The sequence below is a fragment of the Podarcis raffonei genome, chromosome 4 (genome assembly GCF_027172205.1).
Source record: "Podarcis raffonei isolate rPodRaf1 chromosome 4, rPodRaf1.pri, whole genome shotgun sequence".
NCBI classification, from domain to species: domain Eukaryota; kingdom Metazoa; phylum Chordata; class Lepidosauria; order Squamata; family Lacertidae; genus Podarcis; species Podarcis raffonei.
In genome coordinates this window covers 28,656,401-28,944,758 of record NC_070605.1, presented here as the reverse complement: position 1 = coordinate 28,944,758, position 288,358 = coordinate 28,656,401, and the positions used below count along the sequence as shown (strand labels likewise).

Below are 288,358 nucleotides of genomic sequence, written 5' to 3'. Positions count from 1 at the left end.
CTTAACCCAGGGTACCACTGTATGCACATTTCAAATTTTGAGAGAATGCTGGGTGTGCCAGTCACAAAATGGCTGCCATGGAGGGGGAGCATAGCATAACAGCAAATGACTCCAATGGGAAGCATAGTTTAACACAAAATTATATCCCCAACAACCTTATGTTTACCATGGGAGATGAGCTATGCCCTGCTGGTCTAGGCAATGGAAATCAAACACACACACACACACACACACACACACAATTGTCTAATAATAACAACAGAGAGTATTCTTCAGTACCAGAAAAAAAATAAACAAAAAGGTTTTGGAAAGCCTTGCTTAGCCATTAGTGTCTGGGCTTAAATTGCTAAGGGTTTATTGATTAAATTGGCTGAGGTATTAATAAAATCAGTGAAGCCTCAGGCTCCCACCCCACCCATTTTGGGCACTCTTCCCTGACTTCCAATTTAAGCCTATCCATAGTTTCTGTCAAATAAAAACCAGGAAGCTACACTTTATGATAGGGTTGCCGTATTTCCAAAAGTGAAAATCCAGACACAAAAGTTGTTGAGCTATGTCCGGGAAATTCCAGACATATGGCAGCCTTACTTTATGATTGTCCTCCAGAGGAAAATTGGAAACCAATTTCAAATTGCCCAGGTAGCTCAGTATTGATTACTGACTGGCAGCAGCAATTCTGCAGGGTTTCATGTAAGGAACTTTCCTAGACCAGCCTGAAGTTCCCAGGTTTGAATCTCGGGCCTTGTGCAAGCAAAGCTATGGCTGTTCCCCTGATATTAGAAATTAAGATAGGAGGCTAAAGTGCCGAGGAAAAACAAGAACACATTAATTCTTTGTGTTAAAGGTTTTCCTAGCTGGATAACTGGGTCTTTGCCATAAGTGTCTATTTAGTGTTTAGTTTTGTTTTAAATACATCAGCTTTTCTTTGGCTGTTTTTACTGTTAGCGCTGACGGGTGGGGGGAGCTGGTACAAATTCCCGAGGCCCAATGGTCTTGCCTATATTTTTGCCTTCCTCAGTAGTATTATTATTTGTCAATTGTTTTTGACACCTATTGTAAATTTGGTGGATTTCAAAGAAAATAATAATGATATATAGAATTCAGTCAGTTATCAGCCAGTATAGACTCTACCCAACCAAAAAACTACTAATTACACTTACACACACACACAATGAAATTCCACTTGTCTTTAGGACACAAAGGTATTCAAGACTTTGGGTTTGCTTTTAAATCTGGCATTTCTCATTTGGGCTTCATTGGAGCTGTTTGTAAGTGAAAACAGGTATTTCAACCTATGCTTTGAGATATGTTTCCACATCACTGCAGATTATTTTTTATCACAATCTTTGCCACAGTATTCCCATAGAACAGAAAGTAGATTTCCAAAATAATAATTGTTTTTAATTTATTTTATTTATTAAATTTATATCCCAGCCTTCCTCCCAAAGGAGCCCATAAAAATAACTGCACCATTCAACCTCTCTAGAAAATTTGTTCTCAAAATCAAAAACTACCACTAATATTGATAATTTACACTACATCCCTGTAGGGACCCCTGACCATTAGGTCCAGTCGTGACTGACTCTGGGGTTGTGCGCTCATCTCGCTCTATAGGCCGAGGGAGCCGGTGTTTGTCCGCAGACAGCTTCCGGGTCACGTGGCCAGCATGACTAAGCCACTTCTGATGAACTGAGGCTGGGGGCTTTTAGAACCCCTCTAGATATCCTTTATATGGTACATTAATGATGGCTGATGCTAAAGTGCTTTTGGGTCAATCTTACAATCCCGATGATTTATGCTAATGACATTTAATTTCACCCTGTATGTCTAAATTTCTGCCCAACACATACTTATAAATAATTCAGAATATCTTGAAGAGGGTCCTCTGGGATCTTATGCCCTATATACAATAGAAATACATAACAAGAGTGTGAATATGTGCAAGGACTGGTTTCTCTGTTATTATATAATTTATTTATTTATTTATTGCATTTATATCACAACCTTGCATGCCTCATATTGGAACTGTATCAAGCAAAATCCAAAACAAAACATTATTATAAGTATGAATGTTCTCTATACAGTACTCTGAGATCTAATATCACACAGCTTGTCTCTATCTTTTGTTTCTTTATTATTTTTCAAAAAATTAAATGAAGAGTGCAGCAGAATTTCCTGATTTTATCACATATGCAAATAGTCAACATGTAGTTTCCCATGATTCTAACAAATGTACTGTGCTAGATTATATAAATCTTATATTGTATGGCCTGAACTAACAATGATGAAGCATCTTTTTAAAAAATAAAATCATTTTGCTTCATCGCCATCAGTTTATTATCAACATTATTACTGATTCATTGCCATACTTCACTTAGCATTTCCATACTAGGGCCTCTTTCCTCATTTTTTTTCCTGTGAAGAGATTAGACCATCTGTCCTACTGCTACGAAAAAAAATACCAATTAATCATTTACAGGTTGGGAAATAGAAAATCCAGTTGTTTCAGTAATGGATTCTTAGATACTAATTAGTGTGCCAATAGAATACCTAATGCAATAATAATAATAATTACGGGGCATGTTGTCTCATCTTAGCAGTATCTGATCACAATATAATAAAGTATTACCCTCCATAAAATCTTTAATAACATTCAGACTTGGTTTTCATTCTATTACTTTGTTCATTATACCTGTAGGCAGTAAACAGATATAAGCTTGGATTTAGTTTTCACTTACACATTTGAACCACACATGATACTGACCGGCTAACATAATTCTACTGATGCTCTTACAACTCTGTCAAAATAAAAAGAAAAAAGAAGTAAACCAGCAGTTCACGTTTTGCAGATTTCCCCACCCCCACCTCCGCAATACTAACTCAAAAGTTTTACAGCAATCCTGATGAGCTGGATCCACACTCAGCGCATTGACTAGAGTAGATCCAGTAGCCGAAATCCAATGTCACAGCCATGGACACAACAGGACTTCCCCTTTCTCTCCTGTCCCCCACAGCCCACCTGGCTGTCTGCTCTTAAAGATCCTCCATCCCTACATAGCAGATTTTAGGATCTGTAGGATTTTGCAGGGGAAAGCAAAGTATGGTAACTTCTGTTTGTCTAAGCAGAAGTTCACTGTGTAGATAGGACACTGTAGCTGAATGGCGCCTATTGAAATCAATGACACTTAATTCAGTCATGATTAACTTAAGTTCCAATGACTCAAATAGGCCTGCTCTAAACACAATGAAGTCTTGACCTAATGCTACGTTTTTATTTCACTTTATCTTCACAATAGGTCTCTGAGTTTTGAGTTAATTATTTTCATCCAGTCTAGCATCCTGTTCTCACAGTCGCCAACTCAATGCTTGTGAGAATGTAGCTTCCCTCCTGCCCCTTCCAGCAACTGGTATTCAGAAGCATAGTGCTTCTGCCAGTGGAGGTTGAACATGGGCTTTAGGGTTAGTAGTCATGGACTGTCTTTTCCTTTATGAATTTTCCCTGTCATCCTTCAAAGCCATCCAAGTTGGTGGCCATCACTACTTCTTGTGGAAGTGAATTCCATGTGTGCTTTCTTTTGCCGGTCCTGAATCTTTCAACATTCAGTTTCATTGGATTCAAACAAGTTCCAGTATTATGAGACAGAGAAAAATCGTTTTCTCTCTTCCAGTCTCTCCAACACCATGCATGACACTTCTGTCATGCCACCTTTTACTTGCCCTTTCTTTAAGCTAAAAACCCTAAAGAGTGTAACCTTTCCTAATTAGGGGAGCATCTCCATCCCCTCAATCATTTTCGCTGCCCGTTCCTGAACCTTTCCCAACTCTACAATACAGTGGTGCCCCGCAAGATGAATGCCTCGCAAGACGGAAAACACGCTAGACGAAAGGGTTTTCCGTTTTGGAGGTGCTTCGCAAAACGAATTTCCTATGGGCTTGCTTCGCAAGACGAAAATGTCTTGCGAGTTCCTGCAGGGTTTTTTTCCTCCCCCCCCTTTTTCCCAAGCCGCTAAGCCGCTTATCAGCTGATCCGCTAAGCCGCTAAGCCGCTTAACAGCTGATCGCTAAGCCGCTTATCAGCTGATCCGCTAAGCCGCTTAACAGCTGATCCGCTAAGCCGCTTATCAGCTGATCCGCTAAGCCCGCTAAGCCGCTAATAGCGCTAATCTGCTAAGCCGCTAATGGGCTTGCTTCGCAAGATGAAAAAACCGCAAGACGAAGAGACTCGCGGAACGGATTCTTTTCGTCTTGTGAGGCACCACTGTATCTTTTTTGAGGCGAGGTGACTAAAACTGTACACAATATTCCAGATGTGGCCCCACCATACATTCTATAATGGTGGCTTTCTTTTCAATCCCTTTCTTAATGGTCCCCAAGACATAATAATAATAATAATAATAATAATAATAATAATAATAATAATAATAATTTTTTATTATTTATACCTCGCCCATCTGCCTGAGTTTCCCCAGCCACTCTGGGCAGCTCCCAATCAAGTGTTAAAAACAATACAGCATTAAATATTAAAAACTTCCCTAAACAGGGCTGCCTTTAATGCCTTCTAAAAGTCAGATAGTTGTTTATTTCCTTGACATCTGATGGGAGGGCATTCCACAGGGTGGGCACCACTACTGAGAAGGCCCTCTGCCTGGTTCCCTGTAACTTCACTTCCCGCAGATATGAAATAAAAAATTTTAAAAATATATTTCCCCCCAGCTTACATAACTTTACTGGCCACTCACTCAGTGTGAAAGGTCTTTTTGGAGCTCTTCACAGTCCCTTTTACTTTTAACCACCCTGAACAATTTAGCATCATCAATAAACTTGCCTACCTCCGTGCTCACCCCTCTTACTCTAGATCAGGATTTCCCAAACTTGGGTCTCTAGCTGTTTTTGGACTACAGTTCCCATCACTGGTCCTGCTAGCTAGGGATGATGGGAGTTGTAGACCAAAAACAGCTGGTGGTCCAAGTTTGGAGAAACCCTGCTCTAGATTGTTTATGAGAAAGTTTAAAAAAGCACAGCTCCCAATACTGATCATTGAAAGTCTCCACTTACTAAATCCCTTCATTGGAAGAACTGTCCAATGTATCATTGCATAATGTAGTACTGTACATATGTGCTGATCTGATCAGTTGGTTGTGACAGCAACAGAAACACAATGGAAACTCTGGAGTCAGGGGTTCTTGTATATACAACAGAATAAGCGTAAACAAATTAAACACTAAACTTGCTGGAACTGCTCCTTGCTTAGTTCCTTGAAGCTGTCAGCACATGTAGCGTCCTCATTTAGCAAGCGTTCCATGATTTGACAGGCAGTTTCCAAATAGGCTATGTTCCAACTGGCAGAGGAGTGCAGTTCACTTCCAGATCTACTCCCTCACTGAACAAAAGATATACCATTCTTTTTAAAGTTGTATTTTGCATTGTTTCACAAGCTGTTGTTAATAATCATATTCGTTTAGGGAAACCATGGATTTAAATAAGGGGAGGGGGAGACCTTTATAACTTGTTATGTTGTTTGTCAGGCTTCACTAGTTGCTGACAGGTCTACCCAGAAACATAGCATGCAACTGTAAAAGCTAATGTAGTGTGAAGCATTTAGTGAAATGCCATATTTTAAACAATACGAATGAATTATATATACTGTAATACAAGGTACAGATATTATCTATCATTGCAATGAGTAGTTTAGTCCTATATAAATCCCAGAATAGGCTTTATGTAGATTGCTCTACGGTAACTTCATAATCGAGTGACTGGCTACAGTTGCATGTAACGATAAACCATGGCTAGTTTAAACAAACCATGGTCTGACATTGTCTTGAGATCGCCCCACGGGAAGGGAGATTGTTACATGAGATTACAATTTTTGACTTCCTAATGAGTGTACCCCGTTCAAATAAAGTGAACTATGATGCTTCAAAACCCTCACAGCTGATAAAAACTTCACAAATGAAGAAGATCTAGAAATGAAACAAATGTTTATAAGTGCACTGATACCTGCCTTGAAAAACTCCTCAGTCATGAGTCACTTAAACATTGCAGTGTTGAGGTGCCAAAAGCATGACCATTAATACAAAGTTCCTAGTTAAAGTATGTCCAAAATGTCATTTAACTTACATGGTCTACACATTAAGGAATACTAAGTAACAAAGCATCACTTCATATTCATACAGCGTATTATACAGACCAAAGCAACAAGACGTGATCCACAATAATGAACATAGCAAGAAAGTCAAACCTAGCTCATTCACTCTAAATCTTGATGAACGTGTTTTTTCCCCTTCTCATCTTGAACAAATGAAGCTTGGTGTGACGTTACATGGTCTGACCAGGTTTATTTTCCTATTTTATTTACATTGCAGAGCCTTTTATTATGTCACCAATCCAGTTTGGAGAATTATACTACAGGCTTAGGAATTTATAACCCATTACTAATCAGTAAGAAATCTATTCCCATTTTTCACATTATCTTTCCATATCACAGGACCTTGCATCTAAATTACTCTGAAAATATAACGTAAAAGCAGTTAATATTTGCTTTAGAATATGTAGATATTCAGAGGCTCTGTGTGTGGCTTCCTGGAATCTGCCCCCTCCCCTGCATAATGTGTTTTAAGAACATGTTAGGCAAAGGAGTGAGAAATAGGAAATAGGCATCTCTGGCACAAAGCAAAACAGAAAGCTATAGAAAGGAACCATGAAACCCAATAATTTTGGAAGAGATCAAAATGAGCAAAAAGTAATGGAATTCATTTCTAGGGGGTTTGTTCAGTTCTGCTGGTACCATTCAAGAAACCTGTGGCACTACCCATTCACTTGTCAAATATTTTAAGCTCAGAAGCAGTAAATTGATTCCAGTGGAATGCTTGGTGAACAAAAAGTGACTTGTACTTATCTCAGTGCATTTACATACATACAGAGGGAATCAGCAGTGTCTGCAAAGCCTGGTGTTTCTGGAAGCACCATGCATCATGGCAGCTCTTGCAAAGCCTTTGCAAGCACAGCGATCAACTGGTTATCAGCATCTGCAAAGCCGTGTGGGCTTTGCAGCTTGATTTCAAACTGTGTAAGAAAGGGGAAATGTCACATGCGACATCAGGCGGTTGTTAAGTCTACAATCCTGCCTACCCATTCATGTTGTTCGGCCTACCTAAATAAATAAATGCCTACCTAAATAAATCAATCAATAAAATCTGTTCTGGATATTAGCTAGTTCAGCCTTCACCAACCTGATGCCCAGATGTGACTACAACTCCCATCAGCCCCAGTCAGGAAGGCCCAATGGTCAGGATTGATGTGAGTTGTGGTTCAAAACATCTGGAGGGCACCAGGCTAGTGAAAGCTGTCAAAGAACACATAATGGAAATCAGGGAGTACACCCCCAGCCCACAACAGACAAGATACCGGTAAATCCAAACATAATTTGCTTTAGAACAAATGTTTTTTCTATAGACTGTAGCACTAGAATGACAACTACTTAGGCGTAGTACCACACACACTCCTCTCTCCATAAACACCTGATGGTTATATCATGCTCTATAATGTCCTCTATAATGTTAGCATTTCAGGCTCCTGTGTAAATTTTCAGACCACAAAAAAATGCACTTGGATAGAAATCTTAGGAGAGTACCAAGTAAGAATGCATGTCTGTTTAAACCAGAAAGCTTATTATGCGTCAGATGTGAAAAATATGGCAATGCAAATTATACAATAAGCCAGTTGTATGTTTAAATTGCAAAAACAAACATCATAAATCCACAACAAGAAGTTTAAGTCTTACCTCGCCTTGATCAGCACATTCAGTGTCTCTTTAATCAGATTAATGGTGGGATATGCTTGTCATAAACACGGGTGAGATAGTTTTGTAGAAGAGGCAGAGCCAAGTTAATTGCCTGTGATATGGATGCTGCCTTGCTTGCTTCCTAGAGACGAAAGGTATTGTTTTGCATTTGTGAACCATCTGTATCACCTAGGGAAAATAACAGTATGCATGAACTTAGGTCATCCACACTACTGTATAATATATTACTGCCACCTCTCAAAGCTAGTCATCATTTAGCTTTAACCAACAGACACACGCTTTACCAATAAATCCCTATAATTGTCTGTGAGTATTCTAAACACAGATTATGGTTTACAACAAAAACACTGCATCCAAAGTAACCAATGTTATATTAAGTTGCTTAGTTCTATAGCACTTCATAGTTTGTAAACAATGGTTACCTTTTCTTGTGGAGCAAAAACATTGTCCATAAATTTCACCATCATCTTTCTAAATGGCACTGCAGCACTATTTTTTTATTAGACCGCACGGAGGCATTTCACAGGGTCCATTGCCATTAGCAATAGCAAACGTCACTCTCTTCCATTTGATGTAAATAATAGATAAGGTACTTGACTGCCTGTGTTCAGTTTGATCAGATATCAAAATTATATCCCAAGGGTCAAAAAGTATCCGTTCCTCCCAGAACACAAATAGATGGCATGAGAACGAGTAGCCAGCTGTCCAACAATTCCTTTTAGCTCCTTCCTTTCTACCTCCTTTCCCAGACCCCATCACACCTGAAGGGCGGGGAGAAAATTCTAACACCTAGTGCAAAGCCTACATGCCACAACTAGTGTAAGAATGCTAGAAAAAGAAAAGGGCATTGTGGCAACTCTTCCCCACTTGCACACATATAACACTTTATAAATATGGCTTCCCAGTTGTCTTTATAATGCTACAAGAAACTAGGGCTTCCCCCCCAGCTGAAGCACACAGGAGTCCAGCATTCCTCCACCCACTTCTTGACTTTACATACTTCCAAGAAACCCAAAACACACATTTTCAAGTCAATATGGAAGCTGGCCAGCATATGTGATTCTACACTTTTTTTCAGATCTATGACTCCTGGCTGCTCCTAGCTGCAATTGGTCAAGCTACAGGGCAGGAACAATTCGTATTTCCTCTTCTTCAATCCGCCTCCAATGTAGCAGCAGCGGAGGGCTTTAAGCTCTACCATTGCAAGCACATGAGTTTGCGCAAAGGCCCTTCCAAAATGCCCTAGCCATCCTCTTGAATCTAAGAGAATGAGGGCAGCAGGGGTGCATTTCTTTGACCTGCACTAGAACCAGGGGGAACCTCCAAACCAGCTAGGGAGACAGCTTGCCGCAGTTTTTAGCACCTCCATGGATGGTAAATGCGACTGTTGTCAAACTGGCATCTGTTCGTTCAGGGCTGTCCCAAGTCACCCAGCAACTTTCTGTAACAGCTTCATGTTGAGTTCCAGCACCTACTTTTCTTGGGGAAAAAGCACTGCAATAAACTAAGGGACAACAAAAGACAAGAGCCTGGGGAGGCCTCAGGGAGCCAAGTGGTACCAGCAGAGCCTTATAGTAGAGCATCTGCTTCACATGCAAAAGGTCTCAGATTCAATCCCCCACAGCTCCAGGTGGGACTAGGGAAAACTTCTGAAAACCTGGAGAGCCTCTGGCAGTGTCAACAACACTAAGCTAGATGGACCGAGGGTCTGACTTGGCATAAGGGAGTTTCCTGTGTTTCTGAGTGCTTAACTTACATGTTATCATTTTATACACCTATCTTAAAAACGTATTACCTGACCATTTTATTCAAAATGCTCATGGTGGCCTAGGAGAATTGATTAAAGATAAACCAAACAGGCTAAAACCAGCAGTACAAAAATTATGGATGATTTTGGAGAAACGAAAAGGAAAACAAAAAAGGCCCTAGCCAGGTCCTGGGGCTGAAGACTGCACAGAATTTGTATTTAATGCCCTTATTTATTTCCAACTAATCTCAATGTGTATGTCGATCATGCTGCTTATTCTCAGAGGCACCTCCTATAATGACATGTAAAGGTAAACGTAAAGGTACCCCTGCCCGTATGGGCCAGTCGTGTCCGACTCTAGGGTTGTGCGCCCATCTCACTTAAGAGGCCGGCTGTCCGGAGACACTTCCGGGTCACGTGGCCAGTGTGACGAAGCTGCTCTGGCGAGCCAGCATCAGCGCAGCACACGGAAACGCCGTTTACCTTCCCGCTATAAAGCAGTACCTATTTATCTACTTGCACTTAGGAGTGCTTTCGAACTGCTAGGTGGGCAGAAGCTGGGACCGAAGACAGGAGCTCACCCCGCGGCGGGGATTCGAACCGCCGACCATACAATCGGCAAGTCCTAGGCGCTGAGGTTTTACCCACAGCGCCACCCGCGTGTCAGCGGGTGTAAAGTGAATTTTTATTATAAGAGCGGCTGAGGAAACCCAGCCAGATGGGTGGGGTAGAAATAATAAAATTATTAATAATACTAGCACTTAAATTGATTCAGGACAGATAAAAGAAGCCTTCCTGCCACAATGCAAACTATGTATGGAATTTACTGCACGGAAAAGTGGTAACTAATGACCAGAAACTGCCCATTTACTCCATCACAAAGTAAAAGCTATGGTAGATATAAAAAAAATAAATTGATGTATCAGAAGGAAATGTGTTTGAGTTGAAGGTCAGGTTAAAAAGTATTATGGATACATTCTCTTTTGCATTTAATTTAATGCATCTGAGATTCTAATGTTGTAGTTATTCCCTTTATCTAGCAAGTCTCTGTCTGCCTGTCTCTCTCTCACACACCAAAAATTAACTTAAGTAAAACAAGTCCCTTCCCTTTAAAACATCTGTAAAGGAAAGGGTAGATTTTATCAAGAAAGAAAATGGCATGGGTGATCAGGGTTACTCCCAATGCAGTATTCACAATTAAAACATTTAAATAAAAATGTGATTTTCGATAGCTTGGCTATGTTAAGTTTGATAGCATTACTCTGGCACCATCTTCTGGCCCTTTGCAGTAGAGTTTTGACTGGTTTGCATAAAGCTAAAATTTTAGGCAGAGTTTAGTGCCTATTGAAATAAATGATCTTAGGAGGCTCTAATGCTGCTTGGTGCCAATGATGGCTGGTGCCACTAAAAGATCACAGGGGTGTGGCCAATGAGAGGTCACGGGGACGTGGCGATGTTCTGGTTTTCTCCATATTCTCCTCTCTTGGAAAGATACTGTGGGCACTCAAGCATTACTATTTTACAGATACTTAACTAAACTGCAAAGGTCTTACTGCCGTTCAGAAGAGGTTCCTGCTGCCACAACCGCTTCTCTGCTGGGACAAAAGTTTTCCACCTGTTCTGGCTCTCATCCTTATCCTCCTCCTTTGCAAAGAAACAGTGAATACCTAACCACAGTTTTAGTAATACTTAGCACCCAAGTGTCTATTTTGGTTCCGAAGGGATTCTTGCTGTCGCAACGTCTACTGTAGATTCATGCCACTATAACTATACATTACTCGTAGTTAAACCTCACTATTGCCAGTTGTCTAGTATTTTCTTTTAAACTTTCAGGAGATATGAATGTTGACCTTATAGCAGAGAGACAGTTCCACCATACACAATGATTGAATGTCTAAGAGTGAAAGACACCAGTGTATCCAGAACCTTGCCCTTCAGTGTCTTTCGTCTGTAATGAGATACTGTGCTCATAGTTTTATTTTTCACATTTATCAAGTGCTCTCGACATTAGCCTGGGCTCTTTTTGCAGCTTAATTCAGAAACGCAACAGAAACTGGTATGTGAATGGAACAATGGACTAGAAGCTACATGTTTGCCAAATAGCTCTTGACATGCAGTATCTAAAAGAAATATACAATCCAGTTTACAATGCCTATTCAGAATGAAGCCCCTGCAAGATCAATGGGGCCTACTCCCAGGTAAGTATGCACACTTAACATTGTATTTTGCCTCCTCTATCAGTTAGAACTCAGCATTTTCACTCACTTCCACTTCATTGTGTCCCTTTATTCTCTCTCAGCATCAAGACAATGCACCAGATGGCTGTTTTCACAAGACTCCTGCTACCTTCTCCCATTGCCCATTGCTAAATACAGCTCGTACCACCTTCCAAAAGCCAGACTACATTCATCAGATTCAGCCTCAAACTACCATCTGGCGCAATCACACAGAGACTGCTGGAGCCTATTCAGTTTTAATATGTCAGAACATTCTCTTGAAGAATGCGCAATAATAAATCATGAACCCCTCAGATCATCACCAGGGGCCTCCGATTTTTATCCATGTTAATCATTCCATGTTGAAGTAATTTCTGTTCCCAGAGGACATTGAGCAGCATTCACAAGCTAACACACAGCCCGCGATACCATCTCACCCTTCTTCCAGGGACCTCAGGATGGTGTACATGCTGCAGTACCATTTTATCCTAAAAATGAACTATCCTACACCTAGGATAGCTCAGTCGGTAAAGCGTGGGACTCTTAATCTCTGGGTCATGGGTGAAAGATTCCTGTACTGAGGGATTTGGACTAGATGACTCTTGTGGTCCCTTGTGGACCACTTTTCTGAATTTTCTCTTCATGACAACCCAACCGAGTTGAGAGCTAGTGACATGCCAAGGCCATTCAGTGAACTTCAATAGCTGAGTGGGAATTTGAACTTGGGTTTTCCTGGTTCAAGACCAGTGGAGGCAGGTCTGTTAGGGCAAATGAGGTACCACCCCACCAACATCAGTCTGCCTACAGTCAGCCCTCATCCGCTGACCTTCTTATAGGCAGTTCACTCCCCACCCTGACTTTAGTCTTAGTGCTGCCCTTGTAGTTTTCTGCAGGGAGGAGGATGGAGGCGGAACTGTCATTGGCTCGGGCTACACCTGCTGTTGGTCACCCTGTATTCAGCCCTACTGGTCCTAATAGGCACCAGCTTAAGGTTGCCATACGTGCAGAATTTCCTGGACATAGCTGGCAATCAGCCATCGGAAACAGTGACTGGGCGGAAATTGCTGAAACGTCCAGGAATTCTGGCAACACATGTCGTTGTGTCATTTTTGGTGATTTCCCTTAAAAATAGCTCAAAAAGTTCATTCCCCTCCCCCAAGATTTTGCCAAGAAAAAGCTCAAACAACTTTGCCCAAAAAAGCTAAACAATCTTTCTGTCTGGATTTTTGCTTTTTGAAATAGGGCAACCCTACACTATGATCCTTAGGGACATAGGTGGCACTGTGGTCTAAAACCACAGAGCCTAGGGCTTGCCGATCAGAAGATTGGCGGTTCAAATCCCCGCGACAGGGTGAACTCCCATTGTTCAGTTCCAGCTCCTGCCCACCTAGCAGTTCAAAAGCATGTCGAAGTGCAAGTAGATAAATAGGTACCGCTCCGGCGGGAAGGTAAACAGCGTTTCCGTGAGCTGCTTTGGTTTCACCACAAGCGGCTTAGTCATGGTGGCCACATGACCCGGAAAAACTGCCTGTGGACAAACGTCGGCTCCCTCAGCCAGTAAAATGAGATGAGAGCCACAACCCCAGAGTTGTCCATGACTGGACCTAAAGGTCAGAGGTACCTTTACCTTTACACTATAATCCAGTCAAGTTTTTTTAAAAAAATCCATAATATGTACAAGCAAATTTTTAAAACGCAGTGAATTAGCAGGACACATTCTCTTATGAGGAAAACACACACATCTAAACAGAAGAGTAAATGCATATTCTGCAATAGATACTTGGAAAGATCTACATACTAGACAGCAGCCTCAGGGACAAAACTAGACACGAAGTGTGGCCGAAGTTCCCGGCATTCTTTTTCTTTATTTACAACCGTCTGTGGGAGGTTGCTAACTTGATTAGGGAAGTGGCACTGGTGGGATGAGGTTAAACCTTTTCACCCTATGGCATTTTCCAACTGGCTCAATGGAGGCGGGGGAAGGGAAGGTCCTCCGTGGAGTGCAAAGCAGCTTCAGAGAGAGAGGTATTAACCTGGAAAATGGAATGGGGTGAAAACCTCATACACTTGCCTCTGTATCATTGCTTTTTCCAGTGACGTTAGAATCCCCACACAACTGCTTTGAAGTAAACAGCAAAGGAGATCCTGATCATGCATCTCCTGCATCCACATAAATACTCTCCTCATCAGTTGTGCTAGAAATAATTTCCTGCGCTGTTTAATGTATTGGTCGCAGCTGTGGCAGCCTGTGAACCTAACAACTCAAGCAGCACCACTCAACTGCTTAGTAACAGAAAGGATGGAGAATAAACCAGAGAAGCCGCAATGTTTTTCCACCACAAAATGAATATAAGAAGCAGAAGCTGAGGTGGGGGGGGGGGCATAGATAGTGTGTGTGTGTGTGTGTGTGTGTGTGTGTGTGTGTGTGTGTGTGTTTCTCACATTCTCCCAGCCAGATGGGTTGTTTTTAAAACACAAACGTTCATGCTTTATGTACATAAACTAGTGTATACATATTAATTCTAGAGCTCTGTTTAAGGGCTTGTCCACCCCAGAGAACTGTGTAAGTTGTTTGCATTCCCATTTAATTTGTATCATCCACATGACATTATGCTCAAACAGCACCAATATTGATGCTTTCCCCATGTAGATTCAGGTTTTCCTGACATGGTTAGAATCAAATTAATTGGAGAAATTTTTTGTTCCAAACTGCTTCACTCAGACTTGCAGGCAATTTGTTTCAGGGTTTTTTTGAGAGGGTGGATCAATAGTCACCTTTTTGCTATTCCCCTGTCCACTCCCACTCTTTCCTTAATGCTTTCATTTCTTTTCCGGCTGTGCTTGTAACTATTTCCAGCATACACACATTCTTTTGATCCCTCAGATTTGCACAAATCTAGAAAGCCACACAAGTAAAACATATTAGAAATTTCTACACCACATACTGCTCAGCAATCTGAAAAATGTGTGTGCTGAGAATTTACTATTGCTTTCCATTCTTTTCTGTCCATGCTCATAGCTATTTCTGATGAGCTCTTGAACAGAGGAACATGGCCTTATACATATACAGTGGTACCTTGGTTTTCAAACGTAGGTAATCCGTTCCGGAAGACCGTTCGATTTCCAAAGCGTTTGAAAACCAAGGTACCACTGTATTTGCTCTGCACATTTAGAGCAATATCATACCAGTTTAAACAGTCACAGCTTCCTCCAAAGAATCCTGGGAACTGTGGTTTGGTTAAGAGCACTGAGAGTTGTTAGGAGACCCTTATTTCCCATCAGAGAGCTACAATTCCAGAGTTCCCAGGAAGAGGGATGGAATTGTAGCTCTGTGAGGGGAATAGGGAGTCTACTAACATTTCTCAGCACCTTTCACATACTACAGTTCCCAGGATTCTTTGCAGGAAGCCATGTCTCTTTAAAATAGTACAATATGATTTAAATGTATAGTGCAGATGGGGCCTATATCGTTTGATCCCTCAGATTTGCACAAAACCAGATAATTGCAAATGTTTATGCTCAGAACTTGTTGCCTGGCTGTGTGCTCTTGCACACTTCTTGGGTGGTTAAAAAAACAAGGTATCTGTCCGCACACTCGGTTGGTATTTAATCGGCAGTGACAAACACAAATGGGAACATGTGCTGGTATGAACAGTAAAGACCAAAGTTGCTCCTCATATTCAGATTCAAATATGCACAGGTGTGAACTACTCTGGTCCAATGTGAATGGTGCGTAAAGTGGATTAACAGCTAATTAATGCTTGACTGTGGACAAGGCCTATGGAAATACAAACTAACATTAACCATAGTGAGATGTGGGCTGACTTGCTTCACATTGCAGTTCAGCCTGCAACGAATGGATTGCTTCACCATGTCCCTAGTTCCGAGTGAATGGCACTCGGCAGTCTCCAGGTTATGAAATCATTTGTGTATTTTCTATTGTTTATATCATTTCACTGGTGCCTTCTGAATATAGGAAACTTTTTTTAAAAAAAACCTGGAATACTAATTCACCAAAATATTATGCTTGGCATTCCCAGTAGCTTTACAGCACTTTCTTCCATAGATATCAAGGTGGTCCAAGCCTGGTAAATATCATCACACCCTTTTGCAGTTGCAGTGCCTACAAATGGCTTTTGTGTGAGCTTATAAAGTACATTATTTCTTTTGGGTACATTTTGTTTCAAGCCTTTTTTTAGCAAGGTATGTTCTAAAATAACAGAGAGCAACATAAAACAAGTCAGGCTTTCAAAAATAAAGATCATTATTTTTTCCACAGAAAATCTGCTAAAAATAGTGATCTCTTGAGAATATGAAAAGCAGAGAGAGTACTATATTGGTCCTGTGACATTATTCATATTCAAATACAAAACCCATTAGACAATCACCCCTGCCCACATTGTTTCAATAGTAGCTATTCAAGCTGAATGCGTGTTTAAACAGATTTTAATGAAACCTAACATGTCTTTTCAAAGAAATCTAGTTGTCACTTTTTCTTTCTTTTATTGTTGTTTTATTTTAAAAGACAATAAAATCATAGAATTCAGAAAGATGGCAAACATACATTCAAGAGAGTGACCAAAAACAACAACCTCGTAACAAATTCCTTCCAATACATCTAATAATACTGACAGAATCCACTGAACTAACAGACAAGGATCAAAGGGACAATGAGCAGACGGTTACAAATTCTACCAAATAAACTCATACTTAGATGGAATGAAAGTCCAAAACAGTCAGGGCCGGCCCATGAGATGTGGTCAGGCAGTTGTCTCAGGGCAGCAAGGCCACTTCACACCCCCTAAGCACCACCACTGAGCACCTCCTGGGTGCTCACCGGCCATTGAGTCCTCTGTCAGAGGGCTGTCAGTCAAAGACTGTCCAGAGTGAGGAATTAACTCTTTATTGTCAAAGGTACCCTTTGACAACAGGAAAAGGCACGTCTCTCTATGGGCATAGCCAGGGAGGGCAGCTGTTCCCTGCCCAGATCAAGTAAAACAATGGAAATACTTAACTAACCAATCACGTCGGTTCTGAGCCTCCCAACAAAAATCCTGCCCCCCCCCCAAAAAAAATTCTGGCTGTCCATCAGTCCTACACCTTTCAACTTCCCCTAGGCATGCACCCAATGAGGCAGTTGCAGCAACAGAGAGGCCTCGACCCCGACCTCAGCATATATATCTTCCCTACCCTGTTGCTGCAGCTTCTGCTCACCCCTTTTCATTCCTCTCCTGGTCCTGGGAGACAGTGGTGCAGGAGAGGGCAGGAAGAGGAGGTGTAGAAGCCCCTGACTCTACATCAGCCTGACGGATCTCTCTCTCCTCCTGCACCTGTTTCTTCACTCTCTGCAGCTTCTCTTGCCTCTGAGTCTCAACTCCTGGTTCTTACAGGTTGCCCTAGTTCACTGATCCCTTCTTCCAAGTCAGTCTCCAACCCACCTTATTCTGGTGCCTACTCATCAGTATCCAGCCACCCCTCTCCAGTGTTTAGCAATTCCCTGACACACTCGTTGCTGGGTGCTTGCCAGTGCCAGGTGCCTCTGCCTGCTCCTCTGCCACTGCAGTCATGCCCACCGTTGCGCCCAGTGTTCAAAACTCCCATTGTTCTAGGCGCGTTTTGCGACAAGGGATTTCATTAGCACAAGCCGTTTCTGAGCTCTGGGCACAGTACTGGGCCTACGATTTCAGATTAAAACTGCAGATTGGAAGGAAAGGAGGACCTTTTTCTGCCTCCCCACTTCCAGCATGGCTTTGTGGGTTTTTTTGCAGTCTTCAGATTAGGACTAGACCATGTGAAAAATGAATATAAGATTTCAGCTGAAGTTAATTCATTTTCAGCTTTGTATTCTTGTTATAAAAAAAGTGTGCCTAGGCATTCCATTGTTGTGCCCATAACCTAGGTTTAAGGTGCCATTTAGCTCCCAGCTTTCCTATCTCAGTTTCTAACAATGTTTGCTCCTCCTACTCCATCATCGCAAGAAGAAGCCCTGATACACTGGTGCCAGCAGGTGGGCAGTGGCACATCCACCGCAGTGGTGGAGCATAAGGAGACTGTAAGGACCTGGAAACACGTGGTGAGCTGCAGGCATTAGGTACTTGGTGACAGCAAGTGGCAAGCGCCTGGTGGTGAGGAGCAGGAGGTGGCAGTGGACGCAGCAAGGCTATGCTGGGGGTTTTGCCTCAAGCGGCAAAATGTCCTGAGCAGGCCCTAAAAACCGTCGTTTCTTCATGTGTGAAATAAACTTCCACCAAATTGCAGCAAAATCCTCTGGGTCTGCCTGGCCTCTGAAAGTCTTTAAATGATGGGTTAGCTTCTCCAAAATGGCAATAAGCAATGCCTTTGAATACTACCTATCCAAAGGAACACACAATAAATCTTTCCAGCCCTATGAAACAACCCATCAAGCTGCAACCGTTAAATAAATTACTAGCTCCAGGTCCTGAGTGACCCACCTGATACCAGACCAGTAAGGAAGCCATTTAGAAGGAAGACAATTTTGAACCCTTTTAGAAATACATTTACACCAGAAACAAGAAGTACAACTATATATTGCAGTGAAGTTACATATAAAATACGTATGTGCAAATCTGTGGCTTTTAACATGATCACTCTAATCGATGTAAGGGTAATGGGCAGCCATAGCTGCATGGGCAATAGAGCCCATAAACTGCTGCTATTTGTGCAAAATTACCTGATTCACCAAAAAAATGTGCATCCCCGCTTGATTAGACACTCCGATCAGCTGCTCAGGACATGGCAAGAACAGAAGGCTGCTGAGAAGATAGCGTAATGACGTAGTTCAGTCACTATGTAGTCCTGTACTTAGCTGTATCCGGGTGGAGTTTCTTGTTAAGAAAGATGAAAAAGTTCTTGCCTAGCTTCCTCCAAGCTTTCCATGGTAGAGGCATTTAGGCTGCCCCTTTCCTCGCTACCCATAAACTTAATCAGATCCCCTGGCTGCTACATACACAGAGTTGGGTTTGGGCAAGTGTGTTGCTTTGTAATCTATATCTACGTTTAAGAATGCAGTATACTGTACACTGATCAGCCATGGTAGCTTTGGTGAGCTAGTCGCAAGAATTGCTTGCTTGCTTGCTTGCTTACTTGCCTGATTATGTCTGAAGTATGCATGAACATCAAAAGAGAACAGCATGTAAATCATTCCTAATCTTACGAACCTATCAATTATTCAGAAGCTTAGTTCTTCTTGTGCTCCCTTATAGGCAGGTCACCATGACAACATCACATTTCACTTCCTTATCTTAAGTAAGTGAACTCTGAAAACTAACATTAGCTTCAACTGTTGCATTACTTGATGTGGCACCATATCACCACATAATCACTAGGCAAATGCCAGTATTTGAATGCAGCTTAATTTGGTTAGGTCCTCTCAAGAATACAGGCATACTGTTGTTTAAATGTGCATGGGGATAAGCCCTTTAACCAACTAGATTGCCAGTTAACTAGAGTGAGGTCTTTCTTTCTTCACACTTAGGCAAGCAGGAGTTGTTGGCAATACCAAAAAATGAGAGAAAGCAATATTTTGAAAAACAACTTCAGGCACATCAAAATAAACATACCTTGGCATGCTAGCAATATATTACTCCAATACCCAAGACAATAAACAAGAATTAAAGATTACAGAATCATAACTACCTAAATTATATTGGGCGGGGGGAGGGGATCAGAAACAGACTTGTCTTCCAGTACGACAGAAGCTGCCGCAAACATGGTGCATTTATCAGCAACTGACTCCCAAAACCTGAAAGACAGAGTAGGTTCTATTTTTAATAAATAAGAAAGATGAGAACATGTGGCAAAGCTATCTCCAGACCACAAAGCATCTACTGCAGATGTATTGTCCGGGATATTTTAAGGCGTTCAAATATTGGCTCAAACCATTTCTTTTATTATGATCAGTGCTCACAGGGCCTAATCTGAAACCAGTTCAGCTCTGAAATATTAAGTCTATTTTACTCGTTTTAACTATGCCTTGGTGTTATGTGCAAACACAGACACTTCCTTAACTATGTTTTAAGTGTGGTGGCCTGAAAAGGGCCATTTCCTCCAAAAAATTGTCCAGTCCTCTTCTACAACTACACAGGTTGGTGGCCAACACTGCCTACTGTGGAAGTGAGTTCCATAGTTTAACTATGTGCTGCGTGAAGAAGCACTTTACTTTATCTGTCCTGAATCTTCCAACACTCAGCTTCACTGGCTGTCCATGGATTCTGGTGTTATGTCATGCAGAATTTTATAAACTTCTATCATGTCACCACTTCTTCCTTGTCTTTTCCCTAAAGTCCTAAACTGCAACGTTTCTTCACAGGGGAGTCACTTCATCCCCTTGAACATTTTGGTTGCCATATTTTTGTTTTTAACCTTTCCAAACCCTACAATTAGGGCTGGGAGATATCTCAATATGGCGACATATCAACAGTTAAACATTGTGATATATCAGTCTATCACGATGTCTGAAATAAGAATGGAACTGTGTAGGGATAAACACTACAATGGCCGTTTTGAAGTGAGCTGTCCAGAACTGGATGCAGTATTCTGAATGCAGTCACATCATAGATTTGCATGAGGTAGCCCACCTACCATGACATAGGACACATCGGGAAGGAGAATGTGCATATGTGCAGTTCATGCTGAGATGAACTGCACACACCCCTTTATGGCGCCACCTACATGTTGCACAAAGTCATGGCTTTGCAGAAGCACGCAAGTGCACAAGTTCTAGGTAAAATTGCATGTCATCTGGACTTGTGCATATGGTTTAGCTCTCCCAAAGAAACCATGAGTCAGAAAAAGAAGAAGATGAAGAAGAAGCCGCCGTCACAGGACAAACCTAGGCTACAGATTGTATTTAGGAGACGGTGACTTGACATACCGATTTTCAAGCTGACAGAAATGCCAAAAATGATGTCATTCTAGTATAAGTTTTGTGTCATCTCGCTCAGTAACCATGCGCTAGTCCAGAGTTGTTGTTCATGTCTAACATAACTACAGTGGCAACAATCTAGAGAGGGGCAGCTAGATCGACACACACCCAGAATTGCTGCAAGATTATTTTATATGTGAAATGGAAACTGATCCCATGGATGCCAATCCTTGATGGGGTGGGGGAAGTAGCATGTCAAAATGCCCCAAAAATATACAGTGGTACCTCGGGTTAAGTACTTAATTCATTCCGGAGGTCTGTACTTAACCTGAAACTGTTCTTAACCTGAAGCACCACTTTAGCTAATGGGGCCTCCCGCTGCTGCTGCACCGCCGGAGGACGATTTCTGTTCTCATCCTGAAGCAAAGTTCTTAACCCGAGGTAATATTTATTGGTTAGCAGAGTGTGTAACCTGAAGCGTATGTAACCTGAAGCGTATGTAACCCAAGGTACCACTGTATATTTAAGAAGAGGAGTCTGAATGTCACCAGCTCTCAATATTTATTTTCTAATTTGTATTACTTTTTCTAAGGGATTTAGGACTATTATCAAGTTCTATTATTTATCTTTCCATGTATCAATTTCATTTCCTGTTTAATCTATATAAATATGAACCCTTCAACTGAGGAAAGATAGTCGCCTTATACGTGATTTGAAGATTAATCTGTAGGTGGCATTGGATAGCAAGTGAAAAAGATTGTGCGTCTGATATAATTTTTTTAATGTCCCTACTACTGTTCACTTTATCAGTTCATCACAATCCCAGTATGGATTGTTTATGAATTATTTCGTACAGAGACACCATCTGCGCGCAAAAGACTGCCTGGCCTGCAAGCCGTTAATATATTTTAAAGACACACAGTATATTTTCACAAAGCAGTACACCATGTGACTGAAAAGATGGTTTTGACTGACTCCAAGTCTACATATATTTTTCTTAATGCTGAATATTATCAACAACAACAGTATAGAGAAAGATGTGACCAATGGTCTGACTCAGTACATGGAATCACCCTATGTTCCAAACACTCTGTGAATTAGCTCATTTTCATTTATGAGTGGAAACAGTAGGTAAAAAAGAAGAAGTTTATCTTTGCCACTTGCACTTGCTCAGACTGTGTCTTACCTCTAAAAGATGTGACTCTCAGGAATATTGAAACCGGAGGATATACAGTGGATTTACATGTCACACGAAACCAAGCCAACTTCAAACCGTGTTGTTTGTGGGTGCTAGACACCTGTAATCCCTGGACCCAGCATGTATTTAAATATAAGTCAGACCAGCTTCCTGAACCCCTGGACCCAGCAAGTGTTAAAATGTAAGACAGACTAATTCCCTGTGTTGAGGTGATTGCCTGAGTCATTAAGAGAAGAAAGGGTCAAGGGCTTGGTGCAAGATGATAAATTGGTGGGGGGCACCTCCCTCAACAGGCAAAGCCAGAGTTTGAAGTAGAGTTTTGGAGCAGTAATACAACCTAGAAATAAAGCACCAAGGCTGTGACTACGGAAAAAACGAGACCCTTTTGTGCGGTTGACACTATGATTCCCTCCATCACAGACTTAGGTTGTAATACTGTATATGTGCAAATAAACCATATGTCCTAAAGACATCCCAGTCTCCACTGCGCCTCATTTCCAAAAGGAAGCACAAACCCTGAGTAAGCGCCTGGAACTCCTGGAAGCTGGCTTTTTAAAAATAACTGGAGTTTTTTTAATATAAAAAAAACCCCTGGTGATAAAAAAAGCACCATCCCTGGTAGAAACAGTGCAACAAACAGAGATGCAGTGAAAGCTGCCAAAATAAACCTCCAAGCTATGCAAGGTGTGTGTGTGTGTATGAGAATGCAGCCAGGGACCTTTCATGTAACTTCCACTTCATCCAACCACTTGCATGTGACTTCTACTTCACAGTATTGTCATATTTCATAATACAACACTAGTAAAGTTTAGCCAAATCAGCTGTGACTTTGTACATCGCATTGTTAGACGTAAGTGCCTTCTACCTATGATGATGGAGAAACACCATGCAAAGACTATTTGTGCAGTCTTGGCCATCATTGTAGGTAGAAGCTTGTACAGTGGTCAAAACATTGAGCTACAAAACAAGGAAGTCTTCAATTTGAACCTCACCTGTGCTCCGAATTTATATGGTCATCTTAGAAAAGCCACTTTTCTCCCTTGATCAGGTCATTCATCTCCATCAACTCTGTTCACAGTATGGACAAATCTGAAGTTGTTATGGTTGGGCCGAGCTGTTGTGGTGGGGATGAGGGTTGCTGTGTTGCCGGGGATGTTGCTTTTGTGTCAAACGGTGCAAGTTTTGGATGGGAGGGATTGTTTCAGGAGGTGGCAGAGGGATGTTCCTGGATTTGTTTGGCAGGGCAGGAAGCCTCGAGTAAAATTTAAGATATTGATGGATGCTAAAGAAGGAGGTGGACCTGCCCTGCCAGACACCTAAACTTTGTTGTGAATCATCTGCTTTTTGCTGGCTGAGAGAATGGCTGTCTCTTAAAAGCACTGAAGTGTTGGACAATGGCAGATGAAGTTGATGGACTAGACGGAATTGGCGGAAAAGACTGGCAAGATCCGAGACCAGGGAGAAGAGTCGGTGGAAGAAGACTGGGAAAAGTTTAAAGACTATTTATAGAAATACTGTAAAATCAATGAATGTTAGAAGAATGTTGGAATGAAGTTATATAGCTTCAGTAGAAATGTTATAAGGAATTAAGTATAAATAGATTAATAGAGTATTAAAGGAAATTAAGGTTAAAAGGTGTTAAGATAATTATAGGATAGAAAACAGGGGAAGATGGTAAGGAATTGCTGAAATAATTAATAGAAGTGGAATACAAAAAGGGAGGTGTGAGGAGGCTGTGGAAATATGTGAAAGAAAGATAAGATATTGGAAGTTTTTTCTTTTTTCCTTCTTTCTTTTGATGTGTTTTTTAAATTGTTTTTGTTTTGTTTTGTTAATTTTTATGTAGTGTTTTTGTATTATAATGTCCTTTTTTTTCTTTTGTAAGTGTTTAAATTGTTGTAAAAGCAATAAATATTATTATATAAAAAAAACTCTGTTCACAGTATGACCCACCTTACGAAGTTGCTATAAAGACACTAACCACATGCAGTGGGCTGACTGGGGAGGTAATGCCAAAACTATGCCGGGATGGGTACTCTTAATCTGCAAATGGAAGCTCCCACACATTGTGGCTCTCAAATCACATCCTGTTTCCTAAATAAATGTACTGTAGGTATACCCACAATGCAATGAAAATCCTTCTGTGCTAACAGTGTGGTTGGCATAAATAGCCAGAGAGATCCTTTCCCCCCTCCTTTTGAAATGTAATATTGCTAACTTCATAGATACCCATGTTATGTGTTAAAAAAAAATCTAAAGGCAAATGAAATACTGATTTGTGGCATGGGTATTGAAAGCCAGGTGTAATAACAAACATTGAAATTTAGCAAAACCAAAGAAGGCACTTGTTTTCATGATGCAAAATGTAATTTAATAGTATTGCTCTTTACACTTTTCAAAAATATTGCAATATACTGTTATACTGATAAAATCCCTCCAGCCCTAATTGCACTGGAACTGTAAATATATTTTAGCCTAGGAGTATGTATATTTGTATCCTGAATATACAATATTAAAATAGGTTGATCCTGTCATGCAAATGTTACATACTTCAGATGTCCTTCCTTTGTCTTCAAGAGGGCTTTCAGTGTACTTACTGATCCATAGATCAAGGTCTTAATTGGATCAAATATTCTGAAATGGTGACATCCATTGATGTTAAGTAGCATCCCCTTTTCCAAATTATTGGTTTTAATTAAGACCACTATCAGATCTTTAACTCCTTTAAAAACAACACATCTGATGTGCTACAAATATATTGCCAAAAACTCAAATAACATAATAATTTGGAAAAATTAGTACATGTCATAAAGGTACCACCCTGATCCAAAATATTCCAGTGTCAAAGTAATTGTCCCTGTGCAATTTTTTGTGCTATAAATACATTTCAAAACTTACAGTGACTTCAGTGTAACTTCCAAGCAAATATACTTTAGGACCACAGCCTACATCAGTCTAGACAGAAAGCATCAAAATGACCCTATTTAGTAATGGGCATTAAAATATCATTAGAAATAGCTGATGAAGTCACTTCCCTTTCTGTACTTAAATATGGATTAAACTATTTATAAAGGCACACAACTATAAAATGTGTCCAAAAATAAGTTATCTGGAACACAGAGCATATGGCAGGCAGGATATTTCTCAGGCCAGAGAGGGCAGCAACCCGCAAATCTATTACCATCCAAGTGGTCATCATTTAGATACTGAGACGGACAAATAAACGAATTCCTGAAGAGAGGAGCAGCTCTTAAAGCACCCCCAGTTTCCTTCAAAGGAGAGAAAAAAGGAAGAGGAAGGGGCATTACGCCTCCCACTGGATGCTGTTTTTATGGCAAGTCCTGCTGTCACAGAAGGATGGGTACAATCCAAGGGGCAGAGAAAGGAGAGAGGGGACAGTGAGGAGAGGACAAGAGGGAGGCAAGTCCTTCAGTCAGTGAAGAGGTCTTAGTGGAGTGGGAGATTTAGCGGCTTTCTAGGGCACTGGAGAGGGGAAGTCAGGAGTGCCAACTTGAATAAAATATTGAGGGGGGGGCAGGTAAGCCCCGCCCCGCATAATCGACCACATGACACGGTGCACACACACCATTTGAATGGCAGTGTCCATCAACTTGGGGGGGGGGCTCAAATATTTTACTGGGGGGGCGAAGACCCCCTCCGCCCCTAGGAGTTGGCTCCTATGGGGGAAGTCATCGTGGCGAAGCGGGAAGGGAGCAGAGAGTGGGTGATCCTTGGAAGGACCTCGAGGGGGGGATGCTGAGGGAAGAAGGGGATGTTAAAAGAACCCAAAAAAACTCCACACCTGGAAACCCCGCCTGAATTTAGAGGAGGGATGATGATGGGGTGCAATGAGGATAACTCCTAACTCTCTTCCCTACTCGGGAAACTTTCTCCAGGGCTCCAAATGCAAACGGAGACCAACCTCTGGGGAGGGGCTGGGGGACCCTCACCCCTTCCGAGGCGCGGCTCCCCATTAAAAAAAGAGAGAGGGAGGCAGTGGGCTCGAGCCTCCTCGTGTGGAGCCCATTCCTCCCCTGGACTCACCGTATTCTCGCCTCCGCCGGGGCTGCCGGAGGTGGCGGTGGAGGAGGAGGCGGCGGCGGCGGCAGCAGCCGGTGGCTCTTCTTTTTCTTCTTCTTCTTCTTCTTCTTCTTCTGCTTCCCTCCCTTCTGTCAAGAGGAGCCCGCCCCTCACTCTCCCGACGCTGCGCCGGCAGGGCCCGCCCCCCACACCGCCTGGCGCCGCCTCGCCTCTCACCTGCTGCCCTTTCATGAAGAGGGGCTCCGAGAGGCAGCGGCGGGGAAAAGGAGGGCAGGAGCCGCGCGGCGCGGCCTGCTGCTTTCGCTCGCTCTTTGCGCGCAGATTCGATGGGGAGCCTTGTGGGCCGCGCGCGCTCCGAAGTTGAAAGGGAAAGAACAAAGGAGGAGGCTGGCTCCACCATTCCCGGTCGTTACTCTTGCGTCATCAATTTTTATAAGGGTAATCAGAAGGCGCCTCCTGCCCCGAGCAGCTTACAATCGGCATTTGCATTGGGTGCGGGGGAGACTTCATTGCAATTTATTATTTGCAATCCCACCCTCCATCTCTTTATATCTCTCACACGTACTCACAAGCACACACCACAATCCCATTTTATATTTGCAACAACCCAGCGAGGTATCTGAAAATTAGTGACTGGCCTGAATCCGACAAAGAGGGCAGCTGCTGCGGATTCTACCTAGTGTCACACTGGCCACCTGTATTTCTAGGGTGAATTTTAGGGAAGTACGTCCCTGTTTTTGTGCTTGTTTAAGCCTCCTTTCAGAGCATTTTTGTTGTTGACCCCAGGACTGCAAACTTTAGCATGAGGCAAACAAGTATGTCCAAACTGTTCTGCAAGCCCCGCACTGAGGTAGTTCAGTTTTGCTGATTTTTATTGACAATTTTATTAGGCACACGGCTTACAGATTTATCTACAATCTTTTCTAAGAAAATAAAGAGTGTTTTCAGTTACTTGAAACATAACTTTAGAAACAGCCCCTTATAAACTATGTATATTCTAATAGAACTGCAAAGATTCCAAGTGCTTGTAGTCAAAAATGGTTCAAGAAATGTCAGAAAACCCACTTGGCTTTCATTGCCAGTAAAGTATAGTAAGGTAACTTATAATTACTGAGCCTCAAACTGGCTGCCTGAGGTGAGCTGCCTCACCCTTCCTAGCGGTACAACCAGACTTGTATGTACTCTCTCTATATATATATCCATATATGAGAGGAAAATATACAACACTATATGATACACACACACACACACACACACACACACACACTTAGGATCATTCCACCTTTTCATTCTGCCTTTCCACTGTGTTGTGTGAAACTACAAAATCTGTAGACCAACCTAGGATAGTCCAATAAGATGCTATTTTGCATACATTATAACCCTTCTGGTTCCTCCAAGTTTTAAATCTGTATTAATCTAACATATGAAGGATAAAAGATGAGAAACCAGAGGGAAACTAAAGTAAATGTATCTTTTGAACAAGTCACTGTTGGTCATGCCCCAGTGCTCAACATAATGAATGAATGCAGTTGTATGTATAGTGTCGATATTTTAGAGAAAGAGAAGAAGGTAAAAAGTTAAGAGAGGTTTTGTGCTTCAAAGACCAACACATTTCTAGGTAAGCACACAGTTTAATGAAGGCAGCTGCACACTCAAGATATGAGTCAAGGAAGAACAACAACAGGCTGTTCAGAAAACAGGACTGTATTTCCAGAACGTTATGAGATTTTGGAGAGTTTGCTACTGCAGGTCTTCAAAAACTGGTGTTCTGCTTGGCCCATATGTACAAGATTATCTCTGCTACTGAGTACAGATGGTTTTGTTTTCACACTCAAGTACATGTCACGAAGAACTAGCCTGCTACTCATTTACCAATCCAAACAAGAAAAAGAAACAGTCCTTTCCTTTATTGTGTAAATATAGACCTCACTGTACGCTGCATCCTCCCAACACAGAAAATGTTGTGCTGCAATTAGGCTTGAAAGTTCTATTTCAAGAGAAATAGTTTTTCTGTTGTTGTTGTTGTTTCTATTATTATTGCAGAGGGAGGGGCGATCTTCCTGGTGCATTTACCTGAGGAGGGGAAGGTTAAATCCCTCTGGAAACTTGGGTTGAAAAAAGCTAGCATTCCTTTTGGAAGTCTAATTGCTATGGGTAGAGGGAAAGTGAGTATGCATGTGTGTATACACATGCACACACACATATGAGCATGCATTGTGTGTTTGTAGTGTAGGCGTACATATTGTTCCATCCTCCCACTGTATCCACATCTGACCATAGCTGTCAACTTTTCCCTTTTCTTGCAAGGAATCCTATTCGGAATAAGGGAATTTCCCTTTAAAAAAGGGAAAAGTTGACAGCTATGCATCTGACCTGTGGCTCCCAGGGGGTTAGCTAAGGTTAATGCAGCGCTCAGACCCAAAAGTGGTTGCCTATTCCTGCTTTAATCTGTCATCCTAATATGCTCATATAAGCCTTATGGTAATATTCACTGTGCAAAAATGTGTGTCGTGAGTGCAGAACTGTTAATGTGTAGGTGCAGAACTGTTAACATGTTCTTAACAGCAGAAGATACATTCCCCCCCCCCACTTCCTATATCTATAACTTGAATGTGAAATTTCCGTTGGCTTCCATTGCATTTTCAGTTTAAAATTGGCCACTTTATACTTCCTATCTCAGGTAGACAATGATCTGAATTGAAATCTTCTATATTACAAGGGCATTTTAAAAGGTGGGTTGTGAAAACACCCCTGCCCCTCATGTCATCCAAGCCCATTAATTGGCTTCAGCACAAAGAGCAGCTCACATCGCAGCAGGTGTAGCAGAATCTGATGTCTGGCAAATGTCCTGTATTTCTGTTGCGCTCTTGTGAGTAATAAAATAACCATTGCCACTGAGAAATGCTCCTTCCTAAAGCACATTTCTTTACATTTTGTATCATTATGGAAGTAGCTTTTAGTAGTAGGGCCAGAAGCCCTGACATGAACCCACTTGTTAATTTCTCTGTGATCTATTGCTTAGTGAACCCGCACAAACGACATTTTTTATTCTCCAGTTCCTTCATTGTTTCCCCATCATTCCATTCTGCGTCTGTTATTAGTAGCACAATGGAAGCAGCTAATACATGGCTCAAGGATCAATGTTTCATTCAGTTCCACTGTGCCATGCTTAGCACATTCAAAGCAATGGTATAAAACATGGGAATTGAAGGAAAATGGACAGAAACAACAAGCATAAGGAAGAAAAGGGAAACAACTAACTTCAGTAGAAAGAATGGATTTGTTCCTTTGAATTCAGGCAGATTCCTTGCCATTCAGAACAACAAGAAAGAAATTCCAGTGATGCCCCTATAACAGGTGCAGGCATGAGTAAAAGTAAAAAGGGATATTGGACACACTAAGATGCTCTGCCTTGCTGTCATCCTTTACACTTTGTGTTCCAAAGCTTTGCCCCATATGTGGTTGTGCCAGGCAACAGCTTGGACCCACACAACAGAGGAAGCAAACCCTGGCATATTCCAGCTATCCAGCAGGACTTAGACCTGCCCTACTAAGTGGTATAGAAATTAAATTATCAATCAATAATCAAATGTGCATTGGTGTTTCACATGATACTCACTATTTTGAAAAACTCTTTCAGGCTGTGACCTTTAGCCTAAAGAAGACTAGATGACATGCCCCAATTGATAAAGTGCTTTTCCTCTGGTGTGTTTGTGTGTGTGTGTGTTTGTGCACTTGGAATGGTGCAGGAGTGTTTTTATTTCAGTGGTGAAGAGTGCCTGTTGAATGGTTGTTAATGGAATCGGAAACAGAATCCAAAGGATTTGTTTTTTAAAAAAGCCAATAATATTCTGTTCAGTGCAAAATCCATATGGGGGAAAGATTTAGGGAAGCAAATAGGCATGCAACAATGGAAAATTATATTAATTTCAAAATCATTATGCTATATATCAGCATATAGTAGGGAAACATATTAGAACTATGAGTCATTAATAATTTTATCCATGTGCTGCTTTTCCACAAAAAAGAATCAAGCTCAGAGCGGCTTACAACAAAGAAAACAGGAATGCCCCTCAAAATCAACCATTGCAAGAACCATTTCATAACATAACTGCAACTATGACATCATACCCCCCAAAAAACACATTTTGGTACTATAAATAGAACAAGATTACATTAGCATCACACCTCCTGGTAATAGCAAAAATAACAAGGGAGTTTGACAGTTTCACCTTGATCCTATAAACACCTCTCCAATGATGTTCACAGTCCCTCTCCTGCAGCAGCTTCTTATAAGGCTTCCAAAGGCAGAGAACAGGATTGCTGGAAACACCTTTCCCATCCAAGTTGGTTGCCATGATATAAGTGGTCCCATAAGGTAAAGGTAAAGGTACCCCTGACCATTAGGTCCAGTTGTGGCCGACTCTGGGGTTGCGGCGCTCATCTTGCTTTATTGGCCGAGGGAGCCAGCGTACAGCTTCCGGGTCATGTGGCCAGCATGACTAAGCTGCTTCTGGCGAACCAGAGCAGCGCACAGAAACGCCGTTTACCTTCCCGCAGGAGTGGTACCTATTTATCTACTTGCACTTTGACGTGCTTTTGTTTCATATGGTGATTGAGGCCTCTCCCAACTTCTGGAGAGGTTGCATCAATATGGGGTTGCATATACATCTTTGATGAGCATGCCGAATTCTTTCTCACTTCTGAAAATCAGTTACAATGATCATAACTAAAGGAAAAATGTAACCCCACATCACAGTTTCTGTTGTTGACTTTTAAAGGACTGAAAAATAGACATTTATCAGAGGTCCTATTATGCATCATAACAATGTCTGCATGGATAGTCACAGGCCAGCATTGGGAAACTCTAAGGGAATTTCATGTTGACCCATGCTGCTGAAAGGTTCACACATCAAATTAGACTTTTAAAGGGATTCGAGTTTCCAGATTGCTGTGGGGTGGGAGGAACAGTTTTATACATTTCACAAGCAGTTGAGGATGTGGGTGTCAGCCACTGGCTTTCTATTTGGAGATTGGATTAGGTGGTTTGTTTTTTAAAGGCCTCTTGTTAAATAAGTGGTAAATAGGTGTTCTACCCTTTCTCCCATCAAGCAACTTGTTTAAAGGATATTTTTTTAAAATGCCTGACATCTAAGGAGCAGGAAAGGAGGCCAAAGCCAAACAAATACCAACAAAAGGAGCTGTCCAGCACTACAGCAACAGTCTTAATCTAGTTTTGATCATAGCCTAGTGCATATATATGTTATTCTTCAAATGAGTAGTTACTTAAGGTTCTTCATTATCTGTAACAACAAATAATGATAAACATTAGAAAGGCCGGGGGGGTGGAATCCACCTAAAGTTAGAAGTACAGTGGTAAGATCTATCTGCCTCCCTTCATCAGAAGTAGGGAACCAGCTAGGAAAGTGTTTATACAGTTGGATGACAAGGGAGTAAAAGACTTGCTAAAGGAGGATAAGGAGGATGAATTAATTCTTCGCATCTGTCTTCACTGTGTTTGCAGAGCGGATAGCTAGATGACCTGAACTGAATTTTTCAGGAAGAACTGAGGCAAGAGGTGATATTCTAGATCTTACTGGCAAGTTTAAAATTAATAGCGGGCTCACCCAATAAATCCTAAATAATTCTAATGAAAAATTTCTAACACAAACTATGTTTCTTATCTCTGAGACTGGAATCTATATCAGGGGACTGGAAAAACAGTTTATGTAATACGAATTTTTAGAAGGGGGTCCAGGGAGATCAATGAAGTTCAGTCTAATGTCAATTTAGGGTGAATTGATAGAGAAAATCATCAAGCATAGAGAACTACAAGGCTTGCTGAAAAGAATCAACATAGATTCTGTAAATATACATCCTCTTTCAGTAAGCAGCTTCCCATGAAATATGAAAGACAGGACAATTTGGCATAACCAGTTATATGTCTTTCCTCTGTGAACCTCATGGTTATTCTGCTAAAACAGGATTGGGGAACCTTGTTTGTGGACTCAAACTCCAACATAGCCAGTGGTCAGGGATGATGGGAATTATAATCTATCAACACCCAGGAGGCCACAGGTTTCCTACCAATGCACTAAAATTTTAGCCACATGAGCAAGGACTGAAATATTTTCCAGTGTAAAAGTGTTGCCCTCCCCGTTTTCCAGCCCAGCCTGCTCTCTGAAGCACCTCCCACTTGAGACATTTAAAAGCAAAAGGCACTTGTAAGTCTCTTTGTTAGAACCTTTGAACTTTGGAGCAGTGGAATGAATAATGGAAACATTCCATTGTCTTCAGCATGAACATGGCATTGTAACTGTAACTTGAAACTGAAATGGTAATAGCAGCAGCTGTTGGCTTATCATTACAGGGAAAAGGAATAAGGATATGTCAATACTGATGACAATTTTAGATTAGTCACAATTTCAAAAGAGATTATCATAATCATATATGAGTTAGATCAAAATGAGTTAGATCAAATTCACAATCCACCCCCACCCCCAATATCACCATTAAAAACAAACAAACTGATTTAGCTCAGCGGATCCTAGTTAGCCGCTTTGAGACTCCTTAGGGTAGTGATAAAGTGGGATATCAAATCCAAACTCCTCTTCTTCTTCTAGTTGGTTTAGAACTCCGCATTTTAAAGCTTTTTCTGTCTTTTTAAAAACCAACCTCCAGCGATGTCTGTGTAGTAATCATTTTAGCTTTTTCTTTAAAAGATCAATTGTGAATGCCTGGAGATAGGATTCAAGGCGCTGTTGATTGGCAGTATAAATATCAGTACACAGAACACCTAGGGTGAAAAACTGAAAGAGCATTTGAAACATAACCCTGTGTTTTTCATTGCAAGATATACAAAGTGGCATAGATGTGTGTTATATTTTAAAAGCAGAGCCTCAAGGTAAACTGATTCCTCACTCCCAGATCTACAGAACTTTAATAAGAAAGCAGAAAATACAACAATGTTTTTCAAATAATGAAAGAAACAAAGACGTTTGCATCGAAGGGAGGGGGGGAGGATTCCAGTATATCCTATTGCTGAAACAATGAAGTTGGTTGTGAACATAAGAGTCCTTTCTGATCAGACTAAAGGAACATCTGGTTCAGCATTCTGTTCTCACAGTAGCCAATCAGATGCCTGTGGGAAGCCTGAAAGCAGGACACGCCCACAACTCTTCCCACCCAAGAAGAGTGGGATATTCAGAGGCATACTGCATTTAGTACTGGAGGCTGCTGACATCCATCTGTCTCAAAAGGCAATGGGGGCAAAGTCAAACTGCTGGAGAATCACAGCACCTGCTGTGGCTGCAGAGACCAGTAACTTGTAAGTGCTGCCTCCCAGGTTTCTTACTGCATTAGCAGCGCCTAAGTGACCTCTCTGAGATGCAAGCCTGGGCAGTGTGTATGGAGGTCCTGGGATGCCCAGATGACAACACACACACACACACACACACACACACACACACACACACACACACACACCTGGACTTGCTGATGTGGTCCAAAGGAAAGCAGAGCAAGACATTTGGTACCACCTTGGCTGCAGGAGATGCCAGAATTTGTGTAGGGTTTGTTGTTGTTGTTTAGTCATTTAGTCGTGTCCGACTCTTCGTGACCCCATGGACCAGAGCATGCCAGGCCCTCCTGTCTTCCACTGCCTCCCGCAGTTTGGTCAGACTCATGTTTGTAGCTTCGAGAACACTGTCCAACCATCTCGCCCTCTGTCGTCCCCTTCTCCTTGTGCCCTCAATCTTTCCCAACATCAGGATGTTTTCCAGGGAGTCTTCTCTTCTCATGAGGTAGCTAAAGTATTGGAGCCTCAGCTTCAGGATCTGTCCTTCCAGTGAGCACTCAGGGCTGATTTCCTTCAGAATGGAGAGGTTTGATCTTCTTGCAGTCGATGGGATTCTCAAGAGTCTCCTCCAGCACCATAATTCAAAAGCATCAATTCTTCGGCGCTCAGCCTTCTTTATGGTCCAGCTCTCACTTCCATACATCACTACGGGGAAAACCATGGCTTTAACTATACGGACCTTTGTTGGCAAGGTGATATCTCTTTTTTTTTTGCTTTTTTTTTTTTGCTTTTGTGTAGGGTTTACTCCTTAGCATTTACTTCTTCCAAAGATGTCGCTCGAGGCAAAGGCTACAGGGTTTTTTTGGGGGGGGGGCTACGCCCAAAGCCTTTGCACCCATTCTGTGATTCAGAACAGGCCCCTCCCCCCTTCCCACAGACTTTGATTTCCAATTCAGCTATTGGTAAGGTTGATTTGATTCCCCAATATAGCTCTTCATTCACGCCTTCTTCCTTGGCAGGGAGGACGCCATTTGTAGCTTGCCTCAGGTGCCAAAATGTCTTGGGCCAGCCCTGTCATCATGGCTAGTAGTCATTGGTAGCATTATGTTCCATTCATTTGGCTGTAAGATACAGAATTCTCTATGCTGCATTGCAGAAATATCCTAAGCAGATAGGTAGGGGTTGAATCACCTGGTTGTATGCAATGTAAAGATTCATGGTAATATGAGCTGCAGGCTCTTGTGTGGGCATAATGTTGGACTGCATTCTAGCATTTAACAACTTGGCAGGAGAAAACAGTTGTAAAAATCCCAACAACTAATAAAATTATATTACAGGAGAATAAACACTATCATTTCTTGGATAGGTATTCATATTTTAGTAATATCTTTATCTTCACCCCCCCCCACCATTATAATTTTTAAGAGTATTCTAGGTCCTAACCTGCCATGGGGAAAATATAAAATGGGAGCGTTCTGAATAATTTTTAGCTAACAGAGCCAGTGATTCATCCCCGTCCTTCTGAAGGAACGCTTGGTGCTAACTTTCCCAGTTCATACAGAATTTAGAAATCATTCTTACAGCTAAGTCCTACACTTGTTTACTTGGAAACAAGAGCCGCTATCCTGTATGTATTCCAATAAGCATGCAGAGGACTGTAGCCTCAGACACATTTATGAAAATACTTGTCATTCAGCGAAGCCCTTGAGACCCACGGATGAGCGAGGACTGTTAGACAAGACTGCTAGGGAGTAGTGAGACAGCTTAGCCACAGAGGCCAAGGTCAAACGGGCCCCAAGTGTACAGGAGCAACAGCATCTTAAATAGCAGGCAAAAGCTCACCCCATACAGAAAAGTAAAAAATTTATGGGAAAGATTCATCAAGAGTCAAGGTCTCCTTGAGATTGAAGTCCTCCTCATGAGGAAGCCTCTCTTTGACAAGAGCTGATGGAATTCTCCTGGACCCCTGGATGTGGTTTCCCTAACACCAACCCACTATGAACCACCATCGGCAAGCAACAGATATCTCCCATGTTTAAGAAAATATTTCATTTCTATGCTATTCATGCTGTTTTAAATGTGTATTCTATATTTGACCTTTAATAATGTCGTTTTGAAAGCTTTAAGGTACCGTATTTTTTGCTCTATAAGACTCACTTTTTCCCTCCTAAAAAGTAAGGGGAAATGTGTGTGCGTCTTATGGAGTGAATGCAGGCTGTGCAGCTATCCCAGAGGCCAGAACAGCAAGAGGGATTGCTGCTTTCGCTGTGCAGCAATCCCTCTTGCTGTTCTGGCTTCTGAGATTCAGAATATTTTTTTTCTTGTTTTCCTCCTTCAAAAACTAGTCTTGTGGTCTGGTGCATCTTATAGAGCGAAAAATACGGTAATTTCTTTTGTTCACTTTGCTGCGTTAAATGTGCATTCTCAATCTGTATTTGTAATGCATTGTTTTGACATCTTTAAGACAGTATTTTAGTTTGCTTTGAATGTATATGTTTTTTCTTGAAATGTTTCATTCAGTGTTTCGATGTAGGTTAACAGCTTTGAGATTTCTTTTCCTTAAAAAAAATAAAGTGGTATAGAAATGAAAATTAATAATAATAATAATAATAATAATAATAATAATAATAATACAGAAAACAGAGAGGGGGAAATTGGGCAGCAGTTTCATTTTACTTAGGTTTTCCTTTTGGAACAGATATAATCTTTTTTTTTACAACAAAGGCAGGAATCCAGCAGATGGCACCAGTGAATGCTATAAAGAGAAACTTATTTGGAAATGCAAAATCTTTGCAGATGTGGCTCCTTGCATTTTATGTCTGGAAGGTAGTCTTTTGACGCAAAATGTACACACGTTGGTTTCACTCCTGCTGACAAAGAGAGATCTGAGTCAGATTCTGTACCTCCCAAAAGGGTTGTTTGCCTTTTTCTTCACATACCCATTTTTAATATCACCTCATTGTTTCTAATATTATCCCTAGAAAGCACATTATCGGAAATAGCATGGAACAAATTCCCATAGGGACCGACTGGTAGGTCACATCCCTGATCTTTAACTCTATGAATGTCCACTCAGAAGTAAGGTTCGATGAAGCTTACACCTTGATAAGTGGAAATAGGGCAAGGCAAATAAAACCCCAAACACAACTTCCTCCTTCTTCCTCATATGTCTGATTGTAAGGTTGTGGGCTAAGTTTTGTATAGCGTTTTTGTGTTATTTTAGGTGCTTAAGAAATAACTATAGTTATAAATGGCTAGTTAAATAAAATAGGTGATGGTTCATCTATGTTGAGAGTATACCACTCTAGAGAGAAGATTCCCTGAATGTGCTTTGTATGTGGATAACTCTCTCTCTCTCTCTCTCTCTCTCTCTCAGAACAGTCTGCTTTCTGCTAGACCCCTCAGTTTGGTTATGACTTTGCAGTGAACTGTAAAATTTGACTTTGTATTGTAAGGAGTGCTTAAACCACTTTTCCAGTTCGAGCATAATCAGAAACTATGATTTAACTAAGCATGATAACTTTCTTGACAGTAAGGGAGGAGAGAGGGATAAGGAGGAAATGTTCAGGCACAAGACGTCTTCTCAGCCTGATAAGCCATGGTTTATTGGATCATGATTATTATAGCTGAACCTAAAGGCCTAAAAGCAAAGAAGATCTGGTATGAAAACCAAACACTGCTGCCATGGGCTTAGCCAGGATTTTGGTTGGGGGGTGGGGCAGGGCTTTGTTGGCTGGGCCGGACTTTTGTTAGGGGGGACAGAGCCAATGTGATTGGTCAATTAAGTACTTCTATTGTTTTACTTGATGGGGGGGGGGACTGCCTGCCCTGCCCCCCCCCCCCGGCTACACCCATGACTGCTGCATTCTATCTGTAATAGTACAGTGGTACCTCGGGCTACATACGCTTCAGGTTACATACTCTTCAGGTTACAGACTCCACTAACCCAGAAATAATACCTCGTGTTAAGAACTTTGCTTCAGGATGAGAACAGAAATCATGTGGCGGCGGCAGCAGGAGGCCCCATTAGCTAAAGTGTGCTTCAGGTTAAGAACAGTTTCAGGTTAAGAACGGACCTCTGGAATGAATTAAGTACGTAACCAGAGGTACCACTGTATTTTCTTTCTTAATGTTTTCTTCTTGTGATGTTGGCTAACCAAAGAAGAGGAATGAAACTGTCTGGCTGTCAACTGCAAATTTAAACGACTTTGAAGATTTGATGGATGCCAGGAGGATGAAAAGCGGAATGCGACGAAGACTGAAGAATCAAAACCGTTGTCAAAATCAAGAAGTTGAGGTGTCAAGAGACAAGGATGAGCTGGTCATGTGTTTTGCTTTTTTTTTAAGGACTTCTGAAGCGAGTATGATTAAATATGTAGGCTACAGAAGGAGAACATTTGGCCCTCTAGTTGTTGGACTCCAACCTGTAACAGCACAGTTAATAGTCAGGGATGAAGGGAGTCATATTAAGCACAACAACATTTGGAGGATCACAAGTTCTTCATTCTTGATATAGATCTTGAAGCTGTGATGACAAGACAGTGGTCACATTATGTGTTTAGGTTCTGCCATGCTGTTAAAGATGGCTGCCATACATCTGGACATTACTGGGATCCCAAAGTCAGAATTGATGCCCAGGGGAAATTTCTGGAATGTGGCACTTTGTCTCCTGGATCTCAGGCAAGTCAATTGAAAAATCAAACTTTTTCAGGTTTTATTGTAAAAAAAAAAAAAGTTCAACAACTTCCTTTTGGGTTTTCCTCAACAACTTTCAAGGTGTCCTAGTTTTTTACTTTAATCCTATGCTAAAACACAGCATCTGAAGAAAAGAAGTGCTTAGGAAACATTCTGGAAAGTGAAAGAGTTTTCATTAAGGTAATTGACCTGCTATTCACAGATGAAATGAATGTCACCGATAACATTAAGATGAAATGCTAGGTGCAGTACTCTGAGGTTGTGAGACCAGCATGAAGACATCATGGAAAATCAGCACTGTGGCCTTGGGGGGGAAATGGCTTCAAACCAGTTTTATCTGAGGAATAAAACAGAGAGCACTTTTCTCTGCCCATCATTATAGATTTATGGATTTTAAGGCCAGAGGGGATTACTATGATTGTCTAGTCTAACCTTCTACCCATAACACAAAGAGCTGAATGCATCTGCCCTGCCTTTATTTATAGCTCAAGCGAGTCTCACTGAAGATGGAAATGCAAATAGAATTATGTCGCGCGGGGAGGGGGGAGCCTCTAAAAGTATGATCGATCTCTGTGTTTTTCTACTTAAAATTTCTATATAGCTTCTGTTCCTTTTTAATCTTAATGTACTCTAATTCACTTTCGGTAGTTATCTTGTATGAATCTTTTTTAAAGAGTCCCCCCCCCCAATTGCATTTAACCTGACTGCTCTCTTATAATGGCTTTCTTCAGTGTGGGTTGTTAAGCAGTTCAAGCAGAACACTTTGACATCTATTAACACAGCATTAGTGCGTACCTTGAAGGGGCAAATACTTTCCTGCAGATGACCACACACAACACACTCCACTCCAGGAAAACCAACAGCAACACAGTCCTCATTGTCCTAGAGGAGACCAGCGGCTTAATGGAATGCTGGGGAATATAGTTCTCCAAAGATGCTTCGTTAGGTCAGTGGGCTATAAAATTTTAGATAATATGTAGTATTAGTTAAGCCTTGGAAAATATAAACACGTTTAGGGGAAAGTCACATACCAGGAGCCACAGCAATACAATATATTTTACAAAATTCTCATTGCTGTTATTAATTTATAAAGTGCGTAAAATTTTATGAACGCTGTACAGAGATTTAAAATAAAGACAATCCCTGCCTATAGGATTACAATCAAATATACATGATGCAAAAGGAACAGGAGGTGGGGAGGGAAGAGGGAAAACAAAAACATTAAAGTGCCTGTTCTTAAATTATATGCAATTACACACCTTAAAAAGAATTGATTCTACAAGAAACAAAAATACAGGTCTCATGTGTGTTAACTCACAAACAATGCAGAAACAGGTAGACCAAGGGTTGAGGAACTGGAGTCCAAGCAGTTACTGTTAAGTTCCTTTTAACAAAGAAAACCTCTCCAGAAATAGCCAGGGGTTTTTTGAACCCTCTATAGATTCATTTATATAGGTTGGAAAGGGAAATCCATCTCGCCCCCCCCCAACCTTTTTTTTAAAAAATACCTATAAAAGTAGGCCATTTTAAGCCAATCTCCATCTACTGTGGGAAAGGCGGCAGTCTGTCCAGGGTGAGAGACACATCCACTGCAAATAAATCTCCAAATTGCTTCCTACCCATTCCTTCCCATCCTTTATGTATACTATTCCATTCTAGTGAAATCAGAGGGGTCTGAGACCAGACTGATAGGGGAAAGAGGTGGTTATAATTAACATAATTGATCTTATAATGACCAACTGGAATGACCCCAGAGAAGACAGTTCTGGGAGAAGAGGAGCCAAAATTGTAGTTTTGTCCTAGCAAACCCTATGAAGTTTTTTTCCTGTGTGTTTTATGACATTTTTATTTTATATTGTTGCAAATCACTCCGAGTAGTGCTCATAGGTTCCAGAACAGGGGTCACCAATCTAAGGCCCAAGGGCCAGATGTAGCCCAATCGCCTTCTCAATCTGGCCTGCGGATGGTCCGGGAATCAGCATGTTTTTACATGAGTAGAATATGTCCTTTTATTTAAAATGCATCTCTGGGTTATTTGTGGGGCATAGGAATTTGTTCACCCCCCCCAAAAAAATAGTCCGGCCCACCACATGGTCTGAGGGACAGTGGACCAGCCTATGGCTGAAAAAGGTTGCTGACCCCTGCTCTAGAAGCATGAAAGGGACTTATGTGATTCAGATGTATATCTACCTTCTCTCTGAACAGGGTTCCTAATCAAGTGTGGAAATCCATGAATGGAAGCTGCTTCAATTCACAAATGTTTCCTGGTTGGTTTGTTCATTTAAACTTAGCTAAAATAACTCTTCATTTCCAGGCTGAAAACTTATACATGCTTAATTGGGACAGTCCCCTTGAACATAGTGGGATTAACTTCTGAGTAAATTTGCACAGGATTTGGCTGCAATATAATATTGATTATATACTTGGGTTCCCATCTTTGAATGAATATTTTTGTTCTCTATTCATGTATGTTACTCATTTGAATGCTAATCTAAAATGGCACATTGGTTAACAACATTAACAGTGAGCTGCTGAAATGCCATAGAAACCTTATTAACTGCAGTTAAGCATTCAGAATTGTTGTTGTTTTGGAGAAAAGGTGTATTTTTCTGCAATAATTGTAGCTGAGCTCCAAGTATTACACATAAAGATAGTGGAGAGATCTATTTAGAAAGTCTCATCATAACAGCCCGACACAGAACATTCATATAATAGTGAATGGATTTCATTACTCGAATAGTTGAACAACCTCTTTTAATTTCCCTTCTCTCCCCATGCCAAAGCATGTGATGTGACTAGTTTTTGTTCCTTTTCTGAAAATTTCAGTGCACTGTCAGTTGTGTGGATTTCAAGGATATTTTGGGTTATAGCCAACATGAGTCATAGAATAGATCCATTGAAATCAAGTTGACTATCTACCCTTTATCTTTAATAACTACATGTTCACCTTGTCGTAACTTTCTCTCCCCTTTCCTCAAATTCATCTTTTTGCTCATCTTCTCTGAGGGTAGGTCTGCCTTCCTAGACTGCTACTACATCCGTCTTTCTCCAGAACTATTTGTCAGGGACTTCAACAACTTTGCCTCTGTTTTGCTGAACCAGAGCAATGAGTTTACTGCCCAGAAACTCCATCACAAATATGTTTTCAAAGCTGTCACTAACACATTTGCCATAGCGGACCTAGTTGTTTGGAGTAAGTGGACCCATTTGCAAAAGCAATGTTGGGATTCTTCTCAGCCTCCAATCCCAAGCAAATTCCTCAGGAGGAGTAGGTCTTCTGAATAAGTCCTGTTCTAAGATTGGGACAGGAGAAAGTTGAAGAAACCAGGATTACTGCTAGAGAGTGCCTTCATAGTCTTAGCAAAGTTCCCATATACTTCTTTTGCTAGCGAAATTGCAGGTCAGTGGCTGAGAGTGACTAGGAAGTAAGTGTCCCTGGAAGACAGGACCAAAGAGCAGGCTCCAGTTTGAGAAAGACACAGAGAGCTGAGTTTAGTTTCTATAAGCAACTTAAAATGTAAAGGTACCCCTGACCGTTAGGTCCAGTCATGGACGACTCTGGGGTTGCGGTGCTTATCTTGGTCTATAGGCCGAGGGAGCCGGCGTTTGTCCGCTGACAGCTTCTGGGTCATGTGGCCAGCATGACTAAGCCGCTTCTGGTGAACCAGAGCAGCGCACTGAAACGGTGTTTACGTTCCCGCCAGAGCAGTACCTATTTATCTACTTGCACTTTGACATTCTTTCGAGCTGCTAGGTTGGCAGGAGCTGGGACCAAACAACGGGAGCTCACCCCGTCGCAGGGATTTGAACCGCTGACCTTCTGATCGGCAAGCCCTAGGCTCTGTGGTTTAATCCTATAAGCAACTTAGGATGCCGTCAATGTCCCTGAAGATCTGATGTGGGGAGCAGTGCACTTTGGCTGGCTGGTTCATTTATTTATCTTCCAGCTTTCCTCCAGGAAGCTCATGCATGGTTCTTCCCCTCCTCGTTTTATCCTCACACAACAACCCTGCAAGGTAGGTTAGGCTGAGAGACAGTACCTGGCCCGAGGTGACTCAGTGAGCTTGGCTCAGTGAGTGGAGATCTGAACCATGATCTCTAATTTAGCTGCCTCTCTGGCAATGATATATCCAGTTATCCAGGAGTAAGCCCCACCAAATTCTTTTGAGTTTTGTGCTGTTAAGCCTGGGTAGCAAAAAGGCAGCCTATAATTGACTGTGTTTTAACATATTGTTAGCCTATTAATACTTGAGGAAGGTGCAAACATCCTCCACAGGATGGCAGTGTTCCACATGGTTAAGGTACAACGTTTTCCCTGTGTAAATGTATTAATTCCTATTATTCTCTGTGTGTTTCATTCAAGAGATCCAGATAGAAAATAGAGGATTATATGTATCTTTTATCTACGCACACATATTTAACCAAGTGAGGATTTATTTGCAAATGACATGCTCCTGAAAGGGTAGCAACTATATCTGAAGAACATTTCCCCTTTTGTGCTTGAGAATAAAGTGTGTTTAGCAGGATCACTGTTTTTGCATGCAAACTGGTCAACAATTTGTTCTTAGATATACTGACTTCTCTACTAACACTGATGAATTCTTGCTTAAAGGATGCTGGATTCTCCTATGTTGTCCTCATTTATTTTTAAAGTGTGTTTTTCTATTGCCATTCCCTGCCATGTACTGTATTACTGTATAATAAAACACTAACTGTGATGAAATATGTGCCTTGGCAACCTTCCAAGCAATGAAATAACAAGTAAATTTCGGAAAAACAAGCTGATACCTGAAAATCCATATTGCTGTGTGAGTAGCGCCATCCTATTTATTGCACTTAAGCATTTCAAATACAAGAGACAACCTGTAGTCTATGGTGTCCAATCACACTACACTATGTGGCCACAATTCAGTACAGAGTTTTAGTTTCAATGTGTTTGTCCAATGATTTTAATAAGGAAGTGTGCCTATATGGTGGATTGAAATTTCCATGTACTTATTGTTGTTTAGTCGTGTCCGACTCTTCGTGACCCTATGGACCAGAGCATGCCAGGCACTCCTGTCTTCCACTGCCTCCCGCAGTTTGGTGAAACTCATGTTAGTAGCTTCTAGAACACTGTCCAACCATCTCATCCTCTGTCGTCCCCTTCTTGTGCCCGCCATCTTTCCCAACACCAGGGTCTTTTCCAGGGAGTCTTCTCTTCTCATGAGGTGGCCAAAGTATTGAAGCCTCAGCTTCACGATCTGTCCTTCCAGTGAGCACTCAGGGCTGATTTCCTTCAGAATGGATAGGTTTGATCTTCTTGCAGTCCATGGGACTCTCAAGAGTCTCCTCCAGCACCATAATTCAAAAGCATCAATCCTTCAGCCTTCTTTATGGTCCAGCTCTCACTTCCATACATCACTAGTAATGTACATATTACAGGGTGCAAATCACTTAGGCCCGATTACTGCAGTTCCTTCCTATGGTACTTCCCTGGGACTCTGCAACTTTAATAAACCTGAAAGGGAGCTGCGCATTTCCCTGATTGTGGCTATTCTCTCGGCATCTCTCAGTCTCTTTGTCCCATTTCCTACGTTTCAGAAGATCTGCACTCAAGGTCAGGTCACAGAATCTCAGTGGCTCAAATAGTAGAATTTCCAGGGATCAACATGGCTGGGCAAGTAAATAACACTTGAAATGATCCCTGGAGCGTGGCATATCTCCAGCAATGATCTGTGCTAGACAACATACACATGCTGAGCCTAAAATGAAGGTCTGTTTGTGAGTGTTCATAATATGAGCAGGAAAATTAAACAACCATAAATGCACCAGCTTGCATAATTCTTGTTCTGTCTCCCAACCCAAGTACTGTTACATTTTTGAACACATCACTGCTATAAAATGCTTATTTTACATGCTGTTTTTTCCCCAGTCTTTACTGTGTCACCATTAATCACATGCTTAAATTGCTCCCATTTATAGAAATGGGATGAAAAAGTGCTTAACCTTGGCTAGATTTTGTCCACAATATTCAGATAAAACTGTGTTTCAGAGCTTTTATACACTATTTTAAAAATAAGGTACTTACTGATTCTTTTAATGCTGCGTATCTGCTAAAAGCTCCATCTGTAATAAGGTAAATCTTGTTATATTAAGAGACCCAAACTAATTAGTTCATTACGAAGCTCTCCCCACAACCCCAATAAGGAACAAGAGCGGGGGGAGGGGAAAAAGAAAGCTATACATTGGGATCTGCTTCCCCTATGGATCCTGCTGCCTGAGGTGGTCACCTCATCTAGCCTCATGGGTGGGGCAGCCCTATGTGTCTATCACAGTTACACACCAAGAGGTCAATCATTTACAAGAGGAAGTGGTTGTGTTTTGTAGCTTCTGCCTGCCATTCCCTCCCCCCCACTTAAACATCTGCATTGTGATTAGAAAGAGATTCAGTTCCAAAGCCTGGTTTGCATCAACTCAGGAACCAGTGAAGAGAAAATTTTCTAGGTCTAAGCCCTTCTGGCTGGGACAAAGGTGAATTTCATGAAGCTCAAACAATAGGATGGTAATAGAGACATAGGAATGAAATGCTGGGGATCCAGAGAACTGCAGAGAAGTGGGAAGCCCTGGAAAACCAACAGGGTAAAGAACTTGAAAAAAGTCAACAGGGAAAGAACAAGAAGGATCCACAGTTGGAGGCATGCAAGATTGAGGGGTGAGAAGAAGAGGAGGAGGAGGAGGAGGAGGAGTTTGGATTTGATATCCCTCTTTATCACTACCTGAAGGAGTCTCAAAGCGGCTCACAATCTCCTTTCCCTTTCTCCCCCACAACAAACACCCTGTGGGGTGAGTGAGGCTGAGAGACTTCAGAGAAGTGTGACTAGCCCAAGGTCACCCAGCAGCTGCATGTGGAGGAGTGGGGAAGCGAACCCAGTTCACCAGATTACGAGTCTACAGCTCCTAACCACTACACCACACTTAGGAAGAATAACCATTCCTAAGAGGACTAAGCAGTGTGGTCATGTGAAAATGTAAAGGAAAGCCAAACAGGTGCCAGGTGCTGGGAAATGCCTTCTGAGCTTCACTAAAGAAAGAAACCATTTTTCTTGGATTATTCTGCTGCTCACAGCGAATTATTTCCCCCCCCCCCCAAGGAAAAGAAAATAAAGCAGCCTGTACAAACCCTTTTAGCCATGATTTTAGCCATGATTGCCCTTGCCAACTTTTTTTCTGCATGTGGTCATTCACAACTTTGCAAGAAGGGGAAGAGAGGGTGAGGGATAGGATTCAATCTGTTGCTGTGTTAAATGGTCCAGTCTCTCCCTCCCCCCCACCCCCCCATAGGACATATGCCTTGCTGATGATCTTTGTCATTCACGAACAGACAACGGTTTGAAATCTTTCATTTTGTTTCCCACCCCAATTAAAGAAGGCTCATAGTAAAAACTGCCTGAGGGCAATAGCTACCTCATGGTGGGGAATCGGTAACAAGAGCAAAGAATATAGGAATGCAATGATATCCGTTATGCAGGAGTTGATCCCGCCACCGTCAGGAGAATTGGAAAAGGCAACATTATTTTCACACATCGCCTTACAAACTTAACAAAATAGCAACTGCTTCAGATGGAGTATGGGTAATGCTAACAACAAAAGACTAACAGATACAGAACCACGAACCCCCATCCCAAGTCTAGAGGTCAAAGAACCTCAATTCAGTGTCTAGTCCAGAGGGGGAAAGCCAGCTCTGAGCTTGCATAGGTGATGAAGGAAAGCACTGTGAAAGTTTGCCTATTTATTACATCTATATCCCACCTTGGAAACCCCCAAGGAACTTGAGGTGGTGCACATGGTTCTTCTCATTTAATTTCCACAATAATCCTATGAGGCAGGTTAGGCTGAAAGGCAGTGACTGGTTCAAGGCAACCAGTGAGCTCCATGGCCAGTTAGGGATTTGAACCCTGATCTCCCACCACTCTGACACTACACCACTCTAGTGCTCAAGTTCAAAAGCTTATGAGCCTATCTCAGCAGTAGCGCCTGCTCAACTGTGCATGTCTAACTAAGTGCTAGGTTGCAGCCAAAAATGTTGTTTTCCTTCCCTTCCTGCTGCAGCAGCTGCAAGGCAGACTCAACTGAGCTGGGGTGAATCTGTAGGTTAGATTTAGGGTTCTAGCTACACGTACCAAGGCTGGCAATGACAACTCCTGATGGCTTCTGAAAAGTTTCCCAACACCAGTTGGACGCATAGAAATATCCCCATTAATGTGAATGGACAATTTGCTGAAAGGATTGCTGGGGACATAAAACACACATGGATGGATACGTTCTAACTGGAAGGAGAATACAGAGCAGAATTTCACAGATGGCTCACTTCTTTAACAAGCCATATCCAAGCCCCAGGCTCCAGAACATCTGACCTTTGAAAAGTCTGATTTAAATTTGTGTGTTTACATTCGAGTCAATCTCAAGCGAAAGCAATGAATTAGGCAGATACCAGATGACATCTGCCTGGGATTAACTCATGTTTTTTTCTACAGCTGTGAAACTCGGCGTTGGTTTGACAACATGTTGTATTGTATCTGCTGCTACTGTATATATTTTGCAAAGTGGATTGTCTGTCAGTCTATCTGTTCTCTCTGCATTTGGATACTTCTTGAGATGTTGCTGCCATATCTGGCATGGCAGCTCCCAAGATGGAGGAGCCATTTTTGGTCTACATAGGAAGAAAATAAAAACCTATTGGTGCCACAACTCCAGCCAGAATAGATCAGTAAGAACTAAGTGTTCTCAGTGACCAAAGAACGTTGAGTGTTTGTCAGGGTTAAAAACAAAAACAAATATTGGAGAGAGGAAAGAAATGGAGTATTCTGGAAGGATATATTACTGGCAGGCAGGCACATTGAAAAGGAGCTCTCTGCCGCTACCACTTGCCCTGTCATGTATAACAGTAAGAAAACTGATGCCTCAGTATGACTTTTGCTTAAGTTTGCATATTCCAGGAAGTATACTGAGATCGATTTGGTCAAATGGCTTTAGTAACATTAAACAATGTGAATTGTTTTTCAGAAGACCTAGCTAATGTCCAGAAATTAATGTGAATATTTAACATCAACTGTTCCTTTTAGGTCACAGTGACAATAACATCATTACACTTTGCACTTCAAGGATTTCTTATTCCATGCCAGCATCTCTGCAGGAAGTCTTGGTAGGTTGCCTTCTTACGGAACTTGTCGAAGATATTTGCATGTCTATTGTTATCACCCAGGAAAAACCATGTTTGACATTTCAGCTTTTAGAATAGCACGTCACATTATCTAAGAAAGTGAAAAAGCATAAGAAATTCATGTAAACATCTTGGTGTCTCTTACATTTTATATTACTTTGACATTATGTACAAGTAGCAAGCAATTAACTGTGAACTGGTAGCTTCGGTTGTTATATATATCAGTGCATATTCCTGCCAAATTATTCATAGTTAGAAGTCTCTAGGCTCTTTCATAGGAGATGCTTAGATCACAATTTAAATCTACAGCATCTGCAACAATCTCACATTATGCATGCTCAGACATTAACATTTTTTTCCACTTGCATTTTCTGTGTAGCTCCCGCAATTTTCTAGTGAGGGAAGTGATGCTTGCAGCATTTTTGATGAAGTTATGAAACTACCTTCTGCCAAGTCAGATCTTTGATCCATCTTGCCCAGCAATGTCTACTCGGACTAACAGCAGCTCCCCAGAGTCTCAGACAGAGAGCTTCATATCGTCTGCTACCCGGTGCAATTTACTGGAGGACCAAACCAGCGACCTTCTGCTTTCCAAGTATGCCTTCTGCTGCTGAGCTCTGCCCACCTAAGACCTGAAACAGAGAGATGCCAGCTCAAATTCATGCTTAGCCATGAAGCATCCAGCTGTCCTTGGGGCAGTCGCCGCTCTGTCTAACATATCTGACATGGTTGCTGTGAGCAGCGGTGGATGCTGGGACTGGTTCATAAGATGGCAGGGAGGCTGACAGCAGGTGAAGCCAGAGACAATGGCAGATGGAGCTGACTGAGTCTACTTTTGTCCCCATCCTCCTCCCTGCCAAGTTCTACAAGGGCAAAACTGAGACTCAGGAGGAAACAGGCAGCCAGGGGACCCTTTGGACTAGCTGTAAAGCAAGACGGTATGTGAACTTGGGAGGAATCAAGAAGAAGAAGAAGAGTTTGGATTTGATATCCCGCTTTATCACTACCCGAAGGAGTCTCAAAGCGGCTAACCTTCTCCTTTCCCTTCCTCCCCCACAACAAACGCTCTGTGAGGTGAGTGAGGCTGAGAGTCTTTAAAGACTAGCCCAAGGTCACCCAGCAGCTGCATGTGGAGGAGCGGAGACGCGAACCCGGTTCCCCAGATTATGATACTACCTCTCTTAACCACTACACCACACTGGCTCTCAAGATTGAGTTTGGTGGGGCAGTGACCCATTTACCTTAACGGACCAGTGCCCATTGGTTGTAAGGATGAAGTGTGTGAGTGTGTAATCATGTCTGTGATCTTAAGCTCTTGGAGGAAGGTGCTGTAGACATGTAATACATGACGGATTGCCATGCTCCTTCAGAACCTGCTCAGCCTTTGAAAGCTATTTTAGAGCCACTCCTTTGGGGGATCCGGTGTCACAGTTTAAGAAGCTGGTAATCAGGGAGCAGACCTTTTCAGTGGTGTTACCCTGATTGCAGAAAGGTCTTCCCAGACAGGCTTGTGAGGCATCACCCTTATGCACCTTCTAAATTCTCCAGATCCTTTAACAGAGTGCTGCATTTTTCTCCCTCTTTTATCTGCTGTTTTTATTTGACTTAACCTTTTCGGTTGATTGCTTCAGCTGGACTGTTGTACGGGAGCGTCTTCACCCCCATTATTCAGCCTGGACACTGAGGTCCAGTTCCGAGGGCCTTTTGGTGGTTCCCTTATTGCAAGAAGTGAGGTTAACAGAGAACTAGCCAGAGAGCCTTCTCGGTAGTGGCACCCGTCCTGTGGAACACGCTCCTGCCAGATGTCATAAAAAGTAAAGGTAAAGGTACCCCTGCCCATACGGGCCAGTCGTGTCCGACTCTAGGGTTGTGTGCCCATCTCACTTAAGAGGCCGGGGGCCAGCGCTGTCCGGAGACACTTCCGGGTCACATGGCCAGCGTGACGAAGCTGCTCTGGCAAGCCAGCACCAGCGCAGCACACGGAAACGCCGTTTACCTTCCCGCTATAAAGCGGTACCTATTTATCTACTTGCACTTAAGGGTGCTTTCGAACTGCTAGGTGGGCAGGAGCTGGGACCGAAAGACGGGAGCTCACCCCGCCGCAGGGATTCGAACTGCCGACCATGCGATCAGCAAGCCCTAGGCACTGAGGTTTTACCCACAGTGCCACCCGCGTCCCCTGCCAGATGTCAGAGATAAATAATTATATAACCTTCCATGGACATCTGAAGGCAGCCCTGTATCAAAACACTTTTAATGTGCAATGTTTTGTTGTGTTGTTGCTGTGTTTCTGTATATGTTGGAAGCTGTCCCGAGTTGCTGGGACAATCTAGTCAGATGGGCGGGGTCCATTATTATTATTATTAAATTATTATATAGTGTACTTTATGTATAAGACTAGGTGTTGTTGTTTTTACTAAAAATAATATTAAAAAGGGGGGGTTAGTTCTTATACACGGGGGCAATCTCCCCCCATTTTCTTAATTTTTAGTTCCCAAAAATAGGGGGCGTCTTATACATGGGGGGTGTTATACATGGAAAAAGACGGTAAATGTTTTAAATAAAATAAAATGAAATGGTTGCTTGCCATCTGATGATGTCTGTCATTTTAGGAATTTACAACAATCTAACACAGCAGAATTGCCCTTGTGGATTTATTTTTTACTCAGTACTGCTTTGAACACTTCCTTTCAGTTTCCCAGCATGCTCAGCTTCCTATATAATTACTTGTCACCATTTTCTGAATCCAGGGGCTAATTCCGTGAACATCTGTCTTTTTCCTTTGTGCCCTTGGTGCAATGACCATTTATAGACCTTTAAAGAAAAGACACTTAGAGCAATGGCCACTAGGGGGCAGTGACATCTCATATCTTTTGGTGCGGTCTCATCGCCACTCTAATATAATCTTCAGAAAGTTAACCAGTCATGCAGGTATCGACAGCTGTTTTATCCAAGTGCTATTAGTAACATTGTTCAGTACAGTTATTATTTGCCTAGTGCTTCCACGCCACATTAGCACAGCATGCTCACTGAAGGGGTGCTCATAAATTCCATAAATATTTTCTAACTGTGCCCTAACCTAATGACACCAAATGAGAGAAAAAAAGGAAAAAGGAAAAAAACACATAATGAGATCCTTACTAACGAGGTATTTCGGTGCGTGAAGAATGACAAGAAAAGCACATTCCAAAAAGAGTCCAGACATGCTCTCTATTAAGATTTGCCCATTTATCTTCATTAAGAGCTAGTGCAGCAGAGCAGCTAACAGTGTGAAACAGACAGGAAATCCTCAATTCAGATCTCACCTCAAACGCCACAAATTCGCCAGGCTGCCATGCACAAGTCACTATCCCCTTTGCCTCAGTCCCTCTGTGCAACATGAGGGCAACAACCCCAGCCTACCTCACAGGGTCTATTGTAAAGTTTAAAGGTAAAGGTAAAGGGATCCCTGACCATCAGGTCCAGTCGTGACCGACTCTGGGATCGCGGCTCTCATCTTGCTTTATTGGCAGAGGGAGCCAGCGTACAGCTTCCGGGTCATGTGGCCAGCATGACCAAACCGCTTCTGGCGAACCAGAGCAGCGCACGGAAATGCCGTTTACCTTCCCGCTGGAGTGGTACCTATTTATCTACTTGCACTTTGACGTGTTTTCGAACTGCTAGGTGGGCAGGAGCAGGGACCAAGCAACAGGAGCTCACCCCGTCACAGGGATTCGAACCGCCAACCTTCTGATCGGCAAGTCCTAGGCTCTGTGGTATAACCCACAGCGGCACCCGCGTCCCATTGTAAAGTTTACTCGGATAAAATACATGAAACACTTAGATCACTTGGAAATGCGCTGTATAAATAGTACGAATGAGAGCTCTGTGGATCACTTGAGCCATTGTTGCCTGCAATACCTGCATTATTTTTGTTCTCCTGTGATCTCTGGCCATCAAAGGGGTTTAAAGGTTTTTGAAGTGCATCAAAATCCTGCAAAACTTGTTTAATCATAGGAAATAAAGGAAGATGGGGGAATGAACATATGCGCTGCACAACAATGGCTCTTTCAGTAATTTGCCTAAAACCAAGCATCCTTGGGCAGGAAAACCTCTGGCTCAAAGGCCAGTCCTGGCCCCACAAGGGGATCCAGTTTGGCCCACAAAACCCATTTCATACAAACCATGCGCACCTCTCAATCACCCAGTGCCTTTGGGCAGGGGTCAATCCTGCTGGCTGCTGCATTGGCAGCGTAGTCTCCAAAGGGAACACATTGGCGAAGCAGACTCCTGATGTGTAAAATATAAAGTGGTAGAAGAATAAGAAGAGTTTGGATTTGATATCCCACTTTATTACTACCCTAAAGAGTCTCAAAGCACCTAACAATCTCCTTTCCCTTCTTGCCCAACAACAAACACTCTGAGGTGAGTGAGGTTGAGAGACTTCAAAGAAGTGTGTCTAGCCCAAGGTCACCCAGCAGCTGCATGTGGAGGAGCGGGGAAGCGAACCCGGTTCGCCAGATTACGAGTCCACCGCTCTTAACCACTACACCACACTGGCTCTCGGGTTAAGAACTTAATTCATTCCGGAGGTCCGTTCTTAACCTGAAACTGTTCTTAACCTGAGGTACCACTTTAGCTAATGGGGCCTCTTGCTGCTGCCGCGCTTCCGCCACCCGATTTCTATTCTCATCCTGAAGAAAAGTTCTTAACCTGAGGTACTATTTCTGGGTTAGCGGAGTCTGTAACCTGAAGCATCTGTAACCCGAGGTACCACTGTACTGTAAAGAAGTGGGGTTTCCCCCACCCCTACTCCCACCTCTGGTTGATGGGGCCCAGTCTATGATCCCACGTTGCCAAAGAATGCAAGGAAGCAGATGGTAGTATGATTTCCCTTAATTTAATTTCACCTCTGTACGCAAGGAGGTGCCCCCCCGCTCTGCCCAGGGCCATTTCCCCAATGCTGCATCCCTACCAAAAGGGAGGGGCACGAGGTTTGCCCTGCAGCCACATGATGCCCAAGGGAAACCATCCTGCCAGGGAGTTCTGCCACCACCCCTGGGAAAAGTCCCCCAAATCTGAGTCAGAGACACTCAGATTTGTTTCTGGACACCCTTGGGATTTGCCATGAGCCAAAGGCCTTACCCTACAAGTGTCCCATTTAAAGAGGGACGTCCTGGATCACAGAAGCCAATCCCAGCTTCTGTTTGGATCCCAGAATGTCCCGTTTTTTGGTCTGGCGCTCTGGCGTGAGTCCTTGCACCAGAGCACCGGACTCACTCTGGTGTGAGTCAGCAGGGTCACGCTCATGTTCTGCCACAACCCTGCTGACCAGCACCAGAAGGCATGTTGTTGTTGTTTAGTCGTTTAGTCGTGTCCGACTCTTCGTGACCCCATGAACCAGAGCACGCCAGGCACTCCTGTCTTCCACTGCTTCCCGCAGTTTGGTCAGGCTCATTTTCAAGAACACTGTCCAACCACCTCGCCCTCTGTCTTCCCCTTCTCCTTGTGCCCTCCATCTTTCCCAACATCAGGGTCTTTTCCAGGGAGTCTTCTCTTCTCATGAGGTGGCCAAAGTATTGGAGCCTCAACTTCACAATCTGTCCTTCCAGTGAGCACTCAGGGCTGATTTCCTTCAGAATGGATAGGTTTGATCTTCTTGCAGTCCATGGGACTCTCAAGAGTCTCCTCCAGCACCATAGTTCAAAAGCATCAATTCTTCGGCGATCAGCCTTCTTGATGGTCCAGCTCTCACTTCCATACATCACTACTGGGAAAACCATGGCTTTAACTATACGGACCTTTATTGGCAAGGTGATGTCTCTGCTTTTTAAGATGCTGTCTAGGTTTGCCATCGCCTTTCTCCGAAGGAGCAGGCGTCTTTTAATTTCGTGACTGCTGTCACCATCTGCAGTGATCATGGAGCCCAAGAAAGTAAAATCTCTCACTGCCTCCATTTCTTCCCCTTCTATTTGCCAGGAGGTGATGGGACCAGTGGCCATGATCTTCATTTTTTTGATGTTGAGCTTCAGACCATATTTTGCGCTCTCCTCTTTCACCCTCAATAAAAGGTTCTTTAATTCCTCCTCAACAGAAGGCATAGCCCTCCTGAAATCCCAATTTTGGGTACGAAAATGTTGGAAGTTATGAAAGGTTCAGTGCTTGACCTTTGAGTCCACAAGTTACTCAGTACCAATAACCAAGTGTCTGGTTACTAGATTCAGAGCCGGATTCAAGGAACAATTACAAATACTTTATTTAGAGCAAGGGTTGGCAATTTTTTTTAGCCACGGGCTGGTTCACTGTCCCTCAGACCTTGTGGCGGGCCGGAGAAGCGGCACTGGGGGGTGGGAGCTGGAAGAGGTGAGGGGGCAAGTAGTCCTCCTCCCCAGCCCCAGCCACTGTGCTTACCTTCTGTACTGCCAAATACAGCAGTTCTTTCCATGGATATCAGAACAAAAGGAAAGAGGAGGTGGAAGGGGAACCAAAAGAGTTTTATTAACAAATAAACAGCAGGCATACAAAGCATAACATAAAACATACCTGACAGGGGCTACCCAATCTCCCCTTCAGCTGCCCGGAGCCCCAGGTAGAGCAGCAGGTAAAAGACCCCGACCACCAGTCTCCCAGCATCAGGTCCTTTGAACTGGGCAAAAGCTCACTGGGCCCCTCCCACCTATGGCTTTTATAGCCTGCCTTGATGTAATCAAGTGCACCTGGCATTACTCACGATTAATGCAGAGCGGCTGAGAGTCTCCCACTACCTGCATCACTTGCAACACAGAAGAAGCCAATAAACTCCTGACAGGTGTGTGAAACACAAGAATCCAGCAGACCTCAAACTGGGGATGTTAAAGGGAAAGGGACATGCCACCTAACTCTTCAAAGTGCAATTGTCTTCCGCATTTCCACTACACCTTCCCAGGGGCTGCCGCCACCACCGCCGCTGCTGCTGCTGCTTCTCGTGGGCAGGCAGAGTCAGCTCGTCTGCTCCGCTCTCTGGCCCACAGGAGCACCAGGGTGGCGGTGGCAGGGGGAAGATGAGCGACGCGAAAGGGCTGGCTCCAGAGAGGGGCTGCTTAAAATGGTGCCCAGCCAGCTCAGCCCAGCCCTCTTCCTCCTCTAGGCAGGGCAGGGAGAAGCCAGGAGGAGGCACCACCGCAGTGTGTGTGGGGGGGGGATGGAATGGCGCCGGAAAAAAATGGCGCAGCCCGAATGAACAGAATCCCCACGCCAAACCACAGACAGTCTGCGGGCCGGATCCTGAAGGCAATTGGGCCTGATCCAGCCTGCAGACCTTAGTTTGCCAACCCCTGATTTAGAGATTACAAACCAAACAAAACCCTTTTCCTTGGAATTGCCATTTGGAATTCAGGTACAGACCAAAAATAACAAAGTCAACTTGCCTCACCTTCACATGAGCCATTGGATTCATGGACCTCACCACAAGGTGCATATAGGCACATGTGATTACAACACAATCCTTCATCCAAATGGGAGTCATTAGACCCAGGCCAAAGACCAGTTTTTCTACAGGAAGACCTGTATCCAGGAGGACAGATTTCTCCTTTAGCCAATCAAGGCCCAGCACCTATTTTCCCCAGCGCCAGAGGGTGTATGTGCTGGAAGACCTTGCAGCAGCTAAATGGATTTCTGCAGTGTCACTGTGGCCTCGATGCAATCTTGCATCAGATTCTCCATGCAGAGGGTACAATTGACAAATTAAATGGAACTATTTTGCTCAGGAAGCCTGCACGCACAACCCTACGCAAAAAACCAATTAAAACCAACCAAAGAAACTGGAATTACTTTAACTATTTGGGGTGGAGCAGAACTGTGATTTCCCTGAAATGGTCAAGCAGGGGTTGACAGAAGGCATGCACAAGAAACCAAAGGCACAAACTTCTGAACTGGGATACAAAGGAAACTGTATGAGGGCTGTGCTGATGATGCCCAAGCTGGTCTCTGCTGGTCTCTGGGAGACACAGGGCTTCTTGAGAATGAGAACAAGAGACACTCACTGCTCCCTTTGCAAACATTCCCATTTGCACTGAGTTAAATGTGTTGCCTAGTTTGCCATTCAGAATGTAATGGTAGTACCTTCTCAGTCTGTAATCCACTTTTCCAGAAATGGGGAACCTGTGGCCCTCCAATGTTGTGCTCCAGCTGACTACCATATGTCCCAGTGAGCACGGCCAATGGTCAGGGAAGATGGGAGTTGTAATCCAGCAACATCCATCGGAACGCAAGTTCCCACCCCTATATTACGGTGCGTGGCAGTCATTGTTCCCTGTGTCTGGACAGAATGTGTGTGTTTGTGTGTAGTTTTCATTGACTCCAATATTTGAATCCTTGGGGGAGTTTATTTTTAACCTAGTTGCCAGATGAAGATGAAGGATTTACAACATATTTTAGACAGCAGTTTGAAAACATCAGTGCTTACCAGAGAGAGAGAGAGAGAGAGAGAGAGAGAGAGAGAGAGAGAGAGGGAGGGAGGGAGAGAGAGAGAGAAAGAGTTATGTGAGCACTATTTTGCCAGATATATAGTAAATAAAATAATAGTGAAAACTCTTTCCAGGTCCTGGAAAGAGACACCATTGTCTGCTTCCTGTTTCATCAGGTACATCATCTTAGATTATTCTAAATGATGGGGTTTAGGATTTCATGGAATCCAGCCCAGAGCTTGAACCCCTCTGTCACTCCATCTAATAGCAAAATCAGCCAAGTGCTTCCCTGACATGATTCCAGCCACTGGAAATAGAGAGGGAGATATTAGCATTCCTTCCTTGCTTTTAAGTGCCCAAAGGCTTGCTCCACAGGTAGACTACTATACTCTACTATGATAACAGCTGAAATTCCTGTTGATGTTGAACCTTGGAGACTTGTAGAGAGCCATCAGTCAGGGTTGCATGGCAAATGCTTCATCTGTGAAGATAAGGGGACACATTGACTAGCACTGCCAGGCCAGAGAAGGAGAGCTTAAAGAAAAGATATCCAGAAGATGGCTGTGTCATGGTTTCTCCCAGAAATACCAGTGTCCACATATCTTCCTTTTTGATGTCCACCACTGACTGGTGGACCATGCTGTAGAAACACTTATAATTGTAGTATTCTGGCCTGTGCCCCTTGGGAACTAAAAAGCATCTATGGGATGGATTCACCAACCAAGACGACCTTCCTGCTGGAAGATGAGCTCTTGAAAGACTTGGGTGACTTTCCATCCATCTCTCACATTTATCACAACTGCAAGATACAGTTTGTTCAGTTCATGGACAGTTTCTCTGAAGACCTCACAAGTGATGGATTTACCTACCCTGAAGGTAAGGCTGAGATGCAAGGGCCCCTCATTGGAAGCCAGCTCACAGAAGGTCAGTGCCAGGATAGTGTCCTGCCTCTGTAAGACCAGAGTGATGTTCTTGGTAATTTGGCTGAAAGATGCCCTCAACATCTGGAAAGCAATCTGGAAAAGACCATTGTCTCAACCTTCCAGCTCCAACATGGATCGCTGGACTTCCACTGGTCTTGGGATGATTCATCTCCACACCACTTAGAAATGCTAATGATTAAGGGATATAAATTCCTTAATTAATAAAAAAAAAAACAAGTCTAAATCTGCATTGAAGTCTTTTTCAGGAAATACTCTCGCCACCTGAACTTCTCTCTGACCATTCCCTGATGCTTTGAAAAGCTTATATTTCAAGTATTTGTACCTACTTCTGTAAAGTAGCCATATTCCTGTCTACAATTCAAAGAAGTGATTTTTAAAAATAGCATCTCCTCCTCAAGAACTGTATAGTTTTGGAAGGGGAGAGGATGTCTTTTGAGTGGGAGACATGAGAAATCATAGAATAGATAATTAATTAATTAATGGAAAAGGAACTTTAAACCTCCTCCTTCCCTCTCCCAATCGCCCCCTCAAGAATTTTCATCAGCTACCAAGCCCTCAAATATTATTACCCCAAAGTTCAACCTCCAAAGTAGCAGAACCTTTTTATTTAAGAATGCTTCCAGGCTGTTGCTATTTTCTGATGGGGTTCACTCATCTATGGGCAAATTCGGGATACAGTTGATTGGAGGGTCTTGCATAACAAACCTGCTTCCTCAAAAGTTCAGATAGATTGTAGAAAGAAAAGTGATGGGAAATGCACTGGGAAGTGTGACATAACACTTGATTTGATGCAAACAAATCAGAATGACTGCTCTCTGTAAACAGGTAATCTGGAAATGCCTTTTGTATACTTCCCTTGAGGTTCATCCTCTCATTACTTTTTGTATTTGTATTTGCTGAACATTTTTAGGCTTAGCATCAACATTAAAGCACCCAGACCCCATGCTTGATCATAGCATCTGCTGTGCAATTTGAAAAGGAAATGGTTCTTTGGAATGTTTCCAAACATCCCACACAACACAAATACGATTTTGTTTACAGAAATATGCAACCTTGGCAGAGGCCGTTCTAGCATAGCACAACCGGTGCAGTCGCACTGGGCACCACACTGCAGGGGGCACCACAACAATGCTGTAGAACAGAGCATGAGAGGCAGACAGCACCAATTTCAGCATTGTACAGGGCGCCATTGGAATTTGAGAGCTCAAGGTCACTGAGTTACAAGTAAATGTCATCTGTTTTCAAAATGCAAAGCCAAGGAGAAACCAATCAGTTGAAGAATTTTTACTGTGTGTGGATGTGTTTGAATTAAGTGCAACACGTAACTAAGACCATTTATTAACTTTTGGCAATTTAGGCTTCTATATCCAGATTTTTTCCTGATACGAAGCCCAAGAAAATGACTCATTTCAAACCAGACAGGGACTTTCCCTCTCATGTTTGTACCTCCTCTTGGTTCCCAGGGAGATTCAAGTTCATGGGAGGATAATTGGGAAAAGGAAGGAAATGGAGACAGATGTAGGTGCTGAAATAGTCTTGCATGTGCTGCTGTGCTGTGTTGGTTGATAACACCTGCTGTGGGGCGATCTGAAACTAACCGAGCAATAGGGTTGCAAGAAGGCATTATTATCCATTTGAGCCTGTATTTGTTGCATGACGCATTGTTTCTCTTCAGCTGCAGTTCACCTTCTCTCCAAAACAAAGGTATTTGTCTTGCTGTCTGCTGTGGCAGAATTATGTCCCAAAACAACAAGTAACTTTTAAGGAAGTGGGGTGAGCCCTGTAGTTCTCAGTAACTAGGTCCATTTATCGCCATCCTCAATCTTATGGAAAAATTGGCCTGAAATATTTGATAGTAGATGACTCAACTGGCTGCTCAACACTCACAACTGCTGGAGCAGTTTGATAGGTCTTAATTTTAGCCACTCGTTTAAATCCAAACTGTTTTTACTGTCCACAAAAGGCTGCAATTCTTTACGCATGGTGCCTTGTGAAAGCAAGCCAAGCATGAGGTTCAGAAAACACACGTTAGGAATAGAACCCAGAGGCTCTTTGGAGCTTCGCCGATCAAATAGTTTATTGAGAAGTGAAATTAACAGCGGCTGAAATGAATTGGTTTGTGGTTTATATAGCAGAATCAAAAGTTTGGGAGTTGGATCGACCCAACCCCTCCAGCCACCTGTTCTGTCTCATTCACACAACACTAGTGTTGCTTAGAAAAAGTAAAGAAAACATGCAGATATCCCATGGATAAAGGTGCTTTACTTAGTTTCTTCATATTCACAGAGATGACTGGATACTAACCCTACATGGTGAGAACTAGTTTCTCATAGCCACTTCCTGCAGGAGAGAAGAAGAGAGAGAGCAAGGAAGAGTGGAGCTTGGCAGTTTGGCAGGAAACCAGAGAGTGTGTTTTGCCCTGCTGTTCGTCTCAGCACTGCCCTCTGCTGACTGGAGGTATGCAAAGTTTCTTATATGCAACACATTACTTGGTAATGTGAAACTGATGTTGCGCAGCTAACTGGTAAAAGGTGGAACAGTATTCTGTTGTTTACCTACAGAACACAGCAGCGTCTAAGTGGATGCAGAGAGAGGATGGACACACACACAAGCTAGACCCAGAAGCCAAAGAGTTATGCCATTCTCTGAGCCTCCTAAATCATTTTCTGTCTGTTTCAAGCAGTTTATCATTTCTGCCTGCGTAGATTCAGAGTTAACTTCACCTGAATGCAATTTAGGTAGTTACCTAGGTCAACTCTAGAGAGAATTTCATCTGCAGCTACACCTGGAAGGGACTTTTTCTTCCCAGCGCTGCCTTCTGTACAGGTGCTACCGGGAGCCAAACTAGATGTGATGCTAACGCATCACTTGGAATCATAACTGTGGTTTTTTAAAATAAATAAAATAAAATCGGGTTCACTTGGGGATGGGTGTCTGTGTAACTTTTATCAGGATCACTGCATGCAGGGAGAGGTGGTTGAAACTCTTTCCATCCTCACAATGGTTCCAACAAAACATTCTCCCCAAGCAGCTCCTAAGTCAGGAAGAAAAATTAGCATTAGCTTTTCTCCCTTGCTAAGAATTTAACATGCTGTGGGGCTAACAATGTGGGCTGATGGGTGGGTTTGGGGCAGGATTCATGCACTCCCTTCATGTGGTTTCCAGCAACTGGTATTCAGAAGCATAGGCTTCTGAATCATGGACAGTAGCCATTGATAGCTGTAAGCACTGCTAAGTTGAATAGAATGTTGGAGCGCTTCTTCTCTGCTTGAAGGAAAGAGAGAAAAGCTGCAGAAGGTAAAAGTGGAAATCTCTCATAGGAGCTGCAAGGCATGGCCCAGCTTTAGACACAGGAGGCTGAGTGCTTGAGCTCTGGAAAGACAGGAAAATACAGCTGTTTGGAAGCTGGAAGAAGAGACTGTGAGCCCATCCTTGGACTATAGCTATTATGGGACGCGGGTGGCGCTGTGGGTTAAACCACAGAGCCTAGGATTTGCCAATCAGAAGGTTGGCGGTTCGAATCCCCACGACGGGGTGAGCTCCCGTTGCTCGGTCCCTGCTCCTGCCAACCTAGCAGTTCGAAAGCACGTCAAAGTGCAAGTAGATAAATAGGTACCACTCCGGCGGGAAGGTAAACGGTGTTTCCGTGCGCTGCTCTGGTTCGCCAGAAGTGGCTTAGTCATGCTGGCCACATGACCCGGAAGCTGTACACTGGCTCCCTCGGCCAATAAAGCAAGATGAGCGCCACAACCCAGAGTCGGTCACGACTGGACCTAATGGTCAGGGGTCCCTTTACCTTTATAGATATTATGTTTTAACTCATCTATAGCTATAAGTTTCTGCAAGTAAAGTTTAAAGTCTAGACGTTGGTTTAATTTCCAAAGAAGGGTTTCAGTCACATATGTGATTTGTGCTTATTAGCTGTGATTGCGCTATCCTTATTTCAACAGTGTAGTGAAAAGGAAGACAGAATCATAACCTTCCCTCCTGCCAGCATCAGCCACCAGGAGATGGGACCAGGCCATGGATCTACCACTTGACTCCTCTCTAACCCCGCTCTAGGATTGCTCTGCCTGCTTACATGGTTTTTCTTTTCTTTTCCTTTTTTTGTAATCTGTCAAGCCTGGGACTTTCAAAACCCCTCTAGTTGCAGAGGATGAAATGTCTCAAGAACAAGCTGATCTCCTGAGGACAAGCTCTGACTAAGAAGCCCCAGATGGGAACAGCCTCACTCGTCTCTCTTAGGACTGACCATTAAACAAAACATCTCACAGTACTTTCCTGCTGCAAAAAAAGCAGTTAACTTAAAATTCATTCATCATATCAGTGTTTGCTTTGTAATGAACAGAGCACTAGTCCCGAGACTAAGCAGGAATATATCTGCTCCTTGTAATTTGATGGGCAATTGTGCGGAAATTATGAGCCTGCGCAACAGACCATGAAGTGTTACAGGGACACAAACATACTTCTTTCTCTCTCTTTTAAAAAATGTGTTTCTAGCGACACATTTCATAACAACTCCTTCTACAGCATAATTGGTTCTGGGTTTCTGAATGCCGTTTTGTTTTTCACACTAGTCCTTTAGGTTTTAATGACATCAACGCATTGACACTTCAGTCAAGCAGTTGTATGCAAAAGACAGAAATATTAATCTATGAAATATTCTAGAAGGCATAAATATCAGGTCCGTCAATCCTGTTTTCTCAGGCACAATGTGGAAGGGCAGTAGCTCATGCTTTGCCTGCAAAAGGTGCTGGGTTCGATTTATGGCATTTTTCCAGGTGGGACTGAAAAAAGACTTTCCTGACTCAAACTCTTGAGAGCAGCTGCCAGTCAGTGTCGACAGCACTAAGTGAGATGAACCAATGGTCCGACTTGATAAATAAATGGCATTTTCCTGTGTTCCTCATCTATATAAGCAAATGCAGAGAAAGCTAGTTTCACATAAGGCATTTATTCAAGGATATAAACAAATACTCCATGCAGCATACGGATATCTCTGGCCACAAGTCCATAACAGGAGGACAAATTGGAAGGCAAGCGAGAGAACCTTAGATAGGCTCTCTGTTAAATATGCACGGCAGGCAGATGTATGCAAAAGATTAAGCAAACCAAGCGACTTGTTTATTAGAGAGCTGGCACAATGTCTTTGTTAATAAAATAAGCTATTAGTCTGAAGTCCTCTCTTCAAAATTAATTTCAGCCATCAGTTCGCTCGATGGCCTTTGGCGAGCCTGCCAATATTGGAGCTCCAAATCTTAAATATCTTCAGGACAATAATACTAGGGACAGATGTGTCTGTCTCATTCGGGTTCATATCACTTTTGCCATTTTCGGTTTTGAAGCCCATTCTGCTACATTTCAAAAATTTGAAAAAGTCAGATTTGAAGGATAGCTGTATTTCAGCTTGCATATTGTTTTGGGGTGTGTTAATTATGTAGGTTTACATTAAATCACGAGCCGAGTCCCGTTTCTCCCCCATCCTTCCCCTCAGTGCACCTTGTGCAAGTTGTTGTAATGCAAAATCCTCAGGAGAACCAAGTTCCAATCCGTACATCAGTCCAGGAGATGCAGACCTAGCAAGTTTATTTATGTGGGAATTCTGGCCCAACTAATTCCTTGAGGTTGAATGTGTCAAAGGTTAAGTGTCTAAACCAAATTGCATTTCTGATTGCTGTCCACTTCCATTGCATCACATGGATCTTTTCATCTTCAGAGGTGTTGTGGGGGGCACATGAAAGGCTGTGGAGGAAAGGAGTCCCCAAAAATTGCAAATGGGAATGCAGATACACATGTGCAGCCATTTGGTTGCAGACATTCCTCCAGACAAGAAAGATTTGCTTTGCATTCCTAAGGGGTGGGGGGTATCTGAAGTCCCATCCAAAGCCCAGAAGAGTGCGGAGCGAAAGCACAGGAGAGAACAGAGAAGCTTTTCCATTTCTTACCAGCCCTTAACCCCGCCCCACTAGAGAACAATAAAAGGGAGTGATTAATTTACATCTGAGATGGCATAAACATCTCCCCAAGGTTTGGTGGCATTGTCTAGGGGGCTGGGAGGGCATTGGATTGAGGAAGGGCCATAACTCAGTGGTAAGCAATCTGCTTTGCATGCAGAAGGTTCCAGGCTCAATTCCATTCATCTGCAGATAGGGCTGGGAATGCCCCCTGCGGAGCTGTACGCAGGCATGTTGTCCATACTAAACTAGATGGACCAGTGACTCAATAAAATCCAGATGCCCATGTTCCAATGACCTATTGAATCTAGTGCCTTCCCCTGATATTGTCACAACACACTCTTGAACTGTCTTTGAGGCGCAACCCCTTTTGGCCCTACCAGCACTGGAGCTCCAACATCAGTAAAGGTAAAGGGACCCCTGACCATTAGGTCCATTCGCAAACAACTCTGGGGTTGCGGTGCTCATCTCACTTTACTGGCCGAGGGAGCCGGCATACAGCTTCCACAGGTCATGTGGCCAGCATGACTAAGCCGCTTCTGGTGAAACCAGAGCAGCGCACGGAAACTCTGTTTACCTTCCCGCTGGAGTGGTACCTATTTATCTTCTTGCACTTTGACATGCTTTTGAACTGCTAGGTGGGCAGGAGCAGGGACCAAACAACAGGAGCTCACCCCGTCACAGGGATTCAAACTGCCGACCTTCTGATCGGCAAGCCCTAGGCTCTGTGATTTAGACCACAGTGCCACCCGCATCCAACATCAGTAGGCAAGAGCATTCTTACAGCATGTCTGACATCAGAACTACCTTTTCTGGGTTGCTGCTCCCTCTCCAGCCTCAGAGATGAAGTCCTGTGCCCCCTGCAACCTCCTCTGTAGGATTGCAGCCTTACAGTATTTTGTAGCGGGTGGGAAACATCTCCAGTGTTCAGATTTCTTTGTCTAGCTTTCCATTGTTGCACTTGGCAAAAAAACCCCCAACAACCAGGATTCAGACAAGACCTATTTATCCTCTCTAGTATAATGCTCCTGAGAGATGGAAAATGCAAGCAGGCTTTATGGAGCTATAACTTTTGTCTGATTTGTTTTTAAAAAAGAGGTTTTTGTCGCATTTATAGCAGAAACAAAATAATTCATGTTCTCTGTGACTTTGAGTTATGCCATTGGGCATTTTGCTCTTGCATCGCTTCCATACTAAACAGGTATTATGTTGCTCCATAATCTACATGAGCAGTAGTTAGACTGTGGCTGTTCATTTGTAAAAACAAATTTAAGCATGCTTAAGTGCGGGGCATTTTTTCCAGCTGGAACTTGCCGGAACTCAGTTCAGGCACTTTTGGGATGGGTGCCATTGCCATTCTAAGAGAACGAGGGAGGTGTTAATGGTGAGTTCCAATACCTCTTTTTCTAGAAAAATAGCACTGCTTACTTTTGTTGACTTCAAAGGCCGTAAGCATGCTTAAACATGCTGAAAGTGTTTTGTTAAGATGGCACAGTAGAACTAGTATGGCATAGAGGCTATGAATGAATTCCATAGAGCTATGGTGGTGTCATGGCCAGACTGTGGGACCAGGACTGAGCAGATCAGGGTTTAGGTCCTCATTCAGCCACAAAGCTCACGGCCAGTTAACCATCTCTCAGCCTAACCTACTTCACAGGGTTGTCCACATAAAATGGTGGTGTCCACATAAAATGAAGGAAGGGAGAACTATGTACACTTATCTTGAGTTCTTTGGAGAATACATGGGATATAAATGTCACAAATGAGCTAGGCTCATCTTTGCTCCAAACTCACTAGGCAGGACCGTCTTAAGCATAGCCAGCGCCGTGGTGCAAAGATCCCTCCAGCGCCCCCCCCCTTTCCCAGAGTTGACCTTTTTTTTGGGCTGGAGGAGGCGGGCAGCGGCTGGAGGGCAGCTCCTCCGGCGGAGAAGAGGCAGAGGCTGGACGCAGCACCTCGTGGCTCATCTGGCTGCTTCGTGCCGCGGTGGCCACAACAGGCAACACACCGAGTGAGCCACTCCTGCCAAGCGTCGGCTCGTTTCCCCCCCCTTTTAGCCTTCTGGCACCCCGTAGGATTTGGCAGCTGTGGGCTAAAAGGAAAAAACCGAGCTGGCGCTCAGCAAGAGTGGCACATGCACCCTCGCTCACTCAGCATGCGTGTACGGTGTTCCCTGGACTCTCGCATGGCACCCTCCAGAACTTGGTGCCCCATGCCACTAGCCTCAATGGGTAAGTCTAGGTCTAATGATGGGCCCCTGTGGTCCTTCATATGTTGTTGGACTCCAACTGCCACCATCCCTGGCAACTGGCTGTGCTGGCTGGGGCTGATGGGAGTTGGAGTCCAACAATATCTGGAGGCCACAGGTTCTTTATCTCTGCCCTAGGTGGTTTTGAGCAAACCACTGCCACTTTGCCCCTTCCCACCCACAATATCAGGATAATCTGATGCTGATCTAACACAGCAATGTGCCTTAAACTGCTTTATATTTCAGCAAGTATTTTGAAACAATAAAACCCTGTTATTTTTAGGGTTAAAATTTGCCAGAGGATGCCTAGTGAATGAGAACTGCATTCACTAATGTTGCTATTATTACAAAGAATCATTTATATGAACTTCCAACAGCTGTGTTAGATATGGGGTTAATATTTGCTCCAGTTTTTATGTTTAGATGAAGCAATCTTAGCCATTTCCCTGAATGTCAAATAACTGTTATGTGTGTGCAATATTGCTTGAGATAATGCGAATGAAACCATAATGCTTGTGGTCAATTAACATGTAACATTCTGCTGTTCTCATAGTTATTTTAATTGGGTCAGGGCCTCTGTAGCTCTAGAAATCAGGGTCTTGCTCCTACTGGAGCTGTTTGGTGGGAGAAGATTTCTTGTGGATATTTTAATTAATTTTGTCAAGACAGTTAACAAAAAGTATATGCATATGCCTTTCTGAACTAAAAAAACTCAAACCTCAGTAATAATTTAATGTCTGCACGGCCCTACCATTAGACGGAGTGAGGCAGCTGTTCAGGTAGCAGATGCTGGGGGTCCGGAAGTGATGGCACTCTGGTCCAGTGGAGGAAGCTGTCCAGTCCTCTGTATTGAAGTAATATGCAAGTGTCATCCTGGATAGCAAAATGTGTTTGGCTGGTTCTAATACAATCTTTATGGTCAAACCTTGGCCATCAGATTGGGAGTGAGATGGGAGGCAGCTCTGTTTTCAAGAATTCTCTCAATGAAAACTGCTGCCCCTCTTCCACAGCATAATAATTTTAGCTCAGCTAGTGTGAAGGACCAGTGTGATACAACGCTTAGGGTGCCGGACTTAGGCTGGACAGAGAGGAACATAGTGGAGGTTGGTCCACGAGGGCAGTGGCGTAGCGTGGGTTGTCAGCACCCGGGGCAAGGCAAGTAATTTGCACCCCCTAACCCGTGGATTTGCACCCCCTAACCCATGGATTTGCGCCCCCTAACCCTAACCCCCAGATGTTGCGGCCGGTGCGGCCGGCCCCCCCTGCACCCCCACGCTACGCCACTGCACTAGGGAGCACTGCCCAAGCAAATTCAGTCTGCCCTCAGTCAGCCCCTACCTTTCGGCCTTCCTTTTTACAACCAGTCTAGTTAGAAGCAGCACTACCTGTCAGACCTCATTTTCAGTGTTGCCCTTGCAAAACTCAGCAGGGAAGAGGATAGGGATAAAACTAGAATTAGTTAAGAACCTAGAGAGAGCCTGCCAATGGCCCATCAAGTCCAGCATCCTGTTCCCACTGTGGCCAGCTGGATGCCTGTGGGAAACTCGCAAGCAGGACTTGAATGCAACAGCACTCTAGCGGGCTCTGCCTGTCACTGGCTCTGGCTCCAATTACAGTGTGGCTCCCCTGTCTTCCTCTCATTCAGCCACAGTGGGCACCATACGCAACAAGTTCTCCCCAACACTGGGGGGACTTGTCCTGTGCAACACACACGCGTGACATCATGGGAGGAAGCCGCAAGTTCTGGCAGGGCCCTCCGCCGCTGCCACGGCCGGGCCCCTCAAGATTGAAGAGGGCTCAGCCACATCCCCACATACTTCCTAGAGGGCTCAGCCACATAGAGTTGGTGCCCATGGTGGGCCACCTGCCACCGCTGAACCAATAAATACATCAAGAGATTCTGTGGCAGGAATTCAACATCATACCCATGTGATGGTTCCATCAGTGCAAGCACTTCTGCTTGCCAGAGAGAATGAGTCACCCTCCCCACCACCCCCAGGCTGTACTGGGGGGTTCTCCCGACCCCCCCCCCCCAACTGATTTCGGAGAGGGGCAAGGGGAAGAGAGGAGGGAAGCCCTCTTGCTCTAGAGAAAGTGTTTATGCATCGCATGGTCTGTGTTGTATTCCCTAAGCTGGTTGTTTCATCAATGCCAAACCAATAAGCAGCGCAGAAGTATGATTTAACTGTATGTCGTCAGGGGGACGTGGGTGGCACTGTGGGTTAAACCACAGAGCCTAGAACTTGCTGATCAGAAGGTCGGCGGTTCAAATCCCCGCGACGGGGTGAGCTCCCATTGCTCGGTCCCAGCTCCTGCCAACCTAGCAGTTTGAAAGCACGTCAAAGTGCAAGTAGATAACTAGGTACCGCTCTGGCGGGAAGGTAAACAGCGTTTCCGTGCACTGCTCTGGTTCGCCATAAGCAGCTTAGTTATGCTGGCCACATGACCCGGAAGCTGTACACCGGCTCCCTCGGCCAATAAAGCAAGATGAGTGCCGCAACCCAGAGTCGGTCACGACTGGACCTAATGGTCAGGGGTCCCTTTACCTTTACCTTTACCTCATGGGGAAGAGCCATAGCTCACTAGTAGAGTGTTAGCCTTGCAAGCAGAAGGTCCCAGGTTCAGTCTCCAGGTACACTTCGAATCCTCAAATCCTGGCAAGCTGCTGCCAGTCAGGGTAGGCAGTACTGAGCTAAATAGACCAATGGTCTAACTTGGCAGCTTTCTGTTTTCCTATCTTGTCCTTCTCCTCAGGCAGGGAAAACATCCTTGTTGTTGCTGCAACAGATCAGCTTGTCTACCCCTCTGGAATTTGTACCTGATTAGTTCGTGCTGATGTTGCAAACAACTGCTTTCCATTATTCTTTATCTGAAATTAACTGTCACATGAAAGCAAGCTGTTCCTTTTATTCCCTTTTAGGAAGCTACCTAAACATCACTTTGTTCTTCTTGATTATAACTGGGACAGCTGCTTTGCCAACAACAAACAAAGTATTTTAACAAAAGAAGCAGCTGCTGCTACAACTTCTCTCAGCTCCTAGAACTCAGCACCAATTCTGCGATGTCAAAGCTTCCAGAACTTTAGCTCATTTATTTAAAGACCAGATTTGGGGGGATTTTTATTTTTTTTTTAAAGGAAATGTGCAGGGTTTTTCAAATGTCAGATTAAAGTAGCACCATTGGTGGAAGCAGTCAAAACACCCTCAAAAGCACAGGCAAGATAACAGCTACTGGCAGAGAGCTACTGTGAAACAGATGTTGGGGATACTGCAAAGTTGAAGACAGACTGAGTGGCAGGTTTTCCAATGATGTCAAAACTGTCAGATTGTTCCTTCAACCCTATTAAGAAAAATGGTAGCTGGTAAGCCATATTGTGGGGCTGAAATAAAGGCTACAAATGCTTGCCTTAAACCTGAGCAATACACACACAAGCTCCAATATACTGTTATTAGAAATCAAACTGGGGTAGCTATAACCATTATTCTCATAATATTCACATATGTAAATGGTCCTAATGTTTCCTTTCAGAAGTATTAAGATGCCCAGTTGCAAATCACTTATTTGCATTAATAGATTTAATGCTATATGTAGCTTTATTTGGCCGCACCAACTTCTTTTTTTTACGGAAGGCAGTACTTTCCATAAAATGAAGAGGGTGATGTTGTTCCTCAGTTAATGAATTAATGGAATGACACTGTACTCTTTGAATCTGAACAAGGGTGTGGAAAGGTCGCACAATGCTTATGTCTTGCCACTGCTGCATGAGCATCGCAGTATCCTACAGACTCAAACATCATTCAGAGTAAATCACTTTCCTCCTAGCTTCAGAGGACACATCTGTGGTTTCCAAGGTGATCTGACCTCACAGAAGATCAATCAGCTTTGCAGGCATAAATAGCTTTTATACACATTGCCCTGATCCTGATTTATTCCCTCAGTTGTGTCTTACGCGGTGAGCGCCCAGATCAATGATTCACTAATGCTGCAATCTTATGTATTCTTATCTGGGAGTAAGAAACAGTGAGGCATGCTTGAGTCAAAAGTACATTGGGTCGGATGTTAGGCTACTATCCCCAGGGAGAGCTGCCCTTCGCGGAGCAAAGCCAGATGATACAACAAATGTGTGAAATGTGGATGAAAAACATACTTCAACACTTATGCCAACCAGTGTGGAAACCCCGACCCATTCCCAGAACAAAAAGTCCTGTTTTTAGTTTAGCTTAGTTTAGGTTTAGCTTAGTTTAATGGGACTTACTCTCAGTAAGTGGGCATAGGATTACAGCCATGTTTGCCATCTTTAGCTCCTTGTAGGAAGGACAATATAAATGCGGGTTTAAGGGGAGGGGAACTTGTGGTCGACAAGAAGGTGAAAAGTGAGGCGGAATGGCTGGCGCAGCGGTACCTTAAACCGCAAACCACGCCCCTCCAAGCCGCCCGGTTGGAAGCTTACCTATGTGGGCGTGGTGCGCCAGCCAGGAGAGTGGGGCAGGGGGCATAGCGCCCCCTGCATGATGCAGAAATTGCGTCCCGCCCACAACACCTCCCCTCTTGGAGGAGGAGAGGCTTTGTGGCCCACCAGATGTGTTGGACTCTCGATTCTCCTCTGCCTCCACCAGCATGGCTAATGGTCAAGACTGATGGGATATGTAGTCCAGCAACATCTGGAGAGCCAAAGTTCCCCATCCCTGATGTAATTAATTATGATGATCCTAAAGCCAACATACCCTGACTGTGATGAATGGTAGATGTTCTCGGCTACTTTCTTAGGAACATAGGACGCTGCCTTATACTGAGTCAGCTTTCTGATCTACCCAGCTCAGCATTGCCTGCATTAATTGACAGCAGCTCTCTGGGAATTTCAGACAGGGGAGATTCCCGGTCCTACCTGGAGTTGCCAGGGATTGAACCTGACACCTTCTGCATGCAAACAAATGCTCTACAGGCAAACCTTGGTTGTCAAACGTAATCTGTTCCGGAAGTGCGTTCGGCTTTCAAACTGTTTGACAACCGAGGCGCGGCTTCCTATTGGTTGCAGGAGCTTCCTGCACTCAAGCAGAAGCCGCGTCAGAAGTTTGGGTTCTGAAAAGTGTTTGGAAATCAGAACATTTACTTCCGGGTTTTCAACATTTGGGAGCCGAAACGTTCCCAAATGGAGGTGTTTGGGAGCTGAGGTTTGACTCTACCACTGAGCTACAGTCCTAGACCGCCCAGAGTGGCTGGGGCAGCCTGGCTAAATGGGTGGGGTATAAATGACAAAATTATTATTAGACAGTTTCTTAAATGGCTGAGTATTCTCTTGTTCTCTCTCTCGCTTTAAAAAAAGGCTGATTAAATTAATGGGTCTACTTTGAGTGTGACGAATTCTGGATATCATCCAGCATAGTGATTGTCCTTCAGACTTTCTGTTGTCTTCATTTTAATGGGAAAGGGGGAAAGATGGCTTTGCACCATTGCCATTATCATAGGTGTACTGCTGTTGCTGGGTTGTTTGGTTTCTCCATGACTCAATTTGCAAAATTTTGTATTGCAGAGAAAATGCTGTTTTCTGCTCTGCTACCCACTTAGCTTAAATGGATGGAAATCCACTTATTTGTCTTCTGCTTACCAGCTGGTTTTATTTTATTTTATTTTTAAAAAGCAGCAACAAGATAAAAAAATGTTCTGAAGTGATGGCCACCACCTGTTTTTCCTTAACAAAGTCTGTGCCACTGCCTTAGGGTGGCTCAGATCTCTTCTCATTAGATAATGCTTCTGGGCCAAGAAAGGGTTGCTATGACGATTGCAAGTAGACCTTTACACAGGAGAAGTGCAGAGGTGAACATGAAGAGTGTAATCAGGATGAGAAGTTGTAACAAATGAGAGACCAAGTTGTGTCCAAATGACAGAAGAGAGAGAAATGTACCAGATGTAACCGCTCTGTGAACAGATGGTACAGAAACAGCAAAGACCGGATTCAAGAGGTAAGCAAACTTGGGGAAATTATTTGACAATGACCTGAGACTAGCCATGGGCAAATCTGTCAGTATTAATTTCTTTTAGCTTCTCGTTTTTCCATTCTTAAGTTCAGTTCTTCACACACATTTCCACATCAGTTTGCAATTTCTTTTCAATCCTCATGAAAATTCATAGGCATTTTGGTTCAATTTTCACCTCATATATGCATTTTTAAGTGCAATTTGTCTAATTACATTCCCCCCCCCTGAAGTGGCATTCCCTATTATAGTGCATTTGTATGTTATGTTATTAACACACAAAGAAAATATTCTTTCCACAGAGAACTGGTTGGGGTTTGCTGAGGTTGGAAGGCACGACCCTATTTGCTCGAATGCACCAGCAGCCACTGGGTGTTGGGCACACATGCCGTCAACTGGTGGAAAGCCTTGTATGTGCCCCCACTCCCCTCCCTCTTCTGATTTTCATGGTGCATTTGTGCACACCTCAAAGGGACCAGTCTTTCCCCCACAATGACCCAAATTTTCCCACTCCCTAAATACTTCCCACCACCTGCTGGAATAATTTCTGGCCCATGTGTCCATTTCAAATCTAGATCTGGAACTTGGTGGTGGGAGGGAAAAGCTTTTAGGTGGGGCTACCTTTGAAGGTGACCCAGAAACTACAACCAATCCAGAATGCGGCAGCTAGACTGGTGACTGGGAGTGGCCACTGAGACCATATAACACCGGTCCTGAAAGACCTACATCGGTGCCCAGTACGTTTCCGAGCACAATTCAGTGTTGGTGCTGACCTTTAAAGCCCTCAACAGCCTCGGCCCAGTATACCTGAAGGAGCATCTCCACCCCCATCATTCAGCCCAGACACTGAGATCCAGCACCGAGGGCCTTCTGGTGGTTCCTTCACTGTGAGAAGCAACATTACAGGGAACCAGGCAGAGGGCCTTCTTGGTAGTGGTGTCCGCCCTGTGGAACGCCCTCCCATCAGGTCAACGAAATAAGCAACTATCTGACTTTTATAAGACATCTGAAGGTGGCTCTGTTTAGGGAAGTTTTTAATGTTTGATGTTTTAGCGTGTTTTTAATATTCTGTTGGGAATCACCCAGAATGGCTGGGGGAACCCAGTCAGATGGGCGGAGTTATTATTATTAGAAGAGAAGTGTTTGGATTTGATATCCCGCTTTATCATTCCCCTTCAGGAGTCTCAAAGCGGCTAGCATTCTCCTTTCCCTTCCTCCCCCACAACAAACACTCTGTGAGGTGAGTGCGGCTGAGAGACTTCAAAGAAGTGTGACTAGCCCAAGGTCACCCAGCAGCTGCACGTGGAGGAGCGGAGATGCGAACCCAGTTCACCAGATTACGAGTCCACCACTCTTAACCACTACACCACACTGGCACACATTATTATTATTATTATTATTATTATTATTATTATTATTATTATGTGTTTGTGTGTGCCGCTAGCAAGCAAATGATGGTCTAAGTTCCCTCCCCACCACCACCTCCCCACTGAAGTCACATTCTTCTGGCCGCACTCTGCACTAAAGCAAAATTTCTCTGAGCCCAGCACAAATCTGCAACGTGGGCTGGCTTCATTCTTCCGATCCCAGCCCATGAGGCAGCCTTCCCTGTTTTGAAAAAGAAAAGTGAAAATCCTGAGGGATTCATGTCCTTAGTGTTTCTTGATGCCTCATCTGTGTTTATCATCAGATACATGAGTGCACTGACACATGCCCTTTAAATACTGTTCTCTCCATGTCTCTGGGTCTCGTGTCAGTATTTCTCTGCACAGCAGGGTGATCAGAGGCTTAACTCACTCCAGGGTGCACTGAGTTTTGGGAATCCTGTGCCTGGGATCTCAATGATTGCCATGGCATCTGTCTTTCCTTTTGTCCAGCATGGAGGGGCTACCATACCCTGTTGGCTTCTCTTGCCTGTGCATCAGTAAATTCGGGCAGAAACTCTTGTGGCTTTTGAGATAGAGAGCTTGTAACAGGGTGCTGTCTTTCAAACAGTGTCCAAGAGTGTCATTTTTCAGGATGTTCCTTGTTCTTTTCCAACACTGCTTCTACTTGGCACTGGCAAATGACACAAGATCTTCCAAGCTCCGGACAGACTTCGCATAAATACAAGCAAATAAAGTTTGTATAAACATATTCATCATCTCCGATCACATTGCTCATGATTTTGTTTCAGTATTTTGAGCCTGGATTTTTATTGTGACATTTTTATATATTGTTTTATTTGTGTTTTAGCTTTGTGATTTTATGGTTTTTATTTTGCAAATTGCTCAGAGACATTATTATTATTATTATTCAGACGTTTATACATTTATTAAATAAACAAAACAGGCAAATTGTGGCAATTGAGCCTCCCCTTTGATCCAGCATACCAAGAAGCAGCAACCAGTCATTGAAGACACAAGGTTGTGTCAGAAATGTACATTTCTGCCCTCCCGATTGCCACAGAAATGCCTCATGCCCTCTGAATTTGATTCATGTCCTCACCCAGCGCAGACAAGTCCTCATTTTGAGTAGCTGCTAATAAGACCTGATCCAAAAACCCAATTAAAAACAGCACTGTTTTGATCCATTTCATTTCCAATGGCACATTTTCTTTGCTTATTTTCGTGAAATTGCAAGACCCCAGAAGTGTTCTGGAAGCCCATCAAATGCCCACGCAGCAAATCAACAACAGGATAATAATTACAGAGACAATTGTCCTGTTGCATGTGTTAGCAGGAGTTTGACTTTCACACTTGATATTAGAATTACCTGAATATTCATCTGTTTATATTGCAACATGAATGTCATCGTTGGCTTTGCTTAGAGAATGTATGTGGGCAGAACCCAGCGTAAGAATGAAAACCTCTCTTGTACACACGTGAAATAAGCTAGACCAGATATTTAGTAATTTAAAGTAGTTTGAGCTTTACATGCAGGATGCTACTGGGGGTGGGGATGTTCAACTAAATCTAAGGGAGTTGCAGTTGGTTTGTAAATATGTCAAATTATACAGCCAGGTCAACCTAATTCTGTGAAGGGAAAAATTAGGCCAAATTGTGTATCTTTTACTTAATGAAGTCACTTCACTTTGTTGATTACAGTTTTGTGTTGCATTCCAGTATGCTCTTAGGGAAGCTTGTGTTCCATTGTAATCAAGTGGAATTAGATATGGCTAATTCTGCCTAAGAACCTCAAGTGGGACCATTCATAAAATGGCATCTCCTCGACTTCCTTCTTCACCTCCCCCCCCCGTTTCTCTGCAGTGTTGTTCCAGAGGGTTGGAGGAGCTGCTGCTGTGTGGGTGGCAAACGGGCAGAAATCCAAGGCTGCCTCCTTGCACGAGTTGCCTTTGGATGTTTCCAAGCCTCTGTACTCGGTTGCATTTTATATTCTGGTGCTGTAGTTTTTCTTCTCTCATTTTCACTTGAGCTTTATCCAGATTCTTCTGTTTCTGTTGCTGATGCTGATACGCTCCAGTTTTCAGGGAAGTTGTTTTGGTGTGTTTTCAAGCTACTATATGGCTGGTGTTTTTTTACGCTGCCTTGCAGATGGCCAGAACGGAATCCACAATTTCAATTTTAAAAAAGTATGTGTTGACAGCCATTAAGGGATACATGTTGATCTCTCTCTGCTATCCCCACATCCCCATGTGCTTCTGAACAGCTCCCAGGCCTAATGAAATTGTCAAATAGTTTGGATGAATTGGGAAAATAAAGATATAATACCCTCCAATTAATGGACTGACAATATGACATGACTGGCAATTTATGAACGGGCTGCTTTCAGGTGCCAACTTTGTATGCATAAATATGATAACATTTGGAATGAGTTTATACAAAATGAAGTAGGCTATTAGCATTTACATAAGCACTAGTACAATAACTCTATACCAATTTAAACAGGAATGTAAGGGACAAAAAAAATAGTTTGGATGAATTGCTGAATAAATTGTACAAATTATTACTCTGTTCTATGGACCTCTTGTGGCCTGCGGTCCTTTACGGTTGTACCTTGGAAGTCAAACGGAATCCGTTTCGGAAGTCCGTTTGACTTCCAATACGTTTGAAAACCAAATCGTGGCTTCTGATTGGCTGCAGGAAGCTCCTGCAGCCAATCAGAAGTCCCAGAAGCCCTGTCGGATGTTCAGGTTCCAAAAGAACATTCACAAACAGGAACAATTATTTCTGGGTTTGCGGTGTTCAGGAGCCAAAACGTCCAAGTTCCAGGGCATTTGACAACCAAAGTACAACTGTATTTATATTTGCACTCTATGGCAGGTCACCACACTTAAGGTAGCTGAACTGTAACTTCCATCAGTCCCAACCATGGCCAGTGGTCCTTGGGGACCTAGTAACTGTAGTGGTTGCATATTCCTTCTTCTTTGTCATACTCCAAAATGTTAAACCAGGCCCATCTTGAGTATCAACATTTCAAAATCAGATTACCAAATAGCATACTTTTAGATGCTTTGCTATGTTGGGATACTGCCAGGGAGATAAAGTCCATCTGAGCCCCCAAGCTCGGTGCCGGACGATCCATCGACCTCCTGTAGTCAGGCAATATCAGCAATTTAGCGACACTAAGCCTCAAGCTTAGTGCACACTCTGACAGCAGAATTCACACAGCAAAAAGTTGCACAAGCATGAGAGCAGAACATGCATATTTACAGTTTTATTCAGCGTTGGTCAGAACAAAGAAAACATGACCGTCTGCTCCGACTGCTCAGGCAAAACAGCAGAAAACGAAAGGAACATACAACATAAACATCCTGTGAGACAGGAAATTACGCAGGCTGTTATACAAACATCCTGCTCCCTTTTAAGGTGGAACGGAAATATCCTAACATGCTATTCATGCTTTTGATATACAGTGCTAATTATTTTTTAATGGAGCTGCACTAACACAAATGGTGAAAGGGACTCTAATCCGGAAGAGGTTCCCAATAGTGGAAGTGGCGGCTCCCCTCTAGAACCCCCTAATATAACCATCCACACTGTTCTCCAAGTCCGCAGAGCAGGTTTTCTAAGGGGGAGAAGTAGGAAGTGGCAAAAACAACCCCCCCCCCAATGTCTCAAGTGAGTTTCCCGTGTGAAGCTCAACTCATGGGAACATTAGATCCAATGTCCTGATGTCACTTTGATGGCGTTTGATTGTAATGTCCAAAACATTGGACTGGATCCAATTGACTAGATCCACTAGCGCAAGAACTTTTAGCTGCTCAAAGAAACTTCCCCTCCCTCTCCTCTCTCCCCATAAATCTTTTCTGGGCTTTCCTGCCCAACCCTCTGGAGCAGATTTGGGGAGGGTGTGGGGAGAGGGAGGGGAAGTTGTATTGCAGAAGCAGAAATCCCTGTACTAGCTGTTCTCTTTAGTTGGATACTGCCCATTGTCCAGAGAAAACAAGAGATTTGGCTACCGATGGAAACCAATAATATATCACTGAAATAAACACCACTGAAGTTGTGAGGATTGCTGCCCACAAGACGAGCACATTGAAAGAAAGTTCGTGCACTATTGGAATTACGGTGGGCATAATTAAACTGTCCAAGCTGAATACAGTGTCTTAAAAGCAGCAGTTTAATTACTGGAGGTTGTTTTCATACAGCTGTTCGCATAATCACAATATTATGCCCTACAGGAATCTTCTAAGGGAGGCATTTCTCAAACTGCAATAAGCCGGAAGATGTAAATGTCATTTTCTGAAATACGGTAATACTCTCTGATCGCAGGTATGGAGAAAATATTCTGCTCTTCATTAAACTGCCGTGTCACATTTAAGTTTTGTTTTTTAATTTCCAGCTCTCAGGTAAGCACAGGTTTGCTCTGCTTCGTGGTGACAGCAAAAGGTCTTGGCTTGGCAATATTCGCTATGTAAATTAGCACCTAAGGGGGTTATGCATCAAATTAATCTTCTCTGTACTGTAGCAGCATCTTATCTGCTTATATTGTGCTTAAAACGGGTCCTTTGCCCACACAGTTTAATTTTTAAACACAAATGTGGTAGATCTAATAGTAGTTTAAAATTACATTTTGCACCTAGTCTGAGATGCTAACCACTACACTACACTGCCTATGTTTAATGATTTCCTATCCTACTCTTGAAGCAGCCAATAATTAAAATCATATAACCGAAAAACAGAACAGTCAAAAGGTACTAATACAATCTGAAAAGCTAAAACACTTGAGAAAATAAAAAGGCTTCACCCAGCACTGAAGAAAAGAGAGGTGGGACTCAGAGCCAGGTGAGCGTCCCTCGGGATGTGGGGAGCATCCCAGAGCTGAGGATTATTTTTATACAGGGGTTGCTATCTGTCGCTATTCAGATGTTGTTGAAATACAGCTTCCATCATCTCTCATCATTGGCCATCCTGGCTTGGGCTGGTGGGAGTTGGCGTTCAGCAATATCAGAGGACCATAGATTAGCTCTCCCCCTGCTAATATCTGGACAGGTTCACGTGGGAGAAGGTTGTCCTAAAATGACTAAAAAAAAGTAATCGGCAAACATTATGTAGGTAATCTGTATGCCTCCATTTTAATCCATGAATCTAGCTGTATTAACAACATATTAACTTGTAGCAATATTTGGACAGAGCTCTGGTAAAACTGCATGACATCCAGAATAATATTTTAAGACAGCACATAGCAAGCTAAGGAAAGAGCTCACATTATAATCACAAATGTATAATCTCAGGTGCTTCATCTAATATCTCATTAAATGTTTGCTCCCGATTACATTTTCCGGTTGCCATTTCCATACAGCAGAGCAAGCACACACCAGTCTAACTTCTAACTAAGTCAACTCAGGGTCATTTGAATGTGAAGGGAAGCGGAATAATAATCTGTCTCCCATTTTCACAGGAAGTAGAATTAATTATTAAATGCAATATACCGTATTGGCCCAAATATAAGCCGCACCTTTAAAATTCAAGGGGGGGAAAGAAGAAAAGACAATACCCGGATATAAGCCGCTCCCTTAAAATTCCGCAGGCACTCACACCTGTTCTGTTTTACTGTATGTCTGTTTCAGCAGCGATAGCATAAAAGCCAATTTTTGTAAGGTCGCGAATTTAATCCACACTTCAACTTTTCACTGTCAGAATTGGGGGGGGGGGACAGTGAGGCTTATATTCAGGCCAATACGGTATGTTACAGTGAAGGTCTGAAGCTGTCCCTCTTGACAATTGCTGGTGATGAGGGTTGACACTTTTCTGACCCTTCCCACATTTTCTGAAGTACCTGCTTTGAATGCAGAAGGTCCCAGGTTCACTCCCTGACATCTCTGGGTAGGGCTGGGAGACAGTCGTGCCTGAAACCCTGAAGAGTTGCTGCCTGTCTGTGTATACAACACTGAGTTAAATGGACCTGTGGTCTAGCTTGGCATAAGGTATGCCAAGTTGGGGGGGGTTGGGAGCCACACCCCAAAAATTTTGATGGAGGTGCCAGGCCCCCTCAATGTTCTGCAGTAGCTGTGCACACATGCTATAGGGTGTCCATACAACATGGCCCCTCGCTCCACTGTGTGCACGAGTGATGTCAGAACGCCTTTGCTGCTCACCAATTCTTCTCTGTAAATCCTACTCTGCTTCCCCACAATCACAGGCAATGTACCTCCAAGACTTTGGCTTGAAAAAATATGTGATTCATAGTACAGGCAATGAAAATGCAGCATCAAAAGACACTCCTAATAAACAAGTGACTTCTGCTTTGTAATGAAAAATGTTTTTTTTTAACCTTTCAACCACAGAACGCTTCCCCCAAACTTAAGAAGTGTCATCACTTGCCTTGTGAATCTTTGTCACTATGAATGGTACAACAAATTCTTTGCATGCAGAAGGTCCCAAGTTCTATTCCTGATATCTCAATTTAAAACACTGAATGTAGCAGAGCTGGCAAAGACCTCTGTCTGATACCATGGAGACCCTGCCAGCTGGAGTAGCCAGTTCAAGGCTACTTGAACTGCTCTGACAGACATATGCCAAAAATGCAACAAGATGGTTGAAGTTTTGAATCTTCACTGGGAAGTGGTTTTTATGGATACATGACAGTTTTCATTCTTGCAATCACCTATCTTTTCCTTTCCTTTATGACTTAGGAGGCAAAGGTGTTCCACTTCACTGCAAAGGCTTTCAATCCAAATTGTTCAGGGACACCAACCTTCCAGACCCTATTAGGTCTGCAATCATAAGCGCACATAACTGGAACTGAGTCTCTTCAGATCCAGTAGCATTCACATTGAGTAAACAAGCAAAGGATCAGGCCACACAAATTCATCATGCATCATTTTCTCATATGATACCCCTACTTATTTAAACATAAAAACTGCTAGGGGTTATTGGTTCATGACTCTGTTGCCAAGAAAAAGTCCTAGTATAATACATTCCAGGTTTTTAAACAGTTGTGTTTTATTCCATTTTAGATTTACACAGTTTGAAACAACATAAATAACAATATACCCCATACAGTTCAAAAACATAGAAGATCTGATTATCAGTAGAAATATCTATAGTTTAAGGCACTGAGAGAGGGAAGAAAGAGAAAGCATTTAAGATGCTGGTTCCTCCAATTCAAGCACTTGTCCATCTCGAATGTGCTCACCGTTCGCAAGCTTAAAAATACCCAAGCTACATTCATGGGCGTGCGCATACTGCTTCAATAATTCCTGACAGAAAAAAATCCTGTCCCATTTTTGCCAATGGTAAGAAACTGCTTTGCTTTGGAACATAATGAAGTGCTGTGCTAACCATGTTTAAACATATATTAAAACAATTATACAATATGGCTTTAAGACCCTGTATTTGGTTAAAATACAGCAACCAACATTAGGTTAGGCAACCTCAATTGGCCTTCAACAAAACGAGTTTTGTTATAAATGTTAGGACTATTATGATAGATACTATACAAATCTTTTCTAGGAGGACTGCAATTAATTTTCAACCACAAAATTTTGGTGAGTGAAGGTATGGAAGATTCACAAAGGGAGTCCTTGTTTGTCTTTTTAATACTCCTTATTTAGCCCATACTCACAACTGCTTCTTTCCATGATCTGTAACTTCAGGGTCTTGAAGAACAAACAAACAAAATCAGTGGTTTCTTATCATGAGGCAATCCCAGCCATTCAGAGATCTTGTAGTTGATCGTATTAGGGCACGTTATGGTATTATGAAGCAAAACCAGAGTGAGTGCAATGTTTCTTGTTACCAATCTGAATTAGCCAGCATTTTTGTCCCATTTATAATTCTTACAATAGGTAATTGCTGAAAACATTTATGTGTGTTTCATGGATGGCGGTGAAGTTTTTCACAATTACTCATCCCACCCGCCTTGCTTTTGGCTTGGCCTTACTCTACGCAAAACTGAATTAAAAAAGCTGCTTTCAGCATGTCACAATTACATGTATAGTATCCCTTCAATAAAAGGAAGTGGTAGATGACATTCAGTTATGGATGTAAACTAGAGTTCAGTCTTGTGCGTACAAACTACATAATGCCATGTAAGGAAGGTAAGGATCACAGGGGTAAGTTTCCAAGATTCATTGAGATACATTTGTTAACGGAAGTGTAACCAGGTTTTTGGAGTCTAAGTAGTGACACCTTGTGGCCGGTTTAGTAACACCAAGCCTTTGCATTTTAAATGATCTATAAATTGTGTGTGTGTTTTGAACAGTGCATGTTCATACAGACAGAGAGGGTTATGACAATACAGAAAATCTCTAGTCTGATAGTCAGACTAATTCCAACCTCCCTTCTGTTTACATACCAACAGATAAAAGATCCACAAAATCCTTTGCAACTCAGGACTCCTCTGCACTTCCCAGGCATGGCCAGCACTTTAAAGCTCCATGTCCAGAGCAAATGGTAATCCATGGAAACTCCAAGTTGCAGTTTGTTACACTTCAGCTTTAAAGAGCGGGTTTTTGCGGAGAAAGTTCTGAGGCAGAGAGAGAGAGAGCTGTAAAGCCCGGACCTATGCCTGGAGAGAATAGGGGGAAAGGTTAAGTGTGGATAAGCCCTCAAAGGAGTTCAACATGCTTTATCATGAGGCCCCTAATATGCTACTAACGACCAGGGTGGGGAGACAGAACCAAGGAGGACAGGGGGCTGATCATTGAAATTTTTAAAAAATATTTTTTAAAAAACTTAGTATTTGACATATTATGGATGTTTACAAAATTCGAAAAGTAAATGTTATTTAACAGTAAAAGACCTGTAGCCCAACAAACATATATGTGTGTGTAGATTTACTGAGTTTATGTATGAATATGTGAGTGTGTGATATGTATTTTAATTCATTCTGGAGGGGGATATTTAAGGAAGGACGCAGTATTAGTGTGTGCCTGTGTGTGGAGGAGTCCCATAGGGCTCAATATATATCTGTTTTCCCTCTCTCACCATTGGTACATACACAAAGGAATGCTGAAGCACTGCAAGGGAAGAGGGGTCTGTGCGCCCTCCCCACGCTCATGCCCAGCCTTCCCTAGTTATGTGATGCATGTCACTAGTACACCAGAGGGAGAAAACAGGAGGGTGTGCCAAAAGCAGGACCGGATCATGCCCTAAGTGTTCAGAACAATGTGGGCAACAAATCATTATAAATACAACAACAAAATTCAGGCGGTGCTCTAATATTAAACCTACAGCAATATTTATATATTATATAATATATATATATTAAAGATTATAAGTCCTCCCTGACGTGTTTACGTCCATCTTGAAAGTCTTTCTGTTCTGGTGCCAACCATGTGAAGTACACTTTCACCGGATCGACGTTCCAGTGTTTGTGAAATGATATTGGAACTTGATGGGAAAGATAGTCCTTTGGGTAATCCATTGGGCGAGCCTAAAAAAGGTGGAAAGAGAGTCAATGAGTTTCATGTGGCGTGAAAGCTTTTACTAGAATCACACATAAAGATGCCTTTATGCAGTAAGGTCAAGCCCAGTGAAGACAATTGGACCATATGCATGGTAGGGGTTGCAGCTACAGAGTATGTGTGAACATTGGGCTTTATGCATGTAAGACTGGGTGCCAATGTGGATCCAAGACACCAAGTGGAATTGGTCTGGCATGTTTCCAACAGACAGGATCTGAATGTCCACATACAGCTAATAAAACCGCCACACTGTTTCTTCCTGTATGTATGTTAAACAACTCTGCATATACCTAGCTTAATACATACAGAGATTTTCAGAACCATAACCACTTCATTCACATATAATCCACTAACTATAAAACCATTTTGTTGATAGGTTATGATCTGAAGGAAAGAGAAACAGATGCAAGTTGTTTTATTGTTACATATTGCATATTTTGCACTGAGAGAGAGATCTGGTTTAGAGTTGAGAGTATAGCATAATGAAAATGAAGGGTGCAATTAAGATAAATGCCTACTCTAGTCAAGATAAACAAGGGAAGATGTCAACTAGATAAATGAAACACATCAAACCCAAGCAAAAACTGATGAAGTGATGATCCAAAAATATTCCTCTGGAAAATAGATATCCACACTTCTCTTATTTTGTGTAGGGGGAGATTAGACACATTTTTAGTAGACTCCTCCATAGATTTTTGGGTTGAATCATGTGACCATAACGTTAGCTACAGAAAAACCTGTGGAGCAGTTCTTAACTACATAAAAACCTAATGCGGCAAGAATCATTGTTATTAAACGTCACAGTTCCCAAGATTTCTAAGCAACACAGGGTTGGAGTTCCCATGCAATATATTTATTAAATGCCACTGTGTAATTAGCCAGGCTTTTCACTGGAGTCAGTTGGTGGGAGCATATTTTGGAAGTACTCAAAGAACTTCACAAGCTTCCAGTTTAAAAATTCCTTCCAGTAGCACCTTAGAGACCAACAAAGTTTGTTATTGGTATGAGAGTTTGTGCATGCACCCTTCAGCTCATACCAATAACAAACTTAGTTGGTCTCTAAGGTGCTACTGGAAGGATTTTTTTTAATTTTGTTTTGACTACGGCATACCAACACGGCTACCTACCTGTAACTAAAGCTTCCAGTTTGTGAGCGCAAGTCTTCACCTTTAAAGCCCTATATGGTTCAGGACTCAGTAAGGAGCCCCTACTCCTTTACTAAACTACCCAAGTACCAAGGTCACCACTGGGGGTCCTCCTGCCAGGACTTCCACCATCCAAGGTAAGACTAAGAGCCTTTGCAGTGAGTTCTACCCTGTTTGTGGAATTCCCTCTCGGGGGAAGTTTGCATGATACCACCATTGTAATCACTTCAGTGCTAGGCAAGTTTTTAAAAAATTCTCCCAGGGTTTATATTATATAACATTTTATTTTAACCAGTTGTTATTTATGCATTTTATCTTGTTTCTGTAAGCCACCCTGAAAGCTCTGCTGAAGGATGGTATATACTTTTTTTGGATGTAATTAATTAATTAGCATTTATTGTATTCCACATTATTCAAGTTTGCATTGAAATCACTGAAGCCTTCCATCCTCGCTTGAACTTCCTGAAATGAAATCAAATCCCACTTTTGTTCCAGTACCAGAATCTGATTGCCAACACAATCATGGTGCTGAATGATCAATAGGTGACATTATTACCATAATACAAATCAAGCATCTGGGGCTCTTGCTAATCTGCAAAGTCTATTGAGGATCAGGCCAACAGAATGAGACAATTAAAAGCAATTTGTTCATGAAAGCCTTTTCAGCATCCCAACAGGATCTACTTTTCACTGTCTCATAATGCAACAGTGCACATTAGTGAAGTATTCATGCCAAAGCAAACAAATTTACACACACTGGTTGCCATTAAATATTTAAATTTGCCTCTGTAAATCTAGTGAAGGAAATAAAACGGATTTTAGATGACAAAATAATTAATTATACCTCAGTAACACTTCAGCATTGTAATCAGGCAGTTATTTTAAAAGGGCAGCTTATTCTAAAGAGATGTCTCCCCTTCAACTCTTGTTTTCATGTTCTTATGGAATTGAAATTTAAATATGTAATTGAACCCCAGGAAAGAAAAGCAACCCGGATTGCATAAAAATGAACGGGCTATTATTGCACAAGGCCCTGACATGGATTGCTGTTGTTGTTGCAATAGAGAAGATACCTAGAGAAAGTCTGTTTTCTGCTTCATTGCTTCTGCTATGTTGTTGAGATTGAAATCAGAATATAACTAGATTCCTGGACAAAATCTTATCGTAAGTATTAGCATCAATGGCAAATACAAACTTTAACTAATTTGGTTTTATGCTTAATTCCATGCTGTTTGTTTAACTCTCTAAAGTTTATGGTTTGGACAGGGGACTATGAGGGGACAGACCATAGTCCAGGGGTTAGATGCCTATTTTACACGCAAAAGGTCTTAGCCTCAATCTGTGACCCATCTCTCTCTCTCTCTTTATGAACCAGGTAAGAGGAAGTGATGTGAAAGATCTCTGCTTGGAGCCCTAGAAATCTGTTGCCTGTCAGAGTAGATAACACTGCACTGGGTGAAACATGTGGCCTTGTTTGTTTTAAAGTTGATGCCATAATAAATACGTTAGTCTTTAAGGTATCACAATGCTAGCGGAAATTTAAAAAAGATTAGTTGTGGACAGTCCCTCACATAGTTAATATCACTAGTGAGAGAGCTGGTTCGCACAAAATGCTAAACCAAAGTATAATTTAGAGTGAACAGACAAGTATGCAAGGTCCCAGAGAGGAGATCACAACTGCTTTGTTTCTCTGCTGGTCTGGCTGCTGCTGCTGCTGCACTGCTGAAAACAAAGTCATGAGCTGTAAAAATTGCCTGGAGCAAGACAAACCACTCGGATGACATGCTAAGCCAATTCCGTGTTTTTAAGATGTCACAATACATGTTGTTGTTTTGCTGCAAGAGATACCTATTTCAGCTCCCCCTCTGGAAACAAAGGCTAAACTTAGTTGAGAAAAACTGGGTGACTTCTGGGCTCAAGGGAGACAGAATTCCTCTGGCTGGAATAAATCACCTAGTATGTCAGGTTCTGCCTACCTCATTACTGTATTAACCAGTCAGTGGGGATAATGGCGACAAATGCCCCAAAACAAAGGACCAATCACGACTTGAGTTTCCTATCTCAAACTGTTGATTCCATGTTCAAAGAGAAAATTTCATTAGATAAACTATATGCTGACTTCATCTGAGATCTGAGGATGTATCTTAATTCCCTGTAATCCACATCTTCCAGAAGGACATACAAATCTCAAATGAAATTGTCCTTGGTCCTTCTAACAGAGTCTGTTAAATAGAGGCTAAAGCCATCCTTCAGAAGGAGGATGGTTGTTTAATGTGAACAAGGAAGTAGAAGGCTTATGCACATGCTCTATTGGAAGCTAGAAAGTCTGCATCAGCCTATGAAATTAATCCAACAACACTGAAACATACTTTGTTATTTAAATCTCATTTCAGCTTTACCTGGTCACAGTTGTTACTGTTTTCATATTACATTTACAATCAGGTTCTAGATAAAGGTACTCAAAACAAGTATTTACATATTGTATTAAAATACAGATAGAAGCATGCATTGCCTTTTGGGAAATGAATAGGTTTGACAAACCCATAAAGCATGTTTTGTGTGAGAAAACTAAATACGTAGCTATACGTAGCAGAAACTAAGCAAAACAAACCTTGCCTAAAAAGCTAAACCGTAGTACAAATTCATCGTTAATAAATTCATTCTCATTAACCATGAGCTAAATATAAAAGCTGTGGAGTGTTATGATAGTAGCATTCTATGAAACAAGAGAATAGCTGTGAGAGAACCCTATGGTATAAGAGCTGTTGACAGTGGAACAGACTCCTTCGCAAGTTGGCAGACTCTCCTTCCTTTGCAGGGGGTTGGACTAGACGACCCTCCGGATCCCTTCCAACTCTACAATTCTTTGATAGCTTTTTAATTATAGGTTATAAAGTGACTAAGGCAAGACACTATTTTTTATATATATTCTGCCAGAACAAAGTAAGAACCAAGTAAGATGTGGTGAAATACCTATTTTTAGAAATGTGGTACACTTTTAAGCACTGCAATATTAATGGCCTGTTCAGCTAACATTTCCTTCCTCCCCTGTTATTCTGAAAGGTTTTACATCTGTTCTCTAGCAAAAAATTTTTTAAAAAAAAAATCAAGCAGGTTTTGTTTGTTCGTTTTTGAGTTTCTACTCCTTATAGCACAATACTCAAAAGTTCCATTTTTTCAGTGGGTATGTGTGCGTAAGACTGAAGCCTTTATCATTTATTTATACCACTTTCAGAGGGTCAGCACACCCTTTCCAGTTTGCAATTGTCCGTGTATCCCAGGTTCACTGACAAGAGGAGACACTATGTAGGCGCAGTAAGATTTTCCTAATATTATTTCCCATTTCAGAGTCTAATAAATATTCCCCCCCCCCCGAATTTGTGTTTCTGTTACAGAAGCAGCTTAAGGGTGAAATCTAATAGTGTCAGCTGGCTTGCACAACAAACGTCTGCTTATGGGAATGGGGCTTTCCCTTCGACCCTCCATCGGCTCCCAAGGAGATGGGCAGGGGGTGGGTGGGTTGCAGGAGTCCAGAGAGCAAGGGGAAGTTCTGCCACATCAACTGGTGTGATGTTGGATCTTGCCCCAAAATTACAAACTTCTCTTTACCCTGGCTTGCAGAACTTGAGGTTTAGGTTTTTAGAACCCATCTTATTTTTATTACCATAAACCATTTTTAATATTATGCTTTAATGCTGCTATCTGCCCTGGGACCTATGAGTAATAAAAAATTAATAAATTAGACTCACCTGATGGAAGAGAGGGCTGTGTGTTATTGGAATTCCTAAGCCACTGAAACACATTCCAATCACCATATCATCAGGGGCATCATTGCTGTAACACCGGCATTTACTAGCAAATAATCTTTGGATTGCTGCTCTACTGAAAACCATCCTTAAATGACAAAGTTAACAAGAAAAGTTTTAACTGTTATATCACTGCAAAAAGGTGCAAATGATTACGGGAATTACAAAATGACAGCACCAAATACAAATAGTCTACTAGCACAAAAGGTGTTTGGTAAAATTAACACTTGGGTCATGATACTCATAGGAATGAATGAAGATTGGTTGTGGACACTCCTTTATATGGTGAATATCACTAGTGATCTAGAGCTAGTTCACATGAAATGGTAAGTTAAACCATGGTTTTTAGTTAACAGGTGAGTGTGTGTGATCCCATAGAGATCTCACCTGCTTTGTTCCTCCTCTGGTCATGTTGCTGCTACGAGCAAAGCAATGGTTTGGCTTAGGACATCATCCAAACCTGGGCTAATGGTTTGTCTTTCTCCAGACAACTTGAGTTTACAGTTCATGGTTTAGTATACAGCAGTGCAGCAGCAGGAGAAGCAGGGGAGGATAGCAACCACTGCAATCTGCTCTTTGCGAAACCTCACATTAACCCTAAACTATGGTTTGGCTTAGCATTATATTTGAACCAGCTCATGGTATCAGTTGTAACTATACATTTCAGTCAGTGGCACATTTGATATTAGAAACATATTTCTATCTCATCTCTGTGCTTAAAAGTAACGTCAATACCAAACAGAATGCTTAGTCGTATGCCTATTTCAGTTCTGAAAAGCTAGGCTAATCACAACCTGAGAAAGTTAAGAAGGGTACCCAGTTGCTTGTGAAAATATTTACCCAAGCCACTAACCGTGTGCTTTAAGATTATTGGAGTCTTATAGTCACTCCTTTTGACACTGTAAGTTATTTCATAAGATGATAAGAACAGCATTTCTCCCTCAACTGATTTTTCTTGGCAGGGTGACAGCCAAGACAACTGTGCATCAAAAAGAGGCTCAACACACTGTGAATGTGTGGAAAGGTGTTAATGTACATGCCTCCTGAGCATAGCAGAGATTCTAATGCTGCTATGCTGCAGTCATTTGGCTGGGTATTCCACTGCGGATGCCTCTTCTTGTTGGAAACAAAGCACCCTGAAACACCTTGCCTGAGATGAGAGAGGGCTGCACATGCAAAGAACTTTCTTTCCCAGCAGAAGAATGCAGCAATGCATCAGCAGTCTTGAGTGAAAAGGTGCGGCAGCCACCTCAATACATGATTTTACCTGCCTCTCCTGTGCATGGAACTTATTCACTGCTCCCATGTGAAATGATCATTTTATTTTGCCCTAATGCGCATCACTTTACATTTGCACCCACTGAATTGTATTTACCATTTTACTACCCATTCGTTCAGTTGCAAGGAATCCTTTGGGAGCTCATCACAACTCCTTTTTTCTTTTAATCACCTTGAACAATGTGGCCTCATCAACAAGCCTGGCTACCTCATGGCTCACCCTTAATCATTTATAAAACATTAAAATGCAAAGGTAGTGAAATGCCTGCCAAAAACTTTTCTCTTCTGCCAGGCCCACGCAGGCAATTAAGTACATCACCCACAGTGGTCTATCAGTGTTTGTTTTTCATTTCTTTTTGCTTCTAACTTGCTTTAACTTTCTATGATTTTATAGCTTGGCTTTATGTTTTTATATTGTTGTAAGTGACTGTGATATATTTTTTATGATATAGTGGTACAGAAATGTTTTTGTAAAATAAATAAATAAGTCCCATTTCTGATTAAATTAAACAACTTACCCTCCTCCACCAGTGATATAACTATAGCCTCCTGACCCCAATCCATAGCCATAGCGTTCTCCAATAATCACTGGCTCAGTTGGGTTGTAGCAGCTGAGAAATTTCTGGAGCCTAGAAATGCTAAAAGATGAAGCAGCATATTCAAATACACTTAATTCCTTTAAGCAGTTCCAAAGCTCTTAATCTGTCAGCCTAAACAAAATGTGCAGATTAATTGTTGACATTGAAGACTAAAACAAATGTCTTCTGATTATTTTAAGAAGTTGTTTCTCCGCCCCGCCCCCCAATAATAATATAAAAAATCTTCTTGGCTTTGCTTCAAAGTCAGATCTATATATTTAATGAAATATTACTTTAAAAGGAATATTTAAGTTTGTCTGACACACAGTGTCTTTACTTCATAATAAATAGCCATAGTTTTCCCCACACTATTCCCTAAGGATGGCAAGCAGGAATGATTTCGGAGTTCAAAAGACAAATAGATCTTCATAAAAAATCTTTCACGTCAGTGTATATCATTTTAATGCATTTATATTTCAGAGCAACCTCAAACAAAATTAAGCAGGTTCAGAGAAGAGGTATGAAAGAGGTATTTCTTGTCTCAAAATGTATAACTAGATCTCACCATCCAAATCCCATGAGCTGTTGTGCTGGAAAATTAGGGAGCTTCCAGATGGTGCTTCCACAGCAACTGGAATGCTAGTGCCAGACTCAGCTAACACTCCCCCATAGAGCTGTTGAACCAGCTCTGAGACCTTCCTAAATATACTGCGTTAGTGAAAGGTACATTGTACCAGAACATCATCAAAGCTTGTATCATGTTGGGGCCCCAAGCTAGGCTGAGAAATAGTCCATCATCTTGAAATCTACTGTCTATGAACATGTGTTTTAAGGTAAATTATTCAAACATGCAAATTACTTTGGTATCACTAAAGGCACTGGGAACGTGTGCTACAGTATAAGCTCTTTTATCCAACTGAATGGGGGAACATAAAAATGTTACAAGGAAAACGAATTTCAGAAAAGGTGGGGTGCTGCAGGGTTCTGTCCTGGACCAGTTGTTCTTCCCATGTCTTTACAAATGACTTGGATGAAGGAATTGAGGGGATGTTCATCAACTTTGCAGATGATGCCAAACTGAGAAGAAGAAGAAGAGTTTGGATTTGATATCCCGCTTTATCACTACCCTAAGGAGTCTCAAAGCGGCTAACATTCTCCTTTCCCTTCCTCCCCCACAACAAACACTCTGTGAGGTGAGTGGGGCTGAGATACTGCAAAGAAGTGTGACTGGCCCAAGGTCACCCAGCAGCTGCATGTGGAGGAGCGGAGACGCGAACCCAGTTCCCCAGATTACGAGACTACCGCTCTTAACCACTACACCACACTGGCTCAGAAGGGTAACTAATGTCGCAGAAGACAGGCTTGGGATTCAACATGACCTTAGCAGATTGGAGAACTGGGTCCAAACTAACAAAATGAACTTGAATAGGGAGAAATGTAAGGCAGGAACAGCCAGCTGTACAAATATAAGATGGGGGAGAGAGACACCTGGTTTGCCAGTAGTCCATGTGAAAAGGATCCAGGGGTCTTATAGTAGACCACAAGCGTAACAGTAACAGCAACAGAAAAAGCTAATGGCATTCTAGATTGTATCAACATAAGTATAGTGCCCAGACCAAGAGAAGTAATAGTACTGCTCTTTTCTGCCTTGGTCAGACTACACCTGGAGTATTGTGTCCAGTTCTGGACTCCACAATTTAATAAGGATATTGACAATCAGGAATGTGTGTAGAGGAGGGTCACTGAGATAACAAAAGTCTGAAAACCAAGCACAACAGTTGAGGGAGTTGGCTATGTACACCCTGGAAAAGAGGAGACTAAGAGGGGATACAATAGCCACCTTCAAATATTTAAAAGGTTGCCACAGGGCAGATGGAGCAAGCTTTTCTCTAGCTCTGAAGGGTAGGACCTGAACCAATGGATTCAAGCTACAAGAAAGGAGATTCAGACTTAATACCACAAGAACTTTCTGATAATAATAGCTGTTGAACAGTGGGAAAGGCTCCTTCGGAAGGTGGTGGGGTCTTCTTCATTTGAGGTTTTTAAGCAGAGGTTGAATGGTCATCTGTCATAGATGCTTTATATGAGACTCCTGCCATGCAAGGGGTTGGACTAGATGACCCTCAGGGTCCCTTCCAACTCTAGAGTTGGAATTCTCTGACTCTATGATGTCTTTCTTTTAAGCTAGTTTCCCCCTCAAGAAATGGTTTATGAATGGCTTAGATTTTGCTCCACAGGTAGCCTCATTACATGCTGTAAGAATTCCCATGACTGTAATATATGATTAAATACAAATTAAAAATAGTTATGCTTCCACTTACAGAGGACCTCTTCTTATTTGATATATTTTATAGCTTTTGCTATTTCCATGCTTTATCAAACAGGCATCAGTAGGATATTTTCCATACAGTACTTGTATTTTCCATACAGTACTTATGCAAATGATTCATAGTGAAACAATATTTCCCCCTCAAAACCACAGTACTTTTCTCTTTTACAAGAGATGTGTATGCATGTGCCAAAATAAATATCAAGACTTTTGAGTTACACAGAACAGTTTTCTGGGAGAATACAGTGGAAGGATAGCTGGTTTCAAGGATATTTAGAGGACAGCTAGTTACATTTTATTACATTTGCATTCAAGGGTGGTCTATAAAAGTATTTAGCATTCAAACAGCAAATATTAATCAACAGGGTATATTTATTTGGAACCAATTTGTCAACCACTGTCTAGCATAGATACATAAAAGGAAAAAGAAAAGTTGAGGAAAAGCTACAGCATGCCATTAGGAGGATCAACAGGGAGCCTGGAGATTACTTAAAAGTAACTGGAACAGAGGCTCAAATTAGATGTACGACACAGACTGAAAAATTGCAAAAAAAGGAGAGGCCAAAAGCATCTACTCATGATTTTTTTTAAAAAAAAAGATGTTTATTGACAGTTTTTAAAGTATAACAAAACATGAAAAATAAACATAAACATACAAAAAAAAGTTTAAAACATCCATTAATTTTCGATAACATAACTTTCTTACACTTATTTCCCCGGACCTCCTCGTACCTCCCTTCTTTGTATTCCAGTTCAATTTGTTAGTTCAGCAAATCCTTACCATTAAACTTTTACCCATTTGTAAAACCTCTTTTTTTTTCATATCTCTTGAAACATTACAGCTGGAAACCACTTAGTTTCTATCCAACATCCTTCTAACATTCATTAATTTTACAATATTTCTGTAAATAGTCTTTTAAGTTTCTTCCAGTCTTCTTTCACCGAATCTTCTCCCTGGTCTCGGATTCTGCCAGTCATTTCTGCCAGTTCCATGTAGTCAATCGCCTTCATCTGCCATTCTTCCAGAGTGGGTAGATCTTGTGTCTTCCAATACTTTGCAATGAGTATTCTTGCTGCTGTTGTAGCATACATAAAAAAAGTTCTGTCCTCCTTTGGCACCAATTGGCCGACAATGCCCAGGAGAAAGGCCTCTGGTTTCTTCAAGAAGGTATATTTAAATACCTTTTTCAGTTCATTATATATCATTTCCCAGAAAGCCTTAATCTTTGGGCACATCCACCAAAGGTGAAAGAATGTACCTTCAGTTTCTTTACATTTCCAGCATTTATTATTGGGCAAATGATAGATTTTTGCAAGCTTGACTGGGGTCATGTACCACCTGTATATCATTTTCATAATATTCTCTCTTAAGGCATTGCATGCCGTAAACTTCATACCTGTGGTCCATAACTGTTCCCAGTCAGCAAACATAATATTATGTCCAACATCTTGTGCCCATTTAATCATAACAGATTTCACCGTTTCATCCTGAGTATTCCATTTCAACAGCAAGTTATACATTCTTGACAAATTTTTAGTTTTGGATTCTAACAATTCTGTTTCTAATTTTGACTTTTCCACCTGGAAGCCAATTTTCTTATCCAAATTGTATACCTCCATTATCTGATAATAATGAAGCCAGTCTCTCACTTTGTTTTTTAATTTTTCAAAACTCTGCAATTTCGGTTTTTCTCCTTCTTGCTCCAAAATTACACAATATGTCGGCCATTTGGCCTCCATATTTAGCTTTTTCTGAGCTTTTGCCTCCATTGGTGATAGCCACCTTGGGGTTTTATATTCCAACAAGTCTTTATATCTTATCCAAACATTAAACAAAGCCTTCCTGACAATATGATTTTTAAATGCTTTATGAGCTTTGACCTTATCATACCATAAATATGCATGCCATCCAAATACATTGTTAAAACCTTCTAAATCCAAAATGTCTGTGTTTTCAAGAAGTAGCCATTCTTTCAGCCAGCAAAAGGCTGCTGATTCATAGTAAAGTTTAAGGTCTGGCAGGGCAAATCCACCCCTTTCCTTTGCATCTGTCAGTATCTTAAATTTTATTCTGGGCTTCTTGCCCTGCCAGACAAATCTAGAAATATCTCTCTGCCACTTCTTATGATTTATTTGAGTTGGGGTGCTTCCCAATCCAGATTTAAATCATTTAAATTGGAACCAGTGAGGGTGGTGAATGCCCTGTGTGAGTGTCTGGAGGCAGTTGGAGGATAGATGGCAGCTAACAGATATATATTGAATCCTGACAAGACAGAAGTATTGTTTCTGGGGAACATGGGGTGGGCAGGTGTGGAGGATTCCCTAGTCCTGAATGGGGTAACTGTGCCCCTAAAGGACCAGGTATGCAGGCTGGGGGTCATTTTGGACTCACAGCTGTCCATGGAGGCACAGGTTAATTCTGTGTCTAGGAGTGCTGGCTACCAATTCCATCTAGTATGCAGGCTGAACTCCTACCTGCCTGTGCACTGTCTCACCAAAGTCATGCACACTTTGGTTATCTCCTGCTTGGATTAATGCAATGCACTCTACAAGGGGCTACCTTTGAAGGTGACTTGGAAACTACAACCAATCCACAATGTAGCAGCTAGACTGGTGACTGGGAGGAGCCGCCAGGACCACATAATGCCAGTCCTAAAGGATCTATATTGGCTCCCAGTATGTTTCTGAGCACAATTCAAAGTGTTGGTGCTCACATTTAAAGCCCTAAACAGCCTCTGCCCCATATACCTGAAGGAGCATCTCCACCCCCCCCCATCGTTCAGCCCGGAAACTGAGGCCCAGCTCAGGGCCTTCTGGCGGTTCCTTCACTGTGGAACCGCAGTGAAGTTACAGGGAACCAGGCAGAGGGCCTTCTTGGTGAAGTTACAGGGAACCAGGCAGAGGGCCTTCTTGGTAGTGGCACCTACCCTGTGGAAAGCCATCCCATCTGATGTCAAAGTGATAAATAACTATACAACTTTTAGAAGACATCTGAAGGCAGCCCTGTATAGGGAAGTTTTTAATGTTTGATGTTTTATTATGCTATTTGTTGGATTTATTATGATTGATATATTTGTAACAACAACAACAAAATATCCGTTCTGGGGGGATAGAAGGGCCAAGACTGAATGAAAAGTCCAACATTTCAGCCAGCATGGGCTTGACCCCTTTTTTCTTCAACTGCCATTTATTTATATGTAAGTATCTGTTGTGTGACTGATTTCCTACTGACTTTGCTGTCACAGTGGGTAGAAAACTATGCATCTCAAGAATTTACGGAATTATGCTTTAAAGTGATGCTTCTGATAGTTCATCTGACTTTGTCATCAACTAATCCATCAATGAATTGTTGTTTTCTGAGACCCACACTAGACTAATGCTAGAAAAGAATTCCAAGAAGCTCAACACTCCTACTGCTAGCCCTCCAAATTCAGAACCTGACAGTGACAACTTCCCCGATTGCGGCTGTTGCCGGCTAAAGTGTAGCACATGCTCTACTTACTATGCCATTTCCAAGGATAAGAAAGAAGTACTCTTTTGTAATAGCCTCTAAGTGCAAAGAGATAGAGCTATTCAAAGAAAATAAAACAAATCAAAGAGGCAAGATGATGTGATCTTTTCTCAGTAAGAATGAGCATGAATTTTTAGAGGTTTTACAGAGAATACATAGGATAATGTTGACATTTCTATAACACATTGTGGTAGATTATATAAAAATAGCTTGTATTGGAAGTGGATTAAATTAGCAGGCATCGGAGAGTCTTACAGAAACCAGCCTATTAGGCATACCTTTTCGTGCTACAATTTGTCATTTCTAGGCCAGTGCTTCCTTTGCAAAAGATAAAATTATTGCTTGCAACACTGAATCTTCAGTTCAGCAAATATGAAAAAAAAATTGTTCAGTTTTAAACATATGTCAGAGTTTCTATTTCTCACTATTGGTTATTTCTGTATACCCATTTGTGTGTTTTTTGCTCTCATGCAATCAGTAAATGGTATACTTTCCCTTAAATTAACGAGAAAATTCAACTGTCAGTCGTACATTGTTAGCTTTAAGTTTCTCATCTTTTAACTTGGACTCAATTTTTGGGGGGAGGGGCCAAGATGGCGACGAAGTAAGATGCACTTGCCGGAGCTCCCCTTTCCAGTTCATGCTGTAAGTTACTCCGCTCCTATTTTTCTCTGGAAGTTGGCACGATAATGTTTTGATGATAACGCCAGGAACTCACCCTGTGGAAGCTTGCAAAGTCAGCGCCATAAATCTCCCTAATGAGCTTCACTAACAACCTGATTAGCTGTAACTTGGGCAGCCACCGGCCGCGCTTCCCTGGCCTTCCACCAGCTCTTGCTTGGGCTTTGAAGGACTCTTAGATAACCGAGCTGCTCAAGGGGTTTAGCATGACGAACCTAAAACGTGGTTGTACCTCTTCTGTGGAAGACCTTTCCTTTAATGCCTCAGAACCTATGTCTAAGGTTTCGAAGCCCACTGGGCTGGATTCACCACCTAAGGCCTTAGAGCCTTCTATCTCATCATTGGAGGAGTTTTTCTGCAATCTTGTGCTTCCTTCGCCTGTTACCTCCAAGCAGTTAGATTGCCTACATGATCCTGCAATGACTCCAAACAACCTTTTAAACACCTCCAAGCAGGTAGACTGTCCATATGACCCCGCAACGACTTCAAATACTCCCTTGCCAGGAGACAAATCGCTGTTGGATATAACCTCCAGCCCAGATGGCCTCTCTCCCCACTCCGACCCTCATCGTAAATCTTTATGTGATATAGTACAATCAGTGGAGCTGAGGACTTTGCAGAAATATTGCCTGCACTTGGCTGACGAAATAAAGGTGCTATCAGCTTCCATCAATATGTTAGAGGGAAAACTAAATGCCTTCACCAAAACCCCTGCCTCAATTTTGAATCCGCCATTAAATCATCAGGGACCTGATAATCATGAGGCACAGAGCCTAAGTAGGGGGCAGCAGCTAGTAAACCTCCAACTCACCCCTAACAATATATGCTTCAACATCGCTCACTCCTGCTTCCCCTACTATGCCTGGAGAAATTGTAAAGCTGCTGTGATCTCATTGCGAATGTTGACCAGGTCCTACTTGGCCCAGGGTGATCTCCTATCATTAGAATGGCTGCCAGAGACTCCAAAATTTAAGCGCTTGTTGCTCAAGTTCGACTCTCCCAGGCTTCCTGCACTTTTGAGCAAACTTCAAAATCGCCTCAACTGGTATGGAATCTTCCCACAAAGATGCTTCTTTAACAATTGTAGGGGCATTATTGGGAAAATCCCAAACTCAGCAAATTTGGTTAGCCGGCCTACAAGGAGGATTGAGGATTATGACCGGAATTCGCAGCAACGGACCCTTCCTATGAACCCCTCCCTACGATTTACTAGCCGACCATCCCACCGGCAAGAAGGGACTGCCTTAAGGGGTAGAGCATTGACGGGTCCAGCCTTGGCCATTATAGATGCTCCTAAAGATTGGCAGACACAAGCCCATGTGGACCCCCCTGCAGCGATAACAATCTCCAATCCTCAAAATGGCTGCATTCCTTGTGCTGATACCATGACGATGCAAGAGACACTGGGAGATCCAGTAGCCCTTTGGACAAACACTGAGGCAGTGGCAAGGCTAAACAAGCTATTGGAAGCTAACCGAAAAGGATGTCTTTCTTCTATCTTACATAGTGCTTTCCCATCAACAAGCCTTGATCCTCAAGGCACGACTCCTGCAACTACAGAGCATATGGCAAATGACGAGTCTATGGACTTGTTGTCTAGTAACACCCCCTCGTATCAAGATTCTCTCTTACAGCGATCTATAAATTCGTCCCAGCCACTGGCTGCTCCTGTGACATGTGACAACTTGAACCTGAAATGCAAACAATCAAAAATCACTGCCTTTTTTCATCCTACTGCCCCTTCACGCAGCGTGCACCCCCACTTGGATTCTCCAGGATTAACCACGCAAGAGAAATCATGACTTGAAGGAAACACAAAGCAGCCTCTTACACTACTATCATGGAATGTGGCTGGTATTAAATCCAAACTGACAGATCCATCATTTGTTGCCTATATAAATGGCAGCCACATCCTTCTATTCCAAGAGTCATGGGCCTGTGAGGACTTCTATCTAACAGGATACAAGGGCTTCTACCTGAATGCCACGCAGAACTCGTTATCACATGGTAGACCGCAAGGAGGCTTGGCTACTTTTGTTTCCTTAGCCATAAATCTTCAGGCCGAAAAAATCGACATCCAGTCGTCACTCATGCTGATTATAAAGTTGCAAACAGCAGAGGAAACGATAGTAGTGATCAATATCTACTTATGTCCAATTTATAAGAGAAATTTGGTTGATCTGAGATGGCAGGAAATCCAAGTGACATTGGAAACGCTTTTTGATAAATACCCCGAAGCCACTTTTCTGTTGGTGGGAGATTTTAATGGATGCCTGTCACATACTGACCAAATCTTATTCTCTAAATTTAACAAGTACCCTTCTTCACCTCTTATGACTACAGATCTTTTACCAAGGAAATTCAAAGATAACATAGCCACTTACGCAGGTTTCAAATGCAGGCAAACCTTGCTGGCCCTCAATTTCCTTCTGCTAAATGGGGCAGTCAGCTCGGACTACCCTGCCGAATTCACCTATTGGTCAGGCTCATGTGCATCCACTATTGATTTTGTATGGATATCTCCCGACTTTACCCCAAAAATATCCAGCTTTAAGGTGGCTACAAGATTGGAGAGTGATCACTTCCCTCTAGAAATTTCCTTGACTCTGGCTGACAAACTTGATAGGCACTCCTTTGTGCACCTATCAAATGATCATCTGGAGATAAGACCTACAGCCCTTAAATGGACCTCCAACTCGGCCCAGCAGTTGAACGAACTTCTTTGGTCTGATCAGCTCCAAATAAAAAGGGCTTCCCTTATGCAGGCGGATGAGCCTCTACCAATATATGACGATTTAGTAGAACTTCTAAAACCAACACTAGCTCGGTCCCCCACAAAGCATGGTAAACAGTTTTTCCACAAAAAATGGTTCGATGAGGAATGCAAAAACTTCAAGAATCATCTGTATAATGAATGGTTGGCATACAGAGCATCAAATGACCCCATGCCAAATAACCGCCTTATCACCCTCAGGAGAAGTTACAAAGCCCTACTAAAGGAAAAGAAGCTCGAGGCAGAAAGAAACAATTGGAACAACCTTTTGATAGCTGCAGAGAATAGAAATCCAGCCTCTTTTTGGCAGTTAATTTCCAGATACTTGGGTAGGCCGCTTGCAAGAATAGAACCCCACATCTCAGCGGACACTTGGGAAAGATACTTCGCCGATCTGTATGCGGCCCATGATGCCTGCGGAGATATGGTGGAGCCGGAAGCACTGCCCGATTGGGACCCAGTTACATGCCCTGAAGTTGAAACTCTCATAGATCGATTTAAAGCAGGCAAGGCCCCCGGTGATGACCTTATATCCATTGATGCCATCAAAGCAAATAAAGATTGGTGGATCCCACTTTTAGCAGCACTTTACACGCATATAAACAAAACAGCAAAATTTCCCTCAAGCTGGAGCTCTGCGTTGATTGTATTAATACATAAGAAAGGCCCACGTACAGAGCCGAGCAACTTTAGGCCAATCAGCTTGCTAAATGTCATTGGGAAGATTTACTCGGGGTACCTGCTAAACAAACTATCGAAATGGATGGAGGACGACAATATCATTGCCGATGAACAGGCGGGTTTTCGCCCTGGAAGATCTACCACAGACCAAATATTAACCTTGAATCACCTGGCGGAAAAGTATGCCGGCAAAGCCCCAAAGGTTCTTCATGTGGCTTTTATTGACCTTAAGCAGGCATTTGATCGAATCTCTAGAAAGCAGCTATGGACAAAACTGGCTGCTACAAAGATCGATCGTCGTCTCCTTCATCTGATTGTCAGCCTACATACAAACACCTTTCTGAGAATCAGGCTAGACAATAAAGGCCTAGTCTCCAACCCTGTTACCACCACTAGAGGGGTAAGACAGGGTTGTCTATTGGCCCCAGCATTGTTTAGCTTTTACATTAACTCACTGGTGACTCACATGGCCAATGATGCTTTCCACTCCCCCAAATTAGCAGGCCGATCTCTGAATGTTCTTCTGTATGCGGATGACGCCGCACTTCTTGCCAGATCCCCTATTGGACTGCGGAGAATGTTGCAAGCTCCACATGAATACTGTGATCAGCATGAGCTCCAACCCAACTATGCTAAGACCAAGATCATGGTCTTCTCTGCCCGACCGAGACTCCATCGATGGTCGATGAACGGGATCCCCCTAGAGCAGGTTAACTGCTTTAAATATCTGGGACAAGTAATACGGTCAAATAGGTCTTTTCTGGCCCATAGAGACTATATAACAACTAATGCATCTAAAGCAGCCACCCAGATTAGATCTCTATATGCTAAGAATCAGGCTCAATCAGTGAAGATAGCTTTGAGACTCTTTCAAATGAAAGTCCTCCCCCTTCTTTTGGTGGGCATCTCTTTAGGCTCCCGTAGGGATTTTTTGAAACTGGATTCTATCCAAACGCGATTCCTTAGAGCCATCCTTAGGATTCCCCCCTCAGTAGCGGGTGCGGTTATGAGATTAGAGGTCGGCTGGCAAGCTCTACGGTATGTGGCCTTGAAGACGAAGCTCTGGCTATGGCTCAAGCTTTGTTTTAAACCAGTGGGTATTGCCCCCTTGATATTGAGGGACGATTTCCAATCATCGTGGGAAAGGGAGGTCATTAACGAGGTTCAATCCTGCGGACTGTCTCACCTTTACTTTGAGTCTATGACGTACAATCAAGCTAGAGCTGTGATCTCCCGGAGACTGAGTGACGTTGCCAGACAAGAGGACATAGCCCAGGTAAAACCAGGGATGTTCCTAGGGGACCAGATTTATCGGATCATACCAGCCCCCTACCTTGCAGAAATCCACTATGTGGAATACCGCATACTTCTTACAGCGGCTAGATTAAATGTCCTTGACTCTGCGATATTGTGGGGAAGGTACAGGGGAGTACCATACGCCCAGAGAACCTGTCATTGTGCCATGGGTGTGGTTGAGTCCACTGAACACATTCTCTTGACTTGTCCTTCTTATGCAGAGCTTAGACAAAATTTTATAGACCCACTCCTATGTCAATTTAGCTTCCTACCCGGAGAAAACCAGGTTTTACACTTGCTGAATAATGTCACTAGAGCTATACCTTCCTTGGTGGCCAAATTTCTTTTTTTAGCTTTTAAGCGTCGCAAGACTATAATTGACTGTATTGATATGGGGCTATCTGTTTAGCCCATTTTAGTGTTGGCTAAGTTCTAAAATCTTCTTGGATGTTTTAACTGTGTATTGACAAATGTACTTTTTTCTGACTGACGGTCGAATAAAAGGTTGATGATGATGACTCAGTTTTTAATATTATAATCCTGACCTTTGAGGATAGTACTATTTTATTTATTTCAATATTTCAGTGTAACAGAATCTGATCACCCAGGATAAAAAAAGCTTCAAAAATATGTAAGGAGAAAAAACAGCAACTATGTGGGGAAAAGACAGTTTCAAGTTGGATCCAAAGTTGCAAGAGTGGAAAAGGTCCTCCCCAACCTGTTCTGGAACATCCCCATATCTTCCAGAAAGGCCTGGGAGGCAGAGCAGAGGGAGCAGAAGATGGAGGCTTCTCCTTGTACAACTTGCCATTCACTATGTTATGCAAAAGTTACCCTTTTGCAAAGTAGTTTTGAACAGTTCAGCTGTCTTATCTTCAGAGACACAAAGATGTTTTTTGGCTGTGGACACCAAAAGAATTCGGAAAACTGTTCAACTTGAACAAGAGTTTTACTCAAAATACACCAGGAATTAAAACATATGGTATTTTCCTGTACTGCTGCTGTTGTCTCCCAGTCATAACTTCTAGTTCATTTGGAGTAACAAATCCCAGCAATGGAAAATGTTGCCAATTTACCATCCTGCAAGACACGAATCCAATTTTCTGCCACAATGAGCATTTCATGTATCCAATTGTATTTTTAATCTACCATTTGAGAGATGTTTTTAATTTACTGTTACGTTGCTTGGATTTCCTTTACGACAGGAAAATATTGCATTGACTTATAAATGTTCATGCTTTTTGTTTCACTTGGAAACTGCACACTGCCTGTTAGCTCTGCAATAGTGACTTTTGAACAAGTTGACTTGTAAAGCAACGTACGGTTTAGCTTCATCTAATTCCAAAATACATACCTTATTAAAGTGTCATCATCCACAATGACTAACCAAGGTGTTGCAGCAGTGCTGTGCTTTAGAAACCTTTCCAAAATGGCAAAGGTCTTCCCACAATGACCTAGACACGAAACACAAAAAAGTAAAGGAATTCAATAATTAGACATATAGTGTGATGATTATAAAAATCATTCTCAACACTCTTCAAAATAATCTTTGTCATGTGTTTAGATTAGGGCTGGGTTGCACCTTTATCCCCATCATTCAGATATATAAATATATGGATTTCCTGCAATAAAGAGTATGACATAATTTGGAGGCATCCCAGCCTGTCAAACTCTTGCCTGCTGCACCTTACTATGCCCCTTCAGCAGTGGGCATGGAGGGCTTGAGGCATACAGGGAGTGGGCACAGGAGGACTCTATGCCATGGAGTAGGTGTGTATGCAAAGCTGACCATTCTTGCTCACTTTTGATATCCAGCAATTTCAAACGGGCATCTAAAACTAGGCTCAAATCACGGTGGTTCTTAGGTCTCCCTTTCTTTCCTCAATCCTTTCCAAATTTGTTTTTTCCTTGGTCCTTGGCTTCTTCCTCCCTCAGCCTCTTTATACCTATCAGCTGATTTCTCTCCTACTTTCTTCCAAGCACCTGCCTCCTTCCACCTTTTTTCTAAGTCTTGTTCAGTCAGAAGGCAGAATTTGCAATCATGCAAACAGGTATGGGAAGAAGGAGGAAACTGGTGTCCTGAATGCTGATTTCACAAAGGCAGGCAGATGAGCAGAATGGAGGGCTATTATTTTCACACTGCACTGATTCATGATGAATGTATGCAGCAGCAGCAGCAGCAAAAGTAGGAGGAATTTCCCCCTCTGCACTCCCAAACTGGTAGAGCACTTGCTGGTGCTGCCTCCAACTGAATCGCACTGTAATCAGTGCCCCACGAAAAGAGTCTTGTCTTTGTGCCTCCTTATCTCACTGGCAGACTCACAGGCCACCTCATGGGAAATAAATTAGGCAGCTCATCATCTTGTGCAAATTCTGTTATGAAAACACTGTATAACTCATGCAAAATAATATCACATCGTGTTAAGACTTACCTCTATCAGTATTTGGCACTCCTAAATCAACAGTGGGTATTGAACTTTCTGCATAATCACTGTAGTATTCAATAAGAACAGCCTCTTTTTCCCAGGTCTGCTTTACAATAGGTACTGGGGAAAAAACAAGCATACTGACACGCTGGCAAAACAGTGCTTACAGATTTGCATTTATGGCAAACTGAAATTGGACGTTAGGGTGTTTCTCAGCTTACCAACAACTGATATTTACCCATCTTCTCTCCTCCCTTCTCAGTGCACTATGGTTACTAGTTTTTTTGGGGGTGGGGGGAAGGACCTGAAGCTAACTAAACTGTTCAGATGTGGTGAGACAGACATAACAGGAAATTATGGTTAAGTAATCCAAAAAGCCTTCAATCTCAGAAGAAAGGAGGAAAAGGATGGCACAATGGTGGCTCATGCAGGCACAGGATTCATATCTGGGCTTAATATGCTGAGACGTGTATATCTGAACCCTGTTAGGCCAAAATTAGATGTTACGGCACATGTGGCTGCTACTGAAAGCAGCACCCCCATTTCTGTTACCCCAAACACCTAGGAATACCAAATGCATCTCATGATGTGATGGTGTCACAAGGTCCCCTTTCATTGGTTGACACCTGTGGGCAAAGAAATCTGTAATGCACTTGTACTGTCATTTTGCATTAATAGTGACCATCAGAGGATAAGTGGGGAGAGAGATGGGCTGCTTTGTCAGCAGCCAGCCAGCCATTTTAAGCTTAGATGATGGGAATGACCCTACCCTCCTCCCTGCCAACATACTGGAGACAGATTTGTTACCAAACAGGGCTGAGCTTTTTATTTGCTCTGCCCCCTTGTCCTAGGAACCACTGTGTCTGTGTAGCACCTTCTGTTGGATAAGTATGTCTCACAGTCTCCCGCCCACTCACCTAGGCTTTTCTTGGAGGTGAGGAGAGATTCTGTTTTTCCTTGAGCAATGAAATACACTGTATGTACCATGTAAAATCCTAAGCAGGCACAAACGATTTCTCCCTCACAAAAAAGGAAGGAGACTCCTGGCACATTCAGTCCTGATCATTCAATACATCTACCAAAATTCAAGGGAGTGTCAAAACATACAGCAGAAAAACCCCAAAACCCTGTATTTTCATAGAAATAAATGCCCAATCCGCATGTTGAATGGATATAGTTTTGAGCAGCTAAAAAAAGAAAAATGGCTTACCAGAAGAGCTCCTTTTTCAAAAGGAGCTCTTGAAAGCTAGCATCCATTAATTTTTCACTTTCCTGAGAAAGATTACCCTCCACTGGGTAACACTGGAAACTATGAGGAAAGTTCAAGTATTTTCCTCAGTCTTCAAGGTGTTACATGATAGTGAAAGACTGTGAATCTATAGCTTCGTTTTCAACTTGCCTTTATCATTTCGGATAGCTGTAACATAGCAGTTTATTTTTTGTCTTGTTTTAATCAACACCATTAAAAAAATAAAATCACAAGAACATGAACACATTTTTCTACAAACTCCAGTTGTAGGATGCTCATTTTCTTGCATCAAAAAGACAAATTGTATGCAAAAGTTAAACCCATGCAACTTTAAAGTTTGATTATTGGTAAGCATTTAGAAAGGTTATTAAACAATGCTTCATTAAAATAAGCCACAAAATTAGTTGAACACTTAACCTTCTTAAGTTATGTTCTTATATTGCTGCACCGCATAAGAGGGCAGTATATAAACTGGTATAAATAAAATAAAATTCTGAAAATATTACAAAACCTTCCACTTTCCCCAATCACATTGCTTAGGATTGTCTGAATTAATATGGGCAATGATTAAAGAAACTGAGCTATGGTTTAGAATGATGTCTGAATTGACTACAGATGGTTTGCAATTAGCCAGAAAAGTAAACTCTGGCCAGAAAGGCAAACTCAAAAAGTAATTCTGAAAACCCTGGTTTGTGCTACAATTTTTTTGTATTAATAGGCAAACCACGGTTGCAGCTGTTGCCTTCTCTCAGCAAACTTGGAGCTACTACACTCCAAGATTTGAGTTTTAACCCCCCCCCCAGAAAACAGAAGCAAACAAGCACCTTTAAATTTACCTGTATACTTGGAAGCTCAAACTTTGCTCGAGTTCTAAATACATTGGTTAGTGGAAACCACTGTTTGATGCAGTGCCTCAAATGAGCCAAAGACTAGGTACCAAAGCATAATGGTGGTTTTTCTACAGCAGATTCAGTATTACTCATGAGCATGAAGCAGAACCTTAAGTAAACAGATTTGTTGATGTCTCTTATTTTGTTTAAATAATAACCACTAATATGTTTAACCAACCAGGCGTTATAAATGTATAAAGTTTAGGGATGTTTTAAGATTGCAATGGTATTTTAATGAAGCAGTAGTACTGCAATTTTTTAAAAGTTGTTTCGGTAATTTATTACAGCTAGATTACACTGCACTATTAGTTTTAATTATATTTACAGATTTTGGCTAGATTTTATGCTTTTGTTGACTATGTATTTTGCATACCACTTGGTAACATAGCAAATTTGATAGCAGGAAATTTGCTTGCATGCAGACCAGGCAATACAAGCTATTTAGCAAGGACAATTTTTAGACTTTTCTTCTAGAAGATCATCCATCTTGAGTACACATTTTATACAAGTACTTTCAGGACTGCTGTTCATTTATTTCTGCTTTCGTATAATTTCATCTAGGAATGGCTCTTTACATTCAAACTAGAATGCAGTGTGGATGTTGTAAAATTTAATTCACCACTGCAAGGTTCTGGAACCTGCAACTTGGGAATCTTTGTTCATTTATTTATATTTATATCCCACTCTTTCCTCCCAAGAGAATACATGGTTTTAACCTACCCCAAAATTTATCTTCACATTTGCTCTCTGAGATAGGCTGAGAAATAGTTTGCCCAAAGTCACTCTGTGACCTTTATGACTGGATGACCACTTGAAATTGGGCCTTCCCAGTCCTACTCCAGTGATTGTAACCACGCTGGTTCTGCTTGCCTTGTACACACATTATAATTTATCATTATGCACTATTATCATATTATCATTTAGCTGCCAGGTTATCAGTCTTTAAAAAACACACACCAAAAAAGCAAACAAACCCCAGGTTCTATGACCTTTTATGGCTTACTTTTATTATCCTGGACTGCTGTTTTATTCTAGGTTTAGTGGCCTTGTTTGCATGCCATGGTAAAATATAAAGCATGGCTTGCTGTGCATGAGTTAATTGCTCCAGTTTTGCTCTGCCCCATGTCTTTTGGCTTGTGCTGGGAGGAAGCAAATTATCCCTGGCAACATCAAACAAGGGATTACTATTTGTTTCACTTCTAACAAACTACCATAGGCGCCAGCTCCTAGGGAATGAAGCCCTTTGAGGGGGCCATACCCCTTCAATGTTCAGAAGGCATTTGGCTTCGCTCCATGGCTTCTTAGGATGTCACATGACATCAGGTTGTCGCATTGGGCCCCCTCAGTCAAGCTGATAAGCTGGAACCTCTGTAAACTACGATCTGTAAGTCAAGAACAACCCTTGGCTATAGATTGTGATTTGTTAGGAGTGAAGTAAATCACAGTTCCTGGTTTGGACAAAACAGAGTAAGTTACGGATTGTGGTTGGTTTCTCCCCAGCACAAACAGGGAGGAGCAGAACCTCCTAGCTTGGCACATTTACAGCAACTCATTCACTATTGTTCACTTTGATGTGTGAACTAGGCCATTGTGGCATTCTTTATCTTTATGGTTTGGGGCACCATGTTCTAAGCACGGCTCCCAAAAATGCATGATCACAGAGCCCCAAAACACAAAGGGCTGTGATATTGCATGAGGTTGTGACCCTATATGTCTTGCCCAAAACACACATTTTGAGGCCCCTTCATCTCACATGGGTCATGTGACTCATCCAGAAGCAGGGCCATGTCCCAGATTCTAAGGGAAACATGTTGGAATGCATGCAATTCATTGCTCAGGAAAGTGTACCAGCTACCACAGTGAAAAACATTCAGGCTACGGATTCATGGCCAAACTACCAAGGGCTGCATTGAGCTAAATCAGTGAGTGCACAGAACAACTTCTGTGAGCCAACAGAACTTCAAAATTTGATTTCTGAAGATCTATCGTCATCTCTATCACCCCGTTTTTGGTTTTGAATATTCGTTTGTTGAAATGCTAATGTTGGAAATAACTTGTGGTGAGATTATATGAAGAAGAGGGACGTAAGTAAGAATATCACTGAAGGCAGGAAAAAACACCGAAGGCTGATTTCCCTTAAAATGGGACACAGCTGGATTAGTTTGCCTTACACCCTACCAAACTAGTCACTGTTTGACATCCAAAGGATGCATGAAATACATGACAAATGTGATGAAGGAAAAATTTATGCAGCTGACATCAATAAGAAATGCCATCTGGTTCAAAGCTGTTCTTCAATCCCAACACTTGCTAAAGTGAAATCTTTAATGTTTATACAGCTTGGTTCTATAACACACTTCTGTATATGAATACTGTTAGGATCGTCCTACTCTTGTGCAGGACCCTAGTAGAGACACATGCCCGACTGGCATGTTCTCTCCCTCCTGGTCGATCGTTCGGGAGCTTCTAAAGCTTTCTTCAGCCCGAACATCACAGCGACTGATACCAAGAAGCATCAGCAGACTTAGGGATCAGAAGAGTATTCGCAGTTTGTGTAACAGAACTCACTAGCACAGCATTTTGGCTAATCTATGTTTATTTACATAAAATACACTCGGAGAATTCTGACTTAGCTCCTTCCTCTTTCTCATCAGACACCAAAGAGAGAAAGAACAAAGGACAATAGTCCCACTTCACGGAACACAGTAACACAAACATCCTGTCTCCGTCACTTCCCACTATGTAGAATGAAAACATACACCATCATGTGATAGACAACAATCCCACGACTGCAAACATGGAGCAAGAACCCTAACATATAGAAGAAAAGGCCTAGGAATACACCCTACACAAATCTGGACTTTCTAAGATAGTTGGATGGAGACTTTACACCTCCTTCCGAAAACTCCTGCGGCCAAGCTGGTACCAAATGTTTTCCTTTGGATTACATCGGCAAGACTGGGGACGGGGGGGGGGGGGATTGGTTGTCTGGCCAGCTCAGGACCTCCATATGCACTTCAGTGCAGCTAACACAGCAACAATACAGGAGGCAGCAGTTATGAGTTACCAGTCTCTGCAGCCACAGAAAGGTCTGTGATCCTCCAGCAGTTTGACTTCAACCCCACAGGCGCAGTGCATTGCCTCTCGAGGCAGACAGAGGCCAACAACATTAACTTACGTACATCAGTAATTGTGAAAGAACAAATCATTCATCTAGCAATACAATGTCACTAGTAGATATTTTCCCCTGAAATTGTTAGGGAAATCCTGTTATTACCTTTTTGTTTGAAGGATGGCAATAAAGTATAAATGTATATTAGAAAAAAAATATACGGTGAATTTACCAAGGTTTGTTTTTTAGGTATGCTGGTCCCCTATGGTTTTCTTTCAGTGTCACATGTTCAATGCATTTCAAAAATGAAACATCTCTATTTTGTAGATGTAAACTATCATCACATTCATATACAGATTGTTGCAGAATGTGTGAAATGTACTTCCCCCCTGCTTTTCAGGCAACTCTATCCCCTACAGGTGGCTAAGAAGATATAAAAATAGCTAATGGATGAAAAGATAATGCCTTCCCACCATCTTATTGAATGTTGAATAGCTGAAGGTTGTGGCTCTCTATATTCACAAATAAAGAATATTGAATTTCAAAGAAACACCAAGACCATCCACCAGACAACACATATAAAGGCTTTTTAGTCCATGCATTCACTCCATGTCACGCTTCGCCCAGTTTTAACCAATATATCTTCCAGTTTTTGTCACAAATTCTCTACTCCCCACTGCAATAAAATATACTTTATGGAATATCCCACTGACTAATGGGTAAAGGGAAAAAGAATATTCTGACAACTAGAGTATATATTTATCAAGGTTCTCATTTTCTGACTAGGAGAGACCAGGGCAGGTGGCCTGGCTTTATGACATTCAATATCTTTCAATATCTATGTGACCAATTATCACATTCAAGATCATTTAATTGAATTGAATACAATGTTTAGAACCAAGCCCTAAACACTAACCCAAATATGAATCCCCCCTTTCAGTTTGGAAGGCAATGAATAAATATAGCAAGACAAATTTTATCCCAGGATTTACTGTCGAATCATACTCAAGAGGCACAGAGTACTTTTTGTGGGCCAGGGAAAAAGAAACCGACTTCTTAGGAAAGGCTGCAGCTTAGAATAAGCTTCCCTGGTGTGTATTCAGATACATATATATGCCTTTGAAATACTCTGGGGATATAGTCACCAACTTGGTTTTGCTCTGTCTCACATTTACAAGGAACCTGAATGGAACCACAGATGTAAACGTTCTTTGTTTTTTTATGGAAGACATAAAATGTAAAACTTCTGTCCAGTCTCAGTAGCTGCTTTTAAAATTACCATACATTTAGTATTTTTAAGTTTGAAGAAGGCATTGCAACTTTCATACCAATAGCCTCAAAATAATCCTAGGAAATAAAAAGGCTTTCCCCATTATATTCAGTTAGTTCCTGGTAGCAATCTGAAGGTAGATTCAAAGACCAAATGTCTTCAGAAACATGCTAAATTTTTAAAAAGTGAACATTTCCTTATTGTTGCTCAGATAAAACATTCTAAATAGGTCATGAAAAGCAATGGGAACACATTTTAGAAGCCAGCTAGCAGGTGTGATTTATAACACAGTTTTGAAAACTTCACTGACTAATTACTTTCAGTGGAAATGATATTCTTACTTACTTCCCTCTACTTCACATAATCACTCCACAAGTTATTTCCAACATTAAAATTTCAACAAATGAATATTCAAAACCAAAAAGGGGCCATACTGCATTCAAAATTTTATTTAGCTTAAATTAGTTGCAGAACTTATATAAAGATATCCTTAAATATGGAACTTACTTCTGTCTCCATGGAATTTCCTGCATGTTTTTACAGCAACAAAGATATCTGTTTTCTTCACAGGATCTCCCTAAAAATAAAATGTCAACTACATTTTTCAACATTCAGGTTTATATTGAATGAACAAGCTGTTGTAAAGAGACCCTCAAGATATAGCTCTAAAATCTACATTAAAAAGCAGTTTAAGGCAACATAAAAAGATATACTTTCAAAATTCAAAATTATCAATGTTGCCTAGCAGCATTATCCACTAAAATTCTAATTGAAATTCTGACTGAAGTCGGTTGCAACATGTAAGGAAAGCAAATGAACAAAAGGAAATATTTAACTGTAGGGGTGCGAAGGTTGAAGGCATAATACAGCCCAAAGGTATGCATGGTGGTATTGAAAAGTCCCACTATCTCAATAGGAGGGATATAAGCATGTGATTAACTTTCCCATGGAAATCGGTGTGATTTTGACGTACTTTTCTTTGGCTGGATCATCCCATCATTCATATGACTGGTGGAGTCAAAACAGCTACTTTAAGACAAGCCCAAGAGATTTCAAGAAACCCAGTGGGGGCTTAGCCCTTTTCCTTTGACCAGCCAACATCCGTACTAACTGGATGTCCCCAGTTCCAGCAGATGTTTGGCACATGGCAAGAGGGCTTTTTAATGGTCATGGGAAACTAGCAGCACAATTCTAGCGGCACTCCTATAGGTCCACAGCAGCAATTGATAGAAGCTGGTTGTCAGGTTCTTACTAAGGATGTGGCCTAACATCACTTTGACCTCAGCGACACACACACACACACACACACACACACACACACACACTATTAATCCCAAAACAAGGAGTTTGTGTGGCACCTAACAGACAGAAAGTGCCAGAAGACACTTCGTTGATTTTGCTGTGACAGACTAAGATGGCTACCGCTCTGGAAATTGTCATAATCATTTCCTCTATTTCTTATCTTGAGAGGTGAGTGCTGGGGCTTACATGGCCAATGGCACTATGCATGCACAAGGGGACAGTATCGGTAAGCCCAGGGAAACCCTATGGTTTGCAGAAGTTCAAAAATATTTGGAAGCAAGGAAGCTAAATGAGGGGGGGGCACTTCCAAAGCAGCTCATTGAGGACAGTGCGTTCAGTGGCTAGAGAATGCTGGGGGGAAATAAAAAAATAATACAAGGGGGGAGGAATGGAAAATGCAGCATTGTGGAGGAACGCATAGCTGACTGACAAATGCTGCAGAATCCCATTCTGCAAAATTTTTGCTAATGGTTCACTTGTTAGCTCAGTTTCACACAGTCCTATGAACATAGGACATCACACATTTACAGTCTTTAATAAAACAGCTTCACAGTAGGTAAAGAATGAACAGGAAATAATAATTGGCATTTGCTTTCCTTAAATTAAGACAATAAAAAAAAATGTAACTGGTCTTCATTTTCTCTTTAGAGCTTAATAAAATGGATGGACTTTCATTATGAGTTAATAACACACACATACCAAACTATTTTCCAAAGGACTATAGACTTGCTTAGAGAACAATGAAATTGAGGGCACAGAGGTTGAAAGGCTTGTGGGAAATAAATCAATAAATAGTGAAGGGGAAAGAAATTTAAGCCAGCCAGTGAATAAATAATAAATACTTAGCCCTTTCCACTGTTCAAAGAGTTTCTCATACACTGCATTCCTGCAATCCTTACAACAAACAGTGAACAGTTTATTAAATAACAGCAAAACAACAGAAAATCATGGGCCAAAATAGTTAATCCTTTACAGAAGCCAGCTTTCTTTCCCTTTCCCTTTCTCCTTCTATTTGCTGCTTCCAGCCATCTTCTCCAGCTCTTCTCAACAGTCCAAAGTACCCACCCTTTTAGCTTCTTATGTCTTCTGAGCTAAGATGTTTCCCCTGTTCTGAAAAATCTCACTCTGCCTGTGACTCCACGTACAGTATGCAGACACATTTTCATTTCCCCTCTCCACTCACACTAGATGTACCAGGGCAGCCACCCACATTTGCTGTTCATGTACCCGTATGTGCCCCACTCAATATAAAATTATACGGTTTTTAATATTTTTCTCTCCGCCATGAAGAAATAAGGAGCAGAGTAGACATATAGTGCTAGTGTAGTTTTTTAGAAAGATGCTTCATGAATTCTGGAGTTTGTATATGGAATTCTTACCCCATCCCCATCCAAGCAACTAATATTGTAATAAACTATTTTATAAAATATGTGATTTTTACTGTTTTGTTGTTATATTAAAATTCATCTAACTCTCTGCCCCTCTCACCACCACCCCCCACTTTCTTTGGGCTTCTTCTTTCAAAAACATATAGATTCATAGACTCAGAAGGGATTCAAAGGGCCATCTAGGCCAACCCTCTGCTATGGAGGGATTTCATCTAAAGCATCCATGACAGATGGCCACCCAACCTCATTACCATATTATATTGTTGGGGCAGCTTCTTCCCTACCTTCCCTAGCGGTGCTTAAGAGAGATCTGTGTGCTCTCGGGAAAGGCAGAAGTGTGGGAGCCGAGGGAAGCAAACTCCCAGTTGCACCAACAGCTCCCAGTTGGCCTGAGAGGACTTTGTTACTCTTCGTTTATATAATGCATTTGTTTTAGTATTTTAAAATTGTAGCTGCTTTGGATGCTTTGGCAGAAAGGTAGGATAGGACTCAAAATAAAAGAATTAATTAAAATGCCTAGACAGGCAAATTACAATACCCATAGGGGTATGCAAATAGATCAATAACAGTAGCTGGGCTGTAAATAGCAATGTTCGTTACATAAACAAGATTACAACACTGCCAGGGATGGAAAAAGAAAATAGAGTTATTTTTGCAAACTTCCAGCCCAAGCCAAGATCATACCAATTTAACAAAATGTGAACCACAACAGGCCAAGTCTGAGTAATGGTAACATAACCAGAAAGACAAAGAGGAATAGAAGAACAAACTTCTGTTTCTACTACTTGCATCTAAAGTATCTTGCAAAGTCCTCAACCTTGAGAAATTCTAAAGAATTAATTAGAACAGTTGAAGGTGGATTAGAATAGGCTCTCTTTACATATTTTTACAGGAAAAAGACGGTCTGAAAATACTTACACAAAGTGGGAGGAAATTAGCAAATGTAGTGGCACAGTGAGCAGCATTCGGAGAGTCAAAGTCTTCTGTACAAAACTCAGGCACTGGGGTGAGATGTGGTCCACTGCCTTTCTCCCAGATATAAAGCGCAATCTTTCAAAATACACAAAAAAGTATAATTAATGCTGAAATATATTCATTCTATTAAAATTCAATGCAAATGGCTTTCAGTATAATAAGTCAGAAAAAAGATGGGAGAACTACACTAAGATATATTATCTTGTGGTGTAAAAGAGTTTTGAAGTTTTAAACCAGAGCTTATGTGTGCAGGTGTACAGTAGTATACTACTGATAAACTACTAGCTCTCCTCCCAATAAAACCACAGATATATCATGTCAAGTGCCAGGAACCTCTCCTTTCAATCACCCTAGATTTATTCATCGTGCCTCCATTCCTATCCCAAGCAAAAAAAGGTCTCTTTAAGAAGAATAAGGGCTATAGCTCAGTGTTAGAGCACATGCTTTGCATGCAGATGGCCTCAGGTTTAATACCTGACATCTCCAGGAAGAACTAGGAAAAATTTCCAGCATCTACTGATGTTTTTAATTATGTTTTATAGATATCTATAGGCTGATTTTATTGCATTTTATATGTTGTAAGCTGCCTTGTTATATTTTATGAGATATATTTATTTATTTTCAAATAAATTGTGATAAATAACACTGGAGAGGTGCTGCTATTCAGTGCAGACTGTACTGTGCTAGGAGCCTTCCTATGCATCTAATAAGGGCTACAGGCACTTGGAGAGGGCTTGCTAGAGACAGAGTACTGTATCCAACACTCTATTAGTAAAGTTCTATTTGTGCAATGAGGCTTTGCCTGTCTCCATTCTCCCCTGACAACTCTCAAACTCTGCTCCAGAGACGACCCTAACAGTTCTCTTCTCAGAGAAGAGTACAAATTTTGGTTAGAGATGGAGGGATGGTTAGTAGGGATGGGCAATATCTTGCTTCATGGCTTTTCCCACATTGTGATTTTTGCATAACACGTACACAATGATTCATGATATATTGCCAGGTCAAAAAATTATGAAACCAGTTATCACAATATGGACTTCAAACCCGTTTTGGACGATATAGCACCCAACCCTAATGGCTAGTGCTGGGGCAGGAGCAAATTCAATTTTGAACTGGACCCTCATTTACAGGTGACAAGCTCAGCTCAAAGCAGAGCGATGCTTTTCAATTTGGGGGAGTTTCTAAACTCCACCAACTGCAAATTCACCTGCATCACTAATCTTTTCACAGATCCCTACATCTAACCAATGTATCTGCCATCTCATGAGACATCACATATGTTCAGTGACTATTGTTTATTCCCAGCTTGAGAAGAGGAAAACAAACTGAAAATAAGTTTAGTTAAGACTGACAAGAACAGATGTCTGGGAAGGTTGGCAAATGTTCACAGCTGTGCAGACACGCATTCTTCCCTGCAGCTACTTCTAACATTTGAACAATAATAAGTCCGTGAATTTGTGGGAAATCAATCAAATAGAAAAAGACATTTGTAAGAGACACATTTTAAAACTATGTGTATTTTGACTACTGCATTAGTGTGCTTTCGTGATACTACTTCACAATGTGGCAATGTAACACAGAGAGAACGTCATAAGATAAATAGGTGTGCAATCTTCTTTTGCACCTGTGGAAAATTTTAAGGACTGAGCTGACTGCTTTGTAATTTTTATATCAAGTGCTTTTGTCCCACAGACGTCCTAAGACCTAGATAATATCCAGTCTTTAACAGTAACGAGCAAAGAACTCATGACGCTCATGGCTTGTTAAAAGTTAGAAAGCAATGGGAATAGGACATCTTATGATTCATACTGGGTAGGGGGGGAAGGAACCCTGGAAAGATTAATTGTAAAAAAAATCCACAATAGGCTCAGCATGTATCCTTAAAAGGAAGAATTAATACACCCAAAAGAAGGGCTGTAAAAGAATATAGTAAAAATGAATTATATTCCATCTGGAAAGGCACAGCAGCATACTGAATGTGGTTGAAAGGAACAGGAATGAAATAATGACCCAAGGCATCAGATGCTTTTGAGTGCACAGGAGCATATCACAACTCCCTTCACTTTCAATAATGCCTCGTGTTACTATAAATTGTCACAGGAAAAGGAAAAAGAATGCTAACCTTTAAATATATATCACATTACTATTAAATGTAGCTTTGCAATTCTACAAGCGTAGATTCCCAGCTGCCACTAGAAGTGCCCTTGTCCCCAATCTGAACATTATTAAATCAAGTGAAGAAGGAAGACCTACACATATATGTGTTACTCCATTTTCAGACATATATTCCTGGCTAATAGGACAGATAAGCCCCTCCTGCAATCTGAGGCTACTAGAGATGAAATTTTCACTTCTTAACATCCAGCACATCTGTGCTAACTGTGGTTAGGCAGAATTCATGTCCTGTGTTTTGAGGGAGAGAGATATAAAAATGTCCCATATTTCTTTTCTTTCTTTTTAATCAGGACATCTTGCAGTGAACAGCTATCAAATAAGAACTTCTGCTTTAACAACTGTGATACCCATGTTATTGAACGAGTCTTTCCTGTCCTTTCTGTTTTGGTGCACGACTGGATTTGAATCAGCGTAGTGAAGGCAAGTCCTGGATGGGTTAAAAATAAAACCTGAAGAATTGAAACAATTTCCCAGGTGCATCCCTAGCACTCAGGTGAATGTAGAAGTCTTTTTGTCATGTCCATGCATGCACCAGAGCTCCTGAAAAGGTCTGAATTAGTTTGCCAGCCTACGAAGAGTGCTTTTGCAACTCATTATACCTTTTGCTAATAAATGAAAGATGTAATGTGTTATTTTTAAAAGGGTTGTACTGTATGATACCACACTGTATTGTTGATATGATAATATGGGGTCACCTTTGAAAAGCTCATGAATAAGGCATTGCACCAAAATGGGCTACTGACTGGCATCTTGCAGAGGAGAGAACATGTGGAATATACAGTATTTATGAACCTTTCCCCTGCTACCAGCAATTATTTTTCAGACAACTGTGGAAGACGGTTTCTGCAATATTGCATGAGTTAGTGGGAAAGTTTGGCATACATGACATTAGATTCTCTTCTGGACATTAGCAAAATGGATTTCGGCTGGAATACATATTGCAGACTGCATCAGCTTTGTTGGATGACAACTAACACAGCTGGATTCATGTTAAGTAGTATTCTACTTTTGCTGTGGACTGGGATATGCCCAAGGTTTATAATGCTTCTGTACATGTTTGTAAACATGTATCTTACCATGTATTTCACACAGATTTCAAGGAGAGCAGAATACAAACTAGGATACAAAGAACCATACAACTAGTCTAGTTCCATGCGTTCATGGTTGCTTTGGAGTTGTTTTTGCCAGCCAGGCATAAGCAGCATGGTAAACTGCCTTGGAAACTGAATGGAGTTTCAAAAATGGTGTGTGATATGGAGGAACCAGCTGTTCAGAAACGAAGAAGTAAAAAGTCACTGTGTTTGCACAAGCTCCTTGCATGAGTAGCTTTTTGAATCCTGTTCCCTATTATCTGCATAGGCTAAAATAATACTATGTGGAGCCTGAAAGAAAATGTTGCAACATGGAGTGCTCATATTCAGAGTTCCAGCTAGGCAAACATGCCCATTTTCAGTATACTCCATTCCATCAATTACCACCCCATTTTCTTCTCCCAACAGTCAATATGCATTCTGTGGGTGCTAAAACATGCTCAGTTGTCGGTGAGCTGTTCTGGGGATGTTGCTATTTTTCACCTCTTTAAATCCCCGTGACCCCAAAATATTTTGGATTCTCCCTGAGCCTATGGTGTTTTGGATACATAAGGATTGGCACTCAGAGAATAAGTTCACTACTAGTGTATTATATTGGTCTTCACTATTCCATATAATGAACAAAGGAAGGAAATAAACACTTGTATCATTTCCCTCCTCCTATCATATGGACCTAAGATAGGTAACAGCAAAAGCAAAATTTTCAGAGTAACAGAATGGTCTTACCTCGTATTTTAAATCTATTGTAAAATCTGACTTCAAAGGTTCATTCTTCAGCCTCTTTGCAAGCCTGTTCAGTAAAATAAATAATAAAAAATAAAATGAGTTGTTTTTATACATCACACACACACACACACACACACACAATCATATACAAATCGGATACATACAAACTAGAGGCTTTCAGCGATCATGCCATTACCTAGAAGCATGAATACATAATATCCTCAAAGACAATGCACAATGTACATGTACTGTACACTTCAATTCCAATCCACTCTTCTCCACTTTTCACTTTCCTTGCTTCATCTATTTCCTTCCTCTTTTTACTGCCTGTATACGTACCACCCTATCACAGCTCCCAGATATAGAGAGCTAGCAGAGGCAGCTGCAGTGCTCTTTCAAGAATATTTCTGCACTGGGAAGAGGTTTTGTCACATGCTTACATGTCTAGAGGCAATTGCCACGTGAACAGAAAAAAAGAAATGCTGAATACCTAAGACAGAGGTGGCTTTAAATTTTCACCTAGACCTGTGGACTTTGTTGGCACAACCAAGAATGATGGTCAGTAGAAGGAATAAAGAAATAGTAAGTTTTTAAAAATATTAAAAATTGGCAGAAGAAGAAGAAGAGGAGTTTGGATTTGATATCCCGCCTTTCACTCCCCTTCAGGAGTCTCAAAGTGGCTAACAATCTCCTTTCCCTTCCTCCCCCACAACAAACACTCTGTGAGGTAAGTGGGGCTGAGAGACTTCAGAGAAGTGTGACTGGCCCAAGGTCACCCAGCAGCTGCATGTGGAGGAGCGGAGACGCGAACCCGGTTCCCCAGATTATGTGACTACTGCTCTTAACCACTACACCACACTGGCTCTCGCAGGTGTCGGGGGGGGGCATAAAAAACTGCTGGGGGTTGGATATGGCCTGTGGATCAGCCACTCCAGCCAAGGACATACTCATATGTTCTATTTTTTAAATGGAAGCATATGCTTAGGTAATAGAAAGGCTCATTATTCAGTATTTTCACACTGTCAATTTCTCCACAACTAAACATGAAGATTAGTCTTTGAGATTTTAAAAATAGTTCCATAAGAAATATTTTTGCTTCTAGTTTCAACTTTTTAGTCTGTTGCAGCAAAAAGAGCGGAAGTCTTGTGGCAACTTGTTTCCAGACGTATAAAGAAGATCCACAGTTCAGCAGCCAATTATTTCTTGCTTTCTTATGTTCCCCATCTGTAGCATTTAAATATTCTCAACTTTTGCCCAGGTATTTTACTAAGAAACCCTAAAAGATACTTGGCTAGCATTTAATTTTGCCCATATGCTAATAAAACAAAGTTAAATGCAAATACCTATTTCCCAACATGTACATTTATGAAGACATAATTGCTTATTAATGTGCTTTATAATACCCTTGTGAGATAGTGCATGCAGTAAAAGGGAACAGAGTGTTTACAGTTACTTAACATTGGATAAAAGCTCATTTGTGATCAAAGAGTCTAATCTCAGTTTATATACATGTAAACACAGCGACATTTAATGTTTAACATAAATATTTTACTTCTCCAGAGCATTTTACAAACACCAACCATTTAGTAAACAAATTTAGAAAGATCACAAAACTGAATTCTTACTTCTTGACAAGTGGAATACTAAGTGCCCAGCCAGCAGCAAAATCTGGAAATTTAAAAATTGTAGGGTTTTCTGCAAATGCATAATGGTGAATAATTGTAGATTCATCGTCATGTAAAGCTTTTCCTAAAAAATATTCCTGTGGGAGAAAATAATAGAATCATAGAACTGTAGAGTTGGAAGGGACCCCAAGGATCTAGTCCAAACACCTGCAATGCAGAAATCTCAATAAAAGTATCCATGACAGATGGTCATCCAACCTCTGCTTAAAAACTTCAAACAAAGGAAAGCCCACCACCTTCTGAGAGAGTCTGTTCCACTGTGGAACAGCTCTTGCCGTCAGAAAGTTCTTCCTGATGTTTAGTTGGAATCTCCTTTCTTGTAGCTAATATCTGTTGGTTCAGGTCAGGAAAAAACAAGCTTGTTCCATCTTCCATGTGACAGACTTTTAGATATTTGAAGATAGATATCATACCTCCTCTTTGGTCTCCTCTTTTCCAGGCTGTACATACCCTCAACCATTCCTCATAAGCCTTGGTTTCCAGACCCTTGTTCACCCTGATTGCCCTCCTCTGAACGCGTTCCAATTTAAGCCTTCTTAAATTGTGGTGCCCAGAACTGGACACAGTACTCCAGGTATGGTCTGACCAAGGTAGAATAGAGCGGTAGTATTACTTCCCTTGACCTGGACACTACTGTAGATGCAGCCTACAATAGTAATAACTTTTTTTACTGCTTCATCACACTGTTGACTCATGTTAAGTTTGTGGTCTACCAAGACCCCCTAAATCATTTTCGCAAGCCTGCTGTCCCCTATCTTATATTTGTGCAGCTGATTATTCCTGCCTCAATGTAGAACCTTACATTTGTCCCTAATGATATTCATTTTTTAGAGACACTGTTGAGTATCTGGTACATACTTTTTACAAAGCTGTGTGGTCTAATGTAAGGCCAGATAAACTTTTCATTTCCTTCAAAAATCCCCAATATGCAATGCTGCATGCCCTTTTTGATGATACATCACTGACACTTTTGTCTATCAGTGTTATGCAGCTTCCACGTGAATTGATAAATATATACCAGCAGACAATACTTTGATAGGCAAACTACTCCTCATATAACTAGAGGTCTTTCACTCATTGTTGAAATATGTCATTTACTGTTTTATATTTGTAGGTGCAACAGATTCAGGTAGGTAGCCGTGTTGGTCTGACACAGTTGGTATATATATAAAAAATGTCCAGTAGCACCTTAGAGACCAACTAAGTTTGTTCTTGGTATAAGCTTTCGTGTGCATGCACACTTCTTCAGATACACAGTGGAACAGTTAGTGACAATAGTTTGACAGCACTATTTACCTTAATGAATCAAGAAAAGGTTAGTCTATATGCAAACTTTCCTCCCCATACCACTCAAGCAGTGGTAAAACGTTTTATTCATTGGCCCAGGAAGTGATAGGTCAGTAGCCAATAAATCACAAGTCTTCATCTATGCATGGCATTAGAACAAATATTGAATCTTAATCGTACACTAAAATTTCTATTCACCAACTTGTCAACTAAGCAACATGAGTAAGTGTACACTAATCTGCTGCTTGTTCATATAATTAACAGTTATTAGCTGCAATTAATAGAAGAACCTTTCCATGACCAAATGTGGTAATTAAGACTCTCCTCCCTGAAAGAGAGGGGAGTGGTTGTGAGCAGGAGCCCGAGCCCCGCCCCTAGCAGGGGGTGTTTGCCCCCTGCCTCCTCCTCTCTCCCGGCTGGCGCCCCCACCCCTCGGCAGGCACCCAACCAGGTGCCTCCGAGGGGGCGTGCACAGCAGCCTTTTGCTGCAGCGCCAGCCTCCCCTCGGCCTCATTCTTCGCCGTCGTCGCATCGCAAGTCACCCACCCTCCACTCCCTTTGAGCTTAGGGTCTTAGTTTTCCTTGGCCTTGCTATGGACCTTAGGTTCATCGCCCTGGTTGTCCAGGGGGCCTGGTAGGAATTTTTCCATTTGGCATTAGGCTTTTTGTTTTTTTCGCCTACCTCGTAGCAATCGTCACAACTTTTGTGGTATTGGTGGGTAGGTTAGGCATTGGAATAATGTGCTGTGGTGTGTCGAAGGGCTAGGTGTGGCCATCGCCTATGCCTTCAATTTTTGGGTATTCCGTTAAAGGAATCTGGCGGTCGTGTATTCTGTCCGATGCCTGCTTGGCGGGAGGCCATGGCACGACCCTCGGTGACATCAGGGGAGAGCCTATAGTTGGATTAGCATCAACAGGCTCCACCTACTGGTGAATAAACCCACCTTGTTTTAGACATCCAATGCCTAAGCCAATACCTTTTTCACTGCTGTAATCAATAAAGTTGTGGCCTATTCTTGCCCATTAACCTTATATCACGTGTCCTTGCGTATTCATTTCACTTGGCGGGGGTCGGGTCCTTGAACCACAACTTTATCTTAGCCACACACTGGAAACCATTTAGAAACAATACCACAATATTTTGTGAATGCAAGAAGAGTGGTGAAGTGTAGTAGAGGGAGCAATTTTTTTGCCACAGTTTTCAAGCTTCATTCATGTCTAGAGGCTTGATGATGTATTTAAATCATTCTATACATTTAGATTGGGACGCAGGTGGTGCTGTGGGTTAAACGACAGAGCCTAGGACTTGCCAATCAGAAGGTCGGCGGTTCGAATCCTCATGACGGGGTGAGCTCCCGTTGCTCGGTCCTTGCTCCTGCCAACCTAGCAGTTCGAAAGCACATCAAAGTGCAAGTAGATAAATAGGTACCGCTCCAGCGGGAAGGTAAACGGTGTTTCCATGTGCTGCTCCGGTTCGCCAGAAGTGGCTTAGTCATGCTGGCCACATGACCCGGAAGCTGTACGCCGGCTCCCTCAGCCAATAAAGCGAGATGAGCGTCGCAACCCCAGAGTCGGCCACGACTGGACCTAATGGTCAGGGGTCCCTTTACCTTTTTATACATTTAGATTAGGCAACCTTACCTTTGTAGAAGCTGGACTGATTCTTCAGCAAAGCTTGTTCAATACTGCTTAAAAGTTTTGGTCTTTATAATGCTTTCTACCAATTTTCCCCAAATTGATTTAGGCTACTAGTATGTAATTTTCTAGATGGCCACTTACTATGAATACCTCTATTTTAAAAAACTGGTTGCTAATACCACTGCTATTCAAACACAGTACATGGGTAGTTTTGTTCTTAGACATCTCCAGGGTTTGATCTTGAGCACAGTCGTAAGTAGAGGAATAAGATTCTTAGGATGTCAGTACCAAAATGCATAATGCAATGTAGTGTCTTTGACCTACGTTCATCAATTACCTTCAGCTCCCACTGCAGTATAACTTTTAGTCATTAAGTGCTCCTATCAGGAGTGGGAATTTCTTTATTCATTAAAGCTTTCTTTATTCTTAGAGCATTATATAAAAGCAAATTAACCAACATCTCTATTTCTAAGCTAATAATCTAAATTTCCCATTTTTACCTCAAAATGCAAGTAGTCAATGAATTTAACTTCACCTTAGACTTGTCATATCCTTCAAGTATTTTCAGTAGCTTTACAAGATGTATTCTTGTATCTTCTTCACAGAAGAAAAACCACGAAGAATTTCTGCTGTATGTAACAGAAAAACTGACAAAAGAAGATTAGATTATTGAGATTATTGAGATGAGATTATTGAGAAGTCTGGGAAAGACTTAATAGTGTGACCCTAGACACATCTACTCCAAAGTAGTTCAATGAGACTTACTCCCAGGTAAGTATGCTAATAATATATGCCTTGTATCTTAAATGCAAAAATAAAGAACATTTAAAGAGTCATGTGAATTGATTTTCATCAGCAATATAGTGATGGCTACCTCAGGCAACAAAAAGCAGTGTTACTGCCCTGCTCAGACATAACAGGAAACCGGACAGGTGTGCAACCTCCCTTACCTGTCAAAACTCACCGTAACCAGCAATCATCTGATCAGTTGTTACAGCAAAGGCCTTTGAAGTCTTTTACAGGTGTAGCTGTGCCTTCAAATGGACAAGGCTACGCTTGCCGTCAGCACCAATCACCTGACTGGCCCTGACAGTGAGCCCCTGTGACTACACTGCAGAGATCCTGGGGATGAACAACTTACTGCAACCAATCCCACTGGGGTTCGCTGTCAGGCAGCCTATCATGCAAAGAAACAACTGTGAGCTCACTCAATTCTTCCTTTGTAACCACATCCTTATTTGGGAGGGGGAGAATGGTTTTGCAGGTCAAATTGGGACCTGTGCTGGGCCAAGTTAGGCCCATGAGCTAGAGATTCCTCACTACTGCATTACATGAACAGCAAACCTCAAGCTTGTACACTTGCCCCTTTCACACACCATAGGAAAGGAATGTTGGTTTGTTGTTTTTAAATCACTCGTCAAATCTGTCTTTTGCTCCTTGGCTTCTTCCTTCAATTTTTGGATTGTTTCATATGATGCCCTCCCAATTATTGTTCTGATTATTTTTAATGTGCAATTGTAAAGAGCTTTGGGTAGCTGATGTGAACTGGAAAAAACATTATAAATAAAGGGGAAAGGCATATCCTAGGTGCCCCACAGATGACCTCTAACCTCTTTATACTGGCTCCAAGAGCCCTACGTTTTCCCACATCCACTCACAGTAAATATCTGCAAAACACCACACACTTCCAATACCCACTTCTTCCATCAAGCTTCTTAAACCTTTATGGCCTTGCCTTTATCTCACTATTGGTTATAAATCAAAGTCCTCTTCCAAAGAAAAGGCCTTCAGTTGAGTATTGCAGATATGATGCGCACAGTAAGATGGACATGTGGGGAGAGCAATCCCAAAGGGAAGGAGCAGTAGAAGGAATGTGTGCAGACAGGAGAGAACAAAAAAATGGAAATCTTTAGCTCAAAACAAATATTGGTGGTGGGTGAGCTACTCCTTTCTGCCACATTTTCGCTGCAAATGGTTTTGGTTCTAACAGACAAAAACCATATGAACTGGCCTGAACTGCTGCCTCACAAATTATACCCCAGTATCACACTTACTCGTGCATTAAGGGTAGAATGGTCCATGCACCTTCATGCTTGTCCATCTGATGAATAAGCAGAACTGTGGGCATCTCCTTTAAGAAAAGGGTAAACATTTTTATAACTTTCATGTTAATAAAACATTAGTACTGTACATTGTTTTAAACATTTTGGTTTCAGCTTTTCCTGCAAAAAATGTTCACTATAATTTCCCATTTCCACTGTACTCTTTTTAACAAAACAATTTTCTACTGCTCTGTGTTTTAATATTTATTTTTACTTTAATTATGTTTACAACCGGCTTAATTTTATTTTATCTGCATTATCTGATTTTTATAGGGTTTAATTGTGATATTCTAATATTGCTTGCTATAAATATTTGTTAAATGGGAGAAAACACTGACCAGTTTAGAAGTGACAAACTCAGCTTAATCTACCATTCTTTATTAAACAGAAAACAAGGTTGGGCCATGCACTCCCCTCACATTTCCCCATGCAGTCCCTTGGATACTGGTTAATTTGAATCAGTGCTTCCCATTATACCCAAACTGGCATATTTTAGCATAAATCAAGGTTTAGTAACCAGGACACCTTGAGCTTAAGCACAGTTCAGATGTAATAGGAACTATGGTAAGCTAAGAAGTATACAAGTGCTGAAGCTGGCATGCAAGGGGCGAGACAAATGTGGTTCCAATGGTCTTTCCTGGTGCAATAAACTATGGTTCCTTGACCTGAACTTGCTACTTCTGAATTAGCCTGCCATAGAATGCTAAGGAACAAACACGGGGCAAATTTATGTCAGCTCCTTGCACTTTTATAATAAATCTCGGGATATCTGAATTTAATATATTCAACTGTGAAGAAGAAGAAATAAGTATCAGATACCTTGTGAAGTTTTGGTTGTTTTTTTGACTACTCTGGGATTCTATTTGAATGACAATAAATCAAGTATGCATAATTCTTTCGACAACTGGGCATTTATTGCAATTATTTTACTTCCTTGGCAGTCCTACCATAAACACTTTTGTCTCTCTCTACTAAAATGCCAGCTATTTCTATCACCAAATGCAAGCTTTCTACTAGGATGAATGAAGGGGGTAAATCTATTTATAGCTGAGGAAGCTTGCAAGTTAGGTTCCATGTCAAACATTTCCCTTCAAGTAGAAGAAGATGGGCTTCTTATCTCAGCAGCCTTTTAAGAAAGGAAAAATGGAGAGCTGCCTGAGCAACCTTCAACAAATGCTTTGATTTTCTTTGAGAATAGCTGGCTGGATTTTGGTCTTTAAAAAAACAATTTCAAGTATACTTGCAAGCTTCATTTACACACTCGGGCCTCAGAATGTTGTCTTTCAATTTTGCCATTATAACTGCTAAGAATATATATTCTGCAACTTTATCTGTTGTTTTAGCACATCAAAGATTACCCCTCTTCTCCATACTTTGTTATTCTGTAATAAACCCAATAATTTTACCTATACTTCTTCCTAAAAATTACATACGGTTCCCCAATACTCACTGGATTAAACAAGCATCAAACTTGCATAGCTTCAGTTAGAAGAACTGCTTCATGTGCCTTTAGATAACAGCCCTTTTGAAAATTTTATTCCTACCCATGGACTGCACTCTGCTAGGCAGCAATCAAGTAGACCAGGCAGCAATCAAGCAGTTAGCTTTCTTGCCCATCTGATTCTATAACAGGGCCAGGATTAAAAAGGCTATACAAGTTATCCCCTGAGAATAAGACTTTTTTGAAGGGCTTCTCAAAGTGCCGACCCTCATGCTGCAAGGCAAGCACCACTCTGAAGAATTGGGGTGGGGAAAACAATTCTCATCTATTTTAGGCTACAATGGCAATGGCAATAATCAATATGAAAGCTCAGTGAGTATCTTTTGATAATTGTGGATTCTTAAGAGTGCATAGTCTCATATTTATTGTGGGACTAGATCCAAACTTAAGTCATGCTTGGAGAAGAGCCATTAAAATCTATACAATTTGCAGTGGGTCTCTTTTAAACATGGCCAAGTTTGGATCCAACCCAAAATAAATAAGGTAACACAAACAATGATGATCTGAATCAAGCCCATGTATCTGGGATAATTTTACAATTATCACTCTAGTAGTTTTACTTTAAAATTATTTATAGGTAACCCTTTAATTGGCAATGAACATTATAACTTGCACAGTACTCTTATTTTCTGATATTATCATTTAATATCACAAGTTTATTTTTTAAAATTTTGCATGCTTTTATCACCATTTAAAGACCACAATTATACTAATGTTGCATTATTTATTCATGACCAGCACTAAGCAAGATAATAGCACCCTTGCAATTTTCACATGAATGGAACAATCTGTTCTCATAATTTAAAATTCTGAAGTTTATTAGATATTTCATATCAGGTTTTACAAGTGAAGTGCAGCTTTATAATATGAAAATCTTCCATGTGTTCAAAATACAAGGTTGTCAACTGCATGCTATTTTTGTAGAGACAGAATTCCATTAGAACATAATTCTAGTAATGGACTTTATATTCAAAACAGCATAAATAGAAACACATTTAGTCCTACCGCTATACTCAAAATTTAAATGAACAGCATAATTGCAGGCATGCTGCCAAATTGTCTGTACAGCCTGCAGCAAACAGCAAGTAATAAGTGGAATTTATAGCAACCTAATCATTTTATACTCTCGGTCACTGGCTTTAATCCAATGATAGTCTTAGCATCCCAAAGGAGCCCAAGAGAATTAGCCCAAGCTCCAAAAAGCAAAATGAGTTTCATAAGCCTTAAGCAACTAATTCACATGGATCTCTTAGGTAATTTAACAATTTTATTATCTTGATGACTTAGATGTTTTCCACACAGAAAAATCAAAAAGCAAAAGCTTTGAAGTCACAAATATTAAGGAAATTAAAGTCCATTTACAAATTTCACATAAATGCCTATTTCCTTCCCATTTCCATTTATCCCTAAATAAAAAAGTCTCCTATGTATTTTGTTATCTGAAAGCATATTCAACCAATTTTTTGAAATACCAAGTAGAACAACTTTCTAAGCCACAGTATTTGGATATGCATGATAAACGGCCATTTTGAAAGAGTAGTAAGCTAGAGTTACGACAGTCCTAAAGCTATGAGTAGCTTCCATAGCACACCAAATATTGAATGTCACTATAACTACAATGGTCCCACTGAAAGGGCAGTGGGGCAAATCCATCCTGATACATTATTATATTCTAATATAATACACCATACTTAGCATTTAGGATTGTGTTGTGTCAATGTAGAGGCTCCATTATGGCCATTATACCTTTGAGGTACTACAAAGATGGAACATCTTACATTCCAGAACTCCTCCTATACTCATCAATCGGTAATTCTGAACCATATGGCAGGCGTTTGTTTTTTTGAAAAAACTATTCCACTACACAGCTTCTGACAATGGTTGCTATGATTTGCAATTCAGCAGCAAGCCCCATCCTATATGAAAATGCATTATCATGATGCCACAGATCATGACACTGCAGACAATGGCCATGTTTGAATGATTTTTCATAACTTCATAAACCATGCTTTATGAAGCTGTTGATGAGTGCTGTGGCCGTAGGCTCTTTCTTCTCTTCCGTCCATCCCTTGTTTCTTGCCAGCATGCAGATCTTGGTTACCATTAAACAATTGTTTATTAATCTCTTTCCATAAGGCACCCCAAAGTCATTTACAATATATATAAAAGTTACATATATAAAAAGTTAAAATGCAATAATCACTATAAAACATTTTAAAACAGCAGAACATACATAACATCCATTCAAATCCAAGCCCAATACAAACTGGGATAAAGATTTTAAAAGGATTGTTGATAGGGGGACACCTTTAGCAGATGCTGAAAAGACAATAGAGAAGGCCCCAGTCTGATTTGTAATGGGAGGGAGTTCCAAAAGGGAAGTGCTGCCACACAAAAAGCCCAATTCTGAAATCATGAAGAATGGACCTCCTGATAGGATGGTTCCATCACCGAGTCCAAGCACTGGTCCTAGGCTTGCATGGTCTCTCCCGATTCAGACGTTACAGAGAACTAGAGCTACTGGTGACACCTTGGCCCAAATTGCCTAATAACCGCTCCCATGTAGATGTTACGTTGCATCAGGGAGAGGATGGTGCTCTGGAGCACCACACAGCACAACTGTCAGGGATGCAAGATATAATCACCCCATTCTATTCTCTGCAACTGATGCTGAAGACAGGACCAAAAATACTGGAAAACAGTGCCTCCAATACCAACAGGGTGACCAAAAGCAATTCAGCCCCATAACCAGGCCAGAACCGCAACTGCAGTGGGTGAAGAGAACTGGTTTCGTCCAAGATTATTTGCAACTGTTACACCACAATCATCTTAATCACCCAGAAGGGGGGATTTATGACAGGTGGTAGTTGTCACAAAACAATGGTTCCATGGTGGATGTTTTCAGGAGTGGTTGATTCACCTCCTCTTTCTAAGTGGCCAGAACCAGGATGCATATTGATTACATCCTGGACCCATTCAGTTATACTCACTCAGCAAGCTTTAATTAGCCAAGAGGAACAGGTGTTGACGGAACACATGGTTGGCTGCATGATTTATTTATAAAAGTATATGTATATTGCAGTTTCATGAACTATATCAAAGAGTCTACAACAATTAGGGTTGCCATATTTCAAGAAGTAAAAATCCAGGCACAAAAGGAACCCTAACAATAATCAAAGTATAATAAGAACAGCACAAAAATTAATTTGTTGCTAGCACTTTGTCCACTGCATAAACAGTTTGTGGAGGTGAAGGTTGCTGTAAATGGGGCCCTGGAAGGCACAATCCTTTGGAATCTTGTGCAAGCGATTTATTTAAGTGTGCCTTTTTCATTTCATGTGAATAAAAGATGTTTTCTTTTATTAAAGTGGTTCGTTTCAGAATAATGCGTCACATTTTTCTTCTCCACTAAACTATACTGTGTATGCCAATTAACATCTCCAAATGCTAGTAGGAAGCAGAATGTCTTATTAACACTACTTCACATCAAAATAAATGCGTACATTGCAGCAGTAAAAAATGAATGTAGAAAAATTAACAATCCACTAGCAAGACAGATGGAAACTACATATCCTGTAATTATGTTTTGGCAAGCATAACAAACCAGCATTGGAAAGCTCATTAGGACAGGTAATAAAATCTAATTCAAACAGAACATTCACCTATAACACCAGTTACAGTATGACTCTGTAATTTGACTGCCCTCTGAACAATTTTTAATGGTTGCTATCAGTTATTTCCTTTTTCTTTGCTTGCTTCATTTATATCCTGCCCTTCCTCTAAGGGAGGGATGAGGAAACTTTTGGACTGCCTGCACTGGATCTTTACAAGGATCAGTCTCATGGGCCAAATCTGACAGAAAGGTGGGGTAACTCACCTGTCAATCAAATGTTATTATGACATCACATTTATCAAAGTCCTCTATGCAGGGCTTCCAACGTGACTGCCAGATGCTTGGCTTTGAGATTGCGCATGTCATTATTATTTTGGCACTGTATATATTATTTAAATTTTCATGTAATAGGTGTTGAAATGCTGTCCATTTTTGTTAATTAGTTTTTGTAAACCACATACAGAGTTGTTTAGTTTGAGGTTTATCTCACTGCATTCCTTGGGCATGGTACTGAACTTAGCAGCCTGCAATGGCTTCAAAGCCCCTTTGCTGTTTGCAAAGGGCTTTAAGCAAGCCCCCACACTCCTGTATGAACCTCCAGAGTCTCACATGACAGCAGTGGGGTTATGGAAATGTCCTTTGCAAAAGTACTTTTAAAGTATGAAATCTGCTGTTTTATTGCTGTCCTTTTGGTGTCTGTTGATGTGTGATTTTATATTGATTTAAACCCAACCTGGGACCTGATTGGTTGAATGGAGTTATATAAAGGCAATATATAAACTATTTAAATGTTTTCATTAAAAGAAACACAATGTCAAATTTATGTTGAGCATCTCGAGTGAATGTCATTCAGCCCTAGTGAATGTTAGCCAACCAATGCCAGAAACTCTATATCCCTGCATAGCTGCAATGATGCTACAATACGAGGAACACAGAGTTTGTGCTGAATCCTGAGGAGGAAAAAAATTAAGAAATAAAGGTCTCTTATACAGTTAACTGGGCTGAGCCCACATAGAACTAGATGCACGTTTTTAGCAGCTGAAAGGATTAAAAGATCATACAACCCAAGTTTTCCCAAGTATGGCTAGGGAAAAAATGGATACTGCATGGAATAGTGTCAGGTTGCCAGGCAAGGCTTATCGTCCCCCTCTCTGTAGATAACAGCATGAAGCAAAAGTAGTCATTTGCAGCAACAGAGAGGTTTACTGAACACATCACAAACATTCAGCATCCATTCTCACCGTGTAGGTGCTCCCAACTGAGTTCCTCCCACTTCCCTCTAGTTACTTCCATCTCCTCACCACATGATCCCTCCACCACTGAGCCTTCTGAGAGGCTACCATATCCAGACATCTGGCTCTAGGGCTCATGGGCTGCACACTTTCTAGTGAGGGAGATTCAAGCAGCTCTCTCTCTTCCCATTCCTCTCCCCTTGGTTGCTCTTCTCCCAGATCACCCCAACTGTCAGTTTCCGAACTGTGTCCTTCCACGAACCATTGCTCTAGGTCGATACTATCCTCCTGCTCCAGAGGAGCTTCAGGATCAGGCCCTTGCGCAGAGGGAGAGCGGGGCTCCCACCATTCTTCCTCAGAGCAATACCCTTCAGTCTGGTTCCTGACAAATATGCAATGTAATGTCGAATTGCCATATTTATCCAGTTAAGGTTTTGTTCCAGTAGCCCCTGCAGTCTTAACCAACTGCCCTGAGACCTCTGGGTATGGGGATATATATAAATTCAAATAATAATAATAATAATAATAATAATAATAATAATGCAGTCTAATCCTGCCATATGGCTAGGTTCGTACAACAGTGAGTATATCAGATTAGGACCAGGAAGACCCAGGATGAAAGCCACAGTCAGCTACACGGTTCACTGGATGACCTTGGATCAGTTAATATCTTCTGGCCCAAACTAGCTTAGTGTTTTTGCTAAAATAAATTTGGGGTGAAGTGGAGGAGAACTGTTTATGTATACCACTCTGAGCTCCATCAAAGAAAAAGGGGCGAGTGTAATAAATAATAAATATTTAATTAGCCCTAGAATACAAGAGAAACAAAACAGTTCAGGGTTAAAAGTTGCAGGATCAGGTTCTATTGTCATAACCATCACTTGAGGTGGTGGTGGTGAGAATAATTTGCATGAAAAGTTGTGTAGCAAAAAAATACACATACGTTTAAAACTGTGCATAGTACTGACCTCTAGCGGTACCCTACTTGTCTAAGTAAAGTTTTAATTAATTTAGGAGAATGGTGAACCTGACGTTATAGCTATCACCCTTTCTTTAGACTAATTGGTGGGCAATCTGTTAAATTCTGACTCCAAAAGGAACATTCTCTTCCATGCCGAGCACGCCCAAACTTGTTTTCCAAAGAGTCATAATGCAAAACTTGGGCATGAACAGCACCACCTCAGATGAGTTAGTAGTATCAGTAGCCACCATCAGGCAAGCCAGAAATGTTTCAGTCCCATAATGTCTGCTTACCACAGCCTTCTGCAACCTGACCAAAAATGTATATTTTAGGAGCTTGTAGCTAGTAAATCTTGTGTGTAATTTTAATGATGATTAATTTGGACACAGAAAAGCAACAGATTAAAGTGTGTCAGAAATCCAATTCTTCAGCCTGGAAGCATGTCCCCAGGTATTTCATATGAGACTTTTTTAAGTGTTCTACATCATTTTACATTAAAACTCTGATCAAAAATAAACTTCATTCAGTGTTTTTTTAAAAGTTTCTTTAAAAATCTCTACTACAATAACCTTTACCCTAAGATAGTCTTTATCCGCCTGGAATTATAATTTTTAAAACATTCTGCAATGTAAACTGATGACAGAACATTCACTGAAGCAAAAAAAAATTACTTCAAACAGAAGCAAAGCATTTTGCATTAAAAAGGCTTTTCAAAGAATACAAAATGGGCATCTTCCCATTGCTTTTAGGCAGTATTTCTCAAATAAACCCACAATTCAGGAACAGCTAACTTTTCTGTAGGTGAGTAATGTCATCCCAATCTCCCAAATCAGGTTGGGACGGTGAAGCAAATGGCAGGGAGATTCCCACCACAAGCATTAAGTGGATTAATAAAGGTATTTTACTAGGGGTCATTCAACCCAACTGTGTTTTGGTTACTGGTGGAAGACCTCACTTGCCTCCTGAAACTTTGTACTGCTCTCACAGGTGTTCCATACACCTCCCACAAAGCAGCCTGCCCCACACTTTGAGAATTACTGGCGTACTGGGAAATAATGTAGGAGTTCAATATGTTACACAGTAGTATTTATGAAGTCTGTGTAACAATGAATTTAACAGATGGATGCAATAAATTACTTGTTCAATACTATTTTATTGTTTTAAAATAGGTTTCCACCCACATAAAAAGCTTTTTGTTTCAATTATGTTATACTGCAATCAAGATTAAAATCTCACAGCGCTATCAGACAGTCGAACAATTTTTTCTAACTACTCAAGGAGCATGACTGTATTACTCTCAGAACATTTCACATAGCTTGGGATGCTTTGTAGCTTCCCTCCCTCCCTCCAACTCCCACCCCACCCCCCACTTACAGATTTAGCATTTCCCATTTATTTTGCCCTGGTATCAAAACTCCAACGTATTTGCTTTAAGCTTCTGGCTTAAAGTGCCAGAATTTGTCAGGGGCCCTGAATACATGCAGTATGCTATCGCCGCAGCTTTCTGTTTCTTTCCCTCATCTGATGAATTGAAACAAGAGAATTTCATTTGTTTGTTTTAGCAAATGCTGTATACAACCACATCAATCCAAAAGAAACATCTGGACTTTTAGCGTCTATGTTAATGCATATCCCACAGAAAATAATTCCCCGTTAATTTTAAAACCAGCTGCATGCTTTTTACAGTGACAATAGAGTTGGATCGCATTCACATATGGCCTGCCTTGTGTTATACAACCCTTGATGCTCTGCCCACCCAGTGTCTTCTGTCCCTTCCTGCCTCTTCAGTAATCCAGTTCCTTCCCAATGATCCAGCCTCTCCAAAAGAATTTTTGCTTCACCCCTGCCCTCCAGTGGTCTCCTAAAGATGCTCCTGTCCCAGTAGAATAACAATGGAGTAGATACAAACTGGGAGGTGCAAGCGCAAAGTGTTTGGGCTAGAGTGGTATAGCATCCACTGGAAAGTGTTACGATATGGATGCAATGCTGCTGCAAACTGCTAGCTTGAAGACAAAACATGATGGGAATGTTGGGACTGTCCGTGGGAAACAGAGGGACAGTCATTTCACAGTGCGAAGCACCGGAATTAGCTCAGAGTGTAATATGAGCTCTTCCGTTTGTTCCTGTCCAGGAAGTGCAGGAAGTGTTTGCTACTACACTGCTGGAGTTTGAAGAGAGCAGTCATGTTTTTTTGTAACGCTGCAAAGACAGAAATAAAGGCACGTAAATACGTTTCTGTCTATCTCTTTCCCCTGCCAGGGGGGGCAGGAAAGAGGAGGGGTGTTCTCACGTTTGAGAAGAATCGCCTATCGAGACCTTGCCTGCGCTTGCTGGGGAATGCAGCCAGGGAGGTCAACAGGGAATCAAGCCGGGTGCCTGGGATTGTTGCCAGTTTCTCCTGATATGGGCTTGATTTCCGACAGAAAGATGCTCTAGCCACTACACTTGTGGCTACACCTCTGAGCCTGCTTCTCTGTCTGTCTCCTGACAGCTGGATCACCGGGAAGGAATAGCGGGAAACAACAGGATCATTGAGCAGAAACACTGTGGCAAAAATGTGCTGCTCTTTTCTTTACTGCAACCATGGTATCATAGGAAGTGGGGTGGCAGAAAGAGACATGCAGATGGTTATGGCAAATGAATGAGTGTGTGAATTAATAGAGGGGTATGTGAAAAGAGAGGTGAAGAATTTGGGTGGCAGTGATGTTAACTTGGGAACATCACAACTCCCTACCTCCCTACACAGACTCTCAAGATCATCACCACTCCACAGTGTTTCCTTTTTCTCTCTTGAGATTCTTACGAGAGAAAAACAAAGAGAGAAACAATGTGGAGTAGCTATAGCCCACCTACCAGCAGCACATGGCTCCCAAGAAATTACCTCTGAGGAAATGCAACTCTTGACAGGAAAAAAGTTGCTGACTCCTGGCCTACAACAAAAAAAGTATAATTCAGCAGAATGAAGCAAGCAAGTATGCAACTTTTGGTTGAAGGCAGAGCTGCTGGAGCAACTAAAATAACATGCGCTCACTTGCCCACCTGCCTGCCCAGGTGATCTTTCTCCTGCTGTTGTGCAGTGCACTGGAAACATTTTATTGTTTGGTGTGGAGAGGGGCAAAATTCTACTCTATTTGTCCGTAGCCGGGGGGCGGGAAGAATGAACGTGCCAGAATGCCCAGTGCAACTCAGTGCTAAACGTGGGTTTTAAATTTTCTTTGACTAAGATGATTTTGATTAAGCAGCTTTATTTCCAGGGCAGAACATTGGAAAGTGGAAGCATGTTTTATTTTTTTAATGGAATGTAGGGACCTAACATACACAATAATCATGCCAGATTAAGGCAATCCAACCCAGATTATGGTTAGTTGAAGCCTTGGAGCTGTATTAATTTGAGCGGCGGTGCAGCAGAACATGACCCTCTAAACAGACTGATGCATCTATGTTCTGTAAAGGAATCGAAATCTCATGTCTATAACACAAGCAGAAAGTTCCCATTTGCAGACTTTTGTTACCTCCTTCCATATCTTCACAACAGCCATGTAAAATAGGTTAGGCCGGACATTGGTGACTGGACTAAAGCAGGAAGTGAGCCAAAGCAATGATGAGATAAGTGCACATATTCTGAGTAATTTATGTTTTTTCAAGGTTTGGGGAGTGGTAATGTTTGTTGTTTGCTGACTGCTGTGAAATGGCATATGCTCAGGGTTTTGCTTTCTAACAAGACTTCTTTTACAGTACTTCATTCCATGCATTCCTTTTTTGGGGGGGGAAGGAGGCCTCCAACCATCTTAATCAACCCTTAGAAGCTTTATGAAATGGAATTCTGTGCCTACTTAAATAAAAAGTGTGTAACATATTCCAGAACTATAACTTGATGGTTTTTTAGTCAGAGGCTATCTATTCATACCTTTCCAAGAACTGCAGCTTGTTTGAAAATACTTTGTTTTAGGTCATCTGCTTTCTTCAAATGAAAAGAATTCCTTTGACTCTGGATGACAAATACTATTTCTTTTAGTTCTGTGAATCAAAAATAAGTAATAATCATTAAAGGAGGGGGGGGAGACAGTGAGTTTCAAGGTTATTGCAGATAATACTTTTTAAAATTTATTCAAATAATTAACTTGCCGAAATAAGGATCTACTGACCTTAATAAAACTTGTGGAGACAACATGAAATAAAAGCTTTCAATTTAAGGATAGTATTGTCTCATTTGTTTCTGAACCAGGCTGAAAATGTTCATTAGCTTGCCACAGAGATTTCAATTCACAAACAGTGTGGTGTGAAAAATAAGACTCGCTGTAAGTGTAAGCTGGTCACACAAATTCAATCCAATTCAAAAATTGTTTCTATATTGAGACTAAAAGCAATTACACTTTAACCTAAAGCAAACAGTTTCCATCAGTCAGTCATTTCTGCCGAAGATGCATCAAGCCCCACTGAAAACAAATCTAAATTTGTCTCATAAATGCAAAAAGAGTTCACATAACATTCTCAAAATATCTGATGCTCTACTAAGCATACATAACAGAATCTATTGCAATTTCTTACAATGACCCATCTCCTCCCTGGTTCACAGCTGCCTGGTAATCATTGGTTGTTCATATAGTTTACAAGTATGTTGAATAAAATACCTTCTAATTGAAAAGTTGTCTAGTGATATATGGTTAGCTACTCTAGCTGGTTGTTTGCTCGTACTTAGTAGCAGAGATCTTAAAGTCAATGTAACTACATATGCTATTACATACAAGTTTGTATAGCTACTTATGGTATCATAAACCAGCAGGCATACGTATTGGGGTGTGTATAAGAAGAAGAAGAAGAAGAAGAAGAAGAAGAAGAAGAAGAAGAAGAAGAAGAAGAAGAGTTTGGATTTGATATCCCGCCTTTCACTCCCTTTAAGGAGTCTCAAAGCGGCTAACATTCTCCTTTCCCTTCCTCCCCCACAACAAACACTCTGTGAGGTGAGTGGGGCTGAGAGACTTCAAAGAAGTATGACTGGCCCAAGGTCACCCAGCAGCTGCATGTGGAAGAGTGGAGACGCGAACCCGGTTACCCAGATTACGTGACTACCGCTCTTAACCACTACACCACACTGGCTCTATTTAGGTAATAGAGTATAAAACTCTATTACCTAAATATAGGATTTTCTTTGCTTAGGTGTTAGGTGTGAAACCTTTTTCTCAATAAAAAATCTATTTGTTCCTTTTCTGAAACTTGAGTGTAAAGTACAACTCCACTTTAGTTAACCCACTCCTTTCCATAATTCCTGTAGTATTGTAATACATTGAATTACAGGTGTTCTGTAGATCTTTCCTCATTATGCTCACCACCTCATTGTAATCTTTGAAAATTTCCTAAGAACCAATGGACAAAAATGCTAAAGTTTGCAATACAGAAATTATAGTATTATATACTGCTTTTCAGGCTAACTCACAAAGAAGTTTACAAAATAAAGCATAATAATACAAAAATTAAAACTAGCAAACAACAAAAAATAGCACTTTACTAAAGAGTGGCATCTGTGACTATGATGTGTTGGTCCTACAATGGAAAGAAAAACACTTTCACAGCTGTAAATGCAACCTTTTTTAAAAACTGTTAACATACATTTGTAAAATCACAAATATGAATAAAAGAGTAAGATTACTATATACTATAGGAAATTTACTTCAAATAATTTTATATATGTTAAAGAAACAGCGTATGAGCAAACATGAATCTCAACATTTATAATTCTCACACTAGAAACAGGCTTTAGGAGGCTTTCTAGGTTTCTGAATTTGGTTTTAATAAAAGCTTAAACTGCCCTCAAACTGATCTTCTAATATAATATTATATTTGAAATATCTAACATAATGTTAAATTTTAAGTATCTGTGTGCCTCTTATAGAAATCAAAGGCAATCTAGTTGATGACTTAGCAATAGTCTTTTTGAAAGCTAAGGCTCTCAGCATCCCTGCCAATTACCGTATTTTTCGCTCGATAACACGCACCTGACCATAACACGCACATAGTTTTTAGAGGAGGAAAACAAGAAAAAAAAATTCTGAATGAAACAGTGGATGTATCATTTTTGTGCTTCATGCTGCGGCCACAGACATGTGATTTGACGGTGAGTTTGGGGTAGCCCAATGCAAAGATCCTGAGGATCCATGTGGATCCATGCTTTGTAACCACGTTTTTGTACCATTGCAGCCCCAGGCAACAGTGGGTGCGTGATTTTTTTGGTGCAGGCTGTAGCCATGGACATGCTATGTGATCTGATGGTGAATTTGGGGTGACCCAATGCAAAGATCCTGAGGATCCATGTGGATCCATGCTTTGTAACCACGTTTTTGTACCATTGCAGCCCCAGGCAACAGTGGGTGCGTGATTTTTTTGGTGCAGGCTGTAGCCATGGACATGCTATGTGATCTGATGGTGAATTTGGGGTGACCCAATGCAAAGATCCTGAGGATCCATGTGGATCCGTGCTTTGTAACCATGTTTTTGCACCATTGCAGCCCTGTTTTTGCATCAGATCATTGCTATGTGATCTGATGGTGAATTTGGGGTGACTCAATGCAAAGATCCTGAGGATCCATGTGGATCCGTGATTGGAACCACGTTTTAAGTAGGGAGGGAAGGAAAAACATAGAAAGGATAAGGAGCGCCGAAAGGGGTGTGCAGAGAGGCAGCTGGCTAAGAATGCAGGAGAGGGGTTTTACCGGAGGGAGGAAAGGAAGGCAAAAGTCCCCCCCACACACACACAAGCCAGCCAGCTCTCTCTCTCCCCCCCCCCAACCTGCATGTTGCCTGCGAGTCCCAGACGCACGGAGAGGAATTAGGACGCTCTGCTTTCCACTCTGCTTGCCTGGAGGGGAGGGGTTTTCTCTGCTCTTTGTTCCGTTTGAGCAAACACAGTAAGGAAACAGAAGCAGGTGGGCAGTAAGACCCTGAGGCAGAGCTTCCTCCTTTCAAGGCTTCCCTTCTCCGGACGATTTGATATTTGCCTGATTTTTGCCTTCACTCGCGCTTGTCAGCTCCAGGGACCACACATTCGCTCAATAACACGCACAGACATTTCCCCTTCCTTTTTAGGAGAAAAAATCTGCGTGTAATAGAGGGAAAAATACGGTAGCCATGGTGGCTGGTGCTAATGAGAGTTGCAGTCCACAACTTCTGGAGGGGACCGCGTTGGTTATTCTTGGTTATCCTATATTTGCCAAATACCACACCTGCAATGTTTGCTGCATTTCTTAGTCATGATAGTGCTCATGCTTATGAACAAACCAGCCAGTGCCAAAATCCACTAAAAATAATCTTGAGATTAAAGGATGTTCCAAAAAGACTGATTAACTGGCAACTCTGTACAAATCATTTTGAGGGGCTGAAGAACTAAATGGATTAATTCTAGCTTATTATCATCTTCATCATGTTTAATCAGTAATCAGGTGGCAACACTATCAGCAATGCTATAATTTTTACATGATCACATTTGTAAGAGTGGCAAATAACAGTGTAGACTGGAGGTGAAGTTGTGAACATTCCCCCCACCCAAAAAAATTAATAAAGCTTTAACTGCTGCTAGAAGAAATAGAGGAAAGAAACATGGAGGGGCTATAGTTCAGTGCTAGAGAACATGCTATGCCAAAGCCCAGATTCAGTCCCTGCTATCAGGTAGCAGGTTATGGGAAATATTGCTGTTTGAGACCATGGACAGCTGCCTGCAGTTGGAGTAGTAGACAATACTTAGTTGGATGGGTGGGTGAGTCTGTCCTTGTATAAGACAGCTAACTTCTTATATAAAAACCCACAGCTTTAGACGACTTTCAAAGGGAAATAGAATATATATATATTCTAACTAGTCACAATGGCTATATCACCATCTGAGGCACTACACCACCAGCAGCAGGACTGTATATGCCCCCACAGATATGAGGCACCCAATACATTGCTGAACTGTGGCTCTCCACAGACCTTCATTCAGCATTGAGAACCCAGGACAAGAGGCAATTCAAGCAAACACTGGACAAAAAAGTCTGAGAAGATCTGGAAACCGCTTTAATCTTCTTAGGCTGTAATCTTGTAATTTACCTAAGAGTAAGCCCCCTTGAACTCAATGCAACTTATTCCTGAGTAAACATGCATGCACTGTTAATGAGTGACAGTGGTGGGCTTTTGATTAAAATAAATAAAAAGTTAAAACTAATTTTCTATTTCCCCCCACTGTTTTCCCTTAACCCAACACAAGTGAAACGTTAAATGCTGAGACCTCGATATAATAACAACCAAGTATGTTGGGACCACCTTTTAGAATACCGTAACTAGGCAGGAAGGACACCCCACCCCCAATGCCACTGAGAATCAACTACTGGGGAGCAGCAACTGGAGAGAGGCTCTTGCCTTTGTGTCCTGCTTGTGGGCTGCCCAAAGCCATGTGGTTGGAAAACATGATAAAGGACTAGGTCAGGCATCCCCAACCTTCGGCCCTCCAGATGTTTTGGACTACAATTCCCATCATTCCTGACCACTGGTCCTGTTAGCTAGGGATCATGGGAGTTGTAGGCCAAAACATCTGGAGGGCCGCAAGTTGGGGATGCCTGGACTAGGTGAACCAGTTGATCTGATCCAGGAGGGCTCAGGAGTGACAATAGTAATGTCTCCAATGGCCCAAGAACATGCGGTACAGAATAACCTGACAATGTATGAGATATACATGATTCAGTCTAACAGACAGACTGCAGATTGAAATACTGAAAAGACTTACTTACCCTTGCTTATTTTAGTCGAGTTTCCACTTCTTTCTGTTGTCTGTATTAAGATAATACAAACAATATAACCATACATTAAAATAAAATGCAATGGTTTGCTTAAAACTTGCTAACTAGCTTGTCACAACCCCACTCAAATAGCTGTGCAATCTCAATAAGCCATACTAAATCCCTAAGGGAAGTATTATTATCCCTATGTTGTATGAAAAGAGCTAAACCATAAGACATATAATGGTAAGCCAGGGTAAAACAAACTATGGTTTACAGGGAATGCGCAGTTGTGCTGGTCCATGCTCTTCAAATCACACCAGCCCCCTCCTTCCCTTGCTGTACCAGAAGGAAAGAGACCAGAGCACTGGTTTACTGTCATGTGCAAACCAGCTAACTGTTTCTCTGCAACCATGAATGCTGGTTCGCACATAATACTAAGACAGCATTCTGGTTTGTTTTCTCCTGGTGTGGCAAAGTGAGGAGGGGGCATGATTTGAGTGGCATGCACCAGCATACTTCCCTGTTACCGGTAAGCCGCAGTTAGTTTAACTCTGGTTTACCATTACATGTCAACTAGGCCAGAGACCAGAATCTTGCATAAGACCATCTGATGAGTTTCCAGCTCAGGTTAACATTAAAATTCTATACTCACATTTTTAGCTGCTACGTTATACCTCCTCCAAGTAACTAAGCTTATGTAATGTAGAAATGAGTTTATATGACTTAATTTTTATTAGAAATTTAATTGCATAAACATATTATCAGTGCTACCATTCTAAAATGTTGTTTTATAACAATTAATTTGGACTAAATACCTAATAAAAAGCCATGATAACAATTAATTTGAACTAAGCACCAAATAAAAAGCCATGAAATAAAGATGACTAAAATGCACACACTTAGAAGCGTCACACTCTTATGTGATATACAAGTAATCTCATCATTTAATGAGAATATTAATCTATGGGAAAACCCTCTATCCAAATTATATTGCAACCTAAAGAAATATGAAGAAAGGTTCCGGCAGAGCCCAAAATAAAACCCAGTAAATCTAAGATATGTACATTTGTGTCAGAATTTAAGCTTTGCACTTAAAAGCAAAGGGTTCACAGTCCCATCACCCAGGAAACCACGTTCTAAAAATATCTCAGCTGCTATTCAGCAGCTACCAAACAAACTGAAATGGAGTGTGTTTCTCAGGATTGTCTGTGAATTGTGTTGACAAACTAGCCGCATAGTAAAAGTAAAGAGGAAGCATTTTTCTGAATTCCACCTACAAAATCATAGCATTTGAAGAAACCCAATGGAACAACTAGTCCATGTTTCTGCCCTAAAGAAGTTACCATATTTTTCCATGTATAAGACACCCCCATGTATAAGACAACCCCTATTTTTTTAACCTAAAATTAAGAAAATGAAACCCTAAAATAGAAGTGAAAATCTGGATGATTGGCGATGGCAAGTTGTTGATCTTTTGGGGGGCAATCACCCTCAAAGTTTCCAGCAGAAGCAGTTTCCAGCAGAAGAAGTTTGCAGAAGCAAAGGCAGCGACTGGGGCACCACATGCTCCCCCTCAGTGGCGGCTGCTGCTGCTGCAGGGAAGCAGGCTCCCAAGCAGGATGCCATGGAAGAGCCAGGGGAAGGCAGTGGCTGCTCTGTGTCAGGCCATGCCGTTGAGCAAACTGAGCTGAGGAAGGTGGTGAGCGGGCTGGCGGCAGGGTGGCAGTTTGAGAGGGGAAGAGGGGGAAAAGGAAAGAATGGCAAGGAGAGGTAGCTGAGGCAGCTCTCAGCGGCGGCGGTGGCAGCTGCTCTCGATCTGGTGGTCAAACCAGCCTGGGCTTCAGGAGGCAAACCAGTCATCAGCATGCAGCCTGAAGCGGGGGGCAGAAAGGGGGGACAGCAGCAGGAGGGACCGCCTCAGCCTGCCCAAGCCAAAATCCCAGGCATATGCTTAAATATTTTAAAAATTCCCCCAGGTGCCCATGTTCGGTGCACAAGACGACCCCCAATTTTTTAAAGCAAAAAACCTTCATCTTATACATGGAAAAATACGGTACATGTATACCCCAATACTCAGAGCATGATGTACGAGCCAAATCCAGTTAGCGGAGTCTCTTCTGCTGACATATTATCACCCTGCTTTCTTCTTTCACTCTGCCCCATACCCTTTCCTTTCCCTTCCCTACACTAAATCGGAAGGTCCCAACTCTGTAGGTGTATGAATAACCTCCCATGCAAACCAACACAGCAGCACTTCAGGCAAAGACTGAAGCCTCTTCTGAGACTGCAAACGCTGAAACTTTCAGTAGAAGGTGGTGCTTGCAATCCCCAATATGCAACCTATATAGTTGTTATAACTGGAAACAAGATGTTATCAAGAAAAATGAATGGGTTATTGCACAGAGGGCGGGTGGATCTTGAAGTAAATAGACTTAATTGAATATCTGAGCGGAAATGAGAATGAGGCACCATAGGCTTCTTCTTTTTTTGCCTTTCAATCTGAGTGGGATCAGAAACTAACATGAATTTACACTATACAGATGTGTCTGAAAAATGCTGCCCATTCAACTGACCCTGCAATACCTGTACACAAGATGTGACACAGTAACATCACAGTACAATATAGCTGAGGCTATAGCTTGGCAAACTTCTCTTTAAAAACGCTGATCCTTTGCTACCTCTAAATTAGAAAGGTCACCTGTCCCGCAATTGAAGCATATAAAATGAGGGTATACATAGCAGTTCACAAAACAACACACAGGACACAATCCTCCAAGCAGAGCTCTTCAAGGAGACATATCAATATGGCATGGACAACATCTCCTCCAAAAATGCTAGCTTCCTAGAGCTGGAACACAAAATGTAGTACCTGTGACAGCTGCTCAGTCCTGTCCTTTACATCTTCTGCAGCAACGTTTAGAGCTAAAGCTGGAACATGGGAGGGGAAATGTTATCTACCTTTTTTCTCAAAGTGGTATCTCATTTTCAAATTTGACAAATTATGTCTAAACAGGATTTTTAAAAAGCAATTTAGATAATAGTATCTCTTAAATGCATAGAATGCCTGTAATAATCTTATTCAACCACGAGACAATTCTGTTTTCAAAAGTAGTATCATTTGCTGTAGCCTGACAATTTTACTCTCATGCATCTCTGGACAGAAAATCGTTCTTTGATGTGGAGCCAATTTATTTTGGCTTCAAGTCAAAACAAATCCTACACAGAAATAACATCTGGGCACTCCAGCACTTCAGAATAATAATAACAATAAATAACAACATGGTAGCACATGGGGGATCTGAATTCCTCTTTACCCTTAGGATAAAGTCTGCCATTATCAGACAAAACCTCCTTTGAATACAGGGTGAGTTCATGCTCCAGTTTTCCAGAAACAATACTAGCAGTGAGGCGCTGTTAAACTTTGAAAGAGCTGCTATTATTCCTGGGTGCCAACTGAACAGCAGCACAAGTGCCACTAATTCATCAAGGTAACGTAAAATGAATTGTCACAGTTAAAAGTAGACAGCAACAGCTCAGAAACTAGAGAGTAAGTTTACACTATCTCACATGCTGAAAACAGGTTTGTAATCTCGTCACAATTAAAATAGATTGGGGGTGGTTGACAGGTGGCACAAATTTCAGTTCTAGAAAAATTACAATATTAAACAAGGCAAATATGAAAGGCAGAAAGTGGCTTGCCTATATGTATGGAGAGAAACTCCATCAACAAAGATAGGAGCCCAAACTGACTCCCATCTTAGGGAGCAACAAATAGGCACCAAGGGAAAACGTTCTTCAACCAGGCCTTTGGCTGATTAGTATTCTACAGCCTTTTAAATGTATTTGTGAGAGTGGGGGTTATTGATTTGTTGTTTCTGTTTTAATCATTTATTTGTGCTTTTATCTTGCATTTTTATCTTATGAACTGCCCTGAGATCTTTTGATTAAGGGTGATATATAAATCAAATAAATAATAAATGTTGGCTCGTTGAAAGATCAAAGTAGATGTAGTCTTCCCTTCACCTGCCAGATCACAAGTCAAGATCACATGCCTGGGCTACAAGTGAAGTGTGCTTGTCTTGGCTGTTTATGAGGAGTGAGTAGGTAGCCTGCCCTACTGCTCAGTCTGCTTCAGCGCAAGCCCATCCCCCCTACTTATCCTGAAGGGGGTTGTAGTTGAGGGCTCCACAGAGATGTTTGCCCCAGGGTATAGCAACTGTGAAAAGGGTGAATTTCATATTGGGGATCATTAGAAAAAGAAATGAAAATTAAAAATGTCAGTATCATAACCCATGGGGCAACCATGCTTAGAATACTGCATACCGTTCTAATCATTAATTTCAAAAATGATACTGCAGAGTTGGAAAAGGTTCAGAAAAGGGCAACAAAAATGATTAAGGTGCTGGAGCAATTCATCTAGGAGGATAGGTTACAACATCTGGGGATTTTTTGTTTACAGCAAAGCCAAGAGGAGATACAGTAAGCCTGCAACTTGTGTTCACTTTACTTGTGTGATTGCAACCTTAGGTGTTTGGGGATTAGGAATTATTGGAGAGCCAGGGAAACTTATCGCTCTCCTCTCTCCATTTATTCTCCCTTCCCACTCACACACCCAGTGGGTTTTCCTGACTTACTGGGCTTTGGGAAGGGAGCAGGAGGGCTCTGGCAGTGTCCCAGAGGCCTGTGACATCTTCCCAAAGCCCAGTAATCATGATAGTGCCTTCCTGAATAGCCTCTGGGAAGGAGATGTAAGGGGTCTAGGAGAGTCCCAGAAGCCAGTGGGGAAGGGGCTTCCTTCTCGCTTCTCCTCTGGGAAGGTCATGGGAGGGCCCTGGGACCACACCCCAGTAAGCAGCCCTAACAGAGAGATGTTTTTGCTGATTCCTGACTTTGCCCCATTTTGCCTTTGAACACAGAACCCCTGAACAAAACCCTCTAGCAGGCCCACTGCATGCTAGAGTTATATATGATAATGCATAGGGTGAAGAAAGCAAAAAGTGGAATATTTTTCTCCTCTCATAATGCTAGAGCTCGGGGGTCATGAAGCTGAACGTTGGAAGATTCAGGACAGACAAAGAAAAGTACTTTTTCCTCACAGCACAAACTATAGAATTCACTCCCACAAGGGACAGGCCACCAACCTGAATGACTTTAAGAGGATTAGACAAATTCATGGAAGATAAGGCTACTAGCCAACTGGTTGATTCTGCCCCCATCCCCATAATTGTTTACCTGCTATGTTTCTTTCTTTCCCACCCTACTTTTAAACTACTGAATGCAATCTTCAGCCTGTATCCATGAGGAGAGAATGGCCAACAACATAATATTAACATGCACGAGGAAAGGAGCCATCTGCTCTGAGAAGCGCTTGATTCTCCACTATATTCATCCTCAGTGTTTGGAAAGGGATTTGCATGCATACTGCAACTCACTGACTAAGTAACAGTCTGAGAATTAACAGTGGTGATAGGTTGATTTTAGTGAGAACCAAGTCCATGAAAGGGATGAGCTGTGTTATGCAGAAAAGCTCTTTGGGGAATTAACCATTTCAAGTTTGGCATCCTTTAAATTTATTAACATGCTAAATAAGTAGGGACCATTTTTTAACTTCAGAAAGATCTCCACTAGGGTAAAAAGCAACTTCAGAAATGTTCTGCGTAAATTCCTGCTGTTGTGTATCAAACAATTTCAGCACTACAGGAGATTGATCAAGAGAGCAGAACAGAAATATTCAATAAGTGTCTGGTCTTATATCCCCCCTTACCATATTTGGCTGGTCTGGGTCCTCTTTCCATGGTAATTACAGCTGTTCCCAATATTGCTCTCCAAATGATGGATAAAGAGGCAGGAGTCAAAAGTATAATGAAGAGGGTTGGCAATTCATTAAAAAAAAGGTGTTTAGACTAGAGCCTGGGGATAACTGCTAACACTTTCCCAGCTGACTGAAAGCAAGAGAGATTAGATTGTTGGATGGAAGTTGCTAGACACAGAAAGGAGCCCACACTTGCTCTCCCTCTGCACCATAACTTATTAGGTAAAGGTAAAGGGACCCCTGACCATTAGGTCCAGTTGTGACCGACTCTGGGGTTGTGGCGCTCATCTCGCTTTATTGGCCAAGGGAGCCGTAATGTGGCCAGCATGACTAAGCCACTTCTGGCAAACCAGAGCAACACACAGAAACGCCGTTTACCTTCCTGCTGGAGCGGTACCTATTTATCTACTTGCACTTTGATGTGCTTTTGAACTGCTAGGTTGGCAGGAGCACGGACCGAGCAACAGGAGCTCACCCCGTCACGGGGATTCAAACTGCCAAACTTCTGATCAGCAAGCCCTAGGCTCTGTGGTTTAACCCACAGCGTCACCCACGTCCCACCATAACTTACTAGTTCCATGCTATAGCTTTTTGTAGCCATGAAGACAGGCCAAATATAAGCTTTCATACTTTATTATTCATATTTAAGATACATACTGTGGATAAAAATATAACTTGTGTCTCAATACAGTATGTCAATTTATCAGAAATTATCAGCATATGGTTGCTGTGCCTTTAAGCATTCTGGGAGGAAATCTATAACAGATCTGTCACAGTTTATATTATGCCTGACAAATAAGTAATTCCATATAAAAGATTCACAATGCTGACATCCCACATAAATCTGTCCTTTAAAATGAAGTAAAAAGCTACCTAACAGTCACTACACGCTAAAGCCACCATCACTACTGAAAACAAATGTCAATATTCATGCCTCTGAATGTCTTTGTAAATAGCTTGGGGTCACTTTTGTGAGGAAATATAATAATAACAACATCATCACCATCATCAAATGAAATAAAGATATTAGCAATTAAACAGTCTAAGAGAAATCAAGGCTCTACACTTACAATAAGTAGATACCTAGCCCCAGTACACATCTCTAAAGTCAAACTTGGAAATACATAGTTTCAAAGACCTCCTAGATGTCTCTCAACAACGTTATGGTATAACTCAGTAGGTTGCTCATTTTGGTTTTAACAAATTATACCTAAATAGAGTAAGAAAGCAGTTTAGAATAGAAATGAAACTCAGGAGATCATGTGGAAAGCCTCCATATCCTGTCCAAGCACATTCGTTACACCTTAATTCTATCTACCATGAAATAATTTGAAATGCTATTTTAGAATTTAGGGGTGCAATCCTAAATACACTTACTGTTCAGTCATACTAAAAATAAATGGGACTTACTTCAGAGTTAACAAGCTTTGAATAAGGTTAAAAGAGTCTTAATTGTGTTTTGAACTTAACAAATTAAACACTTTGCACATGTAAACTGCAAGGCACCTCTATGGCCTCTATTTTCAAGGTCAACACACAAATGCTGTTTTGTACAAACCTTGTATTACTTAGAAAATAATATATTACATTGCAAAATGTATTTCAGTGCAAAGCCTCTACATAAACATGGTATTCACAGTTCCTCGCCTTTTGAACGCAGGTGAGAGGCCACATAGGGAGATGTGAATTAAAATATGCAGCAGAAATGCTGCCTGGCTCATCATAACGTTTAAATATCTCATGCAAGCACAGAGTCTATAATTTATAAAATATTAATACACATGAACCCTGAAACAAATCAAGGATCACATACTAGTCTGCATAGGAGGACAACTTTTTTCCACTCCACAATACAGAAAAATCCTGTAAGGAATTATTTATAACTTCTCCCTCTGAAAGCACAATCTTATTTACATATAGAAAGCAGTGCGTATCACTTGAGTTCAGTGGGGCTTGTTCCCTGCCAGGTTTGAATCATAGAATTTTAAAGTTGGAAGGGACTCAGAGTCCCTTGTCCAGGGGTCGGCAAAGTTTTTGTGGCTTGGGCCAGTTCACGGTCCTGCAGACGCCTCGGTGGGCCGGAGTGTGTGTGCGCGCGCACACGCGCAAATTCTATTTTCACGCACCTTCCGGCACAGAGGAGGCGTGTGCAGATTCCCATTGGCTGCAGGAGCTTCCTGCAGCCAATGGGAAGCCAGCCAGTGTTGCGGACGGCGGTCCCCGGTCTGCTCTGCGCTAGTTTAGCGTGGCGCACAGGAGCTGGCTGAGAGGGCAGCGGAGGTCCCCAAGCAGGCAGCGGGGGTCCATGGGCCGGTTAAACGACCCCCATGGGCCGCTTGTGGCCCACGGACCTTAGGTTGCCGACCCCTGATCTAGTGCAACAGGAATGTCAACTAAAGCATCCATGACAGCCATCCAACCTTTCCTTTAAAACCTCCAAGTAAAAAGAGTCTGCCACCTTCTGATGAAGTCCATTCCACTGTTGAACAGCTCCTACTGTCAGAAAATTTTTCCTGGTGTTTAGTCAGAATCTTGTTTCTTATATGTTGAAACTATTGGTACAGGTCCTACCCACTAGAGCAGGAGAAAACAAGCTTGCTCCATCTTGCATGTGACAACCTTTTCAATAAGAACATGTGGGCCTTTTCCTCCTTGTTTCAGATAGTACTTATCTGTCATTCCTTTAACTATAAACCCAGAGCAATTCTCATACTTGCTGCTCCAATGTTTGGATTCAAAAGTTGACCCATTTGATGATCGAAAACAATATTGGTTTATAGAAAGTAGATTTGTTGGGTGTTATCTTGGAGTGGATGTGTTGAATAATTTTCTACATACGGCTGATAAATGAATGAAGTTCTCTTTTTCTCTTCTTTTTCCTTTCTTTCTTTTTCCCCCTTTCTTCTTTTCTCGTCATCTTGTTTTTCCCTTTTTCTTTCTGATCTGATCTGGTATTAATCTTTGTATTCTCTTCCAAATTTCAGTAAGATATATTCAAAGCAAAAAAACCAAAATATTGACCCCAAATAGTTATTACTACTTCCTAAAATAGGCACCTGTTTTCAGCCTTTCAAACTGGGAGCCTTTTCAGCCTTTCAAACCTAATTAACAATAAAAATATTTGAAGATTGATGAGGTGGAAGCTTCAGTCCACTTGGCAAATGAGCACAGTTTTAGAGCTGAAATAGTCTGAGATGTTTCAAATATTTTACTAAATCATCAGCAGTTCAGGGATTAAATTCACAAATATTACACACCAGTGTAACAAAAAAAATCCAATACAGAGTGCTCCTGTTAAGTGTTCCAGATAGTTAGCCATGTCATCTTTTAGGGCACTCCATTCATTTCCCCTCCTATTCAATTTTCCACCACCACCCAACAGGCCACAAAACACATACAGTTCTTATTAGGTCATTTCCAGTGGCTTTTCCCGAAGATTTTAATAGTCCAGCTGTTTTAATAGTCCTGTTGATACTGCCCTCTTGTGCATGAGTGGTGCCATAATGGCTAAATACATAAATGCACTCAAGCTTGAACACTGGAAATAGAGGGAATTGTATTTATTTATTTTGTATATTTGAAATTACCAGTGCCATTTAAGCAAATGACTTACCAGTGAAGCACTTGCCCCTGATTTTGTCAGGAATGAGGGGGGAAACCTACAGGTTGACTCAAAATAGACCTACTTCATGAATATGACTAACCTGAATCCATTAATTTCAGTGGGTCTACACTTAAAAATATGTGATTGAATACCACCCATTGTTTCCAGTTGCGCCTTTTTGCAAATGGAAGGAGTCTCTCTGATCTAGCAGAGCCCTCTAGTAGTGGAAGAGATGCAAACAGCAAATTTTGTCACATTCCCCTTCCCCTTGCCTGCACAACCTTCTGCAATAGTCTAGAGCTAGTCCCCTAATCCTCCAGAGCAGTGATTCCCAATTAGCTAAGTACTACAGATCCCCTGTTTTTCAAAAGTCAAGCCACGGACCCCCTACTTTTGAAAATGTTGATATTCCAGTGGTAATTGCTGTTATGTGTATGGTCCCAACACACCTTCCAACACACCCCAGTGCGGAACCAGGCCATGTGTCTTCTGGGTCACACTCCTGTATAAGTCACGTGACCTACACAAGAACACAGTGACCAAAAACATGCCTTTTGGGCATCACAATTTTGTGCAAGGCACGCATTCAGCCACAGTCTTACACATTTGGCAGGGCCATTCTCCCATGCAACAGCACAGCAAAAAAACAACAAAAAACGGGATGTCCTGGACTGGTATGTGCCACGGACCCCCTGGGTGGGTTACGCAGACCCCCTGGGATCCACAGACCACAAATTGGGAACCACTGCTCTAGAGCAAAGGTCTGTAGTGCAAATTGGTGGAAGACAGCTTCCCTCTCCTTCCATTAGCAGATGCCTCTGCTGGATCGAAAATCCTTTGACAATTGTAGTGCAGCACTTCATTCAACACTAGGGGTGTCTAAAAGCTGAAGAAGATACTCCACCCACATATATTTTTTCAACCACTCTGGGGGCTTTATTTTTTTTTTTAACAATCAAGCAGTATATAAATTTTATCAAATATATTTAAAATTTGAGGTTCACAGACATGTCAGTTGATTGCATATTGTAAACAGAGGTTGTAATCTGCTGCAAGAATACTCTAAACTAATACCCACAGTGACTGTACATCAACCTTCCTTTCGATGAATGTCTTCCATAAGATATTAATAACATAAGACCAGCCCTGATGGATCAGACAAGGCCTATCTGTTCCAACAATGGAGACCCAGATGCCTACAGGAACCCTCCTGCTTGTGTTCCTCAACAACTGGCATTCAGTCCGAGCAGTGGGTCTTAGAACCCAAAGGAAAGTTCATGGAAGGGAGCATGCAGAACCTGGCATTCCTGCCTTCTCCTTCCCCCATCATCCCCCACAAAAAAGCCTCTCCCAGAGGTTAGGATTCCTGGTGAATCGGCTGACGTGGTACAAGGGCTGAGCGGAAATGGGTGGTTCCCAAAATTCAGGCAAAAGCATCTTCCATGGGCAGGAGCCCTTGAATCTTAATATATGCTTGGGGACCAGCCTTGTAAAACAACAAATTTGAGTTTTTCTTACTTATCCCTGTTTTTGAGATGTATATGGAAGCTGTAATTTGGATTTTATCAGCTGACAACACTAGCTGCTTAATGTAGCACAACACAGAATAGCTAAATACATGCTCTTAGGGAGAAATTCTTACCTTAACTAACAAAGTATCAGCAACCATTCTGATACCCGCAGATAACATGCAGCTAAAAGTAAAGGAAAACATTCCTTACAGATGTGCTGCATTTAAACCTCTCTCCACTTTTACTCATATGCTGTCTGTTTCATCAGATAGCAGAAATAGAAATAAGAATCAAAAGTAGAGATCAGCCTTGCCAATTTTCACCCACCGACGGATAATGCTTTATGCTCAGCCATTTCCAGTAAGGTTTTTTCCTTTTTTATGCTTAAGCTATTTTCAGTGCAGGAACTGGGGTGGGAAATGCCACTAGGAGATGGAAAGGGAAATGAAAACTACTTTTCAATGTTCATTAAGTAAAAAATCATTTTCGAAGTGCCATCTTGTAAGTACCAGAAGAAGACTATAATACAGTCTCATTCTGCAATGACAGAGAAAAGCTGTTTTAAACATTCTGCTTTGAAACGAAAAGGCTGCTAGCATACCACTCAAACATTCAAAAACATTTCTATTAAATTCTTGTTTTAAGACAATGTACAGGTGGTATTTCTTAATAAATAGAACCTTTCTTACTTGAGCGTCCAGTTCACACACAATACAGCTCTAACAAATACTAATGCCAAACCAACTAAGGTGACTGAGGTGACCAGTTCGTCTTCCTGTATCTCACTGAAGTGTTTTGCACTACCTTTTTAGTGTTCACCTTTATCAACTACAGGTTGGATTGCAGTGCTCTCTGCTAAAAAGTAATGTAATGTCACAATACACCAGAAGAGTTAGTCTGTTAGAACGAGGAAAGGCATGTCTCAGCAATGTCACGATGATGCATGCAAAGAAAGAAAATTACAAGCAGAAAAACCACATATCAGTAAGTCACTTGTGTTATATTGGAAGGGCGGCTGCTCTGAAGATGTCATGGATGAGTATGCACCATCCTTACTATCTGCCTACCATTCCTCTGAGAGGCTCTGCTCAAAAACTTTGGCTATAGGGCAGTGGGCCTCTTCAGAACGGACAGGTGCAGAGGTACTAACCCCTGCTCAAAAGGATGCATTCTGAAACAGAACTGTTCAAGTATCAGACATATTAATTCAATGCAACCAACAAGCACAAGCTACATGAAGACTGCCACAATTCCCATGCTTATCAAAATTACTCCCAAAAGGATCAGAATAGTTGACCCAGTGCAAAGTTCTAGAAAGAACTCCGCCTTCTGCTGCAGGGATGAAATCTTATGCAAGAGGTTCATGATTGTATAATTTTTACTGTTTAAAATGTATTAGTTGCCTTTAGTCAAAAGTTTTTAGAAATATTAATACTGTTTTAGAAAGCATCTACCTACAACACCTGCTGCTGACAAATTTGAACCCATTTGCAACTGAGGTGCTGGATAGTCTAGTCTTCAGCTGGTGGGTCAGGACCCACCACTGGGTTTGCAACAGGAGAACTGCCACCGTGCAACTATATAGTAAAAGATTAAGAAATGGGTCTCTAAATGCATGTTTCAGTTAAAAATGGGTCCTGGGTCTGAAAAGCTTGAAGATACCAAGCCTAGTGTATCTCTCTGGGAAAGGTGTTTCATGTGTGAAAAACTGCATTACCTGGTATTTCTTGCTTTAAGAATGCAGACACCCTGGGAAAAATCTTTTTGAAGGGCAGGATATAAATGTTATAAATAGACTGAGATACCACTAATGAAAAGACCTTTGCATCAGCACTTCCATTCCTTGGTGCTGCAGACCTAATAATGGCAATATTTTTAAAGAAAGAAAGAGAGAGAGAAAGAAAAAGCTCTTAACTTAAGAAAGCATACCCTGCTCCTTTTCTTTCTTATTGTCTACCAGAACATGGGGTTATGCAGCCAGATAGATATCCAAATATAGAGAGGAGCTTCTTAATTTACAGCTTAATCCTATACACTCAAAGTCTCCCTGAGTTCAATGGGGCTTAGTCCCAAGTAAGCTGGTATAGGACTGAACCCTTAAGACAACAAAATATTACAAAATTTGAGAATGCCCATAACACAGAATCTGTTCATCTGCAGACACTTTTCTTTCCTATAATGAGTCAGGCAAACTGGGACTGCAAAGTATTTGCTCCAAAATTTTAATTTATTTTTATTCCCTATAGCTGGAATTCTGATTTTTACAAATGCAATCTTGGGAGATTCTATGGTATTTATCATTTAATGAAAGCCCACCTGCCTGTCCAGTAGTACATTTTTTAATCTACTTTCACAACACCCAAAACCTATTACTGATATATTTTCACAATTTACTTCTTCCCTGCTGTTATTACTCAGAAAGTTCAAGATCTTTGATACAGAGGCAGCCAGGAGCAGTAAAACAGCAAAATAAATCATTCTTTTACTGTGAAGTTTTAATATCAATTCTCCTGACTGCTGCTGCACAAAACTGCAACAGCCTGTAACCTAGCCAAAAAAGATCTGCTAGCAGTATAACTGAGTTGAAAGAACTAAGCTCAGAAATCTAAATATTATATCATATTCATACTACACATATGAATGCTATGGATTAATGCCACATGCAATCTCTGTGTGTAACATATGCTAGGGGAGAATTAATCAGTTGATGCCACATGTAATACTATGGTTTTCACTTCAGCATGTAGGAAAAGAGCAATGTGTGATTTGATCCACACTGAAAAGGGCACAAGAACCCTTTATGCTCAAACACTTGTCAGTAATTTGTGTCCAATGATTCTAAGTAGCCAAGGGTGTTAGTAACATAAGAAAAGACCTGTGGAGCCAGGTGAAAGGCCTGTCATGTTCAGCATCCTGTTCTCACAATGATCAGCCAGATGTCTAGGGAAGGCCACAAGCAGTACTTGAGCTCAATCACACACTCCCTATTTGTGAGTCCCAGAAACTGGTATACAGAGGCATACTGACTCCAACAATGGAGGTAGAACATAGTAATAATGACTAGCAGCCACTGATAGCTTTATCCACCATGAATTTATCCGATTCCCTTTTAAAGCCATCCCAAGCTAGCAGACATCACTACATCATGTGGCAGGAATTCCATAGTTTTTACCATGTACTATGTAAATAAGTACTTTCTTTGGTCTGTCCTGAATCTTCCATCAATCAGCTTCATTGGATGGTCCCGAGTTCTAGCAATATAAGAGAAAGAGTTCTCCTTATCTACTTCCTGTGCATCATGTATACTGTATGCTTATTCCTGCTAACATGCCCTCCCCCTTACTGGACTTTTTTCTAAACTAAAAAGAACCAAACATTGTAACCTTTCCTCATATGGGAGTGACTCTTGATAATTTAGGTGGCCCTTTTACAAACCTTTTCCAGCTCTATGGTATCTCATGAGATGGCCAGAAGTGCACACAGTATTCCAAGTGTGGTCTTACCATAGGTTTGTATAATGGCATTAAGATATTGACAGTTTTATTTTCAGCCCTTTCCCTAGCCAGAAAGTTGACTTTTTTTACAGCTGCCACACACTAGGTCAACACCTTAATTGAGCTCTCCACCACTAAGATTTCATTCCTGGGCAATCACAACTGGTTCACACTTTATACTTGTATTCACTGAAACACATTTGCTATATTACACCCAGTTTGGAGAGATCCTTTGGGATTTCCTATAAATCCCTTTTTTTGCTTTAACCACCATAAACAATTTGGTATCATTAGCAAGCTTGACTACCTAACTGCTCACCCCTAACTCTAAATCACTTAGAATAGCAAATTAAAAAGCACAGGTCTCAATCTCTACATCCCTCCATTGGTAGAACTGGCCATTTATTCCTACTCTCTGCTTCCTGTTCTTTAAGCAGTTACTGATCCATAACCGGTGATTTCCTCATATTCAATGACAGCTAAGCTTAGTCAAGTGTCTTTCGTGCGGAACTATCAAAAGCTTTTTGAAAGTCAAAATACACACTGTTGACTGAATCATTTCCATGTATATGCTTTCTGAGACTCTCAAAGAACTCTAAAAGGTTAGTGAGAGAAGACATCCTTGCAGATGCCCTACCAGTTCTGCTTCAGCAAGACCTGTTATACTACATGGTTGGTAATTCTATCTTTAATAACACTTTCTGCCAGTTTTCCCACAACAGACTTGCCCAGATCTTCTTTGGATGCCTTTTTAAAAATTGATGCCACTTCCAGTCCTCTGGCACAAAGGCTAATCCTAGAGACTAATTGCATATTCCACTGTGAATATGGATGCAAAGACTGCTGTGAAGACCTTTTTGCCTTCAACAGCTTCCTTTACTTCGCCTGTCCCTGGTGATAACTTTCTTGACCTGCAGTCAAGAAAGATGCAATCAGACTGAACTTCTGTTATGGTGGTTTTGAACAACCCTCAAGCATTCTAGAGACATCTGACTATCTTCCCTTTCCCTTTCCTTTTTACCAATCTCCTCATTTTAGGGAAGTTTATCTTTTTAAGTAAAATGTGATTGTGTTCCAATTTTCTTGGCGATTGCCCACTTACATACATGTTGAATTTGATAGCACTGTGGTTACTGTTCCTAATCAGTTCAACAACACATCTTGCCCCAGGTCCTGGGTGACATCCCCTCTGGTCAGTTACAGGACCAACTGCTGTAGGGCATGATCATTAACAGTACTTAGAAAATTTAGCTCTTTGTCATCACTGGAAAACATATGAACCCAGTCTATGTGAAAATAACTGAAGTGACCCATTACTAAAACACATCCTCATTTGGTTGCCTCATTGATTTCATTCTGCATCACCCTGGACCATTTGGTCAGGTAGTAAATTACTCTTAGGGCCTAGTATCATCACCCATAGCAATTCTGAGGAAGAGTCTGCTCCTTTTAGTCAGGCAAGTTGACATGTAGTTAGCATGCCCATCACAAGGCCAACTATCTGCACCCCTAATGAGTTAATCAGGCACTACCAGGATCACCCAACCTCCTACTTGGAGGACCATCCTTGACACAAGAGGAAAACTGCTCATCTCCCAAAATGAGATCCATTCTAAATTACTGTTCCCTCTTCCTCAGAGAGATGATCTCCTTCCCCAAGACTCTCATTCTCCATGGCAGCAAAGGGGTTGCTACCCTGGGAATAGGATGCAGCTATGGCATCTACAAGAGTTTCATCCACCAACCTGTCTCTCTCAACTTCTCCAGTTCTGCCACCTTAGCCTGAAGGGAATGAACTTGTTCCCTAGGGGGTCAGGAGCTCATTGCACTGAGTACACAATCATGACTTCTATCCAACAGGCACATAATTGTGCATGAGACATTCTGTAAAATATACTGGATAGCTCCCACACTGCTCCTAGCTTTCTAACTGCATGCTTAACTCACTTGTTATCTTGGCTTGACATTTTGTCACTGAGGAAGATGCTGCATCAGCTGGGACTTCCCTCTTGCTCATGAAGCAGGCTCCTTCGCTAGGCTGTTGTATATGTATAGCCCCAACTAGCTTCCACAGCTGAAAATGAAGCATAACTCCCCTTGCTTTAACAGCTCCACTGGCTCCCAATCTATTTCTGGGCACAATTCAAAGTGCTAGTTATGACCTATAAAGCCCTATAAGGGTTTCTGCTATACAAACCTGTCCAGGCTCTGAGAACTTCTGAGGAAGCCCTTCTCTCAGTCCCACCATCCTCACAGCACATTCTGTGGGTGTGCAGCCTTCTCATGGGCTGCTCCCAGGCTTTAGCCTCTCCGTCTAGGGAGTTCTAAACTGGCTCTCTCCTTGTTGATCTTCCACTGGTAGGTGAAGACTGTTTTATTCCAACATGCTTTGGAAACTGACTGCTTTTAAGGAAAGGGCTCTCAATAGTGCTGGGCTGTTTTAAATATTTATATTTTAATAGATTTTTTTTTACACTGTTTTAATTCCATCACAGTTTAGTTATTTTTTAACTATTATCTTCATATATGTTTTTAGCTAACTATGTTTTATCCATGTTGTTTTAATTTTTGTGAGCCACCTTAAGTTCTGGTTCTGGGGAAAAGGCAGGATATTAAACAAATAAATGGAAGGTGCAGCCGATTCAATCAGAAGGTCCTCCTTTGAAAAACCGGTTCCAGTGAGGAGGAATTAGAAAGGGGAATTGATGTAGCTCACTGGGGAGCAGTAATTTTTGTCAGCGGATCAGTATAATGGTTAAAGGTCCTTCTTTGTGAACACCATCGTCAGCACACACTCCCCATCACTTAACACATATTAATCAGCCACCCTTTTAAAAACAAGCAAACTACTCAGTGCACATTTCCTCAGGGGGAATAAAAACAGCCCAGCTGTGTTCTAGCGGACCTTAGACCTTTTAAGTGTTTTAAGGAGTGTAGCCTTCATGCACCCTGTCATGCTCAGAAACACAGCTAAAAGGGTGGATTTTTCCCTAGCCCACTGATCTAGGCTAGTGGGTTGAGGTGGGTGGCAACAGGAGCACTACCACTCCCATGCCAATATATGGTAAAAGGGTGAAGAAATGGGTCCCCAAACGCACGCTCGGGTTAAAAGTGGGTCCGAACAGGTTGAAAATACCTGCCCTATAATAGCCCACTACTGCTGGCTTTACAGGTGGAATCGGGAACGGCTTGGCTGTTTGCCTTGGACTAAATCTCCCTGACGCAGAAGGTGGCGATCTTATTATGCTCTCTGCCGTCTTATGGCATGAGCTTTCTCGGCAGCGCCCCACACAACCCCCCCAAAAAATAAAAATAAGGTCCCTGACCTATGGGTAGGAGCTTTTGTGGATTTAAAACGCCGCTTCCTCCGAGGCAACGGCGGGTTATCCTAGCCCACGAAAGCCGTTTCTGCCACACCAAGCCGTGCCGTCGGTGCCACAAGGCTCTCCCACCCGCCACCCCGGGGTTTGCGGCTGCCCTTCAGGAGATGAGCTGCTCGGGCTCTTTCGCCTGGGGCTCAGCGCCCACCCACCGCCAGCGCCACCTCAGGAAAACAAGCGCTTCCTCAGGGCTGTCTCTGTGCGGCGACGGCAGCGGTTTAAACCCTGAAGGGAGAAGGAAACGGACGGGCGGAGCGGCTGCCGCTCGACTACACGCGAAGGGGACGCCCGCCCATCCCACGAACAAACTTCAAGGAAGCGGGGCAGAGAGGCTCCCTCGCGTATCCGGTTCCCCTCACGACGCGGCGGCGGGCAGCCACAGGGCGGCTCGGCGGCTTCTCGACCTCTCTTTCCTCCGCCTGCCCGAGGGGGGAAGCGGCGCCGCGGCGTCTCCTCCCAACCGCCGTCCGCGCGCCACAAAATGTCCCCTCTCCGTCCGCCCCACTCACCCCGGGCGCAGAGCGGGAGCAGGAAAAGGCAGGCGGCTAAAGCGCGGGGCATGGCGAGGAGGAGCAGGAGGCGGCAGCAGCAGCTTCGGCTCCACTCCTGTTCCTCGCGGCGGGGAGCCCGTCCTCTCTTCCCGGGACTTCGCCACTGGCCGGTGTTCCGCCTCTGCTGGCAGGAGCGGAGCCGACTCCGAGCGGCCTCAGAGGAGGTATCGCCGCCCAGCAGAACCGGGCGCCGGGAAGCCTGTGAGGGGAGAGAGAGAGAGGGAGAGAGAGAGGGAAAGAGTTGGAGGCTCAGCGGCGCCATCTCGCGGGCCGAAACGGCCGCCGCTCGCTTCTCCTCCTCGAGATAACCGACGCGAACCGTCTGGAGCGGCGCCTCGGCTCTTCCTCGACGGCTGCTCAAGGGCTTCTTCTTCCTTCACCGGGGCAGCTTGGGCTGTGTGTGTGTGGAGACCCGCAGCCCCCACCCCAGGGCGCCCGCTGACCCGCCTCACGACTCGCCTGCTTGGGTGCTCTCAAAACAGGCGCCGGGAAGAGTCACCTCCCTCGTCTCCCGGGCACAAGACATGCCCGTTAATGTTCAATGAAGTGAGGCCGAACAGAACATGACAGGAGAAGGGAATTCAGGGGAAGCTAATTCAGGTGTGGGCTGACTTCTGTCTTGTGCAGTCTTAAGGCAGGAGAAAAAAACAGTCAGCGTCCTCAAGGCCTCCCATTGATTTTTAATGAACATAAACAAAGACTGCATACTCGGGTCTCTGAAAAATATCAAGGCGTAACTCACCTGTGTTAAATGGCGCCTGGACATAATTAAGAGCCTAAGAAGGGCCTTGCTGGCTCAGTTTTGGCATTCATTGCGCCCCAAGAATCCAAGCAAGCACCAAGCCGTATTTGATCCACTTAAAAATTGGCATCGCCTCTGGGTATCTCTGCTTAGGATCAAATCCATCATAGACAACCTGGAGCATGAACTCTACGCTGTTCTGTTCCAGCTGTTTTTGTTTGTTTAGATCTGGCAACAAAGACTAGCACAAATCTTGTGAAATGCAGTGGGGCTTATGACATTTTACCACTTCCTAAGTTAGACTTTCATGCTGAGGGCTTACTAAATCAACAATAAACTAATTACAGCTAGCTGTGCTTAGGTTAGAAGGCACAACCTCTACAAAACTCCATTAAATATTTAGCTACAACCCTTTTAACAAGATAACCTTCACATTATTCATGTCCACACAAATTTTCAACATGCAGCAACTTTCACCAGTTCATGTTTTTCACTTTCCTTGAGACATATACCCAACCACTTTTCTTATGTATTAGTTACCTGTCAAACTTCTAGTCAGGGTGCTAAGGTTCCATTCCACATTAATGGTGCAGCATGGATAGGAATTACCAAAAATCATGGTTACGTGGTTCATTTAGGAATGGTTTCCAGAGCAGTATTCCTAGAAGAAAAACATAAAAAATGTGTGTTTATTTTTTTGTAAGCATTGACTAAGAAGTCTTTAGGGATGAATTTCTTTTTAATGCATACAGACATGTGAAATGGTAATCAAAATGCCATTTTAAACTATTGCATACAGACCCAGAAGCTGTGGTTAATCAACATTAATTCATTTAGAAAATAACTTGTTCTGCACACACTTAAAAACTTAAGATATTCTGCTACAAACACTATACATACTTTCCAAACACACCATCCCATCTAGGAAGCACGATAAATATAGCAAACATCTTCAGGCTATTCGATTCTCTAAGGAGAACTATAGAATACATTTTTAAACTTATCACTTAAGGGAAAATAATTCATGGATTTTAAATAGTATTATAGTCTCAGCAAAAGCTCAGAAAATTAAACAGCAAGGATAATAATAAAAAACCCCAGCTAAAAACGGATACTTTAATAACATTTCAGGAAGGTTAAAACTACAACAGACAGATAATGTTGCCCCTTGAAAGCAGCAGCCATAACAATTAGTTGTGGTGGTGGTGATTTAACCTTGTACTTTTTTATGCTGTTAGAACTGCAATCCTATGCACATTTACTTTGAAGTAACTCCCATTGAACTCAGTAGGATGGACTTGTGAGTGTACATTCATAGGACTTCGTTTTTTAAAGCCAACTTTCTTTAACACACACTGTCTTTTAACATTTGGTAACAGAAAAAACATTTATTATGATATAACTGAGGCATCTGATCAAGGCCTGTATTTTAAAAATGAGCTTAAAGATGTGAACCCAAGATCTCTGATCTCTGTTTAAGATAAAAATTTAAAACCATTAACCATCTGTTTTGGAGGGCAATAGGGCAAGAGGTGATCTGGTAATTAAGGTGCCTTGTTGAGGCAAATGTAAGATATATGGCTACTTGTTTGCCATTTATAGGTAGAAGGAAATATAGCTCTTTGTCTCCCATAAAAGGTAATAGGAAATGGGTGTATCTTTTATGATTGGTTCTAGCAAACAGCCAATAGGAATTTCAACCAGGCTGATTGGACAGAGGCAGCCAAAGGAGGAGCAAGGGGGCTGGGCTGAGGAAATATAAGTGCTGGCCATCAGGGCTGGAGTGGGCAGAGCTTTGGTAACCATATACCACTGTGTCTCTCATTTATTTGTCTGACAAATAAATTATTATTTTAATTTCTCTATTGCTGCGTTGAATATTTCATTCCAGCTAAGCGTTAACCACAAGCAGGGTGCTACATAACAACAACAACTTTTATTTATACCCCGCCCTCCCCAGCCAAGACCGGGCTCAGGGCAGCTAACATCAGGTAAAAACAATTGATTAAAATGCAACTCAAAAACAAGATTAAGCACAAAATTAAAATGCAACCTCATTTCAGTAGAAACTCAAAAACTTTTTGAGGATGAAGACGTCAAATCTTCATCAAGGCCAACTATCCAGACTGGTCCTACGTGGGCCAGAAAAAAGCCAGGGAAGTCCCCAAATAGGAGTTCCATCACAGAAGGAAAAAGGAAAGAGGGGGAGGGGATCAAGTTGATTCCAAGCCAAAGGCCAGGCAAAACAACTCTGTCTTACAGGCCCTGCCGAAAGAAATCAGACCCTGCAGGGCCCTGGTCTCATGAGATAGAGCGTTCCACTGGGCCGGAGCCAGTGTTGAAAAGGCCCTGGCTCTGGTTGAGGCTAATCTGACTTCCTTAGGACCCAGGACCTCTGGGGTGTTGCTATTTATGGACCTTGAGGCTCTCCACGGGGCATACCGTGGTATGATGATGTGCCAGCAATCACAACAATCCTGCATGAGTGAGATTTGCCATTTGCTTCATGTGGTTTTTTTAATGGATCAGGGTCAGCATGCATTCCTCACTTTTTTACGTTTCAAGCACTTTTCCTCTTCACAGAAAACAGAATGCCATTAACTGTCAAGCAACAGCTTGTAAACAGAGCAAGTAGGTGTTAAAATATTAATGAAAACCCTATATTAGCAATGCAATAAAATGGTTAAACAGATTTTATATTGGTAAATACTGTATTAGTGCCTTTTAAGACACATTCTAATGATACACCAGTTTTTACCTTTCAACTGGAAACAATAATGCAAACCATTAGAAAACAAGCACCATTACAAAGTTACGTATGCATTTCAAGGCTGCAGTCCTCAAACAGACTTATACAGAAAATATCCTCCTCACCTGATGTATGCTGCACAAAATCCATCTTCTAATTAAAACTATATATAGCTGAAGGACATCTGCACTGATTCATTCTGTAATTCAATGTCTTAGAAGTGAAATGAACCAAGGGTTTCCATCAAGAAATTTAACTGTAGTTCAAATGACAAGTTCAATGTACCTAGAGATACCTGTGTAGTCAACAGAAATGAAATATTACCGCCACATAACATGGAAACATTTTATATAGAGGAATATAATCTGTTGACTTTACTCTTCAATAATTTTCAAAACAACACATACAGCTACAACAGATTGTGCTGTTTTAATTTTAGCAACCTCAAGACGCCCTGAATGCCAAATCCGTTCCCCAGACTGTCTTCATGTCATGCCAGTCCATTTAACTATAGCAATTTACCATACTTTCCCCTGTAAGACAGCGTTCTGATTGGAGTCCAAAGACCTACGTTTGGACATGCCCAGTGAGATTGTTTGTTTGTTTATCACTCTTTGAAGGAACTCATGTGTTGCTTGAGAAGTTGGATCTAGGTCTCAATTACTTGGGCCTAAATCTCATTGAGGAATGGATGTAATGCACAGTTTCTTAGTCCCATGTCCCGTTGAGACAGATAAAATTTGCTTCTGAGTAAACATATATAGACTCACAGGGCATGTCTGTTAAATATCCTTTTGTAGCACTCATTATAATTTTGAAATCAAGCACATCCCAAAAAATGAATTTATTAGCCCTGAAAGAATAATTCTCACATGATAATTTTCTATGGTCGAGATTCTATATCTTACTTGCTGCACACAGCATTTCTTATGGCAGAGTTGTTTTACGGAGTCATTATTTTTAAAAATGTAGGAATCACAATATTATTTCTAGCCTTGCTCTGAATTCTGGGAGCATTACCTATGTGAAGGATAATAATAACAAACATTTATCTCTCAGCAATAAATGCCTGTCTGACATTGTATAGCTTTATATTATATTGCTGAGATTTCCATTTGTAAATTATTCATGTGTCCTATTTGTAATACAGGTTGCCAGGACAAAGAAAACAAGATATAATTTAAATCCTTCGAGGCTACATGGCTACAGGCAAGTATCGTTTTTAAAAAGTTGAAGGTTTTCTTTAAAAAAAAGACCAGTTGTTGTTGTTGCTGCTGCTGTTATTAACCATCACATCTGGGAATGAAGAAGTTGGGGTATAGTTTGTGGATATTTTGATATTTCCCAGTTGAAAAATAATGCCAAGGACAATTTTTTTATTTAAATAAAACACCTGGAAAAGGTGTTCTGTGTCAACAAAAAGCATTTGCTGGTTTTTTGCTCTTTCTCCAATTATCCGAAGATGGCAAAGCAGAAGTTCCCACCATTAGTAACAGACACTGCCAATCTCAGAGCAGAGCAGAGCCAGAAAACACTGGAGCTGGTGTTGATCACAGTAGACCAAGGGTGGGGAACCTTAGGCCCAAGGGCCAAACGTGGCCCTTCCAGGCCTCTCTATCTGGCCCCAGGGCCACACACCCCACCAGCCTTCCTTTGTGCCATTCTTTTGTGTTTTCCCCTGGCTGCAGTGTGCCCTTAAAGTCTGAAAATGTGTCTTCCTTGCCTGGATGGAAGATAGAGAGAGCCTTGTGTGCGAGTGTAAAAACGAGCCCCCGTAGAAAGGTAAAATGAGCTCTGCCTACTTTTGCGTCTGCCCTCACCTGCCAGTGGCATGTGGCCCCTGGAAGGCTATGCTGAAGGAATTTGGCTCTTGAGCTGGAAAGCCCCCCCCCCACACACACACTGCAGTAGAGAATGCTGAGATAGATGAATATGTAGGCAGGTTTTTATGTTTTCTATTTGTCCGCTGCTGATTCCAGTTTACATGGGACTTCATGCCTATACAGTGGTACCTCGGGTTACATACGCTTCAGGTTACAGACTCCGCTAACCCAGAAATAGTACCTCGGGTTAAGAACTTTGCTTCAGGATGAGAACAGAAATCCTGCTCCGGCGGTGCAGCAGCAGCAGGAGGCCCCATTAGCTAAAGTGGTGCTTCAGGTTAAGAACAGTTTCAGGTTAAGAACGGACCTCCGGAACGAATTAAGTTCTTAACCCGAGGTACCACTGTACTGGATTGTCAATTTTTACCAATAAGGTGCAACAACAGATTTCTAAGCAGCTCACGTTTTAATCCTAAAAACTTCGATAACGTGCTTGTATCAGCGATAATGCTCAATACAAATTCAAAATCATTTAAGAGTACATTAAGAAGAAACATGATGTAAGATAAGAATGGATTATCTGAACTCTTTCAAAGGATTCAGCACAGGAATTTTTTTCCACTTTCTTTTGACTCTTCTCCCTGCGCACACACATCAGGCAGAAATCAATTAGAAGTATGCCTAATTAGCTGGATTTACAACTGAGCAGTAAAACACAATGATACCGAAAGCAGAGCAGGCCAATTTACTTAATCGAATTTCTTTTGTCTATCCTGAATCAAAAAGGCAATAGTTTTCTTTTTTCTTCTAGATTCCACAAACTTTCCTCTGCTATACTTTTAAGGATGCAGTCCTACGATGCCAAAGATACAACCAGCACAGGGTTGCCTAGTAAGTTCAGCAGCCCCTTAGACTTATACTTGGGGACCCTTGGTATTCACTACCACTCTAGAGCCAAACTTGACATAATGTATCACTAAGGCTATCAGTTTATTTGTTTTTTTAATTAATAGTAGTTGTGGGGTCTGCAACATACAGGGCAAAGTATTCACTGGAAGTGCAGCACATAAGAGTGAAGGTTTTGACCCTTTCTGCCCTGCTATGATTCCATTTACAACTGCCACCTGCTACTATTAGCCCAAGGAAAAAAGATCTAATTGGTACCAAAAAAAGAGACAACATTTTCAGTTTTTAAAAATCCTTTTAATGTATTGCCTGTGGCTGCCAGGTCAGAATGAGTGGGACTCAGTATTCAGCTGTTTGTATACTCTAAGGTTGCTTCCAGCCTAACATGAACTATTTATTGTTCTGTTGTAAGTTACAATGAATTTTCCACACTAGCAGGACTCCACACTACTCCACACTAACTTTCCCTATGTTAACATCCTGCTACATTCCATCCACACCAGTCAGCAGTGACATACCTGCCATGGGTGACATCATTTGAATCTCAGCACACACTCACGCTTACCTTTGTTCCATTTTTTTAAATCAATCTTTTCATTATCATTAAAGTGATTACTGTCCTAAATCCTGCAGCAATAACAACACAAAGGTGGAGGCTGCAAAGCCTCCAGCTAAGGAGCCAGATCAAGTTCAGAGCTTGTTGCAGTAGGTCAGGAGACCAGTGCGCCTGAGGCTGTTAGAAGGACCTTGCATACCACCAGGGCTTGAGAAACCAAATGTCCCCCATACTACTCACTGGCGCAGAAAGCACACCAGACAGGTGGCTACAGAACATAGGGGGGAACACCTGTCTTCAGGCCAGAAGCACTGGGCTTTTAAGATCTCTACAAGGGACAAAGGTTTAAAAAGGCTGGGTGAACTTCTGATCTTCAAGGAAGCAAGCTGCTCACTTGGAGCAATCTGTGGTTCTGCACCTTCAGACCTGCCTTCCCCTGTGTGCATTAGCACCAGACCGGGATCATTGTTTTCTCTCTTTCTCTCTCTCTCTCTCTCTCTCTCTCTCTCTCTCTCTCTCACACACACACACACACACACACACACACACATATATATATATATTAAAAGAGAAGTATAGCAATATAACATAATGTTATTTTTGTATTATAATGTGATACTACAACACTAGTTACCGGTATTTAAAAAATGTTATTGGGCTTCCAAGTACACTGTGAAGTCTTGTGCAGAGGGCTTTTCAAAACTTACAATGAACATATGGATGTCAGATGTGCACAGTCCCGCCCCACCCCCATCCCCAAAGCCATATAACACTCAAAAGGGGCTTTGGGGGATGAATTTGATGGCCCCATTTTCATATTTTTTCCAAAATGGAAGAGTCCTGTATTACACATGGATCACATTTCAGAGCTTTAGCCCATCAGAAAATTTCAAAATAATTTTGGTAGAGAAAGGGATTCATAAGACCCAAGCACCTTTAACTATAGCACTAACCAAAGTTATCTCATGATACATTAGACCTGACTAATGCATTAAGGACATACAATGTACAGCCCATCTCTGCCACTTAGCCTCTGGCCTGGATGGACTTCATGATCCTAGGTCCCACCTCCAGGTGCTAGGGTACCTATGTCTTCCACTTTACAGGGGAATGTCTAGTCCAAGTCTGGTTCAAAGATAAAGACCTATATGAAAGGAGAGCAGTAGGGGCCTTGAAGCTGCCAACCAGCAGTTAGCACCTTGACAGCAGACTAGCACATACATTACCAGATCACATTCCCCCCTCCCCCCCCACTATGGTGAGATGTATTTCTATTTAAACTATACTAATTTCTAAATTTACACCTGGGTACATTTTATGGAACTCTGTGTCCTCTTCAGTTGGGGAAGTGAATAAGTGGCAACCCTACAAGTCACTTTCCCCCCGTTTTAGCTTTCTGCAGAGGCAATCTATTCATGTCCCATCTTTCTAATGCCAAACTCTTAGAGGCAAGATGCATCAGAATTTTGCAGCGCTTGTGCATGATTGGACTCCATTTATCCCTCTGTTATATGCAGGATGGTTGCAATCCTGCTCTGGCAGCCTGCCCTGGACTTTCTGAGCAGCCATTTGCTACCTTGTGCAAGCATGCATTCATATCATTATGAGACAAACAGCTGAAAATAGATGGCCAGTAGCCAATGCCCTTCCTCCTAAAACAACAACTACATTAAGCACTTTCAGATTAGAAACAATAAATATTGATTTGATAGTCATATGCCCCCCTGGGAAATGGATACAGCAAAAGTCTACATTCCCTTCTCCCCCACACCAACATACACTCTGGACATGAAATACCACTATGTTGCTTGCTGCAGCAATCAAGCTCTCATGCTTCAAACACCTTCCATACTCAGCTCTGCCTACAAGAGATAAAGGTAAAATATTACCTTTTGAATAGGAAGGTCCTTCTGCAAGCACGGCAGTCTGTGATTGATCCTACAGGCAAGGACAAGAGCATATATTATGGGTACTGAAAATGCAGTGGTGTTTAAATTGTTTAAGCATTGCATACAGCAATTGTAATAAAAAGGCAACGCAGGTGTGGGGCACATTGTTTTCAGTGATTTAAAATGTATTCAATTGGAAATGTATGCTATAATCATGGTTATGGTCTGGAAAACTTCAGCACAGCTGCTATTCGGAAGAAATACACTAAAGAGCAAACTAAACTAAATACACTAAAAAATAGTTCTCATGTTTGCCACAGGGCACTGATAATATTTTCTAGCAATGTCACAGAAACGCATATTGCCAGGCATGGAAATATGAATCTTGGTGGCTCATAATGCTGGCCATGGTCGGGGCAGTAATGCTTCTGAATACCAGTTGCTGGAAACCAGGGTTTCCCACAAACATCTATGTGACCAATGTGAGAACAAGGTGCTGGACTAGATGGTCCACTGGCCTGATCCAGCAGGCTCTTTGTATGATCTTCTGAAGTGTCCAGAAAATTCTTCTCCAGCTGAGATTTAAAACTGAGCTGGAGAAATCAAGTCTTTCATCCCACCCACTTTCCTTCTGCATTCATTGCCACTCCAGCAGTGTGGTGGGATGGAGATCCTTTCCTCACCCACAGCCTGCAAGGTGTATGGCACACTGCTGCAGTTGAAAGCCAGATAGCAGAAGCCCTGAACAATCTAGTTTCCCAGCACTGCTGCGCAACTTCTCCACCCTGCCATGGCTGACATTAAAGCAGCAAAGCAAATAAGGAGGTGGATGGGAGTGAGAGTTTGGAGGAAGGGGAGAGGGCAGGCAGATAGGTGGGTGAGGGGCAGGAGGTTACTGAAGGATCAGACCCTATTGTACTCCTAGGGACCTTTGGGGTGGAACAGGACATAGAATTGGCATAAACCAAGCTATTTTCAGTGTTTTGGTTTTAGAACACACCAAGCTGTTTTCTGAGTTTGTGGGGAAATAGTTTTCAGAGCTTGACCAGAGCAGTTCACTGCTTCACTAATATTTTTGAAGAGTTCCAAACATGCAGGAATTACTTGACAAGTTAATGACTCTTCCAGATATTAATTTTCTGCATATCTGTAGATGTATATATCACCTTCAGATGTTACAGATTTATTTATATAATTCCAGGAAACCATAGACTTACATACAAACACTGCCTTATAAATGTAGCTGTGCAGTTTAGTTGGCATGCTTTGTGATTATGGCTGTCTATACATAATATCTAGGTAGTTTCGTGAAAAAGCTTGAGCCATGTTGAGGAGATACATGCTTTTGTGTTACCGCCTTGGCAGAAGTCTCACACTGTTCCATTGTTTTTGTTTACCCCAACAAACTTTATCAAGTTATCTGTTTGTGAATGAGTGCGTGGATACAAGATTTGCTCCCTCCACCCCTGATTGCACTGCATTCAACTTAAGAAAATAGAATAGTGAGTGAATGCAGATACTATTTCCAGGACCACAAAAGGACAAAAGTTGAATGAAAGATTACCAAGGATATTTGTGTGAACCTAGGATGGATCTAGACACGAAGAAGCGTTTCAGTTAAATGCGTTGCAAACTTTGTATGAGAAATTAGGTTTGCAAAAACAGAACTCCACAGCACAATCTGGTGTCACAGTGTTAGAATGCAAAAACAACACACATAAAGTGCATTTTCTTTGCCAATGTAGCTGAGTCTATAGCAATTCCAAAAGCAGGAAACACATGCATATGAGAAAAGTAAAAAGAGTAGCGTACCAAGACTGAGGACAAGAGTGAAGTGCAATGCTATAAGAATTATGGCATGGATGTGACCTAAAAACTTTCCAAAGAAAGCATGTGTGTGTGTGATCATCATCATCATCATGATCATAATCATCATATAGCAGTGGAATATCCTCACTAAAGAGGGCACTTACTTTGTAGTTTATTTATTGCTCTGTGAATGTCATTTTATTTCCCCAGGATTTTCAGTTTTAAAAATACATATTAGTGCTGTTTAGACATTTATCGGTACTGTCTGTTTTATTCTCGTGTTTTAACTACTTCAATATGGTGTATTTGTATATTTCATGGGTTTTGTTTTCATTTTTTTAATTTTACACAGTCCAGAGTGTATTGTTAATGAGTGAAATAAAAAATGTAGTGAATAAATAGAAGAATGTGATCTTAAAAGAACAAAAAAAATGGATACTACTGTATGTCAACATTTCTGTCTCTCTGCCATTGGATAAACTGCTTAGCGGGGTCAAAAATAAAAGGGTGCATTACTCATGTTTCCTTATAGCCATATCCAGTCTTTCTATCCCAGATGTTGGTGTGCTTGATATGGCTAGCAACAAAACAAAGGCACTCTGCACATGCTCAAAGTCATTATCATTCCTTTCTCCAGGACTGCAAACAAATTCTACAGCTGAGCTCTAAAGAAGGATTACTGCCCATCCAAGCAACGGAATATGATTTCCTAAAAATCATAATAGGGAGAAGCTTGTTCTGCCTATAAAAGTGAAGAACACCAGTGTTTTCCATGTGGTTAGAGCTCCCCCTAGTATTCTGTTTAAAAGAGTTTTTCCCTGATTTGATGCTGTTATTAGACACCAACAACCTTTGTTTTTCCCCCAAACAAAAATAATGAAATAGTAACATAGTAAAATAAATATCAAAATAGAGCCCTTCTAAACATCCATTAAGGTTTTTTTTTCAGATAGTCACCAACACTCAGTCATTACAACTTTCAATCACTAATGTTTGCATTTTGCAAAGAAATTTTTCTGAAATAATGTTCTGTTGTTTTTATCTAGTATTTTTCAGAAAAAGCACATTTGAAATTGTAACACATACTACGTGTGCCCTACTAATTGAAGTGGTCTAAAAATGTTCTCTTCCATGTAAAAAAAGAAGCGAACAAGTTTACAAAATGTCAACCTAATTAAGAAACCACTTAAGTAAGAGACTCCAGTTGGACTGGAGTCAAAACATATTTTGTGAAAGTATATTACTGAAATCAATAAGCTGAGTGTGAAATAGCATAATAGTTTTATAGTCAAATAAGTTATGTTTTGTAAAGTCTCCTTACACACAGTCAGATACACTCGCATCCCATTTATAATTTGGATGAGGATATGTGGTTTCAATGTATAAATAAGCAGTGTGGTGCAGCAGATAAAGTGATGGATTTGGTACCAGGGAGACTTGGGTTCAAAGACTCTAGCAATTGAGTGGCTTGGGGCTAATTTTCAGCCAAATCTACCTGACAAGGTTGTTGGGATGAGCTTCATGAGCTGCTGTGAAGGCCAGAATCATTTTGGCAAGCTGCCTGAAGGAACCTGGGAGAGAGGCACAGAGTTGTATGGGAATCCTGTGTTGGCCTGCTCTGAAAGACTGGCTCCTCCTGAGATGCAAATGCTGTGAAGTGTCTCCCCATTGAAATCTTCTAGTGTAAATATGTGTAGATAAATCTCATTTCAAAGACACTGCTGCACCTAATTTTTCCCAAAGGAACACAGACTCTGGTTGAGTGCCAAGACTCCTTGGACTCACTTGGCAGAGATTAGGGTAGCCAGTAAGAATACTATGTTTGTAAAGTTTCAAGAAAGTCTAACTCCTGTGCTCCTATGACTCGTCAGTATTATCAGTAGGGATAATGTGTCTGGAGGAATCAGTGGATTACCAAATAGGCAGAGTAGGCCGGGGCCCACATATTTTAGGGGGCCCGCAGGGCAAGACAGCCAGATTTGTCACCAACATTGGTAAGGAGCTGCTGCTCTTCTACACACCATAACTTGAATAGACTGAACAAAATAAAATAAAAAAATCCTTCCAGTAGCACCTTAGAGACCAACTAAGTTTGTTATTGGTATGAGCTTTCATGTGCATGCACACTTATTCGGATAAGTGTGTATCTGAAGAAGTGTGCATGCACACCAAAGCTCATACCAATAACAAACTTAGTTGATCTCTAAGGTGCTACTGGAAGGATTTTTTTTTTTGTTTCGACTACAGCAGACCAACACGGCTACCTACCTGTAACTTGAATAGACTGAGCTTTGTAACCATGTTATAAGACGTGTAACATTAAGAACCTGAGCTTGCTTTTTCCTCTTCCCTCCCATTCCTTTTCTTGTGCCGTATCTTTTTTTGACTGCGAGCATCTTACACTGATTTTTGTAAGCCACTCTGATGTTAAATACACATAAAATGTAATACTTCTATGCATCGAGGTTAAAACTTATGTAAAGCTTTGCATTTGCAAAGCAGAGAGGTTTACATTAAGCCAGAGGTTTTACTCTGGGTGAAAGTAGAAAGCTGGTGTTTTTCCATTTCAGAGGGTTAAGCTACCTGATGATGACTCATTGGTGGAAACTGCAGATCTCTCACAGGAGAGAAACTTAAGAAGTCAGTGACAGCTACCAGTAGCAGCACAGTCAAAGCTAATCTCCATAATGAACAAGCTTAGGATCTCTGTGACCAGAAAGGAAAATTTACTGAACTGCATAAAGGACCAAATGGCATTGCCTGCTACTTGAAAGCAATGTTACTTTGTTTCTGTATAATGTTTATGTTCTGTATTATGTTTAATTTTTTTATAACTAGTATTTAAGACTGTATTGTTGTAAAGCTTTGAAATTTACTATTAGGGTGGAAAGCTCATTTATTTCTACACAAGGTCCAGATACCTCAAGGCCTGCCTCTCCACATATGAACAGACCCAGACCTTGCTGTCATCAAATGAGGCCCTTCTTCAAGTGCCTCCTGCAGGAGAGGTCTGGCAGGTGGCAACACAAGAACAAGCCTTTTCTGCAGTGGCTCCCCATTTCTGGAATGCTCTTCCCAGGAAAGGTTCACCTGGCGCCTTCACTATACATCTTTAAGCTGACTAACATCCAATATACTTTAAATGCGTTTGTGGGAGGGCAAGAGGATACAGGGATACCTTCCAACTCTAAAATCCCATGAATCTAGGAAGTAATTGCCATTTAATTCAGCGGGCCGTACCTCGAGGGCAAATATTATAGCACTGCTCTGCATAGTGACAATTTTATAGTACTTCGGGAGTGGCGATAGCGGAGTTTCAGAGGGTGAAAAAACAGTCATCATGACAACCCGATGAATTAAACAAGCCCGTAGGTTACAAACAACGGAGAACTAGAGCTGTCACTCTTTTAGCAAACACGCATCACTTTCCCGCTTAAAGAGCCCAATCTATACAGAACACCCGCCAAGAAAAGCCGAGAGCGCCTTTTAATAACAACTCCGGATAATTCCATTTCCAGTCCCATTTCACGGTGCAAGGAAAGCGCCACCCACGGCCCGGCTGCGCATGCCTTCATGCGAACTTCCCGGTCCACGCCTCTTACCTGCGTCAGTCTGGAACGTTCGCAAGCAAGCCGGGCGGAGGAAGGCTGCGCGGCGTCTGCCGTCGCCCGGGCAACGACGGACGTCACCGGGTTCCCGGCCTCTGCATTGGCTGGGAGGGTTCGAGCTCGCCGGAGAAAGGCGGAAGCGGAAGCCGCACGTGGAGCCGGCGAGGGAGCTTGTCGCAGTTTCTGGAAACTTCTGCCCATTGTCACATTTCAGCCTCCTCGCCGGAGGCAGAGATTTTCGCGCGCAGGCAGGAAGGCAGGCAGGGCGCGGCTTTGGCTGCGGCTGGGCGAGGGTTGCACCTGCAGCGGGACAGAGCCGAGCGGCGAGCGGATCCACACCTTCCCCAGCAGCGTCCGGCGCAGGGAGCCCCGCCATGGCCGTGGTGGGCTTTGACTTGGGCTCGCAGAGCTGCTACGTGGCGGTGGCCAGAGCCGGGGGTATAGAGACCGTGGCCAACGAGTTCAGTGACCGGTGCACCCCGTGAGTAACAGATCCGGAGGGTGGGGTGTGGGGGGTGTCGCAGGCAGGCAGGCAGGCAGGCGAGATCTCCCTGTCAAAGGGCCCGGGGCAGAAAGAGGGTCGCCCTCCCTGCCATGAAGGGAGAGAAGATTGCGGGCTTTGCAAATGCAGGCGTGCGATGCACCTGTGTCAAACTGAAGGCGACAATGCCGGCATCTGATGGAAGTGATCCTCTGCATCTTTGCTCTCACGCAAACCCCCGTTGAGTGTATATAGGGCTTACTCGGTAGTAAGTAGCGATCAAGTAACAGCCTTTAATAATAATAATAATAATATAATAATAATAATAATAATAATATAATAGGCTTGGTGGTTACCCACGCACGATGAAGGCAGACATCCGCTGGCCGCCTTTTTTTTTTTTACATCCCCAATTCCAACCACGGAGACATCAGTGGCATTTACTTGCAAGTAAGCACGTTTCCTTGTAAATGAGACCCGTTGAGTTTAGCGGTGGTTGCTCTCAAGTAACTGTGCCCAGGGCTGCAGCTCTTTCTTAGAAGCGGATCCAGCTGTGTTGAATTAAATGGGGGGGGGAGGGCTAGGAGTGATATTTAATTCTTTCCAAGATATGTGAGCTGCCCAGAACGTGACAAACGGTTCTTATTTCACACGTGTTTGTATATATCCCACTCGGAAAGCTCAGTTTTGTTGCATTCCTCTCACACTTGCCGCTTCCGACATCTCATGCATGGAAATTTAAGAGTGCGTTATAGAAGCAAATGAACTCTCACGCTTCCCTTAGCCTGTGGTGGGCGTGTATATAGGGAGAAGATGTTGAGTATTGCCTTTTTCTTAGATTCTTGATTGAAGAGGGAGGGGCAGAGATGATGCTGCAGTGCCTCTTCACAATCTGTGTCCCCTTCACTCCCTATCCCCAAGCAGTTTCCACCTACTTAGTGCTTAGGCGCTAAGGAAGTGGGAGAGGGAGAGTGACGATGCAGTGGAAAGAAGAGCTTGCTGGATCCTGTGCAGCTATGGGGAGATGGACTAATACTCAGGAAGCTTAGACCAGGATCTAGAAGCTTCTGGAGTTTTCTCTCCTCCAGATAGAGACAGAGGATGCAAGCAAGTGAATAAACTGTATTTTCTGCCTATCTCAGTAGGGTGGAGCACCAACCCAGAGTGGGGCTTTGAGATAAAGGTTAGACTGGTAAACTCTAGAAAGTTGAGATGCCATAGGGATGGGAGACCATGGACAAGCGCCCATTTCCACACCCAAAGCTGCCTAAGTGAAAGCTTATGCATTGTTAATCTTTTAATGCCATAAAAACACTGTTGTCTTGCATTCATCAAAATGATTTCATTTAACCTCCCGTTTGCTAGTAAAATGGAATTATTGTGTTGCGAAATGATGCATATCTAAAAAGTGTGTCACCAACATGAAAAGTTTGGAAAGTTCTGCTTTAAAGCCATTTTTGTACCACACCTTTCCCCAGAAGTTCAGGATTCCATTATAGGGGGTATACAATTGTTCATAAAAGCTATTTGTAAATAAACAACATTTTTATTTAAATTGCAATCCCTAGAATGTATTGCATCTGAGTGGAATATGTCCTGCCTTCTCTGTTGGAAGCAATATGTCTCTGAATGTCAGGTGGTGAGAGCACTGTTGCACTCAGATCTTGCATGTGGACTTCATAACAAGCATTTAGCTGATCACTGTGAAACAGAGAACAAAAAAGTGATCAAGATTGAACTTTGGTCTGATCCAGCAGAGTGTATTCCACAATTTGTGTAGAACTTGGCATATTCCCCAACTTCTCTTCTTCCCCTCCCTGTTTGCTTCTGAGAGCAAATTCCCTAGTTTAGCCATACATCATGTGAAGAAGTACTTTCTTTTGTCTGCCCTGAATCATCCGACATCCATCTTCATTGGATGTGCACAAGTTCTAATGCTCAGGACCACAATACCTCAAGGACCGCCTCTTCCCATATGAACCAACCTGGACCCTGCATTCATCGTTTGAGGCTCTTCTTTGTGTGCCTCTTGTGGAGGTCCAGAGGGTGGCAACACAAGAACTGCCTTTTCTTCAGTGGCTTGTGTTTTTATATTGTAAATCACCTTGTAATCCTTGAATGGAGCATGGTGTAGAATTTTAATAAATAATAATTATAATAAGTTATCAGACAGCGAGAAAAACTTTTCTCTATCCACTTTCTCAATGCAATCCTATCATTTGGTCTTTTGTTTGCCTGTTATCTAAAGGCCCAAATGCTGCAATCTTTCCGCATAGATAAGTTGCTTCATCCCTTTGATTATTGTGGTTGCCCTTTTCAGAAACCTTTCCACCTCTACAATAACCTTTTTGCAGCGAGGCTAGCAGAAATGTACACAGTTTTCACAGATGCCACACACTGGGTCAACATCTGCGTTGAGCTATGTGGTATGATCCAAAGGTCTCATTCCTGGTCATTCACTGTCCGTTCACACCACACAAGCATACTGTATGTAAAAAAAATTTAAAATTGGCCCCAACATGCATCACTTTGCACTTGTTTATACAAGCTATACAGCAGGCATAGGCAAACTCCGGCCCTCCAGATGTTTGGGACTACAATTCCCATCATCCCTGACCCCTGGTCCTGTTAGCTAGGGATCATGGGATTTGTAGTCCCAAACTTCTGGAGGGCCGGAGTTTGCCTGTGCCTGCTATACAGCATCATATCTTTGAGACAGAGGCTCAGTTCCAATGCCTTTGTTGACTTGGCACAAGCCCCAGACCCCCTGTCTTGTGTTTATCAGAGCAGTGGAGTATCTGATGTATTGTGCTGTATTTTTAATACCTTGCCTCAAAAAGGTATTTCCCTGTTATTTATTTTCATAGAAAATCACTCAGTTGCCCAGTTCAAGCATAGCGATCCTAATCTCTAAAACTATCATTTATTGGACTGATCAGAAGTGATGTAGGAAGTGTTCTTTCCTTGTCAGTATCCCAGTTTAGAGGGAGCTCTTGATGCACAATTCCCTCAATTTGGGTGATGTGGAAAGCAGTCATGTAAGAAACCTTCATTTAAGTCAGGTGCTCAAGGGAAGAAGGGGTGAGGATGGAAAGGTCATTCCCAATCCGATAGATCTTGGTTTATCAGACTAGGATCACTTGTGTATGAATTGTACAACTATGTTTGACAAGGGTAATTTTTTAAGACGTTGCAAGTGTAATTACTTCCTTTAGACCAGACCCCCTCAAAGGGTCAACTACAACCCCCAGATTCCCAACTTTCATTTTAAAAAAGCAGTAGCAAGTTTTCAGCACTTTTAGAACCCAAGGTGTGAGGCAAAAATGTACAGACACCATTCTTCTCAGTTTTGTGCAAAAGTAGCCTGCTTTCAGAATGTGCTTGTTGGTTTAAAAAGGATGGTGAACCCTGCTTTGTAGTTTTACAAAAATAACTTTACAATGTATCTTTTTTTTTTAAAAAAATTATTTTTTAAAAAAACAATCCTGATATCATCACATGGTTTCTTTCCCCAACCTTGTTTTGCTGCTTAGCTCAGTTGGTTAGAGCAGGGGTTGGCAACCTAAGGCCTATGGGCCAAAAGCGGCCCATGGGGGTTGTTTAACTGGCCCATGGACCCCTGCTGCCCGATCAGTCAGCTGCTGTGTCCTAAACTGGCGCAGAGCAGAGTCCATATTCCGCGATGCTGGCTGGCTTCCCATTGGCTGCAGGAAGCTCCTGCAGTCAATGGGAAGCTGTGCATGCCTCTTCCACGCCGGAAATAGCGCTTGCGCGCGCACACACACACTGGCCCACCATGGCGTCTGCAAGACCATGAACTGGCCCAAACCACAAAAACTTTGCCAACCCCTGGGTTAGAGCATGATGTTGATAATGCCAAGGCCATGGGTTTGAAACCTGTATGGGTGCATATTCCTGCATTTCAGGCGGTTCAAGTAGATGACCCGTGGGCATGGAAGCTCAGAGCGCAATGGCATCAGGACAGAATAAAGTTTCACTGCCCATTATGGAGGGAATGAATTGCTGTTTTCATAATACCTGTTACCGTCCTTTGCCTTGCAGAGAGCTCCACTGTCCTGAGTTTTGTTTCCACTCTGACTAAATTACCAGTTTTGTACAGCTCTTCCTTTCATAACAAGCTGAGGGGGTGGCTCAGGGATTTCCTTCAAGCAGTCTTGACCCCCTGACCAATTGACCTGTGATTCAAGATCAAATGTGGAAAATTCCAGCCCTTGCATATTTTAAATTATCAGCACTGTCAGCTCTTAAATGTGCCATATGGTGCAGTTCTATTGGGACTTAGGTCATTTTGACACATTTACCTGCAGCAGCAAATATGCAAATCTTTGTAGAAATGAAGTATTTCTATAGTTTTGGGCAGAAATTACTTTTTTAGTATCTTCACTGTGCTGACACAGGCAGTCATGAACTGATGCTGTTGTAATGCACTGCTTTAAAAATGCTGTTTCCTGGCCACATCCACACCACCCATTTAAAGCACTGCTATACCACTTTAACAGTTATAATAATAATTTATTATTTGTACCCCATCCATCTGGCTGGGTTTCCCCAGCCACTCTGGCCGGCTCCCAACAGAGTCCCTGGGAGATGCCTCACAGAGCTACAATTCCCAGCACCCTCCACAAACTACGGTACCCATGGTTCTTTGGGGGAAGCCGTGACTGCCAGAGAGCACTTTAAATGTAAGGTGCAGAAGGAAACGTTTGCAAGTGCACGTTTTTAGATTCATCGAAGGATATCAGAGAAGCCCACCAGCCTCTCAACCAATGGCAATTTACTGTGTATATTATAATCACTGGTGGATTACTTTCTTTTCAGATCGGTGGTGTCGTTTGGGTCCAAGAACAGGGCAATTGGAGTGTCTGCTAAGAACCAAGTGAGTCATTTTCTGAATAACAGCAAGGGAAATTACACTGGGAAATTAGTAAAGTGGCTGTTTTGAAAATAAGACACTGGGAATAGGAAAAAAAAAAATTACCCATGCTGCTTCTCAGAATGTAGGTTGCTGAAATTATACTAATAACTGCTGCTAGACCTGTCAGATGGGGAGAGGACTATTACACTCATGCTCTGCTTAGAGATTTCCAAAGGCATCGGGTTGGCCACTGTGAAAACAGGATGCTAGGCTAGATGCTGGACTTTTTCCTAATCCAGTAGATCTTTTCTCATGTTCCTATACTGGGCAGAGAAGCAAATGCTGAATGTAGCCCTTCAAGCAGCTGTTTTCTATACTGCTTGGGCTTTGCAATGACCCAGAAACTCATCAGATGGCGCAATGGCCTGTCCCCCTTTGGCTGCTGCTTTCTAAAGTACCAGGTAAACAGATGGTGCTACATATATTATTCATCTGCCCATCAAAGCGAAATCTGAATTGTAGATGGAGGCCACTCACCTATCAAACATCATGACCTGCAGGGATTGGGGTCGGGGGCAGTGGCAGTGGAAGGGGTGTGTGGTCCGCCCCAGGCGTCAACGTGGTATAGTGGTTAAGAGCGGTGGACTCGTAATCTGGTGAACTTGGTTCGCTTCCCCACTCCTCCACATGCAGCTGCTGAGTGATCTTGGGCTAGTCACACTTCTCTGAAGTCTCTCAGCCTCCCTCACCTCACAGAGTGTTTGTTGTGGGGGAGGAAGGGGAAGGAGAATGTTAGCCGCTTTGAGACTCCTTAAGGGGGGTGAAAGGCAGGATATCAAGTCAAAACTCTTCTTCTTCATCATCTTCATCACTGAGGGGGTTTGTGAAAAAATGACAAAAATGAGATTTTAAAAATAATAATTAAAAAATGGGCTCATGAAACTTTTTAGTTCAGTCACCAAACGTAATGAAATGCGGCTGGCACTGGGTGCCACACCGCAGGGGCCGGCACTTACCTGGGAGTGACGTGGTGGCTTGGGCACTTGCAGGCTCCGCGCTGTCTGAAACAGCAGCGTGGGGCTTGCATCTGCCCACTGCTTCTCACTTGGCCGCCCTACAGCTGAGGGGGAGGCGGCAGAGAGGCACCATGCAGCATGCCTTGCCCCCATGGGTGGCTCGCCCCACCCCTGGCTGCAGGACGCGTGCGCTGCACTGGTAACCTGAGCGGCTAGCTACGCTGCTGCTTAGGGGTCTGCTTCACCAGAATGTTCCTCACAAGGAAGCACATTGGTGGATCAAAACCCAGCAAGGCTGAGCCCCACTGCCAGGATCAAACATGATGTTGGGTCAATTGATTGACAGGTGGGGTTGGTTGGGGGAAATATCCCCTCAGGTCAAATTGGACCCTCTGGCAAGCCAAGATGAGCCCACTGCTGGACATTCCCTATCCCTCTTCTAGCATGACCTCATTCTCTTCAACATGAAACTGCTGAGGGAGCTCATCCAGAGTTTTGGAGTGCATTGTCCAAGTGTGGCAGTGGATATGTTTTTCCTTGGGTTGCGTACCAGATGGGATCCAATAAACCGAAGCTCAATCCTGACAAGACTGAGGCACTGTTAGTGTGTGATCCCCTGTTCTTGATGGGGCTACATTCCCTCCAAAGTAGCAGGCGCATAGCTGGACTGTTGCTTGAGGCTGCACCCCTCTCTGAACAGAAACAGCCTCATTTCAGTTATCCTTTCTCTGGTAGCCTCTAGGTTAGATTATTTTAATGCCATATACACGGGGCTTCCTTTGAAGTTGATTCAGAAACTGCAACTGGTGCAGAATTCGAGAGCCAGATGACTGACGTTAAGATGGTCTGAGCATATAAAATCAATTCTGTCACCAATTTTGTTTCTGTGCTCAGTTCAAAGTGCTGGTTTTGACCCATAGACCCTTATGTGGCTTAACCCCCAATACCTCAAGGACAGTCTCTCCCCACATGGACCAACCTGGATCCTGTGCTCACCATCCATGTGCCCCCTCCAAGGGAGGAGCAGACAGTGTTGACACAAGAACAGACCCTCTTCAGGGAGGCCTACCTTGCGCTTTCATAACTTACCTTTAGGCACCAGGAAAAAGTGTTTCTACCAGGCTATTGATTTTTCATTATCTCTGGCTTCTTCCTTCAGTGGGTGGTATGTTTTAGTCCTCCCTTTAAAAATATGAATGAATTACAGATTTTACTCTGCTTTAGTTTTATGCTAGTTTTAATGCTATATTTTTAATGTTGCAAGATGCTTTGAGTTACTTTAAAAAATAATACTAATGAGTTAAATAAATTATTGTGTCCCTCCCACCTGTAAAAGTTGGCCCGCAAGAAGGAGCCAGTTAGAAAAGGTTGCCCACCCCAGCTTTAACTAGTAATGATAAATGAAACTTGAAGCAATAAACAGAACTTGAAACATGCCTATACTTGAAATATGCCTTTGCTGACAATAGATCTCAGTTTGCTTCTGGCATCTTCTTTGACAAGATGGCCAGTCATCAGGGTTTTCTCTCTCCACCCCCTCCATTTGCAGTTAATTACCCATGCAAAGAACACGGTGTTTAACTTCAAGAGATTCCACGGCCGTACATGTAACGATCCTTTTATCCAGAAGGAGAAAGAGCACTTGAGCTACTCTGTTGTTCCAATGAAAAATGGAAATGTTGGAATAAAGGTAAGACGAATTCATCGCTTCTATGGTTTTACTTTTTTTTTTTTTTTGTCAATCTCCTTTCATAAGATAAATGGGAGTACATCACACTATGCTAACCTTGACAAGGCAAGACAAACCATGACCTTTGGTTTGATGGTAATGTCAAGTCAGGGGTAGAGAATCTCTGGCCTGCTCACCTCATTAGGTCTTCTAGGCGTCTCCATTTGGCCCAGCCATGTCTGCCCATCTTATACTTGATGTCACGAAGGAGGTAAAGGGGTTTGTAGGCACCACCAGTCAGCTGTAATGTGTTATCTGAATTGGATAAACTGTGGTTAAGCTTTAATGTGTGTTTTGTTTGGAACAAACCAACCTCACATCATAATTATGAAGCTGGCTTATTTCAGCAAAACATTGTTAAGGTTTACCACTGTTAGGGTTTGGATGAAATACCAAGCTATGGACCCCTGACCATTAGGTCCAGTCGTGGCCGACTCTGGGGTTGTGGCACTCATTTCGCTTTATTGGCTGAGGGAGCCAGTGTACAGCTTCCGGGTCATGTGGCCAGCATGACTAAGCCGCTTCTGGTGAACCAGAGCAGCGCACGGAAACGCCGTTTACCTTCCCGCCGGAGCAGTACCTATTTATCTACTTGCACTTTGATGTGCTTTCGAACTGCTAGGTTGGCAGGAGCAGGGACCAAGCAACGGGAGCTCACCCCATTGCGGGGATTCGAACCACCGACCTTCTGATCGGCAAGTCCTAGGCTCTGTGGTTTAACCCACAGTGCCACCCGCGTCCCTTAAGCTGTGCTTAATTGAAAGCAAAAGCTTCTCATGGCCGCACTGGAGGGGAGCAAGGCTCCCTGCTACTCATGTCCTGATTAACCACAGTTTATCTTTACACCTGAATGTGGTTGTTGTGGCTTTCCCCCCGCCCCTCATACTTCAGCCTTTTCCTCAGATCTTGGCTTCCTGTCAGTTTTCTCACATTCTTGGGGCATGTGTGTGGCTCATTTACACAGACTGGCTGATGCTCATCCACAGCTAGCTGTGACTTTCAGATATGCAATGGGAAATGTTTTTGGAAATCATTGTTTTGTAGAACGAATGTTTGGTGATTAGAATCTAATAATAATAGTGGACTGACCTGGTTGGAATTGCTGCAATAGTTGCTTTACTCTTTTTTCGTTTCTTCAGGTTATGTACATGTACGAGGAGCATTTATTTAGTGTGGAGCAGATAACAGCTATGCTGCTGACGAAACTGAAGGAGACGGCAGAGAATAACCTCAAAAAGCCCGTCTCAGATTGCGTTATTTCAGTAAGTAGCTCCATTTAACCTTGGGTTTGTATTTGTCTCCTCTTGTGCTGACCCTGTAGAAGCTTTTCAATATTTTGTTGTGCAGGCATCTAAGCAACTTCGAATATTGAATATAACTGGACCCAGTGGATGGTGTGGGGGTATCTGATGCTGCAGCATCGGTGAAGCTAAGCAGGTGGAGAACAAAACAGAAACCTCGATGGGAATCCTCTGGGACACCCACGTAAATGTGGAGATATTGTTAAGATGTGAAAAGAAAACATTGTATTCGGTTACTTATAAATCTATAAGAGTAATACAGTGGTACCTCTGGATGCGAATGGGATGCGTTCCGGAACCCCGTTCGCATCCTGAGCAGAACACAGTCTGCATCTGCGTGGGTTGCGATTCGTCGCTTCTGCGCTTACGTGTGACGTCATTTTGAGCGTCTGCGCGTGCGCGAGCGACAAAACCCGGAAATAACCTGTTCCGTTACTTCTGGGTCGCTGCAGAACGCAACCAGAAAACGCTCAACCTGAAGCGTATTTAACCCGAGGTATGACTGTATATGAGTGTAATTGAAATAGGCAACAGATAATGACAAATACTAATAGCACATATAACATGTATTAGTGCAAAGTGGTGTGAAATACTGTGGGCAGTATCCAACGTTCCTTTTCTGCCAATGCAAGGGACTTCCACTTGTGGAATTAAACATCCCCTCCTCTCCTCTTCCCTGCACCCCCCCTTGCACCCTCAAAATCAGCTATATTGGAGTAGGAGGTACTTCTGAAGCAGTTTGGGGACAGGCCTGGAGGAGAAGAGGAGGGGAGAATTCCGTTGTACAAGGTGAGTTCTGCTTGTGGAGCATTGGATACAACCAAGACATAAGGAAATCATACAGTAATCATATACACAATGATTATGAATTCCTAAGTTAATATAAGGCTTTTAATTAATTATACATTCACATGGATAGATGGCAAAAAATGGAATTAATTCTACAGCATAAACCACCAACGTGTGTTTTAAAATTGGGTGGCTTATGTTGCAGACTTAAAGGGAACTGATTTTTGCCAGCTTTCCATGAATTTGTAATTATGCAAACGTATTATGTAAATGTATTATATTGCATGTTGCTACAGTGTGCCATTCCTTTTAAAATAACTGCAGAAGTGTGAGAATATGCATTTTAAAACATTTATATCCCGTCCTATTGTGTGCTAACTTTTATTTGCTTGGTATTTATGTACTTAAGCATAGGTTGGGGTGAAGTGTTTTTTGTTTTTGTTTGGTAATACTGTATTTATTCTGTGTTTGCTAAATTGTTGGCTTTCATTATTTTGAATTTACTGACGTGTTTTGTATCTTGTATATTTGTGTTTCCAATGTTCTCTATTTTGATGTTTTGAATGTGTGCTGTAATACACTATGGGCACAGCTAGTTGAGGAAAAGTCACATCTTAGTAAAATCAATCAGTCTTCTCAACATGTTACTCAATGCAATGTCCTTGCTGAAATCTGAGTCAGGGTTGCACTGGGGCGGCGAATGAGAGGCCAACTTAGTAGCCAGGGCTGAAACAATGTGCCTTTAAATTACTGCAAAAGAAGCCCAGAGAGATTGTATTTCAAAAACAAATTAGCAGGACTTTTGGTAACCCTCCATACCTCTATGTGATCGCTTCCCTTAGGTTCCGTCTTTCTTCACTGATCCTGAAAGGAGGTCTCTGCTAGATGCTGCGCAGGTTGTGGGCTTGAATTGTATCAGGCTCATGAATGATATGACAGCAGGTGGGCCAATGAAGTTTACTTCCTGTTTGCGTAGAACAAAGTGTCTCTTCTCACGATTATAGCCACGCCTACCGTCGATGCGAAAGCATATTGTGAAAATGTGCTGTCCGGGCATGTAAATTTTCCCAGCAGATGTGTAAGCTCAGAAAACTGCTTCTGGAGTTCATAAGGGCATTAGGTGTCAGCTTGTTAACCAATTTATCAAGGCCGCATGGTTGGGGATGGTGAAGGGAAAAGGCAGACTGCAACTATTCTCCATCTTTTCTGCTACATTTCTGAGTAAGCGAACTTTGCTGTCTCAAGTGTATGCCAGGGTTGAATGCAGCGTCACCTCCCCAGCTGGAAGTGCCATTGACTTTCTAGCTATTGTAAGCGGCTTTGACTTTACATCAACGGTTTGTCTTTTCCCAGTGGCCCTGAACTACGGGATTTACAAGCAGGACCTTCCAGCTCCAGAAGAGAAACCACGATTGGTGGTGTTCATAGATATGGGCTACTCGGCATTTCAAGTCTCCGCCTGCGCTTTTAACAAGGGTAAAGTGAAGGTAGGCAGAGCCCGAGGGGCTGATAGGAGCAGACCTGTTGGCAAACTCATTTCTGGGAATGTGGATGCACAACAGCAAAAACTGGAAAGGCGAGGAGAAAAGCTCTGTGCAGAGTGTTGCAAACAGGACAGAAAGCAAGCAGCGTGTGGTCAACTGGGGCCAGAGGTCTGAGTGGTTCAGCTAGGAGTGGTGCATCAGGCAGGGCTAAGCTGCAGCAGGAGCTTCCTGGCTGCAGTGCTGCTGCTACTTCCCACAAAGAGGAGAGGGAGGTGACAAGTGAGGTCAGGGCTGCATCTGTATCCATGTAATGTGAACAATGGGATAAATAACACAATGCTTAGTCTCATGTCTTGAGGAGCACACCGCCCATATCTGGATGTTCTGAGATAAGAGACCAGGTGCACTGGGTTACCATAGCAACAGAGGTCGGGTGTGTGACTGCTGAGTCATTCACCCTCCCATTGGCTCAGGGATGTAGAGATATAGGTATAGTAGTCTCTGGGTCATTGCCTTCATTGGGTCCAATTAAATCGGGTGCTGTCCTGGTCTGACTCTGAATCTGTGTGTCAGGAAAAGGCTATGGGTTTTACACAGCAGCATTGGCTAGCAGGAAAACCCTGAAGATGCTACTGAGGCTCTGCATACTCGGACGATACATCACACGGGTTGCGGTGTGGTGAACTACCAATTGGCTTGCACAAGTCGCTAACAGTGGGCGTGTTGACGGGAGTGCCAGATGGGCTCTGTTGGTGTACCTGCACAACTCCAACCTCCCTCTCTCCCAGGGAATGGCAGTGGCATCACTGATGGGCTATTTATTGCTACAGTTCCACCCCATCTGGTGATCCACTCCTGTCCTTTCCATTCATCCTTCCGCCAAGTTACCTGTCCCCAGTGTTCAGCATGATGTGGCCAATGAGCACACTCCACTCCCATTGGACAGTCCTGGGGTTCCCTCCGCCTCTTTGCTTTAGTTGTGCTTCTGTAAATTTTGTGGGTCTTTTGTGTATCTGTATTGTGGTATCGTTTCGGCCACATGAGCAACTGCACTCACACCGGAACTTCGGAAATAGACAGAATGACGGAATCTTACCCATGAATTATGCCTGCTTGATTTGAGTATGTTCTGCCAAGCTGGCCCTAAACTGGTACTGCCTGTGTTGATTTAGCATGCACTGGGAGCTCTGTGTATGTTTGTACATGGATGTCAATGTTATGATTAAACAATGCTGGTTGGTAGCGCCGTTTGCTTAGCCTTCGTATCAATAGTCATTTCATTCCAGGTTTGAATGACGGTGCTATGTAGGGCAGCTAACATTGCCTTCTTTTCTTCCAACCAGGTGCTTGGCACAGCTTTTGATCCTTTTCTGGGCGGAAAAAGCTTTGATGAAAAACTAGTGGATCACTTCTGTGCTGAAATAAAAGCCAAGTACAAACTGGACCCCAAATCTAAAGTACGGGCCCTTCTTCGTTTATACCAGGAGTGTGAGAAGCTGAAAAAACTAATGAGCTCAAACAGCACAGATATCCCACTTAATATTGAATGCTTTATGAATGATATAGACGTGTCTGGAAAGATGAATAGGTGAGAGATCCCTCTGATGCGGTTCAATTGTACTGGAAAGAATAGATTGCATGGAAACCTTTGAATAAAAAGACAAACAAGAGAAGGTTTATACTTCATAGGAAGCATGTTGATATAGCTCTACATTACCGTTCTGTCGCCGCAAGGATTTCTGCTTGCCCTGTGGGGCGTTCTTCCCCTCTGCTCCCCCTGCACACACCCTAAATCTGTCCTAGGGGTTCCCCCAACCCCCTGGAGCAGATTTGGGGAAGGTGCAGGGTGCACACAGTGGCAGGAAGAGGAGAGGAAATTGTGCAAGCGGAAGTCTTCACACTTACAGGATGCGGTAGCTGAAGGCCATCCTTTGTAAAATGTGTGAAGTAGCCCTTTCTAGGCATGCCCAGGAGCTACTAATGGAGGCACCAGTGAACTGTCCTTATCCTTGTCTTGACCGGGCACAGGAGTGTCGTGCCCAGCAAGGTGGAGTGCAGTGCTAGCTTCCTGGCAATGGTTTTGCTTACCGAGGAGGAGAGAAGTTTGTGGGGGTGCTAGCGCAACTTCACTGCGCAACTCCAGCCTCCTTGCCCCACCCTTCCTCCTGCTAAGTGGAAGTAACTGTCATTAAGTCTAAACTTAACAGTAGCACCTCTGTCTTTCTTCCCTTTCAAGTGAAAGCTCTGAACACTCTGTCTCCAGCCACAATATGTCAATGTGCGTTTGCCATCAAACACCTGCTTTGGGGGAGCTCCTTCCTTTCCATTTTGTCCCTAGTTCACGGGTGCGGAAGAAAGGCATTCTCTCGCTTTTGAACCGACCGAAGCGATCAGGGTTGAGCAATCTCCATAGACCGCCTTGGCTGAACTCCAAGGAAGCCTCAGCCCTCGGTTTCTCTTTGTGTTTTGCCTGCCTAGATCCCAGTTTGAGGAAATGTGTGCTGACCTCTTGCAAAAAATAGAGCTTCCCCTTCGTTCCTTGATGGACCAGACTCAGCTCAAAGTGGAGGATGTGCATGCTGTGGAAATTGTCGGCGGAGCCACACGCATGCCAGCTGTCAAAGAGAAGATCGGGAAGTTCTTCGGCATGGACGTGAGCACCACACTGAACGCCGATGAAGCTGTCGCAAGAGGCTGTGCCTTGCAGGTGTGTGGGGCAACACCCTCCCTCCTTCCGGGAGATGGGTCTCTTGGCTTCAGCTGGTCCACACTTTGGGGGTGCCTTTGGAAGGGAGCATTTCTGCTGGAGAAGTGGCGGGTGGCTTTAACCCATCCAGCGTCAATCTGCTCTAAAACTCCCCCACCCTGCCAGCAGCTTTCCCTCCACAGGTTAAAAACAAGTACTTCTTAATTATATGTATGCTTCCAAAACAAGTCTTGATATCATGTTGAATCTGTCTGGATATATGTACCTGGCAACTGATTTTAGTGTTGTCTGGTTTCATTTGAATGATGTAATTCTGTTTCCTTTAATGGTCACCCATTTTCTCACTTGTAAATGGGCACGCATCTCAAGTGATGTGAGTTTCCCAGGGAAAAAAATCCCTATGCAAATTAGCCTCATTGGGAAACTTGTCGCTCCTATCTTTAGTAAATGAAACTTCAAATGTTTGACGCTTCCAAGCTTGCGTTACGTGGCATTTGTGGTTGGCATCCATTTATTGTTTTCTTGAGCTTGCAAAAGGAAAAATTTTATGTGGAAAAACTAAAAAAGTCCTGGGAAATTTTTTCCCCATCCTACCTCACTGGTTATCCTCGAGTTGTATGGCAAATCTGTAGCTTCTGAATTACCGTACTACCTCATGAGTATATTTATTGTTTATTTAATGCTATTTATAGACCGCTTTTCAGGCAGACCTCAGGGAGTAATTTTCATGAGATTGACACAAAAATAAGCATTACTTTTTATTTCTGAAAAAAAAAGTTCAAATAAAATGAAACAGGTGACTTTTTTGTGTAGAAGATGCTGTTTCTACTTCTGTCCTCGAGATAAGCTGGTCCTTTTTTTTGTTATATAATAGCTTAATTCCAGGTAACATGTCTCACTAGGATTACATCGTAAATTGGTTTTGCTGTTACAACTTCTGCACACGAAGATGCTTCCCTGTCTCTGATGTTTAGTCACTTCTGTTTGGCTAAACCAGTAGCACATCCCATTGTTTCTTCCTCACATCTTGCTTTCTCTGAGCTAATGGATAGACTTTAACTGGGGGGGAGGTTTCTAATTCCATCTTTTTATCTCTTAGTGTGCAATTCTGTCTCCAGCTTTTAAAGTTCGAGAATTCTCCATCACTGAATCCGTTCCGTTCCCAATATCACTGCTGTGGAGCACAGAGTCTGAAGATACTGATGGGTAAGAAACCACCCCCCCACCCCCCAAAAATCCTCTTCTTGCACAACTGACCTCCTAATGTTAACGTGCAACTCCGGTTGGGGCTAGCCAGCTGCACAATTGGGGCCTGTGTACCTTGGATTTTACAGATAAGACCTCATTGTATGTTGTACCCCACATGGGTACAACTGGGGATGTAGAAGGCAGGGCAGCTCTGTTGGGATTTGGGAAGCGCTGTACCTCATTGATAGAGCATCTGCGTTTTGTGCGGAAGGTCTTCTGTTCAGTCTTCAGGTAGGGCTGGGAGAGATACTGTCTGAAACTCTGGAGAGCTTCTGCTGGTCAGTAGACAGGGTTGAGTTAGATGGACCAGTGGTCTGACTCTGTATAAGGCAGCTTCCTATGTTCCTGGATAGGAAGATATACTTTAGATGATATTGGTGAGAGAGGTAATCTGGCCCAATCAAGTCCTGAAATAAATAGCTCCTAGATATTAAAGTCTTACATGCAATACACATTTTACAGCAGGTCAGATGTGGTGGGCCAGTTGCAATCTACTGTAAGGTTGGCTTCAAAATAATACAGATGTCTAACTTGTTCTCCCTCTCTTTTGTTTTGACTAGAATTCATGAAGTGTTCAGCAGGCATCATGCAGCACCTTTTTCCAAAGTCTTGACTTTTTACAGAAAGGGCCCGTTTGAACTCCAAGCTTTCTATTCTGATCCTGGTGGCACCCCCTACCCTGAGAAAATGATTGGTAAGTGAATGTTCCCTTCTCAGCCAATATACCGGTTGCTGGAAAACACAGAAGGGCAGAGGGCTCTTGTGGCTGAATCCTGCATCTGGTTGGTCACTCTGGATCCTGGACTAGATAGATCCTGGACTAGATAGGCCACTGGCCTGATCCACCAAGTTCTTAAGATTTCAATCCTTGGCAGTGTTTAGCAGTATATAATTGGCATTGCTGGTCTGATAATGGCCTGGTACACATATAATGTTAAACTCTGGTTAATATGACTGTGCAATTGCTGTGTCATGATAGAAAGACAAAATCAGAGCCTCACTTGGCATTACTTGCAGTTTCCCGCCAAACCAACCATGACTGGAAACCAAGATTTGTTCTTGGCTTATTGTTCATCATTTGTTTGGCTGAAACAAACCACCAGCCCTGGTTTGCATGTAGCACCAAGCCTTGCTCTGGCTTGTTTGCTCCTTAGCATGGCAACAGCAGGAGTGGGAAACAATTGAAGTGAGACCTTTTCAGCAACATGTGCCAACATGCCGGTTTACATTAAACCATTTTTAACTATGGTTTAATGCTTTGTACAAACCAGGGCATTGGCAGATTTGTATCTTTGCACTACATGCAGAGTGGGCTGTGTGGTATACTGCAGAAATGTTGCACGAAGTTCCTTTTAAAAAAAAAGAAAGAAAGAAAAAGTAGCACTGGGGTTCATATCTGTCAACTTTTCCCTTTTTTAAAAGGAAATTCCCTTATTCCAAATAGGATTCCTTGCAAGAAAAGGGAAAAGTTGACAGCTATGCAGACTAGTATTTTTTTTAACATTGCAGTGCCAACTGGTTGTGTCAGTTTTCTTGAAACAATAACAATAATTGCAATGGCGTTTCAAGCCCATTCATTTCATTGGATCTAGTAATGTTGGCTTCAACTATTAAGCATTAAAAGTCATAGACAGTTTGAAAAATTTTCCATCCTTTTTCAGTCTTGCGTCTCTCGATAGTTGAGTGCCTTCTAGAAATGGCATGGTTTGGGGGATAATTTACGACTCCCGTGCTTAACTTTGGGACCACTCTCTTGTTTAAAGGCAAATACGTTATCCAGAATATCGCAGCCCAGAATGATGGGGAGAAAACTAAAGTCAAGGTCAAAGTTCGCATCAATACTCATGGCATATTTAGTGTCTCTACTGCGTCTATGGTGGAGCAGATGAAAGAGGAAGAGAATGAAAATCACAGTGTTGAGGCTGTAGTAGATGCTCAGAATCAAAAACCTTCAGAGGAGGACATGAATGTAAGTTGGTTTCTTCACCTGGAATACACAGCCATCCTTCAGTGGTAGGGCACATTTCCATGCAGAAGGGCTGGGGTTCAGTCCCTGACACCCCCAATTAAATAGCTCAGATAGCTGTTCCCTTTGTGTGACCCTGGAGAACCATTGCCAGTCAGAAGAGATGATATATAAGGCAGATTCCTATGTACGTCTGGTTGGAATACTTTATAATTACTTAAGAGGAAAGAAGCTTTTTATTGTTCTATTTTCTTTTTCTATAAGATGGGAAGGGAGGTAATTCTACAGCCTAATGGGGAGAATTAGGCTGTGTAAACACTGTACCTTTAAAGCGCACACACACAAACACACACCCTGAGAATGCTGGGCACTGTAGTTTAAGGGTTCCTTGGAATTTTAACTATGTGAGAAGTGGGAAAGAATGTCGTTCAAAGGTATAATGTGTATGCAGCCATAGAAATGGTGTGGAATGCCTTCCATCAGCTTCGGCTGGTGGCCCAGCTGTGTCCCCTAACTACTGTTGCCTACGCTCTAGTAACCTCTAGGTTAGATTACTGCAATGTGTTATATGTAGGGCTGCCTTTGAAGATGGTTCAGAAACTTCAGCCTGTGCGGAACGTGGCAGGCAGGTTACTCACAGGGACAAGATGGTTTGAGCCTATTACACCAATCCTGGCCCAACGATACCAGCTGCCAGTTAGTTTTGGGCCCAATTCAAAGCGCTGCTTTTGACCTAGAAAAGCCTTAAATGACTCAGAACCACAATATCTCAAGAGCCACCTCTCCCCGTATGACACTGCGATCATCACCTGAGGCCCCTCTTTGTGTGCTGCCTCCTGAAGAGATCCAGAAGACAGCAACACAAGAATGGGCCTTTTCCGTGATGGGTCCCTAGTTGTCGAACGCTCTTCCCAGGAAGGTTCACCTGGCAGCTTCATTATTTACCTTTCGGCTCCAGGAGAAAATGTTTCTCTACAACCAGGCCTTTGGGCTGATGAACATTCTATGGCCTTTTAAATACGTTTGTGTATTGCATGTTCTCATTTTGAATTATGCTGTGAACTGCCCTGTGATCTTTGGATGAAGGGCGATATACAAATTCAGTAACTAATATATTCATATTAATAATTATTATAAATTGTGATATAGTACACAATTCACCTATCAGAGTATATCATCTCTTTGGAGTTGTTCTAATAATTGGGATGGCTACTTGGATTTGAATTTCCATCAGGCTCAGTCAGGGATGCTGGGCATTTTAGTGTAACAACATCTGGACGACTGCAAATGATTTATCTCTGGCAAAATGCTTATTTGTGATGTACTCACAAGTGACAAATGTACATAATAATAATAATAGTAATAATATCATATGATGCTTTGGAAAGCTTCTTGCGGTATCTTGTTTACAGCCTGTGTGTTATCGAGCATTAAATTTGTTGTAGATTCTTACTGAATCCATGTACATGTCCTGTTCACATCATTTGTGCCTGGGCTCCCATTTCAGAACTTTATCCAGCAGGGCAATCATGAGGCTGGAGCTCAGTCCCAGGTACAAACAGATGGTCTGCAGACGTCACAGTCTCCCCCTTCTCCTGAGACTCCCTCTGAAGAAAACAAAATCCCAGATGCCAGAAAAGTGAGTGACCCTTTAATGCCTTCCGCCGAAGGAAAAGTAGAAATTCAATTAACTCGGTATAAAAGTAATCTCCCATCAAAAGACTATAAGCAACCTGGTGCTCCTGGCAACGTGTGTTGGCAGGATCAAGGTCGCTTGAGATTGCGCGAGAACTTTAAAAACAGACTTTCTGAGAAACGCCTGCCAATCCGGGATGTGTCAATGTTCTTTCTCTGCTGTCCGCCCCAGGGAAACGAAAAGAAGAACGACCAGCCTCCCGAAGCGAAAAAGCCCAAGATGAAAGTGAAAAATGTCGAGCTGCCTATTGAGGCGAACTTGGTTTGGCAGCTCGGAAGAGACCTGCTCAACATGTACATTGAAACGGAGGTGTGTGAAATGAGGGCACTGTATATACAGATAGCGGTCACAACCTCCAAATGGTAGACCTTAGGTTGCTAAGATGTCACCACCCACGCACGGAGTGGGGAGGAATTATTGGCATGCTCAAAGAAACCTAAGAGGGCAAAATCCTTCAACAACCCTGTGAGGGCTATACATGCTCAGTGGGCACCATAGCGAGGGTGGTGGTGGTGGTGGAATGGGCACTGGCCAGAAGTACTCCACACATCTTTTTGTTGTTGCAGGTCCCACTTGTCTTAAATCTCAGGTCCCATCTGCATTATACGTTTAAGGCTCAGTCATACCACTTTGCCCCCCCCCCCAAATCTTGGGAATTGTTGTTTGTTAAGGATTCTGAGAGCTGCTGGGAAACCCCTATTCCCCCTCACAGAGCTCCAAATTCTCAGAGTGGCTTTAGCAATCAGTCCCTCTTCCCAGGGAACTCTGAGAATTGTAGCTCTGTGTGGGGGAATAGGAGTCTCCCAACAACTCGCTTAACAAACTCTTCTCTTTCTCCCCCCCCCCAATCCCCACTTTCCCACCTTTTTCTCTCTTTCACCATTTCTTTCTAATAGAAATGCTTGCAAAAAAATATTAATATTATATTGGTGGCTATTTAAAAAATGTGAATAAAAGCTTTACAGTACTGCGTTTGTTTCACTAATATTTACAGTATTGTAAACAAAGTCTTTGAAGGGCCTTTGTGTTTTGTTTCACCAACTATAGTTACCTGGGCTTCAGAATCTGATGATTTAATGTAATTGTTTTTGTTAATCAAATAGGGCAAGATGATTATGCAAGACAAACTGGAGAAGGAAAGGAATGATGCAAAGAATGCGGTTGAAGAATATGTTTATGATTTCAGAGACAAGTTATCCGGACCATATGAGAAATTTGTCTGTGAGCAGGTACTTACTTCATTTATTCAGCATATTTCTGTACCACCCTTAATGAAGAACGCCTCTAAGATAGTTAGCAAAATGTAAGTTGAATACTGTAGATATTCATCAAACAGTGGTTTCAAATATTTAGCGTATCGTAACGCCTATCCCAACTAGTTTTCAAAATATTATAAATTCCACAAACGGGGTGGATTTCAGCAGCTCTTGGTACATTTGACTGTAAAAGTAAGAAGCAGATTAGTTGGTACCAGTATCAACACGTGTAAAATTATTTCTAGGAAGCTTTTTGATAGTTGCTTTGTCAGAGCTTCCCTCAAATTCAAGGTGGTTGATTTTTAAATCTTGGCAATCAAAATCTCCTTTCTTTATGTTGGCTGCCACGAAAGCAAGGTGAGGAAACTCTTCAAATCCAAGGGCTGCCTTCTGTCTTGGGGGGGGGGCAGTATATGCCCAATGGTGGTTGGGGGAGGCAACAGATATCCCCACATGACAGCCACCATTTTTCCAGCCCCCCGCCCCCATGTTTCTCCATCCAGGCAAGCAAGGGGCATTATTGTAGTTCATTGAGCACAGGCACTCAGAGGGTGTGGCATGGCTCATGGGAGGGGGGCTTGGGGAGAGTTGTGCGCATCAGAGAGAGGGGCCTGCTGGGTTGCATTCAGCCCCTGGGTCTGCTCTGGAGCATCAAGAGTTTAAGGTGGTGCAGATGGGGCTTAAAGGCCCAATAGGGAAAGGAGATCAGCAATTGGAGGCCAACCCAGTCTTTAAGGAATGGTCCCTAGCAGGACTCTGGTTATGAATGTAGAACCTAGTGAGGTAGGGACATGGAGTGTTAATCCACTTGTGGGGTGAAAGGGGCTTGGCCCACCACTCTCCATTCCGTCTAGAGCTGTGGTTCCCAATGTGGAGCATGCCCCACAGGGGGGCAGTTTGAAAGCTTGTTTAGACCAAGTTAATGGCCTTTAAGGCTTCCTCCACGTGAATAGGAGTTCACTTTTTGAATAATCTGAATTATATGTCATTGGGGGGAGGGGGGCATCAGGATTTTAGAGATGCTTAGGTGGGGCAGGGCCAAAAAAAGGTTGGGAAACGCTGGTCTAGAGAGCCAGTGTGGTGTAGTGGTTAAGAGCAGTGGGCTTGTAATCTGGTGAACCGGGTTCGCTTCCCCGCTCCTCCACATGCAGCTGCTGGGTGACCTTGGGCTAGTCACACTTCTTTGAAGTCTCTCAGCCCCACTCACCTCACAGAGTGTTTGTTGTGGGGGAGGAAGGGAAAGGAGAATGTTAGCCGCTTTGAGACTCCTTCGGGTAGTGATAAAGCGGGATATCAAATCCAAACTCTTCTATTGAACCTCAGAGGATCTTTTTGCCTTGAGAAGTCATTCGCTGTATTGTGTCAAGCCTTTCCCCAGATACATGGCGTGTGAGCTGGCTTCCACATTCACTGGAAAACCTCTTAAGTTTTCCCAGAACACTTAGGACTCCATTGTTAGGTTTCCCTCGGAGCTCCTTTTTCTCCTCCTCAACAATCCGTCAAGATTGTGTGGCTTTATTTTGCACCAGTTAACATTTTGACTTGTTTTGTAAAGTTTCCCCGGTAGCAGGGGGGTGGGTTGGCGCAATCTTGAAAACGTATTCTTGGGACTTTTGCTTAGGATCGCCACCGCTTCTCCGCGCTGCTGTCAGAGGTAGAGGACTGGCTATACGAGGAAGGAGAGGACCAACCTAAACAGGTCTATATGGACAAACTGGCTGAGTTAAAGGTATGGTTACTTTCATAATGTAGGTTCAGGGGTCAGAACAATCTTTGCAACTATGTAAAGCTCAGTACAGCCTCCCATGTATTCTTCTGCTGTAGATTTTATCAATGGGTTACAGCAGGTAATTTTTTCAGACCCAGGCCCCACTTTTAACCCAAACATGCATTTGGGGAACTATGTTTTAATCTTTTACCATATATTTGCATGGTGGTTGTCCCAGCCCACCAGTTGAAAACCCAGTTTATTAGAGAAAGTATAATTTATCCCATTATGAGGGGGTGTTCTGGTCAATCCTTAAGAGACCATATGAATATCTTCCTGGGTTCAGGGGCTGTCTAATAATTCTATTACTGGGATAGGTGGTGGCAATATATCTGAACATTGGAACATGCATTCACTCATTTTATTTGTAAATTTGCTTTTACACACACACAAAAATCCTGCTCAAAGCGGCTTACAACAAAGAAGCAAGGATGCATTTCAACCAAACACTACAAAAACAATTTCATAATAACATAGCCAATCAAAAAATATAATAACCAAAAAAACACATTTCAATAGCATGCATCTCTCAGACCTGCTTTGATTAATTCATCACTATTCGCCTTTACAGCTGGTCCTCCTGCGGCTGTGATTTCTGTATTACTTTATATTTCGCCATTTATTTAATGGTTAGTCAACCGTAATAAACATTTGATTTATTGCTTTTTTTTGTAGGGGGGGGGGTTAGAAGAGACTTTAGGGGGCAGGAAGATCCAGTGCAAGGGGCCAAAGACCTTTTCATAGGCGTTTTAGGTGGTAGATAAGCCATCTAAATGTTTCCTTGAACGTATGGTGAATCATTCTGGTCTCTCTAGAAATTTGGGACTCCCATTGAAGCAAGGTATCAAGAAGCAGAGGAACGACCAAGGTTGCTGGATGAGTTGCAGCATAAAGCGCAAAACTATGCCAAGATTACGGATGAATACAGGAAGAAGGTGTGTGTGATATCACTGAGAGCAAATTTGATGTGTTGTTGCTACTTGTTCAGTTGATTTATATCCCGCTTTTTGACTAGTCTTCAAAGCAGCTAATAACTTAGAATTATAAATATGTTTGTAAAAATGTACATCCACAAAGCTGGATGCAAGAATTAAAAGTTGCAATACACAACAATTAAGATGTAGATTAAAACATTTTAAAAATAAGATATTAGAGCAGCATTTATGGTGCTGAAATAAAACCATTTTAGCCTGCCATCTGAAACTTAGTTTGAATGGCGGCTGCCTGATATCTAATAAGAGAAAGTTGGGCCCACAACTGATGGGAGTTGTAGTCCAAAACATTTGGGGAAACCTCTGAGATACTTTTCTCATATGGTGATTTTCATTCAGCCACTAGCCCAGCAAAAACTGCAAAGTTGAAGACAACAAACCAGTCTTCCACATTAATAATATATTTGATTTTATTTGGTAATGGCCACAAATTCAGTATGGTTTTAAGGCCAGATAAGCATTTTTATTTAATTTCCATGTCCCATCAAAATTTTCCAGCTTCACGAAGACATCGCGTTTTGTCATAAAGCAAATTCCCCATATCTTCCTTCCAAAACTGTCATTATCACAAACTAATTTTAGTGCAATACGAATTCCTTTTTATTTGGGAGATAATTAATCTTAAACGTTTCCTCCCAGCAGAATTATTCCGCTCTTAGTTTAGGGGTTGGCAACCTTTAGGCAAAACAATAGCTGACAGCCGCATCAGACGTTCAGCTTCCAAAAAGTGTTTGAAAACCGGAACACTTACTTTCGAGTTCTTGGTGTTTGGGAACCAAGGTTCATAACTGACATCCTAGGTTAAGTATCAGATATAGGATATTACTTGTTCATCAGCTTGAGGATGCCAGGGAAAACATAATCTCCAATGTACTGCATTATTCTGTGTTTCAGGATGAGAAGTACCTCCATATTGACGAAACTGAGATCAACAAAGTAGAAAAATGTGTCCGTGACACAATGGAATGGCTACACAACATTCGGAATGCCCAAGCAAAGCAAAGTCTAGATCAGGATCCTGTCGTGTGTGTGAGTGAGATCAAAGGAAAGCTGAGGGTAAGTGTTAATCATGGCACAGAAACACTTTCTGATGGTTCACCTCCCAGGATAGATGAGTGTAGGTGAAGTTCATTTTGAAGACAAAGGGGCAGAGCAGGGTGAACTAATGCAGGCATAGATGTTGAGATATTACAGGGCTGGGGCCTTCCAGACGTCGCTGGATTACGTCCCTGGCTATTGGCCAACAGAATCACGAGGGCCATAGGTTCCCATTGCTGGTACATGGCATAGGATTAAAGATACATCCTTTCCTCTCTGCACTTATTGGCTGCCACTTCTGGGAGTGGGAAGGTTTTGAGCATGGTGACATCTTTGATGCACGGCTGCATATTTCTGCCATCAGCCAGGTTATCGCAGTAAATTAGTTTCTGGCCTAAACAGAGCGGTTGCTTTTCAAGCACGTCAGGTTGACTGAGCTAAAATAAGGCAGTAGTTTATACGTATTGGTCAACTGCATCAATATAATTTGTTGTTGTTTTATTTTCTGTTTCAGGAGCTGCACAGCTTGTGTGAGCCCATTGTAACCCAACCCAAGCCAAAGGTAGACTCTCCCAAACAGGAAGCGCCACCAGAACCATCGCCTAATCATAAAAACGAAGAGCTGGAAGAGATTAAGAACATTGAGACAGTGCAGCAAAATGGCGACTGTCACATAAACGAGAGTCCAGTTAACATGGACCTCGACTAGACCCAATGCATTTCATTGAGCAGTTTCATCATGAGAAAAGACTTCAGGTGTATTATGCGATATGGGGGGAATGTAATGTTTGAGGGGAGGTATTTATAATTTGTTTTAAAGAGTTTTGAGTTCTGTTATATTATTTGGGGAACGAATATATTGAAACGGTAGAAGTTGAGATCATGATAATCCTAAAAGGAAAATTGCCTTGGTAACTTTCAGATTCCTGTGGAATTGTGAACACTTAACAAAATCTTCTGTGCGGGAATTTAACCTTTTGTAATCAGTTAAGGCTACTTAATATCAAGGGAATGTTACAAAAGGTATTGCTCCTTTTGAAAGGGTTGCAGCTAGAGCTTTTGTAGACACCAAGGTAGTTTTTCCTTTCTTCTCCATTTTTGATACGTTTCTTCCACTGGCAAAAGACATTCAGTCAAAGGCATACACAAAAACCAAAACTTAAAAGAAAATGTTCTTTGTACCCATTGTCCATAATATTTGCTAGACTAAAAAATTAGAAGGAATATGTGAAGCAGCATGCAGAATTGCTTAAGTTCAGTCTCTTGCTCAACAAGTCGCTTTCATGTGTGAAAAAACTGAATGAAGGTTAAACTGATCCTGTTGTAAGTTCTTGTGGTGCCTTTAGTGAGCTTTAATAAAGTTCATTGAAATGGTGTGGTTCTTTACAGTGTTGGTTTTGTGTGTGTTGTATTACTCAGTTTCTACCATAGCCTTGGTCTCAGAAACTAACTGTTAGCAGCACATAAATACTTTCTGAATAAAAAATTAAACATTCAGTGGACTGGATGTAGCTTCCAGTTCAAGTAGGAAACGACTAGAGTGTAAATTAGCCATGTCTAACTTAAGTCTCACTGATTTTCCATGCATCTACCCAAATTATGACTTGAACCTAGACCCAAAGCCAACAGTTTTCAGTGGAAGAATTAAGCATGTGCCTTTAAGTCTCTCACGGTAAAAAAAAAGTGAAACATATGTGCTAAACTCTAGTTTGTGCCATACGGGCTATCAATGTTTTTGTCGTCCATTTGAGCAGAGATATGTATCCGTGAGATGAGACAACAGAACAGCAACACTGTTAGCTTTAAAGAGGAGGATTGTGGTCAGGAAAATTCTTTGCTAGTTTAGCTGAAGGGTGGGGAATAGTCCAACAGAAGAAATTACCCCAGGACTTTTAAGCAGGCCTTGGTTCCAGTGACCTGGCAAATGACAGCCTCAGTTTCTTGCTACTCAGCTGCTCCTTTGTAATTAGCACTGAAAATGTCTGTACCAAGAACAGACAAATCAGGCTTCCGACAGTTTCCCGGGAAACTGTCAATTTCATAATAGTTGATTGTGCGGTAAGTGTTGGGTCCCCCATGGCTAACCCGTCTGTTTAAAAGCTTGGATCGCTCATGCTTCAACCTAGGGGGTGGGGAAAGGAAGTTGCAGGTGGGAAGAGAAAACGCTTTGGAAATGCCGTCAATTTACTTGCCAGCCTGGGCTTCCTGCTTACCTCCTGCTTGAAGTGTTTGCATAAAGACGCTTGCTAATTTCATCTTGGATTTCCTCGCTGGTAACTGGAGCCGGGGAGAGCCGGGGATTAGAGACTGCTTCCTGCCGAAAGCAGAAGAACAGCCACTGCATTATTCATACACCTTAACTGCTGTTAGAATAGCAATAGCAGCCGGTGATGCTGCTGCTCTTGAATCTTCCGCCATGGAAGTTTTGGGAGCTGCTATGTTGGAGAATCCATACTGAAACAGATGGCATAAGGCTGGTACCCAATCAGATGGCAGCCATTTCCATTCTGTACTTTGCACGCTGTTAAATCATTCTCCTTTTGCTCAAGGTTTCATTGCCAAAATCTGCCTTCTAAGTTGCTCTTTCAGCATGGTACACAGTTAACAGGTTTTTCCTCCCTCCTGGATTTACCTATTAATTTTAATAGGCCAGAGAGGTGCATTTAGCACCTACTGACTGGCAATGTGTGGTCGTGGCTGCCTTAGGATTTCTTTGTGCTTATCTTAGGTAAAGGTACCCCTGACCGTTGGGTCCAGTCGCGGACGGCTCTGGGGTTGCAGCTCTCTCTCGCTCTATAGGCTGAGGGAGCCGGTGTTTGTCTGCAGACAGCTTCTGGGTCATGTGGCCAGCATGAGTAAGCCACTTCTGTTCAACCAGAGCAGCGCACGGAAACACCGATTACCTTCCTGCCGGAGCGGTACCTATTTATCTACTGCACTTCGACGTGCTTTCAAACTGCTAGGTAGGCAGGAGCTGGGACCAAACAACAGGAGCTCACTCCGTCACAGGGATTTGAACAATCAACCTTCTGATCAGCAAGCCCTAGGCTCTGTGGTTTAGACCACAGCGCCACCCATGTCCCTCATGATTATCTTACTGTACCTTATATGCTCCCATAATTCTTTGCTCTCCCTCCCTCTCTCTCTCTCTCTCTCTACCACCAGAAAGGGAAAATCCTCTGAACCCAAAGAACCATCCCAAGGACCATAGGATTGCTCCCTTTAAAGGAAAAAGCAGGACCCTAACAGAAACATTGCCCCAGCAACAATTGCTGGAGATGCAGGAAAATAAAACGATTCCACTTGCTCATTTTGCATTGACTAGCAGTGCTTTCATAACACAGACAAAGGCATGCATAAGAAACTGGTGGGGGCAGGATGTAGCTCATGGCCTCCCCCTATTAACTGCACCACTGCAGTTGCCATACAAACCTTAGGTGTGGCAGGATCCTGAGTTCTCTTCTCTTGCTCTGTGAGCTGCAAATCGGAGGGCTTGCCTTCTAGCACAGGGTGAATGGGCATACTTTGAGGATCAATCAGGATTTCATAAGGAACCATAGGATGTTTCCAGGAGGATGGGGTACAAATTTCCCAAGGTTCTGCTTGGCCAAAGGTTCCTATGGGGAGAGAAAGGAAAGGCATCCCTAAACAAGTGTAACTGAAGAAACAGCATGCTATGGAAGTAGCTCCTTCAGTAACTTGAGGCTGCAGAGAGCATTTCTAAAAAGAAATATTACTTATGAACCCGGGGCCATTGTATTTCTTAAACAGGATGTTGGTCAAATAGCAGTAGCTTCCATTTCTCTTTTATTGCAAGCTCTTTGGTCTTCTCTGGTGATGCACACCCAGAGATGGAGTCCCAGGGCAAGCTGTTCCAATACAACTCATAACAGGGATGAGGAATGTACCTACAGGAGTCATGGGCAGGTTGGATGCTTACCCCTTTCCACACAGCAGTTGTGTGTGTGAGTAACTGCTGCTTCAGTTGTGTGTGTGATTTGTGTGTGTGAGTAACTGCTGCTTCAGAGCAGGAACCAACAACCTGCTGCAATACCTTAGAATGTGGACATTTGAGAAGCAAAATCCACCACCCTGTGTTTCAAGTTGCACAATTTTGTAGGCACCAGAGAGAGGACAGAAATGTCTTGACTCAGGTTCCTAGCAGCCTCATCCCTTCCAACTCTTAATTCATGAAGCTGTCACCTGTGCATGTCCTGTGATGGGAAGTTTTTAATGTCTGATGCTGTATTGTTTTTAATATTTGGTTGGAAGCTGCCCAGAGTGGCTGGGGAAACCCAGCCAGATGGGCAGGGTATAGATAACAAATAATAATAATAATAATAATAATAATAATAATAATTACTGTCTCAAATGTACACACCTCGGCTTAATTGCAGTGGGCACATGGCTTAAGTTTTCAAATCAGACAAAAGCTGGTTCGAAGAGAAAACATATCAAACAGCAGTATTTCTCAATAAACTACAGGGCAGATGCGGCTAGATTTGCATGTGCACAGCTTCAAACACCAGGAGTGGGTGTTCACTGGAGCCCTAGTAAATGTTAATGTGTCAACTGTCTATGTAAGGGTGCATTCCTACACAAAGCTGTCAGTTCCTCTTAAATGAGTAGTATGGTCCTTGTGTTTTGTGCGTGTGCCATTTACCAATGTATTCTCCATCCAGGCTCCACAACCGAACAGTGCGATCAGTTGAACAGGATAGCAGGATGTTCTCTTCATCTATAACTTCTAACCTATATGTCAAGCCAGAGAGGACAACCAGTTAGAAACCCATGTGCACAACTTATTTTTTGTTAAAGGTTAAGCCAATACTTACGATGGAACCAGATTCAAATGAGCTCTCCAGTGATTCACATCTGTGGCAACAGAAAGGAATAGAACACAGGACTCAGCTACATTAGTAAAAAAAGAGAGAGCTTTATGTGCGTTATAACACTGTGTCACCAGATGGAGCTGTGGAGTCCTGTCCTTCAGCAACCTGTTTTCCCTTTATGAAGTTCACAACACGTTTTTCTGATACGCTTTTTTGTTGTGTCTAGATCCAGCCTCAGTTCAGGGATAAAACATACATTACAGTATGTACTAACATACAAAAACAGTGTGGTGTGTTTGAAGTCACATGAAGTGCAATCCTATACATGTCTACTCAGAAGTAAACACCATTGATTTCAATTGGATTTACCCCCAGGTAAATGATATTGCAGGACGCGGGTGGCGCTGAGGGTTAAACCACAGAGCCTAGGACTTGCCGATCAGAAGGTTGGTGGTTCGAATCCCCGTGACGAGATGAGCTCCCATTGTTCGGTCTGTGCCCCTGCCAACCTAGCAGTTTGAAAGCACGTCAAAGTGCAAGTAGATAAATAGGTACCACTCTGGCGGGAAGGTAAACGGCATTTCCGTGCACTGCCTAGGTTCGCCGGAAGTGGCTTAGTCATGCTGGCCACCCGGAAGCTGTATGCCGGCTCCCTCTGCCAATAAAGCAAGATGAGCGCCGCAACCCCAGAGTCGGTCATGACTGGACCTAATGGTCAGGGGTCCCTTTACCTTTAGTTTAAATGATATTGCAACTCAGTGAGTCCAACTGGACTTGCTTTTCAGGACACATGTGCATTAGTGCTGTCAATCTATAACCCAAAAGCAAAGATGCTAAACGTTTCTACTGGAAGTAAAATGTACATGTAGACATACACTTTGGTGCTTCTTGTTCTGGATCCTGAAGAGCATAATCTTTGATGTCATGGACATACACGTATCCATCCTCGTCGGCGGCATACAAATATGAATCATCAGCAGTCACGGCAATGCCGGTAATCAAGGATTTCCCTCTTGACTGGAACACACATTGATGCAAACCACGTTATCAGTTAACACAGTTACATAAGGGATGGGCAACTTCTCTATTCTAATGGGAGGAAAACTTCAATCTCCATGCCAGAACAATCTAGGTATCCTGAAGTTGTCATCATCTAGCACAGCTTTCCCCAACCTTGCACCCTCCATATGTTTTGGACTACAACTCCCATCAACCACAGTCACCACAATTGTGCCACCCAAGGGCAGCCCCACATAAAGTGCATTGCAGCAAGCCAGCCTTGAGTTACACCTAGCCCATGGGCTGCCAAATCGCTGCCCCTGATTTACACCACCTGGGAAGCAGGTGTTAATTGCATTTTGTACATGGGGTCATACGTGATTAACTAACATGGTTGTGGCTTTGGGCTACATATATCACACAAACATTTCAGCTCACAATACATTCAAACAGAGAATGTTAAGCCTTTGCTGCAATTAAACACAGAACACCCCATCAAACATTTCGGCAACTTCCCATCTGTGAAACTTACAGGTGCAAAACTTGCTATAAGTGGATCTCCAGTGCGCAGGCTCCAGAAATACAGATGGCCTGAAAAATTTGTAACAACAGGGGACAAACCAGTATCAAGTCAGTATCAAAGCAGAAGCATACTTTTGTGGCAACAAAGCATTCATGAGAGCAGAAATGTCTGAAGGCCAGTTCACAAAACTGAACGTGTGGCTTGAAGTGGCTCTTAACATTTGAGTAATCATCATGTAACCAGCGGGATTTGTAACGATGATTACAAGTGGTCCTACATAACAGCTCTCCAAATCAGAGACCACTGGATTATGGGACACAGGGAGAATCTCTGGTGACTTTTTTGAGACCAACAATTTACACTAACTGGAAATAACGATGAAAGAAATCCAGTCTGTCAGTCTTGGTAGCATTAGGACTAAACCAGAAAAATGTAGTAAATGAAATCGATGCCTGAAATTCAGCACCCCAGGATAGTATAGCAGTGATGACAAAACCCAGATGGTAGATCACACTCCTATACAATGTTTAAAAGGCGCAGGATGTCAAGGCCTGAACCTTATGCCCTACTTGGCCCCTGCTCTGCTGTCCCTAAGCCTCAGGCCTCTTATCTCTTGCAGGTACCCTTCCTTCAGGATCCTAGCAGCATGCGCAGCTTTGTTACTTTAGAAATCAGCATGGCAATTACTTCCTGCTCTGCAAAGGCATGTGCAAGGGCTTCTGCAGTGTTGTTGACAGGCAAACCTTTGGCCCTGCAGATGTCGCTGAATCAAAGCTCCCATCGTCCCTGGCCATGGGCCATGCTCACTGGGGCTGACAGGAGTTGCAGTTGAGCCACATCTGGAGGGCCAAAGGACCCCCACTCCTGTTCTATATGCTTCCACTTGTACAGGAGGCTGCACAAGCCCTTTCCCCATAGGGGAGTTGCTCCAACCCCTTGATGATTTTGACTGACTAGGTTAGTTTGGTTGCCTAGAGTTTTGGTAGGCTACAACACCAACCACATTTCCCCCATCTTACCTTGCGGCCCATTGGAAACAAGCGAGGCTGCAGCTGATTCAAATTTCACCGCCCGGGTCTTTAGAAAGATTACGAGGCTAACACTTGCATCGACAGCTGGGGAGGGCAAAAAGAGAAGACTTGCTCCTTTAAAGGAACCGGCATTAAATCTTCAAATACTTTCATTAAGCTACAGTCAAAAGGCACAATTTGCATGCAAGTACTGCTGCCATTAACTTTCCTGATGTTTACATTTACATTTCCTCTCCCATGGATTTCAGATGCTTCATTCCAAACCCCCTCTTACTATTGAGTAGATAAAAGGTGTTTTGCTAGGTTGAACTCTGAAATGTATACAAGACTTGCTACATTTTTGTGTCCGTATGGTATAAATGTATTAAATGCCAAATCAAAGAATCAAAATTCTTTGTCTCATTGCACTTAACTGGGATGGGGGATTGGGCCTTTTCTGTTACCATGCCGAGACTTTAGAATTCCCTCCCAAGGGAGGCCTGCCTCACTCCCTAACAGTTAGCTTTCTAATGCAATGTAAATACCTGGCTGTTTTGTCAGGCTTTCAGTCTGCCAACTGACTAAAAACTAAATGTAATCTAAAAAAAAAAATTAATCTAAGTGTTGCATCCAACAATATGCAAGTTGCATTTCACTCACACAACTGGAGTCGCCCTTTCTCTCCTTGCATGCCCCTAAAATCTGCTCCAGGGGGGTCACCGAAATGTAGCAATGTTTATTTCCTTATGGCTTTCAACCTGACCCTATGAATGCATGCAGAGTTGCCACAGACCAAACAGTTGCTTGTACTATAGCAACTCAAATAACATCTGCGTAACAAATGGGACAGGGATGGTTGTTTAAAAGTCCTTATTTCAAGATAATAAGAGCTGTATACCAAGACATCTGCTCACAATCACAATACTATTTGCAAGGGAGGAGGGGCTGTGTGGGACTGGTACTATATTAGAGACTTCAGACCTTAACTAAAGATGCAGGGCCACTTCCTGCCCACCCATCCGCAAATTGGGAGGTGATGAATTACAAGTGGAAAGTTGTAAAAACCAGCAACTGTCATTATATTGAGCTGGCTACATCACATCCTTGTGGGGTAGAAACTGGTGTCTCTCTCAACCATCCCAGGCCTGTTAGCCAATAAAACAACTTGGGATGGGCTTCACCTTTCAACTTCCATGTTTTCCATGTTTTTCCATTCCACAGGCAATGATTCATACAGAATGATTCATCCAGACATAGTAGTCCTGGATAAAGGGTGAATCTGTTTTCTGCAGTATTTTTTTAGACGAGTGAAACTTACGTTTGGTACTAACAGTGTCAGCGGCAACCGAAGCGTGGAATTTATGACATATGTGACCCGAGATCATATTCCAAACAATAATTTCACCATCATAACTTGAGGTTGCAAGGAGAGTAGGTGGACACTGAGCAATGCACAAAATATCTTCTTTGTGTCCCCGGTTCTGGGAGAGAGGGAGTGAAAAAAACAGTGCTGGTTGTCCTTTGTGCTTGTCGCTTTCGAGCTGCACTTCATGTATCAATCAATGGGCAGTTCAAGCCCTGCAAACTGACACCACATAAGACTGAACTGTGGCCAACCACAAAGCCTCAAATGTCAATATTGCTGCTACATGTCCACCCCACTCAATTGAGAACAAGTCTTCATAAAAGATAAGGAAGAAACTTTTAGTAGACCAACTTTTACCCTTTTTGGGTTATATTTTGGGACTTTTGGGTTATATTGAGCTCATAATATGCCCTAGGAATTTGCTGAAGCTCAGCAGCTCATGCACGTTCACAGAAAATAGTAAACTACAGAATATCCCCCTTATTGGGCCCTCCTTCACAGAAAAACCAACAGTAGTCATTTGGTCTCTACTAGGGATGTGGGAGAAATCATTTTGCACTTCCCGAACAGATGTGCAAACTAAAATACAGGCATACTTCCTAGTTTGCAAGTCTCCTGATTTTGCAATGCAAATGGGAAAGTGCTCATAAAAATGATTATATTAGTGAGTGAAAATAAAGTTTAAAAAGCTTTATGTTACAGGAAATTGTTTGCAAAAATGTGTGTATATTATAGAGAAAATTCCATACAGAAATGCATATATTAAATGAAATGCATTCAAAAGACATTTGAATTTTCATGCATACTTTTTTTTTTAAAAATGCAAACTGATATGGAAATGGGGAGATCTGAACTTAAAGGCTGGAAAAAAGAGAACCAGGCAGAAACTGAAATTGTCCAGTTCATCCAATGCTAGTCTTAGAGTGGATCTACACATAGGGGGGAAAATACTACCACCTATATGAAATTCTATATATCAAACACCATACATGTGCTCAGCATCAATAAAGAGTTTTCGAAGTATACAAAAAAGTCTTTTAGATTTGAAGAAGGCCAAGATGGAATCTTACTATATCATCCTGCCAGTGGGCTTGAGGTTTCTGAAAGTGATGAAAGTTTTCTGTGGAATCCTGCAACATACATACATCCAAACGAAAAGATACATATGTGTGAACATAAGGATATATATGTGTTTTATAAGTTTGTGACAAAGATTCTGTTTCTGCTTGTTCCTCCCCTTTTGGACTCTGACACCAATGTTGTTAGCCAGATGTGCAAAAAGAGAGTTTGGCCTTAATTCTACCATCCCATTGGCAAGGCTCAATATCTTCCCCACCTATTTTCTATCCCAGTGCTTTGGCACAATGTGAAATTTCAATAATGAATCGTGATACCATATCCAAATGCTTTTCATATGCAATTTTGCTACTTACATAAAACAAGTTTATCCTTCGATCCCATCCAACACCTATGATGTACCTGGAAGAAGAGTTAGCAAACAAATGTTACATGTATATTTAGGGCTGCCATACGTCCAGGCGGATTTTTGCTGAATCAGCAAAATGTTCGGGAAAACCTGGATTTCTAAAAAAAAAAACTTTTAAAAAAGCACACACATCCAGCTCAACTTTGTCCTGCTTTTCACTTTTGGGAATATGACAACTCTACATATATAATTAGATCATATTCTAGAAATATCACAACCCAATTTGGTTAGGTTCTGTTTCAAGGCACAGGAACAGAGGAAACTCCCTTAAACTACCGGTAAGTCAGATCATTTGTCCATGCAGCTTAATATTGTCTGCACCGACTGGCAGCAGCTTCCCAGGTTTTTCAGGCTGGGGTCCCTCCCAGCCTTACCTGGAGATGTTTGGGGTTGAACGTGGGACTTTCTGCATGCATTATACCCCCCCGCCATTATATTTCCCATGAAAAAGTCTGGTTCATAAATATTTTAACAAATAACTAAAAACACAAATCAGAGGCTCTGCCACTAAACTATGGCCTTTCGCCAAATTGGCAACATGAGATTCTAGAAGATGGATGTCCCTTTAGCCTCTGCTTGTCCAGTGTTAATGGAAACTTTTCCATTTGTCCAGCCTGAGGGTGTGGACAGAATCCTTGAAAAGGTGAGAACTACCAAACGTGTTGAAATATACTCGGAGTCGAGAGTGGATTTCATGCTCTTTATTCAGCTCATAGTGGTGAGGAGGAATGGAAGTTACCCCAGAATGTCTGCTTTATATACATTATTTACACAATGGGCCCCACGTGATTGGCTAATTCCGGGATTCTCCTGTAAGCCAATCAGGGTGAGGATTCACTTCCACCTGGAGCTGGATTGGTTGGCTCCTGTGGACCAATCAGACTGCTGCATTCTGAATCCTATTGTTCTAAGGCCAATCAGTACCTGTCAGGTGCCATTATTTGGGGTAATCAACCTAGAGGATCGTCCATGGAACATGTTACTGGGTAAGGGAGGATTCCTTCTTGGTGGGGGTGCACATAGCTGTCAACGTTTACCTTTTTTAAAGGGAAATTCCCTTGTTCCAAATAGGATTCCTCGCAAGAAAAGGGAAAAGTTGACACTTATGGGTGCAAAGTTCCCAGGAGAAAGTCCAGCTCCCCCTCTCCTCTTGTGGGGGTCTGGAATTCACCCACAGTTCGCTGATGTACTACTGCTTTCCACATTTTGCCTCCACCACCTCTTCACAGGGAACGGGATGACATCACCGCCACCCCCTGAAATGTCTCTTAACGGCGGAGCAGAAGCAGCTGCTGTGCAGCCGGCTCAGGTAAAGAAAGGATCATTGAAAAATATTTGCAAGGCAGGGAGAGACTGATTGATATCAAAACTGTGTGTGTACAGTGAGGGGGATAAAGTATTTGATCCCCTGCTAAATTTGGCCGTTTGCCCTCTGACGAAGAAATGACCAGTCCATAATTTTAATGGTAGGTTTATTGTAGCTGTGAGAGACAGAATAACAACAGGAAAACCCCCAGAAACCCAGAAGGCAAAAGTCAGAGATTGACCTTGACAGATTAGAGAACTGGGCCAAAACAAACAAGATGAATTTTAACAGGGAGAAATGTAACGTATTGCACTTGGGCAAAAAAAATGAGAGGCACAAATACAAGATGGGTGACACCTGGCTTGAGAGCACTACATGTGAAAAGGATCTAGGAGTCTTGGTTGACCACAAACTAGACATGAGCCAACAGTGTGACGCGGCAGCTAAAAAAGCCAATGCAATTCGGGGCTGCATCAATAGGAGTATAGCATCTAGATCAAGGGAAGTAATAGTGCCACTGTATTCTGCTCTGGTCAGACCTCACCTGGAGTACTGTGTCCAGTTCTGGGCACCACAGTTCAAGAAGGACACTGACAAACTGGAACGTGTCCAGAGGAGGGCAACCAAAATGGTCAAAGGCCTGGAAACGATGCCTTATGAGGAACGGCTAAGGGAGCTGGGCATGTTTAGCCTGGAGAAGAGGAAGTTAAGGGGTGATATGATAGCCATGTTCAAATATATAAAAGGATGTCACATAGAGGAGGGAGAAAGGTTGTTTTCTGCTGCTCCAGAGAAGCGGACACAGAGCAATGGATCCAAACTACAAGAAAGAAGATTCCACCTAAACATTAGGAAGAACTTCCTGACAGTAAGAGCTGTTCGACAGTGGAATTTGCTGCCAAGGAGTGTGGTGGAGTCTCCTTCTTTGGAGGTCTTTAAGCAAAGGCTTGACAGCCATATGTCAGGAGTGCTCTGATGGTGTTTCCTGCTTGGCAGGGGGTTGGACTCGATGGCCCTTGTGGTCTCTTCCAACTCTATAATTCTATGATTCAATCAGACTGCTGCGTTCTGAATCCTATTGTTCTAGGACCAATAAGACTGCTGCATTTTGGATCCTATTCAGCTCAGTACATAACACGTGTACTAAATCCTTGCCCTTCCTGGCTCTTAAAAAAGGGGGCAGCGGGGGACTGGCTAAGTGAGTGAAGGGTCAGTGGCTCCTTAGAACAAGGCATGCCTAAAGGAGGCAGTTGCAAGGCCTCTACTAAAAAATCCAGACCTGAATCCTGAATTATGGGATAATTATCGGCCAGTTTCTAATATCTCAGCTCCAGGGTTTTTTTTGGAAGAGACAGATGGATCTAGATCCATTTCAGGCCTGATTATGGGACTGAGATAGCTTTGGTCACCTTGGTGAATGATTTGTGCTGAGAATTGGACAGGGGGAGCGTGATGGTTCTGCTGGACCTTTGGATATCAGTGACCATGGTATCCTTCTGGGATGGAAATGGAATTGGAAGTACTTTTTTTTTTTTACAGTTGCATAGCATATACCCACTAGCAAGGTAAAGGTGAAGGTAAAGGTAAAGGTACCCCTGACCGTTAGGTCCAGTCGTGACCGACTCTGGGGTTGCAGTGCTCATCTCGCTTTATTGGCCGAGGGAACTGGCATACAGCTTCTGGGTCATGTGGCCAGCATGACTAAGCCGCTTCTGGAGAACCAGAGCAGCACACGGAAACACCGTTTACCTTCCCACCGGAGCGGTACCTATTTATCTACTTGCACTTGACATGCTTTCGAACTGCTAGGTGGGCAGGAGCTGGGACTGAGCAACGGGAGCTCACCCCGTCGCGGAACCAAGCCGCAAGGAATTCCACACACAAATGTTGCAACAACTCTTTACCTGATCTGGTCTTTAGCAAGTAGGGAATGTGTCAGTGTGCATTCTGACTGACAACTTCTGAGCAGGTCTCTCTAGGTATCCCCTTTATAAATGGCTTTTGATCTGCATGAATTAGCAGGTGACCACATTTGGCTCCATGCCATTCAAAGCATTACCAGCTAATCTCTACGTATTAAACACCTGCTAAAGGCACCCAAGGTGTTAGTATTCTTTTTTCCTGGCAGTTTGGCAGCAGGTATGTATTCGTACAAGATCAAATGCCTTTGCAATCCAAAGTGAGCCCCATAGCTCAGTGTGACAGCATAGGCTCCGCATTGCAGAAGGCTGCACATTCGACCCTTAGCATTCCTTGCCTAAAAACTAAAAAGCATTTGAGGTAGCAGGAAGGTGGGAAAGGCCAACCCTGAAAAGCAGAGGAGCCACCATCAATGGTCTCACTCAATATAAGGCGAAGAAGTCCTTTGTTATGTACTAAGTTTGGATCCTAGAACAATAGGCAAGTAGGATCCTAGAATGCAACAACTGATTGGCTTGCAGGAGAAGACCAATCAGGCTCCAGGAGGGAAGCAGAATCAGCCAATCAGACGGGACTCATTGTGTAAATAATGTATATAAAAGCCTGAGGTTTGGGGGGCAATTCAATCACTGTCTTACAAGCTACAATAAAGAGTATGAAATCATTACAGGACTCCGAGTATATTTCATCCTTACAGCAAGGATATTTTGTGGAACGCTCATGGGGGGGGGGCAATTTAGGTGACAAAGATACGTGTCTGATTCTCAGAATGCCATATGGAGAAGAGAAAAGCACCTGAATATAAAGAAATTAACCGTCCCTTCCCTAAGATGTCATCCTTCAATGGCAAGATCTGGTTACGGTCTGCATTGCTTACTTGTTTTTGTTGACTTCCACATAGGTGCAGTCACAGACTTCGTCACTTTTGTCTTCTGCAGGTAAGAAAAACAGCAGCATTGCAACATCCAAGTCGTGTGAGTTTTCTACAGACATAACATTTTTTTGGCTGTTTGCGTCAGCATGCTGCTTACCTCTTTTCAAGGTGTGCAAGCAATGCCCATTATTGTAATTCCATACATTCAAACAACCATCTCGTCCTCCTGTGATTAGTCTAGAACATGAATGAAATAAATGCATCGTTTATTCCACCTGTGTAGATACTTGTGTGCCAGGGGTGGGGACACACAGCTAAAATTTATATAGAGTGGGGGGTTCCTCCCCCAAAAAAGGTGTATTTAGAAACATACCTTCTTCTGCTAGGATCGAAGGCGAGGCAGGTTACCGCAGAACCACCATGAGCATTGCCAAATTCAAATAAGTGCTTTCCGCTATCAAAATCCCACACCTTGACCACCTTAAAAACACACACATACATAGGAAAGCATCTGAATAAACACCATGGTCAGGATTCAATGGCCCACATTTGAAAGTAGTAAAAATTAGTCCAGTTCTATGCACAGAGAGGAAACACAAAAAACTCAACCACATGTGTCAAAATGGAACAGCTACACATTGGGAAATACATGGAATTGGTTCTATTTTACAGTATCGTTTCACTTACAGAACCCTCACAGCAGCTCACAACATGCCTGAACACTTCATTGAACATGCAGCACAAAACTGGCTTCTTATGGGAAGTAACCAAGTGAGGATCTGGAGGCGATCTTCCTTATGGAGAATAAAAAACAAAAGAAGTGAGGATCAAACCATCAATGCAGCAGTAAGTACACTTGTATGGGGCTTGTCTGGATGGCAGCCTCTCCAGAACTGATTTAGAATTGCAGTATGTGGGAAATGTGGGGAGGTTTTTTTCTTAATTAAGTCTTGCTGCTTAATGTTAAGTGAGAACCAGCCTGGAAAAAATCAGGTTCTGACACCTGTTCCTTATACAGCAAAGGAGGTGTGCATGCACAGCTGATGTGAATATAGTTGAAGTTCAGGGGTGTGTCTGCTGAGCTAAATATCCTCATCTGGGGCTGGCAGAGGTGCTGTTGACTACTTAAAGGGCTTGAGGCACTAGCCGTTTAAAAAAATTTGCATTAAGATTAGCGGTGGAAGGATCTGTCAATGTCAGTTCTCTCCATTTTTCCAGTCCTAAACTCAGTTCTCCATATTTTGCAGTCCAACAACACCCCAGGATCTCATCAATATTATTTTTAAAAACAAAAATTTAAAAGGTTCAAAATTTAACATGGAATTTAACACTTTGTGGTTTTGTAATGTTTTCATCTCTGTAAATTAACCCTTGTTGGCAGCAGTTTCTAGTATTCCTTTCTCCATAAATACAGGGGCGTAGGAAGAGGGAAGCGGGGGGTGCAGTCTACCCCAGGGCGTCATCCCTGAGGGGGTGACAAAATGGCACGCCACGGGGGATGGCAGTTGCCGCGGGGCCTGGCCTGCAGCGCGCCCAAGGCACGCGGCTCTCCTGGGAGTGACAGGGTGGCTCAGGGCCCCACGCTGCCCGAAATAGCAGCGTAGGGCTTGTGTCTGCCAGGCAGATGCTGTGGGCAGCTCAACGTGCCGCCCCCCGGGCGGATCGTTGTGGCACCCCTGTGGGCGGATTGTCCTGCCCCTGCTGCTCCAGGTGCCAGAGCAGCTAGCTACACCCCTGCATAAATACAGATCTTAGATGTTTAAGGGCCAAACTACAGTGGTACCTCGGGTTAAGAACTTAATTCATTCCAGAGGTCTGTTCTTAACCTGAGGTACCACTTTAGCTAATGGGGCCTCCCACTGCTGCCGCCGTGCGATTTCTGTTCTCATCCTGAAGCAAAGTTCTTAACCCGAGGTACTATTTCTGGGTTAGCGGAGTCTGTAACCTGAAGTGTCTGTAACCTGAGGTATCACTGTACTATGTGTTGCTCATCATGTGATTAAACAAACGTGAATAATCATGCTGCTTTTCTTTTAGAGAAAAAGCAACCAGAGTTTTCCCAATGACCTCAATTTGGATTGGGCCTCAAACTAGTTTCCTGGTGTCAAATTATTTTTTCCTGGCCACTCCCCCCCCCACCCCAAATTCATGGTTTACTGCTAACATCTCATTCACTCATTTCTCCTGCTCTGGAGGGTAGGACTCGAACCAATGGCTTCAGGTTGGAAGAAAGGAGATTCTGACTAAACATTTGGAAAAACTTTGTGACAGTAAGCGCTGTTTAGCAGTGGAACAGACTCCCATGAGAAGTGATGGACTCTGCTTCCTTGGAGGTTTTTAAGCAGAGTTTGGATGGCCACCTGTCATGGATGCTTTAGCTGAGATTCCTGCATTGCGGGGGGTTGGACTAGATGATCCTCAGGGTCCCTTCCAACTCTAAGATTCTATTATTCTTTTATTCTAAGTCAAGCATGGGCTGATTTTCAGCAGAAAACTGGCAAGGGACCCCAATCCAGATTAGAAACACTTTCCAGATTGGGGACTCAATGGCAGTTTTTTCTCCAAAATAAACATATCCATGAACACTCATTTAAACACATAGTTTGGCTCTAAGACCATGAGTTCTGGTCTGTTTGCTTTCTTCTTTTACCGTAGTCTTAAATGGAGAATAGCCAGTGTATCCGTGGCAACGCAGAGCGATCTTACGCCTGGTATGTAGTGGCAAGCACTAATCTCTCCTTTAATTCCACTGTTTTTTGAACAGGCTGTGAATAAGCAAGTCTGGTCCTCAACATCCCAAATCTGCAAAAAAAAATAATTGAGACACGCTAAAGAGAAAGTACTGAAGACGTGACAAGTGTAACTCAGCACATGCAAAAAACAGAGACAGACCTTCACTGTGTTGTCCGTTGACATGGAGAATATTTTATCCTCTTCAGATATGTGGACATAGAAGACAGGGGCCATGTGGCCTCTGAGCATACCTGTTGGCCTTCTGCAATTGGACCAGAACATTAAAGACTGAGTAGCTTCAAACATATAATGAAACAAAAGAGATGGATTAACATTGGCCCTACTGTAACTGAAACACATACAAATGAGGGAGAATTGTAGTACCAAGTGAGAAAGACGGATGAGCTAGTGCAGTGTGGCCACATCCACACCGTACGTTTTTTTTAAAAAAATATTATTAAAGTTTTCATGGTTTACACAGGTATGCGCAATGTCTATTTTTCCAAGTTACATTTTCCATAGGTCAGTTTCATTTGCTGAGACATTAGGGTTACATTAGGAATAAAAGAGGGTGAAGAGGTGGAGGGGGGGACACACCATACATTTAAAGCGTTCTTAAACCACTTCAACCAGTCAGGGATTCGCCCCCCCCACCAAAAAAATTAAGAATAATGGGAACTGTAGTTTGTGAAGAGTGCTGAGAGTGGGTAGAACACTCACCAACTACAGTTCTCAGGATTCTTTTGCAGGAAGCCCTGACTGTTGAGGTGGTATAAGAGAGCTTTACATGTATCGTGTGGGCATGACCTGTGATTCTTTTGTTCTTGACTCTACCTGCCTCAGATTTTCATGCAATGTTAAGACACCAGTTGGATCCAATCACCGTAACGGTCAATAACCCTCTGGCAGACAGGCCTGGATGTCAATACAAAGGCATTAAACATTTAAAGCAGTATCATACCGCTTTAAAAAGTCATGGCTCCTCCTAACTCATCCTGTATAGTTTGTTAAGGGGTGCTGAGTGTTGCTAGGAGACCCCCTCGCAGAGTTACAGTTCTTAGAGTGGTTTAGCAATCCATCCCTCGTCCCAGGAAACTCTAGGATTCATTAAGAGTTTATTGATCTAGCTGTGGTTTATCTATGCAATATTTCAGAAGACAAATCACAGCAATCTATTTGTTCTAAATGATAATAGTTTATAACTAATGGCACAAAGAGTTTAACAAAACCTTATAAGAACAGCTGCATCAATGCAATAAAATCTTACCCAGGCATATAGGGATTCCACATCCGAATGATTCGATCCATCCCACCAGTTACAAGAAGGTTATTCTTTTTACTAAGTGCAAATGTTTTCACTCCTTTGTGGACTCGAAAAACAATCTGATCGCCCTCAGCTCTATGGGAGGGAGATCCTAGGACCAACTGTGCTTTCCTTGCCTTGGAATCTTTCCTGTGTTCTTTTATTTCCTTCATCTTTTGCTCAACATTGGTTGCTCCCACAACGCAACCTGTAGAAGGGCAAATGTTTCTGAATCAACCGTCAGGCCTCAAGTAGACTTTGACACGACTGATAATACACAATAAACAGCCTTACATTTTGGGATTGGAAAATGCAGACCATTTTAACATTTAAAAAAACAGGAGGGAGATTCTTGCAGTGCTTGAAGCTGCACGGTTTCCCACATTCTAGGTAAAAGGAAAGAACATGTAAATATGGTCTTCAGTGGTCACCACTGAACTCTACAGACAGGTCTGACAGATAAGACCATTTAGGCATCAAGAAACTGCTCTCAGGGAAAGATGGTTTCACACACTGCTCAGATCGGCAGATAGTTATAGGAAATGGGGTGTGTGGGGTCTGGTTGAAAGGCACTGGAGATAAGAGAAATTGCCTTCATAATGGAGATGACAGTAAAAGACACAAAAGGCCTCAACATCCAATCATGTAATCCGCACATCTGCCTACCTCCATTTTCTCACTTCCCAATACATCACAGCTCTATGCCAAAACCAAATGTTGAAGGGAATATTTCTGCTGTGTGGAATCTACCACAAGTAAAGGTAAATGTACCTCTGACCATTAGGTCTAGTCATGGCCAGTGGCATAGCGTGGGTTGTCAGCACCCGGGGCAAGGCAAGTAATTTGCGCCCCCTAACCCGTGGATTTGCGCCCCCTAACCCTAACCCCCAGATGTTGCGCCCGGTGCGGCCGGCCCCCCCTGCACCCCCCACGCTACGCCACTGGTCATGGCCGACTCTGGGGTTGCGGCACTCATCTCGCTTTATTGGCCGAGGGAGCCGGCATACAGCTTCCGGGTCATGTGGCCAGCATGACTAAGCCGCTTCTGTCGAACCAGAGCAGCGCACGGAAACGCTGTTTACCTTCCTGCCGGAGCAGTACCTATTTATCTACTTGCACTTTGAGGTGCTTTTGAACTGCTAGGTTGGCAGGAGCAGGGACCGAGCAACGGGAGCTCACCCTGTAGCGGGGATTCGAACCGCCAACCTTCTGATCGGCAAGTCCTAGGCTCTGTGGTTTAACCCACAGCGCCACCCGCGAATCTACCACAAGTAGAACCTGCCATTAGAAGTACATAAGCAGAGCCCTGTTGGATCTGTCTGCTCCAGCCAGTTAGTTAATTTTGGGCCCTCAAAATGTCTATTACTTCTAAATTGGCAAGATGTCTGGATTTTTGTGATTTTCCCAAAAGAAGCTCAAAACCTTTCCCTGTTGGTATATGCCACATGACTTTTAATTCTTTTTGATTAATTTATTGTTGTTTGCTTTATTTATAAGCTAATGTGTTTGATATTATTGTGACTGCAATGCTTGTTGCTTTTTTAACACTACTGTGATTATTGTGAGCCGCTTTGAGCTCAACAATTGAAAGGCAGAGTACAACTATTAAATCAGATCGAAAATCAAACCTCTGGAGGCCAGAGGTTCCTCATCCTGCTCTAAACTTTTCATCCTGACTGATCACATGGATGGTACTTGCAACGTGACTACAACACTGTAATATGGGAAGGAAAAGAAATTGTATATAAGCCAAGCAAATGGAAACATGTAAGAACAACTTCCTGGATTCAAAAGCCGAAATATAATTACCTATTACTACAGCTGCAGGCTCATGGCTTGAAGCAGAAATGACTGCTTTAATAGAATCATAGTATTTCAGCTAAAAAGACAGAAAACAAAAATACATTATCAAAATGCTACAAAATATTGGTTAAATAATGTTGTGTTGTTGAGATTGTTTTATAATTGTATGTGGCCCAAATTTTCAATGTTTACCTGAGTAACCCAGTCTCCATGAACTTTCCAACGGATGTAAGTAATATTAGGAGAAAGAGCTGCATTCTCAAGGCTAATATTTGGAAGGTTTTCTGATTTGGGCAGCTTTTTCCACGTTCTGAAACATGTTCAGAGAACATAATAACATTAAAGAAAAATAATTAAGCTTGTCCATGCTATCAGGTTCCTAATTTGGCCATTTATCGTCATAGGAAGCACCTGACCTTTGTTTTGTGATTTGCAAAATGTTGTGAGTTCGTTAGTAGAAGCTCTCAGAGCCCCAGCGCGTTCTGTTGTTTCAGAGTTCACCTCGTAGGTCCCTAACCTTTCTCATCTGTGGGCTCTAAAGCCAATTGCAGTGCCTTCATAATTGACTGAAGAGGACACTGCACAACTGCCTAGAGAGAGCCCTGAGTTCTTGCATGACCTTCCAATTAAGTACTGAAACACTGACTCAAGTTATCTCCCTTTGTTAAGAAGAGTAGATGCTCCTCTTCCCCTTCTGTTCAGCTGGAAAATGTCCTCCCAGATGCCACCCTAACCTTTTGTTAGTTTTGTATTTCTATCTGCAGCAGAGCAGAGACAGGGAAGCAGTGAAATAATGCTCCTCTGCACTAGAGTTGCCACATGGTCATGTGTATTGCAGAAGAGCTTAGTCCCTGTACAGCAAACCGCCAACTTATACGGGGGTTACATTCCAGGGATCATGCCTAAAGCCAGAATGACATGTACAGTAGTACCTTGGTTTACAACTCTTCCGGAGGTCCATTTGTAAACCAAAACAGGTTGTAACCCAAGGCACACTTTCGCCAATGGGGCCTCCCCAAAAAAATTGTTTGTAATCCAAAAAAAAATGGGTTGTAATCCAAAAAAAGGTTGCAAACCGGGACACTCACTTCCGGGTTTGACGTGTTTGTAATCCAAAATGTATGTAAACCAAGACATATGCAAACCAAGGTAATCAAAACCCATTGGGTTCAATGGGATGTGGGTTTGACAAAGTCATTTTCTCCAGAACCCTGCCCGCTTTCCACCCCCTTTTCATTCATTCATTCATTCATTTTTTGCCAAATGCGTAAAGCTGAATGCACACAAGTTGAATGTGTACTGCTTACTGTACCCAGAAAAGTTGGTTTCCAGAATCCAAACTTACTAGCTGCATCAGCCGTGTTAAACAGCCACCACTGTAGAAACACGCCAATAGTAGCTCCAAACCTCCCAAGATAACGGGGCCTCTTCTAGGAATTGTTTTCTGTTTCCAGGTTTGTGGCTACCCGTTGCTCAGGGAAGTTGGCAACTGGAAGCACACCTTTTGTGGAATGATTAACGAAATGTCTACTTTAGTTCTCAACAGACACTTTCAAATACTTGCCTTAGGACCTCTCCCACAGAGCAGATGAGCAAGATATTGACACAGCCCTGCAATCACAAAGAAGGTGCACACTTGAAACATGCTGAAAACAAACTGCAGGAAAGGTCACAATCGGGCGGCTTTCAGGCTTTTGAAGACAAAAACCCTGAGATTAATAGGATGAGTACGATTCTCTTGCAGCAGCTGTTCTTACTGATAGGGAATCTGTACCGATTGCCTGCTTTGCATGTAGATATGAACACAGGCATGGTTTCAAGGGAGATTTCCCATTAGAAAATTATGTACGAGAGGGATGTATGAGAGGGGTCTCCCATAGTCCAACCTTGCTTATCTGAAAGTCCTCTACTTTGCCATACAAACTGCATCTAGCCAATACTGTACAACCTCTGGCATTTTCTTGCTATCTGTTGTACTTTCCCTACATATCTACTCCATAATCCGAGGAATTAAACAGCAGCTGTGGCAAGCTGGGTTCCCCACCCACTGAGTTTTAAGGCCTAGAGTTTCCTTAGTGTTATGTACTGAGTTGAATAGGATCCAAACTGCAGCAGTCTGATTGGTCCTAGAACAATAGGATTCAGAATGCAGCAGTCTGATTGGTCCTAGAACAATGCAGCAGTATGATTGGTTGGCAGGAACTACCCAATCATGCTCCAGATAGAAGTGAATCCACAACCTGATTGGGTTACAGTAGAATTCCGGAATTAGCCAATCATGTGCAGCCCATTGTGTAAATAATGTATATATAGCAGATACTTTGAGGGGACATTCATTCCTCCTCACCACTATGAGCTGAATAAAGAGCATGAAATCACTTTGCGACTCTGAGTATATTTCACTGGCGACGAAGGTGGGATCCCGCTGAGCTGACTGCCACACACAGCACCGCAGCACCACCACCTGCCACACCGCTGCCTCGCACCGTGTATCCAGGCTTCAGCTCCGGGACACAAGGAACTCAGAATGGCAACCGACAGCAGCTTCTCGCCGTTCAACCCAGCATCTGGAGACTGGGAAGCGTACGCCTCCCGTTTCACCTTCCTCCTAGAAGCCAAAGGGGTCACCGACGAAGAAGAAGCCAAGAAGAGGGCGATATTCTTCAGCGTCTGCGGAGAGGAGACGTTTGAAATCGCCCGGGCTCTCCTTGCGCCTGAAGACGTCGCTACTGTTCCATACAAAACAATAATGGAACAGCTGAAGGGGCACTTTTCGCCGCAGCCCTCAGTGGTGGCTCGTCGAAATGCCTTCTACGCAAAGCGGCAAGCCCCTGGGGAAACCATAACTGGGTTTGTGACCTCTCTCCGCCAAGCCGCCCGGTTCTGCAACTTCTCAGAGCTGGAGAACATGCTTCGTGACCGCCTCGTCGGTGGCCTGAAGGATGAGAAGCTGCAACGACGCCTCTACGCTAAGAAGGACCTAACGTTCCAGGTCGCTCTGGAGGAGGCCCTGGCAACAGAAGCTGCCGAGAGGTCGACCCAAGAGGCACGGCAGAGCCAGCTGTCCCAACCGAGGGTCCACCACGAAGACCTCACCGACGACTCAGGATCCGACAGGGAGGAGGTACACCGAGTACAGCAGCGCACTCAAGCAGCCCACATACCACAGCTGCCTCGACGAGGAGGGAACTGCGCAAGCTGTGGAGAAAGTCACGAGAGGAGGACCTGCCGTTTCCGCAACGCAGAGTGCAGGCAGTGCAGAAAATTGGGACACATCGCCCGGGTGTGTCGGGCTCGGCCCACCCGACGCCAGGCATCAGATGACCAATCCAAGAGCCCCAGGTCCCGGGGCCCAACGCACCAAGGCAACTCGACAGAGCTCACGGACTTCCAGGTATACCAGTTGCCCCACCCCAACGTAGAGAAAATTTATGTTGACGTACAGATAGAGGGGGCCCCATGCCGCATGGAGCTTGACACGGGTTCAACTCTATCCATAATCTCGGCAAGGACCTTAAGGAAACTGTGTCCTACTGGGGGTCCCAAACTCAGGCCGGCCCCATTCACCCTCCGGGACTTCCAAAAACGTAAGGTCCCCACAATGGGGGTGGGGACCTTCAGGGTGCAATACCGAGGGCGGACGCGGCAACTGGACTTGCTTGTGGTCAAGGGCCCCTACATTAGCTTACTGGGATTGGCATGGTTTGGACCACTGGGGCTAGCCGTCACCGGGGTGAACTACATTAGCTTACAAGTGGACGTGGACGCCATATGCAAGGAATTTCCGGGGGTTTTCGATGGGAAATTGGGACAGTATACGGGCCCCCCCATTGCTCTACAGCTTGACCCCGCAGTATGACCGGTCAGGCTCAAGGCCCGCCGGGTCCCGTTCGCCCTGAAACCCCGTATAGACGAGGAATTGGACCGGCTCGTGGAGCAAGGAGTGCTGGAGCCGGTGCCTAATGCCCCCTGGGAAACCCCAATCGTCACGCCCGTCAAGCCTAATGGTTCAGTCCGCATCTGCGCAGACTACAAATGTACCATAAACAAGGCCCTCACGGCCCATGCATACCCAGTGCCAGTGGTCAGCCATGTTCTTGCCACCCTGGCTGGGTCGAAAATTTTTGGCAAGCTGGACTTGGCCCAAGCATATCAACAGCTGCCAGTAGATGAGGCCACAGCAGAGGCACAGACGATTGTGACGCACAGAGGAGCATTCAGGGTAAAGCGGCTGCAATTCGGTGTCAGTGTGGCACCAGGCATATTCCAGAATCTAATGGACTCTCTACTTAAAGGGATTCCTGGCGTCACCCCCTTCTTCGATGATGTGTTGATTGCCGGGCCCACACCAGAGGAGTTTGAGGACCGCCTCCGCACCGTTCTGCACCGTTTCCAGACGGCGGGTCTCAAGGTGAAGCGGGAAAAATGTCTACTAGGAGTGCCTCAGGTGGACTTTCTGGGATTTATGGTGGACGCAGAAGGGGTCCACCCGACTGGGGACAAGGTACGGGCCATTTGTGATGCCCCAGCGCCCAAGAACAAGACTGAACTTCAGGCCTTCTTGGGACTATTGAACTTTTACCATTCCTTCCTTCCCCACAAGGCGGCGGTAGCAGAGCCCCTACACAGACTCCTGGACAAGCGGGCCCCTTGGGTGTGGGGCCAGCGCCAGGAGGCCGCATTCCAGGCAGTCAAGGACTTGCTTGTCTCAAACTCGGTCTTGGCACACTTCGACGAGAGGCTGCCAGTGGTGCTAGCATGCGATGCCTCGCCCTATGGAATTGGCGCTGTCCTGGGACACCAACTCCCGGATGGAAGAGAGGTACCGGTGGCATACTTTTCCCAGACACTCAACGCAACCGAGCGGAACTACTCGCAAATCGACAAGGAGGGTCTGGCAATCGTGAAGGGAGTAAAAAAATTCCATGATTTCTTGTACGGGCGGCCCTTCACCGTGGTGACTGACCACAAGCCGTTGCTTGGCTTATTTGCCCCTGAAAAGCAGACCCCCCAAGTGCTGTCTCCTCGCGTCCTCAGGTGGTCAATTTTCCTTGCCAGCTACCAGTATGCACTGATTCACCGTCCGAGGGAGGGCGATGGGCCATGCGGATGCCCTCAGCAGGCTACCACTACCGGAAACAGGCCCCGACCCAGCACCTGCACAAGAGGTTATGAGCCTGGAGCTGCTTCCCGACCGCCCCATTCAGGCACAAGAAGTTGCACACCATTCCAAGAAAGATAGGGTCATCTCCCGGGTCCTGGACTGGGTGTGGAGGGGATGGCCCAGCAGCAGCCCCGGGCCAGAATTCGCCGGCTACACAACCCGCAAACATGAACTGTCGGCCCACAAGGGGTGCCTGTTATGGGGAAGCAGGGTCGTTGTTCCCCAGCCCCTCCGCAAAAGGGTCCTCACAGCCCTACACGAGACACACCCAGGGGTAGTAAGAATGAAGGCCCTTGCCAGGAGTTATGTGTGGTGGCCGGGGATCGACGGAGAGATAGAGGCCTGGGTCAAACACTGCCAGGCCTGCCAAGAATCCCGCCCAGATCCCCCAAGGGCCCCAGTCCAGTCCTGGGAGTCCGCCCGAGCACCATGGTCACGCCTGCATGTGGACTTCGCTGGCCCCTTTCAGGGGAAAACATTCTTCATAGTGGTGGACTCCTACACCAAATGGCTGGAAGTCGCACTGGTACCGTCCACTTCTACGTCCGCAGCCATCCGGGTACTACGCAGGCTGTTTGCAACCCACGGGCTCCCTGACACTCTCGTCTCAGACAACGGGACTGCATTTACGTCAGGAGAATTCCAAACCTTCACAGCGCAGAACGCCATCCGCCACATCCGTTCGGCGCCATTCCATCCTGCCACCAATGGCCAAGCAGAACGCATGGTGCGGACCGCCAAGGACACCTTTCGCCGCATGACGCAAGGGGATTGGGAGTACCGCCTTGCCACATTCCTTCTAGCACAGCACAGCACCCCCAGCTCAACGACTGGCCGGAGCCCCGCTGAACTACTAATGGGTCGGCGCCTTGCAATCAGATTGGACCGCATTCACCCCGATAGAGCTCAGGATGAGGTAGTGGTGGGGGAAGGCAGGAACCCCCGGACCTTCGAGGCCCAGGACCCAGTGTACGCAAAGAATTTTGGGGCAGGCCCAGCATGGGTACCCGCCACAGTCACCAGGGTCACTGGCCCCGTGTCGTACGAGGTGCTAACAGATGGGGGGCAATGCTGGCGCCGCCACTGCGACCAGATACGGCGACGATTCCCGGGAGAAAACCAGGAGGAGGAAAGGTCAGAGGAGTCCCAAGGGAACAGAGGGGCAGTGAGGCCCATAGAGCACGAGGGGCCAGCAGGAGAGGCAGAATCAGTAAATACAGAGAGGACCTGCGAGGCCGAAAGGACACCGGAACCAGAACCACGACTGAGCGAGCCGGTTGTGCCAGACCAAATAGCCCCATCACAGCCAGCATCCTTTGAACACGAGCCAGAACCTGAACCCCGGACCAGGGAACACCCCAGGCCGCAACGCACACGTAGGCCGCCAGCGTACCTCGAGGACTATGAATGCGACCTCCCGGGCAGGACTGGAACTTAGAGGGGAGGGGTGTTATGTACTGAGTTGAATAGGATCCAAACTGCAGCAGTCTGATTGGTCCTAGAACAATAGGATTCAGAATGCAGCAGTCTGATTGGTCCTAGAACAATGTAGCAGTATGATTGGTTGGCAGGAACTACCCAATCATGCTCCAGATAGAAGTGAATCCACAACCTGATTGGCTTACAGTAGAATTCCGGAATTAGCCAATCATGTGCAGCCCATTGTGTAAATAATGTATATATAGCAGATACTTTGAGGGGACATTCATTCCTCCTCACCACTATGAGCTGAATAAAGAGCATGAAATCACTTTGCGACTCTGAGTATATTTCACTTAGCAAGCACCAATACACACCTGGTCATCTCCATAAAGAATCATGCATTCATCATGATCTGTGTAGCTGAATTGGAGGGGGGAAACAAAGAGGAAGAAAAATTAAGTATTCCTTAAAATGCTTTTGTTCTGAGCCAAAATAATGTTTTGGATTGCACAATAACTTCCAAGACAAACCTAAAGACATATCTAAAGGAGATTATGTTAACACCCAAAGTTTTATTTTTTATTTTTTATTAAATATTTACTGGTATTTTCAAGAAACACACAACAAACAAAAAACAAAAAATAAACAAAATAAAAACAACACAAAAATACATAATATTCAAAACTAAACAGAAAAATAGAAAAAACACATAAAGTTTCTGATACTTATTTTCCTCAACCTTATTTCTCAGACCTCCTCACACCTCCCCTTCTTGTATTCCAATTTAAATTGTCAATTCAGCAAGTCCTTAACTTATTTCTTCACCTTAACTTAAACATTTATTCTAACATACTATTATTTTACTTTACTTCTTTTTTCCATTTCCTCAATTTATTTTTAACAGCCTTATTTTCAATTAATTTAAAAAAGAAAAAACCAATTTCACCTTATTAAAATTACACATCAATACTTATACCTCATTGATTATTCTTAAACCTTTTTCCTAAAGTCGACCAAAGTTTCCCTTCCACGGTTTACCCAATTTCCTTACCACTAACAAAATATAAAACAAACAAAACAAAGCAAATTATCCTTATGTACCCTTTGGATTCCCAACCTCCACCCACCCTTTTCCCGGTTCCAGTCCCCAACCCGTATCCATCATTCTTTATGTTATTTATTTAGCCTGGAGATCTCACGTCCGAGGCCCTTATATCTCTCTCAGTTCCTTTCTGCCGGTCTCTTTGATAGTCCTTGATGTTAAGCCCCAGGTCTCGGAGGGGCTCCGGCCCAACAGAATCCATGTTGCTTCTAGCCAGTCCTCCGTACTTAAAAGCAAAGCCTATGGGGTACTCCAACTCTTGTTTCAAATTTCTTTCAAATCCAGATGTCCCCACAGCTCCAGCTTTCACCTTCAACAAATTTGTAATCCTCAGGTCTTCAGATCTCCTCCAAAGGGGATCTCTCCATTTTCCAGACTCCCAATCAGACCAGGCTTTCCGCATCCAATTTTTATTGTCCTTTTTTATCATCATGTCAGGCCTCATATTGTAGCTCTCCTTTGACTCCTGCAAACCTCCAGCTCCTCCTTCATTTTCTTCAAAAACAACATATTGCTCCATCGTATCTACGCTTTCAGTTTCATTTATTTGTTCAGTTGAATAGGCTTCCTGTTTCAAGTCCTTATCAGACTCCAAACTGTTGTTTACTGTCCAGTGTAGTAGCGATACCTCTGTAGACAAAGCATCGTATTCATCTTGTAAGTTTCCCAAGAGAACAAGTGCTCTGTCCAATTCTGCTTGGAATTTACACACTCCAGCCATGTTTGTAATGTAGTATCCTTGTTACCCCTCTAGGGGGGATTTTAATTCCTTGATATTCCTTTCAGCTCAAAACCAAAAGTCCAGTTATTTTGTATCAACCCTCCTTATTTTCAACAAGTTATACCGAATAAACCAGCAAAAACAGCAGAAACAATGTTCTCTTTTTCCAGCTGACAACTAGCTGACTAGCAGCTCACTTGACAGCTGTCAAAATCTTCCATGCAACAGGCTTTCTCATAGGACGTTCCCGGGTCTAGGGGGGGGGTGTAATTTCAGCTCCCAAAATTCTTTTTATCCTCCAGAATATCTTCTTATAATGTCAAGACCGTGAGGTCAGGATCTTTTGTTAAAAAAAAACAAGAAACAGATTCTCTCGACCTTAGCTGCCCAGTCCTTTGCTTTAAATTGTTTACAAAGAGGGGGGGGTGGACTTCCTTTTTAGCCCCTTCCCGCTCGTTCCAAATCCAAAATAAGAAATTTTTTAAAGTTCCAATCTCCGTATTACTCACGGGTTGATGTTTTAAAATCCAATCGATCTTAGAAGAAGTTGGCGCTCTCTGTCAATGGCTTGCGGCTTCACTCCGTAGGCGAGGGAGTACTCTCAGCACCACGCCTCACCCTGCCTCCGTTCCGAAGCCTTTAAAAAGGCTCCGTCGCGGATTGGGGGGGCGCAAATGGTGCCCGCCGAGTCTCTGTGTTCACAGGCATCCGCGCCTGTGATTTTAAGGGTCTCCGCTTCGCCGCAGCGGCCAGACCCAGACGCTACGGAGCCGATTCCCTCCGGAGCTCGGAGGGAATCCGCCATTAAACAATGGCGCCAACCCGGAAGTCCAACACCCAAAGTTTTAGCACAAACTATTGATTTTGCCAATGGGACGCGGGTGGCGTTGTGGTCCAAACCACTGAGCCTCTTGGGCTTGCCGATCAGAAGGTTGGTGGTTTGAATCCCCACGATGCGATGAGCTCCTGTTGCTCGTTCCCAGCTCCTGCCAACTTAGCAGTTCGAAAGCACACCAGTGCAAGTAGATAAATAGGTACTGCTCTGGAAGGAAGGTAAACGGTGGTTCCGTGTGCTGCTCTGGTTTCGGTGTTCTGTTGCGCCAGAAGTGGCTTAGTCATGCTGGCTACATGACCCAGAAAAACTGTCTGTGGATAAATGCCGGCTCCCTCGGCCTGTAAAGTGAGATGAGTGCCTCAACCCCAGAGTCATCTGCGACTGGACTTAACTATCAGGGATCCTTTACCATTATTATTATTATTATTATTATTATTATTATTATTATTGATTTTACCACCTTGTGTTCATGCAGTGCACAGTTAACCAATTGTTATAAGAATTCTAAGGTCTCAAACATGAAAGAAATCTTCAGAAGTTCATAAGTATATAAAACCATGGCATTCTCCCTTCCTGTGGTTTCCTGCAGTCATGCTTTATAGCATCAGCACTCAGGGCATTCATCATGAGAAATCAAAATGGCATTTAATGTCATAGGGAAATTAAAATGACAACTTAACACAGGCTGGCATTCAGCCCAAGGAGACTCAGAACAGGTCCTGGGGCCTTGGTAGCTACTAGATGCAGTGGCGAAGCTTCATGCTCCGGCACTAGGGGGCGGAGAGCAGGTGGAGGCAAAGTTGGCGCGTGTCCCGGGGCGCCCAGCGCGCGGGGGGGGGGCAGCCGCGATGACACTCTGGAGATCGCGCTGCCGGGGGCGGCGCGCTCTCCACACACTCTTCTTCCTCCGCCAGTGACTAGAGGGTGTTGGGTCCTGATTCTGGGCCTGCTTGGGAGTTCCAAGTAAACCAACCTGAGCTTGAAGAAGAGGATATAAGTGTAATAATAGATATAGCCACACACAGAAGTATGCCATAATTATTAGCAGATAATTGACATAAGACCTGAATTTTGAGTGCCTTACCAGTAATCCACATTCAAAGGTATAGCTTCTAAACCACTAATTTGAAGGTAGGGTTCAAAGTTGGAGCTTTCATAGAGCTGAAGTTCGCGATCCCTGTCACAAAGTTGAAATGTTATATATTTTACCATCATAGGTTGTATGAACTGGTTTCCCATAATAAGGAGGCAATTAGCATTTGAAGGAGGGATTTTCATTCTGAAAACAGTGTTGGGGAAAGGGTTCAAAACCTTCCCCCAAGTTGTGACCCTAACTGAGGGACCCTTGCAGCTTCTATTTGTTAACATTCAAAGAGACAAGAGATTCTGTTTCTGATCTCCATCATCCCGTCAAGTTAGCCCCAAAGCCAATGCCCTGTCTGCTGTGCCAACCCTGTAATGCTGGCCAAGATCCCAAACTACTTTGTTTATGCAGCTTTCTCCAGTCAACCCCTAAGCTTTGGACGAAAGAAATATTGGTAACAGGCTTTTATTTGAGCTTTTGCGCATAGGGCACTTACCCAGTTCCCAATATCAACTTATTATATGGTGTCATGACAGTGAAATCCATCAACCACTTAGATTTTCTGTAGGCTTTCTCCTTAAAAAAGAGAAAAGGCAAGAAGTTAAGTATTGCCTGCCAACTCCAAGGTATGGTCTGAAGGAACATGAGGCCACCATCTTGCTGAAGCAATGTAGATCTGGGTTTGGATGGGAGACTGCACTGGAGTCACACACAAGTATGCTGCCTTGGGTTCCATGATGAAAAACAGGCAGGATTTAAATGTAAGGGGTGGGGGTAGGGAAATAAGCAATCATTCCTGAATCATGAATACTGTGGCTCTCATCTTTTCAAAGGAAAATTGAACTAAAAGTAGCTGAGGTACAGACAGTCCTGGGTAGAAGACAGGAGGACACAAACCTTTTATGTTAAGGAAGTTCAGGTGAATGAGGAGGAACTTTTAAAATGTAATATTGCCAGAACTTAGGGCATATAAACCGAAATAAATAAGCAGGCCTTGTGCCAGTCACTGCCTCTCAGCATAACCCACCTCACAGGGCTTTTGTGAGGAATAAATGAGGAGAGGGAGAACCATGTTTGCCATTTTGAGCTCCTTGGAGAATGAATGAATGAATGAATGAATGAATAAATAAATAAATAAATAAAACCAGCCATCCCAGAACCTATGACATGAGAAAATGTGACGTACAAACACCATCTTGCTTCGTATCAGCTTGAGCTGTGGTGACCAGAAGGAAATATGTCCGTCTTCTCGAGCTGTTATCAATGTGCTATCCAACAGCGAGCAAATTTTCAGCACAGGCTCTCCATGTGGGATCTCCTTTATGGTGGCAGGTAGTGCAAAAGAGACCTCTTTCAACCGGGCAGATGACTCATGTTGTTCAGCATATTCCAGCTGCATGTATGTGCAGAAGTCATGCTGGGGCGGAAAAAAGTGACAGTCATTGTCTCAGTGCTCAAGAGGCCAGATCCCATGCGTATGTACTTGAAAGTGAGTCCTGCTGTGTTCAATGGGGCTTACACCTAAGAAACTATGCATAGGAACAATGCCATCATAAACACATCACTGCCAAAATAGAGCCAACTAATGTTGGTAATGTATGCATTGTGAGGCACCAACTATAGGAGAAAGCAAGGCCCTTGTTGTATCACTAAGAAGTTCAGTGTCCACACTTTAAGGTTGAAACTTCACATTGATAATGCAATACATGTGTATGGTTGGAGGAGAAATTTGGGAGAACCCCTCCACCTGCCAAACCTTAACACCTCATGCGGCAAGGGAAATCGTAGCATACTTTAGCCTTTCTCAACCTTGGGGTCCTAATTGTAGTTGGACTACAACTCTCATCCCTAGCTAGCAGGACCAGTGGTTGGGAATGATGGGCATTGTAGTTCAGCAACACCTGGGGACGCAAGGTTGAGGAAGGCTGGACTTACTTAGTGCCCTGTTTTATAGAGAAACACATTAACATCTTTCTTTCAGAGGCATATTCCTTGACTTGGCTTCATCTTTTCACTCATTCCAATAAGCCTTGTACTCCTCATTCATAGTCACATCCTATTTTAAGCAATTAATTAATTATTGCTTACTGGGGTTTCCAATACACACTTACCCAACGAATTCTGCCAGTTGCAGAACAGTCAATTTTCATGAAAAGCTTTTCTATTTGTTCATCACTCTGTAGGAGCAAAGGATGTACACAACAACCTTTAACACACAAACGGTCAAGGTTACACGAGGTAGTTTCTAGCTTCAATCCAGCAAACATGAACTGCCCCAAATGGTGGCAACAACAAAGATTAAGGGCATGGAAGCCAGAGGCTAACAGTAGAATCCTATGCATATCTACACTGATGCAAGCAACACTGACTTACTCCAGTGTGTAGAGCACTGGAGCCTAAATACAGGACAGAAAGTGCTTCCCCTCCCCCCTCCCCATTCCATCTCATCTATGGTATTAAGCCATTGGGGTATGGTTTTCAAACTGTGCTTTGCTTACTGCATTTTGTGACCCCATGCATTTCTTCAACGTGCGCTTGAAGTTTTCCACATCCAAATACTTATGTCCATTAATTTCTAAGTCCTGGAAGCAGATAAAGCAACAGGAAATATAGTGTGCTATTATGAAGCAGCAGACTTGCCAAGATAGCCTCATTCTGGTACTATTTCTTTCTCCCTGGAAAGATCAAACTTGTGATCAAACCTGAATGCAAACATAAAGCACAAAGATATTTTATATCTCATGTCTCTGCCCCAAATTGGGTAGACACTCCCAGCGTATTGGGGTTCCTAGGGACCCTATCCCTGAGCTGCTTTTGATGTCACAAGGCAGACCTGATTCACTTCTAGGTTTGTCGGTTTTTGATCCTGCTCTGTGGTTGTCACTTTAACAGCAGTTTGATGTTCAGTAATTAGCAAGTAATAACATTTAGTGCCAGGTCATCATAATACAATTTGCCTGCTGATCACTGCTTCTTTTATTAAAGGCACATAAGCAAGCCAAACAAAAACTCATTATGCTTCTCACTCATTCAGAAGTGGCTATTAACAGACTTTGCTGAAAGCCTCTCTCTACTCCATGTCAAAGACACTTGTCAGTACTTTGCTCATAGGGAACCCTTAGAAGTCCATGAAACCAGAACTCCCAAGAGAGGTTTGATGCATCTAACCCTAAGGATGTGATTGGACCTTAAGATGCATTGGACCTTAAGACCTGACTTAAGGTCCTACTTGAGAGGTTCCAGGAGGCATCTGGCTAGCCTCTGTGACAACAGGATGCTGGACTAGATGAGCCTTTGACCTGGTCCAGGAGACTCTTATGTTCCACACCACCTGGTTGACTACAGTGCATGGGGAAGAGAGGAGAGGACAAGGATATGGATGCAGGTGAGGGCTGGACACAGGGCCCACAAAGCCCAGCTTGAGATATCTTTGCAAGCTAACATATCAGAACCATAGCTGTCAACTTTCCCCTTTTCTTGCGAGGAATCCTATTCGGAACAAGGGAATTTCCCTTAAAAAAAGGGAAATGTTGACAGCTATGATCAGAACTGATATTTATCTTGCATTGCATTACCTCAGTAATGATTACATTGCTCTCTTGCAGACACAAATCTCTTAACAAAATTCATGAACACACTTTCTCAATACTTTCTTACTCCAAACTTTCTGAGGCATAAATGCAAGTTAAATAGGTGCCCTTCTGTAATTGGTATGAGAGAACAGCCAATATGCTAACAGCGAAACAATATACAGTGAAATGATATACATTATGAGTGAAATAATTTACACTGATATGATTTCATTGGGATGGTCGTACCTGAAAGGCCACATGTAGCTTTTGAAGCTGTTCCAGGGTTACTTGCTGCTCAATCTTGCCAAGACAAAAAATAAATAAAAATGGAATAATTAAATGATGATGCACATGGGCCCCTTTTAAGACTTGGGAGATGCTTATGGATTTAATGTTACGTGAGGACACCTTTCAATTCATTGCAACCTATGTTCCCGCAGCCTTGCTCCTCCCCCCCCCCAGTAAATCACTGAGACTCACCTGCCAGGAAGCTAGTGTAGCAGCTCCACCCCACCCAGTGAACCACTTTGGCACACAGCCCAGTCCTCCAAAACCTCACTACCACTAGATGACGCCTTGCATCATCCGCTACCTGAGGCAGCTGCCTCATTCTGCCTAATGATAGGACCAGACCCGGAGCATATGCTATCAGGATGCTGTGGGGGAAAAGGCTTCCCCATGCCAAGCGATTCCTACCTTGTCCATAATGTTTGCAAGTAGTTGGAACCATGGTGTATCAACCTCCATCTCTTTGTTTCATGTTCCAGGTGGTTGTTGGGTGTGTGTCTGCAAAGTGGCTTTCAGTGGAGATTGCAATGTGTGCTGTGCGGTTCTAACTGACTCTATAGAGGGAACTGCTCTCTGACATCATGGAAAGCCAGCGAGCCCATTATCACCCAACAAATTCAGATTCGCCTCGTCCTCTCATAGCATTTACCATTTTGAAAAGACCTTCGGAGCCCAGCAAGAGAATTCACTATACCTTTCCTTTCCATTGGCTTCTGGATGAGTCAACGCGATGGCGAACGCTTTCGCTCTCCAGTATATTTTCCATGAGTCCAATGGAGTGACTCCTCTGCTGCCCTTTCAGCAGCTCCCTCAGCAGCCATTCTGGAAGCTGCTCTATCTCCTCCTCCCGAGCTTCTGAAAAACTGCTAAGGGAAACTGGAGACGCAGCTGGCAACCTGCGCCCTCCTAATGAAGTCTGCGCACGTCGAAACAGAAGGTCTGTTGTATCTGTCGTCTCTCTCAACTCATTCAGAATGCTGTCAGAGCACAAACACCAGAAGGCAGGCATGGACATTGCTATTATTATTATTAATGAACTGTCTCTTAATAATAAATTACCTATCATTAATTATTAGTTGCTGGCGGTAGCAGCAGTAACAGTAGAAACAACAATAGATTGTTTCCAGACTGAGGTAACAGCTTCCTTTACAAGTTACAGCTTATCCACATACACAATTCCTTTAAATTAAGGTTACCAGATTTTTTTTCAATGAATCCGGGGACACTTTTCAACTTCAATGGATTTTGTATGGGGACTGATGTGTAAATCTTTTCCCTGGGAAACAGGGGACATCTGATAACCTTACTTTAAATCACATTTTTCACCTCAAAGAATTCTGGGCATTGTAGTTTTTTAAAGCATTGCTGGGAATTGTAACTCTGTGAGGGGTAAACTACAGTGCCCAGAAATATTTGAGGGTGGAAATGTGCTTGAAAGGTATAGTGCGAACACAGGGACACAACTCTATCCATCTATAACCCTCACATTTTTCAGTTATCATGTGATTAAATGGGGAGGGGAGGGAAATGGAGGGCATAACAAGTGAAGTGACTCACTAAGATTCTCAAAGGACCTGAACAATGGCACCACAAAAAAGAGAAGACACATTAACATGTTTCCAATCTGGACATTTCCTATATTAAACTATACCTAGAGTGACTGGTTGGGCATAAACAATAGGGTGAGTCATACAAATATTTCTGCTTATTGTCAGCCTCTGTAACATGTGCTGGAGAAGATTAAATGTAAATGGACGAGTCAACAACAAGCTGGTCTTGGCTGGTGTCCAATGGGGTTGGAAGTCTTAATGTCAGCTAAGCAGCATCATTTAATACAACCCTAATTTCCTGGGTTGGGTACCATAAGAGACAGCCAACTTGGAAACTAGCGTATAGTGTTGTACGGCTGGCTGCCTTATGTGCGGTGACTCTCCCAGAGACGAAAACAATAAATGCTAATCTATTTAAATTCACAAGGAGGCAGCATTGGACAAAGGCTAGGCGATAAATTGGGATGGCTTCTAAGAGTGCTTCTAGAATGTGCAGTTTTAGTGCTACCTAGTCATTGATTTTCCACTATAAGCTACAAAAATAATTACAAGCGACTCTCCATCGTTCTATGAGCCTGGCGCTATTTGTGTGTGAATATCCTGCTGTTATAACTATACTAGTGGGCGTAGCGTATTTGTGTGGCTACAGGAGTAAATGTGTGCCTAACCATGCCATTTTAGCAGTGTGCTTAAAAAAATGCTAGGGACACTTATTCATTTGAAAACATTTGCAAAATAAAATTAAGTAGGTGAAAAAGTGTGTTGCTGCCATTTGTACCCCCCCCCCCAAATATGCTGCTAAAAGGATGCTGATGAGAAGGATAATAATGGGAGTGTGTCAAAGCGATTGTGTGTTGCAATGGGGCGCAAATTACACGTCAAAACTATGCTTCTACAAAAACAAACATAAAAGTAGTGTGCTACTGTTCTGTTCCTACTTCCCAGAAAAGAACTGAGAAACAATGAAAGCAGCAGAGACACAGAGAGATTCAAACCGCATCAAATGCCCATAGCAAAATTAACACACCTTCTAAAATCGCCATCTCAGCATCTGTCTTGGAACTGAATTGATTTTATGCATGTGCTGCTGTTTTAAAGTGCCTTTTTAAAAAAATTTATATATTTTTTTAGATATAAAACAGTTGCATATAGAAAACAATTGTATAACACTGTTAAAACTGGTTTATGAACACTCGATCCATGATGCTTGATGAATAGCTGGCTCTTCTCTTAGGAATACTTCAAACCTTAATATAATCAAGAGGAAACGGGAGCAGGATTTGTATTCCTCCCCCCCCCCCCATGCTTCTGTTAGGGAGGGTAGGACTGAAACTAATGGATTCAATTTACAAGAAAGGAGATTCTGAAAGAAGAACTTTCTGACATTAAGAGTTGTTATACAGTGGAGCAGACTCCTGTGAGAGGTGGTGGACTCTTCTTCTTTGGAGGGTTCTAAGCAGAGGTTGGATGGCCATCTGCCATTTATGATCTAGTTGAGATGTCTATATTGCAGGGGGTTGGACTAGATCAGTGTTTCCCAACCTTGGGCTTCCAGCTGTTTTCGGGCTACAATTCCCATCATCCCTGACCATTGGTCTTGCTAGCTAAGGATGATGGGAGTTGTTGTCCAAAAACAGCTGGAGGCCCAAGGTTGGGAAACGCTGGACTAGATGACCCTCAAGGCCCCTTCCAACTCTACAATTCTAGGGTCTCTTTTGTTTGCAGGGTGTTGGGCTTGTGCTGGGCCCAGGGGGTAAACCAGGACCAGACCAGAATCTGAAGGTTCTCCTAGGAGTCAGTCCGACAGGGCCAAGGCAGGACATGAGGCAGGAAACCAGACAAGGACAGGTACAGGATCTCAGGCAGGATCTAGCATACAGCAATGTTGCTCCCACAACCTGGGGCGGGGTCCGACAGCCTTTTATCTTTGTCGGGGTAGCAGCCAGTCCTGATTCCCCTGCGACTCACCTCCCTGTTTTGCCCAAAGGTGAGCACTCCTCCTGCGAGTACTCAGGTCTCTCCTTCTCTCAGACCTCAGTCTCTGCAACTCGGGAGATGTCAGTGGGTTACTAGACCCAGAGGCTGCTTCAGCCTCCCCTGACCCAACTGGTAGTGGAGCAGCTGTAAGTGATGGCCCAGCTGATGGCAACAAGGTAATCCCTGCGTCTGGAGCCAGGGCAGGCTCAGGCCCCTGACTCGGCCCAGCTGGTGTTTGTTGCAGGGGAACCTGTGCAGACTGGGGCTCTTCAGAATCAGGCCCCAGACTAGGTTCAGATGCCGCCTGAGGCAAAGGATCCAGTGCGGACTGAGACTCCTCTGGTTCCGAGTCCGAGCCCAAGTCCCAGGCCATCACAGAGCAATGTGTTCAACAAAGTGCATTCCATGCCATGAATCTAATTGCATATAATTGATAGTTTGACAAAAGAAATACTGTTCCTTTGCTATCACCCCACCCCTCCCAAAATTGCTATTATTTATTTCTTGGCTTTTTGTATGGCAAAAGTTAAGCCTTGTTTTATCTTTCTTGTTCTAAGAAACCAAGTCAAGGAACTCTCCTTCTCCGGCAGTACTGGTGTCTGAGAGCAGCTAATTATAATCCGTTGCACGTTCCCAAGCAAAGCAGACTGAGCAAACAAAACAAGCAAACAAACAAAAAAGGATTTTCACAGTAAGAATCTGCACTAGTGATATAGAATTCACCAAGGCGATAGAATGTGAAGCGATCATGTCTCAGGGAAGGAACTGTTCACGTTAGGGTTTGAAAATTTTGACAATTTATAAGAAAGCAAAAGAACAGCATTTGGTTCCCTGACAACAAGCAAATAGCTTCCAAACAATACTGATCAGCACTGCAGTCACTCTTGGACTCAGTCTGCACCCAAACTCCTTTTATTATTATTTTTTAAAGCCAGTAATGGTTTTTTTTAAAATTTATATGCATTGAGAGGTTTTTTAAACAAATCCTCCCCGCCCCCGCCCCCCCACCCTCACCTCTTACCTGCTAAGTGTGGATGTTTCTAAGTGTCCCGAAGCAGAACTTGGCCTCACTTTTCTCCCCAGAGGCATTCTGGCACTAGAAATCATACCAGAACACCACCCTTCCCAGTGCCAGCAACTGAATCTCACAATGCCACTGCTGTTTCCACTCCCCTGAGGCAGCGGTGGGTGCCCACTTTGTTCCTAAGATTGGAGCCTGCTGGTTAGAGCTTGTCTGTCCACAGTTTGCCACAGCTCAGGTTACTTAGCACCTCCTCCAAGTCCCACAGCATCACAGCTTGGGGATTATGCATTGCAGCACCCTCAGGGCAGGGGTGTTGCTAGGTGCTTAAGAGTCTTGGGGAACATGTGCCCATTTGTATACCCTTTTGCTAATATATATGCATTGAGGGGAAAATTAGGAGGGGGGAGAGCAGCTGCAGCACTATAAGTCACATGTAGAAGAGTCCTGAGCTGTGATTCTCAAAGGTGCCAGCTGTACCACAATAAAACTCCCTCTACCTACCTGAGTACACTGTATAGCTATAGAAATTTGTGCACACTCTCCCTCTGATATGAATTACCACAGATACATTTGCAGCAGAACTGATCTCATATTTTTGGCTGAGATCCATTTATGGACGAAACATTCACCTATGTGACCAAATTGTGTGAATGAGGGAGAATGAGTGTGTGCTGCTAGGTGGGGATGAGGGAGCTGTACATTCAAGAACTGAAATAGTTTCCATTTGAGATAACGGTCTCCAAAGGCAGAAACCTTGAGAAATCTGAGAGTATTATGTAACGCGAGGTACCACTGTATTATATTTGAATCCTCACTGTTATAAGAGCTCAAGCTTCTGTACAGTTGTATCTCGGGTTACATACGCTTCAGGTTACAGACTCTGCTAAACCAGAAACAGTACCTCGGGTTAAGAACTTTGCTTCAGGATGAGAACAGAAATCGTGCAGTGGCGGTGCAGCGGGAGGCCCCATTAGCTAAAGTGGTGTTTCAGTTTAAGAACGGTTTCAGGTTAAGAACGGACCTCCGGAACAAATTAAGTACTTAACCCGAGGTACCACTGTATCTAGTTCTGCCACCAAGCCTGATAGAAGCAAGGTCTGAGGCACTGTAGGAGTAAGACCTTATGTCAGAGCATATTGTTTTGACGGTAAAATTATGCTTTAAATGCATATGGTGTGTTAGGCAGCCTCGAGCTGTCCTTTAATGTCAAGCCAGAACTTGTATAAATTCAATATTTTAAATCCCATTTCCACCAGGTAGCTCAGATTGCCATTCATTGTGGTTCTCTCCCCTCCATTTTATGCACACCACAACCTTGCTAAGTATAGGTTAGCCTAAGAGTGACAGGACAAGGTATCCCACATCCTTTTATTTTTATTTATTTATTTACATGCCACTTACAATCCAAAAGGCTTTGTCCCTGATGGCTCCAAACATCAATTTTGTGCAAGAGCTGCTAGTTCAGGAGGGAATATTCACTGATAATGTTTTTTTAAATTATCAGGTACCAAGAACCCAGAAGCTGGGCCCATGCTATGATGGTGGAACATGGTATGGAATTTCTTAGATGTTAACGGTTCAGCTCCAAATATTGGCATATTGGCTCAGCCCTGATTATTACCCAAAATGAAAGCAAGGCAAATGGCTACTTAACCTGTTCAGATAGAAAACAGCTGTGAACTTACAGCAGGGAAGAAGGAACATCAAAAGAGAATTATGGCAGGAAGCAACATCTCCCTGCTTCTGACTCACCCCACAATTTCTTCTGGTGCTGAAAAACTGAAATGATGAGAGAGGGAGAAAAATCACATGACATACACTTTTGCACAATCACTTCTTTGCCTGCTGAGGAACACCACACAGTTTACAAAAAAAGGAGAGGAAGAATGTGCAAAACAGCCCTAAGTGAATCCAGAATGTCCTGTTCTGCATTATGTTATACAAAGCACAAGTCTTGGTTTTTAGATTTTTTTTCATCCTCAATTAATAGCACCAGCCAGCAAATTCCATTATGATTCAGAGTGCTCCAGTTAGTACATTTTGCATTGTAAGTGAAATGTAAGAAAACCACAACTACCTCAATCTGAAGGCTTGTGGCACATATTAAAAAACTAAAGAAGTTGTGTAATAACCTCAGGAACAGAACCGGGTTATAGTGCTTCAGCAGCGGCTAGCGCAGTGCTGTTTTTATTGGTCATAATCTGTGTTTTATCAATCAGTGCTTAATTGTTTTTTCTGAGAATGAAAATTATTTCAGGGGAGAGCTAAACTTGGCTCAGGCCTGTGTAGGCAGCCTGATAATAGGCAGCACTCCATCTGCCAGATATTTAGTCATCAAATCTCAAAGGGAAAATAGATGGAGAGAGAGAGATATCAATAGTAGATAGCTGATAACAGCATGTAAAGGTAGTTTGACTATGTTTGATAGTTGTGATATAGCAGAATACATATAGGACACACACAAATACACACACACACACAGAGAGAGACACACACACACTTCATAATACCGTAATTTAATGCACAATATTCCTGCCTCCTCCCTCAGGCAAAACCAACATACTGAAGCCATAATAAGACTTGAAAGTCATCATTTTACATCTGAAAAATAACCACACCTACTGCCCCTGTAATCAGCCCTCCAAACAAGTCCTCATTTTGGTTGATCCATGCCATTTGCATTCTTGCCTTGGCGATATTTCTGCTATGACCTCTCATTGCCAACTGTAAATCATCAGCTATTTTTCTTGAATTGCACAGTCATCTCAATATGAACCGTAAGTGTGTTGCTTCTTTTTATGGTGTCAATTACCGGTACTTTGCTGCTTAGCTTGTTGCTGAATTTTGAGCTAAGACCACAAGAAGAACCCTGCTCAGTCGGACCAAAGGACCGTCTAGTCCAGCACAGTGGCCAGCCAGATGTCTGTGAGAAGCCCTACGAGACCTACTGCTTGCGTTTCACAGCAGATTGTATTCCAAGGATCTGATTCTGGAGGTAGTGCACAGCCGCTATGACTGGTAGCCTTTTCATCAATGAATTGCTCCAAGCCCCTTTTCTCTGCATCAGACATAATTTTATAGATGTATTATTGTTCTTGATTGTATTTTCTATCTGCCCTTCATCAAAAAGTCCCAGTGTGGGTTATAGGATATATAGATGCAATTAATACAGTAACAAACAACCAATCCCCAACACACACACACCAATACATGAAGGACACAATTCTTCAGCTTTCAAAGGCCATGGTAAAGAGATGCATCTTCAGCCATTGTCGGAAGCTGTAGAGATAATGCCAGATGCATCTCTGTGAATAGGGAGTTCCACATTACTGGGGCCAACACCGAGAAGGCCCTCTCACAAGTCATGGCCCACAGAAACTCTGAAAGTAGAGAAGCCACCAAGAGGGAGTCATTTAGGGCTTTAAACATTAGTGTAAACATCTTGAATTGGGTTTAGAGCTAATAGGCAACCAGTGTGGTTACTTTGAAGTGTAGCATGGGTTCTCACAGTAGGTGGCACTAGTTGTAGCTTTCAAATCATTTTGAAGAGCACATTGCAATAGTCTAATCTGGCAGTTAGCAAAACATGGAGTGGTCAAGTCATCTCTGTCTGAAGGGGACCACAGATGGTGAACCGGACCTACAATAAGGCACTCCTAGCCATACAGTTTACCTGTGGCAAGAAGTACTTTTCAGGGATAAAAAAAATATGCAATAGATGTGTGGATGCAATTCATGTGTGGATTGGGGGGGGGAGTACTCAGTCTCCATTGATTCTGGAATAAAATAAAATGTTGCGTGTACACAGCCTTAACAGATTTATTTGGGTTCTGTTCCTAAATTGATCAGTTTACAAAGCAGCAAACATAATTTATACATAACGAAATACAGACTCTTAATCTGACCAACATGGGAAGGTGTAACTTCAGAGGACTAAAACAGCTTTATGCTGAGGAAGGGAACTCAAGGAATTAAAACTAGGGCTACAATATTTAGTTGCCAATCTGTTAGAACAGGCACGTCCAACTCCCAAGAGACTGAGATCAACTGGTAGTGATCTATCCATTGTCATTAGAAGGAGGAGCGTGCGTGGGGTGTGCGGGTATGTGGAAAGGGAGGAGGGGAGGCTAACCATTAACTACGACACTAACAAGACGACTATAAAAGATCACCCTTTCCACACTACGTAGGGACAGAGCGAGGGGGGCAGGGGCGGGAACATTCATTATACATTGCTTTTAATCCCACGATCAATAAGGATCCTGCGATCGACCGCAAACATCAACTGGTTGGACATTGCTGTGTTAGAAGATCATTCTTTTTCTACAACACATGTGCACATAATCTAAAAACAAAGGGAATACTTTGCCCTCAAAACTATTATTTTCACTCATTTCCAAATTTAATTGTTTAGTTCATTGACTAAAGGCAGCAAACCCATTACCCCTTTCCTGGGAGTAAATCTCACTGAACTCAATGGGACTTCCTTCTGCATACATATAAAGGCTTGCACTGTAAAAATCCATGTAGTATAAAACTCATATTATTAATTGACTTAAAGGTCATAGTCCCAATTAAAATGTCTGAGATCCAGAAACCAATATAATCTAGTAGAAGAGCAAAATTAAAGCTAGAATAAATGTTCTCTTTTTCTAATCTATTTTTTAAAAAGAAGATTATCGTAATTATTTTTTATTTAAATTGCAGTAGCATTATAACAAGGAAATGATAATAGGGTGGGGAGAAATATTTGATCTGCAAATATATGGAATATGTAAGATCTTCTCTGATTGGAATGAAAGTTCCTGAATCCATACTATATTTCCAAGGTCAATGCGATGGTAGCACTGCAGTCTTTTACAATTTCAAAAGAGAACCTAAAGTATAAGAAAGTTTGATGTAGCTCTTCAAATGGTTTACTATAAAGAAAGACCACAAGGGTATTCAAGTGTAATTCAGCCTCCTAGAATATTGCTGAATTTTCTTCTAATAGCTATTAGACACATTTGACTGGGTTTTCTTCCGGCTTCTTCGATGAGGAAGGCCTTTGGAATTTCTTGTCCCCGCTGACCCTTTCAAGGAAGTTCTGGAGGATGGTTTTTTCTGCACAAACAAGTGAAAGAAAATGTATCACTAAAGCTAGAATAACCAGACCTACGCAACATCAATAATGATTTCACAGGAAATAGGTGGGATATCAAAGGGTCAAATCAGATATGACATTAACGTATCTTTGCTTTTTTGTATATGTTCTGTTTGTTTTACATTGGGCTTTTCTTTTTCAAGCAACTTGTTCCCTTGCTGGATCAGAAAGAGCTGACTGGACTGGACTCCAAGGGGTCAATTACTCTCCAGTTTATCCACTGCCTTTTGGTACGGTATGTCAATGATTGTGTGGGATGGATCTTAGTGTACTGAGGGAAGCAACAGGAATTCTCCCTTATAATTAGTTTAAAGGAAGCCATTAATGTATAAGAGGTAGAATCTCATTCCAGTGTGGCCCAGTCCCATGGCTGGACCCTTGTGTGACACCTCACTGGTCTCCCTTGGAACTTGCTGGGCCTGCAACTGTTTGCTTTTCTTCTTTGCTGGGCATAGCTATGGGCCAAAAGCAGCTGGGGGGCAGGGGTGGGCAAAAATTGAGATAGTTTGGCAAAGGCACTGATCCTCCCTTCGCTTTCCCCAATGTTCCCACTGCTTTCCCCAATGTTCCAGTCTTTGAGTTTCTAAGCTCTCTTGCCCATTGCACAGTCACTCACTTTTATTTACACTTCACCCATTCACTTGCTCATCCATTTGCTCACTGACTTACTTACCGGGATACCTGTAAAAAATACATTGTATTTATATTTTGTAATTCTGCAGCTTTGCTCAGAAAAGTGGCCTATAAATAACACACACACATTCACTAATTCACTCACTCAACCAGTCATTCCCCCACCCACTCATTCACTTGCCCGCTTTTGGTTAGCTAGGGCTTTTGGGTGGTTAAGCTATTGGTGACGGCAGAAGTGTCCACCTGTCTAGGCCTTCCAGTGTGCCAGCCCACCAGCTACCTAGGGCAGTGTTCCCCAACCTTGGGCCTCCAGCTGTTTTTGGACTACAATTCCCATCATCCCTCGCTAGCAAGACCAGTGGTCAAGGATGATGGGAATTGTCGTCCAAAAACAGCTGGAGGCCCAAGGTTGGGGAACACTGACCTAGGGCACCTAGTCATCTGTTACACCAGGAGAACGTAAAAGCAACACACCAACTACTTGGAAGCAGTAAGTAGTTCAAGTAGTAGCTGAGCTCAGTGAGATAAACCTTAGGCGCCAAAACCCCGCAGGCCAGTTGTGTGCGCATTAGATGCAAAGACAAACTTAATGCTGTGTCGTTTGTCTCAAACTCTGTCTAGTTAGCCTGTAACAAAATCAATCCTTCTAACCAGATATACTTTTGTCATACAGACCACAGGTAGACAGATGTCTAGGCTCATGCAAGTTTGTTTTTCCCTCCCTACAGGAACCCAGAGGTTCATCAGGTGCAAGCATACCCTTAGAATTAAATAATGTTGCGATGAAGAAATTGTTCCAAGTATCAGAACTGAAACTGATCTCATAGCGCCACACACAAATCCACTCTTTGTTACCATCCCACACCTATTTTCTTTATTTCAGGCACATAATTTGGGGAGGGAGGGAGTCATTTTGTTGCTGTCACTGTTAAACAAGTGGGAGTCAGAAATCCTTGCCAGTGCATTGGGAATAATCCAGAGATTGCCCATAGATCCTGGCCTACCATCTCCCCACCCCTGATATAAACTGGAGGGTTGATGTTAGGGATTGGCATAATCAGGCACCTGTCTAGACCAGTGCTATTTTTCTAGAAAAAGGGGTGCTGGAACTCACTATGAAGGCCTCCCTTGTTCTTCTTCTTCTATTACTATTAATAATAATAATAATAATAATAATAATAATAATACTATTATTACTTATTAAATTTATATACTGCCCTTTACCCAGGAGTCTCAGGGTGGTTCACAGAATAAAACCAAGATATAAAACCACAAGATACCTAATAAAAATAAAAACAACCACCCAATAGCCCCCCACAAAGAACACATTTTAAAAGGGCATAGGCTGTAAATTGGATCAACCAAAGGCCTGGTTAAAAAGGAATGTTTTTGCCTGGCGCCTAAAAGTGTATAATGAGGGCACCAGGCAAACTTCCCTGGGGAGAGGATTCCACAGACGGGGAGCCACTGCAGAGAAGGCCCATTCTCGTGTTGCCACCCTCCGAACCTCTGAATTGGTAATGGCACCCACCGGAGAAGTGCCAGAACTGAGTTCCGGCTGAAAAAAAGCCCTGGTCTAGGCCCATGCCCACTACCAATCCCTAGAGCCTCCTGTCCTGACCCTTCCTCTGGTTTCTGCTGAAAACAAGAATATGTTTCCTGTGACTCCGACTAGGCAGTGAGATATATTTTTTGTGATAAATGAGGTGAGTGAGCCTTTAGCGGGCTCACTTGTAAAATTATGCCCAAGCATATGCACCCTGAGCCACTCTACAGTTTCTCCTTCCTTGTTACTCCTCAGGTCCTGCCACACACACACAGCCTGCTATGAGGCAATGTGAGAATCCGGTTTTCTCCAAATGGCCAAAGGATGTGACAAATGAAGGGGATGGTCAGTAATAGGAGCAGAGGAGGACCAGGGCAGGAGGCAGCAGTTGTGAAAATCATTGCATCAGCACTGGGCATTACCTATATTTTTCAGAGGAAATCCTTCTGGGCTTCCTATAGGAAATACCTGGAAAATAAAAAAATAGGCTAGGAATATGTTGTTTTTCCTTGACAGAGGGTCTGTGCCTTTGGCGGCTGCATGAGAAACAGAAATTCAAAAGGTGCAGCTTTCCACCTGTTACTGCAGGGATGAGGAACCAGTGGCCCTCCCAGTGTTGCTGGACTACAACTCCCAGAATCCCTAGCACATTGGCCATGCTGGCTGGAGCTGATGGGAGTTGGAGTGCCATAGGTTCCCTTATCCCTGTGTTACTGCGGCTCCATCTGGAGGAAAATGGAGCCTGCTGAATCTCTGCCATGCACAGAGCCTCTTTCAAGAAAAAAAGAATATATGGCAATCATCACAGAGCAAAGGAAAAGAGAAAGAGCACTGCCCTGTAACCCTTCAGGGAGAAAGTCCCAGAAAAACCCTACAAAGCGGGAGGGAAGGTGGAGAAAATAACTCACTGGCTTCGTATATAGTCACCAAAACAGCACAGATAATTCGGCCATCACATCAAACTTAATAGGAGGAAACAAAGATGCCTGGTGTGCTTCTGTCACTAAGTAGACCTGGATCTAGTCAGCCACCTGGATGGGAACAGCTAGGATATCATTCTAGTGATGCATCATCCAATATCCCAAATATGATTCAGTTCTCTGAGTGCCATTACTTTTGTAGCCAAAATGATAATAGTCATGCACAAGATGGAGGTATCAGCAAACCAGGGGTAACCTTGAGGTTTTTAGAGAGAGAGAAATGGAGGAGAAGACACCCCCCTTCAAACAGCCCAATGAGGGCTGAGCATACTCAGTGCCCACAGAATGCTTTCTGCCGGATGAGTTAAAAAAGAAACCCCAAAAGCTGGGAGGAAAGGGGAATGGAACAGAGAGATGGGGGGAAAGTAGAAGAGGAGACACATAGATATAAAGACACATGCACTTGCTCTCTTGGTAGTAGCCAGCCACTGCCCATTCTCTCTCAGCAGCCAGCAAACAAATGCTATCTTGGGCTGCATATGCAACATACATTTAAAGCACATGACTCCCCCGAAGAATGCTGGGACTGTAGTTTGTTAAGGGTGCTGGGAATTGTAGCCCGGGGGGAGGTAAACTACAGTTCCTAGGATTCTTTGGGGCGAGCCACATACTTGAAATGTCTGGTGTGTATGCAGCCTTGCTCTCCCCCATGGGCTCCTGCTCATTCATTCACTCTTGCATCAGCCAGCACCTGCCCGTTCACTTGCTCACTCACTCACTAGTCAGCAAGCCACCCATTCACGTATTCATTCACCCATAGGCTCTCAGCTGTTCCGTCTCTCACAAGCCATTCACTTATTCTCTTGCCAGCAGGCACCTGCCTACCTGTTCACTTGTTCTCTTGGCAGCTGCCACTCACTCGTTTACTCGGAGTAGGGAAAGCTTTGAAGGCTCCCCTCTCCAAACATACACGTACACACAACTTTTTCTTGCAAGACCCCCAACTTGTCCTCATTCTTTCCCATCTTCAGTCAAAAACATGCACAGCCAAAACAATATCACAAACAGAAAGATATATCAGCAAACTCAAAGGAACCTAGAGGTCAGCAGAAGTAGGAAAGATCTTTAGGGGGAAACCCCAGGGGGAAGTAGAAAATAAAACCAAACATCCCGATGAAGACTGAGAAATGTTCAGTTGCATTTGAGTGCCGACTGACAGTTTAAGGGTGGGACCACAGGAGGGAGAATGGAGTATCCTGGAAAAGGAAGATGGAGGAAGAGACACATAGATTTAAAAAGTAAGGAGAGAATTATCACATTACCTGGATAGGTCATGTCCTGCTTTGCATTGAGCATGACCTCGTGGATGGAAGTGAGAACTGCCCATAGACATCAATGGACAAATCTAAATTCTTAATGTAGTTGGATTTGGGCACCAATACCCCCCCTAAAAAACCCCCAAAAGGTAGCAGTAGCAGCAAAGAGAAAAGCTCCTGCTGTTTTAACTCAGTTAATATTTCAGGTGAAACATGCATTTTAAAAAATAACCAGCTAACACAAATTCCAAAGCAAATGATGTCAATTGTCCGGATACTGGAAGTTGGAGAGGCTGTGCTTGGGACAAGGCAGTTTATGACAGCTTTGCAGTGTAGATCACACTAAACACTGCAAGTGGTTTACAACTCTGGAGTGTTGTCCAGATGTATTAGACCACTACTGCAGTTGGGATTTAGGCAGAGGCTGTCTGTAATATACAACAACCCTGCAATGTTAATCCACTGTTTTTATCCCCACATTGCATGTTGGGCTGAGGAAGTAGTCTGCAACAGCATTGTGTTACGTTATATATCATTATTACAAGTTGGAGGGCTGTGCTGAGAGAGTAGAGTTGGCTTCCTCCAGTGAGAAATCCCCTCTTAGGTCAATCTACTTAATTTCCCTCTCATACTTCCTCCCAGGTCAATTCAAGTACTCAATAGCATGCAGGAGCCTTATGCTCTACTGACTGCCATGCAAACTGGTGACCCTTGGAAATACTAGAAAACCAAAATTGTGGACATGGACCCAAATTACAGCAGAGACTCGTGTCTTTCATGCTAACTTTTGGGGGAGTTTTCTACCTGCTCAGCCATGGATGGCTACACACACCCAAGATACACTGCAACATTTTGTTGCAGAGCCCCACTTGCATCATTTTAATCTCCTGGGACATAGGGCAGGAGATAAATATTATGACTAATTTGATCATGTACATTGTTCAAACTATCCTAGTCCTACAATCTTCCCTGCAGACAAACACAGGCACAGAATCTATAGTAGTTGAAACTGCATGTTTTAAGTCTCAAAACTGTCAAGTAATTCATTTGGCTGAGCAAACAGAATCAGATCAGCTCTACAAATGGAAAAATGAGAACACTTAGAAGATTTTGTCATTCAGGAAGTCTTCGCTGCTTTTGGCTCCCCCAATGCCTATTACACAGTTTATTATCCTCCACCCCCACCTACCTGGATGAGGAGCTCTGTCCACATATGCTTTAATTTCTTCTGGGTCTAAAGAATTCAAAACAGACAGGATCTCATTATAATCTTTCCCAAAATCTCTTTGGTATGTGGTCAGATGTTTGGTATGTTCATGATTCCAGATCTGAGCAAAAGATACTGAAGGAACTGTGAAGAGAAGCCAAAAAGAGAGAAGTGAAACCGTGAAATAAAGAAACCACACCACTGTTCTCCCACCCCTTCCTCTGGAATGCTCTGGCTTTCCAATTCCAAGTTTTGTCATAATAATGACAAAGGATGCCTCTCAGGTGGTCTGCTGTTCAGGAGTACCCACAACGGCGGAGCATGATTCTGATGGACTTTCCCCTTATAGGTCAATAACTCATATGCTGTGATTTCTACTGATGGAACTCATACATGAATGTAGCCAATGACACCTTTGCCTATAACAAGCACTAATGTAAATAAAATCACAAATCAATATGCAGGACCTAACATTTCACAAAGGCAGGGACTTAGTTAATAATGATCTACAATTTCCAAAGCACATGTACTTTTCCAAATGTGCACTTGTTTTTCAATTATATGGAGTCTAGAATTCTTTCTGTGAGATAGTACTTGGTTTGCCTTTTTCAGGCATTCAAACAGCACATAATTGATAGCTGTGAAAATACAACTTCCCTATAATAGCATGTAATAATTATTAGCCCTTTGTGAAATGTAGTCAACACATTCTCTATTCAATATTGCCTGCAATGCTGATTTAGGGGATATAAAGAAGGTATATTTTCTTTTCCTCTTTTTAGGCAAGGACAATACTGGAGTGGGAAGGAACCTATTTTAGGTTATATGGTGGATTGGGTTTCTCTTGTTGAATTCTTAACTGTAATGCTTGCCGTATTTTTCGCTCTATAAGACACACGTTTTCCCTCCTAAAAAGGGGAAATGTGTGTGCGTCTTAAGGAGTGAATGCAGGCTGCGCAGCAATCCCAGAAGCCAGACCAGCAAGAGGGATCACTGCGCAGTGATCCCTCTTGCTGTTCTGGCTTCTGGCTTAGCTGCACGAAGCCTCTTCAGGGCAGGGGGAGCGCTCCCTTCATCCTGCGCAGTGATCCCTCTTGCTGTTCTGGCTTATGGGATTCAGAATATTTTTTTCCTTGTTCTCCTCCTCCAAAAACTAGGTGCGTCTTATGGTCTGGTGCATCTTATAGAGTGAAAAATAATGTAATTATGCTGATGTAAGCCACCTTGGATATTTTTATTGGAAAAACCCTTTAAAAATAAAAATAAAATTTAAAAGTTCTTTAAAAATAAAGCAATGATAGAATAATTTAGTGATGAATTTCCTTCAAGCTAATCATGTGTCGCCTTGCCCCTGTGACTGAGGGGGCCCAGGGCTGCATGATATCAGCGCCCCCAGCGGTGTGCAGACGTCATCCATGCATGCCACAGTGCATGCTGACATGCGTGTGCATGCCCCATGGTGTGCATACATGGCCGTTGGAAAAGTTTAGAGGGCCTGGCCCTCTGATTTGAAATTTTGGGAGGGGCCTTGGCCCCCACTGCCTCCCATACTTGGTGCCGTGGTTTCGTTGTGGTGGATGCCAAGACCATTGCCTATTCCATAGTAAGAGCAAATCTCCTATGCAACCTACTGGGTCTAAGTGGCTCTTGGGAGAAGAAATCCTCTTTCTCTCATTTTCTTTGGAAACCTCAGCATCACTACTCAAATATGTATTATCTGCCTACATTTGCAAGAAAATGGGGTTCAGTGAACCAAATTCCAAAACTGGGCTTCAAACCCAGAGTTTCATCTATTTTATTGCACCCAAAAATATGCTTACCAGTGCCTTTCACTGGAATATGGCGCTTCGCATTACATCCGTATTTCCAAGTATAGTCCCTTAAATCTGGATTATTGGCTTGGGGCTGGTAATTATGCCTGAATTCAGTATCTGGTGGCTTGGGGACTAACATTTTCCAGTCTGAAGGAGCAGGAGCACCATCTCTTGGAGCACCTGAAATGAAAAAGTAGCGATGTGGCAAATGTAAAGAGCAAATAAATTTCTTTTTATAAAAAATGTGGAGGAGAAATCACGCAAAAAGCAAATGACAGAAAGCCAGTTAAGCTGCAGTCCTATACACACTTTCATGGGAATTAAGTCCCATGGAACTTAATGAGGCTTACTTCTTAAAAAGTTGGAAGGGACCCCAAGGGCTCATCTAGTCCAACCCTCTGCAATGCATGAATCTCAACTAAAGCATCTATGACAGATGGCCATCCAACCTCTGCTTAAAAACTTCCAAGGAAGGAGAGTCCATAACCTTCCAAGGGATTCTCTTACACGGTTGAACAGCCATAAAGTTCTTCCTAATGAAGCCATTGATTCAAGTCCTACCCTCCAGGACATAAGACAAGCTTGCTCCATTTCCCATGTGACAGCCCTATTTGAAGGTGGCGATCATATCTCCTCTCAATCTCCTATTTTCCAGGCTAATCATACCCAGTTCTTTCAGCCATTCCTCATAATGCTTGGTTTCCAGACCCTTGATCATCTTGGACATATGCATATGATTTCTTTACCAAACATGAGACTCTTAATCTCAGGATCATGTGTTCAAGCCCCGCATTAGGCAAAAGATTCCAGCACTGCAGCGTGTTGTGATCCCTTCCAACTCTACAATTCCATGATTCTTTGATTCTAGGACATACAGAATCTAAGTTAAATGCTATCTTCCATGCCAGACTGGAGATGTTTCTGACTGAAACATGCCTCTTTGGCTTTCAACTATAGATGCAGCCGTAAACCTCAACTTGACCTCAATAATAATATTGTCAAAGAAGGAAGGGAAGCCAAAGTCCTCACCTGGTTGTATTCCTAAATAATCTCTTGCGTAAGCTGTTTTATACTGTTTTTTTAATACATCCTCGATCTCTTGCTTACTAATAGGTTTCGTCCAAGGTGAATAACTTTCTATAGATATTGGTGTTTCCTCTCGAGGCATTTGCCAAATCAGGAACCGCTAATAATGTAGAAAGTGGGGAGGGGAAGGAGAGAGATTGAATATGAAAATGCTGATTAAAAATACATTTCATATAAACCGGTCTTCTACTTTATTATGCTCTGTTGTTCAATAATAATTTTTTCTATTTCTAAGGAAAATACCACAGTGAATAAGCAAAGTGCTCAAAAGTTCTCGCTGAGTTCCTCCTTGGGCAACCATCAGTCCATCTAGTTTTAGTGCAAAACACAGAAGCTAGATTGTTAACTGAAACAAGAAACTATGAACATATAATGCTGGTCCTGGCACAACCACACTGGTTGCCAATTAGTGTCCGGGCCCAATTCTAAGTGTTGGTTTCTAAGTCTTAGACGGCTTTAAAGGACCACCTTTCGTCATAGGTACCCACCCAGACCCAGAGATTGCCATCTGAGTCCTCTTTAAACACCACGTTCAATGGAGGTCTAGAGAGCAGTGACAAGTCTTCTCTGCAGTAGCTCCCCATTTATGATGGAATGCTCTCCCCAAGGAAACCTGCCTGAGCCAACCATGTGATTATTTCAGTGCTAGGCAAATATATTTTTCCCCCCCCTGCAACAATGATATATCACATTGACGGGCAGCAACTCTTCAAGGCTTCAGATAGGATTCTTTCCCAGTCCTACCTCAAGTTCTTGGGGGTTGCAATGCACGTGCTCTGCTATTGAGCTACAACCCTATGCTTTGTGCATGACTGTCCCAAATTCTGCTGAGGCCAAACTAGATGTGACATTAAGCATACAATGGGTTCCTGTGTGCTTGGCTTTTGTTTACTAAATCTCAGGCACTGCAACCCCCTCAGCCCAACCCAGAGTGGGATTGCGGCTTGGGGAAAGAACAGATCTAACCTTTTGCCTTGACAGTCTTTTAAATCCAGATTGGATTCCCCACAGCTGCTACCTGCCCCAGAAGCAAAGTGGCTCTTAGCATGTTTACTTGGCGTCTCATTCAACTCAAGTGAAACTTGCTTCTGAGTAAACACGCATAGAGTTGGGCTGCATGCTTCTGGTTGCTAAGTCTTTCCTTTCCCCTGACAATCCTCTTTGACGATTTGGTGTTTCCAAAATCAGATATCCTCCAATAGGTCATTTCATATAAAAGTAAAATGCAAAGCACATGTAAAACCTTGGGTAGAACAAGTGCATTCCTTACTTCTCCAGGCTGAGGATTGTTTCTCCTTGCAGAGCCAGCCCTTATAGGTTCAGCCTTGGAATAAGGCTTCCAACAGAACTCATCTCTGTAGTTATTCCTTCCAGTAGGCTCATCTACTTGAAAGGGAATGACATGCCCTTTGCCTGCTCTGGCACTGCAAGAAACAATTGAGATGTTAATGAAATACAATCATGGCTGCTACCTTTCAATTGCTCCTGTTTTAAGTACAGTAAGGTGGACGCTCGGGTTGTGAACGTGATCCATGCATCTGTGCGTCTGTGCACGCGTGGGTTGCGATTCGGCGCTTCAGTGCATGCACAAAACGCAATTTAGTGCTTCTGCACATGCGCGACCGCTGAAACCCGTGGTCCGTAACCCGAAAAAATGCAACCTGAAGCGTCTGTAACCCAAGGTATGACTGTACTTAAGAACTGTCTTATCCTAGTTGGATCATCGAGCTGAGTACAGTAGTACCTCTGGTTGCAAACGGGATCCTTTCCAGAGTCCCATTCCCAACATGAGCAGAACGCAACCCGCGTCTGCGCGTGCGCGGGTCATGATGCACCACTTCTGCGTATGCTCATGATGTCATTTTGAGCGTCTGCGCATGCGCGAGCGGCGAAACCTGGAAGTAACCCATTCCATTACTTCCGGGTCACCGCAGGACATATCCTGAAAGAACGTAACCTGAACCGAACATAACAAGAGGTATGACTGTATTGTCTTCACCAGGGGCGGAGGAAGGGGGTGCGGTGGGGGCAGGTCACCCCGGGTATCACCACTGAGGGGGGGTGACAAAATGCCGGGCAGCACTCACCGCGAGGCCTGCAGCGCGCTCGAGCCACGCATCTCTCCTAGGAGTGACGCGGTGCCTTGGGTGCCCGCAGGCTCCGCACTGCCCCAAACGGTCCGCCCGCCTCCTCCCCCTCAGCTGTTGAGCAGCTGAGAGGGAGGCAGGCAGACTCCTCAGAGGCCCCGCAGAGCATCCCGCCCAGGTAGGGCTGGAAATGACCCACATTTGAAACCCTGATGATCCGCTGCCAATTTTGTGTGAAGACCAGTGATGGAGCAAGCCGATCAGGCCCCTGGGCACAGGGCACATGTGCCACCCCAGGCGCCCGATCGGCTTGCTCCGCCGCTGGTCTTCACACAAAATTGGCAGCAGATCACCAGGGTTTCAGATGTGGGTTATTTCCAGCCCTACTTGACTTGAACCTGGGACCGAGTGCATGCAGAACATATGCTCTGCCACTGTGCTGAGGCCTTGCCTCCATTGGGAAGGACAGAAGGAAGCAGATGCAACTGAACCAGAGACAAGGGAGAGGTGAAAAAGAGACCATAGCTCAGTGATTGAGAACATATGCTTTGCATGCAGAAGGTTCCAGATTCAGTTATTGGAATCTCCAGTTTAAGGATCAGAGTATGTTAAAGACTTGCACCTGACACACTGGAGAGCTGCTGCCAGTCTGAGTAGACAACTGGACATTTCAGAGAGGAAGTGTTCTAAAGGAAGGAACTGTGAAGGAAAGGGAGCAGTGAAAGCAAAATTTGCTAGCTGTGATGGTTTCATAAGATGGGTGGGGGAGTTGGTCTTCCAGATGTTGCTTGACTACAAGTCCCATCATCCCTGACCATTGGCTATGCTGGCTGGGGTTGTTGGAAATGGGAGTCCAACCACATCTGGAGGGCCAACTCTGCTCTGCCAGCTCCTTGTGCTACTTTTGGTGGCATAATGCATGTGGCAAGGCAACCTCTAGAAGACAGCAGGAGCTCCCACCTGCCAAATGTCTCTATATGGACATTAAAAGTGCACAGAGCCTCTCCAGTCCAGAATTTCACAGCCTTAAACAACATGTGTACTCCAGGCCCAAAAGGTAACAGGGGCTCAATTTCTAGTTGTATTCAGGGCAGAGCATTCTATATAGTCTCCAAAGTGAAGCATTTTAAATATTATTTCTACATGCTAGTTATAGGGCCAAACTACCGGTACTTGGTACTTTACACAATCTTTTATCTTCACTTTCCTTTTCTAGTGGTGCTGATCAGATACAGCATGGGGAAGGTAATGTTTTAAGATACATGCTAATAAAAGGAGCCAAACAGCAAAGGCTTTTGAAAAGAATGCTTGAATGGTTTGAATAAGTTAAATCGGTATCATCTTACCAATCTGCACCAGGATCTGTTGCAGGATTAAAGACAAAATCGTGTCTCATTGTCGTTTCATAAGGATCCCACTTTAGTCTGCCTACTAAAAACAGCAACTGTAAGTGCTATAAATTCTAAACACTTACTAGTGTAATTTCTTTTTACTAATCAGTAATGAGAAAAACAGTGGGTGAACTATTTTCCCAAAAACTATTTGAAGTGTCTTGGCACCAATGGAAGCTTGTTTCTCAATGCAAATAACAGCCTTTGGGAAGGGGGTAATCTGGATCAGGACCACAGGGTCCTCCTTTTCCCATGAGGTGAACCTGATTGAGATTCCCCTTCCCAAAGCATATTATTTCCTTTAAAAATATAACCATGCAGCAGTTAGTTGCATGGTTATTGTCACATTGAGGTGATCACTTAAGCTACAGATATAGAAAACAGCCTTACATTTTAGCCAGTTCACGAAACTGACGATTCTGCATTGCCTTTTCTCTCTCTCAGAACCAGCCAACTGGCACTCCACCTTTGCAAAGAACTTTTGCAAAGCAACATTCAGGATCCATTCTGATTTGATTTAAAGAGACAGTACACTATCCCTTTTAAGAACTTTCTGCCACTTATCAAAGTGTTCTCATATACTGTTCTCATAATGTGAGTTGTAGAATTATACTCACAACAACCATCCATGTAACAGTGAACATAAACTGTGAGAATGGTAAAATAAAAAAATAAGAAATCTTCTTGTGTGTATTCCAAACTAAATAAAAATAAAAATTAGTCTCATCCTCAGAATCAATTGGATTTTTAAAAGCTTAATTTTGACCAGACGGTGTCCTTAGACAGCCTATGTGCCAATTAGGTACAGTTAATACACTTCAAAAAAATTTTAAAAATATTATTTTACTAAATTTACTTCTTTGAGCAATGTTGCCTGCAAGAAAAGATATGTGAATGAGTAAAACAAAAGTTCTGGGTTACTCATCCAGTTGTTTGAATATTATTTCCAAATTTGCTAAGCCTTGCAGGAATACATGACTTGCAGGAATTCAACTGGTACATTTTTTTCTGGAAAGCACCAGGCTTGAATGCCAGTGGATAAGTTTTATTTCCCCCCCAGTCTCATGGTACCCCTGATTTCTACCATTAAAAGGGCTTTGTGCCTTCATGTATATATATATCTTTAGCCTCAGCTCAAAGAAAATCATTCTGCCATGTGATACTTTGTACATTTATATTAATTACATATACTGTACTAATATGCATTTTTTTAAAAAAAATCCATAATTCATATTTATTTTGCCTTTTGTCTCAGGAGCTCATGGTGGCCTTTCCCTATCATATCTTCACAACAACCCTGTGAGGTAGATTTGCTTGAGAGAGAAAAGGTCCAAAGTCACACTGTGACCTTCATGGCTGAGTGGGGATTTGAACCTGGGTTTTTACCAGTCCAAGACCAACACTCTAACCATGTGGCTGGTTACCAGCAGGAGAGTTACCAGCAGGGCCTGCTCAAGAAATTTTGGCACCTGAGGCGAACCATGAAATGACTAGTTATAACTTGAGGTAGATGAAGTGCCGAAGAAAGATGAAGGGCCGGCCCACCTATGAGGCAAGGTGAGGCAACCGCCTCAGGTGGCAGGATCCACAGGGGCAGCAGATCCAGATGTAGCTCTTTATCTTTATCTCTTTATCCCTCTTGTCCCTGACGTAGATCTTCACTCTTCCCTTTTTCCCTGGCAGAAGAGGGGGGGAAGGACGCCATTTTGTGGTCTGCCTCAGGTGCCAAAATCTCTTGGGCCTGCCCTGATGACTAGCGCGCATATTTTAATAAACACTCCAGGCATGCGAAATATTGTGACCCTAACCATGCATAACATAATCAAACCAATATATGGTCCCCGCCCCAACTCAAATCCCACCTAACTCTTGCTACTCCTACCCCCTACCCCGCCCCCATAGCAAAGTTATCTGGCAAGGAGCTAAGGGCAAAGAACTTCACGGTGGCTAATGCGCAAGCTCCTTTTCTTGCGCCTGCGCGTCCTGGCCGTTCTAGATTCCCCCCCCCCCCGCCCCGCATTCTAACCCTCTGAGCGAAGCGCGGAAAGTTTTCTCACCCGGGGGCGCCGGTCGCGCTGACCTGGGTCTCCACGGAGGGACAAAGGGAATGGAGGCCGGTGGCGGCGGCATGGCGGTGCCATGGATGGGCGGCAGGAGAGGGCCGGCCTCGCGCTCTGGGGGCTCCATGCGGGCCGGGTTAGCTCCAACCCACCCGAGCGCTGTATTCCGCTGCCGGCGAGGGGGGCGCAGAAGAGACGCGGGGCGAGATGGCGAAGGGAGGATGCCGCGCCAAGACGGGCAGCTGAGCTGTCGGGAGGCGGCGGGGGACACCCTGGGCGCTGCTGGCCGCTCGGTTGCCCCGGCGCCGGGCTTGTTATTGTGACCAAGGGAGGGAGCCGGTGACTTTACACCCTTTCCTGCCTCGCCAGGGCAGGGTGAGGTTTCACAGCAGGCAGGAGGGCAGAGAGGGAGGTCGCCTCTGGGGTGGCCAGAGAAAGTGGTCCTTTTAAAGTCCATCACAGCAAGCCCATGGTTTATTAAGATGCCCGACAGCTCGTGTGATTGTGATTATTATTATTATTATTATTATTATTATTATTTTGTAGTCGATGGGCATACCTGTTCTTTTTGAATTTTGAAGTTTTTGGCTAGATGCCCATAGTGGGATCTACACATATATAAAAACCGTTCTGAAAATGTTTTTTTTAAAAAGCGTTTTTTAAAATATATTGAATTTTTCATAAGGCTCACCATCGCCATTATGTTCTATATTGCATCCTTGAGTCAGTTTGTATATTGCACATAAAGCACACTTAAAACGTTTTATTTGCAACTGTATAGGTGAGTTAGTTATCCCACTTGCTCTCACACACACCCCTGCTAAAGGTTTGGGGGGGTTTTCTGCTCAGGAATCTAGACTGCCTTTTGTCCCCAGCCATCCCAAATGGACTGATTATATTTGGTTAGTCTGCAGGCAGACTAGGGTTGCCAACTTCTTTTTATGCAGGATTCCTGCTACATTAATAGCTGCTTGCCTGAAATAACTTTTAAGAGCTTCACCTTTTCTTTGCTGGGCATGAAGATGCAATGATAGGGAAAGTTTTGTCTGAATTTTTGGGGGGTTTTGTACTTCTAAAAGAATCTGAATCCTGGGCATGTCAAACAACGGCAATTGCTGGTTTTGGAGTGAAGGCTAAGTAGAACTGCAGCGCAGGTGGAATATCTGGATATTTGTAGTTACCCACCCTAGCATTTCAAACATGGACTGCAAGAAACTAGGCATGTGTCAGCATTGTCCTGTCATTCATGTGCCTGCTATCGTTGCTATCCCTTAATTCCTTGTTTGTAAGAAAATAGTAAAAATTATCATTTACCAGATGGACCATTCCACATCCCAGATTTCATGTTACCCTGTGAATGAGACTAACATGTTCAAAAGTGCATGTATTACATAGCTGCACTTATTTTATTTTTTTAAAGCATGATTGCTTAGAGCTTCCTATCAAGTAATAAACACAAACTTTGTTATTTTATAATACATGGTCATGGTATGTGTGTATGACATTCTCTTCCCGAAAATATAAAGTGTAGTTGACACATACAGGTACTCTATAGTTATTCTATAGTTAAACTATGGAATTTGCTCCCACAAGGGGCAGTGATAGCCACCAACCAGGATAGCTTTAAAAGAGGATTATATAAATTCATGGAGGATAAGGCTGGCATGGCTACTAAGCCTGGTTGGTATTTATTGTATATATTGCATCCATTGTTGTAAGTTGCCATTAGGGCACATCTGGAGGGACACAGGTCCCCTATCCCTGCCTATATATATATATGGGGAATATATTATTGCCCAAGAGCTTCTTAAGCCCCTAACTTTGGCTTTAGGTTTTTTTTAAAAAAATGTTGGAAATGTCTTTCTCTGCTGGAATGCTGGCAGCTGTATTAAAACACTATTCACTGCGTTTTAGTTGCAACATTCCAAAGGGTTGAAAAAGCCAAGTCTTTTGTAATTTCCCCCTTGCTGCAATGTAATCATATAAGCATGCATGCAGTTAGCATTATTTTATTCATATAAGCCAGGCACAGGCAAACTCGGCCCTCCAGATGTTTTGGAACTACAATTCCCATCATCCCTGACCACTGGTCCTGTTAGCTAGGGATCATGGGAGTTGTAGTCCCAAAACATCTGGAGGGGTGAGTTTGCCTTTGCCTGCTCTTGTTTCCCCCCACTAATTACCTTGCTTGACAATGTTACACATTTTGAGAATATATGTTGCAAATATTCATTTGTGGTACAGCATCAGACTAAACTTTCAGGGAAAATGGATCTCACCTGTTGGTGCTGCTTTGCATTGAAGACATATTAATGTTGCACCTTAATTTGTTGTTTTGGGACTTGAAAAGAAGAAGAAGGAATGAGGGCGTTGAGGACATAAAATAGTAATACATTTTCAGTCATTCTTCTGCTAAAAAGGTCATGTAGCACAGAAAAGCTTTTAAGCAACATTCTAGTTACAGAATCCATTGAGCTGATTTTGGAGCCGTTCATATTCATGAAAACTTTTTATTCTGTCAAATCTTATTCAATGTTCTAGCATACCACTCTCTGGGCCATCTGATTTCAACAAGTTTTGCAGAGTAGTAAACGTAATGAGTTCATCTTTTTAAAGATCTTTCTAGTGGGAATTCCTGCCAGACATTATTAGACCAATCCCAGGCTGGATTGTCTGACAAACTTGGAGGAAAAGTGGCATAATTATACATAAATTCTGATATCCATCATTACTAACTGGGAATTGTTGTTAAGGAGGTGTGCCTGGGGAAAGTGTAACCAGAAGTCACTCCTTCTAATAGTGAACACAGCTGGTGAGGGCCAACAGGGTTACAAAATGGGTGCACTGAGAAATTAAGAGTGAGCACTGTCAGCATACTTGGTGGAACAAGGTTTGCAGAAATACAGAAAAAAACCTCAGGAATGAACACTAAAGGTGCAAGAAAACCCAGAAAGTGTCGAATGAGAATGGTGCATGTTCAATTGGTGTTTACCATAGAACATTTAGTGTCTGTTGCAGAGTGGTGGGAAACTGGGGGACAGGGTGAATCTAATATCTCAAATAGAGGACATGGCTGGCTGCAACGTCAAATAGGAGATCTTTGCCCTGGAATGTTTTGTTGCAGAGTTTATATTCTCAGCCATGTAAAGGTGAAGGTAAAAGGACCCTGGACAGTTAAGTCCAGTCAAAGGCGGCTATGGGGTGCGGCGCTCATCTCACTTCAGGCCAAGGGAGCCAGCATTTGTCCACAAACAGCTTTCCAGGTCATGTAGCCAGCATGACTAAACTGCTTCTGGCCCAACAGGACACTGTGACGACTGTCAGAGCACACGGAAACGCCATTTACCTTCCTGCCACAGCGGAACCTATTTATCTACTCGCACTGGTATGCTTTCGAACTGCAAGGTTGGCAGGAGCTGGGAAAGAGCAACGGGAAGCTCACCTCATTGCTTGGACTTGAACCACCGACTTTCTGATTGGCAAATCCAAGAGGCTCAGTGGTTTAGACCACAGCGCCACCTGCTCAGTCAAGTATTGGTCTTTAAAGGGAACCCAGTCATGTTACTGGCTTTTATATGTAGATAAAAACCTTCGGATTTCTCGGTTGCAAATCATACAGTCGGCTCCAATGCATGGATACTCTGAAGATGGTCTCAATGAATTTCAATAAAATGTATGTAGGATTGATTGCGATTTCAAACAAGCAATCAAAGTTTTAATCCGATTCAGTATACATATTTATGGCAGAAACCATGGATCAAATCAGTGTTCAGCATAATTACCTTTGAAAGGGATTTCAGCATATTTCCCCCCAATCACTTTGCCAACAATATAGCAAATGTACATGCTTCCCAAATGCTAGCGCTTTATCCCATTTTGTAACGGTTCGCTTCAACTAAACCATCAAAGCATTGTGTCTCATCTTTTATTCATATTATTCCCCTTCTACATACCCTTTGGATGATTCCGTACCCTTGAGAAAGTGGTTTAGAAGGCAATTAATAAATCAGCTGTAATATTATTACTAATTTGTGCTCAGTATGCCTCCCCCATTACTGTTTTGCTTCCATACAGTATACACTATTTGCAGTATGGCCGAGTGAAGGAATTAGTCCATTTCTTTGTAAATAAGCAAGGTCAATGTGGCAAAGGCCTATTGTAGTTAGAGAATTCCCAGGAGTGCTAGGAAAAAATTGTGCTCAAGCCAATGTTGCCAGCTCAGTTGGAATGTCCATGCCTGATGCATATGAGTTCCAGGTTTTGCTCAGAATGCTCAGAGGAGACTCCAATTGCAACTTCTTTCCGTACTTCCCTCTCAAGCCACACCATAGACCACCTACAAGTGTCTTGGTGAAGTTAACAGTGCGCCAGTGATTTTCCCTTGTCATCTTGACACCCGACGTACTGTAACTGCTATCATTCGCACCAGACCTAAGTTAAAGCGGTGTGGGATTGCATCATCTTTAGACTCTCACAAAAGTCACCCATTCTATCCCATTCCACTTTCTCTATGCCAGAAGCAGCATCCTACAAATTGCCCCAAACAGACACAGCGTTGCAAGTCCCATAATATACTGGAGACAACAATGGCTTTGGGTGGTGTGGAAACCCTGGCCTCTCCAGCCATCTAGAACATTCTCCAGTCAAAGTTCTGCTTTGAGACTGGCAAGTCACATTGACTGCTACTTGTACTACCCCTCTCAAAAACAGCCGATACCAAAATTAATTGGAATTTTTATCTAGTCTTGTACGACAGTGCAGGCAGTTACATTTTCTAACTGAACAGTCACCAAAACTCTGTGCAGATGAGAATTCTCATGCCTCTGGTAAGGTTCAGTTTTACCTTACCATTATTTAGTCTGGGGGATGTTTTCATGTATCCAGTATAAATCATTGGTGCTTTAACATTAATTTGAAGAAGCTGTGGTGGTAACGGAATATAGTAGTGGGATGAGTTGGATAGTTTTAGGTCAGAAAGCATGACTAATATCTGAGTAATCCCTTTGAAGAGGTGATTCAGCCAGCTCTTGCAATATTTCATCTCACCATGGTAAAAACATGTTTTTTTAAGGTCCACAGTGTATTATATCACTGAACAGCAAATAGAACAACAGCACTTGGTTGCATAATACATTTGATCTGCCACTACATTAATCTCGAATCATTGAGATAACATGTCAAGGTTCTTGCCCAGTACAGCTAAATAAAAGCTGTGCTTTTCACACTGCAGACATAATTGATTTCATTATTTAAATTTAGCTTCTTGTGTCATAGTCACTCATCTGCTAATACAGGCAAGCATGATGCAACTATCTGAAACAGTTTACGAAAAGGGCATCTCTTACACTTTGCTTCGGTTCAAAGACTTTGACTGATCTTCATTGAAAGTATAAGCTCAAGCTTCTGTATTCTTTTCTTGCAGCATGCAAAGCTGCCACACATCTGTTTTGGCAACAGCCCACTGGTTTGATGCAGAGCTGCAGGGACAGGGCTGTTGTATGGCCAGTTACGTTAGATGAGACATGGTTGCCCCTTCCTAGTCAAACCTAGACATTGTCATGGAACCATGGACTGAAGGCTCAATTCTATGCCCTCTTCCTTTGCTGCTGGGCTCGCACATTGCTCCTGGAACCTTTGCTTTTCACCTGGCTTCTTTTTGGGCTCCTCTGACCAGCACTAACCACTTTCAGGCTGAATTTTCTCTTAAGTTCCAAGTGGGTGGGATGGGGAACAATATCACTCAAGCTGTTTGGATCCAAAGAACTACTTTGTGCGTAGACTTACAGTTGCTAACACAGGGTCATATTTGAACATAGCCTTTTCACTTTGAAACACAGGGTATGCATGCACACACACATACACACGAGAGAGAGAGAGAGAGAGAGCGCTTTTGAAAGCTGTCAGTTTCAAAAACTAAGATGCCATCTGAACTGGAAATTTACCATTCAAGAAACAAGCCTAAAGCCACAATGGACATGTACGAGTAATTGTTAGAACTCCAGGTCTCAGCCCATGACTTTTAGACTTGAGTTTACAGCAATTTTATTGCTCTAATTGGCTCCATGTAGCATAGCTCTTCTGGAGGAATCTGTTACTTAGGTGGACAGAGGTTCATCTTGCTTCTTCACTATACATTCCTCAGCAAATGCTAAATACACACCTCTTTGCCTTTGACACCTGAGATGTGTTTTTTTCAGGGCCCATCTTATCCCTGTGACTTACTTGTTTTCATTACCTTTAATTCTCAATTTTAAATTGTTGTAACTTGTACCCTGGGACATGCTGTTGAAGGTCCAGTAATGAATTTATTAACCATTGTCACAGTCATCCCAAGCATGGGCAAGTTCGTTATATCAACTTTTTTATAGATTCACTAGCTGTAGCCAGATACAAATAGTGACACAAGAGTTGGAGCTGAGTGTCTACAGCACACAATCAGCCATACACCATTTCACCTGCATATACACATACAATTCTACAGTGGAGTTCCTAAATACAATAGTTACCACAGAATCCAATTCAGAACAGGCTGCTTTTTGTTGTTGTTGCTACTGCTGAACAGCTGGGAGCGAAAATCCCTTGCTGATCTATTGCAAGTCATCCAGGGAGCCACCACCAGTAGATTCCTTCTACCTACTCCTGTCATTTTGACGAATCCTGCTTCTTATGACTTGGTATGTGGCATGCACAGATACACGGGAACGAAAACTGGAGACATCTATTTAAAAATCTCCCTTTATTGTAAATGGAAAGTATACAAAGGCACTGAATAGGCAATCACTGAAAACACACTTTTTGGTGTGCAGATTCAATATGATAACAACAAAAGCCTGCTTTTTGGGGGGGCAGAACTCATTCATAGGATTCCTTTTTCCAAGCAAACAAGCCAAAAACGATAGTTATTGAAGTCCCATACAGTACCAGTTTAAATCAGTCAGCATACACAGACAGCATTTCCATTGTTGGAAGACATTACACTTTAGCAATATAAAAATGGTTTTCAAATATCATGCTATGGAGTGGGGGAGGAGGTAAAATATTCACCAGAGAAAGACCTAACACTGTCATGTTGTCCACTGCTGATTGAAAGATGAAAAGTACACCGTTCTTAAAAAGTAGCCTGCTTTACTATGGGATGCCTCACAATAAACAGTCCTCAGTCTAAGGTCATTAACCTCCAAGGGAGAGTCTACATGTCCTATATTATATTCATTAGTTCCTAGTTCCATTAGTGTCTGAAGGGAACAGACATTTTCCCTAATCTATATCCCAGTGCAGGTCACCCATATTACTATGAAGCCACTGCTCTGGGTGTAGTGTGATGCCCCATCTACAGAAGGTAAATAAGAGAGTCTTCCTCAGAAGGAAAGGGACAGTTAAGCTCTTGGGTAAGTTATCGGACCTTGAAACTCTAGCCAAGTGCTATTTGGTCCGATTTTCAGTTTGTTTGTGGGTTTTTTGTTTTTTTTGAAAAACCTTCAGGAACAATATGCATTCCCACATCAGTAAAATCTTCAAATACAAGTGAAGAGCAAATCTGGAGATTCTCAGTCAGGCAATCCTATGCCACCTTGACAGTAAACGCGCCCATGTGGTATTGAATATATAGAACCAAATGAGAAATTGAAGGTGTGGTTGATATGGTCTTTGCATGATACGGAATTATGTGGAGATGGTGGCCCAATGTTTGCTTGCTATGGCTGAAAACTTACATGTTTCTCTGATGTACAGTGATTCACTGTTTGTGTAAAATGGCTTTTGCCATCAACAGTGGGGTTGCAGAAAAGTTAAGAACAGTTGTGCTCCATTTACAGCAACTGGTGAAGCTCCCGAGAAGAAAACCCTGCTGCTATGTCATCTGTTTAAAGTATGTTATGAAGGCAAGTTAAAGATTGAGTAGAAGATACATTATCCTGCAGGTTAAATGACTGAACTAGGCTTTAATGTAGAAAGCAATGCACATTCCATCTGTCTCCACGTGTGACGATTTTCTTACAAGTTACTTAAAAAAACCGGTAATGCATTTATCTTCAGAACTGATGCAGCGTTTTGAAAAAGCACAACCTTTAAAACCTACCGTGATTGGCATGCTAGTGTTAAAATGTAGCATTTAATACAAAATAGCAGTATCAAAGGAATATGGCATTTTACAGAGGCTGCATCAGAACTTCAGAGACTTCCGAGATCATTACTTGAGGGAATGCAAGAAAAAAAAAGTAATTTAAAAAACATAGTGCCAGATTTTCCCAGTGGATTCCTTTAAGTGCTTTGGAAGAAAAGAAATGAACAGTTTATGGTGTAGATTAGCTCTCCTTTTGGCCTACGGGAAGATGAAGGACAAAATAAGCTATTTTGACTTGGGGAGATATAAGAAGCGTGTAATGGAGCTGAGAATAGTCTCTCAAGCATTCCAAATTGCAGTCAGATTTATCTAAGGTGTTTCATCTTTCCAAGCCAGAACAGAACTACAAATCTGGGCGCCCATTGACTTTTGATCATCATCTAAAAGCTTTTGGGTTCAAGTATTCCCTCTGCTAGTTCTTTAAGGTCACCATTAGCCATTTTTTTAAAACTGCAGGAAGTGTAGCTGCATTTTATGAGCCTCAAAAGCCGTTCTGTATCCCATTAATTTTTTCCACTGAAAACAGTGCTAAGCTAGAGCAATAATGAAGCTAGTAACATACTACACAGGATTTTAGTGGCGTTTAAAAAACTTGTAATTTAAAACCACTTGAATAATCTAGATTTAAAATCACTGAAATGACTCTAGCTATATGCATTCTGACTGCATTAACAAGAAAACCCTATCCTCCAGAAAGCTCATAATGTTGAAAGACAAACTTGGCAAGTACTATTTTAAGAACCAAAAGTGGCTTTTCCTGAACCAACAAACTCAGCAGGAATGAAAGAGTTCCCTATTCTTCTGGGCAAAATGCAAATGAAAACAGAAGTCTTCTTTCAATAACTTCTTTCATTCTGTAATTAAGACAATTCCACTTTGGTGGATTTCTTCCTTCATGAAAACCTGATTAATGTATTTGATCCTTCTTCCGATTCCTGAGCCCCTGGAAGTGTCCAAACTACAAAAGGCGACTCCATCCAAGGTGATTGTGGTGTGAGGTTGCCATTAAACACATCATCTACTGAAGCTGCAAGAAAGCACAAGGAGAATTACAACACATCTAAGGAAATAGGCCACTGTAATCATTTTGCCTACAAAACTGAGAAACTTTCTAATGCATATAACCCAGTAGGCAAAAAAATATCTTAGTCTGGTAATTCTGGAAGAGTCAAAACTTATTTTTAGGCCTCATCTGCACTCTGCCTTAAAAGCAGTATCACACCACTTTAAACAGGACGTCTCCCAAAGGCTCATAAAATCATAGCGCTGTAGACCTGGAAGGGACCCCAAGGGTTGCCTAGTCCAACCTCCTGAAATGTGGGAATCAAAACTAAAGAATCCTTGACAGGGGGCCATCCAACGTCTCTTTAAAAGCCTCCATTGAAGGAGAGTCCACCAGCTTCTGAAGGAGTCTGTTCCACTGTTGGGTAGCTCTTATTGTCAAAAAGTTCTTCCTAATTTTTGGTTGGAATCTCCTTTATTGTAATTTGAATCAAGTGGTTTGGGTCCTACCCTCTGGAGCAGCAGAAAACAAGCTTGCTCTATTTTCCATGTGACAGCCCTTTAGATATTTAAAGATGACTATCTTTTCACCTCTCAGTCTTCTCTTCTCCAGACTAAGCATACCCAATAACCTCAACCGTTCCTCATAAGGCTTGGTTTCCAGACCCTTTATCCTCTTGGTCGCCCTCCTCTGCACACATTCCAGTTGTCAATATCCTTCTTAAACTGTAGTTCCTAGAACTGGACACAGTAGTCCAGGTGGGGTCTGACCAAGGCAGAATACAGCAGTACTATTACTTCCCTTGATGTGGACACTATTATCATGGAATCAGTTGTTTGTTAAGGGTGCTGAGAGTTGTGAGGTGATCCCTACTTCCCTCACACTTCCCAGAGTACCCCAGATTAGTATTTGGGACTCAAACCAAACCTCCATTTTAGTACTCAAGGTTTGGGTTTCTTCAAATCAAAGGATCCAGGAGCAGTTCAATCATTGTGACCTGTGAACAGTACAGTGGTACCTCAGGTTACATACGCTTCAGGTTACATACACTCCAGGTTACAGACTCCGCTAACCCAGAAATAGTGCTTCAGGTTAAGAACTTTGCTTCAGGATGAGAACAGAAATCATGCTCCGGCGGCAGCGGGAGGCCCCATTAGCTAAAGTGGTGCTTCAGGTTAAGTACAATTTCAGGTTAAGAACGGATCTCCAGAACCAATTAAGTACTTAACCCGAGGTACCACTGTATGTGGAGATATAGATTTTAAAAATCTCACTTAAAAACACAACACCTACTTACCCCTGGATGTAACACTAAACTTTCTGTCTGAAAAGCTGTTTGACCGCATGTTTGGTTCACTCATTTTATCCAGAAACTTTGTTATCATCTCTTTCTTCTGTGGATTGGTACTGGACAAATTCAGAACTTTCCCATTCACCATAACTGTCCGTTTGCTGATTCCAAACCAATAAAAGAAGTCAAATAAGGCGTCGCATTTGAACTCGTAGGAAAAACTCAGGCTCTCTTTATTGACCAAATGGGCTCCAGGAGGGAAAAAATTCTTTACAACATCTTGGAAATCAAACTGTACAAAGAAAAAGAAGGTTATATTACCAAATTTTGTACCTCTTATACCTCTAGTTATGAAAGCCACTTATATAAAAGTTTTGGAGCCAGGTTAAGATTAATCTTACCCCAAAAGCAAACAGTGGTGCAGCTAGGTCATTTTAGACCCCGGACTTAGTAGTCTAACTGGGAGAGCCCTTTAAACAACCATGTTTTATACTTTATAATTGCTTCCACATTCCTGAAATGTTAGAGCAAAAACGAAGGAAGAGCCCTGGAGGGGGGAAACCTCTAAGCACGTGCAGCTTTGCATTTTAAACTTCCTTAAAAGCACAGCACCAGCCAAGAGGGACAAATGTGATATATAATATTCAGTGTCAATGTCCTTTGGAATTTATGTGTCAGAGGAGATTCCAAGATGGTTCAGCAAACATTGCCCTTTACCCGTCATAAAAAGTTTCATTTGTACCAGACACAGAGCAATCACACAGATACAGACAGAAAGATAACAGCCATATGTAGGACAACCTCTCTGTCTAACTCACCTGAAGTTTGTAACTTTCTCCAATCACAGAAGATATTATATTGTTCATTCCATTCTCAATCTGTCTTCTCATCTTCGGGTGGCGGGTGTTCACAAGCAAAGCATATGTTTTTTCTAAGGATGGATTAGAAATTATTGTTATTTATTAAAGCCAGACCTTACTATTGTATTTCAGATGATGCTCTTAAACCTATACACAAAGTTTTGCTAGAGTTCTCTTTTCTTCTGTAGACTGCTGCTGCACACCCACACACTACTAAGTTAGCAAACATGTGTGAGCATGGCACACATCTTAATATGTAAAGGGAATATGCACCTTTTCTGAGTCTGTGAATTTGCTTTAGGGAGACACTGTTATGGATCACACAGTATGTATTAGACACCATTTAACATGTGTGTCATTTTCTCACATTACCAAGTACGTCAAACATACGTCTTGTTTGCCTGCTAATCTTGTAAGATGCAAAGCAATCCTTTCATAGTTACATTTGATTGGATGTATAACTGCTGCTGCCGTTATAGATCCCGTAGTCTCTTTAGCACTCTGTGTTATCCAAAGAGATCGTGAATTCAAAGAATACTGCACATGGACCTCCAGTGGCTGTATACAGGAATTAAGCCACTTGAAATTATACCTTCCAGAAGGTCTCTGCTCACAGGAAAGCCTAGTTCAACACCATTTTGAGCTGTTCCCCATAGTCTCTAAATTTATTTTGGTTCGCTGCAAAAATCTGAGTTCCTGTTCCTCTTTTAAAACGTTTTATTGCCATTTGAGGTTAAACTGCCTTATGTTTTAGGGAGGAGATATATAAATATTAAATTCAGATTCCATAGATCTGAAGAGAACACTGCTAAACTTGCCATGATTAAATACTAGACTGGAAGCAAAACCAGTGGGCTGCTTGCGTCCTCTAAAGCACATTTATGCATTTGACAGGCTCTGTGAACCTCAACTTCCTCTTTAAAGTAAAGCCGCCTGGTCCAGATTATTTAAGTGAAAGTTGAAATTCTCAAAACCCCATGAAATGTACAAGAGTAGTCCTATGATTATGCTTTGTTCCAATCTGACTTATTAATCATGACTTATTTAGCAGTATCTTCTTGGAATCTATGTCGCTGGTTTTCAGAGATTAAAGGCCAGCCCCAACCACCTTCCTTATCCTAAGATAGCCACTCTGAAACCACATCCTTGCTGCCACAACAAGCTCAGCCCATGATCTATTTAATTTTCGTACTCTTTAAACATTTTAACAGGCAAAAAGCCCCAGATCCAGCTTTATGTGCTTTTAAGGTATTTCAGCAAGTTTTGCAGTTCTTGTAGTCCACAGAGAGGTGGACCTAATTGTGATCAAGTTTTCAAAATAATCAGAGTACTCATCCATGGAAGGTCCAGCAGAAACATCCTTATCCAACCAAATAGCAATCTGGGAAACCACCAGCGACCAAATCCGGTTCTGCCACTGTGCAAGCATAACTGTGCCACAGCAGGAGGCATGTTTCACTGATATAAAACCAAACAATATTTTTACATGCTTAAGACTACGTTATAAATCAAAGTTGCCAATCTTACAGGGATGTCGCAGCGCAGTGACAGCTTCATTTTTAAAAAGGCATCACTGAACTGAATTTAACCATACCGGATTCAAATTCAACCATGGCTCTTTACACAGAGTTTATTTAGATCCAAAATATGCCCTTTAAAAAAAAAAAGGTTCACTCATAGGTTTACCTTTTGAAGAATTATATTTTGTTCTGATGTTGAAGAAGAATACCAATGGGCGACCCAGTATAGTCTCTCTGTAGTTTTTATAGTCATAGTGGGTGTTGAGTTCTACGTATCTGTTGGGAGAAGAAAGCTGCATTAACGCAACTTAACTGAAAAGCAGGATACAGAAATAGTTTCAGCATGTGGCAGTTAAGGTAAAGGATTAAAGCAAACTTTGCAGGAAGCATAGAAATAAAAGGAAACAAGTCACGATAAAATGTTTCTGGTATTCAGCCACCAAAGACCATTTACGTGGACAGAGAGGTGAAAATGGAGCTGTACAGAAGGACCCCACCCCACAAACAAATTTACTGTGAAGTAGAACCACTCTTGGTTAGGAAACTATTATTTTTGAAGCGCCCAGTATACTTAATTAGGCAGGAATTACCACATCTCCTGTTTTGAAGGCTATCCTTTTCAATGTGACTGTTTGTTAAAGCAAAAACAGCATCATAAAAAGGAGAGAGTAGGACATGTGGTTAAGGATGTGTCACCTTTTCCCTTTATGAAGCCAGGCTTCTGGCGTTTTTAACCTTCCTCTTCAACTATGAGAGAGTTGAATTGGAACTTTACTTAGACCACAGTCTTCAAACCACGTACTCTGGCGTAGGTCCAGTGAAGTAGAAAGAAGGATTAGTAAAAAAATCCACCCTTTAAAAAGCACAGGTTTAAATGTCTCTGGAAATTGGATCTAGTGCCTACATGCCAGGACTAAGATGCTGGTTTCTGAAGCTATGAGAGTTGGCATCCATTAATCACACATCAGGGATTACCAACCCAGAACTCGAGGGCAGCACAGCCACCCTCTGGGGCCTTGTGCGTTACCCCTGGGCAACAGGTGTCCTGGATGCTGGTTTGCTGACACTTGTGTATTTTCTGAAACTGTATTATTGTTCTTAATAGGATTGGGGGCTGGCAGACACTTCGATTGCCCTTGACGGGTTTTTCTGAAGGGGGTTGTGGTTAAAACGTGTTCTGCATGTGTGGCTGACAGATGCACTTGGGGAGGAAGAGAGATGTATCTGGTGTGTGTGCAAGTTTCAGAGAAAGAGGCATGTGTGGTTGTGTTTATGTGAAGTATGTGTGTCTGAGGGTGTGTGACTGTGAACACATTATATATATTTTTCTGGTACTGGGGAATTGCCCCTGTTGTTAGACAGAAACAGTATTTGGGGTGGGGAGCAGGAGAAAACCAATATTGTGTGATTTCCACAGTCAGGACCAGCACATAACAACTGGCTTCCTACAGCAAGTGTGAGGTCCAGGGTGTATGGAGTTGCAACGACTGTCCTCTTCCTAATGTAGTGCTATGCCACAGCCCCATGGCAGCCATGTTACGTTCTACCATGCTCCCCACTGCAGCCATTTTGTGTTATATACCACAACCTCCACGACAGCCATTTTGTGACAGGTACCCAAAGCACTTCCTCAGAATTTGATACTGATGCAAAAAGGTTTGCAACTCGCGCATGAAGCAGATACTAAATCCCTTTCATGGTTTTAAACTTTAAAAACAAACAAACTCTTTTAGGTTACAGACATCAAAGGAGGTTTGATTGATCGATTGATCTGTTTGTGCACCAAGTTGAAGTTTGATGAGCCTGACCAAACTAGTTTAACCAGGGTTATTTGGTTAGAAGGAATCTTTTCTTTCTTTCTAAAAGAGATAAACACATTTAAGCCTCTTGCATTCCACTGTGCTCACAGGGCAGGGAACAGCTGAATTCAAGGACATGTTAGCTTTCGCTAGAATGCTTAGTGATCAGTCTGTACATTATTAAGCACAAACCATGGAAGCCCCATATGGGAAAATGCATTAGCCCCACAGAAGTCAAGCAGATCTATTCAAAATTCCAATACCCTGGGGCTCAGCTTTATTTCAGTCAAACGTTTAAGCCTGCTGGGATAGATCCATGTGGTTGCCTTCTATAGAAACTGTGGTTTAGAGTCATTTTATTATTTAATAAGTCCCCAAACAGGAATAAAGATAGTGTAGACTTGGGGGGGGGGGAGTGAGAGAGAGAGAGAGGTGGGACGCAGAGGGAGAGATGGTAACAAAAACAAAAAGCAACCTTTTTCTGCTTTATATTACTGGATCAGTTAAATACGGAATACAGTACACCATTACTGCTGCTTCTGTAAACACATCATCACATTTGTTAAGGCAAAGTGGTTTGTTTTTCCCCAGGCAGGCCAATTTTACTCAATTTCACACCATATAAACCGCTAATCCTGCATGGGTTCAGCTATTTGGAGGAATATATTCCTCTTAATGGCTCGCCATACGATATAGACACATCTTCCCAGCTTGTATCTCCCCAGCTAGTTTAAAACTAAAATTGTTAATGCATTGGAAGTACAGAGACGGTACAACAGACAAGCCAGATTCATTTCCCCACTTCAGCTTATAATGTGGTTGTTGTACTGTGTAAGGTGGTAATGCAGGATACCAGTCAGACACAGGAAAAGTTGGATGGGTGGTACAGTAAGGAAATACACATGCTCCCATGAGTCAGTGTTCTGGCTGAACCACAGTCATGCTGTTTATCCCCTGAAAGTGATTAATTTGAAATGTGCTAGATACAAGTTAGTCCATGCAAAAATTGTACTCCATTTCTTAAATGCCAATTGCAAGGCACTGGAAAAGACGCAAGTCATTACGTTCTTTTGAAAACATCATCTACCAAGACAAATGGGCCTAATTTTCCACTGCTGAAAATCAGAGTAGCTGGTAACCAAGCAGATGTTTCTAACCACCATTTCATTTTAATTTATGCTCGTCTTCGCAAATATTTGCCCATATAATATACATATACCAGAATCTTAAATCTTTCAGAGTTGGTAAAAAGGTAAAGGGCCCCTGACAGTTAAGTCCAGTCGCAAGCGACTCTGGGGTTGCGGCGCTCATCTTGCTTTACTGGCTGAGGGAGCAGACATTTGTCTGCAGACAGTTTTCCGGGTCATGTGGCCAGCATGACTAAGCCGCTTCTGGCGAAACCAGAGCAGCGCACGGAAACACCATTTACCTTTCCACCACAGTGGTACCTATTTAGCTACTTGCACTTTGATGTCCTTTCGAAATGCTAGGTTGGCAGGAGCTGGGACTGAGCAACGGGAGCTCACCCCATCACGGGGATTCGAACTGCCTACCTTCTGATCGACAAGCCCTAGGCTCAGTGGTTTAGACCACAGCACCACTCGTGCCCCTTTCAGAGTTGGTAGCTCGTGTCTAGTTGGATTTTGTAAAGAAGAACTTATAGCAAATTCTGCCATAAAATGCATATTTATAAAGTGTCGCTTTTCATGCCCACACCATCCCTTGAACTTTGAATTTATTGTTATTCATGCTTTTATACTGTATTTTATGCTTTTTTTGTTGTATCACAATTAAATGGTTTAAATTTGTTGTTAGCTGCCCCGAGCCCGGTTTTCTGAATCAGGAAGGGTGGGGTATAAATAAAAAAATATTATTATTACTCTGATTGTTTTATATATATTTTTAAAGGATTTTGACAGATTGGCCCTCCTCCACCCCAAATTATTCTCCCCCTCTTCCCAGTGCACCAATGCAAGTATTTAAATTGGTGCAAAGGCAGGAGGGGCATTACTGTATATCACCCATGTAGACCAGTGGAAGATCCTGGAGGTACAAATATCAATGAGCTGTGGGACACACAGCAGTTATAGCCACTCAGAAAAAGGATAAATGGCTGCTTTTAGGTGTCAATATACACATTCTTGCCATCTTCCAGAAATGGCTAGAAAGATTAAATTTGGGGCACCTCTGGACAGGGGACTCAAGAGCATATTGCAACTTTAAGCTTGGCATGATTGAAGTGTCCTAGTGCAACAAAACCATTTTCTTTTTTTAAATGGGACTTTGTGTGGTTTGGAAAGTTGAAATCCACTGAGAATTGTGGGATGAACAAATTGTCAATGGAAAGACCTGCAAACACTCCACAAGCAAGTTGGAATGAATGCTCAATGAAGTCTGGACGATAAAGACTAAAAGCTTTGAGTTTGAATGCCAACAAATACGTCATCTGGAAAAGCCCTTGGGATTTTTTTTAGTACTGAGCTGGGGGCAGGTTGGGGGGGACAGAAGGAATTGTCCCATACTGGTACTTGCCTCCTCCCCTGTAAAAGGAATTTAGGGCATTCAAACTGGATAGCAATCCCTACAGAAAGCTTTTGGGTTCCTAAACATGGAATGAATAACCAAATTTGGGATAATAAAGAAACACATAACTATTTCACCTTTAGATTCTAAACACTGGAAAACTGTCATTTAAACTCACTGCCACAAATTCAAAGAGTTTTAGCCAAGCCTAGCAACCATCAGTTTTAAATAACCCCTCAGATTCGTTTTCTCAATAATGTAATGTTAACTGAGCCAGACCCTCTACAGACATTCCAAATAGTGTCTCACACCCAGCCAGTCTTTTTCTGTTCTTGTATACAGTAACACTGCAGAGTGCCCAAGTGCTCAGATCACAAGGCAAAAGTTGCACCCACAGCTGAAGATTCCCAAAGGCTATGATGTATTCTTTTCTCTGCCGTCCAGATTTTCAGCAAGAACAGCTTCACAGAGCCAGGTTTTAGCAAAGGAAGAGTTTCATCCCCGCAACATTGGTTTTAGAGAGGCCAAATCTTTGCATTGTAGGCCTGACAAAACAAAAGAACCAAACAGGATTTCAACTTGCTCTTTTAAACAAACAACCAGAGTAAATAAGAATAAAAGGATAAGCTGCCACACCCTGTAGTTTTCATTGAACGAGAACAAGTCTAAATAACAAAGAGGTTACACATAAGAGAAGGTAGTTGCCCGACAATAAGGAAATAAACCTTTTTTTTTAAAGCCTCTAATTGCGGAAAGCAACAATATGAAAAAATTATGAACTTAGCCTATGTGGCAGCATGCCCACCACTGCATGCCCTTGAGGAAGGGGCTGTAGTTATTTGGTAGAAAGGGTGCTTCATAAGCAGAAAGGCCACAGGTTTAATCCCTTTCAGACATCAATCTGAAACACTGGGAGCCCCTGCCAGTCAGTGTATGCAATACTGAGCAAGATGGTCTGACTCTGTTTAGGGCAGCTTCTGCTGTTCATATGCCTGTTTCTCCAGGCTGCAAGGCGCTCTCCATCTGCTTGGATGGGACAAAGTGTCCTAGGCTCATAGAATTGTAGAGTTGGAAGGAAGTCTGCTATGGAGTCTCCCATTTGAGAGTTGCTACCCTGAAATGATCATAGAATTGTACAGCAGAGTTGGAAGGGAACCTGACGATCACCCCCTGCAATGCAGGAATACGCAGCTGCCCCAAACGGGGATTGAACCTGCAAACTTGGCGTTATCAGCACCACACTCTAATCAACTGAGCTACCATAACAGAAGGAAAAAGCTGGTCCCTGAAATGTCCCATGTTTTTCCTCTTGCCTCCTCATTCCCTTTCTCCTTATGTGTCATGTCTCTTAGACATGAGGCTTCCTTTGATGACAGCTTGGAAACTATAACTAGGGCAGAATTCAGCAGCCAGATTATGAACTGGGACTAGAAAGTCTGAGCACATGGCCCGACAGCACTGGCTACTGACTAGTTTCTGGACTCAATTCAAAGAGCTGGTTTCAACCTATAAAGTCTTATGTGGCTCACGATACCTAAAGGACCATCTCTCCCCATATGAACCAACCCAGACCTTGTGGTCTTCATCAGAGGCCTTCTTCCATGTACCTCACCTGAGGGTGACCAAACAAGAAAGGGTCTTTTATGTAGGGTGCATTCACCGCCCCCCCCCAAATGCAAACAGCTCTTCCCAGGGTAATATGCCTGGTGTCATTATATCAGTTTTTTAGGTGCCAGGCTATGACTTTTCCCCGCACTCAGGCCTTGGTAACTAGGCTTCCATGGTGATGACCAGCTTAGATGCTGCCAAGAAGTTCAGAAACAAGGCATGAAAGATATTACTATTACTGTAGGGTTGGCCTTCTGAACCCTGTTGTCAAGTTAGCACTGGAAAATCCCAAAGCAGTAGGGGGCAGAGAAGCATGCAGACTGAGATCTGCAAGACCTCTGGTGGTCTGTAGTGGCTCAGCAAGTGTTTTTGACTCAGCAGCTTAACAGAAACAGCTCAAACAACAAAAGGGGGGGGGGGAAGGATCCTCTACAATAACTGGCCTTGTGCTAATCCCTTCTCTGTCTGCTTTGGCGTTTTCAGATCAAGGAAAGAAATCCCTGGGCTCAACATGTGTTCAGAGGCATCCTGTTCCTTAGATTTTCTTTTTAATGTTCAGCAGAAACCAAGTTAAAAAGGAAAAACTTAAAGGGAGTGAAGCACTATAGCCTTGGAGGGGTTGTGGGTGGCTGAAGGGATCTCTAGGTCCTGGGAGACAGCCAACGATAGTATCAGACCTTGGTCTCTCCCGAAAACTCAGGAGAAATGCCCCTTTCCCTCAGTTCTAAGGCCACATTCACACCCACCTACGTTTAAACCACTATGATACCACTTAAAATGATCACAGCTCCCCATAAATAATTATGGGCCCTGTTGCTAAGAGTTGTTAGAAGACCCCTACTAAAGTCCCCTCCCCGAGTTCCCTGCAAAGAGGGATTGACTGATAAATCACTCTGAGAATCCTGGCTGTGCAAGAGGAACATAGGTCTTTAACAAACTACAGCTCCCAGAATTCTCTGGGGGAAAGCCATGACTGTTTAAAGTGGTAGCAAAATGCACCTATGTATGAGGTGAATGGGGCCTAAGTTTATGTTCTCCTGAAATTTCCCATCTGGTTCCAGTTGGTGAACCTCGAGAGTTCTAGTATGAAAAACCAAGCCTGATGTCTTTTCTAATGCACCCCACAGTGGAAAAGTGGTGGTGCCCAGTTAACCACTAATGGACCCTTCAGATGCCCAAAGCCTGAAGTCCCTTGGATACTCTTTTCCAAGACGCTGCCTGGCATTCACGCTTATCCAATACCCAATGACCTTCTCAATACTTCCTTTTTTACAAATTGACCTGCCAACCTTTGTATGATGACACACCTTTAGTAATTGCCATTATCAGTCTTCATATGGGGCGCGGGTGGCGCTGTGGGTTAAAGCCTCAGTGCCTAGGACTTGCCAATCGAAAGGTCGGCGGTTCGAATCCCTGTGGCGGGGTGCGCTCCCGTTGCTCGGTCCCAGCGCCTGCCAACCTAGCAGTTCGAAAGCACCCCCGGGTGCAAGTAGATAAATAGGGACCGCTTACCAGCGGGAAGGTAAACGGCGTTCCGTGTGCTGCGCTGGCTCGCCAGATGCAGCTTGTCACGCTGGCCACGTGACCCGGAAGTGTCTGCGGACAGCGCTGGCTCCCGGCCTATAGAGTGAGATGAGCGCACAACCCTAGAGTCTGGCAAGACTGGCCCGTACGGGCAGAGGTACCTTTACCTTTACTATCAGTCTTCATATGCTCAGGCTGGGAGCAGGAAAAGGAAAGGCATATTCCTCCTGTTCAGATGCACTCATTTATTAACATTTCACATGTTCCAGAGCTAAGCCATAGTGCTGAAAAAATTTCATCCAGAGAAAAGAGAGCAAAGGAGCTTCAAATACCCAGTTTGGGGACAATAAGAACAAGATGGAAAATGAAGTTGGTACAGGAGTAAGCTACTATTGCTGTTTGAAAGAGCAGGCAGTAGAAGATAGCTAGCTATATAAAACCCTCCAAGCAGTTTCCATAACCCCTGGGCTAGGGCTTAATGGGGAATGGCCCTCCCAGCTAAATGATAAGAGTATTTGCTTTCCATGCAGAAGACCCCTGCCTGAAACCCTGGGGAGCAGCTGCCAGTCAGTGTAGACAACAGGGAGCTAGATGGACAAATGGTTTGACTTGGTATAAGGCAGCTTCCTACGAACCCACACCTATTTCATCTCTTTCCAGCCCATTTTCACAACAAACCAACCAGGTCAGCACAAACACCCCCCATAGACTACTTACTATACTGCAATAGTTTCATACCACCCGCCATAAATCCAGAGCTTTTATACTTTTCATCTAGGTTCCGGCAACATCACAAAGTACCAATCCTGCTTCTGGTCTAAGATGAGCTATAGGGGCTTGGACCTGCAAATAAGTCTCTCTTTATTCTCGCTCCCTCCCCACAAGGGCTCCAGTGCATTTGATAGCCCGCATGGCATGTAACAATTCAACAGGTGTAGTTTCCTAGCTAGCAGGGCGGAAGCGTAGATCTGCTAGACTCGCTGGAGGCATCACACCCACTGCCCCAAAATGATGCTAGGAGAAGAAACTGGGCGCCTCCCCCCCCCCCGCAATCAGGGAACGAGAAGGAGGTGAAGTTCTACCTCTTGAAGTAGTCGGTGAGCTTGCAATGGTACTGCCCGTCCACGTGGACGGAGCCGTCGCTGATCACCGTGAAGCCGCCTCCCAGCCGCCGGCTCGGCGGGCTCCGCACGGTCAAGGCGCCCCCCGACAGCTGGAAGGACTCCGGCTGCAGCAGCGCCAGCTGTTGCAGAGGCAGCACAGCCATCTCGCAGTTGCACGTCCGCAGGCTCTGCAGCTCCCCCGACGAGACCGAGGTCAAGCTGGGCCGGACCGAGCTGCACGAGTCGGACCCGCTCCAGACGGCCATGGCGGCTGAGGAGCAGCAAACGGAGGGGCAAGAGCAGCAGCAGCGACGGGCTCTGCAAGGCACTGCTAGCAAGCGGCGTCCGCGCGGGCGAGAAAAGCGCTTCGGCGCAGCTCCGCCTCCGAGCCGCCGAGGAGCAAAATGGAGGCGGAGCGAAGGGCCGACGGCAGCGGCAGGCGCCTCCCCGCCTGGGGGCAAAATCTGCAGAGTTTAGGCGGCCTTGGCCTGCAAACTTGGCCTACCAAAGCAGCGGTGAGCAATCGGCTGTGCGCTTTCTCCGCCCTCTCCGTCTCTTTCCCCTCTGGGAGTCACGGACTCCAATGTGGCCTTTGGAAGCCGGCAGCGGCGCGCTTCTTATGGGGGTGTTATTATTGCCTGCAGCAGCACAACTGGACGCCTTCCTCTGCCCCAGCCCCCAGCTGCAATAAAACATGTCTCTCTGTGGGTCTCTGCAGCCACAGCAGGCCTTGTTGGCGCACTCCTCCATTGCCTCCTAAACAAGCTGTAGCTTAGGGCCCCACTCGCTTGGGGGCCCCAAAAAAATTTAAAGGGAAGAAAACCTGGATGTACATTTCCAAAATATAAGATAAAAAACAAATAAAATAAAACCTACATACAGCAACAGTGGCAAATGGCTTTAGATACCTATTAGGTCCATAAATTACCATATAGCACATATTCAACACAAAAAACAGTGACAATTTGTTGTTGACAAAGGACAGCTGGACATATAAAGGGCCTCATTACCTTCAGTAGCCTAGGGCCTCATCAAACCGAAATCTGGCCCTCCTCCTGAGACAGACGGGTGCCAAATATATTTATTTATACCCCGCCTCTTTTCCCCTAACAGGAATCAAGGCAGCTTCTGGATAAAAAGAACTGCTAAAAACAGAAAAAACAATTAAACAGTGGTAGAATTCAAACCATATACAGTACATATACAACATCTGTTAAAACCACACAAAGAATTACAGTAAAAACAGCACAGCGCCTTTCATTAAAAGCAGTTGGTTCCCAAAACCTGTTGGAGCAGGAAAGTCGTTACCTGCCAGTTCTTGTAAAGAAGCTGGTAAAATGCGGTCTTGACTATGCTACCACTCAGTGGATTTGTAACTGGCTGACTGACCGAACCCAAAGGGTGCTCATCAATGGTTCCTCTTCATCCTGGAGAAGAGTGACTAGTGGGGTGCCACAGGGTTCTGTCTTGGGCCCGGTCTTATTCAACATCTTTATCAATGACTTGGATGATGGACTCAAGGGTATCCTGATCAAATTTGCAGATGACACCAAACTGGGAGGGGTGGCTAACACCCCAGAGGACAGGATCACACTTCAAAATGACCTTGACAGATTAGAGAACTGGGCCAAAACAAACAAGATGAATTTTAACAGGGAGACATGTAAAGTATTGCACTTGGGCTAAAAAAATGAGAGGCACAAATACAAGATGGGTGACACCTGGCTTGAGAGCAGTACATGTGAAAAGGATCTAGGAGTCTTGGTTGACCACAAACTTGACATGAGCCAACAGTGTGACGCGGCAGCTAAAAAAGCCAATGCAATTCTGGGCTGCATCAATAGGAGTATAGCATCTAGATCAAGGGAAGTAATAGTGCCACTGTATTCTGCTCTGGTCAGACCTCACCTGGAGTACTGTGTCCAGTTCTGGGCACCACAGTTCAAGAAGGACACTGACAAACTGTAACGTGTCCAGAGGAGGGCAACCAAAATGGTCAAAGGCCTGGAAACGATGCCTTATGAGGAACGGCTAAGGGAGCTGGGCATGTTTAGCCTGGAGAAGAGGAGGTTAAGGGGTGATATGATAGCCATGTTCAAATATATAAAAGGATGTCACATAGAGAGAAAGGTTGTTTTCTGCTGCTCCAGAGAAGCGGACACGGAGCAGTGGATCCAAACTACAAGAAAGAAGATTCCACCTAAACATTAGGAAGAACTTCCTGACAGTAAGAGCTGTTCGACAGTGGAATTTGCTGCCAAGGAGTGTGGTGGAGTCTCCTTCTTTGGAGGTCTTTAAGCAGAGGCTTGACAACCATATGTCAGGAGTACTCTGATGGTGTTTCCTGCTTGGCAGGGGGTTGGACTCGATGGCCCTTGTGGTCTCTTCCAACTCTATGATTCTATGATTCCTTCTGGATTAAAGTAGGTTGCATGACTGCCCCATGCACTGCTTGCAGTCTTGTGCTGCACGTGAGTTTACTCACACATGCATGTGTGCCAGTTCACATTGGCATGTACATTATAGTACAGCCCATACATGCCTACTCAGAATGGAGGCATATTGCATTCCTGGGTGAGTGAGGAGGACCTCAGCCTTCAAGAGTGCAACACTAAGGGATTGATCACATGTGTGAACAAGTCACCACCATTAATGGGAAGGGCCATAGCTCAGTGGTATAGCTTTTGCACACAGAAGGTCCCTAGTTCATTCACCGGCATCTCTAGGTAGGGCTGGGAAAGGGCCGTAAACAATACTGTACTGAGCTAGATGGACCAAAGGTCTGACTCTGTAGATGCCTATGTTCTTGTGTGATCATCTCAAATTCTTTCCCATCTGCCTTCGCTCATCTCTCAACAAGCTTGGTGGAATCTTTTGCAAACTGGCAACTGAGATCCACAGACTGTATTAATTATCCGGGAGTGACAATACTTTGGAGCTACAACTCAATCCCTGGATTTGATGGAGATGCATTGGCGTAATTGGCCCAAGGTTTTAATAATATACGGTGTGCTTTTTCCTGGGAGAAAGCCCCATTTAATTCAGTGGGGCTTGCTTCTAAATGAATGGGCCTAGAAAGCAGTAATCCTGTGCAATACTTTCGGTAACTTGCAAGTTGGTAGTGAGTCAATGGGATTTAATGTCTAAATCACCATGCATTGAATCAGGCTGGAAGACAAGTTGTTTAGAGAGATTCGGCTGACATAGCTTGTCCTGCAAAGGTGAGATAAGTTACACCCTGCTGCAGTTTCTTCTAGGTGCATGCATGACACAAATCTGCACAAACTTTGATTATGCTGATCTACAAGTCCCTTTTCACCAGTCAATAGTATCAACCCATGATATCCAGCAACCAGAGATCAATACAACCAATGCCACAACTGGAAGGCAGGGAAATGCCCCATGAACAAATCAAATAACTGCAAAAAGCTGTCCAAGCCACCACTTTTGGTTTGTCGAAAAAGAGGAAATGCCTCAACCAAAAGAGGACACAGATTTATTTACAGTCTGCACATGCTACTTTTTATGCATAGAAGTTTGTTTGGAAATATTTGCAATAGCATTAATAGAAATATGATTACTGGTAATTGCCCCGTAGGGGGAAAGTTAACCAGGTGAGCTGTGTGCCTGCTTCCCTTGCTGTTCAGGTGCTAACCATTGATGGGGAATTTAAGTCCCTTCGTGCTGCTATTGCTATGTTTAGGTTCTTCATCTTAAAAGTGGACTGAGACTGGACAGCAGCTCTTTCAAAGAGAGGACACCTTCAAACAGAGTTCTGTCCTCTGTAAAGTAGGGCACATGGGCACCCTAATTATATTAAGCATACAGAAGATATTCCAAAAAAAAATCTGTCTATTAGCTGTCTATTAACATGTTTTCTTTAAAAAGGCTAAGAGATTATAGCACAACAGCCATCGCTCTTTCTGAGTTCCAGATGGGACAAGCAACTTATGTCCTTATGTCCCACCTGCAAACTGCCCACAGAGAATTTGCAGCTGTAGCCTGATAGAATGGAAACTCCTAGGTGAAAGGGAGGGAGAAGCCTGCTGGAGCTGACTTCTCAGCAGAGTTGTTAGCTTGCCTTCTCCTGCTTCCTTTCTAACCCTCCCTGCAACCTGATGGAATAGCTGCTGCAAGATTTACTCTTTAACACTCTTCAGTATGTGTGTGTGTGTTTTTGCACCAGACCCACCTCCTATACTCTAAATTAAAATCTGCTTTTTAAAAAAGCTGCTTCTATTTTAGTGTATTCATCATACGTTGCATACCACCCAGAAATCCACATTGCATATAAATGTTTTAATAAAAAACATTTTTTTATGTATAAGAGTCTGATCCATTCTATAATAAAATTGTAGATAGAAGGGAAGAACCCTGAATGCTTTTGTGAGCTCCTTGAAAAAAGGGGCTTGGATAAACTAGTTCTTCCTGTATCTTAGTAAAAAAAATTCAACCAAAAAGGGGAAAAGAAAGGGCTGGATAAAAATAGACTAAACAAAAATTTCACAATTATTACGGGAATCACTGTGTCAAACATTTGTATCACGGGAGTCTTATGAAAGCATTGGCTGCGTTTCCAGAGTTGTTTTCACAGTTCGTAGAACATTTGTTGCAAAACTTTCAGGGTGCAGAATAAGAAGTTTATTTTAGTGAGACCTCAGCTTGTCTTCAGTTACTGCAAATTGGAAAAGCATGTCCAGAAATGAGTGGCCCTTTTGGTATTATAGCTATAGAAATTTGTGCACAGTGTCTCCCTCTGATATGAATTACCGCAGATACATTTGCAGCAGAACTGATCTCATCTTCTTGGCTGAGATACATTTATGGACGAAACATTCACCTATGTGACCAAATTGTGTGAATGAGGGAGAATGAGTGTGTGCTGCTAGGTGGGGATGAGGGAGCTGTACATTCAAGAACTGAAATAGTTTCCATTTGAGATAACGTGCTCCAAAGGCAGAAACCTTGAGAAATCCGAGAAATCCTAGATCTGTGGTACAGATTTGATCTCTCTATTTTTGTCTGTGTGCATTTGAAATAGGAATATTCAGTCCAAGTCCTATCAATTTGCTTTAAAACAAGGCAGAGAAAACACAAGCACTGACGCGATGGGCCTGTCTTACATGCATCTAATTGTGCATCTGTAACAGAATGTTACGAGGGACGCGGGTGGCGCTGTGGGTTAAACCACAGAGCCTAGGACTTGCCGATCAGAAGGTCGGCGGTTCAAATCCCCGCGACGGGGTGAGCTCCCGTTGCTCGGTCCCTGCTCCTGCCGACCTAGCAGTTCAAAAGCATGTCAAAGTGCAAGTAGATAAATAGGTACCGCTCCGGCGGGAAGGTAAACGGTGTTTCCGTGCGCTGCTCTGGCTCGCCAGAAGCGGATTAGTCATGCTGGCTACATGACCCAGAAGCTGTACGCCGGCTCCCTCGGCCAATAAAGCGAGATGAGCACCACAACCCCAGAGTCGGTCATGACTGGACCTAATGGTCAGGGGTCCCTTTACCTTTACCTAACAGAATGTTGTCGCCATCTGGAAGTGGAAGCAAGTGTTCAATGAAAATGCAGAATTCTGAAGCCGCTTCACATACAGAATCCAGACCTGTACAGAGAAAAATATCCTAAGATAAAAAAAAAAAATAGAGTCTTGTAGCACACATTTATTGTGGCACATGGCTGAACTGCCTTGTGGCAATGGAAGGCAAATGGATAGGCTAATAAAATTCCACTCAAATTAAGGTGAAATATATGCTATGGGCTTCAAATATACTGTACAAACAATGTTCTTGCGTTTCTGGCATGGCCAGATGATTTTGTTGGCTTTGTCCTACTGCAGCATCTCATGTAGAGAAAGCTTTCTCCAATTAATAACTCTTCTCACACATCAAAACAACAAGAAGCCATGAGAAAGACTCTCTCTCTCTCTCTCTCTCTCTCTCTCTCTCTCTCTCTCTCTCTCTCTCTGTGTGTGTGTGTGTGTGTGTAGATCCCTACATTATATCATCCTTGTATTGTTACACCCACCCCAATCTCAGCTGTGAGAGATTTTAGGGGTCTCAGTACACATCTTAGGTTTGGTTTCCTTGGAATGAAAGTTGCTGCAGAATTGATGTCTTCTGTCACACAAGGTTTGTTTTCACTTGTACTAGTACTCCGTTAAGTTTATAGGGAGCTTTCTAACGCTGCAACGCTGGATCACAAGGGAGCCCATCCTCTTCAGTAGAAATTCTGTCTGAGAAAAGTTTAAGACATCAGCCTGTTTTTTTTCCACCATGGAAATTCTTGCATGGGGCGAGTCTGCTAGAGCTTATGTTAGTTTAACCTACTTGGAGACCTGTCATTTAAATGAATGCTCATCAGGCAGATCCTTGATTGTGGTTTATGGCAGATGTTGAGTAAGAAGAATGATGTTAAAGCAGGGAAGGGTAAGATTATTTACACCAAACATTCAAACCACAGGGAAGGGGAAAGTGGAGAAATTCTCCAGAACTAAGCTTTGTCAAAACAGGAGGCGAAAAATGATTGGAAGTGGAGGGAAAGCTGGTTTTACTCATGTTGCCTCCATCCTGCAGGAGTTAGTCACCATGGAGACTTGCTTATTTTCTCCCAGAGTGACTCACAAAATGAGCTTGCAACATTGCAAAGAATTTAGATTAGCGATACTTTGCAAAGAAGCATTGGTGTTTTAGAACATGATATATATATGTTTATTCTGCTACAATATTGGGTGGCACCAATGGGGGAGACAGGAAGGTCATGCATTCTCCAAAACCAAAAGCTCAGCCCCTTCCCCCTTCTTCAACGATCTTAATTTGGGAGACAAGTAGCCCACCTAGAAATATACTTTGCCCCTTCTGTGCCTCCCCCCACCCCACCAATTCCCCCCCCCCCAGTGCTGCCACTGGAAAACAAGTGCTATTTTATATTCCTTTTTGCACACCGCTTTGAACATTCTTTGATTCAAAAGTGGTTTGTAAGTGTTGTGAACAAACAAAATTTGAGAACCAGCCGATGTGCTCACATTGATAATAAAACACTTCAAGGCTCAAGCAAACAGAATGCATTTGGGTCTCCACTTAGGTACAGCGGTACCTCGGGTTAAGAACTTAATTCGTTCTGGAGGTCCGTTCTTAACCTGAAACTGTTCTTAACCTGAGGTACCACTTTAAATATTGGGGCTCCCACTGCCGCCACACTACCACCACACGATTTCTGTTCTCATCCTGAAGCAAAGTTCTTAACCCGAGGTACTATTTCTGGGTTAGCGGAGTCTGTAACCTGAAGTGTCTGTAACCTGAGGTACCACTGTATATGAATATACAGATAATTATTTCAATCAGAACAGTGAAGGAACTGCCTTCAGCCATGGAATCATTACTTTAAAACAACAAGCATAAGACATGCATCTTTTGAAAAGCGATGATTGCAGCCTTCTTCAGGTGTTCAGTGCAAATGTATGAAGAGAGTCGCAGGGCTGTACACACAAGCCCTCTCCCTGCTGGAGAACATCCTGCATTGAGTAGGAAAAGGGCTTGTAAAGGCATTCAGCTGAAAATGCTTTCAAGTCTCCTTGTCCTTTCAGACAAGGGTCTCTCCCAGCCCTGCCTCGGGAGTCGGGATGCTGGGAATTGATGTAGATGCTCTTATCACTGAGCAAGTAAAAAACCCCATGGTCTGATATTCAAAGAAAATATTGACAGACCTGAAATCTTTGAAACCTGACCCTGCAACAGCAAGGGACAGGTCATAACAGGAGAGTTGGGCAGGCTCAAGAGAATATGAGATTAAGTATGAAAGATGGCACAGAGTCAAATGCGCTTAATGTTCTCAACAGTCCATGTTGGCAATGAAGCATCCTCAAGGATACTTAGGCAGTGGCCCCCAAAGCCATACTGAGAAACTACAAGAGCGGTATGTGGAGTCAAAGTGTCTGACTGCAGTTCTCTTCATATTGATTGTGTAACTGTTATCTCTAGGAATGCTGTAGAGTTTACATTTTTGGACACTGTAAAAGATTGTGTTCCAAACAAGCACGCCCATGCCTTGAGTACTGAATTCTGCTCTACGAATAGTTCAGGAAAGCTGTTGTCATGTCAGCTGTGCAGTAGGGAATTTCAAAGTGGAGGAGCGTGTTGTGAGAGACCCCATAACAACCACATTCCTAAGGAGAACACCTTTAGCTGTGATTCATGCATTGCAGCAGGGTTTGATTAGATCACCGTTGGGTTCTCTTCCAATTCTACAGTTCTGTTATTCATCTGTAGGGCACCATATTGTCTACCCCTACTGACTGACTGGATTAAGAGAAACTACTGTCTCAGGGACGCGGGTGGCGCTGTGGGTTAAAGCCTCAGCGCCTAGGACTTGCCGATTGAAAGGTCGGCAGTTCGAATCCCCGCGGCGGGGTGCGCTCCCGTCGTTCGGTCCTAGCGCCTGCCAACCTAGCAGTTCGAAAGCACCTTCGGGTGCAAGTAGATAAATAGGGACCGCTTACCAGCGGGAAGGTAAACGGCGTTCCGTGTGCTGTGCTGGCTCGCCAGATGCAGCTTGTCACGCTGGCCACGTGACCCGGAAGTGTCTGCGGACAGCGCTGGCTCCCGGCCTATAGAGTGAGATGAGCGCACAACCCTAGAGTCTGGCAAGGGGTACCTTTACCTTTACCTTTACTGTTTTGGTGGTAGACTAAGAAGAGTCTGTCATTGCTGTTTTCAGAACTGTGGCCACAAGTCTACAGTGAGCCCTGAGGGATAGCTTAGTTGGTAGAGCATGAGACTCTTAATCTCAAGGTTGTGAGTTTGAGCCCCATGTTGGGTGAAAGATTCCTGCACTGCAGGGAGTTGGACTAGATGATCCTTATGGTCCCTTCCAACTCCCTTCCAAATCTGTGATTCTAAATTGATTAGAATAACTCTGTAACTTTTCTATCACACAACCACCAGAGCAGTTTTTTTTGGTCTGGATTTTATTTATCTTTTTTTTTAATTAATAAGTTTTTATTGTTAAAATAATTCATCATTAATACACATATATTACAAATATACAAACATACATTTCATACAATTCTTAAAAGTGTTCAAACATACTTACACTCAATCCCGCAAATAATTCCTTTTCCCATCACCATCCACCACCCTCACCCCACCTTTGTGTTAGATTTTATTTATCTGATTTATATCTATCCCAGGGGCTCAGAGTTGCTTACAGCCAGTGTTTTTTTTTCCTAGAAAAAGAGGTGCAGGAACTCACACTTCTTTTGACGGACAACCCTCAGCTGAGGTGTTGGGACGCACCAAAGAGGTGGTGGAACTCAGTTCCGGCTGAAAAAAAGCCCTGCTTACAGACCTAAATGTTAATAATTCTGACTCACAATGGCTAATTATCTTGGGGTCACAATCTTTGTGCCACTGCTTCCTTGTTTCACATGAATGCCAGACCTTCCAAGTGTCCATATTTTATAGAAAAAGTCCCAGATTTACAGAAGGCATCCTGGTTTCTGATTTGATCCTGGAATGTCCTGCTTTTTGTTAAGATATCCCTATTTTCATCAGAGAAATGTTGTAGGGTATGGAGTTATGTGACCCCTCCCCCCAAGCCATGGAGATAAGTAATTTACACTTTAGAAGACATCTGAAGGCAACCCTGAATAGGGAAGCTTTTTTAATGTTTAATGTTTTATTATGTTTTTATATATGTTGGAAGCTGTCCAGAGTATCTGGGGCAACCCAGTCAGATGGACAGGGTATTCTTATTCTTATTCAATTGGACGTCTCTATTTTCATTGGAGAAATGTTGGAGGGTATGGAATCCTAATGGAATGGGGAACGTTTTCATTCTGAGGGCCACATTACTTTCTGGACAACCTTCTGAGGGCCACATGACAGTGGGGAGCGAGGTCAGAGCATATCCCTCAACTGTCCCGGGAAAACTGAGTCATATTCCCCCCCCCATGTGAGAGCACTGCTGCCATTTTGGACATTGTGGTCTCGTGCTGTGTTCTCACCCTGGAAAAAGTGCTTTTGGGGGGGCTGCAGTCTCGTGACTTGCCCCAGGAGCATGACCTGGAAGAAACATGGTCCCAGTGTTTGGCCTGGACATGTTGGTGAGTATGTCAGAGGCACAAGAGTGTGGAGCAAAAAAAAAAGTGAATTTTACCTATTGTGCAGTAGGCTATGTTCTTCACTCTCGCACACGCTACCCAGGCAAGCAAGAAGCATGATTGCAGTTCAAGGGCACATTCCAGTCAGGCAAAAACACACAAGGAGGGTGTGAAGCAGTGCTGATGAAGGATATATGGCTCAGAATATATGGGACCTGGCTCCAGGCCTCAAGTTCTGCCTCCCTTGGTTCAGCCAGTCTGGCCAGTGTCCTCCATGTTATGAACTACAACTCATCCTGGCTTGGGCTCGTGGAAGTTCTGGCCCACAATATCTGGAAGGCACAAGTTGGCTGCCCATGGTATAATCACGTCAGAAATGTAGTGTGGTTGGGATGAAAGATGGTTTAGGGTGCTTCAAAGAGAACGTTATAATTTTGTTCCTTTGGACTTAAATACTACATGGAAGTAATCCATGGCACAGCAAGAGCTGCAGTTCACATAACACCGTTGTTGTTGTTGTTGTTGTTGTTGTTGTTGTTGTTGTTGTTATATTGAATTTATATCTGGTCCTTCCTTCCAACAGTGCCCAGGGCAGCAGACACATCAACAGCGAACAATATTAAGAAGCATTCTCAAACAGTTAAAAACATTCTAAAAACAGCTACAGTGGTAAGGGTGGGGTGGAATTCTGAAAACCAACGGCCTTCTTTGAAGATGGTTTGTTTTCTTCCCTTGTGCTTTGCAGCTCTTTTTTCAGCTCTTTGTCTTGCTTGTACATCACACAAAATAAACCTGACAGCCATATGTTGTGTGGATGACATTTTAAGTGTGTGTGTGCTTGCATGTTTGGCAGCGAGGCTGGAAATGCTGTAATATTGGTGCAATTAGTAGCCCTACTGCCACCTCCTGGTCAAAACGATGCCGGCAGCACGAGAGAAAAAAAGGGGATTCAAAGAGGAACCATCATATTTGCTTTATTTGTTTATTATCTACAAGTTAAAAAACAATACACAAGGCAAGATGCCAGATGTCGCATCCATCTGGCAGATTAATGATGTTTCGAGACAGGTAATGAATTGGGATTATGGGGAAAGAATAAACTAAGTACTTGAAAGTGACTTTTGAAAAGTGGTGCCTGTGTTTGCTTGTTTTTCTCTTTACCCCTCTATTCCTTTTTTCCTTCAGTAAAGGAAATGACTGCAGAACATGCTGTTGGAAAGTGCCTTGTATTTACTGACATTTTGTAAGCCGCTCTGGAAATCTTTTTGGCTGAAGGGCAGGGTAAAAAATGCTTGCACTAAAGTATAGGGGTTGTCTTGATGGATCGGACCAACATGGAGATTCTAGATGTCATTGCAAATAGGCCTGAATAGATGTATTAGCCATGTACCTGCCTAATTCCATATAATTATTACAACATATGAAAAGCCCTGTTAGATCAGGCCAAATCTAATCCAGCACTCTGTTCTCACAGGAGCCTATGGAAAGCATGAAAGCAGTGGTCTGAAGCTCAACATCAAAAAAACGAAGATCATGGCCACTGGTCCCATCACCTCCTGGCAAATAGAAGGGGGGGGGGAAATGGAGGTAGTGAGAGATTTTACTTTCTTGGGCTCCATGATCACTGCAGATGGCGACAGCAGTCACGAAATTAAAAGACGCCTGCTTCTTGGGAGAAGGGCAATGGCAAACCTAGACAGCATCTTAAAAAGAAGAGACATCACCTTACCAACAAACGTCTGTATAGTTAAAGCCATGGTTTTCCCAGTAGTGATGTATGGAAGTGAGAGCTGGACCATAAAGAAGGCTGATCGCCGAAGAATTGGTGCTTTTGAATTGTGGTGCTGGAGGAGCCTCTTGAGAGTCCCATGGACTGCAAGAAGATCAAACCTATCCATTCTGAAGGAAATCAGCCCTGAGTGCTCACAGGAAGGACAGATCCTGAAGCTGAGGCTCCAATACTTTGGCCACCTCATGAGAAGAGAAGACTTCCTGGAAAAGACCCTGATGTTGGGAAAGATGGAGGGCACAAGGAGAAGGGGACGACAGAGGACGAGATGGTTGGATAGTGTTCTCAGAGCTACCAGCATGAGTCTGACCAAACTGCAGGAGGCAGTGGAAGACAGGAGTGCCTGGCGTGCTCTGGTCCATGGGGTCACGAAGAGTCGGACACGACTAAACGACTAAACAGCAACAAAGTATAGGGGTTGTCTTGAAGGATCGGGCCAACATGGAGATTCTAGATGTCATTGCAAATAGGCCTGAATAGATGTATTAGCCATGTATCTGCCTAATTCCATATAATTATAAGAACATAAGAAAAGCACTGTTAGATCAGGCCAAAGGTCTATCTGATCCAGGACTCTGTTCTCACAGGGGCCTACGGAAAGCATGAAAGCCGGATGAAATATACTCAGGGTCGCGAAGTGATTTCATGCTCTTTATTCAGCTCATAGTGGTGAGGAGGAATGAATGAAAGTCCCCTCAAAGTATCTGCTTTATATACATTATTTACACAATGGGCTGCACATGATTGGCTAATTCCGGAATTCTACTGTAAGCCAATCAGGTTGTGGATTCACTTCTATCTGGAGCATGATTGGGTAGTTCCTGCCAACCAATCATACTGCTGCATTGTTCTAGGACCAATCAGACTGCTGCATTCTGAATCCTATTGTTCTAGGACCAATCTGACTGCTGCCTTTTGGATCCTATTGTTCTAGGACCAATCAGACTGCTGCAGTTTGGATCCTATTCAACTCAGTACATAACACCGGACCTGAGTGAGACTGTACTCTCCTCACTTGTGATTCCCAGTGACTGATATTCAGAGGCATACAGCCTCCAAGAGTGGAGGAAGAACATAGTCACTGTGGCTAGAAGCCATTGGCAGCCAGACCCTCCATCGACCTGTCTAATCCTCTCTTAAAGCCTTCCAAGTTGAAGGTCGTCATCACCTCTTGTGGCCACAAATTCCAACATTGAAAGCAGGATTGCCCTGATACCATCGTAAGCACAAACCATTGCAAATGCACAATGAAAAGGACATGGGGGTGGAAATATTAATTACCCAACAAGCCTGGCTCAAGAACTGGCCTTAGCTGAGAA

The 288,358-nt window shown here is 42.8% G+C and overlaps 5 protein-coding genes across 19 annotated transcripts; 1 reads left to right on the top strand and 4 right to left on the bottom strand.

Annotated features, from left to right (window-relative positions):
* Window positions 1–80,544: 80,544 nt before the first annotated feature.
* Window positions 80,545–165,990, bottom strand: B3GLCT (beta 3-glucosyltransferase). 5 transcript variants are annotated; one of them, XM_053386009.1, is made up of 18 exons: window positions 165,940–165,990; window positions 160,891–161,060; window positions 158,642–158,677; window positions 157,233–157,473; window positions 141,792–141,850; window positions 138,932–138,971; window positions 134,086–134,195; window positions 122,824–122,900; window positions 121,305–121,416; window positions 117,785–117,921; window positions 116,160–116,223; window positions 112,111–112,242; window positions 109,010–109,079; window positions 101,988–102,101; window positions 100,910–101,009; window positions 88,225–88,344; window positions 86,372–86,516; window positions 80,545–81,446 (listed from the first exon to the last, which is right to left on the bottom strand). In XM_053386009.1, the coding sequence occupies exons 3-18, from the start codon at window positions 158,648–158,650 to the stop codon at window positions 81,285–81,287; spliced, it is 1,692 nt and encodes a 563-aa protein (XP_053241984.1). In that variant the 5' UTR covers window positions 158,651–158,677; window positions 160,891–161,060; window positions 165,940–165,990; the 3' UTR covers window positions 80,545–81,284. The 5 variants fall into 5 exon arrangements, with proteins under 5 accessions (XP_053241984.1, XP_053241987.1, XP_053241983.1 ...); XM_053386012.1 differs by lacking the exons at window positions 157,233–157,473; window positions 158,642–158,677; window positions 160,891–161,060; window positions 165,940–165,990 and adding exons at window positions 155,291–155,417; window positions 157,033–157,225; XM_053386008.1 differs by lacking the exons at window positions 158,642–158,677; window positions 160,891–161,060; window positions 165,940–165,990 and having other exon boundaries at window positions 157,233–157,654.
* A 5,506-nt stretch (window positions 165,991–171,496) lies between these two features.
* Window positions 171,497–197,077, top strand: HSPH1 (heat shock protein family H (Hsp110) member 1). Its single transcript, XM_053386007.1, has 18 exons — window positions 171,497–171,837; window positions 176,677–176,734; window positions 179,279–179,419; window positions 180,598–180,720; window positions 182,391–182,490; window positions 182,902–183,035; window positions 184,376–184,620; window positions 185,511–185,739; window positions 186,839–186,945; window positions 187,548–187,681; window positions 188,751–188,956; window positions 190,461–190,592; window positions 190,821–190,958; window positions 191,753–191,878; window positions 193,527–193,634; window positions 194,489–194,608; window positions 195,560–195,721; window positions 196,218–197,077. Exons 1-18 carry the CDS (start codon window positions 171,731–171,733, stop codon window positions 196,410–196,412), a joined length of 2,565 nt encoding a protein of 854 aa, XP_053241982.1. The 5' UTR covers window positions 171,497–171,730; the 3' UTR covers window positions 196,413–197,077.
* Window positions 197,078–197,203: 126 nt separating this feature from the next.
* On the bottom strand, window positions 197,204–234,820 carry LOC128412718 (WD repeat-containing protein on Y chromosome-like). The gene is given in 31 exon segments (XM_053386005.1): window positions 197,204–197,825; window positions 197,917–198,017; window positions 199,136–199,320; window positions 200,367–200,455; window positions 200,539–200,578; window positions 201,411–201,552; window positions 202,067–202,125; window positions 203,077–203,172; window positions 204,386–204,548; window positions 205,504–205,563; window positions 205,867–205,912; window positions 210,023–210,094; window positions 210,096–210,141; window positions 210,144–210,256; window positions 210,393–210,499; window positions 210,707–210,809; window positions 212,670–212,821; window positions 212,912–213,014; window positions 214,020–214,263; window positions 215,865–215,934; window positions 216,051–216,168; window positions 217,423–217,469; window positions 222,819–222,864; window positions 226,187–226,279; window positions 226,683–226,762; window positions 227,373–227,603; window positions 228,298–228,363; window positions 228,685–228,768; window positions 230,005–230,058; window positions 230,741–231,023; window positions 234,595–234,820. Coding segments are annotated over 31 exon segments (3,357 nt in total). The 5' UTR covers window positions 234,681–234,820; the 3' UTR covers window positions 197,204–197,647.
* A 4,446-nt stretch (window positions 234,821–239,266) lies between these two features.
* TEX26 (testis expressed 26) lies at window positions 239,267–254,132 on the bottom strand. 11 transcript variants are annotated; one of them, XM_053385983.1, is made up of 8 exons: window positions 253,798–254,132; window positions 251,696–251,780; window positions 249,533–249,686; window positions 248,206–248,362; window positions 247,183–247,356; window positions 245,345–245,506; window positions 242,342–242,387; window positions 239,267–239,700 (listed from the first exon to the last, which is right to left on the bottom strand). In XM_053385983.1, the coding sequence occupies exons 1-8, from the start codon at window positions 253,925–253,927 to the stop codon at window positions 239,673–239,675; spliced, it is 936 nt and encodes a 311-aa protein (XP_053241958.1). In that variant the 5' UTR covers window positions 253,928–254,132; the 3' UTR covers window positions 239,267–239,672. The 11 variants fall into 11 exon arrangements, 10 of the variants coding, with proteins under 10 accessions (XP_053241958.1, XP_053241956.1, XP_053241957.1 ...); XR_008330143.1 differs by lacking the exon at window positions 239,267–239,700 and adding an exon at window positions 242,828–242,950 and having other exon boundaries at window positions 253,798–254,129; XM_053385981.1 differs by lacking the exon at window positions 242,342–242,387 and having other exon boundaries at window positions 253,798–254,129.
* A 6,389-nt stretch (window positions 254,133–260,521) lies between these two features.
* MEDAG (mesenteric estrogen dependent adipogenesis) lies at window positions 260,522–275,532 on the bottom strand. The gene is made up of 5 exons (XM_053385992.1): window positions 275,133–275,532; window positions 266,763–266,872; window positions 265,035–265,147; window positions 264,223–264,508; window positions 260,522–262,949 (listed from the first exon to the last, which is right to left on the bottom strand). The coding sequence occupies exons 1-5, from the start codon at window positions 275,417–275,419 to the stop codon at window positions 262,816–262,818; spliced, it is 930 nt and encodes a 309-aa protein (XP_053241967.1). The 5' UTR covers window positions 275,420–275,532; the 3' UTR covers window positions 260,522–262,815.
* Between the last annotated feature and the right edge of the window lie 12,826 nt (window positions 275,533–288,358).

Bases quoted from the DNA above. Each gene is read 5' to 3' on its own strand.
- B3GLCT (XM_053386008.1), bottom strand. From the start codon at position 157,536: ATGGCGCCGCTGAGCCTCCAACTCTTTCCCTCTCTCTCTCCCTCTCTC. The intron at 102,102-109,009 runs GTAAGTTCCATA...TTTTTTCCCCAG, and splicing joins GAAATTCCATGGAGACAGAA to TACCTATTGTAAAGCAGACC. The intron at 86,517-88,224 runs GTAAGTTGTTTA...TTGTCATTTAAG, and splicing joins TATATCACTGGTGGAGGAGG to GATGGTTTTCAGTAGAGCAG.
- TEX26 (XM_053385981.1), bottom strand. From the start codon at position 253,927: ATGGAGCCCCCAGAGCGCGAGGCCGGCCCTCTCCTGCCGCCCATCCAT. The intron at 249,687-251,695 runs GTAAGATGATAC...TGTTTCTTGCAG, and splicing joins ACAGATCCTGGTGCAGATTG to TGCCAGAGCAGGCAAAGGGC. The intron at 239,701-245,344 runs GTAGGTGGGGGT...TTGTTTGTGCAG, and splicing joins GGACAGAGCTCCTCATCCAG to AAAAAACCATCCTCCAGAAC.
- MEDAG (XM_053385992.1), bottom strand. From the start codon at position 275,419: ATGGCCGTCTGGAGCGGGTCCGACTCGTGCAGCTCGGTCCGGCCCAGC. The intron at 266,873-275,132 runs GTAGAACTTCAC...TTCTCCCAACAG, and splicing joins CTCACCGACTACTTCAAGAG to ATACGTAGAACTCAACACCC. The intron at 265,148-266,762 runs GTAAACCTATGA...ATCCATCCTTAG, and splicing joins AAAATATAATTCTTCAAAAG to AAAAAACATATGCTTTGCTT.
- HSPH1 (XM_053386007.1), top strand. From the start codon at position 171,731: ATGGCCGTGGTGGGCTTTGACTTGGGCTCGCAGAGCTGCTACGTGGCG. The intron at 184,621-185,510 runs GTGAGAGATCCC...TTGCCTGCCTAG, and splicing joins GTGTCTGGAAAGATGAATAG to ATCCCAGTTTGAGGAAATGT. The intron at 185,740-186,838 runs GTGTGTGGGGCA...TTTATCTCTTAG, and splicing joins CAAGAGGCTGTGCCTTGCAG to TGTGCAATTCTGTCTCCAGC.